This window comes from Oncorhynchus clarkii, chromosome 6 (genome assembly GCF_045791955.1).
Source record: "Oncorhynchus clarkii lewisi isolate Uvic-CL-2024 chromosome 6, UVic_Ocla_1.0, whole genome shotgun sequence".
Taxonomy (NCBI): domain Eukaryota; kingdom Metazoa; phylum Chordata; class Actinopteri; order Salmoniformes; family Salmonidae; genus Oncorhynchus; species Oncorhynchus clarkii.
The window spans coordinates 77029493-77317850 of NC_092152.1; the positions used below are offsets into that span (position 1 = coordinate 77029493).

Consider the following 288358-nt stretch of genomic DNA (forward strand, 5'->3'; position numbering starts at 1 on the left):
ACCTTTACATTGTTGCCATCAGGAAAACTGTCTTTGATCGTGATTATTTTATTGTTGAATCCCTTTTATAAACAATATTTTCCACATTTTGGCTACAGCATTTCACGTCAAGGCAGCCTGCATTGAGGACTCACCTTCTTTTAACCTCAGCGATCTCCACCTCATCCCTGATCCACTTAATTGTGGAGTCACTAAGAACGTTGAAGAACTGGCACCACAGCTTCAGATGTCCTGCCGCATCTGAGAAGGGCTCTCCTCTAATCTTCCTGATGACCTGAGGAGCTGGAGAGAGAGGGGGGGAGAAAGAGAGGAGGGGAGAGAGAGAGAGATTAGTGCCAGTAAGAGAGGGACTCCCGACAGACAGGCACAACTAGGTAAAGATAAACACTTTCTTATGTTTCAGCTTCCTAACTTAAAGTAATATGGATACTATTTCAGTTAAGCCTCCATTTAATCCCACCTGGCAAGTAGCGGGCCCCATATAAATAGAATGAATAGAACAAGCGTCCCCAGTCAAATTGTCAGGATTAGAGGTTGCAAGCCAGTTCTATTAATTCTATATCTAAAACTGACGATCCATCTCGTGACAGTGTCAAAGCAAACAGAGGAAGCACGAAGGCTCTCGATAGCACTCCCTACTGGAGCTTAGCCAAAGGAACTACACTGATTCCAATGGTTAATTTAATTGAATAAGACTAGCTACTCTCTAAAAGTATGCCAACATCAGCCACCCCTTTTTTTTTACACTAAGCTGATATATCTTGAAAGGAGTTTACCTTTGAATGGGTTATGCTTGTCCTTCTCAGCTGGTTTCTCCTCAGTCTTGGTAGTGCCGGTTGTCTCCAGGGCAGGTTCCTGGCTCTGTCTGAGGGTCTCTGGAGTTGGAGCCAGCTTCCTCCTACTGAGCAGTGGGGAGCGTCTCTCTGTTGGAGGGGTGCGCTGGCCATTGGGGGGCTGCAGCAGGGGCGACCTGCGGGACAGCCCAGGGGACATGGGAGAGGAGGACTCTGGGGATAGCCTGGAGCTCATCCTGAGGACCTCTTCTCTCTGTGGGCTCTGGGTGTCAATCTGTGAAGCAACAGCTTCATGGTCCTCTCCTTTGGGTTTCGGGATTAAGATTTTGCGTCTAGCGCCGGAGGCCAGCTCCTGTGGGGTGGCTGAGGGCATGGGGGACACACTGTCTGATCCCTTCAGCAGGCCAGTACTGCTTTCAGTGACTGAGACAGATGTTGAAGAGTCTGGCTTTGAATATTCCCAAACTTTCACCTCCTTGGATGAAGAGCTTTTGCTATCCAACGGAATGGTGGGAACAGGTACTGACCCTTGTGTCTCACTACTTGGGGAACCGTTGGTATCAAACCTTCGTACAGTCTGAGGACCAGGCTGAGGAACATCAGGTTTGCATGCTTCACTCCAACCTAAAATCATACCAGTATCTGGTGAAGAGTCTCTCTGTTTTTCACTGACAGGTTGCAATGTTGGAGTTGCAATGTTGTTCGTAAATCCTGTATTTTTTGTAGAAAAACTTTGGTTCTCAGTGGCACTAGGAAGTGAGCTAGATTCTGTTGAAAGCTCCGAAAGGGGAGAAGCACACGTTTTGTCTCTGCCAAGTCGACTGCTGAACACTGGAGGCAGTGAGTGTGAAGAATCCATCCCTTTGACTGTATTTTCTAGTGTTTGTTGTTTCTCTGCAGGAAAGGTAACAGATGAGATGGATGGAGGAGGAACTGTAATGTCCAGGGACTTCTGCTCAGGAGTAACAAGAGAAGACTCTTTTTGACCATCCAGACTAATATCAGCATTATGATCCAAAAGATGCTCCTGGTCTGTATCCATGACACCTTCAATGTCCATTACTATACATACAGGAGGATTACTGTTCTCTAAAGTGCCATCCATGTCTACAATAGAGATAGGAGGAATAACAAAAGCTTTAGGTGAGGCTTCAGTCATAGGACTAACTATGGGGGACTCAACTCGTTCTGGTTCAGAGGTATTAAATCTATATTCTACATTTGAAGCTGAAATAGAACCGACAGACGTATCAGTTTCCTTCTTACAAGTGTCTTTCTCAGGTTCCTGCCTGTACTCTGTCTCATCCATCCTCAACTCTGGACTTTGCATTCTCACATCCTGTATGTCAGTTGATGGGGGACATTTAGGTTGTTGGTCTGTGTTTAGACTTTGTATAAGGGGCATTGAAATGGTAGCTACTGAAATGGGTGCCACTGAAATGGGTGCATCTGAAATGGATGGCACTGGACTTACTTCTGTAGTGGCACTTTTCTCCATTTGTGACCTTAGAATCTCGGCAATAGACATGACTTTGGCTACAGGTGTTGGGGCTTTTGTTTGTTGCTCTGAGATGTTTGTGTTAGGGACACTTGTTGTTGTGTCAGCCGTCTGTGATGTGTCTGGAATAATAGGCTGAAAGCGGGGATTTAGAGAAAGATCTTGGCATTCTGCTATCTTCAACACAGGTATACTCTTCTCATCCCATACAGCCACTGCTATACTTTCAACGGTTTTCTTTTCAGGTGCTTTCGTAAGTCTTTCAATTTCACCTTCCTGAACTTTGATAACTTTATAAACAGTTTCCATGTCAGCTCTTCTCTCATAACTGCCTCCCTGTGCATGTAACTCAGCCAAATTATTACCCTGTACTTTAACGTCAACTTGTATTTCTGTCTCACCAACGGTTTTTATAGCTATCTCAACTTGGCCTTGCTGGCCTACTGAGGAAACACTACACCCCAAGGTTTTCTCACCAACACCCGGGCTTTCCAGGGGTGACTTTAGTGGCTCTGTAAAAGGTAATGTATGGCTCTCATTTGATCCCCTGGAATGATCCTGTGTGCCCTGCGTCATTTTGTCAGAGGATGATTGGCTCGGAGGATTGTGCAAAGTAGGAGACCGTTTGTTGGCATTTGCTGTGACTTCTCTGTCCGATGACGATGGAGAACGTTGTCGTGGCGAAGGTGATTGTCCGTCCAGCTTTCTCCGGATGGTTAGTATTACAGGTTCTTGCCCGACAGGTGTTCCCTTCCACTCTCTCTCTGTCTGTCTGTGGTTCTGTGTAACCTTGAGGCACAATAAAAGCAGAGACAGATTTACATTCTGTAAATACTTTGCTGCAGTCATATCCATGACACATAAACACACATCATTGTTATATACACATCAAAAACTTAAAAGTGTTATCTTATGAACAAGTCACCAAAGAGACTGCTGTAAGTGTTAAAGACTATGAAAATAAAAACAAAGGCTTGACCTTTTCTCCGACAAATTGAAATACATTCCACATCCACAATGTGCAAAGCTCTGTCGCCTGCAGATGTGTTTACTACTAGCAAAACACCAGTCTCAACGTCAACAGTGAAGAGGCGACTCCGGGATGCTGGCCTTCTAGGCAGAGTTCCTCTGTCCAGTGTCTGTGTTCTTTTGCCCATCTTAATCTTTTATTTTTATTGGCCAGTCTGAGATATGAGTTTTTCTTTGCAACTTTGCCTAGAAGACCAGCATCCCGGAGTGACCCCAAACTTTTGAACGGTAGTGTATATATGTGGACACCCCTTCAAATGAGTGGATTTTACTATTTTAGCCACACCCGTTGCTGACAGGTGTATACAATTGAGCACACTGCCATGTGATCTCTATAGACAAACATTGGCAGTAGAATGACCTTACTGAAGAGCTCAATGACTTTCAACATGGAACCGTCATAGGATGCCACATTTTCAACAAGTCAGTTCGTCAAATTTGTGCCCTGCTAGGGATGCCCAGGTCAACTGTAAGTGCTGTTACTGTGAAGTGGAAACGTCTAGAAGCAACAACGGCTAAGCCTTGAAGTGGTAGGCCACACAAGCTCACAGAACGGGACCACCGAGTGCTGAAGCATGTAGCGCGTAAAAATTGTCTGTCCTCGGTTGCAACACTCACGACCGAGTTCTAAACTATCTCTGGAAGCAACCTCAGCACAATAACTGTTCGTCGGGAAACTTTCTGAAATGGGTTTCCATGGCCGAGCAGCAACACACAAGCCTAAGATCACCATGCGCAATGCCAAGCGTTGGCTGGAGGGGTGTAAAGCTCGCTGCCATTGAACACTGGAGCAGTGGAAACGCTTTCTCTGAAATTATGAATCATGCTTCCCCATCTGGTAGTCCGACGGACAAATCTAGGTGTGGCCGATGCCAGGAGAACGCTACCTGACTGAATGTAAAGTTTGGTGGAGGAGGAATAATGGTCTGGGGCTGTTTTTCATGGTTCGGGCTAGGCCCCTTAGTTCCAGTGAATGAAAATCTTAACGCTACAGCATAGATTGACATTCTAGATTCTGCACTTCCAACTTTGTGGCAACAGTTTGGGGAAGGCCCCTTCCTGTTTCAGCATGACAATACCCCGTGCACAAAGCGAGGTCCATACAGAAATGGTTTGTAGAGATCGGTGTGGAAGAACTTGACTGTCCTGCACAGAGCCCTGACCTTTACCCCATCGAACACCTTTGGGATGAATTGGAACGCCGACAGCGAGCCAGCCCTAATCATCCAAGACAGGTGCCTGATCACACTAATGCTCTTGTAGATTAATGGACGCAAGTCCCCGCAGCAATATTCCAACATCTAGTGGAAAGACTTCCCAGAAGAGTGGAGGCTGTTATAGCAGCAAAGGGTGGACCAACTCCATAGCAGGTGTCCACATATTTTTGGTCATGTAATGTATCTAATGAATTAATCTTGTTTTCAATTTTGAGCTCTTGTGTTAAGTGCTGAGTGCTCAGACATATTTACTAATTGGAACCTGGTCAATGGATGAAGCAATCCTGTTTTCCAGTTATAACTCTGTTACTATCTCACAAACTGTTCTTGACTTGACAGCTATGGCTTGAAGTCAAATCACTATAATTCACACAGGTTCAACCCCTCAGATAGAAAGATTTGAATACTGTCTAATAGTGCTACTGGTGGGGTAGTGCTGTTAAGCTGCACTCATTTGATTATGAGATGATTATTACTTCACTTAATATGTCATTTGATGAGCCAAAGAGATGAACAATACCCTCACAAACACAGTGCAGTCCCACAGTACAGGACGAGGTAGTCTAATGTTTCGACCAGGTGCAGAGTGAATGTGGATCTGTTGTGAGATTAACTCCTGGTCTGAGCTCATGTTCCTTTAGTCTTAGATAAACATAACAGTAAGAGATATGTAAATCATTTGAAATAAGCACCAGATCTAATTGGTCAGCTGAAATTAGCACCCGAGGGATTGGCTCCGGTGTGACTTATGTGTCACTCCATCAGTGAATGAGATAAGTCCAGAGTTACTGAAAGGACCATTCACATTGCTTCTACTTTGATTTCAATATCACAGAACTAAAATATGGTGTGTGAAATAAAAATGCATTCCCTTTGAAGAATCAACTGACAAATTATATTGAAATGGGGAGTACATGAACATTTACAATGACAAGTACAGAAGGGAGAGTATGCTCTTAGGTTCACATTGTACAAAAATCTATTGTAGGCCTACTTTGGTTTCATTGAAACAAGAAAGTGCTTTATAACCTGTCTCTCTTTCTCTCTCTCTCTCTCTCTCTCTCTCTCTCTCTCTCTCTCTCTCTCTCTCTCTCTCTCTCTCTCTCTCTCTCTCTCTCTCTCTCTCTCTCTCTCTCAGTGTTCACAGTGGAGTGTATGACAGTGGACTAAGCACAGACAGACAAGGATCATGGAATATGTTTAGGTTTCGTGAGGAGACAATGTAATGTGGATCATTCAAAGGGGTGCTTTGATGGAACAGAGTGGACAGAAGTCTGTCTCAGCACTATTTTCACAGTACTTTGTTTCCATACCTTCAGTAGAAAATGTAGTGTTTCAAAAACCCCAAATAGTATGAAATCATAAATGTCTTCTTTGGAGAGAAAAAATAATCAATGCCTAAAATGATTTACAACTTTTTGGAAGAGAGACAGAAAACAACATTATCTTCCTCTCTGTTTGGCATGGCTGCGACCAACAGCGTAACTAAAAGACGAGGATAACAGTGCAGCTCAACTCTCAAGGATAGCAAAAATATTACCCATCATGCTCTCTGCCTCAATGTCTGGACCAATCCAAAACCTTTTAAGACATCATTGCTGTACCATCTGTTCCATTGTGCTTTTCACTCTCATGCCATGTGTTTTCCACCACCAAGACCATTCACAGTCGCCTTAAAGCCCCACACTGTCACACAAGCTAAGATTGTTGACCTCCCAAAATCCTTATTGCACAAATCATACGCACAACAGAAGCCTTGAGGTACTCTGTGATTTCTTTACTCATGTTTTCAGCCATTCGATATGTAGCAGTGGTAATATACCTGCTGTCCGTGCCAGCACATGCATCATTACACATACGTCTTGTCACACAGAGAGGGGCATACTTGTAAAGTCTAATAATAGCCCTATGGGTGCTGGTGTTACTGATTTGGCTGGTGTGTTTTGGAAATGTTAGGCGCTCCATGAGCTCATAGGGACAGGGCAGAGACACTCACCTCCCCGCGCAGCTGCGCAGGCAGCCGAGACAAAGACACATTCTTTAGGCACGTGCTTGTTTCCTCCACAGACAGCTGATCTCCTGACTGTCCACACAGACGCTGAGGCAAGGCAGAGACAGCCTCGCTGCTCTTACAGGGTGATGTTAGTACTGACTCCACTGATTCCCCAGCAACTTCAACTGCAGTTCCAGTTCCATGAATGGAATACGTATCTGAGTTTAGCACCTCAAGCACTGATGCTGAATCCTTCCCCGGGCATTCAGTTTGACCTTTTAGGGGAGTAGTGGTGCTGTTTAGGTGTTCCAGGACAGAAGGCTTATCGTCTACCTCAATGTCTGTTACGTTGCTTTGATGGGTTTTAATGTTCTCTGGTGTGTTGCTCAAAACCTGTGGAGTTGTTACTGAAGGACTTGCTTGTGGTTGTGGTGTGACAGAGGAACTTGGTTGGGGTTGTAAATTCGGGGAAGGACTTGGTTGAAGTGGTTGTGGTTGTAGTTTTGCAGAAGGACTCTGTTGTGATTGTGGTTGTGGTTTCGCATAAGGACTTGCTTGGAGTTTCTCTGAAGGACTTGGTTGACGTATTTGTGGTTGTGGTTGTAGTTGTAGTTTCGCAGAAGGAGGATCTGGTTGTGGTTGTGGTGTTACTGAGGGACCTAGTTGTGATTTTACGGAAGGGCTTGATTGACATGGGTGTGGTTGTAGTTTCGCAGAAGGAGGATTTGGTTGTGGCTGTGGTTTTGCTGAAGGACTTGGTTGTGGTTGTGACGTCACAGAAGGAGGACTTGGTTGACGTGGTTGTGATTGTAATTTCGCTGAAGGAGGACTTGGTTGTGGTTTTAGTTTAGCTGAAGAACTTGGTTGTGGTTTTAGTTTAGCTGAAGGACTTGGTTGTGGTTTTAGTTTAGCTGAAGGACTTGGTTGTGGTTTTAGTTTAGCTGAAGGACTTGGTTGTGATGAGGTGACAGGAAGAACTGTACTCTGACTCCCCATAATATTGTTATTTCCAACATTTTGGGTCACCTGAGCCACTGCAGCATTCTGACTCTTATTCCCTGAGATGGTTTCCCCTGTAGAGAGGAGCCCAGTAGAAGGAGAGAGGATGCTAGGCTCTCCGTTGTGTGGTGGGGTTTGTACAGGTACTTTCTCCTTCACTTGGACCTTCACTTCTTCCATTACTGACACAGTGTTGTTCAGTGGGGCTCTCTCAGACTGATTCATGTATTTTACACTCTCTGTCTTTGAGGCTGAAGTTTCAACAGCACTCTCCACTTCCAGGGCCTCTTCTGATGACCCCAGTGAGGGTGAGGACTCAACCAGACAGGGTGTCCCACTGACCTCTCCTTCTTCACTCATCCCTCTCTCCTCATGCTTCTTCCTGGCTTGGCCATCAGCCGTCATCCCACTATCCTCTCCATTGGAGATCTTTATCTTCTTCTTGGCCAGTGATGCTTTTGGTGTGTGTGGAGCAAAAGACTTCTGCACTGAATCGTAAACATACGTCGGGCCTTTGTTGCTGCTATTTTCTGTAATGGCTGCCTGTCCATTGACATTGGAAGACCCAGCCCTGTTAGATTCCCGTTTTTCTTCCCCCACCACAGGTGTGTCCTGTAGCCTGGCCTCTGCCTCCCCAGCATGAGCCTGAGTGCTCTCCTCAACCACTTCATCCTCCATAAAGCTGGGGGCACTGAGGCTGGGGTCCATGGGGGACCGTTGCTTCCTCTGGGACCGGTCTGGACTGATGGTCCTCAGTGTTTCCTGCCAACTACCAGGAGACCCGTGGTTCTCCTTGTCCCACGGCTTGGGCTCCTCCAGCTCTCTGCGTGTGTTTTCGGCCTTCAGTTTGATCTTGGCGAAGTACTGCTGGTGGATCTTGTATTCGCTCATCGTCCCCACCTCAAGGACTCCAGAGCAGGACACAATGCCTTTGTTGTTCCTGGCTGACGCCTGGTAGATGGCTGCATCCTCCATAGTGCAACTGTAAAGAAAACAAATTATAGATACTTGTATTATACAATTGCTGCACAATTTTTTAAATAATATTTGTGTGCATCAATACAAACCAGACTGACATCAATATGATAACGTTTAACATCTTCAATACAAATTACAAGTATGATCTTGATCCATACTTGTAAATGTGCAGTGAATGGTTTTGTCCATTGTGGGAAATGTTGTATTTAGGTAGTCCACAGTATCTGTCCAATTGCAAATCATCTTTATACCATGTCACTTCTGGAGCAGGGTGACCTGGAGTCAAATTGAAACAGAGTAACAGTTATAGAGACTACATTTCACACTTACTGTAAAATCTTCAGATAGATAATAGTGGTTAGCAAGTACAACAACAAAGTATGTAGGCTATTACAAACAACATATTGCGCCCACTCACACACCAGAGGAGAGTTTACCTGACACCTCACAGGTGAACTTGATGCTACAGGTTTCAGATACGGCTCTTGACTTTAATGTCGTCTCAAAGGATGGCTGGGTCTCCTCCGTTAAATGTGCCATAACACAGTGTAGGGTGCTCCTGCATAACACACTTAGTTACATTTTCAAATGGAAACAAATGTCTCTCACCTGGGCCAAAGCTATTTTCAAAATATGTAATCTTCTATAAAGGCAATGGAAGACAGCCAAAATATATGGAATATAAAATGCAATAGTTTGTAAAATATATAAAGACATTTTTATCAACACACTTAAACCTACATACTGTAAGGTAATGTGATTCCATATCCTAGTGATTTGATTTCCATGGATTGTCTTGCTTATCATAAGAATTGCAGGGGTCAAAATGGGTGTTATGTAGTTTGTGATGCAATATCTGGTGCAATCCAATATCACTATAATCAAATATCAGCCAACATACTTCACCAAGCACACACTGTTCCATCTCAATGTCATGACGGTGAGACAACATAAGCCAGGCTAAAGGAAAGCTAAAAGATAGCAAGTGCTGGTGTTAGTTTAAATAAATTTCATGAAACAAATACATGACAGTACCTTGATGGCCTGTACTGAGAATAGCTGTGACTGGAGTAGCTATGCAGAGAGGATGCAAATAGAAGCAGCTTATCAGGCACAATGTATAGGTGTTTTGGCATGAATGAAGATGGACTAAGAAGTGTTCTTACATACATTGTCATGCTTTTAATTGGCTATCAAATGCCCTTAATTGGTTATTACATTTAATTGGTTATCAAATTATTTAATTTATAATTCACTGTATCACAATTCCAGTGGGTCAGAAGTTTACATACACTAAGTTGACTGTGTCTTTAAACAGCTTGGAAAATTATGTCATGGCTTTAGAAGCATCTGCTAGGCTAAGTGACATCATTTGAGTCAATTGAGGTGTACCTGTGAATGTATTTCAAGGCCTACCGTCAAACTCAGTGCCTCTTGGCTTGACATCATGGGAAAATCAAAAGAAATCAGCCAAGACCTCAGAAAAAACATTGTAGACTTCCACAAGTCTGGTTCATCATTGGGAGCAATTTCCAAACTCCTGAAGGTACCACGTTCATCTGTACAATCAATAGTACACAAGTATAAACACCATGGGACCGCACAGCTGTCATACTGCTCAGGAAGGAGATGCCTTTTGTCTCCTAGAGATGAACGTACTTTGCTGCAAAAAGTGCAAATCAATCCCAGAACAACAGCAAAGGACCTTGTGAAGATGCTGGAGGAAACAGGTACAAAAGTATCTATATCCACAGTAAAATGAGTCCTATATCGACATAACCTGAAAGGCCGCTTAGCAAGGAAGAAGCCACTGCTCCTAACCGCCATAAAAAAGACTACGGATAGCAACTGCACATGGGGACAAAGACCGTACTTTTTTGGGAAATATCCTCTGGTCTGATGAAACAAAAATAGAACTGTTTGGTCATAATGACCATCGTTATGTTTGGAGGAAAAAGGGGGAGGCTTGCAAGCCGAAGAACCGCATCCCAACCGTGAAGCACGGGGGTGGCAGCAACATGATGTGGGGGTGCTTTGCTGCAGGAGGGTCTGGTGCGCTTCACAAAATAGATGGCATCATGAGGACGGAAAATGATGTGGATATATTGACATCAAGACATCAGTCAGGAAGTTAAAGCTTGGTCGTAAATGGGTCTTCCAAATGGACAATGACCCCAAGCATACTTCCAAAGTTGTGGCAAAATGGGTTTAAGGACAACAAAGTCAAGGTGTTGGAGTGGCTATCTCAAAGCCCTAACCTCAATCCTATAGACAGTTTGTGGGCAGAACTGAAAAAGTGTGTGCAAGCAAGGAGGCCAACAAACCTGACTCAGTAACACCAGCTCTGTCAGGAGGAATGGGCCAAAAATCACCCAACTTATTGTGGGAAGCTTGTGGAAGGCTACCCGAAACATTTGACCCAAGTTAAACAATTTAAAGGCAACGTTACCAAATACTAATTGAGTGTATGTACATTTCTGACCCCCTGGGAATGTGATGAAAAAAATAAAAGCTGAAATAAATCCTTCTCTCTATTATTATTCTGACATTTCACATTCATAAAGTAAAGTGGTGATCCTAACTGACCTAAAACAGGGCATATTTACTTGGATTAAATGTCAGGAATTGTGAAAAACTGAGTTTAAATGTATTTGGCTAAAGTGTATGTAAACTTCTGACTTCAACTGTACATGACTTATATGAATATAATGCTTTCAATACAGAATGCAGGTATTGCAGGCTCATTATTGAGTGACATTAATGCCAACAAAAACTGCATTTGTATTCAGAAATGTATTTTGAATTGAAAATGATTGAATTCAGATTCCACTTCTGTTGGAACTAATATCACTCCATACACCATAGAGTGCAACATCTTAATTGGTGGATATGTTATGCCTGTAATCATGGCCAAAAACAGTGTTTAAGTGTAGGTCTAGTCACTCTGTCTGGTTTTGTCATCTATTTCAGTCTCTCAGCCAGATCATTAAGATAGGGTGCTGCTAAGGCCATGGTTTATTTGAGATTGTATTTTGACTGACTATTGCCTAGTGTTTACAGTGGAAAAACACTAAGTGACGTCAGAAAGTATTACATGACGATAGTATCTGTACCATTCATATTTTATTTGATTATAATTAAGAATACATGTTTTCACTTGACTTGATAGTTTTGCAGCACGCACTTGGCCATAAGTAGACATACCCAGTAGTAGGAAGATTGGATTTTCATAAACTTTTCTTCTATTTGTAGGATGCATTTTGGAAGACGGTTTGCCTTTACACAGGCTCATGCAGTGAGATGCAGTTTATTTATAAAGAGCTGAGAGCTGACCTTCATGGTCATAGCTTTTTATGAGCCGGTAGTGAGTGTTGCCTATCAGCTGGCTATTCAAACAGTCCTAAATGCAGTAAACGACACCATGGAAACCAACAATGCCTTTGATATGTGGTTGACTCATCCAGTTGCCTTAAGATGAATGCATTATAACTGGCTCTGGATGAGTGTGTCTGCTAAATGACTCAAATGTAAATGTTATGTAAATATAACTAACACCTCTATCGCCAACTAACTAACAGACTGAGAAAGCATTCCAATCATTTTCATTTAAAAGAGCATTATAAATTCAATGATTATTGTTTTATTATTAAGACCTCATAATGCAATGATGCCGAATCAATTGCTAACCTTCACTTCAAAAGGAGAGGGATGTGGTAATAAACATATTCTAACTTTCTTGTTGCTTATTGAGGTACAGTAATATTTCCTGTGTTGAGCTGAGGGGTTGTGTACCTGTTTTCAGGCCTGACATCAGAGAGGTAGCTGCGGCTGCTGGCTCTGCTACTCCCTATGACATCATCTCCATTGTGGGAGCTGGACCTCCCGTCCCCCGCAGAGTAGGAGCGGGTCATCAGCCTCCTGGAACTCATTCTCCAGCAGATAGAGTTTCTCTTTCAAACTTAAATTCCCAGGAGAAACTTCCTCAGAGAAGGCAACAGATGATGATGTACATCCACCAAAACAAATGAGGTTTGCTTCTGTGGCTCTAAATCTGGGAGATAGCAGCTGAAAGAGAGATAAAGATAACACTAAGTTCATTTTAATAACAAGATACAAAATCAAGATGATGCCCTTTTTTGGTAAATATTTAAGAGCTTGAAAACATGTTTTTTTAAAAAGCAAACACTTCTATTGTCTTCATCAATTGTAGTGTAATGCCTTATACTATAGAGACTGATATCAGCAACAGAGATGTTTGTTCAAAGTAATGTTGTTATGTTCAGTTGGTAACACATCCATTATATCATCATTCATCGACAAGCTATCTTCCATCAGATCGCTGAGGTAAACTCACCATTCATAGCTTTCCTTTTGTCTCTTTGTATAAGGACCCACCACTCTCTCCGGCTCAAGGCACTGTGCAATTTCCAAACAAACATGAGCATGCGTACCCTGCCAAACCTATTTATAACAGGCCTACAAATAGGCACAAGAGCACATCACATTTTCCAAAACTAGCCTTCGAACCATTTTAAGTACAATACCCCACCACCACAAGGAAAACTCCCTTTGGGAAAGAATCCGTAGAAAAGAGTTTTGATGATATCTGTTCCAGCATTGTGGAGGAGATAAATCCATATGGAACAATGCTTAGTCAGAAGCCACAAGGCCATCTAAGAGTTGGTTGTCCTCCAAATGTTACGACTTGGGTTAAGCAAGTTAGGCCACCACGAGTGTGTGACTTGGTTACCATTGGAAAACGTGCCCTCTAAAACAGCAGAGGGTCTTTCATGTGGCCCAATGGGTGACTGCGCTTTTTCTTCTCTTAAACAGCGTGCATGCTTAGTGTTTGATACAGCCCGTGGTGCTAAAGTATCATATGACCCTGTCAATCAGAATGATGACACCAGCCTTAAAAGTCCATTTAAAAGAGCTGTAAATTCAGGCATCCAGTCCCATCGCTCCCACTTTCCAAACAGAAAAGTGTTTGGTTACAATGACTGACCTTCCACAGCAACAAGCTTGTTGATCCTGCATATGACAAATATACGGGGACAAATGTGAGTCTAAATGCAATAGAACATTTTGCTATGGTTACTGCTCTGTGATATTTTTATGCTAGTGATATAACATGTAAACAAGTGCTGTTCTCAGTGAGTTTTTCACAGAATTGCCGTGCAAGTTGTGGATGTCAGTTTCATCATCTGTTGGGCTGCTGTTTGGTTAAGCTGTGATGACACTGTTCGACCACCCTGTCATCAGATTACAGATTACACAGATTACACATGCATACGTGCCTCCTGCGCTGCTATTTTAAATGAAACTTTAAAAAATGTCCATTGCCGTGTCTCAGTAAGTTCCAGGCCCTGTCTTTTACATAGCAGGTTGATGTCTCAGTAAGTTCCAGGTCCTGTCTTTTACATAGCAGGTTGATGTCTCAGTAAGTTCCAGGTCCTGTCTTTTACATAGCAGGTTGATGTCTCAGTAAGTCTTTTACATGTAAAGCTGATGCAGTGTGTCTCTGCTTATTATCAAGCTGAATTATTCCACTCTTTTGCTGGCTCCCACCACCACCAACCACACTGTGGTGACGGACGTACATGAACTGGACTGGACTGGACACACACACACACACACACACACACACACACACACACACACACACACACACACACACACACACACACACACACACACACACACACACACACACACACACACACAGCAGCTGGCTCAGAGCCCTCAATCAGAAGCCATGGTAGGGACAAAAAGGGAGGCCCTCGGCTAGCCTCTGCCTGGCTGTACATTCTTAGAGGGGTGTGTATGCTGCTATGCTGCTGGGATCAAAGCACAACACAGAACACTACATAGACCAATAGACCACAAGGCCATGTCACATGACCCTGAAACACCTGGCCTATGACGTAATGGAAGGGATTTTCTACAAGATGTGTGTAAAGAGAGACTCACAGATTGTACAAGGGTCTCAGATTATGTCAAATGTGGTTGATATCCTCCTTGACCTCACAGAGGCTGCCTTGGATACACCTTTGGTATAGTTGACGTCTAAAGTAGCTTTCACACCCTGATCTGTTTCACCTGTCTTTGTGATTGTCTCCACCCCCCTCCAGGTGTCGCCCATCTTCCCATTATCCCCTGTGTATTTATACCGGTGTTCTCTGTTTGTCTGTTGCCAGTTTGTCTTGTTTGTCAAGTCAACCAGTGTTTTTGTGGCTCAGCGCCGGCTTTTTCCAGTCTCTCTTTTTCGTGCCCTCCTGGTTTTGACCCTTGCCTGTCCTGTCTCTGAGCCTGCCCGCCCGCCTGAGCCTGCCTGCTGACCTGTACCTTTGCCCCACCTCTGGATTATTGACCGCTGCCTTCCCTGGGCCTGCCTGCTGTCCGGTACCATTGCTCCACCTCTGGTTATCTGACCCCTGCCTGCCTTGACATGTCTATTGACTGCCCCTGTTGGATTATTAAACAATTGTTCATTTGACGTTGTCTGCATCTGGGTTTTACCTTCACACCTGATAGTAGCTTTTGTTACACCATATGTTTTGCCTACTGATTATGGAAATAGAAAATCACATTATTGTAATTATATTGAATTTACAGCTGATTTATGATCATTATCCCATTGCATAAATGAGGAAACCTGATACTCAGACGTTACGTTATTATTTGTATTGACCTTATGATCTGGATCAGATGGTGGGTTTGAAAAGCATGTTTTGTATTGTGTAGCGTCATACCGGGCTATCTATAGCAGATCCTAATGTCCTGTAGCCTTGTTGGACAGATGTCTAGATGTCTGTGAATGATGTTGAGGAACACCAGAGGCACTGCCTTTACAAAAACATAATCCCATGGCAAAATAGTTATACAAGACAGACGAAATGTAGGTTTACTGGCTTCTGTTTCTGTTGATTAAACGGACATATTTTTATGAACATTTTCTGGAGTTCATCCCATTTTTACCCTTTTATACAAGGCAATCTCTTGCTAATTCTGGACAGTACCTTCAAAATACATGTTAATTTACACACTCTATAATGCTAATATCCAATTCTGAATGAGTGTAAAATGGTTATACAAGCCTTTCTTCAATCAATGCAAGACAGCATAGAGCCATGTGCTTGCCCAAAATAATGAGTAAACTGTGCTGCTATAAGTGAAGCCAAAAAGCAGCCAATGAAATCACATTATCACAAGGTGAGTGGCTGTTAAAGAGGAAGGAGGACTGCTTTATGTCACCTTGTTGGGATATAGTTCTGGTGTGGTAGTAGATAAGGGGCTGAGCCGCTGTAACTTCATCTTGATTCCACCATGGCCGGCGGGGTCATAATCCACTTCATTGACATCGTAAATAGTGACCTTTAACGCCTCATGGCCCTGAACTTTTCACCCAGCTTCCTCCCACTCTGTTACAAGGTCTTGTAGAACCAGGTAACTTGATTTACTCTACAGCTGTGATACAAGATATCATGTTGGTTCTGATATGAGACAACATGTTGATTTCTACAGTATTTATAAATGGGAGAAGTTGTAATGCTTATCTGCCTGTCAGCTATACAGGATACGGGATAACTGATCCCCTAATTATGATCAAATGAATACATTTATCATCATGGTTTCCTATGTCATCTCTAGGCCTCAGCAGTTTCAACAGCAGCTAAACACAACCAGAGCCCCTTCAGATGTAGGCCTACTACAATATGCCTCAGTGCTAGACAGATGTGTAAAGTCACTCAAGTCAATATCTCATTGGATAAAAATACACTTCTCTGTACAGTTTAGCAATTTAATCATTTCAATTCAAACAGGTGCTCTTGTCTGCAAAGAGTACAAATACCCTGCTTACAGTAGGTGCCTGAGTTTACGCAGTACTGAACACTTCACTACTTCCCTCTAGTGGTCCCCTAGCAAACAAGCAGGAAGTAGACTGCGTGTGGCCACTACTATGAAACGTCTGTGTTATCACTCCTATAGACATCTTCACATGCACCCAGGTGGGCCAACAGTGTATTACTGTTTGTTGAAAGCAGAACATTAAACTCCACTGCCTTTTCAGACTGCTTTCATAAACATTGCGTGTGTGTGATTGCGATCACAAAGCTATGTAAGATATACAGTAGTGTGTCCAGCTTCAAATGGCTTCCACCGGGATACATATCGGCTAAGATTAAAATACAACATATCACATTTAGGGTATCGGAACTATGGAACATTGGAACATGGTGTTCCGTTTCGATTGGACTCATGAGGGTTAAGATCCAAGCTAATTGGAGCGGCTAGGTGTTGACATGACGTCTTGTGCCAGAGTGATTGGCTGGCTGTCCTGGGGTATGTCCTAAATAGTACTCTATTCCCTATGTAATGCACCACTTCTGACCTCTGGTCAAATGTAGTGCACTGTATATAGGCTATATTGGAGTGCTGTTTACCCCTCTCAGGTAGCATGATGCCAAGTCCTGTTCTCGCTCCTTACCCCCCAGTAGGCCGGTAGGGTTGTTTTGATGTTTGACAGCCTGGGGTCAGGTCACTGTGGAAACTGGGCTTGGTTTGTAAGACTGTCCTGGGCTGCTGAATCTATGACATCATCTCTTGGTTATTCACACCCAGACAGTGTTGACTCCCAAGGCCAGAAGGAGAAATAGGAAGAAGACGTGACCCCGTGAAAGGACAGCTGAACAACACCCAGACACCCCTCCTCACTCAGGGTCACATTTATGCTTTTGACCACACCCATTCTGCAATGCCATGAACCAATCCACTGCTGCATGCCATCACAGACAGGTGTTACTAGCATGCTGTCATGTCCATGAATGATGATTGGTAAATGTGTTTACCTCCTGTTGTTAAAAAGTATTTGCCCACTCATGTAATGTTGAACACATATCAGGATTTTAACAGCACCATAGGCCTATCCCAGAAGTTAGCATTAGCAAAGACCTAGGATTAGCTTAACCTCTACACATTTTTTTATATATATTTTTTTATACTTCAAGGGGTCTTAAAATTAAAAATCAAATAGCAAAATGATCCATGGTATGACCTTCTTAAAACAATTCCATATAGCTTAGTAAAATTGATAAGTGATATAATTGACAGCTTCCCGATACTCACAGGGCTGTTGTTTAGCCTAATATATTAATCTCCTACAGCTACATGCATTCCACATGTGTTGATAGACTATTCTGCCTTAATCCCAATAATCAATCGATTAAAAAAATCTGCGATCCCATCCACCCCTCTATTTATTATAAGCGCACACTGAGATAACGGTTAAGCAGGTAGGGCAGGTACATACTGTTATGTCAACCATTTCCAGCGGCTTCTCCTAGTGGTCTAGTGGCCCACCTGCTCAAGACTACCAAGAGCAGACTGCACTAGAAATTACACACCACCTGAGGGAGCCAACAGCCTATTGCATAACCAGACAATCTTAATAGTAGGCCTAGTCTATGCAATAAATTATAGACTCCCCGGATGAGATCAATTATAGGCATATTAGGCTATAATAAGTTACATGATCATTGTTTTCCCTTACCTCAGTGGTTACTGTTGGCAATTATGGACATTGCATATTAACTAGGATATTTCAAAGGTTGAATCTAGAAAAATATGACTATTACATTCTCTGTATTATGAAACAGTCTACGATTAACACCTCTCGCTCGCCAACCTCCTTTCCAGGGCTCTCCTCGAGCGCGTCATGCACTCATTTGCATACGGTGCGATTTGAAATACAATGTAAACAGCTCTTGAAATGAGCAGCTCATCGAAAAAGATCGAGCAGTCCTTGCTGGCTATTCGTATCCTTGGTGGTGTAGGCTGACTGGCATTATTTCAGCTGATGGGCATGGCCCTGCATTCTGATGGAAACGTGGGAGATTCGAAATGACTATTCGTCACATTGCTCCCGCGGAGAACCAACCTGTGGTTACACACAGAAATGTAGCCAACTTCCTCGGCTTTGACTGTCGCGCAGACACGTCATTCAGAGACTAGTCCTTGGCCCGCCCAGCAGCATTTGACTGAAGAGAGCAATGAAGAGTGTCGAGGTATGATAACAGTTTAACTGGACCTCAGCAGCAGGCTAACATTTTATCACATTGATACAGTATACAGTATACGTTCTTTGGTTGCCCAGCCGTTGAGCATTCAGTGCGATATCACATCTGGGCTACCGGAAATACGATGCTCAACCACCGCTGTAGGTTGACATTGCTGCTATCCAGGTGTTGGACCAAAGAGGAGGGACGTTGTTGATGTGACATTACATCTATGCTGTGTGCAGTTTTTGTGGTCCCATTCACAGACACAGAGCAAGAAGATGCTGAGCCGTTTCATGAGTGGCAGCATCAGGAATCTGGAACGAGAATACAACTGTACCGTGAGGCTGCTGGATGACTCGGAGTACACCTGCACGATCCAGGTCAGTTCCTGTTTAGCAAGCAGGGAACCTATTATATTGATGCCGTTGCTGTCACCGTTGGTTGCCCCACTGTGGGTCATGTCTCTTTCGCCTGAGTATCTGCTACTTGTGCGCATCACATGACAGCTTGATGAAAACAGAGAAAACCGTAATCTGCATTGCGTATTCAATGTGTAAAGATGTAATGTATCTCATCGGGTATTTGCTGTCATTCTGCTGGCTGCATTTTGGAAGCATGGCTTCAATGCACTGCAACTGTCCTGAATCGTTCATCTTACAATATTGATCATCTATGGATCATCTATTGATCTATGACACTTTTCATATGTTCTATGTTTGTCTGGGTTTTAGACTGGCCTTGGCCTAGGTAAAGAGTGATAATCAGCATCAATAACCGTTTGTGAGTGTCTCCTAACCTGGCCGCTTAGAGATGTGACAGTTCTCCTCACCATCATATTAGTAATGACAATATGTAGAGACCTTCACCATCCACAACATTTCTGGGATCTGACAACAAAGGAAAACTATAGCCTACTTTCCAATGTGACTGAAACACTGAATTGAAAGGAAATGGTAGGATTTAACACCAACCATGTAAAGTCTGTAAACAAATGCTGATACCGTTTCAGAGAATCTACAGTATAAGAAGAGGTCAGTCAATCAATCAGCCATCTGCAATCAATCTGCAATCAATCAACATGACCATTTTTTGCGTTCTTTGTATCAGAACATCTGACTTTCTGAGTATTGTAATGACCCTGGCCTTCCTTTTGCTGATCCATGCCTGATCAGGCCCTTGCATCTGCTCTAAGAGAGAGACAAAGTATTGAAACATAAGACACATCTCCAGGACACACATTTTAAGGCTTGTCACAAGTCACATTTGAATCACTCAGACCATTTTTGCTGATCTGCAATTCTCTCACAGAGAGAGGGAAGGGGAGGTAGATGGATAGATGGATAGATAGACAGACAGACAGGTGCATTGGAAGAGAACATGTGAGAGAGTGTATGGGAGAAAGAGAGCTTCAGCTCTTTATATACTGCATTTGGGCATTATTAGTCTGTGTACCTCAACGCTTTAGGGCTGCACTGCTCACCGCCATACTCAGCTTATAATGTGCTCTCTGGTTCTATTCTGAATGCATCTCTGGATCTTCTGCTCTCTATTGTTACAGGGTGGTTTGCAACAGGACATATTCGAACCCTTTATGATACTGATTACAGTCGAATGCCCAAAGTGCCATCTAGTGGCCTCATGGGTGGAATGTTATTAATATTTGTCATAATTTCATTAATCAACATTGTTTAAAAAAATGCTGAAAATCCTGTTTTATATGTCAAACGGTTTTGTTATAGTTCTTCTGTGATGTATATAATGTGTAACATTGGGATGCAAACTCAAAATGATCTGAAATGATACAGGTATCTTATTTTTTGTAAGCCTATAACCATGTGTGTTTCAAAGTAGATTTGTTTTAGACTACCAAGAAACACTCTGTGTGACCCTGATTTAGCCCACTGGAGTAATTAAATAAACGTTTTAAAAAAGGAGGGAACTCAACATTTTGAGATGCACTGACTTTGTGGCAGGATGAGCATTTTAACTTCTGATGGTGTTTGGTCTTGTTCACCCTGAAGGAAACTGGAATCACTCCTAGCCAAGTCTTGAAGTGTACTGTATTTTCCCCAAAGCTCTTCTAGTCTTATGGCACATCGGTATTCCTTACTTTTACCCTCTTCAATTCACCTGGAATTCATACAAGTTTAAAACAGAAACAAGTACATTTATTAATGACTTTAGACAGGAGCTTGAATTAAATATGTCTCTGTCTTTCATAGAACGTTATTGATCCAGATGAGCAGAGAAGTCCTCCCCTCCTCATCAGTATGGGTGACTGAGGCACTGGCACAGAGTCAGTGGTAGTGTCCCAAATGGCACCCTATGTAGTGCACTATATTGGACCAGGGTGCATAGGAGTCTGGTCAAAAGTAGCGTGCCATTTGGGACATCCACAGTCTACAGGCCTCAATCAAGATGCTGCATTCTGTGGTGCACTAATGAAATCACCACCGTTCCCTGGAAGTCTAATGCAGGACTTGGATGGAGTTCTGATTTTGTCTTGTAAATGCATTATTGAAATAGACTTCCGCTGCTTTCGTCTAAGTGGGCGTTGTTAAGTTATGTTGTTTACTGCCTGGCGTGTTGCCTGGTAATGTTGGGGTTTGTTAAACTTTTACTGCAGTGGGCTAAATCAGGCTCACACGGAGTGATTCTTGGTAAGTCTTAAACACTTCTACTTTAAAACAAAAGTATACACTTCACACACATGGTTATGGGCTTAAAAAAACAAGACACCTGTACCATGTCAGATATAGAGTTGAAATGTATTACATTTTGAATTTGCATCCCAATATTACACTTTATATACATTACATTACAGAAGATTGAAATATGACATAACAGTTTGACATAGAAACACTGGATTTCAGTCAGGTTTATAAAAATAATCTTTAAATCTGATTAAATTAGGAAAAATATGAATAACATTTCACCCATGAGGCCAAAGAGGGTGCTTTTGGTCATAGACTGCAGGAAAGAGCTTGGCAGCTTTGTTTTTGTTTTTGGAGCCTACATTCAGATAGAAAAGCCTATTGTAGATGTCAAGTTCGCATTTCTTTCTTCTTATGCCTATACCACTGCACTGCAAAAATGCTTCACAAATAATCTATAAGCGTATATCATGCTTTATTTATTTATTTATTTGGTTAATTTCACCTTTATTTAACCATGTAGGCAAGTTGAGAACAAGTTCTCATTTACAATTGCGACCTGGCCAAGATAAAGCAAAGCAGTTCGACACATACAACGACACAGAATTACACATGGAGTAAAACAAACATACAGTCAATAATACAGTATAAACAAGTCTATATACGATGTGAGCAAATGAGGTGAGATAAGGGAGGTAAAGGCAAAAAAAGGCCAGGGTGGCAAAGTAAATACAATATAGCAAGTAAAACACTGGAATGGTAGATTTGCAGTGGAAGAATGTGCAAAGTAGAAATAAAAATAATCGGGTGCAAAGGAGCAAAATAAATAAATAAAATAAATACAGTAGGGAAAGAGGTAGTTGTTTGGGCTAAATTATAGATGGGCTATGTACAGGTGCAGTAATCTGTGAGCTGCTCTGACAGTTGGTGCTTAAAGCTAGTGAGAGAGATGTGCTTCCACTTTCAGAGATTCTTGTAGTTCATTCCAGTCATTGGCAGCAGAGAACTGGAAGGAGAGGCGGCCAAAGAAAGAATTGGTTTTGGGGGTGATCAGAGAGATATACCTGCTGGAGCGCGTGCTACAGGTGGGTGATGCTATGGTGACCAGCGAGCTGAGATAAGGGGGGACTTTACCTAGCAGGGTCTTGTAGATGACATGGAGCCAGTGGGTTTGGCGATGAGTATGAAGCGAGGGCCAGCCAACGAGAGCGTACAGGTCGCAATGGTGGGTAGTATATGGGGATGAGTATGAAGCGAGGGCCAGCCAACGAGAGCGTACAGGTCGCAATGGTGGGTAGTATATGGGGCTTTGGTGACAAAACGGATTGCACTGTGATAGACTGCATCCAATTTGTTGAGTAGGGTATTGGAGGCTATTTTGTAAATGACATCGCCAAAGTCGAGGATTGGTAGGATGGTCAGTTTTACAAGGGTATGTTTGGCAGCATGAGTGAAGGATGCTTTGTTGCGAAATAGGAAGCCAATTCTAGATTTAATTTTGGATTGGAGATGTTTGATGTGGGTCTGGAAGGAGAGTTTACAGTCTAACCAGACACCTAGGTATTTATAGTTGTCCACGTATTCTAAGTCAGAGCCGTCCAGAGTAGTGATGTTGGACAGGCGGGCAGGTGCAGGCAGCGATCGGTTGAAGAGCATGCATTTAGTTTGACTTGTATTTAAGAGCAATTGGAGGCCACGGAAGGAGAGTTGTATGGCATTGAAGCTTGCCTGGAGGGTTGTTAACACAGTGTCCAAAGAAGGGCCAGAAGTATACAGAATGGTGTCGTCTGCGTAGAGGTGGATCAGAGACTCACCAGCAGCAAGAGCGACATCATTGATGTATACAGAGAAGAGAGTCGGTCCAAGAATTGAACCCTGTGGCACCCCCATAGAGACTGCCAGAGGTCCGGACAGCAGACCCTCTGATTTGACACACTGAACTCTATCAGAGAAGTAGTTGGTGAACCAGGCGAGGCAATCATTTGAGAAACCAAGGCTGTCGAGTCTGCCGATGAGGATGTGGTGATTGACAGAGTCGAAAGCCTTGGCCAGATCAATGAATACGGCTGCACAGTAATGTTTCTTATCGATGGTGGTTAAGATATCGTTTAGGACCTTGAGCGTGGCTGAGGTGCACCCATGACCAGCTCTGAAACCAGATTGCATAGCAGAGAAGGTATGGTGAGATTCGAAATGGTCGGTAATCTGTTTGTTGACTTGGCTTTCGAAGACCTTAGAAAGGCAGGGTAGGATAGATATAGGTCTGTAGCAGTTTGGGTCAAGAGTGTCCCCCCCTTTGAAGAGGGGGATCACCGCAGCTGCTTTCCAATCTTTGGTAATCTCAAGACGACACGAAAGAGAGGTTTAACAGGCTAGTAATAGGAGTGGCAACAATTTCGGCAGATAATTTTTAGAAAGAAAAGGTCCAGATTGTCTAGCCCGGCTGATTTGTAGGGGTCCAGATTTTGCAGCTCTTTCAGAACATCAGCTGACTGGATTTGGGAGAAGGAGAAATGGGGAAGGCTTGGGCGAGTTGCTGTGGGGGGGTGCAGTGCTGTTGACCGGGATAGGGGTAGCCAGGTGGAAAGCATGGCCAGCTGTAGAAAAATGCTTATTGAAATTCTCAATTATAGTGGATTTATCAGTGGTGACAGTGATTCCTATCTTCAGTGCAGTGGGCAGCTGGGAGGAGGTGCGCTTATTCTCCATGGACTTTACAGTGTCCCAGAACTTTTTTGAGTTAGTGTTGCAGGAAGCAGATTTCTGCTTGAAAAAGCTAGCCTTGGCTTTTATAACTGCCTGTGTATAATGGTTTCTAGCTTCCCTGAACAGTTGCATATCACGGGGGCTGTTCGATGCTAATGCAGAATGCCATAGGATGTTTTTGTGTTGGTTAAGGGCAGTCAGGTCTGGGGAGAACCAAGGGCTATATCTGTTCCTGGTTCTACATTTCTTGAATGGGGCATGCTTATTTAAGATGGTGAGGAAGGCATTTTTAAAGAATAACCAGGCATCCTCTACTGACGGGATGAGGTCAATATCCTTCCAGGATACCCCGGCCAGGTCGATTAGAAAGGTCTGCTCGCTGAAGTGTTTCAGGGAGTGTTTGACAGTGATGAGTGGAGGTCGTTTGACCGCTGACCCATTACGGATGCAGGCAATGAGGCAGTGATCGCTGAGATCTTGGTTGAAGACAGCAGAGGTGTATTTAGAGGGCAAGTTGGTTAGGATGATATCTATGAGGGTGCCTGTGTTTAAGGCTTTGTGGAGGTACCTGGTAGGTTCATTGATAATTTGTGTGAGATTCAGGGCATCAAGCTTAGATTGTAGGATGGCTGGGGTGTTAAGCATGTTCCAGTCTAGGTCGCCTAGCAGCACGAGCTCTGAAGATAGATGTGGAGCAATCAGTTCACATATGGTGTCCAGAGCACAGCTGAGGGCAGAGGGTAGTCTATAGCAGGCGGCAATGGTGAGAGAATTGTTTTTAGAGAGGTGGATTTTTAAAAGTAGAACTATCACCTGGATAGTAGGACAGAACTCTGCAGGCTATCTTTGCAGTAGATTGCAACACCGCCCCCTTTGGCAGTTCTATCTTGTCTGAAAATGTTGTAGTTTGGGATGAAAATGTCAGAATTTTTGGTGGTCTTTCTAAGCCAGGATTCAGACACAGCTAGAACATCCGGGTTGGCAGAGTGTGCTAAAGCAGTGAATAAAACAAACTTAGGGAGGAGGCTTCTAATGTTAACATGCATGAAACCAAGGCTATTATGGTTACAGAAGCCATCAAAAGAGAGCGCCTGGGGAATAGGAGTGGAGCTAGGCACTGCAGGGCCTGGATTCATCTCTACATCGCCAGAGGAACAGAGGAGGAGTAGGATAAGGGTACGGCTAAAAGCAATAAGAATTGGTCGTCTAGAACGTCTGGAACAGAGAGTAAAAGGAGGTTTCTGGGGGCGATAAAATAGCTTCAAGGTATAATGTACAGACAAAAGTATGGTAGGATGTGAATACAGTGGAGGTAAACCTAGGTATTGAGTGATGATGAGAGAGATATTGTCTCTAGAAACATCATTGAAACCAGGAGATGTCATCGCATGTGTGGTTGGTGGAACTAATAGGTTGGATAAGGTATAATGAGCAGGACTAGAGGCTCTACAGTGAAATAAGCCAATAAACACTAACCAGAACAGCAATGGACAAGGCATATTGACATTAAGGAGAGGCATGCTTAGTCGAGTGATCAAAAGGGTCCAGTGAGTAGTGAGGTTGGTTGGGGTCACGGCGATTCAGACAGCTAGCAAGGCCATTGGTAGCAAGCTAGCATAGGATGGAGGTCTGTTTTTAGCCACCTCGTGCGTTTCCGTCAGTAGGATTAGTGGGGTAGAGGAGATCAATCCAATTCGCAAAAAAAAACAATAGATATAGTTATAGAGGCCCAAGAAAAAAAAAAGAAAAAAAATTGTCCGATAGGTCTATTCAGATAGCAGCCGATAAGACAGCTAACGATTAGCGGACCGCAGATGGGCGTTCAAGTAACGTCGCGACGGAGGAGCCAGCTGGATAACTCCCTCGGGCAGATAACGTCGGTAGTCCAGTTGTGAAGGCCCGGTGGGGCTCCGCGTTGGCAGGAAAACGGGTCCGGATAGGTGATTGTAGCCCAGGAGTGACTGATGGAACTCTTCAGCTGGCTAGCTCCGGAATAATTGATGTTTGCTCCGGAATCGACGTAAGCCGATAGTCACACGGATAGCAGCTAGCTAGCTGCGAGATCCAGGTATAAATATCCAGAGTTAGCGGTTGAAATCCGGGGACATGGAGAGAAAAATAGGTCCGGTATGTTCCGGTCCGAGCCGCGCCATACAAAACTGGCAATAGATTTTCGAGCTAAAGGATAGCTGATGACCACAAACCGTGGTTAGCTGAATACTATCGATTAGCCAGTAAAGAAGCTAACTAGCTTCTGATTAGCTTCTGGTTAGCTTAAGGCTAGCTTCTGGATTAGCTTCTGGCTAGCTTCTGGCTAGCTTCTGTCTAGCTTCTGGCTAGCTTCTGGTTAGCTTCTATACAGGATTACAGATTTGAGGTAAATAATACTTTCTTTTTTAAAATATAAATTGGTGAGGCGGGTTGCATGAGACTGTTTTGAAGATGAGTTTATGGAAAATAAAAAATATATATAAAAAGGTATGCGAAGAAAGTTGTAAATATATATATATATACATATACGGGACACGACAAGACGAGGACAAAAGACGTCTGACTGCTATGCCATCTTGGAGCTTTATAAAGGGTGACATAACCATTCCCACTGTATGGTCAATTGCCAAATGTGACACAATGCACTATGTATGTTTATCCACCATTTATAGAGTATGACATACACTTATAGATTCTTTGTGAAGCATTTATGTTGTGCTTATGAAGTATGCTATATAAAGCCTTTATTAATTGTACTTTGGTTAAAGTTGGACTGTCATATGTGCATTTGTTACTGTACATGAACATGTTATTACCAAAAGGGCTTCTTAAAACTGCATGTGGGTTAATCCCCAATCATTCCCAGTCAAAATAATCTCTCCTAGATGCAATACCAAATAAATCCTGAAACTGAAATTCCACCTAGAGTGAACATTACAGGAGAGAGAGAGGGTTCCAAGTGGGATCATTTCACCCCATGATAATCCTGAGACTGGGATTGCTGTTCCCCTATTTATATGTATTTCTAACTGCTGGCTCAGGCTTAATAGAACCTAGAATAGCAGGACGATGTGATTTAGACAGCCACAGCTCTGCTTATCAGTCCCTCTAGCTACAGGCCTACTCTACGCCACCAGGCCTGAGTTCAAATAGTATTTGTTGTCTTTCAAATACTTCAGCTGTGCTTAGTTGAATATGCCTGCTGCAGTAGAACTAATCATACAATAAAGGCAAACAGACTCAAGCAAACGCTCACAAATACTATTTGAACCAGTCCTGACGCCACAGAGCTGAATCTACACAGCGCATGTCACTTTGAGTCGAAGGCACCCTGCAACAACATGGTTAATCCAGAATGTAGAGGAATAGTGAGATAAGTCCTCCAAGGCTTTGGTGCTCTCTCAGATTAGGATGATTTGCAGTCACGACAGTAATAACCATGATTCTAATGATGTCACCTACTTTTGATCAGGGCTCTATGGGGCTATGGTCAAAAGCAGTGCACTTCATAGGGAATAGGGTGCCGTTTAGGATGCAGACACTGACTGCTTCAGCTTGTCCCTTTGATTGCTGCTCTTCCAGCAATGTTTAAAAAATCTCTGATGCCAAATTTCAGAATTTAAACATTTGCATCCTAGTCACTGACAGCTTGAAATGGTGCTGATTTTTACTTCTACGACGTGGACAGACCGGTAGGATTGTGTGTCTGCCGGCGAGACTACTTACCACCTCTGTACAGAGTGGTGGATGTAATTTGCAATCCAAGTACAAAGCGATTCTACATGTAGAAACGGGTGAAAATGATGGTCATTATGGTCAGTCGCCAACGGTGGGTGGTCCCTATATCCCACCGCTCTGACAGCAAGCGAACGGTGGAGGAGCAGCCCTGTACTGTGCACACCGACAATTGGTCTGGTGAGTTTTCTCCTTTACTTTTACTAACTACTCACCATGACAACTGATAAACCCAACATGCATCTCTCTAATACTTGGTTAAGCTGCATGCATGTGAGCTGCTGTGTCCTAACCCATTCCTGGAGGCAGTGCTGTACAGCTGTTAAGATACGGTATACTCCATAGCCGTTTGGAAGAACAAAACAACTCTGGTTGAGTGCCAACTTCAGGCAGGCGTTGCATGAAACCTTACACCTCCATATTTAGCCAGCAGCACCAGAAGTGGACCTTTAACCACACCAGTCCCAGGGGACCTGTAGAGTGTCGGATAAGAAGCACAGAAATATTTTGATATGGTATTTACGTCCATGGTACTATTGCATTTACACACTAATAGCCTATGAATAGTTTGTTTATTTGGGTCGTTAATTAGTTACTAGTTGTTTTGAATTATACTAAGTCATTACCAGACAATACACATTAATACCATGTCATGTCCTATTAAATATCAGGAACATACCAGAGCACACATTACTGGTTATAAAGTAGAAGGCTCAGCCTTACTGGAACTTAAGCACAGTTCTGTTGCTTACAAACCTTGATAGATAAACACCTTTCTCTGTAGCTTAGTGAATATGAACCTAGTCGCTGTCAGACAGACATTCGAGCCACAGAGTGCCTGCCTGCAGAGCGGACTGGCAGGCTGCTTCCGTCAGCAGTGAGGCAGTGGTGACGGAGCTGTCTCTGACTGTCTGTTTAGGGTTCAAGCGGCTCTACTGTTGCTGTGTGGACCCACGACAATAAATAATACAAATGTGTGCCAGGAGTGAATATTTCATGGAGCGTTTCACCTCTACCTCAGACTGCAGGCATCACAGCACACATGTTTTTGGGGCTGTGTATACACAAACACACACAGACGCACACACAGACATGTGCGCACATGCGCACGCACACACCACGATAGCAACAAATATGTTGCTGCTAGTAGTGATTTTTCATTTCATTGTGGTGCAGGCAGGAAGCAAAAATAAAAAAATTTAGCTCACTTTGCAACCGCTGCATGCTCCCTCTCTCCTCACCCAGTGATGATGTCACTGGGATAGCTCAGGACTCTGCAGCAGTGCCTGTAGGATCCACAGTCAGCACAGGAGCAATGAAGATTCCCACTGTAGTCTCAGTATAGAGTATATTCTCTCAGTGTACATATTCATCCTATATTATCCTGTATTAGGATGCCCCAATCTGTCCAGAGAAATTAAGAGATACTGATGGATTTATCATGAATTACTTTAAATGCATAAATTCCCTCAAGAAAGATTAGATAGAGAATAATGTAAACAAGATAAGTCAAATGTAATATCTTGGCATAGTATAATTAAGCAATAAGGCACGAGAGGGTGTGGTATATCTCCAATATACCACGGCTAAGGACTGTTCTTATGCACAACGCAATGTGGAGTGCTAGGACACAGCCCGTAGCCGTGGTATATTGGCCATATATCACAAACCCCCGAGGTGACTTATTGCTATTATAAACTGGTTACCAACTTAATTAGAGCAGAACAAATAAATGTTTTGTCATACCCATGGTATACGGTCTGATATACCATGATTGTCAGCCATTCAGGTTTCGAACCACCCAGTTTATAATCAAGCAATAATGCCCGAAGGGGTGTGGTATATTGCCAATATACCACGGTTAAAATCAAATCAAATCAAATAAAATGTTATTTGTCACATACACATGGTTAGCAGATGTTAATGCGAGTGTAGCGAAATGCTTGTGCTTCTAGTTCCGACAATGCAGTAATAACCAACACGTAATCTAACTAACAATTCCAAAACTACTGTCTTATACACAGTGTAAGGGGATAAAGAATATGTACATAAAGATATATGGATGAGTGATGGTACAGAGCAGCATAGGCAAGATACAGTAGATGGTATCGAGTACAGTATATACATATGAGATGAGTATGTAAACAAAGTGGCATAGTTAATGTGGCTAGTGATACATGTATTACATAAGGATGCAGTAGATGATATAGAGTACAGTATATACGTATACATATGAGATGAATAATGTAGGGTATGTAAACATTATATTAAGTAGCATTGTTTAAAGTGGCTAGTGATATATTTTACATAATTTCTTATCAATTCCCATTATTAAAGTGGCTGGAGTTGAGTCAGTGTGTTGGCAGCAGCCACTCAATGTTAGTGGTGGCTGTTTAACAGTCTGATGGCCTTGAGATAGAAACTGTTTTTCAGTCTCTCGTCCCAGCTTTGATGCACCTGTACTGACCTCGCCTTCTGGATGATAGCGGGGTGAACAGGCAGTGGCTCGGGTGGTTGTTGTCCTTGATGATCTTTATGGCCTTCCTGTAACATTGGGTGGTGTAGGTGTCCTGGAGGGCAGGTAGTTTGCCCCCGGTGATGCGTTGTGCAGACCTCACTACCCTCTGGAGAGCCTTACGGTTGTGGGCGGAGCAGTTGCCGTACCAGGCGGTGATACAGCCCGACAGGATGCTCTCGATTGTGCATCTGTAGAAGTTTGTGAGTGCTTTTGGCGACAAGCCGAATTTCTTCAGCCTCCTGAGGTTGAAGAGGCCCTGCTGCGCCTTCTTCACGATGCTGTCTGTGTGAGTGGACCAATTCAGTTTGTCTGTGATGTGTATGCCGAGAAACTTAAAACTTACTACCCTCTCGACTACTGTTCCATCGATGTGGATAGGGGGGTGTTCCCTCTGCTGTTTCCTGAAGTCCACAATCATCTCCTTAGTTTTGTTGACGTTGAGTGTGAGGTTATTTTCCTGACACCACACTCCGAGGGCCCTCACCTCCTCCCTGTAGGCCGTCTCGTCGTTGTTGGTAATCAAGCCTACCACTGTAGGGCTGTTCTTAAGCACAACGCAACGCGTGGTATATTGGCCAGATATCACAAACCCCCGAGGTGCCTTATTGCTATTATAAACTGGTTACCAACCTTATTAGAGCAGTAAAAATACATGTTTTGTCATACCCATGGTATACGGTCTGATATACCACGGCTTTCAGCCATTCAGGGCTCGAACCACCCAGTTTATAATAGTACTGTATCTTACTCCTACTCCTTTCCTTCTACCTAGTCTTTTCTGACCAATAATTCTTCCCATTGTGCTTTGTGGTTTGCTACCTCTTTGGGATTCATTACTTACCTAGCTACAGTTTGCAACTCTTGATCTGACATGTCTAATGCCTTTAAGCTTGTAATCTACCTGAGTGGCAGATCTTGTAACACAATCAAGTTCAACAGGGTTTAGTGAGTGACTGAGTGTGTCGGGAAATACAGAGGAAAGACAAAACAATCCCAATAGTTTGAGGTGCATGGAAGTGTCCACTGAGTCCACTCAGACAAGTCTTTAGCCTGGGAGCTGTAACGTTTGGGTGGTGCATCATATTGTTAGGAATTTCATATTGTTTCCCAGGTATTTATTCCCAGGTAGCAGTGTCATATTTGTACCCATGTCACCCTAGAGATCTTTACCCTCCTTCTCCTGCTCCAGTCTCCTTCCTGTTAGTTCCTAGCTGGTAGCTGAACCTCTGAGCTCCACAGAATCCATTCTTTGTTCCCCTCGCTCTCTCGCTCTCTCTCTCACCCCTTTCTCTCTTCCCCATCTCTCTCTCTCTCTTTCTCTCTTTCTTTCTCTCTCCTCTCTCCCTTCAGCACTGCGGTTCTCTCTCTAGATTGATGAGACAGCAGCCCAGAGAGAACCTGACACCACTGTACAGTATAGCCTACAGTATATACATGACGCAGCAGTGAAGGCTCTGTACTGTACAGTATATACATGACACAGCAGTGAAGGCTCTGTACAGTATATACATGACGCAGCAGTGAAGGCTCTACTGTACAGTATATACATGACACAGCAGTGAAGGCTCTGTACTGTACAGTATATACATGACACAGCAGTGAAGGCTCTGTACAGTATATACATGACGCACCAGTGAAGGCTCTGTACTGTACAGTATATACATGACACAGCAGTGAAGGCTCTGTACAGTATATACATGACGCACCAGTGAAGGCTCTGTACTGTACAGTATATACATGACGCGGCAGTGAAGGCTCTACTGTACAGTATATACATGACACAGCAGTGAAGGCTCTGTACTGTACAGTATATACATGACACAGCAGTGAAGGCTCTGTACTGTACAGTATATACATGACGCAGCAGTGAAGGCTCTACTGTACAGTATATACATGACACAGCAGTGAAGGCTCTGTACTGTACAGTATATACATGACACAGCAGTGAAGGCTCTGTACAGTATATACATGACGCACCAGTGAAGGCTCTGTACTGTACAGTATATACATGACAGAGCAGTGAAGGCTCTGTACAGTATATACATGACGCAGCAGTGAAGGCTATGTACTGTACAGTATATACATGACACAGCAGTAAAGGCTCTGTACAGTATATACATGACACAGCAGTGAAGGCTCTGTACAGAATATATATGACACAGCAGTGAAGGCTCTGTACAGTATATACATGACGCAGCAGTGAAGGCTCTGTACTGTACAGTATATACATGACACAGCAGTGAAGGCTCTGTACTGTACAGTATATACATGACGCACCAGTGAAGGCTCTGTACAGTATATACATGACACAGCAGTGAAGGCTCTGTACAGTATATACATGACGCAGCAGTGAAGGCTCTGTACTGTACAGTATATACATGACACATCAGTGAAGGCTCTGTACTGTACAGTATATACATGACGCAGCAGTGAAGGCTCTGTACTGCACAGTATATACATGACGCAGCAGTGAAGGCTCTGTACTGTACAGTATATACATGACACAGCAGTGAAGGCTCTGTACTGTACAGTATATACATGACACAGCAGTGAAGGCTCTGTACTGTACAGTATATACATGACACAGCAGTGAAGGCTCTGTACTGTACAGTACATACATGACACAGCAGTGAAGGCTCTGTACTGTACAGTATATACATGACACAGTAGTGAAGGCTCTGTACTGTACAGTATATACATGACACAGCAGTGAAGGCTATGTACTGTACAGTATATACATGACACAGCAGGGAAGGCTCTGTACAGTATATACATGACACAGCAGTGAAGGCTCTGTACTGTACAGTATATACATGACACAGCAGTGAAGGCTCTGTACTGTACAGTATATACATGACACAGCAGGGAAGGCACTGTACAGTATATACATGACACAGCAGTGAAGGCTCTGTACTGTACAGTATATACATGACACAGCAGGGAAGGCTCTGTACAGTATATACATGACACAGCAGTGAAGGCTCTGTACTGTACAGTATATACATGACACAGCAGTGAAGGCTCTGTACAGTATATACATGACACAGTAGTGAAGGCTCTGTACTGTACAGTATATACATGACACAGCAGTGAAGGCTCTGTACTCTACAGTATATACATGACACAGCAGGGAAGGCTCTGTACAGTATATACATGACACAGCAGTGAAGGCTCTGTACTGTACAGTATTTACATGACACAGTAGTGAAGGCTCTGTACTGTACAGTATATACATGACACAGCAGTGAAGGCTATGTACTGTACAGTATATACATGACACAGTAGTGAAGGCTCTGTACTGTACAGTATATACATGACACAGCAGTGAAGGCTCTGTACTGTACAGTACATACATGACACAGCAGTGAAGGCTCTGTACTGTACAGTATATACATGACACAGTAGTGAAGGCTCTGTACTGTACAGTATATACATGACACAGTATTGAAGGCTCTGTACTGTACAGTATATACATGACACAGCAGTGAAGGCTCTGTACTGTACAGTACATACATGACACAGCAGTGAAGGCTCTGTACTGTACAGTATATACATGACACAGTAGTGAAGGCTCTGTACTGTACAGTATATACATGACACAGCAGTGAAGGCTCTGTACTGTACAGCACATACATGACGCACCAGTGAAGGCTCTACACAGTATATACATGACACAGCAGTGAAGGCTCTGTACAGTATATACATGACGCAGCAGTGAAGGCTCTGTACTGTACAGTATATACATGACACATCAGTGAAGGCTCTGTACTGTAGAGTATATACATGACGCAGCAGTGAAGGCTCTGTACTGCACAGTATATACATGACGCAGCAGTGAAGGCTCTGTACTGTACAGTATATACATTACACAGCAGTGAAGGCTCTGTACTGTACAGTATATACATGACACAGCAGTGAAGGGTCTGTACAGTATATACATGACGCAGCAGTGAAGGCTCTGTACTGTACAGTATATACATGACACAGCAGTGAAGGGTCTTTACAGTATATACATGACGCAGCAGTGAAGGCTCTGTACTGCACAGTATATACATGACGCAGCAGTGAAGGCTCTGTACTGTACAGTATATACATGACACAGCAGTGAAGGCTCTGTACAGTATATACATGACGCAGCAGTGAAGGCTCTGTACTGTACAGTACATACATGTCGCAGCAGTGAAGGCTCTGTACTGTATATACATGACACAACAGTGAAGGCTCTGTACAGTAAATACATGACACAGTAGTGAAGGCTCTGTACTGTACAATATATACATGACACAGCAGTGAAGGCTCTGTACTGTACAGTATATACATGACACAGCAGTGAAGGCTCTGTACTGTACAGTATATACATGACACAGCAGTGAAGGCTATGTACTGTACAGTATATACATGACACAGCAGTGAAGGCTCTGTATTGTACAGTATATACATGACACAGCAGTGAATGCTCTGTACTGTACAGTATATACATGACACAGTATTGAAGGCTCTGTACTGTACAGTATATACATGACACAGCAGTGAAGGCTCTGTACTGTACAGTACATACATGACACAGCAGTGAAGGCTCTGTACTGTACAGTATATACATGACACAGTAGTGAAGGCTCTGTACTGTACAGTATATACATGACACAGCAGTGAAGGCTATGTACTGTACAGTATATACATGACACAGCAGGGAAGGCTCTGTACAGTATATACATGACACAGCAGTGAAGGCTCTGTACTGTACAGTATATACATGACACAGCAGTGAAGGCTCTGTACTGTACAGTATATACATGACACAGCAGGGAAGGCACTGTACAGTATATACATGACACACCAGTGAAGGCTCTGTACTGTACAGTATATACATGACACAGCAGGGAAGGCTCTGTACAGTATATACATGACACAGCAGTGAAGGCTCTGTACTGTACAGTATATACATGACACAGCAGTGAAGGCTCTGTACTGTACAGTATATACATGACACAGCAGTGAAGGGTCTGTACAGTATATACATGACGCAGCAGTGAAGGCTCTGTACTGTACAGTATATACATGACGCAGCAGTGAAGGCTCTGTACTGTACAGTATATACATGACACAGCAGTGAAGGCTCTGTACAGTATATACATGACGCAGCAGTGAAGACTCTGTACTGTACAGTACATACATGACACAGCAGTGAAGGCTCTGTACTGTACAGTATATACATGACACAGCAGTGAAGGGTCTGTACAGTATATACATGACGCAGCAGTGAAGGCTCTGTACTGCACAGTATATACATGACGCAGCAGTGAAGGCTCTGTACTGTACAGTATATACATGACACAGCAGTGAAGGCTCTGTACAGTATATACATGACGCAGCAGTGAAGACTCTGTACTGTACAGTACATACATGTTGCAGCAGTGAAGGCTCTGTACTGTACAGTAAATACATGACACAACAGTGAAGGCTCTGTACAGTATATACATGACACAGTAGTGAAGGCTCTGTACTGTACAGTATATACTTGACACAGCAGTGAAGGCTCTGTACTGTACAGTATATACATGACACAGCAGTGAAGGCTCTGTACTGTACAGTATATACATGACACAGCAGTGAAGGCTATGTACTGTACAGTATATACATGACACAGCAGTGAAGGCTCTGTACTGTACAGTATATACATGACACAGCAGTGAATGCTCTGTACTGTACAGTATATACATGACACAGTATTGAAGGCTCTGTACTGTACAGTATATACATGACACAGCAGTGAAGGCTCTGTACATTATATACATGACACAGCAGTGAAGGCTCTGTACTGTACAGTATATACATGACACAGCAGGGAAGGCACTGTACAGTATATACATGACACACCAGTGAAGGCTCTGTACTGTACAGTATATACATGACACAGCAGGGAAGGCTCTGTACAGTATATACATGACACAGCAGTGAAGGCTCTGTACTGTACAGTATATACATGACACAGCAGTGAAGGCTCTGTACAGTATATACATGACACAGTAGTGAAGGCTCTGTACTTTACAGTATATACATGACACAGCAGTGAAGGCTCTGTACTGTACAGTATATACATGACACAGCAGGGAAGGCTCTGTACAGTATATACATGACACAGCAGTGAAGGCTCTGTACTGTACAGTATATACATGACACAGCAGTGAAGGCTCTGTACTGTACAGTATATACATGACACAGCAGTGAAGGCTATGTACTGTACAGTATATACATGACACAGCAGTGAAGGCTCTGTACTGTACAGTATATACATGACACAGCAGTGAAGGCTCTGTACTGTACATTATATACATGACACAGTAGTGAAGGCTCTGTACTGTACAGTATATACATGACACAGCAGTGAAGGCTCTGTACTGTACAGTACATACATGACACAGCAGTGAAGGCTCTGTACTGTACAGTATATACATGACACAGTAGTGAAGGCTCTGTACTGTACAGTATATACATGACACAGTATTGAAGGCTCTGTACTGTACAGTATATACATGACACAGCAGTGAAGGCTCTGTACTGTACAGTACATACATGACACAGCAGTGAAGGCTCTGTACTGTACAGTATATACATGACACAGTAGTGAAGGCTCTGTACTGTACAGTATATACATGACACAGCAGTGAAGGCTCTGTACTGTACAGTACATACATGACACAGCAGTGAAGGCTCTGTACTGTACAGTATATACATGACACAGTAGTGAAGGCTCTGTACTGTACAGTATATACATGACACAGCAGTGAAGGCTCTGTACAGTATATACATGAGACAGCAGTGAAGGCTATGTACTGTACAGTATATACATGACACAGCAGGGAAGGCTCTGTACAGTATATACATGACACAGCAGTGAAGGCTCTGTACTGTACAGTATATACATGACACAGCAGTGAAGGCTCTGTACTGTACAGTATATACATGACGCAGCAGTGAAGGGTCTGTACAGTATATACATGACGCAGCAGTGAAGGCTATGTACTGTACAGTATATACATGACACAGCAGGGAAGGCTATGTACAGTATATACATGACACAGCAGTGAAGGCTCTGTACTGTACAGTATATACATGACACAGCAGTGAAGGCTCTGTACTGTACAGTATATACATGACACAGCAGGGAAGGCACTGTACAGTTTATACATGACACAGCAGTGAAGGCTGTGTACTGTACAGTATATACATGACACAGCAGGGAAGGCTCTGTACAGTATATACATGACACAGCAGTGAAGGCTATGTACTGTACAGTATATACATGACACAGCAGTGAAGGCTCTGTACAGTATATACATGACACAGTAGTGAAGGCTCTGTACTGGACAGTATATACATGACACAGCAGTGAAGGCTCTGTACTGTACAGTATATACATGACACAGCAGTGAAGGCTCTGTACTGTACAGTATATACATGACACAGCAGTGAAGGCTATGTACTGTACAGTATATACATGACACAGCAGTGAAGGCTCTGTACTGTACAGTATATACATGACACAGCAGTGAAGGCTCTGTACTGTACAGTACATACATGACACAGCAGTGAAGGCTCTGTACTGTACAGTATATACATGACACAGTAGTGAAGGCTCTGTACTGTACAGTATATACATGACACAGCAGTGAAGGCTATGTACTGTACAGTATATACATGACACAGCAGGGAAGGCTCTGTACAGTATATACATGACACAGCAGTGAAGGCTCTGTACTGTACAGTATATACATGACACAGCAGTGAAGGCTCTGTACTGTACAGTATATACATGACACAGCAGGGAAGGCACTGTACAGTATATACATGACACACCAGTGAAGGCTCTGTACTGTACAGTATATACATGACACAGCAGGGAAGGCTCTGTACAGTATATACATGACACAGCAGTGAAGGCTCTGTACTGTACAGTATATACATGACACAGCAGGGAAGGCTCTGTACAGTATATACATGACACAGCAGTGAAGGCTCTGTACTGTACAGTATATACATGACGCAGCAGTGAAGGCACTGTACAGTATATACATGACACAGCAGGGAAGGCTCTGTACAGTATATACATGACACAGCATTGAAGGCTCTGTACTGTACAGTATATACATGACGCAGCAGTGAAGGCACTGTACAGTATATACATGACACAGCAGGGAAGGCTCTGTACAGTATATACATGACACAGCAGTGAAGACTCTGTACTGTACAGTATATACATGACACAGCAGTGAAGGCTCTGTACTGTACAGTATATACATGACACAGCTTGGAAGGCTCTGTACAGTATATACATGACACAGCAGTGAAGGCTCTGTACTGTACAGTATATACATGACACAGCAGGGAAGGCTCTGTACAGTATATACATGACACAGCAGTGAAGGCTCTGTACTGTACAGTATATACATGACACAGCAGTGAAGGCTCTGTACTGTACAGTATATACATGACGCAGCAGTGAAGGCACAGTACAGTATATACATGACACAGCAGGGAAGGCTCTGTACAGTATATACATGACACAGCAGTGAAGGCTCTGTACTGCACAGTATATACATGACACAGCAGTAAAGGCTCTGTACTGTACTGTATATACATGACACAGCAGTGAAGGCTCTGTACTGTACAGTATATACATGACACAGCAGTGAAGGCTCTGTACTGTACAGTATATACATGACACAGCAGTGAAGGCTCTGTACTATACAGTATATACATGACACAGCAGTAAAGGCCCTGTACTGTACAGTATATACAGTATATACAGTTACTGGCCAGTTCACAAAAATGGATCGCTCCTACAGGGAGTGAGTCACATGGCCTTGGCTAGCTATATAAAGCAGGCAGATAGGCGTTGAGGCATTCAATTACTGTTTGATTGAAAGTTAGAATGGGCAAAACGAGTGACTAAGTGACTTTTCGTGTGGTATGATCGTCGGTGCCAGGCGGGCCGGATCCAGTATCTCAGAAATGGCCGCCCTCCTGGGGCTTTTCACTCACAACAGTGTCTAGGGCAGTGGTTCTTAACCTGGGTTCGATCGAACCCCAGGGGTTCGGTGAGTCAGTCTCAGGGGTTCGGCGGAGGTCAAGACACACATTCGATTAATATGATTCGTGATGACACGCTCCGCTTGGCCATCATTGGCTGCAGGTGATCACGCTACATCGCTTGGCCTATCTGTGCTGCAGGGAATTTGGTGCGCTCAGTAGTCGACTTGTGATTTCTTTCTTAATATTTTAATCCCTTCATACTTACTATGTCGAGCAAAAAAATAAAGTGGTCGGACGAATATGTACAATATGGATTTACATGTATAACCGAACGTGATGGGAGTCAGTGTCCTAACTGCATGATTTGCAATGCCAAGTTGAGCAATTCTAGTCCAGCACCGGCAAAACTAAGAGAACACTTCCTTAAGCTGCATGGAGATGGAAAATACAAGAACACAACGCTCGCTGAATTCAAGGTGAAGAGAGCCAGATTCGATGAAAAGGCTACTCTGCCTGTTCTCGGCTTTGTACCCATCAACAAACCGATCCTCACAGCATCGTACGAAGTTGCTTACCTGATCGCAAAGCAGGGCAAACCACACACCATTGGTGAAACACTCATAAAACCAGCTGCGTTGAAGATGGCGAATATCATGCTGGGAAAAGAGGCTGAAGTTAAGTTATCCCAAATTCCTCTTTCAAATGACACCATCAGCGACAGAATAGAGGACATGAGCAAAGACATCTTGGCTCAAGTAGTTGCAGATCTGATTTCAAGCCCGGCAAAATTCAGCCTTCAACTCGACGAGACCACAGACGTTTCCAATCTAAGCCAGCTTTCTGTATTTGTGCGCTATGTGAAAGACGACGTGATAAAGGAAGAATTTTTATTTTGTAAGCCTCTTACAACAACAACTAAGGCAGCCGATGTGAAGAAACTTGTGGATGACTTCTTCAAAGACAACAATCTTTCGTGGGATATGGTTTCTGCAGTTTGTTCGGACGGAGCTCCAGTCATGCTGGGAAGAAAGTCTGGTTTTGGTGCGCTAGTGAAAGCCGATGCACCACACATCATTGTTACGCATTGTATTCTGCACAGGCATGCGTTGGCAACAAAAACCTTGCCTCCAAAACTGGCAGAAGTATTAAAAATTGTAGTGGAATGCGTGAACTATGTGCGAACTAGTGCTCTGCGGCATCGCATCTTCAGTGAGCTGTGTAAAGAAATGGGCTCTGAATTCGAGGTACTTCTGTACCATTCTAACGTTAGGTGGTTATCCCGGGGACAGGTGCTGAATCGTGTTTTTGCCGTGCGTGTGGAATTAGCCCTGTTTTTGCAAGAGCACCAACATTGTCATGCAGATTGCTTCAAAAATTCTGAGTTCATTCTCATTTTAGCGTACATGGCCGATATCTTTGCAGCTCTCAATCATCTCAATCAAAAGATGCAGGGCGGTGGAGTCAACATCATCGAAGCGGAGGAAAACCTGAAGGCTTTTCAAAGAAAAGCTACCGTTATGGAAACGACGAACAGAGAACGATAACTTCGCAAACTTTCCCCTGCTGGACGACTGTAAGTAAGATCGAAGATGTATCTGGAATCGGAGACATTTCTGTACCCGCTGAACTGAAGCAAGCAATTGCCACGCACTTAGATGAGCTTGCAAATTCTCTCGACGGATACTTCCCTACAAGAGAGTCATATCCAGCATGGGTGAGACAGCCGTTCACGTTTAGTGTTGAGACAACAGATGTCAATGATGAATACCTCGATGAAATCATTGAAATTCAGCAGAGCCAGGTTCAACAGCAACTCTTCAGAATAACAACGCTTTCAACGTTTTGGTGTCAACAAATGGTAACGTACCCTGTTATTGCTAAGAAAGCTCTGGAGATTTTCATACCGTTTGTTACAACATATCTTTGCGAGCAATCCTTTTCGAGGATGCTGGACATAAAAACGAAGAAAAGGAACAGACTTTGTTGCGAAAATGACATGAGAGTGGCACTTGCCAAGGTGAAGCCGCGCATTTCTGAACTGGTCTCTGAAAGGCAACAGCAGAAGTCACACTGATTTGCAGTAAATATTCATTATTATGTTTTTGTTTTTGTGTGAAAATGATCATCTGTGTGAAAATGTTTTGATGATTTTGTTCTTTGAACACAGTGATGTTGATGCACGGTTCATTTTGTGCACCAGTCAAATAAATACCTATGTTTTGAATTTGATTTTTTTTTTCAATTAAGAAGGGTTCGGTGAATGCGCATATGAAACTGGTGGGGTTCAGTACCTCCAACAAGGTTAAGAACCACTGGTCTAGGGTTTACCAAGAATGGTGGGACAAACATAAAACATCCAGTCAGCGGCCGTCATGTGGGAGAAAACAGCTAATTTATGAGAGAGGTCGAAGGAGAATGGCAAGAATCGTGCAAGCTAACAGGCATGCCACAAACAGACAAATAACGGCGCAGTACAACAGTGGTGTGCAGAACGACATCTCAAAACGCACAACTCGTCAATCCTTGTCATGGATGGTTATTGTAGCAGACGACCACACTGGGTTCCACTCCTAACAGGTAAAAACAAGAAGAAGCGGCTCCAGTGGGAAGGCCATCACCAACACTGGACAATTGAGGAGTGGAAAAACATTGCCTGGTCCGACGAATCCCGGTTCCTGTTGCGTCATGCTGATGGCAGTCAGGATTTGGACCCATCCTGCCTGGTGTCAACAGTACAGGCTGGTGGTGATGGTGTACTGGTGTGGGGAATGTTTTCCTGGCACACGTTGGGTCCCTTGATACCAATTGAGAACCGATTGACCATATCTGAACATTGTTGCTGACCAAACCCAGTAGAGCATCTTTGGCATGAGATGGAAAAGGCTGTTTCCCGACACACTCAGTCACTTACTAAACATAGATGCATAAATGCATGCATGAATGTACCGCATTCTAGTCTGCAGCAACTGCGTGATGCCGTCAGCATGGACCAACATCCCTGTGGAATGTTTCCAACACCTTTCGAAGTCCACTCCGGAAGACAGGCTGGGGGTCCGATCCGGTACTAGATGGCTGTACCTAATAAACGGTCACTGACTGTACATTATGCAGCAGAACATGCACTGTATCACTGTATGACTAAAGCACAGGCAGTAGTGTAGCTGGTGTGCAGAAGAGGAAGCTGATTGTGTGTACATACCGTGCTGTATCTCTGTATAGATGTGTGTGTATATCTAGTACGTAGGCCATTCCCTATGGGGTTCGCTTTTGCGCTGAGCACATCCAGCGTGGACTGTCTCTGTGCTGTGTGCTGCTATGGGTGCAGTAGTTCCTGTCTCTCCTCTCCTCAGACCACTGTGGAGCAGTGACCCAGAAGACCTGGCCGCTGTTTCTCAGGCCTGGCCAGGACCAAACAGATGGCCTGTGTTTGTCCCTGTACTGTTCCTAGCCATCCTCATCACTGACACTTGCCCATTGTACTAATCCATCACTAACACTGTGTGCCATAGAGGCCTAATGAGCTGACTCAGAGTAGAGTACACACACTCAAGCACAGATTCACGCACACACACACACACACACATACACACCACACACAGGTGGTCGAGTCGTGCCAAGCCAAAAAGTTCACACGTGAACCAAAGCAAACTGAACTGAGCAGTAGTAATGAATCTGACTGAGGAGTGCATGCTGAGTTGAGCAGAGGTCTATCAGTGTAATCAAAACAGTTTAATGATCCAATATCCCAGCTTTTATGCACCGCCTCGTGTGTATCCTGCTCCCTGCACATTACATTAACCCGTTTAAATGTTATTGCTGAAAAGTAATTCTCAGCCTTTGTCGTACTGGGAATCAAGCAGGAGATGATGAAGTCTGTTTCGTCTCCTGGATTACAGAACCAATGCATGTCTGTCTGTGAAACTGGGAAACTGAGAAATGAATGTGGCCGAATGTTGTTATGAATTTCTTCTAGATGTCTCTCTCTCTCTGTCTCTCTCCCTCCTTTAGACATTATCACTTTCATCTGTCCCTTCTCGTCTTCATTTGGCAATGAGCAATAGCTAGGCAGCTCTTCATTGATTTGTCTGGACAGTTCAGATCATCTACCTAGACAGATGTAGGATATTCATTTGAGCCAGTTTGCTACAGCCGGAAAATAATCCTGCAGCAACAGGAAATGTGAATTATTATGTGGATTAGAATGAATGGAGATTTTTTGTAGGGGTTGATAAATTTTTCATTAAGTCTGACATTTTAAGTGGAAATTACAAACTTTAGATTCCATTTTTAACTTTGAATACACACAGTTATTTTGTCAGAATTTCCCATAATCCAAAGAGATGACTGCCTGAGTCATAGGAAGAGCAACCACTGACTATAAACCTACACCATGTGATCAAGGCATTGAAGAGACAGATCAAACCAGACAGAATTCCACAAGTGTTAATCCACCGTGTGTAGCAGTGCACCTCTAGAGAATACATCAGTACAGCCTCTCAAAATGGGTTTATAGCTGGAGGAGAAGATGCTTTAGTTGTGCAGGCTAGCTGCTTGTCTATGCATTGGGGAACCTAAACAAGTTTTCTGAATATGATAGAGGCACCATATTCCCTATATAGTGTATAACTTTTGACCAGAACCTTATGGTAGTGCACTATAAAGGGAATAGGGTGCCATTTGAGGCGCAGACCAGAGCCTGTGAGCGGAGTTGAGCGGTTGGTAATCCCCCTCATTGCTCATGGAGCATCCAGGGCTCATCATCCTTTCCCACAGCTCCGCTAAAAAACGCTCTGCACTCATAGGAAAAAAAAATGCCACTCCAAAATCGCTCCATTCATTAAAATCACATTTTTTTATTTTTTTATTTCACCTTTATTTAACCAGGTAAGCTAGTTGAGAACAAGTTCTCATTTGCAACTGCGACCTGGCCAAGATAAAGCATAGCAGTTCGACACATACAACAACACAGAGTTACACATGGAATGAACAAAACTTACAGTCAATAATACAGTAGAAAAAAAGTCTATATACAGTGAGTGCAAATAAGGTCAAATAAGCGAGTTAAGGCAATAAATAGGCCATGGTGGCGAAGTGATTACAATATGGCAATTAAACACTGGAATGGTAGATGTGCAAAAGATGGATGTGCAAGTAGAGAGACTGTGGTGCAAAAGGAGCAAAATAAATAAATACAGTATGGGAATGAGGTAGATAGATGGGCTGTATACAGATGGGCTATGAACAGGTGCAGTGATCTGTGAGCTGCTCTGACAGCTGGTTCTTAAAGTTAGTGAGGGAGATGGGAATCTCCAGCTCCAGTGATTTTTGCAGTTTGTTCCAGTCAATGGCAACAGAGAACTGGAAGGAAAGGCGACCAAAGTAGGAATTGGCTTTGGGGGTGACCAGTGAGATATACCTGCTGGAGCGTGTGCTACGAGTGGGTCGCGCTATGGTGACCAGCGAGCTGAGAAAGGGCGGGTCTTTACCTAGCGGAGACTTGTAAATAACCTGTAGCTAGTGGGTTTGGCACACACACTCCAGTCAAATTGGGCACGCTCCGCTCCTCGTTCCAGCTCCGCTCCAGCTCCGCTCCTCGCGCCAGCTCCGCTCCAGCTCCGCTCCTCGCTCCATCTCTGCTCCAGCTCCGCTCCTCGCTCCATCTCTGCTCCAGCTCCGCTCCTCGCTCCAGCTCCGCTCCATCTCCGCTCCAGCTCCGCTCCTCGCTCCATCTCCGCTCCAGCTCCGCTCCTCGCTCCAGCTCCGCTCCAGCTCCGCTCCTCGCACCAGCTCCGCTCCAGCTCCGCTCCTCGCTCCATCTCTGCTCCAGCTCCGCTCCTCGCTCCATCTCTGCTCCAGCTCCGCTCCTCGCGCCAGCTCCGCTCCACTCACTACTCTGGCTCAGACATAGAGTATGCTATCCTTCTTCTTTCATGATGAACTTGAAAGGAGTGACAACGCTTATTTAAGAGTGCTGCAGTTCTCCTGCTGTAGAGGACATCATCTTTGAAATGGGAGGGAGGGAGGGGGATTCTGTTCAGACAGATGATTGTGTCAAAAGCAGTGAACTTGAACATTGTTTTGTTGCAGTTTGCTGAGGACTTTTTGTTTATTTCATGGAGTCCTGTTAAGTCCTTCCTTTTGATATTCAATCTGCATATTAATGATGTTGTTACTGAGGTGCTCGTACTTGTTATGGTGCGTATTTGTGCATACTTGTGTGTGTGTGTGTGGTTATTTGTGTATCTGTGTGTTTCTCTGGATGTTTGTGTGTGTGTGTCCAAGGGTGTTTGTGTGTGTTCAGCCACTCTGAATAATAATAAATATGTAATAATAGATGCCATTTATAAAACACTTTTATCCAAAGTGACTTAGTCATGCATGCATACATTTTAAATATGGGTGGTCCCGGGAATCAATCCCACTACCCTGGCGTTACAAGTGTCATGCTCCACCAACTGAGCTACAACGGAATGATGTGTTTCGTCCTGTAAAGAGAGAGAGCATCAGTATGATTTCTGTGCTGCCCTATAGAGGTGCACGCTCTGCACATTAGCTCTGCACATTACTGACAACACTATCATCTCATCCTCTCAGTGGGCTTGGTGCTATAGGAAGTTGAACACAGCATAAGGAGGGAGAGAGAGAGGAAAGATACTGATTGAGGGATGGAGAGGGGGCTATAATAGAGAGAGAGAGGGGTAGAATGAGAGAGAGGGAAAGATGAAATTTTACACCAAGACGGCCTGTACATGTTAGCTGTACTGATTATGCCAATGTTGACTGGCACTGGCCCCTTCCTCTTGGCATCCCTGTATAGGATGCATGTCTGTGTCCTGCAGTCAGTGTGGAAGGCTGGCCAGGTTAGTCTGGTGTGAATCCCAAATAGCACTCTATTCCCTATGGGCCCAGGTCAAAACATAGGGAATAGAAAGGTATTTGGGATGCAGCCCAGGACTCTGGAGGATACCCAACAACCCAATATCCCACGGGCCTCTCCTCTGACTGTCCTCTCCATAGCCTATCAGGGCTTAGGGCCTAAGCCACTGGTGGAGGAGGTGAAAAACACACAGGCTGCATGTAGACTAAGGCATGGGGGATAGTGTGGCGTGATAGAGGCCATTGGTACTCAAGTACTATTTGAGAAGGCCCGGTCACACACAAGGTCCAGATGGATAATGTAATTTATCAGCGTAGTAACAAACCTCCACCTCACAACCCTTGCGACGTCTAACTGTTCACACCCCTGTTGTTGGTGGATAGACAATTTGCAGTTTTAAAGCTAATTTCCTGCAATTCTATGCATTCTTCCATGTCTTGTGTGTTTATGGTACCAAGGGTCAAAGCCTAACCGAGTAAAAAAAAAGTATAATTATTATATATATATTTTTTGGGGGTGTGCCTACAGTCCATATTGACCCCATTCTGGTCCGCGATCCGCCAGTTGAGTATGTACGATATAGGCTAATGCACTGAGGGTGTTTCCACACTATCACGCTAATTACATGTGTTACAGTGCCTCTGCTATTGATGATGGGAGATAGTGTTACTATAAGCACGGACGTGTGAATATAGTTATGTCAATGTTATGGGAAATAAGGGAACCACATTCTCCTTTTCCTCACCAATTAATGTTGTGTGCGTAAGCGCGTATCTGTGTGTGTGTTTGTGTTGATATTGTTGTTGTCCTCTCTTGTCTCTTGGGGATCTTGTGCCTGCCTGGCTGGCTGCCTGGCTGAATGCCTGGCTGCGCTGTAATGGGGACTAAGGCTGTGCTGAGATTCAGACACTCTGCTAGAACCAACATCTGCTCAGCAGTGTCGTGTCTTTACTATCGTTAGCTGAAGACTTACAGTTTTTATCAAAGATTCTCTGTAATTAGCATTTCGTGATGAACTAATCAGGCAAATGTAATTAACTAGGAAGTCGGGGCACCAAGGAAAATATTCAGATTACAAAGTTATAATTTTCCTAATACAACTTTTCAGATATATTTTAATATCTGATCAATTAGTCTTCTTAATTAATTAATTATTTATTTTACCTCACGGTAGTCTCATTCCAAACATCGTAAATTGTTGGTTATCTGCACGAACCCAGTCTTCACTATGAGTCATCCATACATCAATTGTCTTAAATAATGTATTTACTAACTAAGTAATTCACAGAAATGCATAAACAAACAGTAGATAGTTACAAGGAAATGATAACGGAGTTTCCCTAGTGGATAAACCGGCTTGGTGTACAAAAGAGAAGTGGGGGTCGACTGAGATAATCCTTTGCACATGAACGCTCACCCATTTGGGTATAATTGCAATCAATATATATATATTTACGCTCAGTGTGTCGTCGGGATCTGTGTTGAAATGTTGTTTCTGTTGGAGAGTTTGTCCTCTCTCTCTGTCGTGGTTAGAATAGATAGTTCAGAGTGACATTCATTCATGTCGTTATAGAATAGATATTTCGGCGGTTGTCTGTCTTCACGTTCAATGATACCGAATTCCTAGCTGCAGACTAGTAATTAATATCAAAGACTTGTTCTTATTCTGTCGGTATCGATAGTCTAAGAGTTTAACCACGTGGGATGGTTAAAAGATTCAGCAGTCTGGTCTCAAACCATGGCCCTCTCGTTATCGAGGTAAGCTGGTCTGCAACCTTTGTCCTCTCGTAATTGAGAGAAACATGGTCTGATGATAGAAAACCCGGGTGGGGGTTTTATTCGGAAGAGCAGAAAAGGGCCTGTCCCAGGATGCCCGACCATAACTGTGCTCATGGGCAGTCCTCTGATTTAGTTAAATTACAAAGGGAATTAGAGTTTCCTTCATTAAACAGTCCAAAATTACATTACACAATTTCACAAACAGTATCATCCACACTTATTCATCTTATACAACAATTAGATGTAAGCCTCATATCTGAGGCTATTGTATAAACAGCGTTATGGTAATGTGGCTGTATTGTCTCTCATGAGTTTCACAAAATTCTACCAAACGGACCAGTTCGTAGCTGGATTCTTCACCGATCTTTTATACCTTCTACAGAACATGAATGTTGTTCGGACCTGAAGTTCTGTGAGGTGGAAGAAATTCCTTTGTTCTCTCCATGAAAACACTCTCTCTCTATACTGTGGCCATGAGGAGATAATCTCCTTCAGGAATTTATGACCTGAGGTCGCAGCAGCCTGAGTGTAGGAGAAAGAGAAAGGAGGATGGGGCTTGCTGTACCCAAAGAGGGCAACGTCATGACAGCAGCCAATAGCATAGCCTCCCTGCCTGACAAATACCCTCAGCAATATATACAGTTGAATTAGTATTTGTTAGCATTGCCTTTAAATTGTTTGACTTGGGTCAAATGTTTCGGGTAGCTTTCCACAAGCTTCCCACAATAAGTTGGGTGAATTTTGGCCCATTCATCCTGACAGAGCTGGTGTAACTGAGTCAGGTTTGTACGACTCATTGCTCGCACTCACTTTTTCAGTTCTGCCCACAAATTTACGATAGGATTGAGTTCAGGGCTTTGTGATGGCCACTCCAATACCTTGGCTTTGTTGTCCTTAAGCCATTTTGCCACAACTTTGGAAGTATGCTTGGGGTCATTGTCCATTTGGAAGACCCATTTGCGACCAAGCTTTAACTTCCTGACTGATGTCTTGAGATGTTGCTTCAATATATCCACATAATTTTCCTTTCCTCATGATGCCATCTATTTTGTGAAGTGCACCAGTCCCTCCTGCAGCAAAGCAACCCCACAACATGATTCTGACACCCTCGTACTTCACGGTTGGGATGGTGTTCTTCATCTTGCAAGCCTCCCCCTTTTTCCTCCAAACATAACAATGGTCATTGTGGCTAAACAGTTCTATTTTTGTTTCATCAGACCAGAGGACATTTCTCCAAAAAGTACGATCTTTGTCCCCATGTGCAGTTGCAAACCGTAGCCTGTTTTTTTTATGACGGTTTTGGAGCAGTGGCTTCTTCCTTGCTGAGCGGCCTTTCAGGTTATGTCGATGTAGGACTCGTTTTACTGTGGATACTTTTGTACCTGTTTCCTCCAGCATCTTCACAAGATCCTTTGCTGTTGTCCTGGGATTGATTTGCACTTTTCACACCAAAGTACATTCATCTCTAGGAGACAGAAGGCGTCTCCTTCCTGAGTGGTATGACGGCTGCATGGTCCCATGGTGTTTATACTTGCGTACTATTGTTTGTACAGATGAACATGGTACCTTCAGGCATTTGGAAATTGCTCCCAATGATGAACCAGAATTGTGGAGGTCTTCAATTTATTTTCTGCGGTCTTGGCTGATTCTTTTTGATTTTCCCATGATGTCAAGCAAAGAGGCACTGAGTTTGAAGGTAGACCTTGAAATACATCCACAGGTACAATTCCAATTGACTCAAATGATCAATTAGCCTATCAGAAGCTTCTAAAGTCATGACATTGTTTTCTGGAATTTTCCAAGCTGTTTAAAGGTGCAGTCAACTTAGTGTATGTAAACTTCTGACCCACTGGAATTGTGATACAGTGAATTATAGGTGAAATAATCTGTCTGTCAACAATTGTTGGGAAAATGACTTGTGTCATGCACAAAGTAGATGTCCTAATTGACTTGTCAAAACTCTAGTTTGTTAATAACAAGAAATGTGAAAAACTAGTTTTAATGACTCCAACCTAAGTGTATGTAAGCTTCCGACTTCAACTGTATATATATGTATATATATATATATATATATATATATATATATATATGTGCTTGTTGTTTATTATCTCATATTCAGCAATTATTCTCTCTCATAAATGTCCTCCCAGAATGTTGATGTTTGGTTACTACTAGTTGGACTTTTGTTACAAAGCCTACTACTGTTATATTCCCCTCAAGGAATAACTGAATGTTGTGAAATCTTGACGGAAATGCTACGTGTATGTAATATCACAGAGATAGAGGCTGTTCTTTGACACGGACCAGCTTCATGTCTTTTTAAGATCTGGCCTAGAGGATGTATCTCCAAAGTCTCCCCCATCTTCAATGTACACCAGCGTTGCCGACTGAGGTCTCTAAAGAAAGTATAGGCTTAAAGAGATACTTCGGATTAAAAGCCGACTGAGGTCTCTAAAGAAAGTATAGGCTTAAAGAGATACTTCGGATTTAAAGCCGACTGAGGTCTCTAAAGAAAGTATAGGCTTAAAGAGATACTTCGGATTTTGGCAATGAAGTCCTTTATCTACTCCCCCAGAGTCAGATGAACTCCTGGATATCTTTTTTATCTCTACGTGCAGTTTGAAGTATGTTGCTAAGTAGCGTTAGCGCAAATGGACTGTTAATGGACATCTATGGCATGCTAGCTGTTACCATAGACGTCCAGTCATTGTGCTAACCCTAGTAAGCTTTGACTTGCAAATCTACCTCTAACTTCCTTCATACTGGACGCAGAGACATACAAATAGAATCTACAAGTTCATCTGACTCCGGGGAAGCATATAAAGGGCATTTCCCTGAAGTATCCTTTTAAAGCATTGTTAGAAGCCACTGTCAATCATTTTAGTTTCCACACTGTTGTTGTTATATAAAATAATGAGTGGTAGACTTCAGGAAAAACGTCTCATCTGGTCTGCAGCGTCATCATGCTGTATTTTCACATCCTTCTTTTATATTGTGTTTCTACCTTGTCAGCTGGAGCGCCTCCTGCTAGCTCAATCTAGACTGAAGTGACGAGAGAGTGCCATAGGGAAGCAAAGGCACAATAACCACCTGGGAGTTTCCTGAAAAGAAGCTAAAACTCTGCTCTTCATTCTGTTCAGCTCGCTATGGAGAGAGAGAGAGAGAGAGAGAGAGAGAGAGAGAAGCTCGCTGTTGAAAGGGGGAAAAGGGAGATAGAGATAGTAAGAGAAAGTGCTAAATTGAAGCTAAAACGCTGCTCTTCAACTGTTCAGCTCTCTGTGTGGGGATTTAACAGAGCTCTGCTGGAAATAGCTGAAAGTCAGTTTGCCATCTGGATTGAAATAAATTGCATACTGAATCAATGTTTTTACACAGCGCTGTAGCTAGGGAAAACGTGTTGAACTGCATGAGTGCTTTTGTTGAATCATGGACACTAGTATTTGACCCAGGTGGGTGGAAAAGCACGAGTTTGAATTGAAGAAAAGCACTCCAGCCATAGAAAGTTTTAAAGTTTCGTTTTGGGTAACTTAATGTTACAAATTCTATGTCTTTGGCTTTTATGCCTCAACAATAAGTGACAAATGTATGTGATCATCACATTACTACACTCAGTACACATCACAAAGTACTATAGATATACTGTGCATTCGTTCTTGACTCCAAAACTGCTCTATTCTCCCACAAATGGGATTCATTAGTAAGCCAGCAATGTGTGTTCTGACATTTAACACATATAGGTATTTGTATTTGTCTTTCGTCTGGCCATTTTGCACCCTTCCGGTACTCTCCGTACATTTTTTTCTGTTCTCTTGGTATTCCTCTCAGGCCTCGCGTTGTGTTTGGCTGCCTGGTTCAGTTCTATTTTTAACTTTTCTATATATCTCAGTCAGTGTGTGTATAGCATATTAAACCTCTCCTCTGCCTCTCTCTCGCTCTCTCTCTCTGTCTCTTTCCTCTCCCCTCTCCTCTCCTCTCACCAGCCATAACTTCCCCCATCATCAGATCACTTCCATACACACATCACGACACACTTCAGTCAAGTGCTAACCAAAGTTCCCATTCCTCTTCCTGCTTAATCACGTGTGGACAGACTACATAAACACAGAGAGAGAGAGAGAGAGAGAGAGAGAGAGAGAGAGAGAGAAAGAGAGAGAGAGAGAGAGAGAGAGAGAGAGAGAGAGAGAGAGAGAGAGAGAGAGAGAGAGAGAGAGAGAGAGAGAGAGAGAGAAAGAGAGAGAGAGAGAGAGAGAGAGAGAGAGAGAGAGAGAGAGAGAGAGAGATCCTTCTTTGTAATCCTAAAGCGTCTTGTTGAGAGGGAGTTTACCAACACAGAACTGCTCAGACTCTTTGTTTTCTTGTGGACTGTATTTGAGATGAAAGAGACAATGCTAGTCTGCCTTCGCTTGTGGGAGCTCTCCTCTCCTTTCCTCATCTCTTTTCTACACCCCCTTCTCTCCCCGTCTCTCTCTTCTCTCCGCTCAGTGACAGGTGGATGGACAGCAGCAGAATGACTCAGTCAGAGAGAAAGTTATCTGGGCTATATTCATCCATATTGGCGTTTTTTCAGTTGTATGTATAGATGTACAGTATATGGATTAAGCTATAGTAGTTCTAACAAAATTGTGTTTTCTTTAAAGAGCTGTCCCCAAATTTTAGAAGCACACTTTGTACCTCGTGGATTGATGTCAGTGGAAGATTCACACAAAGGTTTGCGATACAGTGCATTGCGAAAGTATTCGGCCCCCTTGAACTTTGCGACCTTTTGCCACATTTCAGGCTTCAAACATAAAGATATAAAACTGTATTTTTTTGTGAAGAATCAACAACAAGTGGGACACAATCATGAAGTGGAACGACATTTATTGGATATTTCAAACTTTTTTAACAAATCAAAAACTGAAAAATTGGGCGTGCAAAATTATTCAGCCCCTTTACTTTCAGTGCAGCAAACTCTCTCCAGAAGTTCAGTGAGGATCTCTGAATGATCCAATGTTGACCTAAATGACTAATGATGATAAATACAATCCACCTGTGTGTAATCAAGTCTCCGTATAAATGCACCTGCACTGTGATAGTCTCAGAGGTCCGTTAAAAGCGCAGAGAGCATCATGAAGAACAAGGAACACACCAGGCAGGTCCGAGATACTGTTGTGAAGAAGTTTAAAGCCGGATTTGGATACAAAAAGATTTATCAAGCTTTAAACATCCCAAGGAGCACTGTGCAAGCGATAATATTGAAATGGAAGGAGTATCAGACCACTGCAAATCTACCAAGACCTGGCCGTCCCTCTAAACTTTCAGCTCATACAAGGAGAAGACTGATCAGAGATGCAGCCAAGAGGCCCATGATCACTCTGGATGAACTGCAGAGATCTACAGCTGAGGTGGGAGACTCTGTCCATAGGACAACAATCAGTCGTATATTGCACAAATCTGGCCTTTATGGAAGAGTGGGAAGAAGAAAGCCATTTCTTAAAGATATCCATAAAAAGTGTAGTTTAAAGTTTGCCACAAGCCACCTGGGAGACACACCAAACATGTGGAAGAAGGTGCTCTGGTCAGAAGAAACCAAAATGGAACTTTTTGGCAACAATGCAAGACGTTATGTTTGGCGTAAAAGCAACACAGCTGAACACACCATCCCCACTGTCAAACATGGTGGTGGCAGCATCATGGTTTGGGCCTGCTTTTATTCAGCAGGGACAGGGAAGATGGTTAAAATTGATGGGAAGATGGATGGAGCCAAATACAGGACCATTCTGGAAGAAAACCTGATGGAGTCTGCAAAAGACCTGAGACTGGGACGGAGATTTGTCTTCCAACAAGACAATGATCCAAAACATAAAGCAAAATCTACAATGGAATGGTTCAAAAATAAACATATCCAGGTGTTAGAATGGCCAAGTCAAAGTCCAGACCTGAATCCAATTGAGAATCTGTGGAAAGAACTGAAAACTGCTGTTCACAAATGCTCTCCATCCAACCTCACTGAGCTCGAGCTGTTTTGCAAGGAGGAATGGGAAAAAATGTCAGTCTCTCGATGTGCAAAACTGATAGAGACATACCCCAAGCGACTTACAGCTGTAATCGCAGCAAAAGGTGGCGCTACAAAGTATTAACTTAAGGGGGCTGAATAATTTTGCACGCCAGATTCTTCAGTTTTTGATTTGTTAAAAAAGTTTGAAATATCCAATAAATGTCATTCCACTTCATGATTGTGTCCCACTTGTTGTTGATTCTTCACAAAAAAATACAGTTTTATATCTTTATGTTTGAAGCCTGAAATGTGGCAAAAGGTCGCAAAGTTCAAGGGGGCAGAATACTTTCGCAAGGCACTGTACTTCAAATTCTATAAAATCAAATCACATGTTATTTGTCAAATGTGCCGAATACAGTGAAATGCTTACTTATAAGCCCTTAACCAACAATGCAGTTCAATAAATAAAGTTTAAGAAAACATTTACTAAATAAACTAAAGTAAAAATGTAAATAAAAAACAAGTCATTGTGCGGGGGTACAGGTTAGTCGAGGTAATTTGTAAAGTGACTATGCATAGATAATAAACAGCGAGTAGCAGCAGTGTAAAAACAAAGGGGGGTCAATGTAAATGTAAATAGTCCGGGTGGCCATTTGATTATGGCTTGGGGGTAGAAGCTGTTCTAAGGAGCCTTTTGACTTTACCGTCAGGTTCAGCCCTGTTTGAGGAAGTAAAACAGGTCAAGTTGTGTTTAGTTCATGGCAGAGCAGAACTTTGACTTTACCGTCAGGTTCGGCCCTGTTTGAGGAAGTAAAACAGGTCAAGTTGTGTTTAGTTCATGGCAGAGCAGAACTTTGACTTTACCGTCAGGTTCGGCCCTAAGTTTGAGGAAGTAAAACAGGTCAAGTTGTGTTTAGTTCATGGCAGAGCAGAACTTTGACTTTACCGTCAGGTTTGGCCCTGTTTGAGGAAGTAAAACAGGTCAAGTTGTGTTTAGTTCATGGCAGAGCAGAACTTTGACTTTACCGTCAGGTTCGGCCCTAAGTTTGAGGAAGTAAAACAGGTCAAGTTGTGTTTAGTTCATGGCAGAGCAGAACTTTTGACTTTACCGTCAGGTTCGGCCCTGTTTGAGGAAGTAAAACAGGTCAAGTTGTGTTTAGTTCATGGCAGAGCAGAACTTTGACTTTACCGTCAGGTTCGGCCCTAAGTTTGAGGAAGTAAAACAGGTCAAGTTGTGTTTAGTTCATGGCAGAGCAGAACTTTGACTTTACCGTCAGGTTCGGCCCTGTTTGAGGAAGTAAAACAGGTCAAGTTGTGTTTAGTTCATGGCAGAGCAGAACTTTGACTTTACCGTCAGGTTCGGCCCTGTTTGAGGAAGTAAAACAGGTCAAGTTGTGTTTAGTTCATGGCAGAGCAGAACTTTGACTTTACCGTCAGGTTCGGCCCTAAGTTTGAGGAAGTAAAACAAGCATAGCTCTCCTATCTTTATCCCAGTAGACAGACAGACAGACAGCATAGCTCTCCTATCTTTATCCCAGTAGACAGACAGACAGACACCCAGCATAGCTCTCCTATCTTTATCCCAGTAGACAGACAGACAGACAGACAGCATAGCTCTCCTATCTTTATCCCAGTAGACAGACAGACAGCATAGCTCTCCTATCTTTATCCCAGTAGACAGACAGACAGCATAGCTCTCCTATCTTTATCCCAGTAGACAGACAGACAGCATGGCTCTCCTATCTTTATCCCAGTAGACAGACAGACAGCATAGCTCTCCTATCTTTATCCCAGTAGACAGACAGACAGCATAGCTCTCCTATCTTTATCCCAGTAGACAGACAGACAGCATAGCTCTCCTATCTTTATCCCAGTAGACAGACAGACAGCATAGCTCTCCTATCTTTATCCCAGTAGACAGACAGACAGCATAGCTCTCCTATCTTTATCCCAGTAGACAGACAGACAGCATGGCTCTCCTATCTTTATCCCAGTAGACAGACAGACAGCATGGCTCTCCTATCTTTATCCCAGTAGACAGACAGACAGCATAGCTCTCCTATCTTTATCCCAGTAGACAGACAGACAGCATGGCTCTCCTATCTTTATCCCAGTAGACAGACAGACAGCATAGCTCTCCTATCTTTATCCCAGTAGACAGACAGACAGCATAGCTCTCCTATCTTTATCCCAGTAGACATACAGACAGCATAGCTCTCCTATCTTTATCCCAGTAGACAGACAGACAGCATAGCTCTCCTATCTTTATCCCAGTAGACAGACAGACAGCATAGCTCTCCTATCTTTATCCCAGTAGACAGACAGACAGCATGGCTCTCCTATCTTTATCCCAGTAGACAGACAGACAGCATAGCTCTCCTATCTTTATCCCAGTAGACAGACAGACAGAGACACAGCATAGCTCTCCTATCTTTATCCCAGTAGACAGACAGACAGAGACACAGCATAGCTCTCCTATCTTTATCCCAGTAGCTGCTTGCCAGTGAATACATTCCAGACACGTTTTCCATCATTCTGTTCATTTACTGCAGCTCCTAGCCACCTACGGCCGGTCGGCCACACAAATCTAATTGGCGAACATTAGATTGGCACTGAGCAGTTACCGTTCTGCAGTAATAATGTGTGTTTTGGAGCTGGAACAGCGGCTCTCGTTTTATAGATCATCCATCTTAGTAGTTAAGGAAGGGAGGGTCATCTGTAAAACACAAGGTAGAGTTGATGATTAAACAATGAGTAAACAATGTGGGAAAAAGCAAACTGAAAAACAATGTAGATTGTGAGTCATCATCCGCATTCAGATATTCCTGCAAGTAATTTACAATTACAACCGGTACTGATAGCCTATATTTAAAATTTTTGTGGCCAGTTAAATAGACATCGGCTCGATACCGATGTTGGCATATCGGCCGATTCCAATATGGTAATATCGGCCGATTCCAATATGTTCACCGATATATCGGTCATCCCTAATTTCAACCAATGTGTTTCAACTGTTTATTAACGATTAACCTCCTTCATCGGTTGTTATTTTGTGTTTCATGTTAGTGGATCTGTCTCTCTCCTACCATTTTGTATTCAATATAAACATACAGGATCTAATTGGCCCTCTCAGGTCTGTTTGTTGGGCATGTGAGGGCACCACTTAATTTTCCTGCATTCAAACAGTCCCATTCAGTGGCTATCTCGTTATGAGTTGCAGTGCATCACTCATGTTTCTACAGAGATGTCAGGCGCAGGAGAGCAAAAACTGATTTACAACAGCTTTACAACGGCGCAGTTTAATAAACAAAACCACCGTAAACCGAACAATAAATCAATGGGTAAACAAAACCCGGGACAATTCCGGACAAGGACATGGGGGGAACAGAGGGTTAAATACACAACATGTAATGATGGAATTGAAACCAGGTGTGTGGGAAGACAAGACAAAACAAATGGAAAATGAAAGGTGGATCGGCGATGGCTAGAAGATGGTGACGTCGTCCGCCGAATGCCGCCCGAACAGGGAGAGCGACCGATTTCGGCGGAAGTCGTGACAACAAGACAGTCGTGAAGAGGGCACAAAGCCTATTCCCTCTCAGGAAACTAAAAAGATTTGGCATGGGTTCTGAGATCCTCAAAAGGTTCTACAGCTGCAACATCGTGAGCATCCTGACCGGTTGCATCACTGCCTGGTACGAGAATTGCTCGGCCTCCAGTACATCACTGGGGCTAAGCTGCCTGCCATCCAGGACTTCTACACCAGGCGGTGTCAGAGGAAGGCCCTAAAAATTGTCAAAGACCCCAGCCACCCCAGTCATAGACTGTTCTCTCTACTACCGCATGGCAAGCGGTACCGGAGTGCCAAGTCTAGGACAAAAAGGCTTCTCAACAGTTTTTACTGTAATGGTTACCCGGACTATTTGCATTGTGTGCCTCCCACCCCCAACCCATCTTTTAAGCTGCTGATACTCTCTGTTTATCATATATGCATAGTCACTTTAATTATACATTCATGTACATACTACCTAAATTGGCCCGACCAACCAGTGCTCTCGCACGTTGGCTATCCGGGCTATCTGCATTGTGTCCCACCAGCCGCCAACCCCTTTTTTTACACTACTGTTTATCATATATGCATAGTCACTTTAACCAGACCTACATGTACATACTCCCTCAATCAACCTGACTAACCGGTGTCTGTATATAGCCTTGATAGTCTTATTTTCAAATGTCTTTTTACTGTTGTTTTATTTCTTTACTTTACTTTACACACACACACACACACACACACACACACACACACACACACACACACACACACACACACACACACACACACACACACACACACACACACACACTTTTTTCCCCACTGTTGGTTAGAGCCTGTAATTTAACATTTCACTGTAAGCATTTCCTGTTGTATTCGGCGCACGTGACAAATAAACGTGGATTTGATTTGATTTTTCAGAATAATAACCTACTCCATAACGATCTGGCCTTAATGGCCATACTCTTATTATCTCAACCTGGCACAGTCAGAAGAAGCCTGGCCACGCCTCAGAGCCTGGTTCCTCTCTAGGTTCCTGCTGTTCTAGGGAGTTTTCCATGGCCACTGTGATTCTACATCTGCATTGCTTGCTCTTTTTGTTGTCGTTGGGTTTTTTCAAGTGGAATGTATGTGTAGGAATCTTGAATGATGATCATGCTCTTGTTTGAATAACCTGTGTAGTTGCTAATACTACTGACAGTATTGACATGTTTGAATGACATAACGAGCAGGACACCCTGCGTCGGTAAATAGAGGCCTCCCATTGTTTTCCTACTCAAGGCTTGGATGAAGGCGATTTATGCTGAAACGTAAGCCTATTGTTTGTCCCGTCAATAAATATATCAGATTTACACAGCAACAGAGTGCTGCTTTTTCTTTCTTCTCCCAGATAGTCACTAGTTCAGGTATCCTGGGGTAAGAAATGGTTTTTAGGACTGGCCACCCCTCAGAGTCTGGTTCCTCGCTAGGTTTCTACTTAGGTTCCTGCCTTCCTAGGGGGGTTTTCTTAGCCACTGTGCTTCATTCATACTAGAGGTCGACCGATTAATCGGAATGGCCGATTAATTAGGGCCGATTTCAAGTTTTCATAACAATCAGAAATCGGTATTTTTGGACACCGATTTGGCCGTTTTTTTAATATATATATATATATATATATATATATATATATATATATATATATATATTTTTTTAACACGTTTATTTAATCTTTATTTAACTTGGCAAGTCAGTTAAGAACACATTCTTATTTTCAATGACTGCCTAGGAACGGTGGGTTAACTGCCTCGTTCAGGGGCAGAACGACAGATTTTCACCTTGTCAGCTCGGGGGATTCAAACTTTCAACCTTACAGTTAACTAGTCCAACGCTCTAACCGCCTGTCGCTCATTGCACTCCACGAGGAGACTGCCTGTTACGCAAATGCAGTAAGCCAAGGTAAGTTGCTAGCTAGCATTAAACGTATCTTATAAAAAACAATCAATCTTAACATAATCACTAGTTAACTACACATGGTTGATGCTACTAGTTTATCTAGCGTGTCCTGCGTTGCATATAATCGATGCAGTGCGTATCGTTGTGTACCTAACCATGAACATAAATGCCTTTCTTAAAATCAATACACAGAAGTATATATTTTTAAACCTGCATATTTAGATTTAGATAAAATAAACCCAGGTTAGCAGGCAATATTAACCAGGTGAAATTGTGTCACTTCTCTTGCGTTCATTGCACGCAGTCAGTGTATATGCAACAGTTTGGGCCGCCTAATTTGCCAGAATTTTACGTAATTATGACATAACATTGAAGGTTGTGCAATGTAACAGGAATATTTAGACTTATGGATGCCACCCCTTAGATAAAATACAGAACGGTTCCGTATTTCACTGAAATAATAAACGTCTTGTTTTCGAGATGATAGTTTCCGGATTCGACCATATTAATGACCTAAGGATCATATTTCTGTGTGTTATTATGTTATAACTAAGTCTATGATTTGATAGAGCAGTCTGACTGAGCGGTAGTAGGCAGCAGCAGGCTCGTAAGCATTCATTCAAACAGCGCTTTCGTGTGTTTTGCCAGCAGCTCTTTGTTGTGCGTCAAGCATTGCGCTGTTTATGACTTCAAGCCTATCAACTCCCGAGATGAGGCTGGTGTAACCAATGTGAAATGGCTAGCTAATAGCGCTTGAAACGTCACTCGCTCTGAGACTTGGAGTAGTTGTTCCCCTTCCTCTGCATGGGTAACGCTGCTTCGAGGGTGGCTGTTGTCGTTGTGTTCCTGGTTCGAACCCAGGGAGAAGCGAGCAGAAGGACGGAAGCTATACTGTTACTGGCAATGCTAAAGTGCCTATAAGAACATCCAATAGTCAAAGGTTAATGAAATACAAATGGTATAGAGAGAAATAGTCCTATAATTACTATAATAACTACAACCTAAAACTTCTTACCTGGGAATATTGAAGATTCATGTTAAAAGGAGCCACCAGCTTTCATATGTTCTCATGTTCTGAGAAAGGAACTTAAACGTTAGCTTTCTTACATGGCACATATTGCACTTTTACTTTCTTCTCCAACACTTTGTTTTTGCATTATTTAAACCAAATTGAACATGTTTAATTATTTATTTGAGGCTAAATTGATTTTATTGATGTGTTATATTAAGTTAAAATAAGTGTTCATTCAGTATTGTTGTAATTGTCATTATTACAAATACATTTAAAAAATCTGACGATTAATCGGTATGGGCTTTTTTTGGCCCTCCAATAATCGGTATCGGCGTTGAAAAATCGTAATCGGTCGACCTCGAAATCATACATCTGCATTCCTTGCCCTCTGGGGTTCTAGGCTGAGTTTCTGTATAAGCACTTAGTGACAACTGCTGATGTAAAAAGTCTTTGTAAATAAATGTGATTGATTATTTGATACAACTGAGTAGACTCACTGTATTAGGCCTTGGTACAGTATCTTTTGTTTGAGGGAATGTTTATCATGTAGTAATAGTTGTGCCTTGCAGGATGATGCCAGGCTGTTTTAATGTAAACAGTCAGACCAGCTCCTTCAGCAGCCTAACACACACACACACACACACACACACACACACACACACACACACACACACACACACACACACACACACACACACACACACACGCCAGCCTAGCCTGTGATGATGACTTTCTCCCGTCCTTGGATTTGCTGTGACTCTGGGGTAGGCTATGATACCAATGGCGGTCTCCATAGCAACAGGCTTATTACATCACTGCCCGCCATCCAGCTGCTGCTGTCAGACTGGTGTTGTAGCCCAGACACACACACACACACACACACACACACACACACACACACACCACCCACTGCATGCCAAATCACACACCACACAGACTGCCCGCCATCAAGCTGCTCTCGTCAGACTGGTGTTGTAGCCCAGACACACACACACACACCACCCACTGCATACCAAATCACACACCACACAGACTGCCAGCCATCCAGCTGCTCTCGTCAGACTGGTGTTGTAGCCCAGACACACACACACACACACACACACACACACACACCACCCACTGCATGCCAAATCACACACCACACAGACTGCCCGCCATCCAGCTGCTCTCGTCAGACTGGTGTTGTAGCCCAGACACACACACACACACCACCCACTGCATGCCAAATCACACACCACACAGACTGCACGCCATCCAGCTGCTCTCGTCAGACTGGTGTTGTAGCCCAGACACACACACACACACACACACACCACTCACTGCATGCCAAATCACACACCACACAGACGGCCCGCCATCCAGCTGCTCTCGTCAGACTGGTGTTGTAGCCCAGACACACACACACACCACCCACTGCAAGCCAAATCACACACCACACAGACTGCCCGCCATCCAGCTGCTCTCGTCAGACTGGTGTTGTAGCCCAGACACACACACACACACCACCCACTGCATGCCAAATCACACACCGCACAGACGGTCCGCCATCCAGCTGCTCTCGTCAGACTGGTGTTGTAGCCCAGACACATACACACACACACCACCCACTGCATACCAAATCACACACCACACAGACTGCCAGCCATCCAGCTGCTCTCGTCAGACTGGTGTTGTAGCCCAGACACACACACACACACACACACACACACACACACCACCCACTGCATGCCAAATCACACACCACACAGACTGCCCGCCATCCAGCTGCTCTCGTCAGACTGGTGTTGTAGCCCAGACACACACACACACACCACCCACTGCATGCCAAATCACACACCACACAGACTGCACGCCATCCAGCTGCTCTCGTCAGACTGGTGTTGTAGCCCAGACACACACACACACACACACACACCACTCACTGCATGCCAAATCACACACCACACAGACGGCCCGCCATCCAGCTGCTCTCGTCAGACTGGTGTTGTAGCCCAGACACACACACACACCACCCACTGCAAGCCAAATCACACACCACACAGACTGCCCGCCATCCAGCTGCTCTCGTCAGACTGGTGTTGTAGCCCAGACACACACACACACACCACCCACTGCATGCCAAATCACACACCGCACAGACGGTCCGCCATCCAGCTGCTCTCGTCAGACTGGTGTTGTAGCCCAGACACATACACACACACCACCCACTGCATGCCAAATCACACACCACACAGACTGCACGCCAAACTCTTAAATCAAATGGGTCAAAAATTGCATTTTAACAACAACACAAATGTCAGCCTACATTGGCCATAACACTACCTGAAACCTGTCTGCTTGCTTACACATGTGTACTTACACGTACACATTATACTGCCACACAACAACACTTGTACATATCTGTACTCTGAAACCTACAATACTTGCATGCTGTTCACAAGTTGCTCAAAAATACTCTAAGTTGTAATTTCCTCTGCCTGGTCTCAGGCAGTTAAGCCCCCTCTATATATGGCCCTGTCTTTACTCCAGTTTCACTGTAGCCTGCGGGAAGGTTAGCTCCTACATGATCTGTGTCATTAATGGGGTTAACGTTCCGTCTTGGCCCAATTTCCACAGCTGCCTCCCTGCAGATTGCCAAGATGGATGTTTGGGTGAGAGGTTTGGAAATGGAGGCTAAATTCTCTGTTGGTAGACAGACAGAAATACTTGTAGCCAGGTACCTGAGATTTGAGGATGCATACAGGACACAGGAAAGGGCTTGCAGAAGGTTGCCCAGAAGATTATCAGATGTCAAACCCTCTCTTTTCTTCCTTACTCAAACTGTACAGTACCTCCCATTGGCCAGCTTGTACTTCCTGTCCCCAGTGGAGGTCAAAGTGACCTTGCTGCCTAGTCTCTCACATTAGCCTGCCTGGGGATGGTTAGTTGCTGCCTGACTGGACTCTCTCCTCTCCTCACCACGTCACCTCTATCCTCACCACGTCTCTGAGACCTTGGTCATTAATCATTAATGTGCACAGAGACAGAGTGTCCTGTTTTGTCCTGTTCTGTTCTGTGTGCTTCAGGGCCACTCCGGAAGGAGACGAGGGGCCAGGTGAGCTGTCATACGGTGTGCCTCATTCCCACTTCTACTGTTACCCTAACTGTCTAAGTAGGGAAGGATGTGTGGCGTGCATGCATATGTGTGTGTGTGTGTTTGTGTGAAGGTGAGGTGCTGACGGGGGCCATCTCTCTAACGCCCACCCCCTTACCTTACATAACTCCAGGTTCTGATGTTTAGCAGAAAGTTCTAAAATAGGAGCTGTGGTGTCAGCACGCAGGGCTGCAGTGGTGCATTATGGTGTGTGTGGGGGGGATTAAACATGTATAAATTGTCTGAAGGAGGATGATAATGCAGCACAATGAGAGGTTAGGGAGAGGTGCTGGCTGCTGTCTCATCCTCATCTCATACATGGCCCTGCACTGGCAGCTCTTGCTCCTAGGGTGCACTGTGGATGGGCTGACTAGAGTGAGGCACACCACTTGAATGCTGAGATGGGATGGAGGGAGGGAGGAAGACGCAGGTTATCGTAACCCAATCTTTCCAATCTCTTTTTAAATCCAATTTATTTCAAATCGTTCCACTAGTCCCAAATAGCAAAGCAATTTATTAACTCAAATACGAATGTTATTTTATAACAATTACTGATACAGGGAGCGGATTGCTCCCATAAATACTGTAGCTTTCAGTACAAACAGCAGAGCGAGATTAATGAGAGATCATAGACATCTCACAGATGTGTCAGAGATATCAGCAATATCACGAATACGTTTGGCAGGCATCCTGTAATAGTGTCAATCACCAGCAGTCATTTATCTTGATAAAGCAAGTCACCCTCCACCTGCCAGTCCAGAGCAGACATGACTGCTTCATTCTGAACAGAGAGAGATACCTCTGTCAAACCAGTAAAATATTCATCCTGGAATGTGTGCCTCAGCTGGTAAACATGGTAAGAGCAACGCCAATATCGTGGGTTCAATTCCCACAGGGATCACACAAAAATGTATGTACTGATGAATAAAAGCATCTGCTTAGTGGTATCGGGGTATCGGGGTTAGTAGGGGGGGATTTCATGTTCATGTATCATGTTGATGTAGGGAATAGCGGAGGGCCATCGTGATACAGCCTGCAGGTGAACTTATCTGTTACAGTCATCTCTAATGAGGAGGTATGTTAACCTGATTAGACAAGATCTGTCCTCAGCTCTAATGAACCATAACCCAGACATATTAATTAACTCTCCTTACTATATCCTCTTCATCCACCTCCATTCAGTTTGCTGGTAGTAGTGTTGGGGTTAGGTTAGACTCTGTCTCCTCTTCATCCACCTCCATTCAGTTTGCTGGTAGTAGTGTTGGGGTTAGGTTAGACTCTGTCTCCTCTTCATCCACTTCCTTTCAGGCTGCTGGTATTCTGCAGTTACTCCTCTGTCTCTGTCCTGATGCACTTCCATGCATGTCATGTTGAGGTTAGGTTAGACAACTTTCCTGTCTCTTCATCTATTTCCATTCAGTCTTCTAGTAACAAGGCTGTGGTTATTCTCCTGTCTCTTCATCTATTTCCATCAGTCTTCTAGTAACAAGGCTGTGGTTATTCTCCTGTCTCTTCATCTATTTCCATTCAGTCTTCTAGTAACAAGGCTGTGGTTATTCTCCTGTCTCTTCATCTATTTCCATCCAGTCTTCTAGTAACAAGGCAGTGGTTATTCTCCTGTCTCTTCATCTATTTCCATTCAGTCTTCTAGTAACAAGGCAGTGGTTATTCTCCTGCCTCTTCATCTATTTCCGTTCAGTCTTCTAGTAACAAGGCTGTGGTTATTCTCCTGTCTCTTCATCTATTTCCATTCAGTCTTCTAGTAACAAGGCTGTGGTTATTCTCCTGTCTCTTCATCTATTTCCGTTCAGTCTTCTAGTAACAAGGCTGTGGTTATTCTCCTGTCTCTTCATCTATTTCCATTCAGTCTTCTAGTAACAAGGCTGTGGTTATTCTCCTGTCTCTTCATCTATTTCCATCAGTCTTCTAGTAACAAGGCTGTGGTTATTCTCCTGTCTCTTCATCTATTTCCATTCAGTCTTCTAGTAACAAGGCTGTGGTTATTCTCCTGTCTCTTCATCTATTTCCATCAGTCTTCTAGTAACAAGGCTGTGGTTATTCTCCTGTCTCTTCATCTATTTCCATTCAGTCTTCTAGTAACAAGGCTGTGGTTATTCTCCTGTCTCTTCATCTATTTCCATCAGTCTTCTAGTAACAAGGCTGTGGTTATTCTCCTATCTCTTCATCTATTTCCATCCAGTCTTCTAGTAACAAGGCTGTGGTTATTCAGTCTTCTAGTAACAAGGCTGTGATTATTCTCCTGTCTCTTCATCTATTTCCATTCAGTCTTCTAGTAACAAGGCTGTGGTTATTCTCCTGTCTCTTCATCTATTTCCATCAGTCTTCTAGTAACAAGGATGTGGTTATTCTCCTGTCTCTTCATCTATTTCTATTCAGTCTTCTAGTAACAAGGCTGTGGTTATTCTCCTGTCTCTTCTCTCTATTTCCATCAGTCTTCTAGTAACAAGGCTGTGGTTATTCTCCTGTCTCTTCATCTATTTCCATCAGTCTTCTAGTAACAAGGCTGTGGTTATTCTCCTGTCTCTTCATCTATTTCCATCAGTCTTCTAGTAACAAGGCTGTGGTTATTCTCCTGTCTCTTCATCTATTTCCATTCAGTCTTCTAGTAACAAGGCTGTGGTTATTCTCCTGTCTCTTCATCTATTTCCATTCAGTCTTCTAGTAACAAGGCTGTGGTTATTCTCCTGTCTCTTCATCTATTTCCATTCAGTCTTCTAGTAACAAGGCTGTGGTTATTCTCCTGTCTCTTCATCTATTTCCATTCAGTCTTCTAGTAACAAGGCTGTGGTTATTCTCCTGTCTCTTCATCTATTTCCATCAGTCTTCTAGTAACAAGGCTGTGGTTATTCTCCTGTCTCTTCATCTATTTCCATTCAGTCTTCTAGTAACAAGGCTGTGGTTATTCTCCTGTCTCTTCATCTATTTCCATTCAGTCTTCTAGTAACAAGGCTGTGGTTATTCTCCTGTCTCTTCATCTATTTCCATCAGTCTTCTAGTAACAAGGCTGTGGTTATTCTCCTGTCTCTTCATCTATCTTCATCTATTTCCATTCAGTCTTCTAGTAACAAGGCTGTGGTTATTCTCCTGTCTCTTCATCTATTTCCATTCAGTCTTCTAGTAACAAGGCTGTGGTTATTCTCCTGTCTCTTCATCTATTTCCATTCAGTCTTCTAGTAACAAGGCTGTGGTTATTCTCCTGTCTCTTCATCTATTTTCAGTCTTCTAGTAACAAGGCTGTGGTTATTCTCCTGTCTCTTCATCTATTTCCATTCAGTCTTCTAGTAACAAGGCTGTGGTTATTCTCCTGTCTCTTCATCTATTTCCATCAGTCTCTTCATCTATTTCCATCCAGTCTTCTAGTAACAAGGCTGTGGTTATTCTCCTGTCTCTTCATCTATTTCCATCAGTCTTCTAGTAACAAGGCTGTGGTTATTCTCCTGTCTCTTCATCTATTTCCATCAGTCTTCTAGTAACAAGGCTGTGGTTATTCTCCTGTCTCTTCATCTATTTCCATTCAGTCTTCTAGTAACAAGGCTGTGGTTATTCTCCTGTCTCTTCATCTATTTCCATTCAGTCTTCTAGTAACAAGGCTGTGGTTATTCTCCTGTCTCTTCATCTATTTCCATCCAGTCTTCTAGTAACAAGGCTGTGGTTATTCTCCTGTCTCTTCATCTATTTCCATCCAGTCTTCTAGTAACAAGGCTGTGGTTATTCTCCTGTCTCTTCATCTATTTCCATCAGTCTTCTAGTAACAAGGCTGTGGTTATTCTCCTGTCTCTTCATCTATTTCCATTCAGTCTTCTAGTAACAAGGCTGTGGTTATTCTCCTGTCTCTTCATCTATTTCCATTCAGTCTTCTAGTAACAAGGCTGTGGTTATTCTCCTGTCTCTTCATCTATTTCCATTCAGTCTTCTAGTAACAAGGCTGTGGTTATTCTCCTGTCTCTTCATCTATTTCCATCAGTCTTCTAGTAACAAGGCTGTGGTTATTCTCCTGTCTCTTCATCTATTTCCATTTCCATCCAGTCTTCTAGTAACAAGGCTGTGGTTATTCTCCTGTCTCTTCATCTATTTCCATTCAGTCTTCTAGTAACAAGGCTGTGGTTATTCTCCTGTCTCTTCATCTATTTCCATTCAGTCTTCTAGTAACAAGGCTGTGGTTATTCTCCTGTCTCTTCATCTATTTCCATTCAGTCTTCTAGTAACAAGGCTGTGGTTATTCTCCTGTCTCTTCATCTATTTCCATCAGTCTTCTAGTAACAAGGCTGTGGTTATTCTCCTGTCTCTTCATCTATTTCCATTCAGTCTTCTAGTAACAAGGCTGTGGTTATTCTCCTGTCTCTTCATCTATTTCCATTCAGTCTTCTAGTAACAAGGCTGTGGTTATTCTCCTGTCTCTTCATCTATTTCCATCAGTCTTCCAGTAACAAGGCTGTGGTTATTCTCCTGTCTCTTCATCTATTTCCATCCAGTCTTCTAGTAACAAGGCTGTGGTTATTCTCCTGTCTCTTCATCTATTTCCATTCAGTCTTCTAGTAACAAGGCTGTGGTTATTCTCCTGTCTCTTCATCTATTTCCATCAGTCTTCTAGTAACAAGGCTGTGGTTATTCTCCTGTCTCTTCATCTATTTCCATTCAGTCTTCTAGTAACAAGGCTGTGGTTATTCTCCTGTCTCTTCATCTATTTCCATCAGTCTTCTAGTAACAAGGCTGTGGTTATTCTCCTGTCTCTTCATCTATTTCCATCAGTCTTCTAGTAACAAGGCTGTGGTTATTCTCCTGTCTCTTCATCTATTTCCATCAGTCTTCTAGTAACAAGGCTGTGGGTTAGTCTTCTAACAAGGCTGTGGTTATTCTCCTTCATCTATTTTCAGTCTTCTAGTAACAAGGCTGTGGTTATTCTCCTGTCTCTTCATCTATTTCCATTCAGTCTTCTAGTAACAAGGCTGTGGTTATTCTCCTGTCTCTTCATCTATTTCCTCAGTCTTCTAGTAACAAGGCTGTGGTTATTCTCCTGTCTCTTCATCTATTTCCTCAGTCTTCATAACAAGGCTGTGGTTATTTCCATCAGTCTTCTAGTAACAAGGCTGTGGTTATTCTCCTGTCAGTCTTCTAGTAACAAGGCTGTGGTTATTCTCCTGTCTCTTCATCTATTTCCATCAGTCTTCTAGTAACAAGGCTGTGGTTATTCTCCTGTCTCTTCATCTATTTCCATCAGTCTTCTAGTAACAAGGCTGTGGTTATTCTCCTGTCTCTTCATCTATTTCCATTCAGTCTTCTAGTAACAAGGCTGTGGTTATTCTCCTGTCTCTTCATCTATTTCCATCAGTCTTCTAGTAACAAGGCTGTGGTTATTCTCCTGTCTCTTCATCTATTTCCATCAGTCTTCTAGTAACAAGGCTGTGGTTATTCTCCTGTCTCTTCATCTATTTCCATCCAGTCTTCTAGTAACAAGGCTGTGGTTATTCTCCTGTCTCTTCATCTATTTCCATCAGTCTTCTAGTAACAAGGCTGTGGTTATTCTCCTGTCTCTTCATCTATTTCCATCAGTCTTCTAGTAACAAGGCTGTGGTTATTCTCCTGTCTCTTCATCTATTTCCATCAGTCTTCTAGTAACAAGGCTGTGGTTATTCTCCTGTCTCTTCATCTATTTCCATCAGTCTTCTAGTAACAAGGCTGTGGTTATTCTCCTGTCTCTTCATCTATTTCCATTCAGTCTTCTAGTAACAAGGCTGTGGTTATTCTCCTGTCTCTTCATCTATTTCCATTCAGTCTTCTAGTAACAAGGCTGTGGTTATTCTCCTGTCTCTTCATCTATTTCCATCAGTCTTCTAGTAACAAGGCTGTGGTTATTCTCCTGTCTCTTCATCTATTTCCATTCAGTCTTCTAGTAACAAGGCTGTGGTTATTCTCCTGTCTCTTCATCTATTTCCATCCAGTCTTCTAGTAACAAGGCTGTGGTTATTCTCCTGTCTCTTCATCTATTTCCATCAGTCTTCTAGTAACAAGGCTGTGGTTATTCTCCTGTCTCTTCATCTATTTCCATTCGGTCTTCTAGTAACAAGGCTGTGGTTATTCTCCTGTCTCTTCATCTATTTCCATTCAGTCTTCTAGTAACAAGGCTGTGGTTATTCTCCTGTCTCTTCATCTATTTCCATCAGTCTTCTAGTAACAAGGCTGTGGTTATTCTCCTGTCTCTTCATCTATTTCCAGTCTTCTTAACAAGGCAGTCTTCTAGTAACAAGGCTGTGGTTATTCTCCTGTCTCTTCATCTATTTCATCTATTTCCATTTCAGTCTTCTAGTAACAAGGCTGTGGTTATTCTCCTGTCTCTTCATCTATTTCCATTCAGTCTTCTAGTAACAAGGCTGTGGTTATTCTCCTGTCTCTTCATCTATTTCCATCCAGTCTTCTAGTAACAAGGCTGTGGTTATTCTCCTGTCTCTTCATCTATTTCCATCCAGTCTTCTAGTAACAAGGCTGTGGTTATTCTCCTGTCTCTTCATCTATTTCCATCCAGTCTTCTAGTAACAAGGCTGTGGTTGTTCTCCTGTCTCTTCATCTATTTCCATCAGTCTTCTAGTAACAAGGCTGTGGTTATTCTCCTGTCTCTTCATCTATTTCCATTCGGTCTTCTAGTAACAAGGCTGTGGTTATTCTCCTGTCTCTTCATCTATTTCCATTCAGTCTTCTAGTAACAAGGCTGTGGTTATTCTCCTGTCTCTTCATCTATTTCCATCAGTCTTCTAACAAGGCTGTGGTTATTCTCCTGTCTCTTCATCTATTTCCATCCAGTCTTCTAGTAACAAGGCTGTGGTTATTCTCCTGTCTCTTCATCTATTTCCATTCAGTCTTCTAGTATAGTAACAAGGCTGTGGTTATTCTCCTGTCTCTTCATCTATTTCCATTCAGTCTTCTAGTAACAAGGCTGTGGTTATTCTCCTGTCTCTTCATCTATTTCCATCAGTCTTCTAGTAACAAGGCTGTGGTTATTCTCCTGTCTCTTCATCTATTTCCATCCAGTCTTCTAGTAACAAGGCTGTGGTTATTCTCCTGTCTCTTCATCTATTTCCATCAGTCTTCATCTATTTCCATCCAGTCTTCTAGTAACAAGGCTGTGGTTATTCTCCTGTCTCTTCATCTATTTCCATTCAGTCTTCTAGTATAGTAACAAGGCTGTGGTTATTCTCCTGTCTCTTCATCTATTTCCATTCAGTCTTCTAGTAACAAGGCTGTGGTTATTCTCCTGTCTCTTCATCTATTTCCATCAGTCTTATTCTCCTGTCTCTTCATCTATTTCCATCAGTCTTCAGTAACAAGGCTGTGGTTATTCTCCTGTCTCTTCATCTATTTCCATCAGTCTTCTAGTAACAAGGCTGTGGTTATTCTCCTGTCTCTTCATCTATTTCCATTCAGTCTTCTAGTAACAAGGCTGTGGTTATTCTCCTGTCTCTTCATCTATTTCCATCAGTCTTCTAGTAACAAGGCTGTGGTTATTCTCCTGTCTCTTCATCTATTTCCATCCAGTCTTCTAGTAACAAGGCTGTGGTTATTCTCCTGTCTCTTCATCTATTTCCATTCAGTCTTCTAGTAACAAGGCTGTGGTTATTCTCCTGTCTCTTCATCTATTTCCATCAGTCTTCTAGTAACAAGGCTGTGGTTATTCTCCTGTCTCTTCATCTATTTCCATTCAGTCTTCTAGTAACAAGGCTGTGGTTATTCTCCTGTCTCTTCATCTATTTCCATCAGTCTTCTAGTAACAAGGCTGTGGTTATTCTCCTGTCTCTTCATCTATTTCCATCAGTCTTCTAGTAACAAGGCTGTGGTTATTCTCCTGTCTCTTCATCTATTTCCATCAGTCTTCTAGTAACAAGGCTGTGGTTATTCTCCTGTCTCTTCATCTATTTCCATCCAGTCTTCTAGTAACAAGGCTGTGGTTATTCTCCTGTCTCTTCATCTATTTCCATTCAGTCTTCTAGTAACAAGGCTGTGGTTATTCTCCTGTCTCTTCATCTATTTCCATTCAGTCTTCTAGTAACAAGGCTGTGGTTATTCTCCTGTCTCTTCATCTATTTCCATCCAGTCTTCTAGTAACAAGGCTGTGGTTATTCTCCTGTCTCTTCATCTATTTCCATCCAGTCTTCTAGTAACAAGGCTGTGGTTATTCTCCTGTCTCTTCATCTATTTCCATCCAGTCTTCTAGTAACAAGGCTGTGGTTATTCTCCTGTCTCTTCATCTATTTCCATCAGTCTTCTAGTAACAAGGCTGTGGTTATTCTCCTGTCTCTTCATCTATTTCCATTCGGTCTTCTAGTAACAAGGCTGTGGTTATTCTCCTGTCTCTTCATCTATTTCCATTCAGTCTTCTAGTAACAAGGCTGTGGTTATTCTCCTGTCTCTTCATCTATTTCCATCAGTCTTCTAGTAACAAGGCTGTGGTTATTCTCCTGTCTCTTCATCTATTTCCATCCAGTCTTCTAGTAACAAGGCTGTGGTTATTCTCCTGTCTCTTCATCTATTTCCATTCAGTCTTCTAGTATAGTAACAAGGCTGTGGTTATTCTCCTGTCTCTTCATCTATTTCCATTCAGTCTTCTAGTAACAAGGCTGTGGTTATTCTCCTGTCTCTTCATCTATTTCCATCAGTCTTCTAGTAACAAGGCTGTGGTTATTCTCCTGTCTCTTCATCTATTTCCATCAGTCTTCTAGTAACAAGGCTGTGGTTATTCTCCTGTCTCTTCATCTATTTCCATCAGTCTTCTAGTAACAAGGCTGTGGTTATTCTCCTGTCTCTTCATCTATTTCCATTCAGTCTTCTAGTAACAAGGCTGTGGTTATTCTCCTGTCTCTTCATCTATTTCCATCAGTCTTCTAGTAACAAGGCTGTGGTTATTCTCCTGTCTCTTCATCTATTTCCATCCAGTCTTCTAGTAACAAGGCTGTGGTTATTCTCCTGTCTCTTCATCTATTTCCATTCAGTCTTCTAGTAACAAGGCTGTGGTTATTCTCCTGTCTCTTCATCTATTTCCATCCAGTCTTCTAGTAACAAGGCTGTGGTTATTCTCCTGTCTCTTCATCTATTTCCATCAGTCTTCTAGTAACAAGGCTGTGGTTATTCTCCTGTCTCTTCATCTATTTCCATCAGTCTTCTAGTAACAAGGCTGTGGTTATTCTCCTGTCTCTTCATCTATTTCCATCAGTCTTCTAGTAACAAGGCTGTGGTTATTCTCCTGTCTCTTCATCTATTTCCATCAGTCTTCTAGTAACAAGGCTGTGGTTATTCTCCTGTCTCTTCATCTATTTCCATCAGTCTTCTAGTAACAAGGCTGTGGTTATTCTCCTGTCTCTTCATCTATTTCCATTCAGTCTTCTAGTAACAAGGCTGTGGTTATTCTCCTGTCTCTTCATCTATTTCCATTCAGTCTTCTAGTAACAAGGCTGTGGTTATTCTCCTGTCTCTTCATCTATTTCCATCCAGTCTTCTAGTAACAAGGCTGTGGTTATTCTCCTGTCTCTTCATCTATTTCCATCCAGTCTTCTAGTAACAAGGCTGTGGTTATTCTCCTGTCTCTTCATCTATTTCCATCCAGTCTTCTAGTAACAAGGCTGTGGTTGTTCTCCTGTCTCTTCATCTATTTCCATCAGTCTTCTAGTAACAAGGCTGTGGTTATTCTCCTGTCTCTTCATCTATTTCCATTCGGTCTTCTAGTAACAAGGCTGTGGTTATTCTCCTGTCTCTTCATCTATTTCCATTCAGTCTTCTAGTAACAAGGCTGTGGTTATTCTCCTGTCTCTTCATCTATTTCCATCAGTCTTCTAGTAACAAGGCTGTGGTTATTCTCCTGTCTCTTCATCTATTTCCATCCAGTCTTCTAGTAACAAGGCTGTGGTTATTCTCCTGTCTCTTCATCTATTTCCATTCAGTCTTCTAGTATAGTAACAAGGCTGTGGTTATTCTCCTGTCTCTTCATCTATTTCCATTCAGTCTTCTAGTAACAAGGCTGTGGTTATTCTCCTGTCTCTTCATCTATTTCCATCAGTCTTCTAGTAACAAGGCTGTGGTTATTCTCCTGTCTCTTCATCTATTTCCATCAGTCTTCTAGTAACAAGGCTGTGGTTATTCTCCTGTCTCTTCATCTATTTCCATCAGTCTTCTAGTAACAAGGCTGTGGTTATTCTCCTGTCTCTTCATCTATTTCCATTCAGTCTTCTAGTAACAAGGCTGTGGTTATTCTCCTGTCTCTTCATCTATTTCCATCAGTCTTCCAGTAACAAGGCTGTGGTTATTCTCCTGTCTCTTCATCTATTTCCATCCAGTCTTCTAGTAACAAGGCTGTGGTTATTCTCCTGTCTCTTCATCTATTTCCATTCAGTCTTCTAGTAACAAGGCTGTGGTTATTCTCCTGTCTCTTCATCTATTTCCATCCAGTCTTCTAGTAACAAGGCTGTGGTTATTCTCCTGTCTCTTCATCTATTTCCATTCAGTCTTCTAGTAACAAGGCTGTGGTTATTCTCCTGTCTCTTCATCTATTTCCATCAGTCTTCTAGTAACAAGGCTGTGGTTATTCTCCTGTCTCTTCATCTATTTCCATCAGTCTTCTAGTAACAAGGCTGTGGTTATTCTCCTGTCTCTTCATCTATTTCCATCAGTCTTCTAGTAACAAGGCTGTGGTTATTCTCCTGTCTCTTCATCTATTTCCATCCAGTCTTCTAGTAACAAGGCTGTGGTTATTCTCCTGTCTCTTCATCTATTTCCATTCAGTCTTCTAGTAACAAGGCTGTGGTTATTCTCCTGTCTCTTCATCTATTTCCATCAGTCTTCTAGTAACAAGGCTGTGGTTATTCTCCTGTCTCTTCATCTATTTCCATCAGTCTTCTAGTAACAAGGCTGTGGTTATTCTCCTGTCTCTTCATCTATTTCCATCAGTCTTCTAGTAACAAGGCTGTGGTTATTCCTCGTCTCTTCATCTATTTCCATCAGTCTTCTAGTAACAAGGCTGTGGTTATTCTCCTGTCTCTTCATCTATTTCCATCAGTCTTCTAGTAACAAGGCTGTGGTTATTCTCCTGTCTCTTCATCTATTTCCATCCAGTCTTCTAGTAACAAGGCTGTGGTTATTATCCTGTCTCTTCATCTATTTCCATTCAGTCTTCTAGTAACAAGGCTGTGGTTATTCTCCTGTCTCTTCATCTATTTCCATCAGTCTTCTAGTAACAAGGCTGTGGTTATTCTCCTGTCTCTTCATCTATTTCCATCAGTCTTCTAGTAACAAGGCTGTGGTTATTCTCCTGTCTCTTCATCTATTTCCATCAGTCTTCTAGTAACAAGGCTGTGGTTATTCTCCTGTCTCTTCATCTATTTCCATTCAGTCTTCTAGTAACAAGGCTGTGGTTATTCTCCTGTCTCTTCATCTATTTCCATTCAGTCTTCTAGTAACAAGGCTGTGGTTATTCTCCTGTCTCTTCATCTATTTCCATTCAGTCTTCTAGTAACAAGGCTGTGGTTATTCTCCTGTCTCTTCATCTATTTCCATTCAGTCTTCTAGTAACAAGGCTGTGGTTATTCTCCTGTCTCTTCATCTATTTCCATCAGTCTTCTAGTAACAAGGCTGTGGTTATTCTCCTGTCTCTTCATCTATTTCCATTCAGTCTTCTAGTAACAAGGCTGTGGTTATTCTCCTGTCTCTTCATCTATTTCCATTCAGTCTTCTAGTAACAAGGCTGTGGTTATTCTCCTGTCTCTTCATCTATTTCCATTCAGTCTTCTAGTAACAAGGCTGTGGTTATTCTCCTGTCTCTTCATCTATTTCCATCAGTCTTCTAGTAACAAGGCTGTGGTCTATTTCCATCAGTCTTCTAGTAACAAGGCTGTGGTTATTCTCCTGTCTCTTCATCTATTTCCATCAGTCTTCTAGTAACAAGGCTGTGGTTATTCTCCTGTCTCTTCATCTATTTCCATTCGGTCTTCTAGTAACAAGGCAGTGGTTATTCTCCTGTCTCTTCATCTATTTCCATCAGTCTTCTAGTAACAAGACTGTGGTTATTCTCCTGTCTCTTCATCTATTTCCATCAGTCTTCTAGTAACAAGGCTGTGGTTATTCTCCTGTCTCTTCATCTATTTCCATCAGTCTTCTAGTAACAAGGCTGTGGTTATTCTCCTGTCTCTTCATCTATTTCCATTCAGTCTTCTAGTAACAAGGCTGTGGTTATTCTCCTGTCTCTTCATCTATTTCCATCAGTCTTCTAGTAACAAGGCTGTGGTTATTCTCCTGTCTCTTCATCTATTTCCATTCAGTCTTCTAGTAACAAGGCTGTGGTTATTCTCCTGTCTCTTCATCTATTTCCATCAGTCTTCTAGTAACAAGGCTGTGGTTATTCTCCTGTCTCTTCATCTATTTCCATCAGTCTTCTAGTAACAAGGCTGTGGTTATTCTCCTGTCTCTTCATCTATTTCCATCAGTCTTCTAGTAACAAGGCTGTGGTTATTCTCCTGTCTCTTCATCTATTTCCATTCAGTCTTCTAGTAACAAGGCTGTGGTTATTCTCCTGTCTCTTCATCTATTTCCATCAGTCTTCTAGTAACAAGGCTGTGGTTATTCTCCTGTCTCTTCATCTATTTCCATCCAGTCTTCTAGTAACAAGGCTGTGGTTATTCTCCTGTCTCTTCATCTATTTCCATTCAGTCTTCTAGTAACAAGGCTGTGGTTATTCTCCTGTCTCTTCATCTATTTCCATCAGTCTTCTAGTAACAAGGCTGTGGTTATTCTCCTGTCTCTTCATCTATTTCCATCAGTCTTCTAGTAACAAGGCTGTGGTTATTCTCCTGTCTCTTCATCTATTTCCATTCAGTCTTCTAGTAACAAGGCTGTGGTTATTCTCCTGTCTCTTCATCTATTTCCATCAGTCTTCCAGTAACAAGGCTGTGGTTATTCTCCTGTCTCTTCATCTATTTCCATCCAGTCTTCTAGTAACAAGGCTGTGGTTATTCTCCTGTCTCTTCATCTATTTCCATTCAGTCTTCTAGTAACAAGGCTGTGGTTATTCTCCTGTCTCTTCATCTATTTCCATCCAGTCTTCTAGTAACAAGGCTGTGGTTATTCTCCTGTCTCTTCATCTATTTCCATTCAGTCTTCTAGTAACAAGGCTGTGGTTATTCTCCTGTCTCTTCATCTATTTCCATCAGTCTTCTAGTAACAAGGCTGTGGTTATTCTCCTGTCTCTTCATCTATTTCCATCAGTCTTCTAGTAACAAGGCTGTGGTTATTCTCCTGTCTCTTCATCTATTTCCATCAGTCTTCTAGTAACAAGGCTGTGGTTATTCTCCTGTCTCTTCATCTATTTCCATCCAGTCTTCTAGTAACAAGGCTGTGGTTATTCTCCTGTCTCTTCATCTATTTCCATTCAGTCTTCTAGTAACAAGGCTGTGGTTATTCTCCTGTCTCTTCATCTATTTCCATCAGTCTTCTAGTAACAAGGCTGTGGTTATTCTCCTGTCTCTTCATCTATTTCCATCAGTCTTCTAGTAACAAGGCTGTGGTTATTCTCCTGTCTCTTCATCTATTTCCATCAGTCTTCTAGTAACAAGGCTGTGGTTATTCTCCTGTCTCTTCATCTATTTCCATCAGTCTTCTAGTAACAAGGCTGTGGTTATTCTCCTGTCTCTTCATCTATTTCCATCAGTCTTCTAGTAACAAGGCTGTGGTTATTCTCCTGTCTCTTCATCTATTTCCATCCAGTCTTCTAGTAACAAGGCTGTGGTTATTATCCTGTCTCTTCATCTATTTCCATTCAGTCTTCTAGTAACAAGGCTGTGGTTATTCTCCTGTCTCTTCATCTATTTCCATCAGTCTTCTAGTAACAAGGCTGTGGTTATTCTCCTGTCTCTTCATCTATTTCCATCAGTCTTCTAGTAACAAGGCTGTGGTTATTCTCCTGTCTCTTCATCTATTTCCATCAGTCTTCTAGTAACAAGGCTGTGGTTATTCTCCTGTCTCTTCATCTATTTCCATTCAGTCTTCTAGTAACAAGGCTGTGGTTATTCTCCTGTCTCTTCATCTATTTCCATTCAGTCTTCTAGTAACAAGGCTGTGGTTATTCTCCTGTCTCTTCATCTATTTCCATTCAGTCTTCTAGTAACAAGGCTGTGGTTATTCTCCTGTCTCTTCATCTATTTCCATTCAGTCTTCTAGTAACAAGGCTTTGGTTAATCTCCTGTCTCTTCATCTATTTCCATCAGTCTTCTAGTAACAAGGCTGTGGTTATTCTCCTGTCTCTTCATCTATTTCCATTCAGTCTTCTAGTAACAAGGCTGTGGTTATTCTCCTGTCTCTTCATCTATTTCCATTCAGTCTTCTAGTAACAAGGCTGTGGTTATTCTCCTGTCTCTTCATCTATTTCCATTCAGTCTTCTAGTAACAAGGCTTTGGTTATTCTCCTGTCTCTTCATCTATTTCCATCAGTCTTCTAGTAACAAGGCTGTGGTTATTCAGTCTTCTAGTAACAAGGCTGTGGTTATTCTCCTGTCTCTTCATCTATTTCCATCAGTCTTCTAGTAACAAGGCTGTGGTTATTCTCCTGTCTCTTCATCTATTTCCATTCGGTCTTCTAGTAACAAGGCTGTGGTTATTCTCCTGTCTCTTCATCTATTTCCATTCAGTCTTCTAGTAACAAGGCTGTGGTTATTCTCCTGTCTCTTCATCTATTTCCATCAGTCTTCCAGTAACAAGGCTGTGGTTATTCTCCTGTCTCTTCATCTATTTCCATCCAGTCTTCTAGTAACAAGGCTGTGGTTATTCTCCTGTCTCTTCATCTATTTCCATCCAGTCTTCTAGTAACAAGGCTGTGGTTATTCTCCTGTCTCTTCATCTATTTCCATCAGTCTTCTAGTAACAAGGCTGTGGTTATTCTCCTGTCTCTTCATCTATTTCCGTTCAGTCTTCTAGTAACAAGGCTGTGGTTATTCTCCTGTCTCTTCATCTATTTCCATCCAGTCTTCTAGTAACAAGGCTGTGGTTATTCTCCTGTCTCTTCATCTATTTCCATCAGTCTTCTAGTAACAAGGCTGTGGTTATTCTCCTGTCTCTTCATCTATTTCCATTCAGTCTTCTAGTAACAAGGCTGTGGTTATTCTCCTGTCTCTTCATCTATTTCCATCAGTCTTCTAGTAACAAGGCTGTGGTTATTCTCCTGTCTCTTCATCTATTTCCATCCAGTCTTCTAGTAACAAGACTGTGGTTATTCTCCTGTCTCTTCATCTATTTCCATCCAGTCTTCTAGTAACAAGGCTGTGGTTATTCTCCTGTCTCTTCATCTATTTCCATCCAGTCTTCTAGTAACAAGGCTGTGGTTGTTCTCCTGTCTCTTCATCTATTTCCATCAGTCTTCTAGTAACAAGGCTGTGGTTATTCTCCTGTCTCTTCATCTATTTCCATTCGGTCTTCTAGTAACAAGGCTGTGGTTATTCTCCTGTCTCTTCATCTATTTCCATTCAGTCTTCTAGTAACAAGGCTGTGGTTATTCTCCTGTCTCTTCATCTATTTCCATCAGTCTTCTAGTAACAAGGCTGTGGTTATTCTCCTGTCTCTTCATCTATTTCCATCCAGTCTTCTAGTAACAAGGCTGTGGTTATTCTCCTGTCTCTTCATCTATTTCCATTCAGTATTCTAGTATAGTAACAAGGCTGTGGTTATTCTCCTGTCTCTTCATCTATTTCCATTCAGTCTTCTAGTAACAAGGCTGTGGTTATTCTCCTGTCTCTTCATCTATTTCCATCAGTCTTCTAGTAACAAGGCTGTGGTTATTCTCCTGTCTCTTCATCTATTTCCATCCAGTCTTCTAGTAACAAGGCTGTGGTTATTCTCCTGTCTCTTCATCTATTTCCATTCAGTCTTCTAGTAACAAGGCTGTGGTTATTCTCCTGTCTCTTCATCTATTTCCATTCAGTCTTCTAGTAACAAGGCTGTGGTTATTCTCCTGTCTCTTCATCTATTTCCATCAGTCTTCCAGTAACAAGGCTGTGGTTATTCTCCTGTCTCTTCATCTATTTCCATCCAGTCTTCTAGTAACAAGGCTGTGGTTATTCTCCTGTCTCTTCATCTATTTCCATTCAGTCTTCTAGTAACAAGGCTGTGGTTATTCTCCTGTCTCTTCATCTATTTCCATCCAGTCTTCTAGTAACAAGGCTGTGGTTATTCTCCTGTCTCTTCATCTATTTCCATTCAGTCTTCTAGTAACAAGGCTGTGGTTATTCTCCTGTCTCTTCATCTATTTCCATCAGTCTTCTAGTAACAAGGCTGTGGTTATTCTCCTGTCTCTTCATCTATTTCCATCAGTCTTCTAGTAACAAGGCTGTGGTTATTCTCCTGTCTCTTCATCTATTTCCATCAGTCTTCTAGTAACAAGGCTGTGGTTATTCTCCTGTCTCTTCATCTATTTCCGTTCAGTCTTCTAGTAACAAGGCTGTGGTTATTCTCCTGTCTCTTCATCTATTTCCATCCAGTCTTCTAGTAACAAGGCTGTGCTTATTCTCCTGTCTCTTCATCTATTTCCATCAGTCTTCTAGTAACAAGGCTGTGGTTATTCTCCTGTCTCTTCATCTATTTCCATTCAGTCTTCTAGTAACAAGGCTGTGGTTATTCTCCTGTCTCTTCATCTATTTCCATCAGTCTTCTAGTAACAAGGCTGTGGTTATTCTCCTGTCTCTTCATCTATTTCCATCAGTCTTCTAGTAACAAGGCTGTGGTTATTCTCCTGTCTCTTCATCTATTTCCATCCAGTCTTCTAGTAACAAGGCTGTGGTTATTCTCCTGTCTCTTCATCTATTTCCATCCAGTCTTCTAGTAACAAGGCTGTGGTTATTCTCCTGTCTCTTCATCTATTTCCATCAGTCTTCTAGTAACAAGGCTGTGGTTATTCTCCTGTCTCTTCATCTATTTCCATTCGGTCTTCTAGTAACAAGGCTGTGGTTATTCTCCTGTCTCTTCATCTATTTCCATTCAGTCTTCTAGTAACAAGGCTGTGGTTATTCTCCTGTCTCTTCATCTATTTCCATCAGTCTTCTAGTAACAAGGCTGTGGTTATTCTCCTGTCTCTTCATCTATTTCCATCCAGTCTTCTAGTAACAAGGCTGTGGTTATTCTCCTGTCTCTTCATCTATTTCCATTCAGTCTTCTAGTATAGTAACAAGGCTGTGGTTATTCTCCTGTCTCTTCATCTATTTCCATTCAGTCTTCTAGTAACAAGGCTGTGGTTATTCTCCTGTCTCTTCATCTATTTCCATCAGTCTTCTAGTAACAAGGCTGTGGTTATTCTCCTGTCTCTTCATCTATTTCCATCCAGTCTTCTAGTAACAAGGCTGTGGTTATTCTCCTGTCTCTTCATCTATTTCCATTCAGTCTTCTAGTAACAAGGCTGTGGTTATTCTCCTGTCTCTTCATCTATTTCCATTCAGTCTTCTAGTAACAAGGCTGTGGTTATTCTCCTGTCTCTTCATCTATTTCCATCAGTCTTCCAGTAACAAGGCTGTGGTTATTCTCCTGTCTCTTCATCTATTTCCATCCAGTCTTCTAGTAACAAGGCTGTGGTTATTCTCCTGTCTCTTCATCTATTTCCATTCAGTCTTCTAGTAACAAGGCTGTGGTTATTCTCCTGTCTCTTCATCTATTTCCATCCAGTCTTCTAGTAACAAGGCTGTGGTTATTCTCCTGTCTCTTCATCTATTTCCATTCAGTCTTCTAGTAACAAGGCTGTGGTTATTCTCCTGTCTCTTCATCTATTTCCATCAGTCTTCTAGTAACAAGGCTGTGGTTATTCTCCTGTCTCTTCATCTATTTCCATCAGTCTTCTAGTAACAAGGCTGTGGTTATTCTCCTGTCTCTTCATCTATTTCCATCAGTCTTCTAGTAACAAGGCTGTGGTTATTCTCCTGTCTCTTCATCTATTTCCATCCAGTCTTCTAGTAACAAGGCTGTGGTTATTCTCCTGTCTCTTCATCTATTTCCATTCAGTCTTCTAGTAACAAGGCTGTGGTTATTCTCCTGTCTCTTCATCTATTTCCATCAGTCTTCTAGTAACAAGGCTGTGGTTATTCTCCTGTCTCTTCATCTATTTCCATCAGTCTTCTAGTAACAAGGCTGTGGTTATTCTCCTGTCTCTTCATCTATTTCCATTTCAGTCTTCTAGTAACAAGGCTGTGGTTATTCTCCTGTCTCTTCATCTATTTCCATCAGTCTTCTAGTAACAAGGCTGTGGTTATTCTCCTGTCTCTTCATCTATTTCCATCAGTCTTCTAGTAACAAGGCTGTGGTTATTCTCCTGTCTCTTCATCTATTTCCATCCAGTCTTCTAGTAACAAGGCTGTGGTTATTATCCTGTCTCTTCATCTATTTCCATCAGTCTTCTAGTAACAAGGCTGTGGTTATTCTCCTATCTCTTCATCTATTTCCATCCAGTCTTCTAGTAACAAGGCTGTGGTTATTCTCCTGTCTCTTCATCTATTTCCATCAGTCTTCTAGTAACAAGGCTGTGGTTATTCTCCTGTCTCTTCATCTATTTCCATCAGTCTTCTAGTAACAAGGCTGTGGTTATTCTCCTGTCTCTTCATCTATTTCCATTCAGTCTTCTAGTAACAAGGCTGTGGTTATTCTCCTGTCTCTTCATCTATTTCCATTCAGTCTTCTAGTAACAAGGCTGTGGTTATTCTCCTGTCTCTTCATCTATTTCCATCCAGTCTTCTAGTAACAAGGCTGTGGTTATTCTCCTGTCTCTTCATCTATTTCCATCCAGTCTTCTAGTAACAAGGCTGTGGTTATTCTCCTGTCTCTTCATCTATTTCCATCCAGTCTTCTAGTAACAAGGCTGTGGTTGTTCTCCTGTCTCTTCATCTATTTCCATCAGTCTTCTAGTAACAAGGCTGTGGTTATTCTCCTGTCTCTTCATCTATTTCCATTCGGTCTTCTAGTAACAAGGCTGTGGTTATTCTCCTGTCTCTTCATCTATTTCCATTCAGTCTTCTAGTAACAAGGCTGTGGATATTCTCCTGTCTCTTCATCTATTTCCATCAGTCTTCTAGTAACAAGGCTGTGGTTATTCTCCTGTCTCTTCATCTATTTCCATCCAGTCTTCTAGTAACAAGGCTGTGGTTATTCTCCTGTCTCTTCATCTATTTCCATTCAGTCTTCTAGTATAGTAACAAGGCTGTGGTTATTCTCCTGTCTCTTCATCTATTTCCATTCAGTCTTCTAGTAACAAGGCTGTGGTTATTCTCCTGTCTCTTCATCTATTTCCATCAGTCTTCTAGTAACAAGACTGTGGTTAATCTCCTGTCTCTTCATCTATTTCCATCAGTCTTCTAGTAACAAGGCTGTGGTTATTCTCCTGTCTCTTCATCTATTTCCATCAGTCTTCTAGTAACAAGGCTGTGGTTATTCTCCTGTCTCTTCATCTATTTCCATTCAGTCTTCTAGTAACAAGGCTGTGGTTATTCTCCTGTCTCTTCATCTATTTCCATCAGTCTTCCAGTAACAAGGCTGTGGTTATTCTCCTGTCTCTTCATCTATTTCCATCCAGTCTTCTAGTAACAAGGCTGTGGTTATTCTCCTGTCTCTTCATCTATTTCCATTCAGTCTTCTAGTAACAAGGCTGTGGTTATTCTCCTGTCTCTTCATCTATTTCCATCCAGTCTTCTAGTAACAAGGCTGTGGTTATTCTCCTGTCTCTTCATCTATTTCCATTCAGTCTTCTAGTAACAAGGCTGTGGTTATTCTCCTGTCTCTTCATCTATTTCCATCAGTCTTCTAGTAACAAGGCTGTGGTTATTCTCCTGTCTCTTCATCTATTTCCATCAGTCTTCTAGTAACAAGGCTGTGGTTATTCTCCTGTCTCTTCATCTATTTCCATCAGTCTTCTAGTAACAAGGCTGTGGTTATTCTCCTGTCTCTTCATCTATTTCCATCCAGTCTTCTAGTAACAAGGCTGTGGTTATTCTCCTGTCTCTTCATCTATTTCCATTCAGTCTTCTAGTAACAAGGCTGTGGTTATTCTCCTGTCTCTTCATCTATTTCCATCAGTCTTCTAGTAACAAGGCTGTGGTTATTCTCCTGTCTCTTCATCTATTTCCATCAGTCTTCTAGTAACAAGGCTGTGGTTATTCTCTCGTCTCTTCATCTATTTCCATCAGTCTTCTAGTAACAAGGCTGTGGTTATTCTCCTGTCTCTTCATCTATTTCCATCAGTCTTCTAGTAACAAGGCTGTGGTTATTCTCCTGTCTCTTCATCTATTTCCATCCAGTCTTCTAGTAACAAGGCTGTGGTTATTATCCTGTCTCTTCATCTATTTCCATTCAGTCTTCTAGTAACAAGGCAGTGGTTATTCTCCTGTCTCTTCATCTATTTCCATCAGTCTTCTAGTAACAAGGCTGTGGTTATTCTCCTGTCTCTTCATCTATTTCCATCAGTCTTCTAGTAACAAGGCTGTGGTTATTCTCCTGTCTCTTCGTCTATTTCCATCAGTCTTCTAGTAACAAGGCTGTGGTTATTCTCCTGTCTCTTCATCTATTTCCATTCAGTCTTCTAGTAACAAGGCTGTGGTTATTCTCCTGTCTCTTCATCTATTTCCATTCAGTCTTCTAGTAACAAGGCTGTGGTTATTCTCCTGTCTCTTCATCTATTTCCATTCAGTCTTCTAGTAACAAGGCTGTGGTTATTCTCCTGTCTCTTCATCTATTTCCATTCAGTCTTCTAGTAACAAGGCTTTGGTTAATCTCCTGTCTCTTCATCTATTTCCATCAGTCTTCTAGTAACAAGGCTGTGGTTATTCTCCTGTCTCTTCATCTATTTCCATTCAGTCTTCTAGTAACAAGGCTGTGGTTATTCTTCTGTCTCTTCATCTATTTCCATTCAGTCTTCAATTAACAAGGCTGTGGTTATTCTCCTGTCTCTTCATCTATTTCCATTCAGTCTTCTAGTAACAAGGCTTTGGTTATTCTCCTGTCTCTTCATCTATTTCCATCAGTCTTCTAGTAACAAGGCTGTGGTTATTCAGTCTTCTAGTAACAAGGCTGTGGTTATTCTCCTGTCTCTTCATCTATTTCCATTCAGTCTTCTAGTAACAAGGCTGTGGTTATTCTCCTGTCTCTTCATCTATTTCCATTCAGTCTTCTAGTAACAAGGCTGTGGTTATTCTCCTGTCTCTTCATCTATTTCCATTCAGTCTTCTAGTAACAAGGCTGTGGTTATTCTCCTGTCTCTTCATCTATTTCCATCAGTCTTCTAGTAACAAGGCTGTGGTTATTCTCCTGTCTCTTCATCTATTTCCATCAGTCTTCTAGTAACAAGGCTGTGGTTATTCTCCTGTCTCTTCATCTATTTCCATCCAGTCTTCTAGTAACAAGGCTGTGGTTATTCTCCTGTCTCTTCATCTATTTCCATCCAGTCTTCTAGTAACAAGGCTGTGGTTATTCTCCTGTCTCTTCATCTATTTCCATCAGTCTTCTAGTAACAAGGCAGTGGTTATTCTCCTGTCTCTTCATCTATTTCCATTCAGTCTTCTAGTAACAAGGCTGTGGTTATTCTCCTGTCTCTTCATCTATTTCCATTCAGTCTTCTAGTAACAAGGCTGTGGTTATTCTCCTGTCTCTTCATCTATTTCCATCCAGTCTTCTAGTAACAAGGCTTTGGTTATTCTCCTGTCTCTTCATCTTTATTCCTTTCACGCTGCATGAAATTATTACTTTTGCACTTGTTTTTAAGTACACACCTCAAATATTGCCCCCCCTCCCACCTCGGTGCCAGCGATCTGAAGTTAGACAGGTAAATTGCTGAACCTGGCATAAGGGGTGGAAAATACCTGTGCCCCAGTTTTAACATGACTAAATTCTAAACGAAGCTGCGCTTGACACTTATGCCTCCTTAAATCCAGCCGAAAATAGAGCCCAGTGTGTTAGAGATGAGGTGATATGGATGAAACAAACCTCTTGAGGGTATTATATTGGATCGATTTGGAGAGTTAGGTGGCACTGGTAGATTGCCAGGCGTGTTAGGCTTGGCAGGGCATCATTGGTATGAGAGAGAGCTGTGTGTACCAGGGCCAGACTGGCAGCTCATCCCTTCTCTCATCTGTCTCTCATCCCTTCTAGAGTTTCAATGTCCACTCTTTCATCCACAGTATCAGCAACAGTAAAGCATCTGCTGATATGTTGGGCTTTTAGTCTGAATGAGAGATGTTCGAGACACAGAGAAAGCAGCGCACTTTACATTAATATATTCAGGCTTTTCAGAATATTCACATCACGCAGTGTTATTCTCCTATCCTGAAAAGGCAAAGATTAGTGTCTCATCATGCACTATAAAACCAGATAAGTTGTTAAGAAATTGTTAAGAATCTTAAAAAGCTGAAGTGAGCAGTACTACCTTCATATGAGTAAAACAAATGCAGTTTTAAGGTATACTTAAGCAATAACGCACAAAGGGGTGTGCTATATGACTGGATACAGCCCTTAGCCATGGTATATTGGCCATATACCACAAACCCCGGGAGGTGTCTTATTGCTATTATAAACTGGTTTCCAATGTAATTAGAGCAGTACAAATACATGTTTTGTCGTACCCGTGGTATGCGGTCTGATATACCACAGCTTTCAGCCAATCAGCATTCAGGGCTCGAACCACACAGTTTATAATTAAATTTAACGCCCCCACTAAGCCACGCCTCCAATAATTTCCAAGTGTGCCTTTTTCGAATGAATTGTAGAGTTACCACATATATATAATTGAACCATTACATATATCATAAGACCTTAAACAGTGGCCTGAAACTCGTAGTTTACAGGACACATCAGGCCTGCAAGTAGGGTTGCAAAATTCCACAAACTTCTCCCCAAAGAATTTCAGTAGTCTTCCAACCAGGATTTCTAGAAAACCTAGGAAATGGAACAACATTTTTCAACCCTAACTGTAAATCACATTATGTTCCTTGCAAAGTGATGTGTAATTCCTGTTGGAATCTAGCCAGCTTTAGGCTATCCAACAGTTGAAATGTGTATTCACCTGCAACCTACATTCATAATGACTGCCAGAGTGGGAGGAAACAAACTAAGCCATTTAAACTGGAACAACCATTTCAGTAATGGGTGCAAAAATTAAATGATTGGATTAGTTTAGAAAAAAATATGTCTTTGTGTAGCGTAAAATTTCATAAATCGTCAATATACTGTACATGCAAAAACACAGATATTAAAAACAATTCCAAAAATCTACCTGCAGTAGAGCATGCTGGGAAAAGTTTTCATATCTTTAAACCATTTACTTGGTGTGACTTCTCATTTAGTTTTGAGTCAGTACCACATAAACATTTGAAGTAATAATGACTTGTCATTGACTTTGAGTACAACTTATTTGAGTTAAAAATGCCTTGGGGTGGTGATTGACTAAGATTTTTAGCAGAGACATAGAATGTGCAGTAATTGCCTCATCAAGACATGGAGAATAATGTATCTAACAACATAGCAGGAATTGATTGGATACTCTTATGGTTATGTAGTGAAGGCTATACATGATCATTTCTGGTTATGACTCAGGCACGCTCACCTACCAGTATATTTCATCAACAGATTTCAACAACAAGCCTATATATTCCCAAACATACTGTAGAATAAAAGGGCAGGGTCTGGTGCCAAGCTAATAATTCAAAACGGTGACATCCCATCTCACTTACAACACCTTACCGTCTGCCTCTGTGGGGGGATGGATAGATAGATCATTGATTTGTTCTAGTGTGAGTTGTAACTACCATGAAAATAATTATTGGGTCAATCTGTCCTCTGTCTGTCTGATGAGGCTACTTAGGTAACCCTGATTCACTGTCTGATGGGACTGCTTAGGTGATTGTGATTGGACCCTCTGCTCAACTGATCATGATTGGCCAGTGTCTGATCAGTCTGCTTAGGTGAGCATTATTGATCTCTGACACTACCTTCAACTGGCATCTGAGCTCATCAGTAAATCACCTCCAAACCTCATTACTCTGTGGATGAGGACAGGCTCTCTGGAGATGCACCATGTCCATGGAAAAGGCCATAAGGCCTCAAGGCTAACCTGCCTGGTTCAATAGCCTATGGGATGGGAATGGATTTAAAAGGCAATTACTTACCTGATCGACACTGCTTCTGTTCAGAGAGCGAGGGAGGGAGGGGGGAGACAGAGAGTCAGGGAGAGAGAGGGGGGAAAGAGAGAGAGGGGGAGAGAGAGAGAGTCAGGGAGAGAGAGAGAGAGAGAGAGAGAGAGAGAGAGAGAGAGAGAGAGAGAGAGAGAGAGAGAGAGAGAGAGAGAGAGAGAGAGAGGGAGAGAGCGAGTGAGTGAGTGAGTGAGTAAAGGTTAACCTGGTTGTCTTTAGATTAGTCCATGGCTTGTTGAACTGAGGTGTTATTGATATTTGGTTTGATATTCCTATAGTGGAGAGATACAGGATGCTGTTGAGGATAAATTACCAGCCTACATTGTCAGTTAATAGGCTGTTGGAAAGGCCTAGGAGTGGGGTCAATGCCTGGTTGATGGACTCAAGAACATCTATATCTGTATAGGTGGGAGCTCAGTGCCGGGTCTTCTTGTCACTGGACAAGGCCTGTGAAATGTCTTTCTCCTGCTCCTCTTTGCACCATGTTTTGACCTGATCCCCACCTGGTAGGCGACTCTGTCACCAACTTGTGCTGGGGTAGGTTGTGTTCTTTTTGAGCAACTGCCAGGTCTCTCTTCTTTTCCACCAATAGGAAAAGGCACCTACCACGTTCTTATACACTCCAATTGCTCGATCCACCCGTTTGTCTCTACCCACTCTCTCTAAGAGAAATCAAGAGATTTTAATAAAATGTTAAAATCACAATAATCCTTTAGTTATGTACAAATGTAATATTTAACTTTATAAAAAATGATGAACAAAATGCACATGTAGCTTCATCTAACCAATCACTTCCATGTACACAATTGACAAGGTTACTTAAGTGCAGACAATGTTCAAAACATTGCAGTCGGGGCCATTTGTTGATTTCAGCGGCCATTACCACGTTCACACCACTATCTGTTGTAATGCAGACCTGTCTGTCTTGACTGAGTCCCCCGGAGGAGAGAGCGTCAATGAGCCCCTCTGCTATAGCTTCACCCGTGTGGTCAATGAGCCCCTCTGCTATAGCTTCACCCGTGTGGTCAATGAGCCCCTCTGCTATAGCTTCACCCGTGTGGTCAATGAGCCCCTCTGCTATAGCTTCACCCGTGTGGTCAATGAGCCCCTCTGCTATAGCTTCACCCGTGTGGTCAATGAGCCCCTCTGCTATAGCTTCACCCGTGTGGTCGTCGGGAAAGTATGATGTTTGAAGGCATTTATTTCTAAGATTCCATCCTTTGTCAATATAGTGGATATTGAGGTTAATATAAGGCTCTGACGTGTGACTAGACCACAGATCGGTATTAGTAGCAAAATATGTCAAATCTGTCTTGAGCTGTTCTTTAACTTTTTCCCGGGACTCGGCGTAGCGTTTAGGCAGTGTGGTGTGACAGAAATGTTTGCGGCCAGGGAGTACGTACCTGGGGTCAATTAAATTGATAAGCCTCTTGAAACCTTCCTTTTCGACTGTGCTAATTGGTAGCATGTCCTTAGCAATGCAATGCATAATAACATTTGTGATGTCTTTGTGTCTTTTCGATGTTTGCTCGTAGGGCATAAACGCTGACAGTGTTGACCGCTTCGGATGAACATCTCTAGATTGGCTGGTGCTTGAGGGGCGTTTATCAATACCGAGGAGCAAACTCAAACTTTCGTGTTCCAAAGAGTGATTTTGCTTCAGATGGGGGAAAAAGGTTTGTCGTATTACCAGACTTGGTAGCCACCTGTCTATGGCACAATTTGCACCGAACATTGCTCTGCTCTTTAAAAAAAAAACATGAAAAAAAAAGGGTGGATCAGCTGAATATTGCGGAAAGATTGTTGCTTCCATCAATGTAATTGTCTGCATCTTTTCCAATCCCCCATATCTTTTTTTTTGTTGAATATATATATATGCATACATATACACATATATACATACACATACAGTGGGGCAAAAAGGTATTTAGTCAGCCACCAATTGTGCAAGTTCTCCCACTTAAAAAGATGAGAGAGGCCTGTAATTTTCATCATAGGTACACTTCAACTATGACAGACAATGAGAAAGAACATTCCAGAAAATCACATTGTAGGATTTTTTATGAATTTATTTGCAAATTATGGTGGAAAATAAGTATTTGGTCAATAACAAAAGTTTATCTCAATACTTTGTTATATACCCTTTGTTGGCAATGACAGAGGTCAAACGTTTTCTGTAAGTCTTCACAAGGTTTTCACACACTGTTGCTGGTATTTGGGCCCATTCCTCCATGCAGATCTCCTCTAGAGCAGTGATGTTTTGGGGATTTTCTATGGGGTTGAGATCTGGAGACTGGCTAGGCCACTCCAGGACCTTGAAATGCTTCTTACGAAGCCACTCCTTCAGTGTGTTTGGGATCATTGTCATGCTGAAAGACCCAGCCACGTTTCATCTTCAATGCCCTTGCTGATGGAAGGAGGTTTTCACTCAAAATCTCACGATACATGGCCCCATTCATTCTTTCCTTTACACGGATCAGTCGTCCTGGTCCCTTTGCAGAAAAACAGCCCCAAAGCATGATGTTTCCCCCCCAATGCTTCACAGTAGGTATGGTGTTCTTTGGATGCAACTCAGCATTCTTTGTCCTCCAAACATGACGAGTTGAGTTTTTACAAAAAAGTTATATTTTGGTTTCACCTGAGCATATGACATTCTCCCAATCTTCTTATGGATCATCCAAATGCTCTCTAGCAAACTTCAGACGGGCCTGGACATGTACTAGCTTAAGCAGGGGGACACGTCTGGCACTGCAGGATTTGAGTCCCTGGCGGCGTAGTGTGTTACTGATGGTAGGCTTTGTTACTTTGGTCCCAGCTCTCTGCAGGTCATTCACTAGATCCCCCCCATGTGGTTCTGGGATTTTTGCTCACCGTTCTTGTGATCATTTTGACCCCACGGGGTGAGATCTTGCGTGGAGCCCCAGATCGAGGGAGATTATCAGTGGTCTTGTATGTCTTCGATTTCCTAATAATTGCTCCCACAGTTGATTTCTTCAAACCAAGCTGCTTACCTATTGCAGATTCAGTCTTCCCAGCCTGGTGCAGGTCTACAATTTTGTTTCTGGTGTCCTTTGACAGCTCTTTGGTCTTAGCCATAGTGGAGTTTGGAGTGTGACTGTTTGAGGTTGTGGACAGGTGTCTTTTATACTGATAACAAGTTCAAACAGGTGCCATTAATACAGGTAACGAGTGGAGGACAGAGGAGCCTCTTAAAGAAGAAGTTACAGGTCTGTGGGAGCCAGAAATCTTGCTTGTTTGTAGGTGACCAAATACTTATTTTCCACCATAATTTGCAAATAAATTCATTAAAAATCCTACAATGTGATTTTCAGGATTTTTTTTCTCATTTTGTCTGTCATAGTTGAAGTGTACCTATGATGAAAATTACAGGCCTCTCTCATCTTTTTAAGTGGGAGAACTTGCACAATTCATGGCTGACTAAATACTTTTTTGCCCCACTGTACCTATATAGATATACATACTTTTTTAGAATATACCTTTATTATTCCCCATAGACCCTACCACTCTTCCCCCAATTGGAGTAAACTAATAAACAATAACACTTCTACACTTCTACATTATGTTCATACGTCTTATAAACATTTTACAGGCACAATCTATTTTACAATAGTTATATTTTGTTTGTTTTTAGTCCTTCATCTATTTCTGATGTCCATCCAGTTTGATTTCTATTTGTAACTGTGCTATTTCACAAAATTTCTGAACTTACAGTTGAAGTCGGAAGATTACATACACCTATGTTGGAGTCATTAAAACTCGTTTTTCAAACACTCCACAAATTTCTTGTTAACAAACTATAGTTTTGGAAAATCGGTTAGGACATCTACTTTGTGGGTCAATTCCAGTGGGTCACAAGTCATTTTTCCAACAATTGTTTACAGACTTATATTTGACTTATTTGACTTATAATTCACTGTATTACAATTCCAGTGGGTCAGAAGTTTACATACACTAAGTTGACTGTGTCTTTAGACAGCTTGGAAAATACCAGAAAATTATGTCATGTTTTTAGAAGTTTCTGATAGGCTAATTGACATCATTTGAGTCAATTGGAGGTGTACCTGTGGATGTATTTCAAGGCCTACCTTCAAACTCAGTGCTTCTTTGCTTGACATCATGGGAAAATCCAAAGAAATCAGCCAAGACCTCAGATTTTTTTGTAGACCTCCACAAGTCTGGTTCATCCTTGGGAGCAATTTCCAAACACCTGAAGGTATGACGTTCTTCTGTACAAGCAATAGTGTGCAAGTATAAACACCATGGGACCACGCAGCCGTCATACCGCTCAGGAAGGAGATGCGTTCTGTCTCCTAGAGATGAGTGTACTTTGGTGTGAAAAGTGCAAATCAATCCCAGAACAACAGCAAATGACCGTGCGAAGATACTGGAGGAAACAGGTACAAAAGTATCTATATCCACAGTAAAATGAGTTCTATATTGACATAACCTGAAAGGCCTAAACCGCCATAAAAAAGACTACGGTTTGCAACTGCACATGGGGACAAAGATCGTACTTTTTGGAGAAATGTCCTCTGGTCTGATGAAACAAAAATATAATTGTTTGGTCATAATGACCATCATTATGTTTGGAGGAAAAAGGGGGAGGCTTGCAAGCCGAAGAACACCATCCCAACCGTGAAGCACGGTGGTGGCAGCATCATGTTGTGGGGGGCTTTGCTGCAGGAGGGACTGGTGCATTTCACAAAATAGATGGCATCATGAGGAAGTAAAATGATGTGGATATATTGAAGCAACATCTAAAGACATCAGTCAGGAAGTTTAAGCTTGGTCGCAAATGGGTCTTACAAATGGACAATGAACCCAAGCATACTTCCAAAGTTGTGGCAAAATGGCTTATTAAGGACAACAAAGTCAAGGTATTCGAGTGGCCATCACAAAGCCCTGATCTCAATCCCATTGAAAATTTGTGGGTAGAACTGAAAAAGAGTGTGCGAGCAAGGAGGCCTACAAACCTGACTCAGATACACCAGCTCTGTCAGGATGAATGGGCCAAAGCGTTTGACCCAAGTTAAACCATTTAAAGGCAATTTCTACCCAATACAAATTGAGTGCATCTAAACTTCTGACCCACTGGGAATGTGATGAAAGAAAGAAAAACTGAAATAAATCATTCTCACTACCATTATTCTGACATTTCACATTCTTAAAATAAAGTGGTGATCCTAACTGACCTAAGACAGGGAATTTTTACAAGGATTAAATATCAGGAATTGTGAAAAACTGAGTTTAAATGTATTTGGCTAAGGTGTATGTAGACTTCTGACTTCAACTGTATACATTTCACAGACCCTGTATGTTTTACATTGGTTTTCTTGTCATTGGTTCCATCCTTCAGCTCCTTTCAACCCACCCATCTCTCAACACCATCCATTTTGGATTTCTATTTGCTGTTTATTTTTCAACTGTGCTGTGATGCTTCACAAAAGTACTGAACCTTTCTATTCTCATAGCTTCTACAGATTGTAAATTAAAAATACAATATTTTGCTAAAATAATAATTATATTATTGATTGATTGATTGATTGACTATGGTTTTTCAAATCACCCAGTATTTCTATCTGCAGCGTTAGTTCTAGGCAAATGTAGCAATTCTTAAGCCATTCTGTGACCAAAAACGAGCTACATATTCACAATACCAAAATAAATGATCTAATGACTATGCCTTTTCACAGCAAAATCGGCAGAGCTGGGAAGATTGTATCCCCCATATATATATAACATTCTATTGGTTGCAAGAATTTTGTAGTGTAATTTAAATGTAGTTTTGAACCCGGCTTTGTTTAGCGTATCAGTTCATAAACCATGTGCCATGGAATGGGTTCACCGAAAATCTCTTCCCAACTATTTTAAAAAACTTGTTTAAAAAATAATGATATTTTGGATATTATTTCCTTTTCAAACAACCGAAAGTGAGCAGGTGAAATCTGAATAAAGGGAAAATGGCCTTTCTTGAACATAGGATGAGACATTCCTACCAATTTACTAAAGAACCAGTTTGGATTTCAGTATAACTTTTCTATGACGGATGCCTTTAGTGAGAGGTCTAATGCTTTAATATTTAATCATTTCTGCCCTGTTATGACTTCTAGAAGTAGTGGGTGGAGGAGTCAGACGCAGAGTGCAGGGTAGTTCGATACGTGGATATTTATTTCCAAACAACAGAGTGTCAGTCAACGCCACACCCAGTCCAAACAAACAGGACAAAACTGTTCGGAAAATAGAATCCACAAAATATACACACACCAATAACAGAAAAACAAAATATACACACACCAATAACAGAACAACAAGCCCGCACAAAAGCCGGCGGGCCTACCGGGTTTAAATAGCCCAAAACCAAAACCCAAACAAGACACAGGTGAAACTAATCAGACAACACTAAATTAAACAGAAAAGGGGATCGGTGGCAGCTAGTAGGCAGACGACGACAACCGCCGCCCGAACAGGAAGAGGCACCATCTTCGGCGGGATTCGTGACATGCCCACTGAATTCATATTCGTTATATAAATAGTCCCTTTACTTTTGTCTAGCTTGCCATTCCAAATAACATTTAATATTTCTTGTTCATATACAGTGCCTTGCGAAAGTATTCGGCCCCCTTGAACTTTTTCAGGCTTCAAACATAAAGATATAAAACTGTATTTTTTTGTGAAGAATCAACAACAAGTGGGACACAATCATGAAGTGGAACGACATTTATTGGATATTTCAAACTTTTTTAACAAATCAAAAACTGAAAAATTGGTCGTGCAAAATTATTCAGCCCCTTTACTTTCAGTGCAGCAAACTTTCTCCAGAAGTTCAGTGAGGATCTCTGAATGATCCAATGTTGACCTAAATGACTAATGATGATAAATACAATCCACCTGTGTGTAATCAAGTCTCCGTATAAATGCACCTGCACTGTGATAGTCTCAGAGGTCCGTCAAAAGCGCAGAGAGCATCATGAAGAACAAGGAACACACCAGGCAGGTCCGAGATACTGTTGTGAAGAAGTTTAAAGCCGGATTTGGATACAAAAAGATTTCCCAAGCTTTAAACATCCCAAGGAGCACTGTGCAAGCGATAATATTGAAATGGAAGGAGTATCAGACCACTGCAAATCTACCAAGACCTGGCCGTCCCTCTAAACTTTCAGCTCATACAAGGAGAAGAATGATCAGAGATGCAGCCAAGAGGCCCATGATCACTCTGGATGAACTGCAGAAATCTACAGCTGAGGTGGGAGACTCTGTCCATAGGACAACAATCAGTCGTATATTGCACAAATCTGCCCTTTATGGAAGAGTGGCAAGAAGAAAGCCATTTCTTAAAGATATCCATAAAAAGTGTTGTTTAAAGTTTGCCACAAGCCACCTGGAGACACACCAAACATGTGGAAGAAGGTGCTCTGGTCAGATGAAACCAAAATTGAACTTTTTGGCAACAATGCAAAACGTTATGTTTGGCGTAAAAGCAACACAGCTGAACACACCATCCCCACTGTCAAACATGGTGGTGGCAGCATCATGGTTTGGGCCTGCTTTTCTTCAGCAGGGACAGGGAAGATGGTTAAAATTGATGGGAAGATGGATGGAGCCAAATACAGGACCATTCTGGAAGAAAACCTGATGGAGTCTGCAAAAGACCTGAGACTGGGACGGAGATTTGTCTTCCAACAAGACAATGATCCAAAACATAAAGCAAAATCTACAATGGAATGGTTCAAAAATAAACATATCCAGGTGTTAGAATGGCCAAGTCAAAGTCCAGACCTGAATCCAATCGAGAATCTGTGGAAAGAACTGAAAACTGCTGTTCACAAATGCTCTCCATCCAACCTCACTGAGCTCGAGCTGTTTTGCAAGGAGGAATGGGAAAAAATGTCAGTCTCTCGATGTGCAAAACTGATAGAGACATACCCCAAGCGACTTACAGCTGTAATCGCAGCAAAAGGTGGTGCTACAAAGTATTAACTTAAGGGGGCTGAATAATTTTGCACGCCCAATTCTTCAGTTTTTGAATTGTTAAAAAAGTTTGAAATATCCAATAAATGTCGTTCCACTTCATGATTGTGTCCCACTTGTTGTTGATTCTTCACAAAAAAATACAGTTTTATATCTTTATGTTTTAAGCCTGAAATGTGGCAAAAGGTCGCAAAGTTCAAGGGGGCCGAATACTTTCGCAAGGCACTGTAATTTAAAAATCAGGTCACTAGGTGTAGGCAAAACCATAAGCAAATAGGTAAACTGTGATGTGACTAAAGAGTTAATCAGGGTGATTTTTCCACAAATAGACAGGTATTTTCCTTTCCATGGTAGCAAGATCTTATCTATTTTTGCTAACTTTCTATTACAATTTATTGGAGTGAGATCATTTCTTTCTTTTGGGATTTGTATACCGAGTATGTCCACATCTCCATCAGACCATTTAATTGGTAAACTACACAGTAATGTAAAATTAGAATTTGTGATCCAATTCGTAATATCATAATTTGGTTTTAATCCAGAGAGCATAGCAAAAGTATACAGATCCTCTATGATGCTGAGGAGAGACTCTAATTGTGGTTTTAAAAGAAAACATGAATCATCAGTGTACAATGACACCTTCGTTTTTAAGCCACGGATTTCTAATCTCTTAATATTATTGTTTGATCTAATTTTAACAGCTAACATTTCGATGGCAATAATAAATAGATATGCCGATAGTGGACAACCTTTTTTTTACTCCTCTAGCTAGTTTAAAACTTCCTGAGATGTATCCATTATTTACTATTTTACACCTAGGGTTACTGTACATAACTTTAACCCATTTTATATGAGATTTCGCAAAATCTAAATATTCTAGGCATTTATATATAAACTCCAGTCGTACTTTATCAAAAGCCTTTTCAAAATCAGCTATGAAAACCAGCCCTGGTGTCACTGATATTTCATAATATTCTATTGTTTCCAGTACTTGTCTTATATTATCTCCAATGTATCGTCCATGTACTGATTAGGATGAATAATGATTAGGATGAATAATATCTGACAATACTTTTTTAATTCTATGCTTCAAGCATTTTGCTAGGATCTCCAATTTTTTAAATGGACTGGATCTTTATACATTCCACTTGGGTCCTGTTATCAGATATATGATGTGATATCAGACCTTCTTGTTGCGTGTGATAATCTACCATTTATATAGGAGTGGTTAAAACATGCCAATAATGGTCCTCTGAGTATATCAAAAAAAGTTTTGTAGACTTCCACTGGTATGCCATCCAGCCCAGCCTTAAAGGCTTTAATTGCACAGATGTTAATTTTACATTATTATTAGGAAAGAAATCCATACAGGAGACTGAAATGAAAATATATTCTTAAAGTACTTTATTTCCTCTTTCAAAATATTATTTGGTGCATTTTTCCCCAGTTCTCTTTATTATTATTTTGATAATATATTACACTGGATCTTTCTGGAATTAGTTCCTCCATTTATTTTTGTTTTTCCTCTAACTTATTCTGTGCCTCTATGGTACCGTTTTTATTGCTATCTAACTGTACTGTTAGTCCTTCAATTTCCTTTGTTAATATGGACTCTTTTGATCTAAATTGCTTTTGTTTTATAGATGAGTACTGAATTGCATGGCCTCTAAAGGCACATTTAAAAGTGTCCCATACAATAAGGGGATCTGCTGTACCTGAAAAAGTCAGTTATAAATTATTCTGTCCTAGTTCTAAACAATTTATCATCTAGTAGGCTTTGATTAAATTTCTAATTTCCTCACCCACGTGGAAATTCTGTAAGAGTAATATATATGCCAATTATGTGATGATCCGACCCATTCTGTCCCCTATCAACACTTTAAAAAAAAATTTTGGTGCCAGAGAGAATGGCATAAGAAAGTAGTCAAGACGACTAGCTTGATTAAGCCTCCGCAATGTATATCTCACTAGGTCAGGGTATTTAAGTCTCCATATATCCACTAATATATCCATGATATTCATGATTTCCTTAAGTGCCTGAGGGTGATAGTTTGTAGTGTGATTTCCTTTCCGGTCCATAGAGGTATTTAAGACCGTATTAAAACCTCCCACCATAATAATAGAGTCTAGTGTTGCTTGTAGAGTTGATAAATTCTTATATATATTTTCAAAGGAGCTTGGATCATCATTATTCGGACCGTATAGGTTAATAAGCCATATCTGTTTACTGTCCAATAACATATTTAAAATAATCCATCTACCTTGATGATCTGTTTGGACAATTTGCACATTTGGATTAAAATGACTGTTAATTAAAACCATCACCCCTTTTGAATTTCTTTGCCCATGGGAGAATTATATTTCGCCCCCCCAGTCCTTTTTCCACAAAACTTCATCTAAAATTGTTGAATGAATTTCCTGTAAACAATATATATTATATTCCTTCTCTTTTAGCCAGGTAAATACTGATCATCTTTTCTTATTATCTGCTAAGCCATTACAATTGTAACTGGCTATACTTATTTCACCACTTACTATTACTCTCTCTCTCTCTCTCTCTCTCTCTCTCTCTCTCTCTCTCTCTCTCTCTCTCTCTCTCTCTCTCTCTCTCTCTCTCTCTCTCTCTCTCTCTCTCTCTCTCTCTCTCTCTCTCTCTCTCTCTCTCTCTCTCTCTCTCTCTCTCTCTCTCTCTCTCTCTCTCTCTCTCTCTCTCTCTTACACTGTCTCTGTCTCCCTTCCTCCTTCCCTCTCTCCCCTCCTCTCTATTGACGGAAATCTCAGAGGTATTGTAGGTGTTTCTAGAAAGACTGTATAAGTGACAATCTCTAATGGCGTGTCTGCTCTGCTCTGCATCACTTCCTCCTGGGTTAGTGAAGTAAGGGAGGCCGGCACCCTGTTTTCTCTTCCCTTCCCATGGGACTATTTTAGAATGCAGTACCAGGGGAATCAATTTACCACAGGGAATCAGGCACCTGGAATCAATTGAGTTCCAAGTTCTAGTTTCTGACTGTGTAATGATAATGAAGTAGCCTATATCAGTGCACATTTTACCTCGTTATAAGATGTAAATTATTGAAGGAAAGTGTGTTACCATCTCTGAAATGAGAGAGATAACTTTTCACCTCCAATGGGTGGACTCCATCTCCATACCCCAATAATTGCAACTGTGCCTTCCTATTACCCTGTTATAATGGGAAATAGTGTTTTAGCACTGTGGAAGATCCATCACAGTGTCATTGGTCTACCGTCCTGATTCTGCCCAGCTATTTAAATTGATGCCTTCCGGTTCTTTTCTATGGCTATGGAGTTACTGTTTGTGTTTCTATTGACACAGTTTAGCTGGTGCTATTTAGGGTTAGGGATCCAGAGTTAATTGTAGCCTTCCAGTTATTTTCTATAGCTGTGGTTTCTGATGTGTTTGTTTATTGTGTCTGGACTGGCACAGTTTAGACGTGTTTTTGAGTCTCCCTCTTTTTTAGCACATTCTAATGCAACCAGAAGGGGAAGCTGGCATGTGGTTCTACATGGGTCATGTGATCAGGCCTTGCCTTTGGGGCTGGCTGTGGCTGTGCCTGTAGAGAAAGATCCCATTCACATTGGCATAGCTGTGGAACAGCTGGGCAGTGCATCAGACCTGCGTTAAAATACTATTCAAAACTATTTCACATACTTTATCTGTGCTTGATTAAGTTTGCCTGGCTTAATTGACCAATAGAATATTCCCATAACGGCAAACCCTGCCAATTTGACACTCCAGGCAGGGAAACGCTCAAAGTCAAATCAAATGTTATTTGTTACATGCGCCGAATACAACCTTACTGGGAAATGCTTACTTACAAGTCCTTAACTTGTTATGGCTGGGGGCAGTATTGAGTAGCTTGGATGAATAAGGTGCCCAGAGTAAACTGTCTGCTACTCAGGCCCAGTTGCTAATATATGCATATTATTAGTAGATTCGGATAGACAACCCTCTGAAGTTTCTAAAACTGTTTGAATTATGTCAGTGAGTATAACAGAACTCATATGGCAGGCAAAAACCTAAGAAAAAATCCAACCAGGAAGTGGGAAATCTGAGGTTTGTAGTTTTTCAACTAATTTCCTATTGAATACACAGTGTCTATGGGGTCAAATTGCACTTCCCAAGGCTTCCACTAGATGTCAACAGTCTTTAGAACCTTGTTTGATGCTTCTACTGTGAAGTGGGGGCGAATGAGAGGGGAATGAGTCAGAGGTCTGGTAGAGAGGCCTTACTGTGAAATGCTTACTTACAATTCCTTAACCAACAATGCAGTTCAAGAAATAGAGTTAAGGAAATATTAACAAAATAAATGAAAAAAAAATCAAATCAATCAAAAAGTAACACAAGAAATGTACATAACAATAACGAGGCTATATACAATGCGCGGGGCTACAGGTTAGTCAAGGTCATTTGTAAAGTGAATTTGCATAGATATTAAACAGCGAGTAGCAACAGTGTAAAAACAAAGGAGGGGGGCGGGGGTCAATGTAAATAGTCCGGGTGTCCATTTGATTATTCCTAGGGGTTGATAGTGGACAGGGCTAATGTGTGTTGGTGCCCTTGACGGACCACCTTGACATCTCTGTGAGGTCAGACAGGACCCTTGTCCTCAGAGCAACATACCTAACCAGAGGAGAGTGTAGCGTTATTCCCTCCCAGTGTGGTTTGTCTGTCTGTGGACTGTGTTGTGAGCTCACTGTGTTGTAAGGCTGCAGACAGACGGACTGTGTGAACGGAATGAAAAAGACTGTTCTGTCCTCTGGCGGACTGTGTGAAACACTGCAGCTCAGACTCAGCCAAACATCTCTTCTCAATATAAATACAATGCTGCCTCCCTGCCTGCCTCCCTGCCTGCCTGCCTCCCTGCCTGCCTGCCTCCCTGCCTGCCTGCCTGCCTGTCTGTCTGTCTGTCTGTCTGCCTGCCTGCCCGTCCGTCCGTCCGTCTGCCTCCCTCCCTGTCTGTCTGCCTGCCTCCCTGCCTCCCTCCCTGCCTCCCTCCCTGCCTGCCTCCCTGCCTGCCTGCCTGTCTGCCTCCCTCTCTGTCTGTCTGTCTGTCTGTCTGTCTGTCTGTCTGTCACAAGCTGAACATTTATTTTCTATTATATAAAGTGCTGATTCAGAAAGACATGAATATGTGATCCTATTGGAGACCTAATCTATATAAAATTGTCCAGTATTGTAATAATCCTCTTCCTGTAAATGACTGGACCGAAGCGCAGAGTGGTACGTGTTCATGATATTTATTCAATCAGAACACTTGAACAAAAATAACAAAGAGGAAAACAAACAGTTCTGTAAATAAACTAAACTATACAGAGAACAACCACCCACAAAAACCCAGTGGGAAAAAGCTACCTAAGTATGGTTCCCAATCAGAGACAACGATAGACAGCTGTCCCTGATTGAGAACCATACCCGGCCAAAACAAAGAAATTCAAAAACATAGAAAAAGGAACATAGAATGCCCACCCAAATCACACCCTGACCAAACCAAAATAGAGACATAAAAAGCTCTAAGGTCAGGGCGTGACAAGTATAAACTTTAATATTATTACATTATTATATAAACTTCTCTTGGGACATAATGATATAATTTGTTGTAAAGTTTCCTTTTCAACCCAATTTCACTTTCACTGGAAACATATGAACTGTATTAATAGCTCAGGAGAAGCCTTTAAATTTCTGACAATGACAGAATAGCTGTATAGCTCTTCAATAGCTCTATTGTCATCGATGTGAAGGCATGCTCATTTGGTGCAACTAATCTAAGAGAATGTCTTCCTCCGATGTGTCACTTTACATTAGCAGTAGCAGCAGCAGCAACACACTGTGTTTCAAATAGATCCCCGTAGGCCTGCCAGCGAGGCTCTCATTATTAAATGTCTCAGGAATAAAGCCCTGTCCATTCCCCCTGTCCTGGTACACTTGCACAGAGATAGGTCCATTCTCCTTGTCCTGGGCTGGTACACCTTCACAGAGGCAGGTCCATTCTCCTTGTACTGGTACACTTGCACAGAGATAGGTCCATTCTCCTTGTCCTGGCCTGGTACACCTTCACAGAGGCAGGTCCATTCCCCTTGTCCTGGTACACTTGCACAGAGATAGGTCCATTCCCATATTCCCCTTGTCCTCCATTGAACACCAGAGCTGGAGAGACCTTGTTGAAGAGTGTGATAATGGAGGTGAGATGTGATCTCATCAGAGGTAGGTCCATTCCCCTTGTCCTTCCTTGTACACCTTCAGAGAATCAGCTTTCATTCCCCTTGTTACACCTTCAGAGTTGGAGAGGCCTGCTTGAGGAGTGTTATAATGGGGGTGGGATGTGATGCCAGGATGCCATTCTCCTGAGCCCATGTCTCCTTCTTCTCCTTCAGCCAGTTAACCGAAGCTGGCCAGCTGATTGATTGCTACTCAATAACAGTTCTCAGTGGTTGCAGCTCACGTTAAGGAGACACGTATCAGAGCTTGCCAAATCATTCATGAATTATGTTTGGTACTTATCAGTTTGGTACATATATATATATATATATATATATGGACAATGCAATCCATTGTAAAATGTGTACAGTGCAGGGATGCTGGGTGAATGAAATCAAAATGTATTTGAAGTTGTTTGTTTACAGGTTCTCCAGCAGTGTCCCCAGCAGTCTCACCAGATGATGCCGCAGAGAGCTGCCGTGATTGAGATTAATTTATTAATCAGAGGTTTTCAGGGGCATTGATGGCATGGAGATCACAGCAGGAACAACAGTCTGCAGTCCCCATGACTGACAGGCAGAAGCTAATCAAGCCTGTTCTGGCCACCAAATAATAATATTATTATCTATGAGATATCAGAGATGATTTCAAATGTATGAGATACCAAGTTATAAATAGTAGATATTAGGTCAGGGAGGAATTTATGACTGCAGTAATCTTTGGTTATTGGGATGATTCCAGTTGAGCTGTAGTGTTTTCTCATTTTGAATGTCAAAGCATTGATTGTTGCTGAGTAAAGCAATTCTAAGACTCACAGTTTATCTGAGGTATCTAATGTTCATCTAAGGTAGCTTCTCTGCAAAATGGTTCTTGACAAAAGTTTTGGTGGTTCCTGCTTCTCTGACTGCTACTTTTTGAGAGCACTGTGAAATCCCATCCTAGAACATTTCTCCAATGTAATTTAATAAGCTCAATGTATTGAGATAATTCAACTAGACTTTCATGTAGTTAGATGGTTTGCAGGAAGCCTTGTCATTGCTCTCTGCTGGTCTTGAAGCTAGGAATGAGATGTGACAGTGTAAGATATATCCTGGAGCAGTTCAGCGCTACAGCAGTAAAAGACTATCCTTTTCTCTGTGTAATAACAAATTGACCCACTTGTTGTAAACTAAACTACTAAGCACATCCAGTTGGTGTGTCAGTGTACATGGCCACGTAAAATGTAGCAGTGATGTTACCAGCTCCCCTTAGCCTACTTGTTAATGGTATGCCTATCTACCACACTGCTAGACAGTTCTAATGGCTCTGGACTTCATTTCCCCCCAAAACTTCTGAACAAAAGAGCCTGTGTCCCTAATTGTCTCCTTTCCCAATTATTTTGTATTTTCAATGAGCCCTCCCCTTCCTCTTTCCCCCTTTCTCCCAAAAGTAAATAGAACACTCTTTCAAGCTGGTTCCTCTGTAGAGCATGCCAATCATGGCAAGCAGAAGCGATACTCCTCTTCGGGCTGCTGATCTTCTCTGTGTTCAGCGACTCAGTGACCCAGGCTACTTTTGTACTGTACATCCCCTGCTGTGATCCCCTATAGACACAACATGGCTGTGATCCCCGGATCTGATCCCCTATAGACACAACATGGCTGTGATCCCCTATAGACACAACATGGCTGTGATCCCCTATAGACACACCATGGCTGTGATCCCCTATAGACACAACAAGGCTGTGATCCCCTATAGACACACCAAGGCTGTGATCCCCTATAGACACAACATGGCTGTGATCCCCTATAGACACAACATGGCTGTGATCCCCTAGAGACACACCATGGCTGTGATCCCCTATAGACACAACAAGGCTGTGATCCCCTATAGACACACCAAGGCTGTGATCCCCTATAGACACAACATGGCTGTGATCCCCTATAGACACAACATGGCTGTGATCCCCTAGAGACACAACATGGCTGTGATCCCCTATAGACACAACAAGGCTGTGATCCCCTATAGACACAACATGGCTGTGATCCCCTAGAGACACAACATGGCTGTGATCCCCTATAGACACAACAAGGCTGTGATCCCCTATAGACACAACATGGCTGTGATCCCCTAGAGACACAACATGGCTGTGATCCCCTATAGACACAACATGGCTGTGATCCCCTATTGACACAACATGGCTGTGATCCCCTAGAGACACAACATGGCTGTGATCCCCTAGAGACACAACATGGCTGTGATCCCCTATAGACACAACAAGGCTGTGATCCCCTATAGACACAGCAAGGCTGTGATCCCTTATAGACACAACATGGCTGTGATCCCCTATAGACACAGCAAGGCTGTGATCCCCTGTAAACACAAGGTTGTGATCCCCTATAGACAAAGCAAGGCTTTGATCCTCTATAGACACAACTTGGTTGTGATCCCCTATAGACACAACAATGCTGTGATCCCCTATAGGCACAACAAGGCTGTGATCCCCTGTAGACACAAGGTTGTGATCCCCTATAGACAAAGCAAGGCTTTGATCCTCTATAGACACAACTTGGCTGTGATCCCCTATAGACACAACAATGCTGTGATCCCCTATAGGCACAACAAGGCTTTGATCCCCTATAGACACAACAAGGCTGTGATCCCCTATAGACACAACATGGCTGTAATCCCCTATAGACACAGCAAGGCTGTGATCCCCTATAGACACAGCAAGGCTGTGATCCCATATAGACACAAGGCTGTAATCCCCAAAAGACACAACAAGGCTGTTGTTAATGTCATGCAGTCATCCCCTATAGACACAACAAGGCTGTTGTTAGTGTCCTGCTGTGATCCCCTGTAAGCACAACAAGGCTGCTGTTAGTGTCCTGCAGTGATCCCCTATAGACACAACAAGGATGATGTTAGTGTCCTGTTGTGATCCCCTATAGACACAGCAAGGCTTTGATCCCCTGTAGACACAACAAGGCTGTGATCCCCTATAGACACAACAAGGCTGTGATCCCCTATACACGCAACATGGCTGTGATCCCCTATAGACACTGCAAGGCTGTGATCCCCTGTAGACACAAGGCTGTCATCCCCTATAGACACAGCAAGGCTTTGATCCTCTATAGACACAACTTGGCTGTGATCCCCTATAGACACAACAAGGCTGTGATCCCCTATAGACACAGCAAGGCTTTGATCCCCTATAGACACAACAAGGCTGTGATCCCTATAGACACAACATGGCTGTGATGCCCTATAGACACAGCAAGGCTGTGATTCCCTATAGACACAGCAAGGCTGTGATCCCATATAGACACAAGGCTGTGATCCCCAAAAGACACAACAAGGCTGTTGTTAGTGTCCTGCTGTGATCCCCTGTTAGCACAACAAGGCTGCTGTTAGTGTCCTGCAGTGATCCCCTATAGACACAACAAGGATGATGTTAGTGTCCTGTTGTGATCCCATATAGACACAGCAAGGCTTTGATCCCCTATAGACACAACAAGGCTGTGATCCCCTATAGACACAACAAGGCTGTGATCCCCTATAGACACAACATGGCTGTGATCCCCTATAGACACTGCAAGGCTGTGATCCCCTGTAGACACAAGGCTGTCATCCCCTATAGACACAGCAAGGCTTTTATCCTCTATAGACACAACTTGGCTGTGATCCCCTATAGACACAACAAGGCTGTGATCCCCTGTAGACACAGCAAGGCTTTGATCCCCTATAGACACAACAAGGCTGTGATCCCTATAGGCACAACATGGCTGTGATGCCCTATAGACACAGCAAGGCTGTGATCCATATACAGTGCCTTGCGAAAGTATTCGGCCCCCTTGAACTTTGCGACCTTTTGACACATTTCAGGCTTCAAACATAAAGATATAAAACTGTATTTTTTTGTGAAGAATCAACAACAAGTGGGACACAATCATGAAGTGGAACGACATTTATTGGATATTTCAAACTTTTTTAACAAATCAAAAACTGAAAAATTGGGCGTGCAAAATTATTCAGCCCCTTTACTTTCAGTGCAGCAAACTCTCTCCAGAAGTTCAGTGAGGATCTCTGAATGATCCAATGTTGACCTAAATGACTAATGATGATAAATACAATCCACCTGTGTGTAATCAAGTCTCCGTATAAATGCACCTGCACTGTGATAGTCTCAGAGGTCCGTTAAAAGCGCAGAGAGCATCATGAAGAACAAGGAACACACCAGGCAGGTCCAAGATACTGTTGTGAAGAAGTTTAAAGCCGGATTTGGATACAAAAATATTTCCCAAGCTTTAAACATCCCAAGGAGCACTGTGCAAGCGATAATATTGAAATGGATGGAGTATCAGACCACTGCAAATCTACCAAGACCTGGCCGTCCCTCTAAACTTTCAGCTCATACAAGGAGAAGACTGATCAGAGATGCAGCCAAGAGGCCCATGATCACTCTGGATGAACTGCAGAGATCTACAGCTGAGGTGGGAGACTCTGTCCATAGGACAACAATCAGTTGTATATTGCACAAATCTGCCCTTTATGGAAGAGTGGCAAGAAGAAAGCCATTTCTTAAAGATATCCATAAAAAGTGTTGTTTAAAGTTTGCCACAAGCCACCTGGGAGACACACCAAACATGTGGAAGAAGGTGCTCTGGTCAGATGAAACCAAAATTGAACTTTTTGGCAACAATGCAAAACGTTATGTTTGGCGTAAAAGCAACACACCATCCCCACTGTCAAACATGGTGGTGGCAGCATCATGGTTTGGGCCTGCTTTTCTTCAGCAGGGACAGGGAAGATGGTTAAAATTGATGGGAAGATGGATGGAGCCAAATACAGGACCATTCTGGAAGAAAACCTGATGGAGTCTGCAAAAGACCTGGGACGGAGATTTGTCTTCCAACAAGACAATGATCCAAAACATAAAGCAAAATCTACAATGGAATGGTTCAAAAATAAACATATCCAGGTGTTAGAATGGCCAAGTCAAAGTCCAGACCTGAATCCAATCGAGAATCTGTGGAAAGAACTGAAAACTGCTGTTCACAAATGCTCTCCATCCAACCTCACTGAGCTCGAGCTGTTTTGCAAGGAGGAATGGGAAAAAATTTCAGTCTCTCGATGTGCAAAACTGATAGAGACATACCCCAAGCGACTTACAGCTGTAATCGCAGCAAAAGGTGGCGCTACAAAGTATTAAAACCTGTTGCGACGACCAAACCCGGATCCGGGATTCTATTTATAGACCTAAGCTCATTACCATAACGCAACGTTAACTATTCATGAAAATCGTAAATTAAATGAAATAAATATGCTATCTCTCAAGCTTAGCCTTTTGTTAACAACACTGTCATCTCAGATTTTCAAAATATGCTTTTCAACCATAGGAAAACAATCATTTGTGTAACAGTAGCTAGCTAGCGTAGCATTTAGCGTTAGCATTAGCGTTAGCATTTAGCAAGCAACTATCACAAAAACAAGTAAAGCCTTCAAATAAAATAACTTACCTTTGAAGAACTTCTGATGTTTTCAATGAGGAGACTCTCAGTTAGATAGCAGATGCTCAGTTTTTCCAAAAAGATTCTTTGTGTATTAGAAATAGCTACGTTTTGTACATCACATTTGGCTACCAAAAAAAAAAAAAAAAAAAAAAAAAAAACGAAAATTCAGCCCTCAAAACGCGAACTTTTTTCCTAATTAACTCCATAATATCGACTGAAACATGGCAAACGTGGTTTAGAATCAATCCTCAAGGTGTTTTTCCACATATCTCCTCGATGATATATCCTTCGTGGAAGCATGGTTTCTCCTTGCTCTCAAATGGAAAAATAGGTGCACCTGGCTTTGCGCTCCAATTTCGACGCAGGGACACCAGGCGGACACTTGGAAAATGTAGTCTCTTATGGTCAATCTTCCAATGATATGCCTACAAATACGTCACAATGCTGCAAACACCTTGGGGATACGACAGAAAGTGTAGGCTCATTCCTTGCGCAATCACAGCCATAAAAGGAGACAATGGAAAACAGAGCTTCAGAGATTCTGCTCATTTCCTGGTTGACGTATCATCTTGGTTTCGCCTGTAGAATGAGTTCTGGGGCACTTACAGACAATATCTTTGCAGATTCTGAAACGTCAGAGTGTTTTCTTTCCAAAACGGTCAATAATATGCATAGTCGAGCATCTTTTCGTGACAAAATATTGCGCTTAAAACGGGAAAGTTTTTTATCCAAAAATGAAATAGCGCCCCTAGAGATCCAAGAGGTTAACTTAAGGGGGCTGAATAATTTTGCACGCCCAATTTTTAAGTTTTTGATTTGTTAAAAAAGTTTGAAATATCCAATAAATGTCATTCCACTTCATGATTGTGTCCCACTTGTTGTTGATTCTTCACAAAAAAATACAGTTTTATATCTTTATGTTTGATGCCTGAAATGTGGCAAAAGGTCGCAAAGTTCAAGGGGGCCGAATACTTTCGCAAGGCACTGTATATAACAAAATGTAACTATTGTAAAACATACTGTGTCCGTAAAATGTATATAGTATGTATAAGCTGAAAGTAGTTGCAATGAAAAAGCCATATCTCAGACTGGCCAATAAAAATAAAAGATTAAGATGGGCAAAAGAACACAGAAACTGGACAGAGGAACTCTGCCTAGAATGCCATTATCCCGTAGTCTCCTTTTCACTGTTGACGTTGAGACGGGTGTTTTGCAGGTACTATTTAATAAAGCTGCCAGTTGAGGACTTGTGAGGCATCTGTTTCTCAAACTAGACACTCTAATGTACTTGTCCTCTTAATCAGTTGTGCACCAGGGCCTCCCACTCCTCTTTCTATTCTGGTTAGAGCCAGTTTGTGCTGTTCTGTGAAGGGAGTAGTACACAGCGTTGTACGAGATCTTCAAAAAAAATTGCTTTTCTTTCAAAAACAAAGACATTTCTAAATGACCCCAAAGTTTTGAACGAAAGTTACCAAAAAAAAGATAGTTAAAAAAACACAAAAAAAAAACGTGTTTAATATGTTCTGTGGCTCTTGGCACCATTTTCTCTCAGAGATCTTTTTGACTGTGTTTTGTCTCATGCTCTTCCCAGGGGGCACTCAGGTTCCAAGAAATTAGCTATAATGGTCCCAGGTGGCCTTTATGGCTCTGTCATATCATGAAGCATATTCCAGTGGCTCTGATAATCCACTCAAGAGCAGGAAGGGTGACCCTGGTTCTTGTGTTAATGTGTAATTGTAAATCACCCCCGTTGTGCATGTCCTCCTCGTGGGCCCAAAGTCGCAACACCCTTCACCCTAGGCCCAACCTGGGTGATATTAGCCATTCAATCTCTTCCTTCTCTCTGGTTGTCCTTTATCCATTCACTCTCATCCCCATCGTTCTCCCAGTGCTCTTTCCCTTCACCCTCTCCTTGCATGAGCCAAATGAGACAAATGGTAGTGTTTGCTGGGGTGTTAAATGGAGTGATGTTTCTTTATGTAAGAAGTCAGACACACCACCAAGGATACTGTTAAAGGAGGAATATAGTACACAATGTAGCTTAAAATAAACCAGTCCTAGCTGACACAACTCCAGAAGCCTAGTTGGAAAGGGTTTTGTGTTTTATGCTTTGAGAGCCATGCCCCTCGGCACACTACTGAAATGAGGGCTGGAATATTTGGATACTCTACTCACAAATGGCACAAGAGTAGGAGAGGAGGGAGGGAGGGAGGGAGGGAGGGAGGGAGGGAGGGAGGGAGGGAGTGGGAGAATGAAAGCGAGAGCTAGAGAGAGAGGGGGACGGATGGAGAAAGAGAGAGAGAACGAGAGCAAAGGTAGTAATGTGCTTTGATAGTGTTTTGTCCTGTGGGCACCATGAGTAGGGTGACTGCTCAGACCTACTCTGGAGTTCTGTACAGAGGTGGCAGGTTTTTAGGGCCACTTATTCTGCAGACACATACAGTTGAAGTCGGAAGTTTACATACACTTAGGTTAGAATCATTAAAACAAGTTTTTCAACCACTCCACAAATTTCTTGTTAACAAACTATAGTTTTGGCAAGTCAATTAGAACATCTACAGTGCCTTGCGAAAGTATTCGGCCCCCTTGAACTTTGCGACCTTTTGCCATATTTCAGGCTTCAAACATAAAGATATAAAACTGTATTTTTTTGTGAAGAATCAACAACAAGTGGGACACAATCATGAAGTGGAACGACATTTATTGGATATTTCAAACTTTTTTAACAAATCAAAAACTGAAAAATTGGGCGTGCAAAATTATTCAGCCCCCTTAAGTTAATACTTTGTAGCGCCACCTTTTGCTGCGATTACAGCTGTAAGTCGCTTGGGGTATGTCTCTATCAGTTTTGCACATCGAGAGACTGAAATTTTTTCCCATTCCTCCTTGCAAAACAGCTCAAGCTCAGTGAGGTTGGATGGAGAGCATTTGTGAACAGCAGTTTTCAGTTCTTTCCACAGATTCTCGATTGGATTCAGGTCTGGACTTTGACTTGGCCATTCTAACACCTGGATATGTTTATTTTTGAACCATTCCATTGTAGATTTTGCTTTATGTTTTGGATCATTGTCTTGTTGGAAGACAAATCTCTGTCCCAGTCTCAGGTCTTTTGCAGACTCCATCAGGTTTTCTTCCAGAATGGTCCTGTATTTGGCTCCATCCATCTTCCCATCAATTTTAACCATCTTCCCTGTCCCTGCTGAAGAAAAGCAGGCCCAAACCATGATGCTGCCACCACCATGTTTGACAGTGGTGATGGTGTGTTCAGGGTGATGAGCTGTGTTGCTTTTACGACAAACATAACGTTTTGCATTGTTGCCAAAAAGTTCAATTTTGGTTTCATCTGACCAGAGCACCTTCTTCCACATTCCACAGAGTCTCCCAACTCAGCTGTAGATCTCTGCAGTTCATCCAGAGTGATCATGGGCCTCTTGGCTGCATCTCTGATCAGTCTTCTCCTTGTATGAGCTGAAAGTTTAGAGGGACGGCCAGGTCTTGGTAGATTTGCAGTGGTCTGATACTCCTTCCATTTCAATATTATCGCTTGCACAGTGCTCCTTGGGATGTTTAAAGCTTGGGAAATCTTTTTGTATCCAAATCCGGCTTTAAACTTCTTCACAACAGTATCTCGGACCTGCCTGGTGTGTTCCTTGTTCTTCATGATGCTCTCTGCGCTTTTAACGGACCTCTGAGACTATCACAGTGCAGGTGCATTTATACGGAGACTTGATTACACACAGGTGGATTGTATTTATCATCATTAGTCATTTAGGTCAACATTGGATCATTCAGAGATCCTCACTGAACTTCTGGAGAGAGTTTGCTGCACTGAAAGTAAAGGGGCTGAATAATTTTGCACGCCCAATTTTTCAGTTTTTGATTTGTTAAAAAAGTTTGAAATATCCAATAAATGTCGTTCCACTTCATGATTGTGTCCCACTTGTTGTTGATTCTTCACAAAAAAATACAGTTTTATATCTTTATGTTTGAAGCCTGAAATGTGTCAAAAGGTCGCAAAGTTCAAGGGGGCCGAATACTTTCGCAAGGCACTGTACTTTGTGCTTGACACAAGTAATTTTTCCAACAATTGTTTAAAGACAGATTATTTCACTTATTATTCACTGTATCACAATTCCAGTGGGTCAAACGTTTACACACCCTAAATTGACTGTGCCTATAAACAGCTTGGAAAATTCCAGAAAATTATGTCATGGCTTTAGAAGCTTCTGATAGGCTAATTTACATAATTTGAGTCAATTGGAGGTGTACCTGTGGATGTATTTCAAGGCCTACCTTCAAACTCAGTGTCTCTTTGCTTGACATCATGGGAAAATCCAAAGAAATCAGCCAAGACCTCAGAAGAACAATTGTAGACCTCCACAAGTCTGGTTCATCCTTGGGTGCAATTTCCAAATGCCTGAAGGTACCATGTTCATCTGTACAAACAAGAGTATGCAAGTATAAACACCATGGGACCACGCAGCCATCATACCACTCAGGAAGTAGACGCCTTCTGTCTCCTAGAGATGAACGTACTTTGGTGTGAAAAGTGCAAATCAATCCCAGAACAACAGCAAAGGACCTTGTTAAGATGCTGGAGGAAACAGGTACAAAAATATCTATATCCACAGTAAAACGAGTCCTATATCAACATAACCTGAAAGGCCGCTCAGCAAGGAAGAAGCCACTGCTCCAAAACCACCATAAAAAAGCCTGACTATGGTTTGCAACTGCACATGGGGACAAAGATCGTACTGTTGGTCTGATGAAACAAAAATAGAACTGTTTGGCCATAATGACCATCATTATGTTTGGAGGAAAAAGGGGAGGCTTGCAAGCCAAAGAATACCATTCAAACCGTGAAGCACGGCGGTGGCAGCATCATGTTGTGGGGGTGCTTTGCTGCAGGAGGGACTGGTGCACTTCACAAAATAGATGGCATCATCAGGACGGAAAATTTTGTGGATGTATTGAAGCAACATCTCAAGACATCAGTCAGGAAGTTAAAGCTTGGTTGCAAATGGGGCTTCCTAAGTTGTGGCAAGCATACTTCCAAAGTTGTGGCAAAATGGCTTAAGGACAACAAAGTCAAGGTAATGGAGTGGCCATCACAAAGCCCTGACCTCAATCCTATAGAAAATGTGTGGGCAGAACTGGAAAAGTGTGTGCGAGCAAGGAGGCCTACAAACCTGACTCAGTTACACCAGCTCTGTCAGGAGGAATGGGCCAAAATTCACCTAACTTATTGTGGGAAGCTTGTGGAAGGCTACCTGAAACTTTGACCCAAGTTAAACAATTTAAAGCCAATGCTACCAAATACTAATTGAGTGTATGTAAACTTCTGACCCACTGGAAATGAAAGAAATAAAAGCTGAAATTAATCATTCTCTCTACTATTATTCTGACATTTCACATTCTTAAAATGAAGTGTTGATCCTAACTAACCTAAGACAGGGAATTTTTTCTAGGAGTAAATGTCAGGACTTGTGAAAAACTGAGTTTAAATGTATTTGGCTAAGGTGTATGTGAACTTCTGACTTCAACTGTATATATTACACTTCTCCTTTCCTACCAACTAAAGCCAATCGCCATTACATCTGTCATCTCAATTACTGCAAATGTTCACCCTATTGTCTATTATTATCATAGAACTATTACTGATTACTGCCAAGGATCTTATAGTATACAATGTTTTCAGATATTTGTTTCAAAGACTAGGGCTTTGCATGCTTTGGGATGTGTATTGCCATACACAGTGTTAAAGGTCCAATGTGGGTAGTTATTATTATTTCAGTGCTGAAGTCACATGGGTGAATGGAAGACAGAAGAGAACTCTACTGTTGTTGGCAGGCAGATTCAACTACAGAATATAGTGTATGTTCACTTGGTTCTTTTGAAGCCCACGGGGTCAGTAGCTAGTGGAAGGTAATAGTTCAGAGGTGTGGAATTATTATACTGGGATGTACACGAACACACACAAAAGAACACACATAAAAGCTCAGTAAAACCGAACACACATAAAAGCTCAGTAAAACCTTTTGGCTTAAATAATTCAAATAGTCTGCTCAGGGCTGTGAGGTGATAATTTATATAGTTAGGCTATTACACCTACTCTCATCATCTATCCAGTACCTCTCACAGTGTGTGTGTGTGTGTGTGTGTGTGTGTGTGTGTGTGTGTGTGTGTGTGTGTGTGTGTGTGTGTGTGTGTGTGTGTGTGTGTGTGTGTGTGTGTGTGTGTGTGTGTGTGTGGAGGGCAGATTCCATGGATACTGTATATTCCTTCTGTATCTATGCCAAGGCATTAGAATCAGCTCCAACCTATGTGAGACCCAGGTCATTATTGGAGGCGTATGCAGTAACAGAAACACAACAGGCCCTGTCTGAACACCCTCTGGGTGTGTGTGTGTGTGTCATTATTGGAGGCGTATGCAGTAACAGAAACACAACAGGCCCTGTCTGAACACCCTCTGGGTGTGTGTGTGTGTGTCATTATTGGAGGTGTATGCAGTAACAGAAACACAACAGGCCCTGTCTGAACACCCTCTGGGTGTGTGTGTGTGTCATTATTGTAGGCGTATGCAGTAACAGAAACACAACAGGCCCTGTCTGAACACCCTCTGGGTGTGTGTGTGTGTCATTATTGGAGGCGTATGCAGTAACAGAAACACAACAGGCCCTGTCTGAACACCCTCTGGGTGTGTGTGTGTGTCATTACTGGAGGCGTATGCAGTAACAGAAACACAACAGGCCCTGTCTGAACACCCTCTGGGTGTGTGTATGTGTCATTACTGGAGGCGTATGCAGTAACAGAAACACAACAGGCCCTGTCTGAACACCCTCTGGGTTTGTAGTAGCTCACATGACTGCTGGGGTGAGAGTTGAGATGTTACAAATGCACTCATGTTACAGTTTCATTATCTTTCTATCACTGGGTGGAATGTTCCCCTCTTAAATATGATTATATTGTATAGTATACCCATAACTACTCTAGATACAAACTCAAAGACACCTCTCAAAATCAAATGCCAAAATGTATGATAATATCTGTTGTTTGGTTGAGTCTTAACTAATCATCCATGCAAAATGAGCTGAAAGTTTGTAGAATGTGAATAGCAGGCAAGGGGTCACATCCAGTTGTGTGTGGGCTTAGATTTAACTCTAGTTGTGTTTTTCTCTCGACCTCAGTGTTGAACGTACACACACACACACACACACACACACACACACACACACACACACAGCCATGCTCAGTCAGATCACATCACTTCCACACTGATGTTAGACTCTCCTGCCAGGCACCTGGGGTCACTATGAGGTTATTTGCCACGACGTCACTGCTCCGTTTCCTCAACGTGTGTCAGTTACAGTGGGGGGAACAAGTTTTTGATACACTGCCGATTTTTAAGGTGTTCCTAATTACAAAGCATGTAGAGGTCTGTAATTTTTATCGTAGGTACACTTCAACTGTGAGAGACGGAATCGAAAACAAAAATCCAGAAAATCACATTGTATTATTTTTAAGTAATTAATTAGCATGACATAAGAATTTGATCACCTACCAACCAGTAAGAATTCCGGCTCACACAGACCTGTTAGTTTTTCTTTAAGAATCCCTCCTGTTCTCCACTCATTACCTGAATTAACTGCACCTTATTTGGGGATGCTTTTCTGCAAAGGGGACAGGACGACTGCGCCTTATTGAGGGGAGGATGGATGTGGCCATGTATCGCGAGATCTTGGCCAACAACCTCCTTCCCTCAGTAAGAGCATTGAAGATGGGTCGTGGCTGGGTCTTCCCGCATGACAACGACCTGAAACACACAGCCAGGGCAACTAAGGAGTGGCTCCGTAAGAAGCATCTCAAGGTCCTGGAGTGGCCTAGCCAGTCTCCAGACCTGAACCCAATAGAAAATCTTTGGAGGGAGCTGAAAGTCCGTATTGCCCAGCGACAGCCCTGAAACCTGAAGGATCTGGAGAAGGTCTGTATGGAGGAGTGGGCCAAAATCCCTGCTGCAGTGTGTGCAAACCTGGTCAAGAGGAAACGTATGATCTCTGTAATTTCAAACAAAGGTTTCTGTACCAAATATTAAGTTCTGCTTTTTTGATGCATCAAATACTTATGTCATGCAATAAAATGCAAATGAATGACTTAAAAATCATACAATGTGATTTTCTGGATTTTGTTTTATATTCCGTCTCTCACAGTTGAAGTGTACCTATGCTAAAAAGTAGGAAGTAAGTAGGAAAACCTGCAAAATCGGCAGTGTATCAAATACTTGTTCTCCCCACTGTATCTTATTATGATGATACTTGTATTCTACCGCTGTGCATTTCAATGTCGTTTTACACCCATTTTCACATAGAGGTACTGTATATCGGTTATCATGATGAGAAATCTGAGGAGAACATTCTCAAACTGAGATGAACATAAACATGAGCTGAACATGGAACAGAAGTGGGTGGGACATCTCCTTCCTGATATCTGTACCTTTGGGAGGGAAACAACAGCTGGAAGAGAGGGCAACTCTATGTTTGAGATACTGTACAGTGTAGAATACCTCAATCCTCTCCAGCTGTTGTTGTCTTCCCAGAGGTCCAGACATCAGGAAGGAGGCTCCTTCCCCACATACCACTTCAGTTTCATGTTCAGCTCTAGTATCAACAGATCGGTACAAGAGGGAAATTGTTTTACTCCTGTTATAGGTCAGTTTCCCCCTCCACTCTGAGGACTCTTGGCAACGTCCCGGGATATTGTGACAGTAGTGCTTTGACTTTCACCTTGTTGTCCCGACTCCCAAGACACACAGCACAGTACAGGGACAGATTTATCAAGCACTTGCACCAGTCCATTGGAAAGTTTTCACCAGTTATTTCTAAGGGGAAGTGAAACAAATCGATGTGTCTGGTTAGAAATGTTAGAAACATTATAAGAACAAAAACGTTTTTTAAATGTATTTCTCCATGATGCCAAGCAAAAAGCTTGGTGTGTTTTTCTGTATGGTGTGTGATACTGAGTCTAAGGTGGTGGCAGCCCAGCCCACACCTCAACCCTCAGCCTGTCCTTCTGCCTCCTTGTCTGGTGCTTAGCACAGCAGAAGCTGGGCGCCCATTGCCCTCTCCCTTCACCCTCTACCCCTCCTCCATACCCGGTGATCAGTAACACGTTTGGCCTGCTGACTGCTCTGTCAGGGCTTCATTATCGGCTGTCTGCACTTTTTACCGAGGAGAGGAGAGAGAGAAGCTCTTCAGTGTCAGAACCATCAGCCATCACAACACCTCCAGTTACAGAGCAGAGCAGTGAGGGTAATGTCTCAATGACGTGATGTGGCTAGGTGGTGCTGGGCAGGACAGGAGAATGTTGATGGCTGGGCAGACTCTTCATGGTACTATGCCAGGCTTCAGCCTGTGGCAGGATACTTGCTTGGTCAACTGGCCTAGGAGCTTTGGCTAGAGTCAGGCTGCTACCTGCTTGGTCAACAAGAGTTCTGGCTAGGTGCTGGACAGGAGCGGAGAAGAGCATTTTGTACCATTTATTGCCTCATCCTACAGATGCAGGACATTTTAAACTTGTAGTGTATTTGAGGTTCAAAAACGTCCTTTCCACTTTGAAAATTTGACTTGATTTTCCTTTTGGAAAAATGTATGAACCTCTACAAAAATGTCCATTAATTACAAGAGACTTAAATTAAGATCCTACATTTGTATGACAGAACCACTGGCTACAGACAGCTACAGTGCCTTCAGAAAGTATTCACACCTCTTGACTTTTTCCACATTTTATTGTGTTACAGCCTTAATGTAACATTTATTCAATTTAGATTTTGTATCACTGGCCTACACACAATACTCCATGATATCAAATTGGAATTATGTAAAAAAAAAAAAAAAGTTTTACAAATTAATTAAAAATGAAAAGCTGAAATGTCAATAAGTATTCAACTTCTTTGTTATGGCAAGCCTAAATAAGTCCAGGAGTAAAAATGTGCTTAACAAGTCACATAACAAGTTGCATGGATTCACTCTGTGTGCAATAATAGTATTTAACATGACGATTGAATGACTACCTCATCTCTGTACCCCACACAAACAATTATATGTAATGTCCCTCAGTCGAGCAGTGAATTTCAAACACCGATTCAACCACAAAGACCAGGGAGGAAAGAGGGGCACCTATGGGTAGATGGGTAAAAAATAAAAAGCGGACATTGAATATCCCTTTGAGCATGGTGAAGTTATTCATTTCACTTTTGATGGTGTATCAATGCACCTAGTCACTACAAAGATACAGGCGTCCTTCCTAACTCAGTTGCCAGAGAGGAAGGAAACAGCTCAGGGATTTCACCATGAGGCCAATGGTGACTTTAAAACAGTTACTACACAGTAATGTGAAAGTTGTATTTTTTTAGCGGTCCAATACTTAATAACACTTATCATAGTTTGGTTGTACTCCTGAGAGGTTAGAGAAATGATCTAGATCCTCTGTAAGGCTGTGCAGGGATCCAGATTGCAGGTTTAAGAGGACATTTGAGTTGTCAGTGTACAATGACACTTTTGGTCATGATAAATAGATACGTTCCTCCTCTCCAATTTGTCCCTCACACAAGTCTTTCTGTACAGCTGTTAATTTGACACTGTTATTAGGAAAATAATCCTTACAGTTCACTTCAGTTAGTGGAAATGGAGGAGACTGAAAAGGTAACATATACTTAAAGTACTTTGCTTGGTCTTTCAAAGTATATTTTGGTGAATCATGGAGGACATTCAATTTGCATTATTTTTATAATATATTATACTTGATCGTTCCCAAATAATTCCTCCATTTCGTTATCGTTATTGCTATCCATCTGTACTGTTATTATTCTATTTCCCTTGCTAATTTGAACTCGTTTGAACACATTTTTTTCGTTTTAAAGATTAATATTGAATTTCATGAACTCTAAAGGTACATTTAAAAGTGTACCATACAGAAAGGGGATCTGCTGTACCTATGTTATGCAGGAAGAAATCTGTTAGAAAATCCTTTGTCTTGTTTAGAAATCGGTTGTCATCCTTTATGCTTTGATTACATTTCCACTATCCTCGCACACGTTGGAAATTCTGCCTTTGTCAGAGGCCTTGAGGCCTATACGTTAGCTTAATAAAGAACAGTGATAGTAGCAGGAGCAGTGTGCAGGTTTCTCTTTCTTTCTACATAATTCTGCTTGAAAATCTATGGCAAGACATGAAAATGGTAGTCTAGCAATGATCAACAACCAATTTGACAGAGCTTGAAGCATTTTGAAAAGAATAATAGGCATATGTTGCACAATCCAGGTGTGGAAAGCTCTTAGAGACTTTCCCAGAAAGACACAGCTCTAATCGCTGCCAAAGGTGAATCTAACATGTATTGACTTAAGGGAGTTAAACACTAATCTATTCAAGATATATTTGTTTTTGTGTTTTCATGGATTTTCTACAAATGTTAGAATTTTTCTTCCGTTTTGACATTACAGAGTATTTTTTTAAAGATTGTTTACAAAAAAATGACAATTAAATCAATTTTAATCCCACTTTGTAACACAACAAATGTGGAAAAAGTCAAGGGGTGGGAATACTTTCTGAAAGCACTGTATACCTGGTTACTAGGTTTATTTCTATGTAAGGAATCTGGCAATGCCGAGAGTGATGAAAGGCAAGCTGAAAATTAGGAATAATTTCAGTAACTCCTAGGGCAGGGATTTTATTTGGCCCCCAAAGTTTTCTGAGCACATTTATTTATTTTGCACATAAAAGACTGTAAAATCACTAGGAATTCAGCTCAAAATTATTTTAATTTAGGAAATCTATTCCGATGTATTTCCACTCATAAATAGAGAGACATATGTGATTGTGTACCAATGTCTTTCTAGGTTTGAAATGATTGTGTTTTTGTCAAATACAATATCTGTTTAGGCTTCTTGCATCAATTTGCAAAGTACAAATGAAGTACAAATAGAATTAAGTTCCAGCCCCCCATCATTGGCCCAGAATTCTTACAGTTGATGGTGAGACTGAAGAAGTGGATAAGTAATAGCGTCTATTACCCCGGTGATCCTTGACTTAATCTTTTAAATGGAATTCCATTATACAGGCTAGCAGGTAGATTAATTGTTTAGTCAAGTTACCCCTGGGTATTTGCGTCAGTTAGCCTGTCTGCCTCACCGACTCAGACACTCATTTCTGCAACACTACCGGACCTCAACAAACAACCTTGAAGACTGGGGACTGGGAGCACCAACAGGATTCCACATCACTCAAAAGTTTTCTCCTTGACTTGAACAAAACAGGAAAAAATGAGGACAGCCTAATACTTCCCTTCATCTGACTACCGACACGTTATAGTCTCTCATTGTGTCACAATAAGTTAAGGTTTCATTTAAAAAAAATTCCTTTAGAGATCTACGTTTATGGACCTATTTGAGACTCATGTAATGGTGACTTTCAGTAGGCCATCATTTCAATTCTTTGGCAAACCTTGGGCTTTAGATGTTAAAGGGAGTAGACTTTTGAGTGGAGGGAACCTTGATAGTGTGAAACAGATGACAAATCATCTTCCATTCTGACATGGCTCCACTGTCCCTTAGAGTTACCATCTCAGTCCAAACCACCCTTGGTTATAATCTATGAAAACAACATTGGAAATGGAGATGGGACTTTATTTCAAGGCTCCAAATACATCACCAATTTGTCATATAGGGAATTTAAAGCTGATCCATGTGCTGTTGGTTATGTTATGTCTTTTCGTTAGATATTCATTTTGGGAAGCTATAAATGTCAATTAATGGTCTAAATTACATTTAGTTTTCAGCTCACTAGAGGTGGCAGCAAAAGGTTTACCTCTAGGAATATTTAGGAGACTCCAGAGGCTTGCAATGGTAAACAGTGTTACCAGTAGTTTGGCTGTATCTATTTGAATTCGTCCTTCTGTTTATCAGGGCAGGTAATTCTACCTTGGGATTGGCTGGCTTTGCTGTTTGTCAAAACAATAAAGCCTTAAACATTATGGAGAGAAAGAGAGGGGGAGATGCTGAAGAGAGAGGGAGAGAGAGTTACTGAATTTAATCCACAAAATCCTCTGTTTATTTGTTTAAAAGTGATTTAACAAAGTTGTTTCACAAGAGCTTGTTTACAATTTGCAACTTTTTCTTAGTGGTCTTTTCATTGCTCATATCTGATGTAGTGCTACCCCCATTACTGAGTCTCTTTTCCTTTGGATCAGCCAAGCGTCCACGTTGTTGCTTTGAATAAAACATACAGTAGGAGATAGCATCCTGTGGCTGTGTGTTTTTGTGTGTGTTGTGGCTGTACCTACTGTCTAGGCTTTGCTGTGTCTGACTCATTAATTAAAGACTGGTGGGTTTTGCCATGTCATATGGTGACTGGATGTACTCAGGTTAACTTCATCAACCATTCACCAACCACCCATTCATCATTGATTCATGTAAAGGAAAGGTTGGTAGTACCCAGAGTAATCATTCATCTACACTTAGATTTGATGCTTTTTCTCTGACTTGGATTAAGGTTGGCTAACCCCTTCATGTGTTTCAGACCTCCTTTACAGAAGAAATCCCCTTTCAAATCTGCCTCTTGTTGTTGCAATTTTGCATACATAAACACTTTTCAGTTGACTGACATTTCCTGATATGTTATTTTCACTCTCTGGGGTTAGAACTGAACCCCTGTTTATCTGTTTCACTGTCACTGTGGTGCACACAACCCACTGGGCAAAAACTGGTTTCAATGCCAAAAATATATGTGAAGACGTTGAATCACCGTGGAAAATTATTTTGCAAAAAGTCATCAATGTAGTCCATTTCCGTCTTTTGTTCACCCAACGTTTGACCTAAATCCAACGACATGGTGAAATGTTTTGTTGATTTCACGTTGAATTCACGTTAGTTGACAACTGAACTAAATGTAAATCAAAACTAGACATTAAATGTATGTCTATGCCCAGTTCTCTCGTTCAGGTAGTATTTAATGTATTCTGTCTCTCTGTCTGTCTGTCTGTCTGTCTCAGGGACATCTGTGAGTTTGACTAGAGTATACACACACAGAGTATGTCGTCTCACACACTATTCTGGCACCCATGGTCAAATCTCTTGTGGGCGCTGTTCAATCTGTCACAAGAGACTACTTCCACTCTGCCAGATGCCAGATGGCACAGGTATAAAGTTAGTTTTCCATAAAGGTTGAACCACATTGAAATAGACAGGGAAGAGAAGGGAGACAAGATAATCCAGCTACCTCAAGACAGCCACTTACAAGCATTTTCAATATGGCTAAATTCAATATGGCTAAACTGTTGTTTGAATGTCAGATATTATGGTCAAAGCTATGCTGTTTGTAGCTTGCCAGTATTTTAAATTTCCATGTTGCCGTGGAGATCCTTCAGTTAGCACAGCTTGATTCAGAAAACACTATCTCAAAGGCAGCATAAATACTACGTTGACCTGTTAGAAACTTTAAATGATAGATAAGTGGAGCTTGGTAGATGACATGACATCACACATTCCCATTTTCAATGTGTTTCTTATGATTAGGGACTTTGCTCCAGATCGTCAACGCAGTTTAATGCCTGCGAGTGGATTCCATTTAAAATTACCTTTCTTCCTTAAATAGCACCAGTCAGATCTGCCAGGCTCAGACGTGAGGCTGGTAGTTATGTCACTGTTGAGTGTTGACTTGTCATCAGCTATTATGGAGATGATGATGATGATGATATTGCATGGTGTATAGAATTATTGGTTTTACACAACAACATCACTCCTGAGTAGTCAATAAAATCAGCAAAAGTATGTTGACATGGGTCATATTTGAACAAAGCTTGAATCTACCCAACTTGAATCTCAATATATTGATCCTGACAATGTCCACCATTGGAGGTCTAGTATTGTGATACAATGCCTCTTTATTTGCCCTTTGACTCTGAACTTTGACATTCAGAGTCCTTTCAAAGTGACTTCTGATGATGAAACCATATGCTGCTCTTGTGTCTGATGAGAGCGATGTCAGCACTGTCTGATCACCAACGATGTCACAGCCAAAAGGATTAATTAAACCCCAGTATAAAATAGCTGACTCTGCCTTTGATGCAGGTCAGTGAGTGAAAGGGAAATATGATGGACCAGGTTTTCCTCTGACAGATATACCCTCATGTCTCTCTCTCTGTTACAGTACCGTCTATTTTTGCATTATTTGGTGGTCACAGGGTAAATTCCACGTGGTTACAGGGTTAATTCCGCGTGGTTACAGGGTTAATTCCGCGTGGTTACAGGGTTAATTCCGCTTGGTAATGGGGTTAAAACAGAACTCAAAAGGTTAAGTTAGATATTCATTCTGAGTGGTTAAGGTTAGGGCTGTGGTATGTGGACGGCTTAAAACTAAATCATTAAAAACAACATGCTATCATCAGTATTGTCACAGCTTGCTAGAGAATTGTGAATTGCGGTGGATCAGTGGTCTAAACAGCGAGCTCCGAGCATCGCTAGTTGTCCCTCTGCGCTGGGAAATTTGTATTTTCTTTGTGAGCGCTAAGGACGGCATATATCAACGTTCTCAGGATCTTTTCAACTATCTGAAATCGCCACTTATTTCTAGTGATCAGGCTGGCCTTCTCGTTCTTTCTTAGAATGCCCAGTCAGTTAGTTCTTCTCGTTCTCTCTTAGAATACCCAGTCAGATAGTTCTTCTTTTTCTCTCTTAGAATGCCCAGTCAGTTAGTTCTTCTTGTTCTCTCTTAGAATGCCCAGTCAGTTAGTTATTCTTGTTCTCTCTTAGAATGCCCAGTCAGTTAGTTCTTCTTGTTCTCTCTTAGAATGCCCAGTCAGTTAGTTCTTCTTGTTCTTTCTTAGAATACCCAGTCAGATAGTTCTTCTTGTTCTCTCTTAGAATGCCCAGTCAGTTAGTTCTTCTTGTTCTTTCTTAGAATGCCCAGTCAGTTAGTTCTTCTTGTTCTCTCTTAGAATGCCCAGTCAGTTAGTTCTTCTTGTTCTCTCTTAGAATGCCCAGTCAGATAGTTCTTCTTGTTCTCTCTTAGAATGCCCAGTCAGTTAGTTCTTCTTGTTCTCTCTTAGAATGCCCAGTCAGTTAGTTCTTCTTGTTCTCTCTTCGAATGCCCAGTCAGTTAGTTATTCTTGTTCTTTCTTAGAATGCCCAGTCAGATAGTTCTTCTTGTTCTCTCTTAGAATGCCCAGTCAGTTAGTTCTTCTTGTTCTCTCTTAGAATGCCCAGTCAGATAGTTATTCTCGTTCTCTGTGAGAATGCCCAGTCAGATAGTTCTTCTTGTTCTCTCTTAGAATGCCCAGTCAGATAGATCTTCTTATTCTCTCTTAGAATGCCCAGTCAGATAGTTCTTCTCGTTCTCTGTGAGAATGCCCAGTCAGTTAGTTCTTCTTGTTCTCTCTTAGAATGCCCAGTCAGTTAGTTCTTCTTGTTCTCTCTTAGAATGCCCAGTCAGTTAGTTATTCTTGTTCTCTCTTAGAATGCCCAGTCAGTTAGTTTCAATGCACAGCTTGTGTTGCTTTTCAGGGTCACTGTGTATTGAAATGACTAAGAGACTGGTGCTCACTATTTTATATGGCTGGGTGTCTTTCTTTTTGCCTGGCTGTTCTTCCTGAGATTTCCACACAGTTACCTCAGTAACACACACCCAAACATGCACACACATACACACACACACCCACACAAACACACACAAGCGCAGACACATACACACACACAGTAGTCTCTCCACTGTCCCATGAGGACATCACTTGTGGTAACTTGACAGTGAGTTGTTCTGTCACTGTGCTGTCTACCTTCATGCAGGCCAGGTGATGGGACTCATTCACTGGAGAGACCTTTCCCTAGCCTCTCTCTGGCAAGGAGAACTTTAGGTGTGTGTGTGTGTGTGTGTGTGTGTGTGTGTGTGTGTGTGTGTGTGTGTGTGTGTGTGTGTGTGTGTGTGTGTGTGTGTGTGTGTGTGTGTGTGTGTGTGTGTGTGTGTGTGTGTGAGAGAGAGTCCGTGTCTGTCTGTGCATATTATTTTTCATTATAGCAGAGAAGTTCAGGAGAGGTGTCTCTTGATTACCTGATTTAAAAATAAAAAACATATTTAAAGTCATTTCTATTAATGTGATGAGATAAAATGTAACCCTACTGCAGTCTCTGTACAGCAATAATTATTTTCAAGTATAATAAAAAATCGTTACACTATCAACAGAAATCCTACTTGTATTCTTCCTTTGGTACAATGCCAGGCAGGGGAATCCATTAGCATGGTTGAATCTGTTGGGGGAAGAATAGGCAGAGATAAACTGATGTCTGAACTTAGAGACAAATAGACCTCACCATAATAATGGGCTAGGAATATCAGATTTTTCACTTAAGAATTTGTTATCAACAGTAAAGATGATATCATTAAACAGTCCTATGTAACCAGCTGTTTCTAAGATGGGTTCAACTGTTCTAACTTCAGTGGGCTGTAAGTCCCCTCAGCCTGCTGAGCTAAAGGGGGGAGAGGAAGGGCACAGAGAGCAGATGCTCAGTAGATGGGTTCAACTGTTCTAACTTCAGTGGGCTGTAAGTCCCCTCAGCCTGCTGAGCTAAAGGGGGAGAGGAAGGGCACAGAGAGCAGATGATCAGTAGATGGGTTCAACTGTTCTAACTTCAGTGGGCTGTAAGTCCCCTCAGCCTGCTGAGCTAAAGGGGGAGAGGAAGGGCACAGAGAGCAGATGATCAGTAGATGGGTTCAACTGTTCTAACTTCAGTGGGCTGTAAGTCCCCTCAGCCTGCTGAGCTAAAGGGGGGAGAGGAAGGGCACAGAGAGCAGATGATCAGTAGATGGGTTCAACTGTTCTAACTTCAGTGGGCTGTAAGTCCCCTCAGCCTGCTGAGCTAAAGGGGGGAGAGGAAGGGCACAGAGAGCAGATGATCAGTAGATGGGTTCAACTGTTCTAACTTCAGTGGGCTGTAAGTCCCCTCAGCCTGCTGAGCTAAAGGGGGAGAGGAAGGGCACAGAGAGCAGATGCTCAGTAGATGGGTTCAACTGTTCTAACTTCAGTGGGCTGTAAGTCCCCTCAGCCTGCTGAGGTAGAGGGGGAGAGGAAGGGCACAGAGAGCAGATGATCAGTAGATGGGTTCAACTGTTCTAACTTCAGTGGGCTGTAAGTCCCCTCAGCCTGCTGAGCTAAAGGGGGAGAGGAAGGGCACAGAGAGCAGATGATCAGTAGATGGGTTCAACTGTTCTAACTTCAGTGGGCTGTAAGTCCCCTCAGCCTGCTGAGCTAAAGGGGGAGAGGAAGGGCACAGAGAGCAGATGCTCAGTAGATGGGTTCAACTGTTCTAACTTCAGTGGGCTGTAAGTCCCCTCAGCCTGCTGAGCTAAAGGGGGAGAGGAAGGGCACAGAGAGCAGATGCTCAGTAGATGGGTTCAACTGTTCTAACTTCAGTGGGCTGTAAGTCCCCTCAGCCTGCTGAGCTAAAGGGGGAGAGGAAGGGCACAGAGAGCAGATGCTCAGTAGATGGGTTCAACTGTTCTAACTTCAGTGGGCTGTAAGTCCCCTCAGCCTGCTGAGCTAAAGGGGGAGAGGAAGGGCACAGAGAGCAGATGATCAGTAGATGGGTTCAACTGTTCTAACTTCAGTGGGCTGTAAGTCCCCTCAGCCTGCTGAGCTAAAGGGGGGAGAGGAAGGGCACAGAGAGCAGATGCTCAGTAGATGGGTTCAACTGTTCTAACTTCAGTGGGCTGTAAGTCCCCTCAGCCTGCTGAGCTAAAGGGGGAGAGGAAGGGCACAGAGAGCAGATGCTCAGTAGATGGGTTCAACTGTTCTAACTTCAGTGGGCTGTAAGTCCCCTCAGCCTGCTGAGCTAAAGGGGGAGAGGAAGGGCACAGAGAGCAGATGCTCAGTAGATGGGTTCAACTGTTCTAACTTCAGTAGGCTGTAAGTCCCCTCAGCCTGCTGAGGTAGAGGGGGAGAGGAAGGGCACAGAGAGCAGATGATCAGTAGATGGGTTCAACTGTTCTAACTTCAGTGGGCTGTAAGTCCCCTCAGCCTGCTGAGCTAAAGGGGGGAGAGGAAGGGCACAGAGAGCAGATGATCAGTAGATGGTTTCCATTAAAGAGATGCACCTCACTACCCTTTTCCTTTCACTGACTCAGCCCCTGGATACTGTAAACTGGGTTCTAAAGAGTCAGAGAGAAGCAATGTCTCTCCTCTTTCCCTTCCTCCCCTCTTCTCATCTTCTCATCCCACCCACACACACACTCTCCTCGAGATCACTTACCAGTCCGAGACATCCAGCCATGAGGGTTGGAGAGCAGTTTGGCCACTGCCGGCCCCTGTGTGTTCATGCAGGCGTGAGTAGTAGTGCTGGTCAGCCCCCAGACCCCCACCATGTCATCACTCTAATGGGGCCCCCAGGGAGGGCCACTCTCTCTCTCCCTCTCTCGCTCTTACTCTCACTCCCTCTCTCTCCACTGGAGGTATGATTTAGAGAGCCCCCCCCACCCAGGCTCCCTCGGAACACAGCCCAGCACGAAGCACTCCCACTGGGCCACTTCAAGGGAATATATCCAGTCTCTACCAGACGGCTCCAGGCCCAATCCTAGTCATTAAGGAGGATTTATCATGTTTTTTCCTCCATCAGTTGAGAGGCTTTTTTAGGGACAGTGGATATTAATGTTAGAAGATGTGGAGAGGCGTATTGCATTCAAAATGTACATCAGTTATGTACCTTGAGCCCTCTGTAATCTAGGGGTTAGTAGTACTGAGATGGCTTGGCGTCTCGACATGTGGTGTTATGTCTACTGAAGACCTGTTGCCTGGGATATTCTCTGAAGGATATGTTTATCTTTAAAAACACAATATAGGACAGGTATGGATCATCAACAGCAGCAGCATAAATGACTAAACCAAATGCCATAGCTGCTCTGCTTAGTATAAATTCATAGGAGGAATCAGTCCTGAGGAATTATGTACAGATGAAGGACTTCAATCCAGGAGCAGCACTGGGTTGAAACACTCATTCACTACTCTCCTCACCCAGGGAATGACCAATGACAAATATGCATACATACATATTTCCACCACAGTCGGCATTTTGACAGCTATGGAACACTGCACCAAACAGTGTCGTTATGTGTCTATCATAAGTTGTATTGAATGTGTCACTCTAAAGAACAATGGTTTTCCAGTGTCCACCACCAGGCTCTTGGTCTGATTGTATATCTGTAGCACTGACTAGACTGATCAAAGGCTTTGAAATAAAACTTGGCTTAATGTTTTTGGGGCAAATCTATACTCTCTCTGTGTGTGTGTGTGTGTGTGTGTGTGTGTGTGTGTGTGTGTGTGTGTGTGTGTGTGTGTGTGTGTGTGTGTGTGTGTGTGTGTGTGTGTGTGTGTGTGTGTGTGTGTGTGCATGTGTTTCTCTATTCTCGCCTGCCTGGCATAGAGGATGACCCAGTTAGAGGTTTATCTCTGTCTGCTATGTGTGATGCTCTGTGTGATGCACTGTGTGATGCTCTTTATAGGATTCTCTCTTCCTCTCTGGGATATTAACACCTACAGTTAAAAGAAGGAGTCTTGTGCTGTTTATCTTTTCATGGTACAGTTGACAGTTTATTACAATATGATACGGTATATCTGACCATTAAGAACAGTGGTGAATAGTGACCTCCTGCCTTAAGTCCGGTGTAGATAAATGGAGTGTGGCACCACAAGCCAGTCTTAAAGTCTGCACTGTAAATACAGTATCCAAATCACTTTATTACATTATAAAAATACATGATACAGTATAACTCCCCACTAGAAACCAAACTAATAGACACACCTTATACACTCACCTGACCTTCAACATGTCAGGGTTGGGGTCAATTCCATTTCAATTCCAGTCAATTCAGAAAGTAAACTCCAATTCCAATTCAAAGTGTTCCTCTTTGAAAAGCATTGAAGAGAATTGGAATTGGAATGTGTACTTCCGTGTACTTCCTGAATTGACTGGAATTGAAATGGAATTGACCCTAACCCTTCAACATGTCCTCTAGTCTCCAACAGGACTCCTCTACTTTACACACAACCACTATCTCTCAGTAAACATAACATTACATAACATACCATATCATGTGATTATCCCCCCTAGTAAGCCGTTGAAATACTGAACTGTACATATCTCTGAGATACACCACCTTTTAGCTCTGAAAGCCTCATAGAGATTATCCAAGTGGCTGATATAGTGTGCATCCCTAATGGCACCCTATTCCCTACTTAGTACACTATCTGGGACACGCTGCTTACTGAGTGGCAATGCTGAGGTTGAGCCTCACAGCAGCACAGCAGGACAGGAGTGGAGCGTAAGGTTGTAAAGTAGCAGCCGCCACATTAACCACTCACTGACTTAATCACACAAAACACAACCCCAGAGGAGAGCTATGTGGGAGAGAGAGAGAGACTGAGAGATAAATCATTTTTATATTGTTTATTTCCCTTTTGTTTATTATCTATTTCACTTGCTTTGGCAATGTAAAGATGTTTCTCATGCCAATGAAGCTCTTAAATTGATATTGAAAGAGAGGGAGAGAGAGAGAGAGAGAGAGGCAGAGGGGCAGAGGGAGAGAGAGAGAGGCAGAGAGAAAGAGGCAGAAAGACAACGAGAAAGAGTCATCTGCTAATGTGACCAGACATTACCATCACCACAAACCAGCCTCTGTTTTCTCCTGAGCCCTAATCAAGATCGTTGACTAGGGTTACACATTTGGGGAATATTCAGAGGTGAAAACCTTCTGTGGGAATTAATGGGAATATATGGGTATTAATGGGAATATATGGGAATTAATGGAAACATATGCAAATTCATATTAATACCATTTAAATGTAGATGTTTTTTGCATTGGATACATTTACAATATGGTATGGAGACAGACACATAAACCTTTTACCTTGTCATAAGTAGACATAATTGCAAATGATTAAATCCTTCCAATAAAATGTAAAAAAATTGTTAGGAATTGATCTTTAATTAAATGAATCAATCACATGGAATGATTTCACTGAACAACAAAAGAAAGGGAATATTGAATGATCCCCAATGATCCATCACATCTCCCAAAAACGTTTTCAACATACATCTGTAAAATGAGTCTAGAAACTTAAGCTTTGGTTGTCTTGCTCTCAGGTTTCCATGTCTTCTCCCTGGTAGAGGTCAACCGATTATGATTTTTCAACGCCGATACCGATTATTGGAGGACCAAAAAAAGTCGATACTGATTAATCGGCCACACTTTATATATATATTAGAGGTCGACCGATTAATCGGAATGTCCGATTAATTTGGGCCGATTTCAAGTTTTCATAACATACAGAAATCTGTATTTTTGGACACCGATTTGGCCAATTTTTTTTGTTTTTTTTGTACACCTTTATTTAATCTTTATTTAACTAGGCAAGTCAGTTAAGAACACATTCTTATTCTGCCTCGTTCAGGGGGATTCAATCTTGCAGCCTTACAGTTAACTAGTCCAGTGCTCTAACCACCTGATTACATTGCACTCCACGAGGAGACTGCCTGTTAGGCGACTGCAGTAAGCCAAGGTAAGTTGCTAGCTAGCATTAAACTTATCTTATAAAAAACAATCAATCAATCGTAATCACTAGTTAACTACACATGGTTGATGTTATTACTAGTTTATCTAGCTTGTCCTGTGTTGCATATAATCGATGCGGTGCATATCGTTGCTCCAATGTGTACCTAACCATAAACATCAAACATCAACATTTCTTAAAATCAATACACAGAAGTATATATTTTTAAACCTGCATATTTAGCGAAATTAAATCCAGGTTAGCAGGCAATATTAACCAGGTGAAATTGTGTCACTTCTCTTGCGTTCATTGCGCGCAGAGTCAGTGTATATGCAACAGTTTGGGCTGCCTAATTTGCCAGAATGTTACGGAATTACGTAATTATGACATAACATTGAAGGTTGTGTAATGTAACAAGAATATTTAGAATTATGGATGCCACCCGTTAGATAAAATACGGAACGGTTCCGTATTTTACTGACAGAATTGTTTTGTTTTAGAGATGATAGTTTCAGGATTTTACCCTATTAATGACCTAAGGCTCGTATTTCTGTGTGTTATTATGTTATAACTAAGTCTATGATTTGATAGAGCAGTCTGACTGAGCGATGGTAGGCAGCTGCAGGATCGTAAGCATTCATTCAAACGGCACTTTCGTGCGTTTGCCAGCAGCTGTTTATGACTTCAAGCCTATCAACTCCCGAGATTAGGCTGGTGTAACCGATGTGAAATGGCTAGCTAGTTAGCGGGGTGCGCAGTAATAGCGTTTCAAACATCACTCGCTCTGAGACTTGGAGTGGTTGTTTCCCTTGCTCTGCATGGGTAACGCTGCCTCGAGGGTGGCTGTTGTCATTGTGTTCCTGGTTCGAGCCCAGGTAGGAGCGCGGAGAGGGACGGAAGCTATACTGTTACACTGGCAATACTAAAGTGCCTATAAGAACACCCAATAGTCAAAGGTAAATTAAATACAAATGGTATAGAGAGAAATAGTCCTATAATTCCTATAATAGCTACAACATAAAACTTCTTACCTGGTAATATTGAAGACTCATGTTAAAAGGAACCACCAGCTTTCATATGTTCTCATGTTCTGAGAAAGGAACTAAACGTTAGCTTTTTTACATGGCACATATTGCACTTTTACTTCCTTCTCCAACACTTTGTTTTTGCATTATTTAAACCAAATTGAACATGTTTCATTATTTATTTGAGGCTAAATTGATTTTATTGATGTATTGTATTAAGTTAAAATAAGTGTTCATTCAGTATTGTTGTAATTGTCATTATTACAAATAAAATTTAAAAAATCTGACGATTAATCGGTATCGGCTTTTTTTGGTCCTCCAATAATCGGCATCGGTATTGGCGCTGAAAAATCATAATCGGTCGACCTCTAATATATATATATATATATATATATATATATATATATATATATATATATATATATGTGTAATAATGACAATTACAACAATACTGAATGAACAATGAACACTTTTATTTTAACTTATTATATTACGTAAATAAAATCTATTTAGTCTCAAGTAAATAATGAAACATGTTCAATTTGGTTTAAATAATGCAAAACACAGTGTTGGAGAAGAAAGTAAAAGTGCAATTTGTGCCATGTAAAAAAGCTCTTGTTTAAGTTCTCAGAACATGAGAACATATGAAAGCTGGTGGTTCCTTTTAACATGAGTCTTCAATATTCCCAGTTAAGAAGTTTTAGGTTGTCATTATTATAGGAATTATGACGCGTCAACTATTTCTCTCTATACCATTTGTATTTCACATACCTTTGACTATTGGATGTTCTTATAGGCACTTTAGTATTTAGTACTCTACTTAACAAATTGGATGCAGTCTATCACATTGCCATCCGTTTTGTCACCAAAGCCCCATATACTACCCACCACTGCGACCTGTATGCTCTCATTGGTTGGCTCTCGCTTCATACTCGTCGCCAAACCCACTGGCTCCAGGTCATCTACAAGTCTCTGCTAGGTAAAGCCCCGCCTTATCTCAGCTCACTGGTCACCATAGCAACACCCACTCGTAGCACGCGCTCCAGTAGGTATATCTCACTGGTCACCCCCAAAGCCAATTCCTCGTTCGGCCGCCTTTCCTTCCAGTTGTCTGCTGCCAATGACTGGAACGAACTGCAAAAATCACTGAAGCTGGAGACTCATATCTCCCTCACTAGCTTTAAACACCAGCTGTCAGAGCAGCTCACAGATCACTACACCTGTACATAGTCCATCTGTAAACAGCCCATCTATCTACCTCATCCCCATACTGTATTCATTTATTTATCTTGCTCCTTTGCACCCCAGTATCTCTACTTGCACATTCATCTGCTGCACATCTACCATTCCAGTGTTTAATTGCCATATTGCAACTACTTCGCCACCATGGCCTATTAATTGCCTTAACTCCCTTATCTTACCTCATTTGCACTCACTGTATATAGACTTTTTGTTTTCTTTTTTCTACTGTATTATTGACTGTATGTTTTGTTTATTCCATGTGTAACTCTGTGTTGTTGTATGTGTCGAATTGCTATGCTTTATCTTGGCCAGGTCGCAGTTGCAAATGAGAAAATGTTGAACTAGCCTACCTGGTTAAATAAAGGTGAAATAAAAAAAATAAAAAAAATTGCCAGCCTAATCTCGGGAGTTGATAGATTAAATAACTCTTTGTAGGATAAATGTTTTAAAATGAAACAGGTATGGAAACCGGTGAATTAACACTCCTCAGTTAACAGGGTCAAGCAAGCTAAAACCCACATGGTAGCAAAAACTAACTAGCAGAAATTGTTAACAAGTTAGAAATGATTTTAACACACTCTGTTGTAGGCTACTATTTACTACTTTACAAAAAATAATGTTGTATAAAATAATTTCACCCCACCCAGTATTGTAATCAAAACCAGAGAGCAATTAGTCCTTGGATCAGATAGTGTAGTAGTGTGGGCTCAATAGCATCTCATTAGTGTGCAAGATGAGAATCAGCTGTACACATGATGGAAGAATGCACTGTGCATGCAGAGGGTTGCAATTCCATTGAATTGGGGATATGTTAAACAAAATATGCCACTAGACCTAGAATTGCCTTATGTGTAATTTAAGCAAAATTCCCCAAATTCCCGTGCTTAACTTCCCATGGAAAATTTCCCGACCCTTTGCAACCCCGTCGCTGACTGTCTAGTGCCTGGTGCACAACAACCATTTAGACTCCATTCCTCGGTTGTTGCAATCTTCCATCCACCTGCAGCTTAATATGACACCATCACATATTAATGCTGTGTTTCCCTGGGTGATATGGAACCCATTTCAATAATTCATCTAAAGTGAGGCCTGGGTTGGCTGTGGAGGACCAAGAGAGGAGTCTGCTGCTGAGCAGCGTGCCGCCTGACGACCGGCTCTAAAATTACGGACTCAAGATCATTTGGCCCCAGTCTTTTTCCTCTCTGTGTGTGTGTCACTTTTATTACTTCTATGATGGAGCATCAATATCAGCATCAGCTTGGTTAAACAAATTACTAATGTCTCCCTCCCTCCTTCTCTCCCTCTCTCCTTCACTCCCTTCTTCACGTTTAAACATTCCTTCCCTTTGCTAATCCCATTACCCATGAGTCATGGTGGCTGATATCACAAGGCTGCCCACCCTCACCCGCCACCCCTGGGATGAGGGCAGACCACACACCCCCTTCTGCCCACCCTCTCCTGCCCACCCTCACCCGCCACCCCTGGGATGAGGGCAGACCACACATCCCTTCTGCACACCCTCTCCTGCCCACCCTCACCCACCACCCCTGGAATGAGGGCAGACCACACACCCCCTTCTGCCCACCCTCTCCTGCCCACCCTCACCCGCCACCCCTGGGATGAGGGCAGACCACACACCCCCTTCTGCCCACCCTCTCCTGCCCACCCTCACCCGCCACCTCTGGGATGAGGGCAGACCACACACCCCCTTCTGCCCACCCTCTCCTGCCCACCCACTAAAGAGGGCCTTGGGCCTCGAGGCACCGCACACACCATTTGTCCACGCCACAGAGCGACTCAGGGTGCGTCCCAAAAGGCACTCTATTTCCTATATAGTTCACTACTTTTGACCACGGCCCATAGACCCCTGCCCAAAAGTACTGCACTATGTAGGGAAGACGTTTCCATTTAGGATGCAGCCACAGAGACGGCCCAGGGAGCTAAATCAAATTGCCCAGCATTAATAATGTCCCCAGTAACATCCCGGCTTGGAGGAGGGGACATGACAATACAATCCTAATCTCTCTCTCTCTCTCTCTCTCTCTCTCTCTCTCTCTCTCTCTCTCTTTCTCTCTCTCAATTTCAATTTAAGTGGCTTTATGTGCATGTGAAACATGTCGACATCGCCAAAGCGAGTGAAATAGATAATAAACAAAAGTGAAATAAACAATAAAAAATGAACAGTAAACATTACACTCACAAAAGCATGACAGTGTTGTCAAATCAAATCTTATCAAATTGTATTGGTCACATACACATGGTTAGCAGATGTTATTGGTCACATACACATGGTTAGCAGATGTTATTGGTCACATACACATGGTTAGCAGATGTTATTGGTCACATACACATGGTTAGCAGATGTTATTGGTCACTTACACATGTTTAGCAGATGTTATTGGTCACATACACATGGTTAGCAGATGTTATTGGTCACATACACATTGTTAGCAGATGTTATTGGTCACATACACATGGTTAGCAGATGTTATTGGTCACATACACATGGTTAGCAGATGTTATTGGTCACATACACATGGTTAGCAGATGTTATTGGTCACATACACATGGTTAGTAGATGTTATTGGTCACATACACATGGTTAGCAGATGTTATTGGTCACATACACATTGTTAGCAGATGTTATTGGTCACATACACATGGTTAGTAGATGTTATTGGTCACATACACATTGTTAGCAGATGTTATTGGTCACATACACATGGTTAGTAGATGTTATTGGTCACATACACATTGTTAGCAGATGTTATTGGTCACATACACATGGTTAGCAGATGTTATTGGTCACATACACATGGTTAGTAGATGTTATTGGTCACATACACATTGTTAGCAGATGTTATTGGTCACATACAAATGGTTAGCAGATGTTATTGGTCACATACACATGGTTAGCAGATGTTATTGGTCACATACACATGGTTAGCAGATGTTATTGGTCACATACACATGGTTAGCAGATGTTATTGGTCACAGACACATGGGTAGCAGATGTTATTGGTCACAGACACATGGGTAGCAGATGTTATTGGTCACATACACATGGGTAGCAGATGTTAATACGAGTGTAGCGAAATGCTTATGCTTCTAGTTCCGACAGAACTAACAAGTAATCTAACAAATTCACAACGACTACCTTATACACACAAATGTAAAGGGATGGAATAAGAATATGTACATATACAGTGGAGCAAAAAGTATTCAGTCAGCCACCAATTGTACAAGTTCTCCCACTTAAAAAGATGAGAGAGGCCTGTAATTTTCATCATAGGTACACTTCAACTATGACAGACAAAATTAGAAAAAAAATCCAGAAAATCACATTGTAGGATTTTTAATGAATTTATTTGCAAATTATGGTGGAAAATAAGTATTTGGTCAATAACAAAAGTTTATCTCAATACTTTGTTATATACCCTTTGTTGGCAATGACAGAGGTCAAACGTTTTCTGTAAGTCTTCACAAGGTTTTCACACACTGTTGCTGGTATTTTGGCCCATTCCTCCATGCAGATCTCCTCTAGAGCAGTGATGTTTTGGGGCTGTTACTGGGCAACACGGACTTTCAACTCCCTCCAAAGATTTTCTATGGGGTTGAGATCTGGAGACTGGCTAGGCCACTCCAGGACCTTGAAATGCTTCTTACGAAGCCACTCCTTCATTGCCCGGGCGGTGTGTTTGGGATCATTGTCATGCTGAAAGATCCAGCCACGTTTCATCTTCAATGCCCTTGCTGATAGAAGGAGGTTTTCACTCAAAATCTCACAATACATGGCCCGATTCATTCTTTCCTTTACACGAATCAGTCGTCCTGGTCCCTTTGCAGAAAAACAGCCCCAAAGCATGATGTTTCCACCCCCATGCTTCACAGTAGGTATGGTGTTCTTTGGATGCAACTCATTCTTTGCATTCTTTGTCCTCCAAACACGACGAGTTGAGTTTTTACCAAAAAGTTCTATTTTGCAGGGGGACACGTCTGGCACTGCAGGATTTGAGTCCCTGGCGGCGTAGTGTGTTACTGATGGTAGGTTTTGTTACTTTGGTCCCAGCTCTCTGCAGGTCATTCAGTAGGTCCCCCCGTGTGGTTCTGGGATTTTTGCTCACCGTTCTTGTGATAATTTTGACCCCACGGGGTGAGATCTTGCGTGGAGCCCCAGATCGAGGGAGATTATCAGTGGTCTTGTATGTCTTCCATTTCCTAATAATTGCTCCCACAGTTGATTTCTTCAAACCAAGCTGCTTACCTATTGCAGATTCAGTCTTCCCAGCCTGGTGCAAGTCTACAATTTTGTTTCTGGTGTCCTTTGACAGCTGTTTGGTCTTGGCCATAGTGGAGTTTGGAGTGTGACTGTTTGAGGGTAGCTACTATCTTGTCTCATCGCTACAACTCCCGTACGGGCTCCGGAGAGACGATAGTTGAAAGTCATGCGTCCTCCGATACACAACCCAACCAAGCCGCACTGCTTCTTAACACAGCGTGCATCCAACCCGGAAGCATGCCACACCAATGTGTCGGAGGAAACACCGTGCACCTGGCACCTGCGCCTGGCCCGCCACAGGAGTCGCTGGTACGCGATGAGACAAGGATATCCCTGCCGGCCAATCCCTCTCTAACCCGGACGAGGCTATGCCAATTGTGCGTCGCCCCACGGACCTCCCGGTCACGGCCGGTTACGACAGAGCCTGGGCGCGAACCCAGAGTCTCTGGTGGCCCTTAACCATTGAGAGGCCGCTCAGATTAAGTATTTGAAATTATTTATAATAGTATTAGAACCCAAGTCTGCAGCAGTTTATTTCCTAAAGCGAAAGCCTCTTATTCATGGTTGGTTCTGTAGATTAGAAAGTGGGTGGGGATATTCACTGGCAGTAATGGTGTTCTGTAGATTAGATAGTGGGTGGTGATATTCACTGACAGTAATGATGTTCTGTAGATTAGAAAGTTGGTGGTGATATTCACTGGCAGTAATGGTGTTCTGTAGATTAGAAAGTGGGTGGTGTTATTCACTGGCAGTAATGGTGTTCTGTAGATTAGAAAGTGGGTGGTGTTATTCACTGGCAGTAATGGTGTTCTGTAGATTAGATAGTGGATGGTGATATTCACTGGCAGTAATGGTGTTCTGTAGATTAGAAAGTGGGTGGGGATATTCACTGGCAGTAATGGTGTTCTGTAGATTAGATAGTGGGTGGTGATATTCACTGGCAGTAATGGTGTTCTGTAGATTAGATAGTGGGTGGTGTTATTCACTGGCAGTAATGGTGTTCTGTAGATTAGATAGTGGATGGTGTTATTCACTGGCAGTAATGGTGTTCTGTAGATTAGAAAGTGTGTGGTGATATTCACTGACAGTAATGGTGTTCTGTAGATTAGAAAGTGGGTGGGGATATTCACTGGCAGTAATGGTGTTCTGTAGATTAGAAAGTGTGTGGTGATATTCACTGACAGTAATGGTGTTCTGTAGATTAGAAAGTGGGTGGGGATATTCACTGGCAGTAATGGTGTTCTGTAGATTAGAAAGTGGGTGGTCGTATTCACTGGCAGTAATGGTGTTCTGTAGATTAGAAAGTGGGTGGTGATATTCACTGGCAGTAATGGTGTTCTGTAGATTAGAAAGTGGGTGGGGATAATCACTGGCAGTAATGGTGTTCTGTAGATTAGAAAGTGGGTGGTGTTATTCACTGGCAGTAATGGTGTTCTGTAGATTAGAAAGTGGGTGGGGATATTCACTGGCAGTAATGGTGTTCTGTAGATTAGAAAGTGGGTGGTGATATTCACTGGCAGTAATGGTGTTCTGTAGATTAGATAGTGGGAGATGATATTCACTGGCAGTAATGGTGTTCTGTAGATTAGAAAGTGGGTGGTGATATTCACTGGCAGTAATGGTGTTCTGTAGATTAGAAAGTGGGTGGGGATATTCACTGGCGGTAATGGTGTTCTGTAGATTAGAAAGTGGGTGGTGTTATTCACTGGCAGTAATGGTGTTCTGTAGATTAGAAAGTGGGTGGTGATATTCACTGGCAGTAATGGTGTTCTGTAGATTAGAAAGTGGGTGGGGATAATCACTGGCAGTAATGGTGTTCTGTAGATTAGATAGTGGGAGATGATATTCACTGGCAGTAATGGTGTTCTGTAGATTAGAAAGTGGGTGGTGATATTCACTGGCAGTAATGGTGTTCTGTAGATTAGAAAGTTGGTGGTGTTATTCACTGGCAGTAATGGTGTTCTGTAGATTAGAAAGTTGGTGGTGTTATTCACTGGCAGTAATGGTGTTCTGTAGATTAGAAAGTGGGTGGGGATAATCACTGGCAGTAATGGTGTTCTGTAGATTAGAATGTGGGTGGTGATATTCACTGGCAGTAATGGTGTTCTGTAGATTAGAAAGTGGGTGGGGATATTCACTGGCAGTAATGGTGTTCTGTAGATTAGAAAGTGGGTGGTCGTATTCACTGGCAGTAATGGTGTTCTGTAGATTACAAAGTGGGTGGTGATATTCACTGACAGTAATGGTGTTCTGTAGATTAGAAAGTGGGTGGGGATATTCACTGGCAGTAATGGTGTTCTGTAGATTAGAAAGTGGGTGGTCGTATTCACTGGCAGTAATGGTGTTCTGTAGATTAGAAAGTGGGTGGTGATATTCACTGGCAGTAATGGTGTTCTGTAGATTAGAAAGTGGGTGGGGATAATCACTGGCAGTAATGGTGTTCTGTAGATTAGAAAGTGGGTGGTGTTATTCACTGGCAGTAATGGTGTTCTGTAGATTAGAAAGTGGGTGGGGATATTCACTGGCAGTAATGGTGTTCTGTAGATTAGAAAGTGGGTGGTGATATTCACTGGCAGTAATGGTGTTCTGTAGATTAGATAGTGGGAGATGATATTCACTGGCAGTAATGGTGTTCTGTAGATTAGATAGTGGGTGGTGATATTCACTGGCAGTAATGGTGTTCTGTAGATTAGAAAGTGGGTGGTGATATTCACTGGCGGTAATGGTGTTCTGTAGATTAGAAAGTGGGTGGTGATATTCACTGACATTAATGATGTTATGTAGATTAGAAAGTGGGTGGTGATATTCACTGGCAGTAATGGTGTTCTGTAGATTAGAAAGTGGGTGGGGATAATCACTGGCAGTAATGGTGTTCTGTAGATTAGATAGTGGGAGATGATATTCACTGGCAGTAATGGTGTTCTGTAGATTAGAAAGTTGGTGGTGATATTCACTGACAGTAATGGTGTTCTGTAGATTAGATAGTGGGTGGTGTTATTCACTGGCAGTAATGGTGTTCTGTAGATTAGAAAGTGGGTGGTGATATTCACTGACAGTAATGGTGTTCTGTAGATTAGAAAGTGGGTGGTGTTATTCACTGACAGTAATGGTGTTCTGTAGATTAAAAAGTGGGTGGTGTTATTCACTGGCAGTAATGGTGTTCTGTAGATTAGATAGTGGATGGTGATATTCACTGGCAGTAATGGTGTTATGTAGATTAGAAAGTGGGTGGTGTTATTCACTGGCAGTAATGGTGTTCTGTAGATTAGATAGTGGGTGGGGATATTCACTGGCAGTAATGGTGTTCTGTAGATTAGAAAGTGGGTGGGGATATTCACTGGCGGTAATGGTGTTCTGTAGATTAGAAAGTGGGTGGTGTTATTCACTGGCAGTAATGGTGTTCTGTAGATTAGATAGTGGGTGGTGATATTCACTGACATTAATGATGTTCTGTAGATTAGAAAATTGGTGGGGATATTCACTGGCAGTAATGGTGTTCTGTAGATTAGATAGTGGATGGTGATATTCACTTTCAGTAATGGTGTTCTGTAGATTAGATAGTGGGTGGTGATATTCACTGACAATAATGGTGTTCTGTAGATTAGATAGTGGATGGTGATATTCACTGGCAGTAATGGTGTTCTGTAGATTAGAAAGTGGGTGGTGATATTCACTGACAGTAATGGTGTTCTGTAGATTAGATAGTGGATGGTGATATTCACTGGCAGTAATGGTGTTCTGTAGATTAGAAAGTGGGTGGTGTTATTCACTGGCAGTAATGGTGTTCTGTAGATTAAAAAGTGGGTTGTGTTATTCACTGGCATTAATGGTGTTCTGTAGATTAGATAGTGGATGGTGATATTCACTGGCAGTAATGGTGTTCTGTAGATTAGAAAGTGGGTGGGGATATTCACTGGCAGTAATGGTGTTCTGTAGATTAGAAAGTGGGTGGTGTTATTCACTGGCAGTAATGGTGTTCTGTAGATTAGATAGTGGGTGGTGATATTCACTGACATTAATGATGTTATGTAGATTAGAAAGTTGGTGGTGATATTCACTGACAGTAATGGTGTTCTGTAGATTAGATAGTGGGTGGTGTTATTCACTGGCAGTAATGGTGTTCTGTAGATTAGAAAGTGGGTGGTGATATTCACTGACAGTAATGTTGTTCTGTAGATTAGAAAGTGGGTGGTGTTATTCACTGACAGTAATGGTGTTCTGTAGATTAAAAAGTGGGTGGTGTTATTCACTGGCAGTAATGGTGTTCTGTAGATTAGATAGTGGGTGGGGATATTCACTGGCAGTAATGGTGTTCTGTAGATTAGAAAGTGGGTGGGGATATTCACTGGCGGTAATGGTGTTCTGTAGATTAGATAGTGGGTGGGGATATTCACTGGCAGTAATGGTGTTCTGTAGATTAGAAAGTGGGTGGGGATATTCACTGGCGGTAATGGTGTTCTGTAGATTAGAAAGTGGGTGGTGTTATTCACTGGCAGTAATGGTGTTCTGTAGATTAGATAGTGGGTGGTGATATTCACTGACATTAATGATGTTCTGTAGATTAGAAAGTGGGTGGGGATATTCACTGGCAGTAATGGTGTTCTGTAGATTAGATAGTGGATGGTGATATTCACTGGCAGTAATGGTGTTCTGTAGATTAGATAGTGGGTGGTGATATTCACTGACATTAATGATGTTCTGTAGATTAGAAAATTGGTGGGGATATTCACTGGCAGTAATGGTGTTCTGTAGATTAGATAGTGGATGGTGATATTCACTGGCAGTAATGGTGTTCTGTAGATTAGATAGTGGGTGGTGATATTCACTGACAGTAATGGTGTTCTGTAGATTAGATAGTGGATGGTGATATTCACTGGCAGTAATGGTGTTCTGTAGATTAGAAAGTGGGTGGTGTTATTCACTGGCAGTAATATCGTTCTGTAGATTAGATAGTGGATGGTGATATTCACTGGCAATAATGGTGTTCTGTAGATTAGAAAGTGGGTGGTGTTATTCACTGGCAGTAATGGTTGTTCTGTAGATTAGATAGTGGGTGGTGATATTCACTGACAGTAATGGTGTTCTGTAGATTAGAAAGTGGGTGGGGATATTCACTGGCAGTAATGGTGTTCTGTAGATTAGATAGTGGGTGGTGATATTCACTGGCAGTAATGGTGTTCTGTAGATTAGATAGTGGGTGGTGATATTCACTGGCAGTAATGGTGTTCTGTAGATTAGAAAGTGGGTGGTGTTATTCACTGGCAGTAATGGTGTTCTGTAGATTAGAAAGTGGGTGGTGATATTCACTGACAGTAATGGTGTTCTGTAGATTAGATAGTGGATGGTGATATTCACTGGCAGTAATGGTGTTCTGTAGATTAGAAAGTGGGTGGTGTTATTCACTGGCAGTAATGGTGTTCTGTAGATTAAAAAGTGGGTTGTGTTATTCACTGGCATTAATGGTGTTCTGTAGATTAGATAGTGGATGGTGATATTCACTGGCAGTAATGGTGTTCTGTAGATTAGAAAGTGGGTGGGGATATTCACTGGCAGGAATGGTGTTCTGTAGATTAGAAAGTGGGTGGTGTTATTCACTGGCAGTAATGGTGTTCTGTAGATTAGAAAGTGGGTGGTGATATTCACTGGCAGTAATGGTGTTCTGTAGATTAGAAAGTGGGTGGTGATATTCACTGGCAGTAATGGTGTTCTGTAGATTAGAAAGTGGGTGGTGTTATTCACTGGCAGTAATGGTGTTCTGTAGATTAGAAAGTGGGTGGTGATATTCACTGGCAGTAATGGTGTTCTGTAGATTAGAAAGTGGGTGGTGTTATTCACTGGCAGTAATGGTGTTCTGTAGATTAGATAGTGGGTGGTGATATTCACTGGCAGTAATGGTGTTCTGTAGATTAGAAAGTGGGTGGTGTTATTCACTGGCAGTAATGGTGTTCTGTAGATTAGAAAGTGGGTGGTGATATTCAGTGGCAGTAATGGTGTTCTGTAGATTAGACAGTGGGTGGTGATATTCACTGGCAGTAATGGTGTTCTGTAGATTAGAAAGTGGGTGGTGATATTCACTGGCAGTAATGGTGTTCTGTAGATTAGAAAGTGGGTGGGGATATTCACTGGCAGTAATGGTGTTCTGTAGATTAGAAAGTTGGTCGGGATATTCACTGGCAGTAATGGTGTTCTGTAGATTAGAAAGTGGGTGGTGTTATTCACTGGCAGTAATGGTGTTCTGTAGATTAGAAAGTGTGGTAGAGAATAAATAAGAAATACTGTATGTGTACTTGCACTACACACACACACACACACACACACACACACACACACACACACACACACACACACAAATGCATGCAGGAATGCACAAACACACACACACACACTGAATGAAGCTCATAATAAATCCATACTATACAATGAAGATGCCACACTGAAAGTCATCAGTACCTTTCCTTTGTTCATTCTGAGATGAGATGCATCCATTATCTCTGATTGAACCTCACTCATTAAACCTTCTATAACCCCATCCTCTCTGTATTAACATATCTGCTATGCTCAACAGTAAAGTGGAGATGATGATGTAGGTAGATGGTAGATGGTAGGTGGTAGAGCAAAGCAGTGGAATACTGTACCAAAACATGGTACTCTGCATTAACATAACATCCACACTCCCCTTTCCTACTTGGTTATTGTTCCACCAGAGTAGCTCGTCTCTGGGCTTATTCCCATAGGGACATCAGAGACCGCTTTGCTTTGCATCGGATCAATACGCTTTAGGTTCAGTCTTCTAATATATACAGTCATTGTCTTCAGCCCTGCTTCAGTCCTCTATATATACAGTCATTGTCTTCAGCCCTGCTTCAGTCCTCTAATATATACAGTCATTGTCTTCAGCCCTGCTTCAGTCCTCTAACATATACAGTCATTGTCTTCAGCCCTGGTTCAGTCCTCTAATATATATAGTCATTGTCTTCAGCCCTGCTTCAGTCCTCTAATATATACAGTCATTGTCTTCAGCCCTGCTTCAGTCCTCTAACATATACAGTCATTGTTTTCAGCCCTGCTTCAGTCCTCTAATATATACAGTCATTCTTCTCTTCCCTGCTTCAGTACTGCTGTTTCTGTTCCAGGGGTGCTGCTCTCAACTTTTTAAAGTTGAATTTATCTCATCAATATGCAAAGTATACATTCAGTACAAGTTGAGGTCAGCTGTATGCACGTGCAATGTGCAGTGGTGCTTATGTAGCCATAATACAGTATGTAAAACTGCTTAGTGACTGCTAAGTGCTATAGGTGGCAGGTAGCCTAGTGGATAAGAGTGTAGTGCCAGTAACCGAAAGGTTGCTGGTTTGAATCCCCTAGGTGAAAAATATGTCAATTTACCCTTGAACAAGGCACGTAACCCTAATTGCTCTTGATAAGAGTGTCTGCTAAATATGTAAAGTGTTGTTGTTCCTGGTGAGGGACAGAGATTGTTGAGTGCATCCAAAATGGCACCATCTTCTCTGTATAGTAGTAGTGCACAATAAAGGGAATAGGGAGCCATTTGGGACAAAACCTAGGATTAGTCTAATGAATGAAAGCCTGTGTTTGGGTTCCAGTTCATTTCATTCCTAAATGTTCAGACCTGTTGTGATAAATGGCTCTGTGATTGGTTGTCTTTCAGTAAACACAGTTGCCATAAATGACATCACACACACTGTGATTCATTAGAGAGGCTGTCTGCCTCATTTTGGCTGTAGATAAGTTATGTAGCTTAGTATAGGAAGCAGGTACTATATGCGTGTATACGTTGGTGCAGTGTCTCTGTATGTGCTTCTGTGGAGCGGTGTTTGTGTCTGCCTGCCACTCTCAGACCGGCAGGATGATTGTATTTTAAGGGAGTGCGAGTCAGCGCTTCGTGTCGTGGAGGATAGTCCTCAGTGTGTGTGGTATAGCTGCTGTGACGGTGACATCCTGGACAGAGACAGTAGCCAGTGAATGTGCGATCCCATAGAGAGACTGGAAAAGGTCAGGCTTCTGTGGTGCTAGCCAGCGTTAACATTCAAAACATTCTGTCTGCGTACCAAATAGCACACTATTCCCTATATGGTTCTGGTCAAAAGTAGTGCACTATATAGCGAATATGGCGCCATTTGGGATGCATCCTCAGCGCTAACACTGAGCCATACAGTCACCTAGGGCTTTGCCAGATTCCAGCCTCAGCCCTGCTGATGTGTTTTATGGTGGTAAACTGGGCCATTCTTATTACTGGGCCATTCATATTACTGTATCTGGGCCATTCATATGACTGGGCCTGGGTAATTCATATTACTGGGCCTGGGTCATTCATATTACTGGGCCTGGGTCATTCATATGACTGGGCCTGGGTCATTCATATTACTGGGCCTGGGTCATTCATATTACTGGGCCTGGGTCATTCATATGACTGGGCCTGGGTCATTCATATTACTGGGCCTGGGTCATTCATATTACTGGGCCTGGGTCATTCATATTACTGGGCCTGGGTCATTCATATTACTGGGCCTGGGTCATTCATATTACAGTAGAGTAGAGTATGTGAGTTTTAGCTGCCACTAAACACAGCTGTCTCCATGCTGGGCCACATACTACTGCTGGGCTGTACTGTAGCGGGCTGCTGCGTTAGCATGCATTAATCAATGCCTGAGAAGTGCACAATTGTGAATGGTGTAGTATGTCAGTGACATTGGCTAGAAGGTACAGAGGGAGTAGAAAGGCATGAGCCCCCACCTGTGACTGTCCCAGCAGTCCTCACTAATCAACGCACCAGGGCCTAGACCAGGCCTGGACAAAGGCCGGCCCGGGGCTGTATGCAGCCCGCGACCTGATTCAATACGGCCCCCGGAATCATGCTCAGATCACGTAGAGAATTTGCTATAGTAAAGTTTTGAAAAAGGTATTTGTTAGTCAAATGAAAATCCCAATGAATACCTGCCTTTGTGTTATGATTTAACTCTCACCACTTGTGGGACATTTATTTTGAAGGCACCTATAAATAACAACTGCATGAGAACAGACAGTGACTGACAGGCTGACATACACGTCACAGTTACAAATAGTAGCTCTCTCGAAATTGCGCAAAAATTTGTTTTTCAAAGATAAAAAAAGAAGGAAAGTAGACAATGAATGCAGGGTGTTCCAGCAAGAGTGGACATTAAACTATTTATTTATTGAGGAATCAGGGAAAGCTGTGTACTTAGTGTGCAAAGAGCATCGCTGTCTTGAAAGACTACAACTTGTCCCGACACTTCCAGATGAAGCATGCAGAGAAACATAGGAATATGTCTTCTGAGCAGAGGGCAAGTGCATCGAAAGAGTTGCTTTCTCAGTTGCAAAAGCAGCAAGGACTTTTCACAAAACTGCATTCAGCAAATGACGGAATTGCAGTAGCTAGCTATGTACTGTCCCACAAAATTGCGAAACATAGCAAACCATTCGCTGAGGGCGAATTCATTAAAGAACGTTTAAAATACTTTCCCCCGACAAGAAAGAGTTGTTTGAAAATGTTTCCCTGTCAAGACGAACATTGACACAGCGGGTTGAGGACATCGCAGAAAATATGGAACAACAGTTGAAAGACAAGATAAAGGATTTCTCCTATTTCTCCTTGGCCCTGGATGAGAGCAGTGATGCACGTGACACGGAGCAGTTGTTGATATTCTTCTGGGGCATAACCCCAGACTTTGAAATTACAGAGGAGCTTGTTTCAGTGCAGTCAACGAAGAGCGCAACCACAGGGAAAGATTTATTGGAGGAGGTTAATAAGTGTGTGGCAAAGCTGGGACTGAGTTTTGAAAAGTTATCTAGTGTGACCACTGATGGGTGCCCAAACTTGACAGGAAAAACGTTGGCCTTTTAAAAAGGATACAAGATCAAGTAGCTGAGCTGAACCCAGATCAGAAAATTATTTTCCTGCATTACATTATTCATCAGGAGGTGCTCTGTAAATGTGTTCTGAAAAGGAGTCATGTTGTGGATACAGTCACTAAAGTGGTAAACTTGATAAGAGGAAAATCTTTAAACCACAGGCAGTTTGTCTCACTGTTGGAAGAGACAGAGTCTGGTCATGCAGATCTCCCCTACCTCCCAAATGTGAGATGGCTGAGTTTGGGGAAGGTACTTAAAAGAGTGTGGGACCTGAAGGGTGTGGGACCTGAAGGGTGTGGGACCTGAAGGGTGGGGGACCTGAAGGGTGTGGGACCTGAAGGGTGTGGGACCTGAAGGGTGTGGGACCTGAAGGGTGGGGGACCTGAAGGGTGTGGGACCTGAAGGGTGTGGGACCTGAAGTCGGTTTTTGCAAATGAAAGGAAAATATGTGGATTTCCCTCAACTGCAACATAAAGAATGGTTGGCTGATTTTGCCTTCACCTTGGACATCATGGCCATCATGAATGAACTGAATTCCAAACTACAAGGGAAGGGCCTTTTTGCACATCAGATCTATAGCCTTGTCAAAGCCTTCAAGGGAAAATGACTCCTCCTGACCCGCCAAGTAGAAGCCAACAATTTCACACACCTTCTGACACTACTAGTCTGTTCCCTATCAGATGACCAGGGAGAGAAGTATGTGGATAATGCTCCCACTGACCTGCAACTTGAGCTAATTCATCTTCAGTCTGATGCAGCGATTGGAGAACTATTCAAAACAATGTCACAGACAAGGTTCTATAGATCTCTCGATTAATAAAACTTTCCAAACTTTAGGAGTCATGCTCAGAAGATGTTTGTACTTTGTGGGTCAACCTTTTGTACAGTGCTTTGCAAAAGTATTCATCCCCCTTGGCGTTTTTCCTATTTTGTTGCATTACAACCTGTAATTTAAATAGATTTTTATTTGGATTTCATGTAATGGACAAAAATACAAAACAAAGGTGGTATACAAGCGTGTATACAGTTGAAGTGGGAAGTTTACATACACCTTAGCCAAATACATTTAAACTCAGCGTCAATACATCCACATCATTTTCCGTCCTCATGATGCCATCTATTTTGTGAAGTGCACCAGTCCCTCCTGCAGCAAAGCACCCCCACAACATGATGCTGCCTCCCTCGTACTTCACGGTTGGGATGGAATTCTTCGGCTTGCAAGCCTCCCCCTTTTTCCTCCAAACATAGTGATGGTCATTATGGCCAAACAGATATTAGATATATGATTTACAGTAGATCTGTCAACACAGTCATACACATGATGTATAATCCTGTAATATGATTCTGGCCCGCGATGGCAAAAATATAGCCCTCCATGGAAAATAATTGCCCAGGCCTGGCATAGAGTGACTGACTACAGCATCAGACTGGCTGGGGCTGAGGTAGATACTGATTACATCATCAGACAGGCTGGGGCTGAGGTGGATACTGATTACATCATCAGACAGGCTGGGGCTGAGGTAGATACTGACTACAGCATCAGACTGGCTGGGGCTGAGGTAGATACTGATTACATCATCAGACAGGCTGGGGCTGAGGTGGATACTGACTACAGCATCAGACTGGCTGGGGCTGAGGTAGATACTGACTACATCATCAGACAGGCTGGGGCTGAGGTAGATACTGACTACATCATCAGACAGGCTGGGGCTGAGGTAGATACTGACTACATCATCAGACAGGCTGGGGCTGAGGTAGATACTGATTACATCATCAGACAGGCTGGGGCTGAGGTGGATACTGATTACATCATCAGACAGGCTGGGGCTGAGGTAGATACTGACTACAGCATCAGACTGGCTGGGGCTGAGGTAGATACTGATTACATCATCAGACAGGCTGGGGCTGAGGTGGATACTGATTACATCATCAGACTGGCTGGGGCTGAGGTAGATACTGACTACATCACCAGACAGGCTGGGGCTGAGGTGGATACTGATTACATTATCAGACAGGCTGGGGCTGAGGTAGATACTGACTACATCATCAGACAGGCTGGGGCTGAGGTAGATACTGACTACATCATCAGACAGGCTGGGGCTGAGGTAGATACTGACTACATCATCAGACAGGCTGGGGCTGAGGTGGATACTGATTACATCACCAGACAGGCTGGGGCTGAGGTAGATACTGACTACATCACCAGACAGGCTGGGGCTGAGGTAGATACTGACTACATCACCAGACAGGCTGGGGCTGAGGTGGATACTGATTACATCACCAGACAGGCTGGGGCTGAGGTGGATACTGATTACATCAACAGACAGGCTGGGGCTGAGGTGGATACTGATTACATCAACAGACAGGCTGGGGCTGAGGTGGATACTGATTACATCAACAGACAGGCTGGGGCTGAGGTGGATACTGATTACATCAACAGACAGGCTGGGCTGAGGTGGATACTGGTTACATCAACAGACAGGCTGGGGCTGAGGTGGATACTGGTTACATCAACAGACAGGCTGGGCTGAGGTGGATACTGATTACATCAACAGACAGGCTGGGCTGAGGTGGATACTGATTACATCAACAGACAGGCTGGGCTGAGGTGGATACTGATTACACCAACAGACAGGCTGGGGCTGAGGTGGATACTGATTACATCAACAGACAGGCTGGGGCTGAGGTGGATACTGGTTACATCAACAGACAGGCTGGGCTGAGGTGGATACTGGTTACATCAACAGACAGGCTGGGCTGAGGTGGATACTGATTACATCAACAGACAGGCTGGGGCTGAGGTGGATACTGATTACATCAACAGACAGGCTGGGGCTGAGGTGGATACTGATTACATCAACAGACAGACTGGGGCTGAGGTGGATACTGATTACATCAACAGACAGGCTGGGGCTGAGGTGGATACTGATTACATCAACAGACAGACTGGGGCTGAGATAGATACTGATTACATCATCAGACAGGCTGGGGCTGAGGTAGATTCTGACTACATCATCAGACTGGCTGGGGCTGAGGTGGATACTGATTACATCAACAGACAGGCTGGGGCTGAGGTGGATACTGATTACATCACCAGACAGACTGGGGCTGAGGTAGATACTGACTACATCACCAGACAGACTGGGCTGAGGTGGATGCTGATTACATCACCAGACAGGCTGGGGCTGAGGTGGATACTGATTACATCAACAGACAGGCTGGGGCTGAGGTGGATACTGATTACACCAAGAGAGAGGCTGGGGCTGAGGTGGATACTGGTTACATCATCAGACAGGCTGGGCTGAGGTGGATACTGATTACATCATCAGACAGGCTGGGCTGAGGTGGATACTGATTACATCATCAGACAGGCTGGGCTGAGGTGGATACTGACTACATCATCAGACAGGCTGGGCTGAGGTGGATACTGATTACATCAACAGACAGGCTGGGGCTGAGGTGGATACTGATTACATCACCAGACAGGCTGGGGCTGAGGTAGATACTGACTACATCAACAGACAGGCTGGGGCTGAGGTAGATACTGATTACACCAAGAGACAGGCTGGGCTGAGGTGGATACTGATTACACCAAGAGACAGGCTGGGCTGAGGTGGATACTGATTACACCAAGAGACAGGCTGGGGCTGAGGTGGATACTGGTTACATCAACAGACAGGCTGGGGCTGAGGTGGATACTGGTTACATCAACAGACAGGCTGGGCTGAGGTGGATGCTGATTACATCAACAGACAGACTGGGCTGAGGTGGATACTGATTACATCAACAGACAGGCTGGGGCTGAGGTGGATACTGGTTACATCAACAGACAGGCTGGGGCTGAGGTGGATACTGATTACATCAACAGACAGGCTGGGGCTGAGGTGGATACTGGTTACATCAACAGACAGGCTGGGCTGAGGTGGATACTGGTTACATCAACAGACAGGCTGGGCTGAGGTGGATACTGGTTACATCAACAGACAGGCTGGGGCTGAGGTGGATACTGGTTACATCAACAGACAGGCTGGGCTGAGGTGGATACTGATTACATCAACAGACAGGCTGGGCTGAGGTGGATACTGATTACATCAACAGACAGACTGGGCTGAGGTGGATACTGATTACATCAACAGACAGGCTGGGCTGAGGTGGATACTGATTACATCAACAGACAGGCTGGGCTGAGGTGGATACTGGTTACATCAACAGACAGGCTGGGGCTGAGGTGGATACTGATTACATCAACAGACAGACTGGGCTGAGGTGGATGCTGATTACATCAACAGACAGACTGGGCTGAGGTGGATACTGATTACATCAACAGACAGGCTGGGCTGAGGTGGATACTGATTACATCAACAGACAGACTGGGCTGAGGTGGATACTGGTTACATCAACAGACAGGCTGGGGCTGAGGTGGATACTGATTACATCAACAGACAGGCTGGGGCTGAGGTGGATACTGATTACATCAACAGACAGGCTGGGGCTGAGGTGGATACTGATTACATCAACAGACAGGCTGGGGCTGAGGTGGATACTGATTACATCAACAGACAGACTGGGCTGAGGTGGATACTGATTACATCAACAGACAGGCTGGGCTGAGCCCAGTCACCCAGTGACCACCTATGCCTGAGCAGGCAGCAAGCAGCAGAGCATATTCCATTTCTCGCTCTTTGAGAAGTCTACAGAAGCGGGACCATTCCATTTGTCATGCACTGCACTACAGGTTCCATTCCATTTCTCATTTACTGTACTGCACAGCAGGGCGTATTCCATTTCCCACTCACAGCTCTACACTGAAGGACCAATTGAATTTCTCACTCTACATTTCCTTCTCATCACTGTCTGCACCAGGTGTACATTGCTCCACTTCCACTCCATTTTCCACCTTGTCTACCTCTCCGTACTGCTTCTCTCCATCATGTCTTTTCCTCTGCAGTAGAGGTTTCAGCGAGACATCACAGATGGCTGTTTCTGCATATTAATATTTGATTCTCCTCAGATATGTCCCCAGGGTTGGTGAAATATTAACCATGTTCTGGTGTTATTGAAATCTTGTTTCTTTTGAGCCCAAAATCTTTGTACATGGTGTCTGTTTATGTTTTCACCCCTCTCCTCCTTAGCTCTTTGTCAGTCACTGTCTGTGGCATTGCCTGGCTACCAACCACTGTCACCCCTACATTACTAACTAGTGTTGTTTTTCACGGTTGTACAGCGAGATGCATTACCTGGTATCTCCTCTACCTGGTTTCACCTCTGCCACCCCTCATTGGTGACAGTAGTTGTCTCTCCTCAGTTATTCATGTAGTGTTTTCTTATGTGTTACAGCGCGATGCAAAGGGACAGTACCTGTTTGATCTCATCTGTCACCACCTTAACCTTCTGGAGAAGGACTACTTTGGCATCAGATATGTGGACCCAGACAAACAGAGGGTGGGTGGTGTCAACCGACAGGGAGGAGGGGTAACTCCCTCTCTCTCTGTTTATGTCTGTCTATCTCTCTCTCTCTCTTTCTGACTGTTTCTCTCTTAACTACCTCTCCCTTGCTGCCACTTTCACACTCTCTCTCCCTTCCTCCCTCTCCACTCTCTTTTTCTCTTTCTTTCTTTCTTTCTCTCACTCTCTTTCCCATGACATCACACATATACCACTGAGCAGGCTATTTCTACAGTTTATCCCTCTCTTCTCTCTCCTTCTTTCATGTGTGCTTGCAGCAGAGCCCAACCCCATACTCTACTGCGTCACAGCCTGAGGTTATTACTGTGTGTTAACTCTCTTGTCTGCACAGCCTGATACACACACGCACACCCACACGTGACACCCACGCGCGCTCACACACACAGATCCTATTCCCATAGGAACAATGGTTCCGTGCCGATCAGAATCAGTTCCTGTTCTGTCTCAACACTTTCAGAGATACTAGTGTTGTTGTTGTTGTTGTGAGGAAAAAACATTTGATGGGAGGGTGGGGGATTTACAGAGTGATGGAGAAAGTGGTAGCACATCTTTCTGCCCATAAACTAACCAGAAGAAGACAGCCATCTGCTGTCAGACAGACAGATTGGACAGGAACTCTGATTGGAGCTGCTGGGTGTTTCTTACAGTGAGTATTGAACTGGACCTTACTTGGAAACATATTTCCTCACCCTGATCTGTGGGAAATGCTTTTGTCAGGTGTACTTTATGTGTAATAAAGCATCATTCTACCTTGACAGACTAATTAGTTACAGTACACATATAATTATATCAGTTTAAAAATGATCTATTCTTAACACGAGTGTCAAAATCACATTGTTGAGGAGCTGATGCAATAATGTGAAATATATATATATATATTTCACAAATTGGATTTAACCTTTATTTAACTAGACAAGTCAGTTAAGAACAAATTCTTATTTACAATGACGGCCTACCCCGGCCAAACCAGGACGACGCTGGGTTAATTGTGCGCCACCCTATGGGACTCCCAATCACGGCCGGATGTGATACAGGCTAGTTCATATGCCTTGTGACCATGATATATAGGCCTAAGGCCGAGACAATAAGAAGACACAGTGGCAGAATAAATTCAACCACACCTTTGTTTCATCACAAAACCCGAGAGCAACCTCTGTCCTGTGAAGTCCACAAAGCATATTGTATGTAACAAACAGTTACATGACCTACAGCATGGTCAAGCAAGGTAATGTTTACGTCATTTTCGGAATACTAAACAACTATTGATTTAGAACCGGGGAGAGTTACCTCAAGTCGCAAAAGAAAACAGGAACTGCCTCCACTAAATCCAGCAACATTTCAATGTCAACAATTCACCATCATCAAATCACCTATGCTTAGTTTAATACAGTGACAACTAAAAGATACCAAACACAAATGAGTCCAATCAACGTACGCTAAATATGATGTGGCTGTTCTGATTTCTCTGCGTGTGTGTGTGTGTGTGTGTGTGTGTGTGTGTGTGTGTGTGTGTGTGTGTGTGTTTGCGTGCGTGCGTGTGTGCATCCATGCAAGTAGAAAAAACATGTTGACTCACCCTACTTGTAGAGAAATGCCAATTCCATCCTCCTCTCCTTCATGTTGATGAAATGGTCTGTGACTCTGTCATACAGTACAAGCTTTTATTTTTTGTTGTCCTAGGCTACCTTGCTAAAATGCTTGCTCACTAGCCTAACTTCCTATCATGGGCAATGTTAGCTAGTTAACATTAGCCTTCTACATCTAGCTACATATTGAACTTCCATTCTCTCAGGTTAGGGCACCACATATGAATTTATGGTTGGATCAGAATCGCCATCATTGGCCAGTACAGATAATTAAGTAAAACCACAGCTCCAAATCCCTGTCTCCATCCATGGATAATTTAGGAAAGGGCCCATTTTAGCTAGCTAGCCACCGGAGGACAACAACATGAGCTGCAACAATTCAAGTTATTTCTGTCTATGACGTATTGCTCTCGTGATGTGATTGGAGTGAAGCCAAATCCAAACTGGCTTCCCTTGACACATTTTTTTGGTGCACCAGGATCATTCACAGTTGAGCTCACTCAGTTTATTTCAACACTGTTTGGCTATTATTTTATACTTTTTTATGAATGGAGGCCAAATGCTTGCTGGCTTCCCTTGTATTCAACGCTACAGGCGGCAACAATGTCATGCTCTTTTTGACCAGACAGCATCAAATATATGGCCTACACATACAGAGACAGAGGGGCGCTGTTTCGCTCACTCGGATGCTTTCTCCGGTGAGATACATTCAGCCTTGCAAATTGAAGGAAAATTATGAAACACAGAGAGACGAATAGTCCATTTAAAATATATATATTTATCAATATTTTGGGGAAGCCTGGCTTCTTTTTGCGTCCATGAATACACGCCACTAGTGCCTTCCTCAGTCAGGACTCTTCTATACACCTTTCAGATTGGCAGGTAGTTAGAGCAGTGTTTCAGGGTTTGATAGAAGGACTGTAGTGAGGGTATATGAGGCTTTGACAGACACAACTCTGTCACAGTCTATCAGTGAAGCACTCAACCAAGCCTTCCTCTCCAGAGCAGAACCTCGAGGCCAGGAGAGAGACAGGTGAAGTCTGGGAGATATGATTAACATCAACAAACTAGGCCAGTATCACCGGTGTAGTGTCTTCCCCACTCATTTAATGTATTCCATTTTTCATTCAACCTTTATTCATACAGAAAAGAGAGAGAGAGAGAGAGAGAGAGAGAGAGAGAGAGAGAGAGAGGAGGATGAGTAGAGAGAAATAGAATATAAACATCAGTGAGGTAGAGAGAACACAGCATTAGGGTGCTCAGTGGAGTTCTGTTCTAGAATGCCCTCCAGCTCTAGACAACGAGTCAGAATGCACAACTACAGAGCAATCAGACCACGTAGTCTGTCACTAATGTCTAGAGTAGAGGCAGAGGGATAGCAGTCAGGTATTTAGCGCCTAGAAAACACAGTTTTTGACTGATTTGTTTTTGTTTATGTCTTTCAGCACTGGTTGGGGTTTACAAAATGTATTGCCAAACAAATTAAATGTAAGTACATGAATGCATGACCATGTATGGATATTGAATTATGCATGATGATATGCAGTTGTGAATTTGATTGGGTGATTGAGTCGTTGGCAGTTACTACTAGTTAGGTCACAGTAACTACTAGAAAAAGCCTCTGTTCTAACATGTGACCTCTCCCCCCAGCTCAGCCTCCATTCACCATGTGTTTACGTGTCAAGTTTTACCCTCCTGACCCGGCTGCCCTGAAAGAGGAAATCACAAGGTAAGAGACTAGAGACAGAGTCTGACAGGCAGCCAGCCATGCACTGCTGTCAACCCAACTCAGAGGGAGGGAGGGAGGGAGGGAGGGAGGGAGGGAGGGAGGGAGAGAGGGAGAGAGGGAGAGAGAGAGAGAGAGAGAGAGAGAGAGAGAGAGAGAGAGAGAGAGAGAGAGAGAGAGAGACAGAGAGAGAGAGAGAGAGAGAGAGAGAGAGAGAGAGAGAGATAGAGAGAGAGAGATAGAGAGAGAGAGAGAGAGAGAGAGAGAGAGATAGAGATAGAGAGAGACAGAGAGAGAGAGAGAGAGAGAGAGAGAGAGAGAGAGAGAGAGAGAGAGAGAGAGAGAGAGAGAGAGAGAGAGAGAGAGAGATAGATGGTAGGAAAAGATAGTGTGGATTTTGCCTACAGTGGGTGCAATAGATTGAAAGACTTGGTTTGGTCCAAATGGTCCAAATTACATTGGATTCTTCCAACTGTGGGCAATCAATCTCTTTCATCTGATTGAAACTTCTCATGTTAATGCTGAATATTACACACATCTAGAATATCAATGGTAGACCACAGGCATGAATGAGTGAGCACAAGCTGATTGTAGGGGTATCAAAACCCTACAGTGAATACGCTTGTAGGAGGATTTAGACGAGATAACTCTTTCTTTAAGTTGCAATGTCAGGTCACCCTGCCTGCACAATGCGCTACTCTATCTCTGACAGTCAAACTACGGTGTAGAGGAGGAGGAAGGAGTGAGGAGGAGGTTAGTCTGTGTCCAAATGGCATCCTATTCCCTATATAGTGCACTAAGACCAGAGCCTGGTCAAAAGTAGTGCACTATATAGGGAATAGGGTGCCATTTGGGACGTAACCCTAGTCTCGTCATCACGCAATCTAGCCCCTTTCACTTTCCACTGCTTCCCATTGTCTCATAACCCCAGTCGGAGCTAGGAAGGGAGAGAACCACTTCCCAATCCTCCACCATCTGGTGACGCTGCCAGCAGCACCTTCTGTAAAGACTAGACACACACACACTCACTCACATAGACACACACACACACTCACACACTAACACACACACAAACACACACTTATGACATTTTGCTGTATGATTAATAATGGTATTTATTGCGTTACTGCTCAAATCAAATCAAATCTGCTCTTAGAGAAGATAAGCCACTGGTCTGAAATGTGCGTTTTCTTGGGCTGCAGTCTGAGGCAACTTGATCTCACATGAAACGTTCACATAAATTGCAAGAGCCTGAATAACAATCACATTCTCAACCAGAAGTCTGAAGGAGGACTCTCCATGGACCACAGCTAAACTGATCTGTAAACCCAAAACCACATCTCTTGTATGCTGGCCAAGTAACAGTCTGTCACAGAAGACTACAGTTAGACCAGTAGATCACAAGGAGTTAATTATAACTCAAATCATAACTAAATCACAGATGATATGTGAAATCATAGAGGACAGAGCCAGGGTGAAAGACAATCATCACATATCCACTCAGATCCACTCAGATCGTGGTAAGTGAAGTTCTGTTTGAAGAGGAGGATGTTACTGCAGTGTAGGAGGTAAGGATGTGGTTAACAGAGCAAGTTCGGAATGAGACTAGACAGGGTTATGTATTAATGATGGGGAGATGGGAACTAAAAGCCTGGGTGAATCCAAAATGGCACCCTATTCTCTATAAAGTACACTACTTTTGGTCAGAGCCCTGGTCAAAAGTAGTCCACTAGTTAGGGGATACGGTGCCATTTGGGGCACAGACTGATTTTCCATATATTTATTAGCAAGAGGGTATAGTATGTTGCACCAGGCGAAGTCAGCAGCACTCTGCAGGGAGGAGAAGAGAGAGTATAGAGTTGTGACTTATCTGACTTTACGTGTTCAGGTCTCAGGCAAGGTTAGGCTACTCATCACGCAAACAAGCTTTGGTCACAGAATTAAACCTCTATTGCATTACTTATTCCTTTCATCTCCTAGTGGGGCAAAGGGCGTATGTTGCATAGAGACACTATATTGCTTATGCTGCTAACCTGGTAAACCTGCTGAATGCTGATATTCCTGCACCAAAACATCCATGACAATGGCTCTTTTCCTCTCATGTCTTAACACACCTGGACACATGGAGTTGCCTGTCGACAGTTTTATCTATTTACTTTCCAGCAGGATTCTAACCTATTTGACATTGAATTGGAGAGGAACCCTTCTCCGCGTGAAGTTGTTTTGTCATCCTGTGTAGAACGACCCAGTAGCAACCAGGGGACTGTTTGTTTGAAGTGGCAAAGTTATTTCATCATCCTGCTTTCTAGAAGCAGTGAAAGTGAGAGAATTCTTCACTATCTCCTCAACCTGAGAGGTAAAAGGTTCCAATTAAGAGGTGAAGTCCCCTCTGTGTTGGGCGGTGGAAGTGGCTGTGCTTTAGCTGGGTATGGAATGGTCTCCTGGGCCCTGTAGGCTAGAGGCAGGAAGGAGCAGAGACGGACTCAGAGAGACACGCCATTACTCGCCTCAGGCATCCTTTACCAAACACTGTCTATCTCAAACACTCTCCTCTACAAACCCTTTCCAAACAACCAACAAACGAACAAAGAGTTAAGTGAAGAACATCGTCTGGGAATTTAAGATCAGGGCTCTCTTGGGCCGTCTGTATGACCCACTCATCCCTTTAAATGGAGCTACAAATGAAATGAAAGAAATGAGAAACAAATCATTTAGGTTCAGTACATCTCTTTGCTTGTTTGGAGTGGACCAAAAAACACACTGTTTCTGATGTTCCTTTGCAGATATCTAGTCTTCCTACAGATCAAGAGAGATCTGTACCATGGTCGTCTCCTGTGTAAGACGTCGGATGCTGCCATGTTGGCTGCCTACATACTACAAGGTAAATGGACCACAGCAGTCCCATGTATTTCTTGCCTATTTTTTTATTTACCTTTATTTAACTATGCAAGTCAGTTAAGAACAAATTCTTATTTACAATGACGGCCTACCAAAAGGCAAAAGGCCTCTTGCGGGGACGGGGGCCTGGGATTATTATTTTTTTAAATTTTAAATACAAAATAAATATAGGACAAAACACACATCACAACACTACATAAAGAGAAACGTAAGACAACAACATAGCAAGGCAGCAACACATGACAACACAGCATGGTAGCAACACAACATAACAACAACATGGTAGCAACACAACATGGTAGCAGCACAAAACACGGTACAAACATTATTGGCACAGACAACAGCACAAAGGGCAAGAAGTTAGAGACAACAATACATCACGCAAAGCAGCCACAACTGTCAGGAAGAGTGTCCATCATTGAGTCTTTGAATGAAGAGATTGAGAACTGAAAAGAGGAGCGACCCAAGGATGTGTGTGCTTTGGGGACCTTTAACAGAATGTGACTGGCAGAACGGGTGTTGTATGTGGAGGATGAGGGATGCAGTAGATCTCTCAGATAGGGGGGAGTGAGGCCTAAGAGGGTTTTATAAAGGTGTTTGTTATAAGACTTAATGGAGAAATACCACTGTCACCTACTGTTTTCATTGTGATGTGAGTGTGTGAGTTGAGGTAGTGTGGTGGAGGTATAGGTCTAGAGCTCAGGCTGTAGCCTCCAGCACTGTGGCAGCATCCTCATTGGCATTCAGGCAGCTGATTTAAGGCTTAGCTCTCCCGCTCCCCTGCCACACAGAGACAAGGCCGCCATTGTCTGATTGTCTGGGCCTGGCTCTTACAGAATCTCAGGGCTGCATGAAAGAACAGCAGTAGAACAGCCAGGTTAACCTATAGCAGAGATAATGAAGAGAAGCTCTGACGGCATGTACCATGACTACAATAGATGTGGTTTATAACAGCCAGGTTAACCTATAGCAGAGATATAGAAGAGAAGCTCTGACGGCATGTACCATGACTACAATAGATGTGGTTTATAACAGCCAGGTTAACCTATAGCAGAGATAATGAAGAGAAGCTCTGACGGCATGTACCATGACTACAATAGATGTGGTTTATAACAGCCAGGTTAACCTATAGCAGAGATTTAGAAGAGAAGCTCTGACGGCATGTACCATGACTACAATAGATGTGGTTTATAACAGCCAGGTTAACCTATAGCAGAGATTTAGAAGAGAAGCTCTGACGGCATGTACCATGACAACAATAGATGTGGTTTATAACAGCCAGGTTAACCTATAGCAGAGATTTAGAAGAGAAGCTCTGACGGCATGTACGATGACTACAATAGATGTGGTTTATAACAGCCAGGTTAACCTATAGCAGAGATATAGAAGAGAAGCACTGACGGCATGTACCATGACAACAATACATGTGGTTTATAACAGCCAGGTTAACCTATAGCAGAGATTTAGAAGAGAAGCTCTGACGGCATGTACCATGACTACAATAGATGTGGTTTATAACAGCCAGGTTAACCTATAGCAGAGATATAGAAGAGAAGCACTGACGGCATGTACCATGACAACAATACATGTGGTTTATAACAGCCAGGTTAACCTATAGCAGAGATTTAGAAGAGAAGCTCTGACGGCATGTACCATGACTACAATAGATGTGGTTTATAACAGCCAGGTTAACCTATAGCAGAGATATAGAAGAGAAGCTCTGACGGCATGTACCATGACAACAATACATGTGGTTTATAACAGCCAGGTTAACCTATAGCAGAGATATAGAAGAGAAGCTCTGACGGCATGTACCATGACTACAATAGATGTGGTTTATAACAGCCAGGTTAACCTATAGCAGAGATTTAGAAGAGAAGCTCTGACGGCATGTACCATGACTACAATAGATGTGGTTTATGCCAGGTCACTATGCTTTATGTCATATGGGTTACATAGGTCTTCCCAGTAATGTATTTGTGTGTGTTGCAGACATCACAGGTAAAGTTGTTTCTGTTGTCTCCTGTGTTCTCCATCCTCCCCCAGCTGAGGTTGGTGACTATGATCCTGGAAAGCATCCTGAGGGCTACAGCTCTAAGTTCCAGTTCTTCCCTAAACACTCAGAGAAGCTGGAGAGACGCATCTCTGACATCCACAAGACAGAACTAATGTAAGGTGACACCTGTCAAACACCTCATTGTGATTTAATTTGACACATAGTTCACTCAGTCTCTGTCTGTAGTCTCCATGTACACCTGATTCTGAACATAGACATCATCCATCCCACTAGCCTCCTCTCTCCCTCTCTCTCCCTCTCTCTCCCTCTCTTCCCCTCTCTTCCCCTCTCTTCCCCTCTCTCTCTCTCTCTCTCTCTCTCTCTCTCTTCCCCTCTCTCTCTCTCTCTCTCTTTCTCTCTCTCTCTCTACCAGGTGATTATGATATTTGACATAGCGCTTGTAATTGAATATAGTGTCATCATCAGCATGATGATTGTGGACCTAACTTGATACAAGATCATCATATCTCTCCTAGATAGAATGTTACAGTCATGATGAAAATAGATATGTTGATGAGATACATTATGCATGACCCTAGCTTAGCCGTAGATATGCAATTTCATATCCACATCATATGCTGAATATACAATATTTTCCTAGCTGCTATTTGTCGAACTCTTCCTGCTTATGGATAGTGGGTGAAGGGACCGCAGTGACCTTCAGAGTGTGTGTGTGTGTGTGTGTGCGTGCGTGCGTGCGTGTGTGCGTGTGTACGGGTGTGCGTGTGTGTGTGTGCATGTGTGTGTGTGTGTGTGTGCGTGTGTGCGTGTGTACGGGTGTGGGTGTGTGTTTTTCTCAGTACTGTACTGCTGTGTCATTAGTTTGTGGCAACCTGGGACAACTCTGCCAGTCAGCTGAACATCACATCACCCTCAAGAGGCTCTCTCTCTCTCTCTCCGCTCCCCCTTCACAGTATATGCAGTATCCATATATACAGACTCTACTACTGTAGACCACCTATGGGATCTTACCTCTGCTGCCCTCTAGTGTTGGTCTCTCTCATCTTTCACTCACTGAAATGAATGAAAGGAAATTCACTTTACAAATCATTAGCTTACCGCAGGAAGCTTTTCCATCCATCATCACACAGCCCACAGTAATCTGTCTGTTGTGTCCTCATCTCCCAGAGGACAGACTCCAGAAGAGTCCGAGCTGAACTTCCTGCAGAAGGCCCAGGAGCTGGAGACGTATGGTGTGGACCCTCACCCCTGCAAGGTACAAACACCTTGATAAGAGAAGGGTCCATTATAGCTCTGCACTGGCAGAGTCCTTTTAGCTCTCTATTGATTCCAGTACAGCCTGGACCTCGTTTAATACAATATGTTTTTTTGATATTCTGTTTGTGAGGCCAGTTGTACATTACATACAGATGTCGGATCTTAATTTGACACCTTTCGTCGCATGAGGAAAATAATCCTGCAGCAGGAGGATTTGAATAATGAATAAATATTTCAAATCTCCGCCAGGGGACAGCTGGAAGCGGTGTTTGTATACAACACAGTACCTTACCTACAGGGTACCTTATGTAGGCTATGTGCCGGCTACAGCGTGTCTTGTGTGGATTATAATAAATGGACGCAGCCTGCGATTGAACTAAATGTTGACAGTTCATTCATAAGCTTAGGATATAGTTGACCCTTGTACTGTATGTTGTAGCCTAGTGGAGACCAATATCTATCTTGTGTTGTTAAGCTATATAAAATGGTGGTTGTTGATGTGTATGGTTGCATTTCAAATACATTTTGGTACATTTGAATGTTGCAGTAATAGGACCTAGACCTAGCGTTTGAGCGAGTGAGAAAATAATTTTGATAGCATGTCCTGATCCCATTGACTCAACTGCTATTTTTCAGGGACTCACAAGACTCATTTGAATTTCCTGATGTAGCAGGAAAATTCTCTGCGACAAAAGAGTGATCAAGTTAAGATCCGACATCTGTATTCAATACTTGTGTTGTGTCTGTGTCAGGATGTGTCAGGGAACCCTGCCTTCCTGGCCTTCACTCCGTTTGGCTTCACTGTCCTGCAGGGGAACAGGAGAGTCCATTTCCTCAATTGGTGAGCAATAATATGGTTAGCATAGTCATAACTTTTGTCAAGCCTTCATTGTTTTACAGACAGAAATAGTTGCATAAAATGTAAGAGATGTAAGTGTGCAGTTGTTGCATAAAATGTGCGACATTTGGCTTGCCTGTCATTAGCAATTGTTATATTTAACCTGGCAGTCCAGAATCCCACAGTCTCAGACCTAAACCTATTTGTCCCTCCTCCTGACGAGAAAACAGAGCTGTTCTAATCTGCCAGTTGGTCACAAAGAATATTTCAACGCTTCTCACTGTTCTGTTCGGTTTTGACTTGTCTTGTCTTGTCTTGTCTTGTCTTGGTGGGTAGGGACGAGGTGACAAAGCTGAAGTTTGAGGCAAAGACATTCCATATATATGCAAATCAGAAAGAGGTAGGTTCCATGACATGCATTATTAAAATGGTTTCCTTTCTGCTCTGGAATTACACAGTGAAATTCATGTCGATAAACCTGTTTTATGCATTGGAAATGGCCTTTGGGGAGAAGGTGTAATTTAGCCGTAATAGAGAACTTAATGACTTTACTGGAAATAAGATGTGGGTCCATTGTTGATAGATAAATGTGTACTTGTTGTGGTCTCGTTCATAGAAATAGAATGAATAGAAGTGGTGTCTCCATTCAAGTCAATGATTGCTTAATTGGTGGACTGGCAGCCATTTTGTGTGTACCCATGCCAGAAAGTAAAAGCAGGAAGTGTACCGTTAAATCTATGCTGTGATTTGAGTCAACTCAACTGGCATTACAAAAAATGTATTCCATTGCATGAGCCACATCAGTTAGCATAATTTGAATGAACATTCTGCATTACCATGGCAATCCAGCCTCAGTTTATAGAACATTTCAAAATACCATGTAAATTCTTGCATCACAATACCAGGCAGCCATTGCAAGTGTACCCATGAGTTTACCAGTCAAATGCCAGGGTAAGAGCTTCCAAACCCGTTTTATTCATTCTATTTCTATGGTTTTGGCAGCCAAGTCAGAAGATATGAAATACAAGATGTGCATACTCTGTCATACTCAGATGTGCATACGCATACCTACATGTGTATACTCACTGCAGGACAAGAAGATCATCTTGACATATTTTGCACCTACACCTGAGGCCTGTAAACACCTGTGGAAGTGTGGAGTTGAGAATCAGGCTTTCTACAAGTAAGTTACACTGACTATCAGTAATTTAATCAATCAATCAATATATGATGCAATGTACACTACCGGTCAAAAGTGTTAGAAAACTCATTCAAGGGTTTTTCTTTATTTTCCTATTTTCTACCTTGTAAAATAATAGTGAAGACACCAAAACTATGAAATAACACATCATGTAGTAACCAAAAAAGTTTTCAACATATCAAAATATATTTTATATTTGAGATTCTTCAAAATGACAGCTTTGCACACTCTTGGCATTCTCTCAACCAGCTTCAGCTTCATAGTCACCTGGAATGCATTTCAATTAACAGGTGTGTCTTCTTAAAAGTTACTTTGTAGAATATCTTTCCTTCTTAATGTGTTTGAGCCAATCAGTTGTGTTGTGACAAGGTAGGGGGGTATACAGAAGATAGCCCTATTTGGTAAAAGACCAAGTCCATATTATGGCAAGAATAGCTCAAATAAGCAAAGAGAAATGACAGTCCATCATTACTTTACGTAATGAGTTGCAAAAACCATCAAGCGTTATGATGAAACTGGATCTCATGAGGACCGACACAGGAATGGAAGACACAGAGTTACCTCTGCTGCAGAGGATACGTTCATTAGAGTTACCAGCCTCAGAAATTGCAGCCCAAATAAATGCTTCACAGAGTTCAAGTAACAGACACATCTCAACATCAACTGTTCAGAGGAGACTGTGTGAATCAGGCCTTCATTTTCAAATTGCTGCAAAGAAACCAATAATAAGAAGAGACTTGCTTGGGCCAAGAAACACGAGTGGAAATGTGTCCTTTGGTCTGGAGTCCAAATTGGATATTTTTGGTTCCAACTGCCGTGTCTTTGTGAGACGTGATGTGGGTGAATGGATGATCTCTGCATGTGTATTTGCCACCGTAAAGCATGGAGGAGGAGGTGTTATGGTGTGGGGTGCTTTGCTGGTGACACTGTCTGTGATTTATTTAGAATTCAAGGCACACTTAACCAGCATGGCTGGTGCAGCATTGTGCAGCGATACACCATCCCATCTGGTTTGTGCTTAGTGGGACTATCATTTGTTTTTCAACAGGACAATGACCCAACACACCTCCAGGCTCTTTAAGGGCTATTTTACCAAGGAGAATGATGAAGTGCTGTAACAGATGACCTGGCCTTCACAATCCCCCAACCTCAAACAAATTGAGATAGTTTGGGATGAGTCGGACCGCAGAGTGAAGGAAAAGCAGCCAACAAGTGCTCAGCATATGTGGGAACTCCTTCAAGACTGTTGGAAATGCATTCCAGGTGAAGCTGGTTCAGAGAATGCCAAGAGTGTGCAAAGCTGCCATCAAGGCAAAGGGTGGCTACTTTGAAGAATCTCAAATATAAAATATATTTAGATTTTTTAAAGACTTTTTTGGTTACTACAGTTTTGATGTCATCACTATAATGTAGAAAATAGTCAAAAATAAAGTAAACCCTTGAATGAGTAGGTGTCCTAAAACTTTTGACCGGTAGTGTATGTGCTATTATTACAATGTTATTATATTGCTAAATCTCTTTGTCTCTGTTCACTCACAGGTTGGACAAGTCCAGCCAGGTCAGAACGGTGTCCAGCAGTAATCTGTTCTTCAAAGGAAGTAGATTCAGATACAGGTAAATACATGTACTGGCAATAAGTAACGTTTTGAGGATCCTTCAGTTCAGTTTTTGGTGATAATGCACGGTTGAGTGTTATGTTTTGCCTCTGTGTTGGCTCTCAGTGGCAGGGTTGCTAAGGAAGTGATGGAGCAAAGTGCCAAAATAAAACGGGAACCTCCAGAGATTCACAGGTGAGCCTTGGTGCTTTTGATGTCTGAGTTACACAATGGCAGTTAGTTTGATGTCTGAGTTACACAATGGCAGTTAGTTTGATGTCTGAGTTACACCATGGCAGTTAGTTTGATGTCTGAGTTACACCATGGCTGTGTTTAGACAGGTAGCCCAATTCTGATCTTTTTTCCACTCATTGGCCTTTTGACCAATCACATCAGATCTTTTTCAGATCTGATCTGATTTGTCAAAAGACCAATTATTGAAAACAATATCAGAATTGGGCTACCCATGGCACTTAGTTTGAGCATGTTGCTTACAACTCTAGATGGTGTAATTCCCACATGGCCCACATACTGAATATACACTATATGTTACTGGACTGTGAGTCCCTTTGGATAAAACTGTCAGCTGAATTACCTCCACTATATATCATCCTATCTAGAACCTTAAAGGGTTCTTCAGCTGTCCCCATAGGAGAACTCTTTCAATAACTATTTGTTTCCATATAGAACCCTTTTCGGTTTCATGTAGAACCCTTTCCACAGAGGGTTCTACCTTTAACCAAAAATGGTTCTACCTGGAATCAATAAGGGTTCTCCTATGGGGACAGAAGAAGAACCCTTTTGTAACCCTTTTTTCTAAGAGCATATGCCTGTAACCCCAACATGTAACACGTTTCCACAGGGCTGGTCTGGTACCCAGTAGGAGCTGTCCTTCCATCACCCACGGCCCAAGGCTGACCAGTGTCCCCCGACAAAGACGGAGAGCTGTACACATCTCCATCATGGAGGGTAAAACACACACTGGCCCCTCTCCACACACATCAGTTACAATAATTTACAGTAGACATAGATAGGGCTGGATTAAGTCTACTCATGTGTGTAACAACACGTTATAGCACACAGATGGCTGGTTTGCCAGACCCAGATAAAGCCTACTCCTGGACTGAAAAGTATGCTCGATGAATAATCTCCATTGAAAGTGCATTTTAGTCCATTATTAAACTGGTCCCAGATTGCATCTGCACCGCTAGCAGAGCTACTTTAAACCCTACATTTACTTTAGATGTGCCTTACAAAGCAGCTGCCATAAGATTTAAACGTGTCTGAGGTCTATCCTGCTATGGTACTTCACTGCTTTAGTGTCTGAATGGATTATATTATAGCCTTACAGTGCCTCTATTCTGGGGGCTTTTAACACACACACACACACACACACACACACACACACACACACACACACACACACACACACACACACACACACACACACACACACTGACGCACACAGCTTGAGCAGTAACCTGAGAAGTACCTTTGCTATGAGAGCGGAGCAACAGTTGTGTGTGTCATTCAGGCTTATCCATAATCCACACACACACACACACACACACACACACACACACACACACACACACACACACACACACACACACACACACACACACACACACACACACACACACACACACCAAAGGCTGCACCAATTATCTATTCTCCTTTGTCATTCTTGCAATTCTCTCAAGAGTTGCTGTGACTAAGGTATTATTGTGGCAGGAGAAAGTGGTGGTTTGTAAAGAACATTCACAGTCCCTTTTACAGTATAAACAGGTAAGTGAAGTAGCAACTTACCTACATGATGTCGGTTGCATTGTATTGTACAATGACAGGTCCTGATATTGAACCCTGTCCAAACCTTTCCTGTTCTTCATTGGAATCTACAGTGGTAATAATACCCAGCCTAAAAATAGCCCTCCTGTCAGGGCCTCTCCATGTATGTCACTATGGAGCATATGGTTAGAAGGGTAACAGTTTTAGGGGGTGGGGGGGTAGGATAACCACACTGCAATTGGGCCACATTCCTGATCTCAGGATGCTGCCAGTCACTCTCCCAGCCTGCCTGGCTGTCATAGAGACAGAGTTGTGTAGTGTAGCCAGCAATCGCCAGTCACAAGGACAAAGGGAAAGGGGACAACAGCAGACAGGGGACAAGGGACAAAAGTAGAGCGGACAGACACAGGGGAAGAGTAGGGTGGTAGGACGGTGGTAGGACGTTAGTAGGGCAGTTGTAGGACAGTGGTAACTTGGACGCCGGTAGAGTGCACTTATTCACTCCTTCAACAGCCACCATGGTGAAATGCCTGATCCGGATCGAGACCAAGGTGAATGTGCATCTGTGCATGATCAACCACTGCTACCGTGATATGAAGGTCCGCGTCCTCCAGCTGGGGCCCAGACTCATGGGCAAGGTTCTGGGGGCCATACCCATCTTCCCTGCCCTCCCTGGGGCACCCTCAGCCTCCGGGTTTGGGTCCGCAGAGGCCTCCAGGGCTTCGTCCAGGCTGAGCGTAACACCTCCTGGTTATGGCTCCAACAGGCCAGGTAGCTCCTCCGAAGGTAAAGGACCTCATCATCATGGCACAGGATCCAGAATCCCTTACTAAACCATCCAGGGTTACACTTACACATCTTAAAGAGCAAGTACATCATCATGGCACAGATTCCTCCATCTAGTGTTACAGATCTTAGTAACATTGCTTTGAAACAGCTTTGGAAGCCATGACCCTGGAGTCTGGGGTAACACAAGAAGCCTTCGAGGAACCTCTTCCTTCTCAGATTCCCTGTTTCCATTAGAGATGGAACGATGGCATGCGGCTAGACAGAAGTATTTGGTTTGGGTCTGGTGTTGTGCGAAATGTTGTCTCGAGTAAATGTTATGGCCGACGGCTTTGATTCTGAGTTGATTTGGTTTAAGGTCATGTTAGTAGTGTTGTAGAGTGACATCAGTGGCTGCACTGCATGTCTGTTGTGTAGCAGTGTAGTGGAGCATTTGGAGAGGATTGGTTGGGGTATTCCAGGTATTCATGGGTTGCATATTTCATCACAATATTTTTTTGAATTTTTTTTGGGGGGACTAATGCCTAACTAAGCAATTTACTCAATGCATTGTCAATGAGTGATGATGAAGATTTCATCAAAGTGTCTTGGAAGTACAATGGATGGACTTTACATGTTCAGTCGTGGCCAAAGGTTTTGAGAATGACACAAATATTCATTTTCACAAAGTCTGCTGCCTCAGTGTCTTTAGATATTTTTGTCAGATGTTACTATGGAATACTGAAGAATAATTACAAGCATTCCATAAGTGTCAAAGGCTTTTACTGACAATTACATGAAGTTGATGCAAAGAGTCAATATTTGCAGTGTTGACCCTTCTTATTCAAGACCTCTGCAATCCGCCCTGGCATGCTGTCAATTAACTTCTGGGCCACACTAATGGCAGCCCATTCTTTCATAATCAATGCTTGGAGTTTGTCAGACTTTGTGGGTTTTTGTTTGTCCACCCGCCTCTTGAGGATTGACCACAAGTTCTCAATGGGATTAAGGTCTGGGGAGTTTCCTAGCCATGGACCCAAAATATCGATGTTTTGTTCCCCGAGCCACTTAGTTATCACTTCTGCCTTATGGCAAGGTGCTCCGTCATGCTGGAAAAGGCATTGTTTGTCACCAAACTGTTCCTGGATGGTTGGGAGAAGTTGCTCTCTGAGGATGTGTTGGTACCATTCTTTATTCATGGCTGTGTTCGAGGCAGAATTGTGAGTGAGCCCACTCCCTTGGCTGAGAAGCAACCCCACACATGAATGGTCTCAGGATGCTTTACTGTTGGCATGACACAGGACTGATGGTAGCGCTCACCTTGTCTTCTCCAGACAAGCTTTTTTCTGGATGCCCCAAACAATCGGAAAGGGGATTCATCAGAGAAAATGACTTTACCCCAGTCCCCAGTCCAATCCCTGTACCTTTTGCAGAATATCAGTCTGCCCCTGATGTTTTTCCTGGAGAGAAGTGGCTTCTTTGATGCCCTTCTTGACACCAGGCCATCCTCCAAAAGTATTTGCCTCACTGTGCGTGCAGATGCACTCACACCTGCCTGCTGCCATTCCTGAGCAAGCTCTGTACTGGTGGTGCTCCGATCCCGCAGCTGAATCAACTTTAGGAGACGATCCTGGTGCTTGCTGGACTTTCTTGGGCGCCCTGAAGCCTTCTTCACAAATTTTGAACCGCTCTCCTTGAAGTTATTGATGATCCGATAAATGGTTGATTTAGATGCAATCTTACTGGCAGCATTATCCGTGCCTGTGAAGCCCTTTTTGTGCAAAGCAATGATGAAGGCACGTGTTTCCTTGCAGGTAACCATAGTTGACAGAGGAAGAACAATGATTCCAAGCACCATCCTCCTTTAGAAGCTTCCAGTCTGTTATTCAAACTCAATCAGCATGACAGAGTGATCTCCAGCCTTGTCCTCGTCAACACTCACACCTGTGTTAACGAGAGAATCACTGACATGATGTCAGCTGGTCCTTTTGTGGCCGGGCTGAAATGCAGTGGAAATGTTTTTGGGGGGATTCAGTTCATTTGAATGGCAAAGAGGGACTTTGCAATTCATTGCAATTCATCTGATCACACTTCATAACATTCTGGAGTATATGCAAATTGCCATCATACAAACTGAGGCAGCAGACTTTGTGAAAATTGATATTTGTGTCATTCTCAAAACTTTTGGCCATGACTGTAGTATAGCTTTAGCTAGCTAGCTAAGATTGAGTGGACACCGGATTTTAGCTAGCTATCGTTAGCATTACTAGCTATGTTTGATGAACTTAGCTAGCTAATGACAACATTGCCATGTCTAAAGTAAATTTGACAACATGATAATGCTGGAAAAGTTGTTTCCTACTAAACATTTGACTACTTTAGCAATATCTGCGTATTTCTAAGCAGTATAGTGTAATTTAGACTAAACAATCGTTAGCCTCTGTCCAGAATGACTGGGTATAACAGGATTTTAGGGCACCACTGTGGCGCTACTGATGGAGGCTGAAGTGAGAACGTTCATAACAATGGCATGACGCGACCAAGTGATGGAGGTGAAACCTATGAATATCTAGGTCAGAGGGGCCTACTGGATTAGAACACCTTTGTTCCTCTGTGTTTGACTTGATCAATGGAACATATTCTATTTAGCAGGACAAGGTAGTATCTACTACCTACAGCGAATGTGTATGAGAGTGAAACCTATGATCTTCCATGAGGACTCTGATTCTCCCCCTGGATCGTTTTAAATTCTGGCTGAGCTCTCTATTTTCACATTAACACTCTGGGTTACAGAGGAGATCCTGCCTCTCATCCCAAAGGTCTCCTGACTCAGGGATTGACATGAATAACTAGATCTGAACACTGAACTGAGAGACACAATATCTCTCTGCCCCAATGTGTAGTTTTGTTCCATGGTACACTGATATGTGTTATGTGGATTCACTATTTGTGTAATAGGAGTTGTTGCTCATTGTCTTTATGATGGGATACATTTTCACAGCTCTGAGTTTGATGTTTCTTCTACTATCTCTATCTCTCTCAGGCCTGGAGTCCCTACGAGACTCCGCCCACTCCACGCCCGTGCGTTCCGTCTCCCATGGCGACTCCTTCATGCCGCGACACCGTCACCACACAACAGATGCCGGCGAGGGCGGGTCATCCCAGCGGGTCATCTCTGACGAGGCCTACTGCCCCTCAGACAGTGTGCTGCCCACCCCCATGGCCGAACACAGCCTGGAGCTAGCCGTGGCGCGCCACCCTAATGGAGCCCCCTGCAGCATCGAAGAGGAGGAGTCGGAGGCCGGGACTCCTGAGGGACAGGTGGCTGAGTTTGGCCCCGACGGCAGAGTGCTTCGGCTGGGTCGGACCAGGAAGTCTCTCCCTAACAAGGAGGTGCAGGAGCTACATAAGTTCATCCTGAGTGTGTTGCGTATGTTTCTGGTGACCATGGGACTGCTGTTTGCCCTGCTCTCCCTCCTCATCATGCTGACTGAGTCTGACCTGGACATCGCCTTCCTCCGGGACATACGTAAGACGCCTGAGTTCCAGCAGTTCCACTTTGAGTATTTCTGCCCTCTCAGACGGTGGGTTGCCTGCAAGTTCCGCTGGATGGGAGGCTTCCTTATAGACAAGTGAGAAAGACTGAGCGATGGAGGGAGAGAAAGAGGAGTGAATGAAAAAGAGGCCTCTGAGAGGACGTACGCGAAGGATGGATGGAGGATAGGAAGAAGTCAAGGAAGGCTGTAGACAGGAAGGGAGGGCTGCTCCATCTGAATGGGAATTGACCTTCAAGCTTCTCCCACAAGTCACTTCCTGTTACAAGCCAAGGACCGCCCCCTTCGCTGACCCTCTTCCCTTTTCTAACCATCAGACTGAACGGAGGACATTTTCTGAGCTCATGTTTTACTTTGGAAATTCAGGTCATTTCAAGGTACTTTATTTTTTACCAAGAGACAAGGCAACAGAGTTATAAAATGACATAAAATGAGACATCTGAGGTCTGTTATAGGCCTGGGAGGAAACACATATTATTCAACCAACAGAACAACAACAGTTGCCTTTATTTTCTATTACTTCATATGAACATCAATTGTAAGAGAGAAAAAAACTGTATAATAATAATAAGATGGATACAAATATATTAGATGGACATTGATATAAATGTGAAGTGTTGAGTTGTGTACTGTTTGAGCTGAGAAAGTATGAGAGAGAGAGATGAAAAACCATGCCTTTTACTCATTTGGGGTCAACATCTAAAACATCCATGATAATCATTCTAATGCTGCTGAAACTTTCATTTGGGCTGCTATTGGAGGAGAAACATTTCTACTGGCAGGAGTACTGAAGTCTGGAGTCTGACAAAGAAACAAAGATATGATATTCAATAGAAGATGTAAAAAGGTATGTTTTTGAATGTACAGTACCATTCAAAAGTTTGGACACACCTACTCATTCCAGTGTTTTTCTTTATTTTTACTATTTTCTACTATGAAATAACACATATGGAATCATGTAGTAACCAAAACAGTGTTAAACAAATACAAATATATTTTACATTCTTCAAAGTAGCCACCCTTTGCAGAATGAATAAAAAGCAGCCATGAAGTTCTCAGCATATGTGGGAACTCCTGTTGGAATAACATTCTAGGTGAAGCTTTTTGAGAGAATGCCAAGAGTGTGCAAAGCTGTCATCAATGCAAAGGGTGGCTACTTTGAAGAATCTAATCTAAAATATATTTTGATTTGTAAAACACTTTTCGTAGTTTTGATGTCTTCACTATTATTCTACAATGTAGACAATAGTAAAAATGAAGAAAAACCCTTGAATGAGTATGTATGCCCAAACTTCTGACTGGTACTGTACATATACACTGAGTATACCAAACATTAGGAACAGTCTCAATTCACCGGGACATGAACTCAACAAGGTGTTGAAAGCGTTCCACAAGGATGCTGGCCCATGTTGACTCCAATGCTTCCCACAGTCAAGTTAGCTGGATGTCCTTTGGGTGGTGGACCCTTCTTGATACACACGGGGAACTGTTGAGCATGAAAACCCCAGCAGCGTTGCAGTTCATGACACAAACTGGTGTGCCTGGCACCTACTACCATACCCCATTCAAGGGCACTTAAATATTTTGTCTTGCCCATTCACCCTCTGAATGGCACCCATACACAATCCATGTCTCAATTGTCTCGAGGCTTAAAAATAATTCTATAACCTGTCTCCTCCCCTTCATCTACACTGATTGAAGTAGATTTAACTAGTTACATCAATAAGGGAGGCTTTCACCTGGTGAGTCTATGTCATGGAAAGAGTAGGTGTTCTTAATGTTTTGTACACTCAGTGTACTATACTGTCTTGTAAGAATGTTGAAAAATATCTGTGTAATGACTGTGGGTGTCCTAAACTTGGTTTATAGTTTGTTTGTTAGTTAAACATCATTACAAATTGGCATGGAACAATCAAGAGAGTCATACAGTACATCAAAACTATAAACCAAATGAATGGAATTGTTGTATTTTCTGATTTCAAATGGCATCAGATAGAATACTGTTACCAATTATTTTAATCAATGTATAAAAACTAGCAATCATGAGTTTAAAAAAAAAACGTTCAATCAAACTAGATGCAATGGTGTTCTTTGTTATTATCATGTGACCTGGAAAGTACAGTAGGGGGTAGAACACAGTGGTCAACCTCTTGAAAACACTGACTAGATGTGCAATACTATAACGATAAAAACTATGAGTATTTTAAGGTCGGATATGGTACATTTTAGTTTATTAAATGTGCACTTTGAAATAAATAATTCTGGTTATTTTCCAAAGGTATAAGAAAATGAAAATGCCTGCTGTGAACAGGCCTAGGTGAAAAATACATTTCAACTTGTAGTTGTGCTAATGCATTGGGTTATTTTAAAATGTTGAATATATTGAAGTCCTGCTGAATTATTTTGTACAAAGTAGAGTCTCCTTATATTTAGAGTTTTCCTTGTATAACCTATTTTAACTGAACTAATGTTATTTTTTATCATTGACAATGAAACTGTTTTAGTGCAGTGATTCAGATGAGGACTAGAATTAAAAGAAAAGTAGGTAGAGATTCAGGGACGGTTTCCCGGACCCATATTAAGCCTACACCTGAGCTATGGCATCCTTAATGGTGCATCTCCATTCAAAGTGCTTTGTAGTCTAGGAATCGGTTTAATCTGGGCCAGGGAACGTTTTTGTCAGGTTTACCTCCAAATCCACCTAAGGGAGCATTATACCCTCTCATTTTCACACTGTCTTTACATGTCTACCAAAGATACCTCTCTGCAGCCTCAGTGGTACTTCACATGAGATCTAGAGTTCCTGAGGAGGGTTTGGGAGAGGGTTGACTAGTGAAGAGCTGCAGAACAGGACAATGATAATCACTGCAAGTTTCTATTATATTGTCCTTAGCCGGCACTCTATCTGTTGGCTTAGAATAAACAAGTTGAGAGAGGGAATTGCATCGACTTAGGGTTTAAAAATTCTGGAAAATGTCCCCAAATTACCATGCTTTCCAGGAATCCCAGTTGGAATATTACTGGAAGCGGGAGGGAATAAGCAGAAAATCTGGAATCCTCGTACCAGGAATTCTGGAATTCTGGTAAAGTGATCTGAAATTTTGCAATCCTATGTAGACTCAAGATAAACATATATTTCTACATCATCATTTGGTTTTGCATCAGCACAATCCTATCAGACATAATATTGTTTTAATGTTATAATCCCTCAGTAGACTAGTGTATGGTGGGTTTAATAAATAATATAGATTTATGAATTAATGTGGTCTGCTATGCAGCAATATTAAGATAATGATAAGTGGTTGGTCCCTGATTGGTGTATTAGATTAAAGTGATTGATTTTGTTTTTGTTTGAAGTTGTGGAAGGCCAGTCAAGGCAGAAGATTTAGATTTTTATACCTCAGATCGCAACTTTGAATTTCAGTTAAATGTGTATGACAAACAATACAACCTTATTTGAGCAATAATGAAAACATTTGAAAATAATTCAATGTTGAAATCAATGTGGGCAGCTACAGACAGAAAAAGTGAGTGATGTTTTTCGGTGTGTTTTGATGTGTTCTCCTGTCTTTCCATATAGGATCACTGGATATTCAAGTGACATGTTTTTCATGATTAGCCTACCTACCGTTATACTGGTGAACCTAGCTTCTTTAATGCATGGGATGAGATGATGATGAGAAGATGGTGTAGCAGTAACATGCAGCTCAGTGTTGATTGCAATGGGTGCGTTCCAGGTTGTTGCAGTCATGCTCCACATCTCAAAAGATCGCTATAAATCAATAGCAATATCATATCAGTGTGGTTCCGGAGATGTGCAAACATGTCTCCAGGGGTCGTATTCACTAGAAACCAAACTGAAGAAACAAACAGGGAGGGACTACCTTAACTTAATTTTTTCTTTGCAAGACATTTTCCTACGGTGTGTGCACCAATGAATACTAGCGACCCAGGTGGTAAGATCTGACAATCTGAGCATGTGACTGCAATGAAGACGACCTGGAACGTCCCCAATGAATCCAGTGTTAGGAACACCCAGACAGCCTCTGCAATGTCCTTCTGTTAGCTCCCTTACTGTCTCATGGCCATGCATATGGATCGGTCTCTGTAAGCATGTCTTCTGTATTTCTGTTGTTACTCCCAATTAAGACTGAATATTTTTTATCACAGAATGAAGACTGGTGTATTCGATGATTAATTTATCAATAAATATAATTTATTCTTAAATGTGAGTCTTACTCATACCATCTCAACCATTGTAACGCTTATTTTCTAACAGTATAAAATACTACACAATATTTGTTATTTCTGATGGTTCCTTGTAAACCTTACCATATGCTTCCCACTCTAAACAGTTCGCACATACAGTACCATTCATAAGTTTGGACACACCTACTCATTCAAGGGTTTTTCTTTATTTTTACTATTTTCTACATTGTAGAATAATAGTGACGACAGCAAAACTATGAAATAACACATATGGAATAATAAAACATAAAAATATATGTTAGATTCTTCAAAGTAGCCACCCTTTGCCTTAGTGACAGCTTTGCACACTCTTGGCATTCTCTCAACCAGCTTCATGATGCTTTTCCAACAGTCTTGAAGGAGTTCCCACATATACTGAGAACTTGTTGGCTGCTTTTCCTTCACTCTACGGTCCAACTCATCCCAAACCATCTCAATTGGGTTGAGGTCGGGTGATTGTGGAGGCCAGGTCATCCGATGCAGCACTCCATCACTCTCATTGGTCAAATAGCCCTTACACAGCCAGGAGGTGTATTGGGTCATTGTCCTGTTGGAAAACAAATGATAGTCCCACTAATCAAAAACCAGATGGGATGGCGTATCACTGCACAATGCTGTGGTAGTCATGCTGGTTAAGTGTGCCTTGAGTTCTAAATAAATTGCAGACAGTGTCACAAGCAAAGCACCCCCACACCATCGCACCTCCTCCTCCATGCTTCACTATGTGAACCACACATGCGGAGATCATCTGTTCGCCTACTCTGTGTCTCACGGTTGGATCCAAAAATCTAACATTTGGACTCATCAGACCAAAGCACAGATTTCCACCGGTCTATTGTCTATTGCTCATGTTTTCTTTTTCTTCTTATTGATGTCCTTTAGTAGTGGATTCTTTGCAGCATTTCGACCATGAAGGCAGGGTCATTGTCCTGTTGAAAAACAAATGATAGTCCTACTAAGCACAAACCAGATGGGATGGCGTATCGCTGCAGAATGCCGTGGTAGCCATGCTGATTAAGTGTGCCTTAAATTCTAAATAAATCCCAGACAGTCACCAGCAAAGCACCCCCACACCATCGCACCTCCTCCATGCTTTACGGTGGGAATCACACATGCAGCGGTCATGTGTTCACCCACACCTCGTCTCATAAAGACACGGCGGTTGGAACCAAAAATCTCCCATTTGGACTGCAGAACAAAGGACAGATTTCCACCGGTCTAATATCCATTGCTTGTGTTTCGTGGCCCAAGCAAGTCTCTTCTTATTATTGGTTACCTTCAGTAGTGGTTTCTTTGCAGCAATTCGACTATGAAAAACAGATTCACAGTCTCCTCTGAACAGTTGATGTTGAGATGTGTCTATTACTTGAACTCTGTGAAGCATTTATTTGGGCTGCAATCTGAGGTGCAGTTAACTCTAATGAATTTATACTCTGCAGCAGAGGTAACTCTGGGTCTTCCTTTCCAAAGGCGGTCCTCATGAGAGCCAGTTTCATCATAGTGCTTGATGGTTTTGGCAACTGCACTTGAAGACACTTTCAAAGTTCTTGACATTTTACGGGTTGACTGACCTTCATGTCTTAAAGAAATTATTTACTGTTGTTTTCTTTGCTTATTTGAGCTGTTCTTGACAGAATATGGACTTTTACCAAATAGGGCTATCTTCTGTATACCACCCCTACCTTGTCACAACACAACTGATTGGCTCAAACGCATTAAGGAAAGATGTTCTACAATTTAACTTTTAAGAAGGCACACCTATTAATTGAAATGCATTCCAGGTGACTACCATGAAGATGGTTGAGAGAATGCCAAGCGTGTGCAAAGCTGTCATCAAGCGGCTGTTATCAAGGTGGCTACTATAAAGAATCTCAAATATAAAATATATTTAGATTTGTTTAACACTTGTTTGGTTACTACATGATTCCATATGTTATTTCATAGTTTGATGTCTTTACTATTATTCTACGTTGTAAAAAAACTGGAATGAGTAGGTATGTCCAACTTTTGGCTGGTTCTGTATATTGTGACAATTTTGTGACTTTGCTTTGTTGTTCGGGCAGGTATTTTTTTTCAGCTGTTTGAGAAATATTTTTTCCATGCAAATCCAAGTTCGGTAGCCGAAGTCTACGCCCTTCGTCAATGATTTGTCAACAGTACAACTCCTAGTAGGAGTGGGAAATATGGACGGGATTCTTCAATTAAGTGTTTGTTTTCATTGAACGAGAGACGACTCGTTTTCATGCATATATTTTCACTTGAGAAATACAGCACCAAAAAGCTTAGTTAGATGTAAATGTGCGCGAATAAGACCTCGGCAAAAACGTACATTTATGACAGATTTCATGATTTATCTTAGATTAATTTGGACTATTTTAAAGAACTGTTTCTGGCAGCGGAGAGACCTCTAGTGGTCAAAAAGCAGTTTTAGCCTGGGCAGAGCCATTTTATTTATTTAACCTTTATTTAACCAGCAAGGGGTCATTGAGATTTGAAATATCTTTTTCAAGGGCATCCTGGCCATGATAGGCAGCACCAAGTATTTTCACAATTAAAGACAGACATGAAAAACTACAAATAATCTAGTAAAAACCATAGAATTCACAGGAGTATAACAAAATCATAAAACAGCTCATTAAAAACAGATCAGGGAATCAGCCTCAAAATCCATCATCAGTGATTTATAAACACCAATCAGTACAAGTTCTTCCAGTTTAAAAGTATTTTGTAAGTATTTTGTAAGGCTTCCAAGCAGATGGAGCAGAGTACATTAAAGCCCTTTTACCAAATTCAGTTCAGGCATTTGGAACAGTTAGCAGGATAAAGTCCTGCGAATGAAGAGAGTACCAACCACATTTCTAAACAATAAAAATGGCCAAATAAAATGTTAGTAAACCCAAAGTGGCTTTGTAAATAATAGTATACCAGTGAAGGGCCATTGAGCTCTTCCAGCATTTAAAAAATAGTCAAAGTAGTAAACTAGGTGGGGATGGTTGTAGCCTCAATGGTGCAGCCCATGCTGGCACAGACACTATGATGGCACAGATATAAAGATGTCTCCTCTATCCATCTATTTTCTTGGCTAGGTTGTTGCTATGGTGGCTCAAGAGGGACAAACAGTAATATTGCCGCTTTTTTTCTTTAGGGAATGTGCGAGCACAGACGTTCGCTTCGGCCAGCCAAGTTCTGCTAGGAGCAAACCAAATCTATGTTTGCGGACGTCTTAAGGGTTAGAGCATTGGGCCAGTAACCTAAAGGTTGTTGGATCGAGTCCCCGAAATGACAAGGTAAAAATCTGTCGTTCTGCCCTTGAGCAAGGCAGTTAACCCACTGTTCCCTGGGCGCCGAAGACTTAGATGTCGATTAAGGCAGCGCCCTGCACCTCTCTGCTTCAGAGGGGTTGGGTTAAATGCTGAAGACACATTTCAGTTGAAGGCATTCAGTTGTACAACTGACTAGGTATCATCCCCCTTTCCTTAACCAGTGCTAGTATGACTTCAGTGTAGTTGTTGTGAATGTATTACAACACTGCCATCTAGAGGTGAAACACTGGCACTAGATCTTCACTTGGGGGTTTTGTATGGCTCTCATTAGACAACATTATAATAACATGACTTGTCTGCCTCAGCCTCCGTACTGAAAAATAATAAACTACATGAAAAGTGCAACTTCAGCTATAACTTTATTTACTTACAAAACAATAGAAAAAGTGTCTTGGACAACATAAAAAAACAACCTATGACGGCTACCCCGGCGAAACCCAGATGACGCTGGGACAAATATGCGCCACCCTATTGGACTCTCAATCATAGACAAATGTGATACAGCCTGGATCAGAACCACAATGTTCTGATAAGTCACCAGAATGTCCTGACAAGGTTTCGGGTTAAGGTTAAAGTTATGATTTTGAATAAGAACACATTTTTACTCTCCAATAAGTCCTGGAAATTGACAAAAACAAAGCTGTGTGGCTGCGTGAGATACTGAGAGAGTACGCTCAAAGTTCCACAACTCCACCCAACTTGTCCCCAGCAGCCATGAGCAGACGACTGCTACATGGGTGGAAGGCAACAGAGAAGATACGACTCTTCACCACCTTAGCTACTCCTCCAATCTCACTCAGCGCCATGCTCTTTAGAGTACTACGGTACCTGGAAACATCCAATGTAATGTCAGCCTGGCACAGGTTAGGGTTTTACACATCTATACATTCAAATCAGTACAGGACGTCCATTAAATACTAATACAATAATGTAGTTTGTCACAGAACACTTAGAAAAAGGCCAAATTCCTAACCTCCCTAATGAAAAGCAAAAGTGCAAATATGGCAAGCAATAAACTCACTCTTTCAGATCCAACTCCTCCTTTTCTTCTTCGATTGAATCCTGTGGAATAAAATAAATAACAGTAAATGATCAGTGAGAAGAGTGAACTGTAAACAGCTCTGAACATACAGTAGAAGATTTGCTCATGATGATGAATAAATGTGCTACCTACCATCAGACTCTAACTAAATGGGACTTTTAAACGGAAATGATTATAAGCCAAGACCCTTTCAAGTGTATGTCGTATCTTGTGTTGTGTTTGTAAAGTAATGTCTTGATGGTACAGTCAGCAATGCACAAGTAAACAGCAGTGTAGTCAACTTACAGACTGACTACACTGCATGTGTCGCGTGCGCGAGCGTTGCAAAATACATTTAGAAATCTATGTTATTCAATTATTGCACCCACACTGCTTGCGCGTGCCAACGAGTGTCTGTGTTGCCAAGAGCTAAAATAGAAGTCAGTTCTATTTCTGACGCAGATTGCACTGCAAGTCCTGCCTCTTCTCATTGGTTTGTAGAAGCAGATACCCACGTGCCATCGCTTCATGGGCAGCAGGGTAGCCTAGTGGTTAGAGCATTGGACTAGTAACCGAAAGGTTGCAAGTTCATATCCCCGAGCTGACAAGGTACACATCTGTCGTTCTGCCCCTGAACAGGCTGTTCCTAGGCCGTCATTCCTAGGCCCACTGTTCCCAGGCCGTCATTGAAAATAAGAATTTGTTCTTAACTGACTTGCCTAGTTAAATAATGATTATACCCACGTGTGTGACTGAAAGATGAATGAGGTCAGTGGTGGTAATGCACCTAATTTATGAAAGTTGCCAATCGCAATATAAAGAGAAGAAAAAACCTGGAAGGAGGAGAAATTATTTGTTTGACCGTTTTATGTGTGGATTAATTGGCAGAGTAAAGGATCTTGTTTGTTTCAGGTAAAACTCAATGTTTATATCCCAGGACAAATTAGCTAGCAACTGCAAGCTAGCTAAAAATGACAAATTAGCTAGCAAGTGTAAGCTAGCTAGCTAAATTGCCATAAATGTTTATTTTTATTTATGGCAATTTAGCTAGCTAGCTTAATTTGTCATTTTTAGCTAGCTTGCTGTTGCTAGCTAATTTGTCCTGGGATATAAACATTGAGTTGTTATTTTACCTGAAATGCACAAGGTCCTCTACTCCTGTAACGTTCGTCGTTGGGAAAAAGAGAGGAGGACCAATGCGCAGCGTGGTAAGTGTTCATAGCATTTAATGACGTACTAGAACACTGAACAAAACAATAAATAACAAACAAACAGTCCCGTAAGGTGAAAGACAAAAACACTAAACAGGAAATAAGCACCCACAACTCAAAAGTGAAACCAGGCTACCTGAGTATGGTTCTCAATCAGGGACAACGATTGACAGCTGCCTCCAATTGATAACCATACCAGGCCAAACACAGAAATCCCAAATCATAGAAAAAAGAACATAGACAGCCCACCCAACTCACGCCCTGACCATACTAAAACAAAGACATAACAAAAGAACTAAGGTCAGAACGTGACAACTCCAACAATTAATCCACACATAAAACGCGTTTTCTTCTCTTGGCTTTATATTGCGATTGGCTACTTTCATAAATTAGGTGCATTACTGCCACTGACTTCGTTTGTCCTTCAGTCACCCACGTGGGTATAAACCAATGAGGAGATGGGAGAGGCAGGACTTGCAGCGCCATCTGCGTCATTAATAGAACTGACTTCTATTTAATCCCTTGGCAACGCAGATTCTCGTTGGCGCGTGTGAGCAGTGTGGGTGCAATAATTGAATAATATAGATGTTTACATTTATTTTGCAACGCTCGCACACGCGACGTGAGCGGTGTAGTTAGCCTAGAGTGCAAAGCGCAATGCTAAACTTCTCTGCCGTTGTTGTCCTGTAGCTATCACACCGCAGCAGTGAAGTGTACCGGAGCACATGCAGATACTCTGTGAGGGAATCGTCTTGAATAACGCTCATCTGAAATATCTATGGTTCATCCTGCTGTACAACGCAACGTCATATTGCTGAATCTCAGTGCAACGACAATTAATCAAATTGTATAAAAGTCAATTATCTATCTATATACAGTGCAAAGTACAAAGAGATAATTGATGAAAACTTGCTCCAGAGCGTTCAGGACCTCAGACTGGGGCGAAGGGTCATCGACCAAAGTATTCAGACCCCTTCACTTTTTCCACATTTTGTTATGTTACAGCCTTATTTTTTAATTTATTAAACCCCCCCCCCCCCCCCCTTATCTGCACATAATGACAAAGCAAAAACAGGTTTCTAGAAAATGTTGCAAATGTATTAAAAATATAAAACAGAAATACCTTTTTCACATAAGTATTCAGACCCTTTGCTATGAAACTGGAAATTGAGCTCAGGTACATCCTGTTTCCATTGATCATCCTTGTGATGTTTCTACAACTTGATTGGAGTCTACCTGTGGTAAATTCAATTGATTGGACATGATTTGGACAAGCACACACACACCTGTCTATATAAGGTCCCACAGTTGACAGTGCATGTCAGAGCAAAAACTAAGCAATAAGGTCGAAGCAATTGTTCGTAGAGCTCAGAGACAGGATTGTATCGAGGCACAGGTCTGGGGAAGGGCACCAAAATTTATCTGCAGCATTGAAGGTTCCCTAGAACACAGTGGCCTCTATCATGCTTAAATTGAAGAAGTTTGGAACCACCAAGGCTCTTCCTAGAGCTGTCCGCCCAGCCAAACTGAGCAATCGGAGGAGAGGGGCATTGGTCAGGGAGGGGACCAAGAACTCAATGGTCACTCTGACACAGCTCCAGAGTTCCTCTGTGGAGAAGGGAGAAACTTCCAGAAGGACAACCAGCTCTGCAGCACTCCACCAATCAGGCCTTTATGGTAGTGACCAGACGGAATCCACTTCTCAGTAAAAGGCACATGACAGCCCATTTGGAGTTTGCCAAAAGGTACCTAAAGGACTCTCAGACCATGAGAAACAAGATTCTCTGGTCTGATGAAACCAAGATTTAACTATTTGGCCTGAATGCTAAGCGTCACGACTGGAGGAAACCTGGCACCATCCCTACGGTGAAGCAGGGTGGTGGCAGCATCATGCTGTGGGGATGTTTTTCAGTGGCAGGGACTGGGAGACTAGTCAGAATCGAGGCAAAGATGAACGGAACAAAGTACAGAGAGATTCTTGTTGAAAACCTGCTCCAGAGCACTCAAGACCTCAAACTGGCCCAGAATGTCCTTGAGTAGCCCATCCAGGGCCCAGACTTGAACCCGATTGAACATCTCTGGAGAGACCTGAAAATAGCTGCGCAGCAACGCTCCTCATCATACCTGACAAGAGCTTGAGAAGATCTGCAGAGAAGAATGGGAGAAACCACCTAAATACAGGTGTGCCAAGTTTGTAGCGTCATACCGAAGAAGACTCTAAGCAGTAATTGCTGCCAAAGGTGCTTCAAGGTACTGAGTAAAGGGTCTGAATACTTATGTAAATGTTATTTTATTTTTTCCAGAATCCGGTTTATGCTTTGTAATTATGGGGTATTGTGTGTAGATTGATGAGGGGAAAAAACAATGTAATACATTTTAGAATATAACTGTAACCTAACAAAATTTGGAAAAGGTCAAGGGGTCTGAATACTTTCCTGAACGCACTGTGAATATATAAATATATATAAATAAATATATATATATATATACAGTGCCTTGCGAAAGTATTCGGCCCCCTTGAACTTTGCGACCTTTTGCCACATTTCAGGCTTCAAACATAAAGATATAAAACTGTATTTTTTTGTGAAGAATCAACAACAAGTGGGACACAATCATGAAGTGGAACGACATTTATTGGATATTTCAAACTTTTTTAACAAATCAAAAACTGAAAAATTGGGCGTGCAAAATTATTCAGCCCCCTTAAGTTAATACTTTGTAGCGCCACCTTTTGCTGCGATTACAGCTGTAAGTCGCTTGGGGTATGTCTCTATCAGTTTTGCACATCGAGAGACTGAATTTTTTTCCCATTCCTCCTTGCAAAACAGCTCGAGCTCAGTGAGGTTGGATGGAGAGCATTTGTGAACAGCAGTTTTCAGTTCTTTCCACAGATTCTCGATTGGATTCAGGTCTGGACTTTGACTTGGACATTCTAACACCTGGATATGTTTATTTTTGAACTATTCCATTGTAGATTTTGCTTTATGTTTTGGATCATTGTCTTGTTGGAAGACAAATCTCCGTCCCAGTCTCAGGTCTTTTGCAGACTCCATCAGGTTTTCTTCCAGAATGGTCCTGTATTTGGCTCCATCCATCTTCCCATCAATTTTAACCATCTTCCCTGTCCCTGCTGAAGAAAAGCAGGCCCAAACCATGATGCTGCCACCACCATGTTTGACAGTGGGGATGGTGTGTTGCTTTTACGCCAAACATAACGTTTTGCATTGTTGCCAAAAAGTTCAATTTTGGTTTCATCTGACCAGAGCACCTTCTTCCACATGTTTGGTGTGTCTCCCAGGTGGCTTGTGGCAAACTTTAAACGACACTTTTTATGGATATCTTTAAGAAATTGCTTTCTTCTTGCCACTCTTCCATAAAGGCCAGATTTGTGCAATATACAACTGATTGTTGTCCTATGGACAGAGTCTCCCACCTCAGCTGTAGATCTCTGCAGTTCATCCAGAGTGATCATGGGCCTCTTGGCTGCATCTCTGATCAGTCTTCTCCTTGTATGAGCTGAAAGTTTAGAGGGACGGCCAGGTCTTGGTAGATTTGCAGTGGTCTGATACTCCTTCCATTTCAATATTATCGCTTGCACAGTGCTCCTTGGGATGTTTAAAGCTTGGGAAATCTTTTTGTATCCAAATCCGGCTTTAAACTTCTTCACAACAGTATCTCGGACCTGCCTGGTGTGTTCCTTGTTCTTCATGATGCTCTCTGCGCTTTTAACGGACCTCTGAGACTATCACAGTGCAGGTGCATTTATACGGAGACTTGATTACACACAGGTGGATTGTATTTATCATCATTAGTCATTTAGGTCAACATTGGATCATTCAGAGATCCTCACTGAACTTCTGGAGAGAGTTTGCTGCACTGAAAGTAAAGGGGCTGAATAATTTTGCACGCACAATTTTTCAGTTTTTGATTTGTTAAGAAAGTTTGAAATATCCAATAAATGTCGTTCCACTTCATGATTGTGTCCCACTTGTTGTTGATTCTTCACAAAAAAATACAGTTTTATATCTTTAATATCTTTATGTTTGAAGCCTGAAATGTGGCAAAAGGTCACAAAGTTTAAGGGGGCCGAATACTTTCGCAAGGCACTGTATATATTCACACTACCGGTCAAAAGTTTTAGAACACGTACTCATTCAAAGGGTTTTTCTTTGTAGAATAACAGTGAAGACATCAAAAATATGAAATAACACATATGGAATCATGTAGTTACCAAAAAAAGTGTTAAACAAATCGAAATATATTTTATATTTGAGATTCTTCAAATAACCACACTTTGCCTTGATGACAGCTTTGTACACGCTTGGCATTCTATCAACCAGCTTCATGAGGTAGTCACCTGGAATGCATTTCAATTAACAGGTGTGCCTTCAAAAGTTAATTTGTGGAATTTGAGCCAATCAGTTGTGTTGTGACAAGGTATAACATAGTATACAGAACCCTATCCCTATTTGGTAAAAGACCAAGTCCATATTATGGCAAGAACAGCTCAAATAAGCAAAGAGAAACGACAGTCCATCATTACTTTAATACATGAAGGTCAGTCAATACGGACATTTCAAGAACTTTGAACGCTTCTTCAAGTGGAGTCGCAAAAAACATCAAGTGCTATGATGAAACTGGCTCTCATAAGGACCGCCACAGGAAAGGAAGACCCAATGTTACCTCTGCTGCAGAGGATAAATTCATTAGTCCAGCCTCAGAAATTGCAGCCCAAATAAATGTTTCACATAACAGTTCAAATAACAGACACATCTCAACATCAACTGTTCAGATGAGACTGTGAATCTGTTTTTCATAGTCGAATTGCTGCAAAGAAACCACTACTGAAGGTCACCAATAATAAGAAGAGACTTGCTTGGGCCACGAAACACAAGCAATGGATATTAGACCGGTGGAAATCTGTCCTTTGTTCTGCAGTCCAAATGGGAGATTTTTGGTTCCAACCGCCGTGTCTTTATGAGACGAGGTGTGGGTGAACACATGAACGCTGCATGTGTGATTCCCACCGTAAAGCATGGAGGAGGTGCGATGGTGTGGGGTGCTTTGCTGGTGACTGTCTGGGATTTATTTAGAATTCAAGGCACACTTAATCAGCATGGCTACCACGGCATTCTGCAGCGATACGCCATCCCATCTGGTTTGTACTTAGCGGGGCTATCATTTGTTTTTCAACAGGACAATGACCCAATGCAACTCCAGACTGTGTAAGGACTATTTTACCAAGGAGAGTAATGAAGTGCTGCATCAAATGACCTGGCCTTCACAATCACCCGACCTCAACCCAATTGAGATGGTTTGGGATGAGTTGGACCGCAGTGTGAAGGAAAAGCAGCCAACAAGTTCTCAGCATATGTGGGAACTCATTCAACTGTGGGAAAAGCATTCCAGGTGAAGTTGGTTGAGAGAATGCCAAGAGTGTGCAAATCTGTCATCAAGGCAAAGGGTGGCTACTTTGAAGAATCTCAAAATATAAAATATACTTTGATTTGTTTAACTTTTTTGGGTTACTACATGATTCCATGTGTTATTTCATAGTTGTATTCACTATTACTCTACAATGTAGAAAATAGTAAAAAGAAACACCCTTGATTGAGTAGGTGTTCTAAATCTTTTGACCAGAAGTGTATATAACTAAAAATAAACTAACCTTCCCTGTGGCAATTAAAAAAACATATCCCTCCCCCAAAGTAGTTTTACAACCCTCCCCTATTTTGGACCACCCCACCCTAGTCAATTTCAAATCGTCCCTTATCAATGCATATTGTCTTTGCTTGAATTGCCCTGCCAATGCATTGTTCTTCTCAGACCATTTTAAATAAAATTATAGAGACGCTTCTCAGGAACACACACTTTATTTCACGAGGACAGGCCTTACCATTGCTGAGATCTCAGTAAGTGATGGGAAAGGTTAAAAAGGCCACTCCTTAGGTGTTTGTTGCCGTTGTAGACTGTCTTAATTCTTAAATTCAACAAGTTTTGTCAAATATCTAAAGATGGTGCTCAATTGGCATGACAGTTTCAGGGCTGATGTAGAACAAAGATGATTCAAATCAAAGTACAAATGTAATTAAAATGCAAATTAGCCAGTACAGAATACATAATTACAGTAATTTAAGCCCAATAATTGAAGGTAGGGTGGTCATATTATTAACAAAGATTATTGCTTTATCAATTTGAAAACTATTTCTGAAATGACCCCCACAGCCTAACATACACAACACTTCTCACTAAGTCTGAACCGTAACACAGAAACTTACTAGTCTAATAACATAGCTTACTAAGGTAGGCCTACACACGAGTTGGGTTACATTGTAATGTTATTGTTGGTGTTGAGGAAAAACTGCAGAAAATAATTAGCCTAGGCACAGAAGAGTGAGTTGGCTGACATAGGACACATTTTCAACACACTGGTATTTAGCCATGATTTTAATGATTGTAGGGCTGTAGCCACTGAATTCTGGTAGTTTTTATTTGAAAGATTAAAACCATCAATCACAAAATTCACTGCGGGTACAATACAGCCAATGAAAGAGCTAAACTTACATGAAAAGCACAACTTCAGCTAAATATAGAAACTAACAAAACATCAACTATTTGATAGAAAACAATGTGCAACAATAGCAAAGGCAGCTTGCAGAAAAAACAAAAAACCACCAAACAACTTATTTTGGTCTATTCTAAGCATGTGTTCTGGGCCCGTATCATTAAACATTTTAGAGTAGGAGTGCTGATCTACGATCAGTTGAGCCTTCCAGATCAAAATGAATAAGAGGGAGGGTACCTGATCCTAGATCAGGACTCTTACTCTGAGATGTTTTGTGAACAATAGCCCAGGTTTCTCCTCTCAGGCAGCGAACACATACAGGCATCCTGCTCTCAGTCGGTGAAGACGTACAGCCGCCCGGAGGCGTTACCCCCCAGTAGAGCGTTCCTGGTGGGGTGGAAGGCTGTGACTGAGAGCACGGTGGTCATCTCTGGGTCCTGGAAGGAGTGCTGGAGCTGCCCACTCTCATGGAACACCTGGATAGAAAATAATATACTTTATTGTCCCAGAGAAGAAAATTGTCTTGGACACAGTGCCCCTGTATACAAAATATATGAAACGTTACCCATACCATGCATAGCCACATAATCCATAACTTGTACACTGACCTTACACATTCTGTTAGGGGAATAGTAACATGACCTCAGATCTTACTTATTGTTGTTGAGGTTCAATGATAGAAGTGGGAACAAAGAAGTGCTTATACCTGGACTCTGCGAGGCCGCTGCATGCTGCCCACAACGAAGCAGTCGTCCCTCTTGGGGTCCCACGTCGCCTGCAGCTTGGACAGCCAGCGCCCTGTGTACAGGTTCTGTCTGCAAAGAGGGACAAAGGAAATGGATTCATCAACATTATACAAAGACACTATTACAAATACTTCTGGATTTGCTGGCTGATGTCTATTGGTATAAAGCACACATACTAGAAATAACACTGGCATTGGAGAGTAAACCAATGCAAACAGAGGTTGCAGGATCTTTCCAATGTTTTTTTATTTCATCTTTATTTTGCCATGAGATAAAAACTTTCTCAAGAGAGACCTGGTCAGTTTCACTTTCTAAATGTGATAGTATAATGAATTTACTGGATGGAGGTCAGTAGCGGAGCTCTGGAGGTTAGTTCCGAGGTGTCATAAATCCTGAAAAACAAAGTATATTTTATTGCTAAACATTTCATGTTTCAAGTATTGGACAATAAGCTTAGTGCAACTTTTAAAACCCTTATCGTAGCACATAAGCAAATTATTTATTTGAACTTCAGTAATTTTTTTACATTTTTTATCTCTTTACATATTTTAACGTACTAACATCTTACTGTGGCATGCAGACTCACCTGATGTTGTTGTCTAGGCAGGTGGTCACTACTCTGTTGCCAGTGCCAGGAGAGAAGTAGGCACTTGAGATGCTCTTTGAGTGACCATAGAGCTGGGAGACTGGCTCTGTTGACGACGCCTTCAAACATCGAGCATCGTAAATGCTCACAATACTAGAGAAAAATCAAAACATCAATATCAGCTTTAGCAACATAAAAGATCAATGAAATAGAAAGTGGATTTCCTTAAATCGGACTATACCATAAGTAATCATTTTGCAAACTTGACAAAATACATAAATCAACTTATTAAACCATAGGATTGTCTCAAGGCTTGTAAAGAGATTACTTGCCATAATGACATGGGTCAACCTGATTGGCTGACATATTGCACATCATAGCACTGATTCCCATTTTGTACCTGTTCTCAGCCACCATGATGTACTGCTTCTGAACAGGGTGGACGTGAACACAGCGAACCGTCTTGGTATCCAGGCTATGGAGGGACTCATGAGAGGTTCTGAGTAAAAACAAGACAGACCAACATTAATAAGGCATTAGCAAGAAGCTTTTGACTTATACAGACAGAAAATCAAAACGACATTACTTTACCCTGGAGTCCGCCTGTCAACGATGGCAACGTCTCCGTACCAGTCCCCGGTGACCAGCGTCGAACAGTCATGTGACAGGAAGTCAAAGGTTCTCAAGCTATCCTTGATCCGATACACCTAGTTGGAGAAAGGACAGAGATAACGTAACAAAGACCAAACAGGCAATCTAAAGTCTGATATGTGTGTTCAATTCCCACTGGGGTCACATATGAAAATACATGCACTCACTGTTTTATGTTGCTTTGGAAAAGCTTGCTAAAAGTTTGCTAAATGCCATATATTATCATCACTGTATTATGCACGGTACCTCATCAAAAACGGCTTTCTCCACGTCTGTGCTCCGTAGCGTCCCGTCGTAGCTGAGGGTCAACAGGTCTGTAGGATGTGACCTGGAGAAGGCCATGCAGGCCACCGGCTGGACGTGTGGCTCAAATAGCAGCACGCCCTCATCCCCCATATCAGAGTCCTGAGGAAACAAACAGCAGCACGCCGTTGTCGTATTCACAACAACTGGGAACTCGGAAACCTCCGACTTCAGCGCGTTCAAAACAACTGGGAACTCAGGGAGAAAAAGAAAAAACAACTAGCTCCGACTGATTCTTTCTTTGAACGGTCATCCAACCCGGGCCTCTTTCTAGAGCTCCGACCTGAAGATCACTGATGTCATGATTTGACCTTTTATTTTTCTGAATTTCCAGTTGTTTTGAACACAGCAAGAGTCCTGAGGAAACAACAAACGGCAGCACGACATCACCCATACCAGATTCCTGAAAGAACAACAAAACCCAAATAAGCCCAGTCACACTAACTCTACGGCATCCAGTTTCACTGTATGTACTCACGAGGTTCCACAGCCCCACTCCACCCAACTTGTCCCCAGCAGCCATGAGCAGACGACTGCTACACGGGTGGAAGGCAACAGAGAAGATACGACTCTTCACCACCTTAGCTACTCCTCCAATCTCACTCAGCGCCATGCTCTTTAGAGTACTACGGTACCTGGAAACATATCCAATGTAATGTCAGCCTGGCACAGGTTAGGGTTTTACACATCTATACATTCAAATCAATACAGGATGTCCATCAAATACTACAAATATATACATTTGTCACAGAACGTTCAGAAAAAAGGCCCAATTCCTTAACATTCTAAATGAAACTCACTCTCCCAGACCCAACTCCTCCTTTTCTTCTTTGATTAAATCCTGTGAAATAAAATGAAACTGTAAAAGAACAGCAAAGCTGCAAACAGTTATGCTGAACATAGGACTGAAGAGTTAGCCTGGTCCCAGATCTGTTTGTGCGGTCTTGCCAAATGTTATGGTCATTTTCATGCCAAATGAGTTGGCAAGATCGCACAAACAGATCTGGGACCGTGCTAGAGAAAAGTAGGTCATGGTGAACAAATGTGCAACCTCTGTCCACAGCTTGAGAAGTTCAGGCGGCAGTGAACTATCCTCCTCCGTGTTGATTGGCTCCATACTAATGGGACCCTCTGGCTTCCTGGCACGTTCAATCTTTAGCAAATACACATCAACATAAACAAACCATTATCATGAGAAATAAACTAGCGTTTCAAGACTAAAATGGAACAAATGTGAGAAGTAAGCTTTTCTGTGTAGTGAAGTACAATTTCTTAACATAAGAGCATATCCTATTGGTCAGTTACAACGTCGCATTTTGCTATTGGTCAGTCACTTACTCGTTCGACTTCATAATAAATCCTGTGTGGTTCCAGGGGCAGGGGGAGTCGCTCTGCTTCCTTCTTCTGGATTCTCAAGGACTTGGTGCGAGGAGGCAGTATCTCTGTCCAGGCTACCTTACTGTAGTGAGCCAAGACATTAGTTATATTGTGTTAGAAACAGAAACGAGTCACACTGACATTCTCTATCCAAGCTGGCCATAATAAATACATTCTGTATGCCATACGTTACAGAAGCTCATATGAGCCTTATGTCCTAAAGGGATTGAGTATGTATAACGGAAGCTCATTCACTTTGTACTGAGACCTAATTCGACTGACCAATGTAAGCACATACATGGTACACAGGAAACATTGAAGTAAATATTTCAGTCATTGGTACAGATGTTGAATCTGTCATTACTTGTTCTGTCTCTTGAGACCTCGCTGTGTTTTTTCTGGTTTCAAATCCTGCTTGGCCTATTGAGGAAACAATAATATATGTTATTCATTTCACCACACAAGAAGTTTCAGTAAAATATGCATAAGTAGATACCAATTAAACTGTTCTTCAACAAACTAACCTCAAGCAGTTTTATGGAGGACAGGAACACTTGGTTTTGTCTGATATTTTCCAACCGTTCCAATTCATATATCGATAGACTTCCAGGTTGCATCTGAAATGTAAAAACAAAGAGTAAAGTGAGATCACCAACAGGATTGTATTCATTTGTGCAGTTTTCAAATGTCTCCTCTTGGATACACAGACGTTTCACAGTATTGTTATAGCCCTGAACTAGCTCACCTGATCGCTTAAACAAGGGTCGTGTCCTCTGCGCAGATGTTGATGATGTATGCCACAACACTTGGATCGGTATTTTACATATCACCTAACAACATAATGTTGTTATAGCTATCTGGTGTCCGACAGCAGCCGATGACGTGGCACACAACCATTGGTTGATGCATGCAACGTCTGAGCAGGGGAACATGACCATTGGCTTGATCATTTGTTGACAAGTTGAACCGGGTGTGCCAGCCCAGGAATAGTTAAAATACGTGGAATACCTGGGGGTCGCCGAGGAGATGTTTGAAAACCTCTGCATTAGTCCAAATGTAACATATGAACCTGGGTCTACCACGGGAGAAACCAACGTCTTGACCAGAATTCTCTATTGGCACTAGAACCGACTGATTTTGAAGTCGCAGGTGGGGCTACCTATCACGTGGCCATGAGCAACCATGACCGAGTCAAGTCCGCTACAGTCACCCCCTTTGATCTCCTGCCCTACGACAGATCGGGCCCCCCGTTGGGGATAAGAGCCGTTAGACCAAGAGGAAATCCCCCATTGGCCTGAAGACTGAAATAGATTGAAGTCGCAGGCAGGGACTACCCATCACGTGACCTTGAGCAACCATGACCGACTCATGTCCTCTTCACATACGCCATAGCAAACATTTAGCAACGGAAAAGAAAAACAAGCATTTTTTATTGGACAACTTGAGGTAGTCTCTCCCTGTTTCAATACTATGCAATCAGTTCCCTTTCGTTTAGTGCCTAATGAAACATGACACCTAGGTTATTTGGCCTAAATACTGTGTGTAATGAACACTTACATCCTTGTCTTCCTTCTCGTCTTTGACTTTTTCAATTCTTTCTTCCACTTTCAAAGGAAGTGTTTTTCTCTGAGACAAATTGCATTTAAATTGTGAAGTACTAGCATTGCCCAGTTATAGCGCATAATACACACAATTGAGACAAACAATCATGCATGCATACATTCACTGAACTTGGCACTTTGGAATTGCATCATGGATCAGTGGTCATCATATGGGTGGACACACTTACCTTTCTTTTCGTTCCTTGATTTTCTTTGAAGCTGGGATTTGGTACCAGTACTTCATCTGGGGTGAATTTCTTGGGTTTGCACCCATCTTTTGCTGAATGGAGTACAGGAACAACATTCTCGGTGTTCGCTGGCTTCATTTCCTGCAATTAATTGGGATGCATTTCAATTTGGTAATGACTTAAACAGGTTTATAATTTATCATAAACTTAGCACAGTGGTATCTTCAGCTAGATAGCTCCGACAATGCTGGAGGTCCGGGGAAGAATGCTAGTTAGGTGCCCAAGGAAACTTCAGGTGCACATGGGCGGGGAATTTACAATACTACAGTAATGTGACAGCATAAAAAGTAATCTCAGAACTCGGAAACATATCTCGCATGAGCGCTAGCAGAGACGAAGATGGGGCATCACTAGCTTCTATAACCACAAAGTTATAATATCTGTCCATTTCTACAATTTATCTTCTTAAAATTTGATTTTAAAACTAACCTTAACCATGGACTGCTAACCTCATACCTAACCTTAAAATGATGACCTAAAGCACATTTTTGTAGCCAATTTTGAATGTGGCTGTGGATCCTGACTGGAATCTAACTTTGTGGCTAAAGAAGCTAGTGGAAACCACGGATGGGCGAATAGACAGACGTTCGTCAGTAGTTACTACAGCCACAAAGGTCAATTCACCATAATTTCAGGTCATTTAATGCTTAAAAACAAAACACATATGAATAAGATATTCGGCTACAGAATTGTTATTTCTTATCGATCTCTACAGTTTACATCCAAAAACAAATGATGTGAAATGACGTAAACAAATACGGAGTTACTGGCTAACTGCACTGGCTAGAATAGCTAACGAACTAGCTACGGTCGCTGCGCACATGACATCGATGAACCACCAAAGGCAAACCCCATTTCTGTTACAAATTGAGTAAAGGGCAGCTAGATGGTTTTTCGTGCCCAAAGTTTACCTTTAAAATCTTATTTTAAACCTAACATTAGCAGCAATGCTAACCTTAAAAACAAAAAGCGATTATTATAAATTATTTTCACGGTATTATTCTGACTGTGCTATCTAGTGGAAACCCAAATAGTCAGCGATAGATCATCTTTGGCGCTAGTCAGCTGCTTCTCGATGTCTGTTGAGGAGAGGAGACAAGTTAGATAAGACAACGCATGCTGGACCTAGGTCTCGTTTTAGTGGTTATGGTACATTACAGTCATTGCAACCTACCATTTCATTGATCTCCACTCACCCAGGGCACCAGTCCATGCATAACTAACCCAATGTTTGTACAATTAAGTTATGATTGCTTGTCACTAACTAACGTTTGCGTCTATGAATGGGGTAAGATATACTGTAGCGCCTTTTAACGATATATTCGAATGTAACCGCTGAAAACATACTGAAGGGTTTGCAATAGATAGCTGCTATATATTAGCTCTTGCAAACCCTTCTCTGTGTAGTGTTTTCAGCCGTTACATTCGCCCACTGTTGGCTACATCCAAACTACAATGCTGATGTTATGTTTTAATGTTTAGAAACTTCAATAATCTTAGCTCAAAGCGGTTTTCGGAACATATGCTCCTTATCTTTCGTGAAGCGAGAAAGCTTCTTTCATGAAAAATACACACCTTACTGTAGCAGTTTGGAACAGATCCACAAGCTGTGTGCCTCTAGTTAAACTTGAACACGAGAGTTAATTAGAACAGGAGGCCGGCCACCTGTGTCTTCCATAAATAAGTGATGTAACATGGACATTTGGCTGTGTGGGAACACTAACCCTTTGAAGGTGTGTTATAATTTAAATTGTATTATTTTTTTTTCTTTCTTGCCGATATGAAATATACCTTCCTTGTGTTTTCAGAAACGTACCGCAAGCGATGAGTTAATGTTTAGAGCAAGTGCTGAGGCTCCAAAACACCCCCTGTCCGAAGATACTACTGTCATCAATAGGCGCTAAATCAGTTACCTCTGAATTGGGTAGCTAACTATATCAGTAGCTAAGTAGGTTTAACATTGACCTAGGTATTTGACAAAAGCAATATGTCGCAACAAAAAAAGTGTAATGGAAACGGAAGATGGGAGACATTATCTAAACATTAAATTTTTATCCATTGGACTGGGGTGGATTTTTAATCTGTCAAACTTTCTTTATTGCATTCTATCCATGCAGGTTTTTGCGGGCTACCTGCAGTTGTGTAAAGTACTTAAGTAAAAATACATTTAAAGTAGTTTGGAGTATCTGTACTTAACTATTTGTATTTTTGGCAACTTACCGAACTACATTCCTAAAGAAAAAGTGTACTTTTTACTCCATACATTTTACCTGACACCCAAAAGTACTCGTTACATTTTAACAGGAAAATGGTCAAATTCACACTTATCAAATGAACATCCCTGGTCATCCACTCTGGTCTGGCAGACTCACTAAACACAAATGCTACGTTTGTAAATTGTGTGAGTGTGCCCTTGGGTATCCGTCAAAGGTTGAAGTAGAAATGATTTATACATTTACTATTTATACTTAAGTACATCTTAGCAATTACATTTACTTTTGACACTTAAGTATATTTAAAACCAAATACTTTGACTTTCACTTGGGTCATTTTCTATTAAGGTATATTTGCTTTTACTCAAATATGACAATTGAGTACTTTTTCCACCACTGGCTACCTGGGACATGAAACAGATAGATGGGAGGGCATCTGCATAAATGGGCAATGGAAACGCTTCAAAAACTACATTTTTATTCGACAGACGTGACGTCATTACGTTCAGCTGTTTAAGTCCACACCCTAGCAGGCAATTGTCGCATCTATTTTCTACACGAACTCTAAATGTTAACAAAAAATATCACTGGACAAGTTAATGGAAACATAACTTGTGACTCACTAGCAATATTTCAAGGGTAGTTGTATATGGATAGTTCTATGCGATGGTCCTTAATCTTACCTGCAATATGTAGTACAATTTCACAAACGCGTTCGGAAGATTTGGTTCTTCCGAAACCATCAGGCAAACCGAGTCGCAGATATTTAGCTTGCAAGCTAAGTCCGAAAAGCTGTTTGTTTTCTTGAATAACCTAGTTGATGTATCCTGCACCACAGGAAAAACCCTTTCCCGCCACGATGGTGTTTTGTAACAAACCCCTCCCCTTTGTTGTGCAAGATAATTCACAGCAGCTGATTGGTTACTATATTTTTTTATAACAGAGAAGACACATCGCTTGGGGCACATTTGTTTATAACAAATTAACCAGGGATCATTATAATTTTGCTTTTCATGTGCCAATGGCTTTGGGGGTATAGCTCTTAGAAATATATATATATATATATAACACATGGAATCATGTAGTAACCAAAATAGTGTTAAACAAATCAAAATATATTTGAGATTCTTCAAAGTAGCCACCCTTTGCACACTTGGCATTCTCTCAACCAGCTTCATGAGGTACCTGCAATGCATTTCAATTAACAGGTATGCCTTCTTAAGTTAATTTGTCGAATTTCTTTCCTTCTTAATGCATTTGAGCCAATCAGTTGTGTTGTGACAAGGTATGGGTGTTATACAGAAGATAGCCCTATTTGGTAAAAGACCAAGTCCATATTATGGCAAGAACAGCTCAAATAAGCTAAGAGAAACAATAGTCCATCATTACTTTAAAACATGAAGGTCAGTCAACCCTGAAAGTGCAGTCTCAAAAACCATCAAGCACTATGATGAAACTGGCTGTCATGAGGACTGCCACAGGAAATGAAGACCCAGAGTTACTTCTGCTGCAGAGGATAAGTTCATTAGTTACCAGCCTCAGAAATCGGCAAGTAACTGCACCTCAGATTGCAGCCCAAATAAATAAATGCTTCACAGAGTTCAAGTAAACATCAACTGTTCAGATGAGACTGCGTGAATCATGCCTTCGTGGTCAAATTGCTACAAAGAAACCACTACTAAAGTACATCAATAAGAAGAGACTTGCTCGGGCCAAGAAACACGAGCAATGGACATTAGACTGGTGGAAATCTGTCCTTTGGTCTGACAAGTCCAAATTGAAGATTTTTGGATCCAACCACCGTGTCTCACACGCAGAGTAGGTGAATGGATGATCTCCCCATGTGTGGTTCCCACTGTGAAGCATGGAGGATGAGGTGTGATGGTGTAGGGGTGCTTTGCTGGTGACACTGTCTGTGACTTATTTTGAATTCAATGCACACTGAACCAGCATGGCTACCACAGCATTCTGCAGCAATACGCCATCCCATCTGGTTTGCGCTTAGTGGGAATTTGTTTTTCAATAGGACAATGACCCAAAACACACCTCCAGGCTGTGTAAGGGCTATTTGACCAAGAAGGAGAGTGATGGAGTTTTGCATCAGATCACCTGGCCTCCACAATCACCTGACCTCAACCCAATTGAGATGGTTTGGAATGAGTTGGACCGCAGAGTGAAGAAAAAGCACCCAACATGTGGTCAGCATTTGTGGGACCTTTTTCAAGACTGTTGGGAAAAGCATTCCAGATGATTACGTCATGAAGAAGGTTGAGAGAATGCCAAGAGTGTGCAAAGCTGTTATCAAGGCAAAGAGTTGCTACTTTGAAGAATCTAAAATATATTTGGATTTATTTAACACTTTTTTTTGGTTACTATATTACTCCACATGTGTTATTTCACAGTTTGTCTTCACCATTATTCTACAATGTAAAAAATAGTACAAATAAAGAAATGGGTAGGTGTGTGTATATACAGACTGGTACTATATATATATATATATATTTTACAAAACTACATGCAAAAAAAGTAACCCTCAGCAGCATCAGTCTAATATACACAAAATATGCCTAGTACAAACCTCTAAACACTAACCAAAATGTCAAATCAAGAGAAGCTAAAATATTGGTGATGCTTCCTAGTACTAATCACTAATCTCTAATCTCTTACACATTCAACTGAAGCAATATGTGGCTACATAAGCACACGATTCAAAGACTCTCACTACCCAGTCGTTGCCTACTAACTAACCATGACCAGCCACTTACCATATACAGTACAAACCTTCATAATACGATCCAGTTGTAATTCATTTAAAATAAGTAACTTGGAAAATGTAAAACTCACATTGTAACAGTATAACTACAGTTCTTAAAAACATGTCCATGCAAATAACAGAGATGCCCACTCCTGTCCTCTGAATGAGAAAATGTATCCTGTTTTTCCTGAGTTCTCATACTGTAGCTGAAGACTCGGACTGCGGCGTTCTCTTCTTCTCTTCTGAGTTCCCGTTACATCACACCGGGGGGAGAGGATAAGAGGAGCAGGCTGACAGTCCACACATGTTCCTCCCTCGTTCTATTAGGAAATATCTGAGGAGGAAATACAAAACAAAATATATTTTGTAAGCTATACCAAACAAATATAAACACAACATACAACATTTTCAAAAACTCATATGGAAATCAATCAACTTCAAATAAATTAATTAGGCCCTAATCTATGGATTTCATATGACTGGGAATACAGATATGCATCTGTAGGTCACAGATACCAAAAAAAAAGTAGGGGTGTGGATCAGAAATCTGGTATCTGGTGTGACCAACATTTGCATCATGCAGCGCGACACATCTCATTCGCATAGAGTTGATCAGGATGTTGATTGTGGCCTGTGGAATGTTGTCCGACTCCTCTACAATGGCTGTGTGAAGTTGCTGGATATTGGTGGGAACTGGAACAAGCTGTCGTACACGTCGATCCAGAGAATCCCAAACAGCTCAATTGTTGACATGTCTGGTGAGTATGCAGGCCATGGAAGAACTGGGACATTTTCCAGGAATTGTGTACAGATCCCTGCGACATGGGGTCATGTATTATCATGCTGAAACATGAGTTGATGGCGGCGGATGAATGGGCCTCAGGATCTCGTCACGGTATTTCTGTGCATTCAAATTACCATTGATAAAATTCAATAGTATTTGTTGTCCGTAGCTTAAGCCTGCCCATTCCATAACCCCACCGCCACCATGGGGCACTCTGTTCACGCTGACATCAGTAAACCGCCCACACAACACCATACACGTAGTCTGCAGTTGTGTGGCAGGTTGGAAGTTCTGCCAAATTCTCTAAAATGATGATGGATGCGGTTTATGATAGCGAAATGAACATTCAATTCTCTGGCAACAGCTCTGGTGGACATTCCTGCAGTCAGCATGCCAATTGCATGTTCCCTCAAAACTATTACACTGAGCAAAAATACAAACGCATCTAGAGATTCTGGGTTCGAGTCCAGGCTCTGTCACAGCTGACAGCGAACGGGAGACCCATGGGGCGGCGCACAGTTGGCCCAGCGTCGTCCGGGTTAGTGGAGGGTTTGGCCGGCAGGGATGTCCTTGTCCCATCGCGCACTAGCGACTCCTGTAGCGGGCCTTGGAGCAGTGCACGCTGACACGGTCGCCAGGTGTATGGTGTTTCCTTCGACACATTTGTGCAGCTGGCTTCCGGGTTAAGTGGGCATTGTGTCAAGAAGCAGTGCGGCTTGGTTTGGTTCTCGCGGCTCTCAACCTTCGCCTCTCCCGAGTCCGTACGGGAGTTGCAGTGATGAGACAAGACTGTAACTACCAATTGGATACCACGAAATTGGGGAGAAAAAGGGGTTAAAAAAATAATAATTAATAAATAAATAAATAAACTTATCATGTAGATCCCGTGTTTCATAAGATGAAGTAAAAAATCCCAGAAATGTTCCACATGCACAGAAAGCTTATTTCTCTCAAATTCTGTGCACAAATGTGTTTATATCCCTGTTTGTGAGAATTTCTCATTTGCCAAGATAATCCATTCACCTGACAAGTGTGGCATATCAAGAAAATGATTAAACAGCATGATCATTACACAGGTGCACCTTGTGCTGGGGACAATAAAAGGCCACTTTTAAAATTGTGAATTTTTGTTCAGTGTAATAGTTTTGATGGAGCGTGCAATTGGCATGCTAACTGCAGTAATGTCTATGTAATGTATATCTGTCTGTAACATTATGATTGGCTGGGTGCGCCTGGCTGCCAAATGGGTGACCTATGCCCTCCAAGGCTGCACCCTTGCCCAGTCATGTGAAATCCATAGATTAGGGCCTAATGAATTTATTTCAATTTACTTATTTCTTACTATGAACTGTAACTCAGTAAAAACATAGACATTGTTGCATGTTGTGTTTATACCTTTGTTCAGTATAATTTCACCCTAAAAGGAGATAGTCAGACAGGTATCTTGCAGTATACCTGTCCTACAATGTCTGGGTGTTCAATAGCTGATCTGTGTTCATGAAGCATCTATATAGTTATCATTAGTAAAAAAAGGTAGTTCAACAGCACTGAATATTTTTTATGTATTTACCCATCCATTCCCCAGTTGGTGCCCCAGAAGTTTTTCACGATCCAATATGGAGTGCTATTCTTTTCACCATATCCCACTGCCAGTACAGCATGGTTCACATTGTCTGTAGTGTTCTTACACGTAGTGCTAATACAAACAAAGAATACTTTATAAAACACATGGAGGACATGTTAATTCATTGTAATAGAGGGTCAAATGTGCAGTTTGTATACCTTATGTGAACGGCAAGGAGCTTTACAGCTCATGAAAGTCTTCTACTGCAACATTGTATGGCTCATAAGTACAGTCTTCTACCTTCCACACATTATTTGATAACATTTGTAGGTTCACAATTCAATTCCCACAAAGCACTTTAATCCTGCCACCCAACATTTATTGCCAAGTGGGAGTGATAAGGAACAACGGAGTGTACTGGGCTTACTCTCACCTGCTGTACACACCATCTTTGTAGGGGGGAAGACAGAACAACATACCAATTGCTGACCAAGAAAACAATGTTTAGGACAGATGCAGAGGTTGTAAAACGTTTAGTTTTAGTCTCTCACACTTGTTATATTGACAACATCTTTCACGAAGGCAGCTGCCAACTCGGGCTTGAAATTGCAAGAGCCATCCTAAAAAAAGTAATTGGGATAAAGAAGTATATAGTGAGTAATCCAAACAAGTGAGTCATAAGGATTAAATACTAGTATAACACTGTTACTTGGGTTATTAACATTTTCCTTTTTTATACTAAGAACAATTTATAAATACATACATGTCCCATGTAAGGATAGTCATCTTCGGTCATGAGTCCGTTGTTGTATTTAACATACTCAAACGCCTGGCTTGGGAGTCCCCTGAAACCAATACATTACAGTATCTGAATGATGTTTTTGTAGACAGATAGCTACATTATGTATCAGGAGGCATAGAAGTCACATGCAGGACAGGAGTGATAAGCTCATGTGATTTTAAGATGGTACTGTAGGCTACCAACCCCATACATCCATGATTGTTGAAGTCTTGAGCACAGTCCACCAGTTGCTGCTCAGACTGGAAAATATAGAATGATAACTCACAGATAAGGCTATTACCAACAACCATTCAACAACCAATTCAACTACAGTAACCCATTCTTTCTATTGTACCGCTTCATATGAAACCATACAGAGGAACATAGTAGGTTGACTGCCAAAAACAGTGTGAAACATAGTGTGAAACTTTAGAAAATACAAGAGAAATAGGGCTAGTTCTCACCAGAAGTGGGAGTTTTCCAGTAGCTATAGCGGTAACAGACTCAAGACAGCCGGTAGTGGAGAAGGTCCAGCAGCTTCCACAATGACCCTTAGGACACAACAATAGCACATTCACTCAACATGATATCAACACAGCACAGTCATAAATGTACAGCGTCTTTTATCTTTTTCACTCGCCCGCAATCAGCCAATCCATAAAAAAATGACTTGGTCATGTTGTTGTGAATATACACTGAGTAGAAAACATTATGAACACCTGCTCTTTCCATGACAGACTGACCAGGTGAATCCAGGTCAAAACTTTGATCCCTTATTGATGTCACTTGTAAAATTCACTTCAATCAGTGTAGATAAAGGGCAGGAGAGATGTTAAAGATGGATTTTTAAGCCTTGAGACATGGATTGTGTGTGTGTGTGTGCCATTCGGAAGGTGAATTGGCAAGACAAAAGATTTAAGTTCCTTTGAACGGGGTATGGTATTAGGTGCCAGGAGCAGTTTGTTTCACGCTCAACAGTTTCCCGTATGTATCAAGAATGGTCCACCACCCAAAGGACATCCAGCAAGCTTGACACAACTGTGGAAAGCATTGGAGTCAACATGGGCCACCATCCCTGTGGAATGCTTTCGACACCTTGTAGAGTCCATGCCCAGATGAATTGAGGCTGTTCTGAGGGCAAAACAGGGGGGTTGCAACTCAATATTAGGAAGGTGTTCTTAATGTTTTGTACACTCAGTATATTTAGCCTATGAGGGAAACGTAGTACCTGATATTTGACAGGTGACACATAGTTTCCCTTCTCTCTCCAGTCCACAGAACCAGGATATGGCCCATGGCTGCTGATGTGACTCCCTTTGGTGGCAGAGCAGTTCTGATGAAGATAAATGGAAGAACAATTACTATTGATTAGGCTATCTTATATCAGGGAAGCTCGTAGACTTATAATTGGGGTTAACTACAGGATCACATTTTAGTAATTACATTTCACAGCTGTACCTGAGGTTCAGTCAGGAGGAAAGTCTTCCTAAACTCTGCAAACCTCATGTCAGAAAACTGATTCAGTCCCACTGGGAAAAGGACAGTTACAACATGTCAGAAAACTGATTCAGTCCCACTGGGAAAAGGACAGTTACAACATGTCAGAAAACTGATTCAGTCCCACTGGGAAAAGGACAGTTACAACATGTCAGAAAACTGATTCAGTCCCACTGGGAAAAGGACAGTTACAACATGTCAGAAAACTGATTCAGTCCCACTGGGAAAAGGACAGTTACAACATGTCAGAAAACTGATTCAGTCCCACTGGGAAAAGGACAGTTACAACATGTCAGAAAACTGATTCAGTCCCACTGGGAAAAGGAAAGTTACAAGAGTTGTAAGATATACTTGTGCATATATAAAGCTATATTATGACTACATTGGGAGATAAGTTGTGACTGGGAAAACAGGAAGAAATTGACAAATAGTTTAAAATAAATAAATGCATAGCCTACTTGAGAACGTGTGCTTCCCTGCATTATGATAGTGGATTCTCCTCTTATGCCCAGTGAAGATGTTCAGGCGATGGTGGTACTCCTCCAGAGCAAAGACTTTATTATACTGTAATAACAAAAACAGGTATAGGCAGGCAGTCAACTAAAGATGACAACCTCATACTGACAAGCAAATACACTTGAGGAAGGTCTTGGCCTACTGCTTTAATTTCTTACAGGAAGGAACAAGATGACTGTGTCTACAGTAACTCTGGTATGTAGGCTACTGTATGTCATCTGCTTTCCTAAAAAATAACACGTGACGGATTTACATTGTAGCCTTTACAGTTTCACATACCTGTAACACCCATTGTTTGAAGTGATATTCCTCTTTAAAAATAATAAATAAATAAAAAATAAAACACAAACATGATCAGTTAGACCTATGATTTGTATGGTCACATTGTTACAAGTTTGAAACGGTCACTTTTTTTGTGCAATGGCAACATTGTAGGCTATAGCATGTGTCACTGTTGTTTCACTGCTGCATGTCTTATGCAATGTAATACGCTATAAATCAAATCAAAGTTTATTTGTCAAGTGTGCCGAATACAACAGACCTTACAGTGAAATGGTTACTTACAGGCTCTAACCAATAGTGCAAAAAGGTGTTCGGTGAACAATAGGAAAGTAAATAAATAAAACAACAGTTAAAAGACAGGCTAAATACAGTAGCGAGGCTATAAAAGTAGCGACGCTACATACAGACACCGGTTAGTCAGGCTGATTGAGGTAGTATGTACATGTAGATGTGGTTAAAGTGACTATGCATATATGATGAACAGAGAGTAACAGTAGCGTTATTTAAAAGAGGGGTTGGTAGGTGGCGGGACACAATGCAGATAGCCTGGTTAGCCAATGTGCGCGAACACTTGTTGGTCGGCCCAATTGAGGTAGTATGTACATGAATGTATAGTTAAAGTGACGGGTTAAAGTGAGGCTATTCATTTCGGTAGACTAATTATGATCTTTGTTTTTTTCATTAGGCTTATTAAATACAGTCTGTTCAACTGCCCAGATCCAGATAAGAAACATAATTTGTGAAGTTATCGGTCCACACAAAACCCGCTTTCATCTACAGTGCCACTGCATGGCTTGTTGCACTTGACTTTTAGTTTTAATTCCTCCACATCCAAAGGGGATGCGGGATATGAACAACAAACAGATTAGGGGAGTTATGCTTACCTTCAGGTAAAAACAAGGGTGTTAAATTGGCTAATTGCAAAAAAGCAAGAATAAAAGCAACAGAACACAGCGCCATACTTCCGCGTGGGTTTCGCAACCAATGCATTACATGACTTGGTCAAAGTTTTTGTAAGCACCATAATATGCCTAATTTCCCACCACACATCAAAAATAATTAACATCAAAGTCAATAAAGTGTGCACTTACTGAGAAGATAAAAATACAATTGCAAGTATCACAGAATTATTAAAGGCCCAGTGCATTCAAAATTCAGTTTTGCCTGTGTTTTGTATCATATTGTTAAACAGCTGATGAAACTAACACTGTACAAGTGTGTGAGATAAAAAACTATTTCCTGATAGTTGCTGGTTGAAAATACAATCTACACAGGACCTTCTAATCAGCAGGTTTTGCAAACGTGGAGTTTCAGGTTGTAAATTAGTTAATAGACCAATAACAACGAGAGTTCCAAACCTCTCTGCCAATAAAGGCTAGTTTTCAGTTCCCCCCCAAACCACTCATGCCACTCCCAGACAGTCCTAGCAAAATTCTTGCTGGAGAATCTTTTTTGGTTGCTAAAAAGCTATTTAAGTTCTTTTTTTTAACCATTTAATGGACAACTATTACAGTCTGGTAATTAATTGTTACCTAATAATTTAATATTTATATAAAAACGTCTGCATCGGGCCTTTAAAATTGTAGATTAGAACTTTACACATCTTTATACACTGCCACACATTCATATTTTTCAGGCAGTTAAAATAAAGACTATTGTCATACAACTGTAGTGATTATTCAAAAATTCACAGTCCACAGCCCAGAACATAATGCATCTCTAACTCTGTGTGTGTCCTTCTGTCAGTTCTTTCTTAGGGTCAGTGATGAATCATTTAAAATTTAAAATTATTGCTTGCAGAATACTTAAAACATTTTTAAATAAAAATGTCATGTTCAGCTCATGTGGTTTAAACTTTTTAAAGTTGGCCACAAGAGGACAGTGCACTCCTTATAAACCAGAGCCTGCTATGAGAGATCCGTCCTGTGGATGGCAGTATAATATCACTGCAAAACTGATATGATGGAACTGAAAGAGCAACGGCGTCTTCTGCAACAGAGCCACTCCCAATTACATGTACATATTAACATTGCTCTTCTCTCTCCAACTCAGCTGTGGAGTGGGAGGTAATTGTGTTCATGCAGAACCCTAGATAGTCAGTTATTATCACCTCCTCTTCAAATATGGTGAGCTACAGGTAAACAGTGCCTTCGTAAAGTATTCAGACCCCTTGATTTTTTCCACATTTTGTTACATTACAGCCTTATTCTAAAATGGCTAAAAATACAAATAAATCATCAACCTGCACACAATACCGCATAATGACATCGCAAAAATAGTATTTTAGACATTTTTACTAATTTATACAAACCTAATAACTTCATTATGACATTTACATAAGTATTCAGACCCTTTACTCAGCACTTTGTTGAAGCACCTTTGGCAGCGATTACAGCCTCGAGTCTTCTTGGGTATGACTCTACAAGCTTGGCACACCTGTATTTGGGGAGTTTCTCCCATTCTTCTCTGCAGATCCTCTCCAGCTCTGTCAGGTTGGATGGGGAGTGTCAGTACACAGCTATTTTCAGGTCTCTCCAGAGATGTACGATGGGGTTAAAGTCTGGGACATTCAGAGACCTGTCCTGAAGCCCCTCCTGTGTTGTCTTGGCTGTGTTCTTAGGGTCATTGACCTGTTGGAAGGTAAACCTTCGCCCCAGTCTGAGGTCCTGAGCACTCTGGAGCAGCTTTTCATCAAGGATCTCTCTGTACTTTGTTCCGTTCATCTTTCCCTCAATCCTGACTAGTCTCCCAGTCCCTGCCGCTGAAAAACATCCCCACAGCATGATGCTTTCACCACCATGCTTCACTGTAGGGATGGTGCCACGTTTCCGACAGATTTGACGCTTGGCATTCAGGCCAAAGAGTTCAATCTTGGTTTCAACAGACCAGAGAATCTTGTTTCTCATGGTCTGAGTCCTTTAGGTGACTTTTGGCAAACTCCAAATGGGCTGTCATGTGCCTTTTACTGAGGAGTGGCTTCTGTCTGGCCACTCTACCATAAAGGCCTGATTGGTGGAGTGCTGCAGAGATGGTTGTCCTTCTGGAAGGTTCTCCCATCTCCACACAGGAACTCTGTCACAGGGACCATCAGGTTCTTGGTCACCTCCCTGACCAAGGCCTTCTCCTCCGATTGCTCAGTTTGACTGGGTGGCCAGCTCTAAGAATAGTCTTTCCAAACTTCTCCCATTTAAGAATGATGGAGGACACTGTGTTCTTGGGGACCTTCAATGCTGTAGAAATGTTTTGGTACTCTTTTCCAGATCTCTGCCTCGACACAATCATGTCTTGGAGCTCTACGGACATTTCCTTCGTCCTCATGGCATGATTTTTGCTCTGACTTGCACTGTCAACTGTGGGACCTTATAGACAGGTGCGTGCCTTTGCTAATCATGTCCAATCAATTGAATTTACAACAGATGGACTCCAATAGAAACATCTCAAGGATGATCAATGAAAACCTGTTTTTGCTTTGTCATTATGGGATATTGTGTGTAGATTGATGAGGAAAAATATGGATTTAAACAATTTTAGAGTACGGCTGTGACGTAACAAAATGTGGAAAAAGTAAAGGGGCCTGAATACCTTCTGAATGCGCTGTATATCACCATGCTGATGCACCATGCTACTACAGCGAGCTGTGTGCTCATCCCTATAGCCTACCTATGGACAGTGCTAGTACACTGGAGGTCATCAACATCTAGGATATCAATAAATAAGGATTGTTGCCAGGAGCAGACATAGAAAGGAGGAACAGCGTCACACACGCGCACACACACGCGCGCACACACACACACACACACACACACACACACACACACACACACACACACACACACACACACACACACACACACACACACACACACACACACACACACACACACACACACACACACACACAGCTGTACTGTATATGGTTCATCATCAGTATGATCAGTGAGTGTGTTATCTCTCCTTCAACATTGTAGTTGTCTCCCTGCTGGCCCGTGCACTTTAATATTTCATCACTGGGTGTGTGTGTGTGTGTGTGTGTGTGTGGGGGGGGGGGGATTTTTGACCAACTGGAGACATTTTGTTGGTCCCCACAAGGTCAAATTATATTTCTACGGGGTTTAGGGTTAAGGTTAGAATTAGTGTTAGGGTTAGAATTAGGGTTAAGGTTAGGATCTAGGGTTAGGTTTAGGTTTTTGGTTTAAGGTTACGGGTTACGGGTTACGGGTTACGGGTTACGGGTTAGGGAAAATAGGTTTTTGAATGGGACTGTGAATTTTGTGTCTCCAGAAGGCCAGTTATTCAAGACTGTGTGTGTTTGTGGGTGTGACAGTTTAGGGTTTGTATTAAGGAAGGAGAGTTGAGGCCTGGGGGAAAATAAGACTGTAAATCAGCCAGCCTATCCTCTCTCTCTCTCGCTCTGTCTCAACATCTGTGTATGTACGTTGACATCTGTGTGACAGTTTATTTACACATCACTGTATGGTACAGACTGACTCTCTGAAGGCAGCCTAACACACTTTCCAGCTATCACTCGTAATGTGTGTGTATGTGAAAGATAGTGTGTGATGAGCGCATAGCTGTTGTTATTCAGCAACAGCCTCTGATGGCAGCAGGAGATGGGGAGAGAGACGCAGATAGAGATGAGGGAGGGGACAGAGAGACATTAAGAGAGAGCGAGATGGAGACAGAGAGAGAGGGGTTGAGAGAGAAAGAATGGGCTGAGAGAAAGAGGGATTGAAATAGAGAGAAAGGGAACAAGCCATTGAGTGAGAGAGGTGAGTTGGGGTTAAGGTTTAATGGTTTGTGGTCTGTTCTAGTTTTAGTGTGCTCTACTTTGGGTGCTATGTAGTTATTTAGACATAGCTACAGGCAAATTGTTCACTGGTCCTCTGTACAGGAAGGGGCCATTTAAAATAGATAGGGTAACAAGTCTCATCAGTATAGGGGCATGGGTCTTCATCTCCACCAGGGAAACCAGCAATAAATCAAATGTATGTGTGTTTAAATCTTCCTGCAGTTTTCTCAGCAGCTGGACCATAATATGATCATCATTACTCTCGATCTTCAAGCCATTCATACGCGTTAACTTGTAAAACTATACTTTGGAGGAAGACAGTGACGCTCAAAGGATGGTTTTGGGTGTGATGTGGTATGATATACTGGATATTAATTATGTTGTTTATGTTTGACTATTAGGTGCAATACCTCCACATCTTGCCCCTTTCTTTTCAAGCTCACCCCATCGTCCTCTTGCTCTCGTCCTTTCACCCATTCTCCTCTCTCTCACACCCCATCTCTCTCCCCTTCAGCTCACCCCTCTCCCCTGCCTCTCACCTCCCTTTCTGGCCTTCAGATCAACTGTCTCTTCCCTGCCTCTCAAACTCTCTCTCTCTCTCCTCTCACCTCTCTCACCCTCCTCCCTCTCAACCCTCTCACCTCTCTCCCCCTCCTCCCTCTCTTCCCCTCTCAACCCTCTCTTCCCCTCTCACCCCTCTCTTCCCCTCTCACCTCTCTCACCTCTCTCTCTCCCCTCCAGTCCCACTGGACTGTGTATATTGTATCTGAGAGGAATGAAAGCCAAGAGGCTGTACTACATAAGCTTTATCCTTATTGCCTTTGACTCACTTTGCTGAGCTTTTCTTTGCCAAGAGAATGTTCAGTTGACTGGTTTTCCTCTGCCAAGAGAATGTTCAGTTTACTGGTTTTCCTCTGCCAGGAGAACGGTCAGTTTACTGGTTTTCCTCTGCCAAGAGAATGGTCAGTTTACTGGTTTTCCTCTGCCAAGAGAATGGTCAGTTTACTGGTTTTCCTCTGCCAAGAGAATGGTCAGTTTACTGGTTTTCCTCTGCCAAGAGAATGGTCAGTTTACTGGTTTTCCTCTGCCAAGAGAATGGTCAGTTTACTGGTTTTCCTCTGCCAAGATAATGTTCAGTTTTCTGGTTTTCCTCTGCCAAGAGAATGTTCAGTTTACTGGTTTTCCTCTGCCAAGAGAATATTTGTAGGTTCAGTCAGGTATTCAGACTCAATGGTTCTTCAGGTAGCCAACCAACTTGATATCCCAGGTTGTTCTGTACATATTGTATTGTAGGCTACACAAGCAATTTCAATTTGTGGATTCGGCCATTTCAGTCACACCCATTGCTGACAGGTGTATAAAATTGAGCACACAGCCATGCAATCTCCATAGGGAAACATTGGCAGTCCAATGGACAAATCTGGGTTTGGTGGATACAAGGAGAACACTACCTGCCTGAATTAGTGCCAACCGTAAAGTTTGGTGGAGGAGGAATAATGGTCTGGGGCTTTTTATGGTTTGGGCTAGGCCCCTTAGTTTCAGTGAAGGGAAACTACAGCATACAGTGACATTCTAGATTATTCTGTGCTTCCAACTTTGTGGCAACACTTTCCTGTTCCAGCTTGACAATGCCCCCGTGAACAAAGCGAGGCTAATACAGGAATGGTTTTCTGAGATCGGTGTGGAACATTTTAACTGGCCTGCACAGAGCCCTGACCTCAACCCCATCGAACACCTTTGAGATGAATTGAAACACCATCTGCGAGCCAAGCCTAATCGCCCCAAATCAGTGCCCGACCTCACTAATGCTCTAATACTCTCCACAGCAATGTTCCAACATCTAGTGGAAAGCCTTCCCAGAAGAATGGAGGCTGTTATAGCAGCAATGTTCCAACATCTAGTGGAAAGCCTTCCCAGAAGAATGGAGGCTGTTATAGCAGCAATGTTCCAACATCTAGTGGAAAGCCTTCCCAGAAGAATGGAGGCTGTTTATAGCAGCAAACGGGGGAGAAAATCAATTTTAATGCCCATGATTTTGGAATGAGATATTTGAAGAGCATGTAGTGTATGTCTCTCTGTCTCGCTGTCTCTCTCCCTTCCTTAAAAAGCCCGGTGTTCCCACAGCTGAGCTGATCACGTTAGATCAATGGTTGGACAAAGAGCAGTGGTGAGGTGTGTGCAGTCAGGTTATCACACGTCACATAAAACACACACACTGATGCACGCTTGGACACCAACACACACACATAAGCGCATGCACACACATACACACACACATTCATTTACGTTTGTAGGCAGACACCGTGGGTCTCACAGTCCACAGAACCCACCTGGTTCCCTCTGTTCATGTCTCTCTCTCTCTCTCCCTCTCTCGCTCTCCCTGTCTCGCTGTGTGTCTCTCTCTCTCTCTCCCTCTCTCGCTCTCCCTGTATCGCTCTCCCTGTCTCGCTGTGTGTCTCTCTCTGTGTCTCTCTCTCCATGTCTCTCCCTGTCTCTCTGTGTGTCTCTCTCTGTGAATCTCTCTCTGTGTTTGTCTCTCTCTGTGTGTGTCTCTCTCTGTGTCTCTCTCTGCGTCTCTCTCTGTCTCTGTCTCTGTCTCTCTCTCTCTCTCTCTCTCTCTCTCTCTCTCTCTCTCTCTCTCCCTGTATCGCTGTCTCGCTGTGTGTCTCTCTCTGTGTCTCTCTCTCCATGTCTCTCCCTGTCTCTCTGTGTGTCTCTCTCTGTGACTCTATCTCTGTGTTTATCTCTCTGTGTGTCTCTCTCTGTGTGTGTCTCTCTCTGTGTTTATCTCTCTGTGTGTCTCTCCGTGTCTCTCTCTCTCTCTAACTACAAGCCTTTCTGGGAATTCTTTCTGATTATAATGCATGTATCCATGACCAGTATTTGTATTTTGTCTTCACTGGCCTTGTGTTTTATAGAAGGGTCTAGATGATCAGTACTTGTCCCAGCTGAAGACCACTATAATGCATGATACATGAACCTTTTCCATGTCATTTAAGATTGAGAGGTATAGTTGACTTTTCCAACAAGGTTGACTTCAGTATCTTGGTTGTATACTAACACCTAACCCTAGCCCTACCCCTACCCCCTACCCCTAACTCTAACTTTAACCCTACACCCTACACCCTCTTCCCCTCACCAACAGTAATGATGCAGTGAGGAGTTTTCCTTCTCCCACACTAATGATGTAGAGCACAGTAGTTGTGAGCCAGCCATCCAGAGAGACATTTATCATCCTCTCCCCTGACAGGGGGTTGCTGTAGCAATGCCAACCGCTGCAGATACCTCACCTATACATCAAGCTTGGCAGCCATTTTCCTTCCAGCATTCTGCTTCTTATTTGTCATTCATCAGGAAGAGGCAAGGATACCCTGTCTGAGTGTTTATTACGTCTGAAACGCCCAGCCATAAAAGCAGACAGCTTTGTCATTCACCACTACTAATAAGTAATGCAATGACACCGGGACACTGCTTTATAACGACAGAAATGCTCAACACAGCAGCGTCTTCACGGCCCAGGGTGAATGCAGCGATAATAACCATCTCAAATGAGACTTTATTTATATAACTAGCAGCTTACGTACGTAAACAGCATCTAGAGCAGTAAAAATAAACGTTTTGTCATACCCATGGTATACCGTCTGATATACCATGGCTGTCAGCCAATCAGCATTCAGGGCTGGAACCAACCAGTTTATAACAATGCTTAACAGGCAGGTAGTGTGAACAAAACAAACATACTCTATTAGATAAAAGGCCATACATAAGGTTGGTGTTGTGAAGCTTTTATGAATGTTAGATGTCTTGTCCCAAAGGCCTTGGTCATAAACTGTCGGTGCCGTTTCCAAGAAACAGTAGAGAGGTGTATTTTCCGTTTGTATCAATTTGTTTCCTATTATTTACCATTCTAGAGTTTGGTTTGAACAAGTCAACAGGCCTATAGCTGTACAGGATAGGTGTCCCGCCTGCTACTGCATCCTCCTTCTGGCGCTCCACGTCGCCGGTCTACTGACCGCCGGTCCTGGCAACCATCATTGAGCACTCCTGGCAACCATCATTGAGCACTCCTGGCAACCATCATTGAGCAAACTTGCTCCCCATCGTTACACACACATGGACTTCATCACCTCCCTGATAACTCACCCTCCATGTAGCCCTCAGTAGCCTCTGTCATCAGGTAGTATTGGTTTTGGTTACGTTCAGTACGTTTCTCCTGTTATGTGTTAATCCTCATGTTTATTATTATTCAACTCACCTTCTGCAACTGCTTCCTGACTAGAAACACCGACTCCATGGGAAAGTCTTCTCCCTCCAGGCTTCTTACGCCCTGATTAGGCCTACTTCCCATTTACAGAGTGTGTCCTAAATGTCCCCATATTCCCTATAAAGAGCTGCATTTTGGAATGCTGATTCTGTCTCTGTCCGCTTCAGTGGTGCTGAACGGCTGCTATTGGCTTGTTAGTTTACTTCAGCCTCAGACCTTTTACTCTTATGACAAAGTAACCGCACAAACATCATCTGGGTGTCAGAACAGCTCTGTTAGCAACCAGGAACCAATTTCAAAATGTAATGCCAAGACATTTGATCAAAGTTGAGCTATTCATTTACCAAGAGACTGTAAAGATAGCTGTTTAGTCCAGATGTAAATAGAATATGTGTTTAATATGTATAGTCTGTGTGGTATTGTGGAATGTCTCTGTGTGTTTGGATTATACTAAGCATTGTTTTGGTCTTGTCTCTGTTTCATAGATAGTCAGGTAAAGCTGTGTGTTCTGACTTTAGGGTCTATGATTATTCCCTGTAGGCTCTGAGGTGATGAGGAACTGGCTGAATGACATCACCCTGCTAGCATGGCCTGGGGTGTCCACACAACACCAGGCGCAACACCACACACACACACACAGAGCAATGCATCACATCTTTTTGGCAATTGATGCCCCAAAACAGCCAAGATTCAAACATCAAAACAATTAAACCTAACACAGAAGCATTTTGCTTAGAGGCACCCAGCCACCCACACAGTCAACTAGTGCCCCATAGTGCCATTGTTCCAGTGAGTAGTGTCCTGGACTTTCCATTTTATTACAACAGATGGCCAGTGGCCTGGCTGCCAGAGTCTGTAGCTAGCACCTCCACACCACATTCACCTGATTGGTGTCTGCTCCGGGGCTCTCTCTCTCTCTCTCTCTGTGTGTGTGTGTGTGTGTGCCGGGTGATGTCATTCAGCCAGCTCCTCATCACCTCAGAGCCTACAGGGAATAATCATAGACCCTAAAGTCAGAACACACAGCTTTACCTGACTATCTGTGAAACAGAAACAAGACCAAAACAATGCTTAGTATATGTGTGTGTGTGTGTGTGTGTGTGTGTGTGTGTGTAGACATCAGACATTTACAAAACAAGACCTGTTTAAGGTTAGACATCAGACATTTACAAAACAAGACCTGTTTAAGGTTAGACATCAGACATTTACAAAACAAGACCTGTTTAAGGTTAGACATCAAACATTTAAAAAACAAGACCTGTTTAAGGGTAGACATCAAACATTTACAAAACAAGACCTGTTTAAGGTTAGACATCAAACATTTAAAAAACAAGACCTGTTTAAGGTTAGACATCAGAGGTGGATTATTATTCTCCTGTTCAGCGAGGCAGCTCATTCAAGGAAATATATTATTGGAGTAGGTCTACCCTTTCCACCCCTCTCTCCTCTCCTCTCCCCTTTCCCTTCCCACCCCTCTCTCCTCTCCTCTTTCCCTTTCCACCCCTCTCTCCTCTCCCCTTTCCCTTTCCACCCCTCTCTCCTCTCCTCTCCCCTTTCCCTTCCCACCCCTCTCTCCTCTCCTCTCCCCTTTCCCTTTCCACCCCTCTCTCCTCTCCTCTCCCCTTTCCCTTTCCACCCCTCTCTCCTCTCCCTCTCCATTTCCCCTCCTCATTACTCCCACAACTGACACTTCTCCTCTTTCCCACCTGCCTTCCATGCTCTCTGTGGCCCTATCACAGAGGGTCTCAGTTAGCACACCAACGTCGACCAGCTCCTCATCCCCTCACCCCCTCATCCCCTCATCCCCTAACCCCCTCATCCCCTCACCCCCTCATCCCCCATCGCCTGGCCCCATCAACTAGCTTCATTGACTTTACTGGCGAAATTTATTGTCGTTGTTTTTGGTTGTGTGACAGAGCACAAAGGAAAGTACCTCCAGATGGTTTGTGCCTCCAGATGGTTTGTGCCTCCAGATGGTTTGTGCCTCCAGATGGTTTGTTTACCCTGTGTGTGTGTTTGTGTGTGTGTGTGTGTGTGTGTGTGTGTGTGTGTGTGTGTGTGTGTGTGTGTGTGTGTGTGTGTGTGTGTGTTAGGGTTAAGTTTTCCTGCCCTGTGTATCACAGCACTGTATATGAGTTCTGATGGGAAGAGACATCTTTCCCACGCAGTTAATTAACGGGCCCATGAATCACCCACACATAACTCACACACACACCTTGTTTTGTGTTTCCTCTGTAGGGTTAGGGACCAACAGATTACGTGATGGATGTCCTCACTGCATGAAGAGACACACACACTGGACACGTGTGTGGAGGACTGGGAAACAGCTCCGAAATAGAAGCTCCTAGAGGAAACAGCGGACGGAACACATAATCAGAGCTGACATGTTACTGTGGAGGAAACAGGAAAAGCCTACTCCAGGGTGTTTGTGTGCGTGTTAGGGCATAGGTCACAGGAAAAGCCTACTCCAGGGTGTTTGTGTGCGTGTTAGGGCATAGGGCACGGGGAAAGCCTACTCCAGGGTATTTGTGTGCGTGTTAGGGCATAGGTCACAGGGAAAGCCTACCCCAGGGTATTTGTGTGCGTGTTAGGGCATAGGTCACAGGGAAAGCCTACTCCAGGGTATTTGTGTGCGTGTTAGGGCATAGGTCACAGGGAAAGCCTACTCCAGGGTATTTGTGTGCGTGTTAGGGCATAGGTCACAGGGAAAGCCTACTCCACGGTATTTGTGTGCGTGTTAGGGCATAGGGCACAGGGAAAGCCTACTCCAGGGTATTTGTGTGCGTGTTAGGGCATAGGTCACAGGGAAAGCCTACTCCAGGGTATTTGTGTGCGTGTTAGGGCATAGGTCACAGGGTAAGCCTACTCCAGGGTGTGTGTGTGCAGGAAAAGCCTACTTCAGAGAAGGTGTGTGTGTGATTGATATGAGGAGATGTGTTCTGTGAGCAGAAGCACTCAGAAGATCCCACGTTAATGTTACACTTACTACGAGAGAGACAGAGAGAGAGAGAGGTGGTAGGAATTAGGGCTTAGGTCCTAGGGAGGTAGAAAGAGAGAGGTAGAGTAGAGTAGTGGTAGGAATTAGGGCTTAGGTTCTAGGGAGATAGAGAGAGGTAGAGTAGTGTTAGGAATTAGGGCTTAGGTTCTAGGGCGCTGCTGTCCTGCTAATTTTATCCTTTGCTTTTGACAAGAACCTGATTGCTCCTAGTGAACACTCTGGTGCTGTTTGAAAGGGAAGAATGATAACACACAGTGTCTCGCTGTGTCTCCTTCAGACCCAAGATGCCTATGGGGGATAGAGTGGTTGGAAGTGAGAGGTAAGGAGATAGGGGTAGGAAGTCAAGTTTTAGCATGCTGGGTGTGGTGCTGTAACTCTGAAGGTCAAGTGATTGATCCTCCAACAGAGCTGATCTATTGATCAGAGAGACTGAAATAGTCTGACCCCTCTCCTCCACATCCTTTAGAACACGCACGCACGCACACACACACACACACACACACACACACTCCCTTAGGACCCGTGGTGCACCGATCAGAAGTCTGTCTGCCCTCATTGGTCCCACTATTGACAGGAAGTCAGGTTATAGCATGTATATGTGTATTTTTTCTTTATGTGTGTGTGTTAGGATAGAGGCCTATTTATTTACGCTGGGGCACCAACAGTTCAGATGGAATCAGGTGGTGATGATGAAGATTGGATCCAGAGTTTGTATTTACTGGAATGTAAAGATTAAAAATAAAATAAAAATAGCTGACAAAACTAATGAACTTAACAAAAATAATAAACTTAGGTCTTAGCCCCAAAACATCTGAAAATGGAAGAGCTAAAGTAACATTATTATTATTATTATTAACATTAAATTATTATTATAATTATTATTATTACTATATTAAGTAAAGGAAGCAAACAGGTCGACCTGAACTTGTCCAATAAGAAACCCTTGCAAAACCTTTTTCTTTGTGCACTTGTCACGGTCGTCCTCCTCTTCATCTGAAGAGGAGAGGCGAGATGGATCGGAAGACCAAAATGCGGCGTGGTATGTGTTCATCGTTTATTTTACTACAGAAAAACACTGAACACTGAAAACCCTATACAAAACAATAAACAAACTAACAACCGTGAAGCTAATGCAAACTGCGCTGAAAGAAGCAATCAACATAGACAATCACCCACAAACAAACAGTGCAACCCAGGCTACCTAAGTATGATTCTCAATCAGAGACAACTAATGACACCTGCCTCTGATTGAGAACCATACTAGGCCGAAACATAGAAATGCCCCAAAACATAGAAAAACAAACATAGACTGCCCACCCAACTCACGCCCTGACCATACTAACTAAATACAAAACAAAGGAAATAAAGGTCAGAACGTGACAGTACCCCCCCCCCCCCAAAGGTGCGGACTCCGGCCGCAAAACCTTGACGTATAGGGGAGGGTCTGGGTGGGCGTCTGTCCGCGGTGGCGTCTCTGGCGCGGGTCGCGGACCCCACTTCGCCATTGTCTTAGTCCACCTCATTGTCCTAACCATGGCCACTCCTCTCAATGGACAGAGGGGCGGCAGCTCGGGACAGAGGGGCGGCAGCTCGGGACAGAGGGGCGGCAGCTCGGGAAAAAGGGGCGGCAGCTCGGGACAGAGGGGCGGCTGCTCGGGACAGAGGGGCGGCTGCTCGGCACAGAGGGGCGGCTGCTCGGGACAGAGGGGCTCTGGCGCCTCTGGGCTGAGGGGCTCTGGCGCCTCTGGGCTGAGGGGCTCTGGCGCTTCTTGGCTGAGGGGCTCTGGCGCCTCTGGTCTGAGGGGCTCTGGCGCCTCTGGGCTGAGGGGCTCTGGCGCCTCAGATTCTGGCAGCAGCGCCGGACAGGCGGGAGACTCCGGCAGCAGCGCCGGACAGGCAGGAGACTCCGGCAGCAGCGCCGGACAGACAGGACCACCTGCAGGGAGGAGACAGAGAGACAGCCTGTCCGGCGCCGCTGCCGGAGCCTCCCGCCTGCCCGGCACCGCTGCCGGAGCCCCTCTGCCGGAGCCCCTCTGCCCAGAGCTGCCCCTCTGCCCAGAGCTGCCCCTCTGCCCAGAGCTGCCCCTCTGCCCAGAGCTGCCCCACTGCCCAGAGCTGCTGCCCCTCTGCCCAGAGCTGCTGCCCCTCTGCCTGCACTCCGCTCGTGCCGGGCGAATGTGGGAATGGAGCCTAAGGGAGAGGTGCGTGTAGTAAGCACTAGATCTCCCGTGCTTACCCACAGCCCGGTTCAACCTGTGCCTGCACTCTCGAGGGTCCGGGCTAGAGTGGTTGTCCAGCCTGGGGAAGTGGTGCCAAGGTTGCGCACCAGAGCTCCAGTGCTCCCCCACAGCCCGGTCCTTCAGGTGCCTCCTAACACCAAGCCTCCTGAAGGTCTCCCCAGCCTGGTGGTTCCTGTGGCAGCCCCACGCACCAGGCTGTCTCTCTGTCTCCTCCCTGCAGGTGGTCCTGTCTGTCCGGCGCTGCTGCCGCAGTCTCCCGCCTGTCCGGCGCCGCTGCCGGAGCCCCTCTGCCCAGAGCTGCCCCTCTGCCCAGAGCTGCCCCTCTGCCCAGAGCTGCCCCACTGCCCAGAGCTGCTGCCCCTCTGCCCAGAGCTGCTGCCCCTCTGCCCAGAGCTGCTGCCCCTCTGTCCCGAGCAGCTGCCCCTCTGTCCCGAGCAGCTGCCCCTCTGTCCCGAGCAGCTGCCCCTCTGTCCCGAGCAGCTGCCCCTCTGTCCCGAGCAGCTGTCCCACCTCTGTCCCGAGCTGCCCCTCTGTCCAGGCGGACAATAAGGTGGACTAAGACAATGGTGAAGTGGGGTCCGCGTCCCGCGCCAGAGCCGCCACCGCGGACAGATGCCCACCCAGAACCTCCCCTATAGGTCAAGGTTTTGCGACCGGAGTCCGCACCTTTGGGGTGGGTACTGTCACGTTCTGACCTTTATTTCCTTTGTTTTTGTATTTAGTTAGTATGGTCAGGGCGTGAGTTGGGTGGGCAGTCTATGTTTGATTTTCTATGATTTGGGGATTTCTATGTTTCGGCCTAGTATGGTTCTCAATCAGAGGCAGGTGTCATTAGTTGTCTCTGATTGAGAATCATACTTAGGTAGCCTGGGTTGCACTGTTTGTTGGTGGGTGATTGTCTATGTTAGTGGCTTGTGTCAGCACAGGTCTATTTTGTTAGCTTCACAGTCGTCATTTGTTTATTGTTTTGTATGCAGTGTCAGTATTTTCTTTATTAAAGATTTACCATTGACACTTACCACGCCGCATATTGGTCCTCTGATCCGTTTCGCCTCTCCTCTTCAGATGAAGAGGAGGACGACCGTGACAGCACTAATGACTACAGCCTGGGCATCCTAAAATAACTTAACCTTAGCATAAACCATTTTATTAAACTAGGCAAGTCAGTTAAGAACAAATTCTTATTTTCAATGACGGCCTAGGTACAGTGGGTTAACTGCCTGTTCAGGGGCAGAACGACAGATTTGTACTTTGTCAGCTCGAGGGTTTGAACCTTCCGGTTACTAGTCCAACGCTCTAACCACTAGGCTACCCTGCCGCCCCATAAACATAAACCATTAACACCTTTAAACAGGCAGGATATAACCCCACCCACTTTACCAAAGCACAGCCCCACACCACTAGAGGGATATTTTCAATCACCAACCTACTGTCCTGAGACAAGGCAAAGTATAGCCCATGAAGATCTCCCCTAGAGCACAAACCTGAGGGGGGGGCACCAACCCGGACAGGAACCCGGACAACCCACTCAAGTGACGCACCCCTCCTATGGACAGCATGGAAGAGCACCTTTAAGCCAGTGACTTAGCCCCCGTAATAGGTTTTGAGGCAGAGAATCCCAGTGGAGAGAGGGGAACTGGCCAGGCAGAGACAGCAAAGGCGGTTCATTGCTCCAGTGCCTTTCAGTTCACATTCACACTCCTGGACCAGACTATATTCAATCATAGGACCTACTGAAGAGATGAATCTTCAGTAAAGACTTAAAGGTCAAGATTGAGTCTGCATCTCTCACATGGATAGGCAGACCATTCCATAAAAGTGAAGTTCTATAGGAGAAAGCCCTGCCTCCAGCTGTTTGTTTAGAAATTCTAGGGAGAGTAAGGAGGCCTGTGTCTTGTGACCATAGCGTACGTGTGGGTATGTATGGGAGGACCAAATCGGAAAGATATGTAGGAGCAAGCCCATGTAATGCTTTATAGGTTAGCAGTAAAACATTGAAATCATCCCTAGCCTTGACAGGAAGCCAGTGTAGAGAGGCTAGCACTGGAGTAATGTGATCACATTTTTTGGTTCTAATCAAGATTCTAGCAGCCGTGTTTAGCACTAACTGAAGTTTATTTAGTGCTTTATCCAGGTAGCCGGAAAGTAGAGCACTGCAGTATTCTAATCTAGAAGTGACCAAAGCATGGATACATTTTTCTGCATCATTTATGGACAGAAAGTTTCAGATTTTTGCAATGTTATACAGATGGAAAAAAAGCTGTCCTTGAAACTGTCTTGATATGTTCGTCAAAAGGGAGATCAGGGTCCAGAGGAGCGCCGAGGTCCTTCACAGTTTTATTTGAGATGACTGTACAACAATCAATATTAATTGTCAGATTCAACAGAAGATCTCCTTGTTTCTTGGGAACTAGTGTCTCTGTTTTGTCCGAGTTTAAAAGTAGAACATTTGCCAACCTCCACTTCCTTATGTCTGAAACACAGGCTTCCAGGGAGTGAATTTTGGGGCTTCACCATGCTCTGGAGAGCCTTACATGTTTCTGGATGGCGTGAGGACGTCGTCATTACTCGTCAGGGCTACAGTGTGCACTGAGTGCTAGTACACAGGTGTCAATGGGCTCTGTAAAACCGGAACTAGAAAGATGGCAACTACCACGAAGCGGTGTATGCTAACTTGAGTAGATTACGTTGAAACCATCTTGGACACTGTCTCCAGTTAATTTATAAGCTTAGTGGGTCAAACGCATATTGATCAGGCCACACCCACCAAACAGCAGTGGTGTAAAGTACTTAAGTAAAATACTTTAAAGTATTACTTACGTCGTTTTTTTGGGGTATCTGACCTTTACTTTACTATTTATATTTATTACCTTTACTTCACTACATTCCTAAAGAAAATAATGTACTTTTTACTCCATACATTTTCCCTGACACCCAAAAGTACACGTTACATTTTGACAGGAAAATGGTCCAATTCACACACTTATCAAGAGAACATCCCTGGTCATCCCTACTGCCTCTGATCTGGCGGACTCACTAAACACAAATGCTTAGTTTGTAAATTATGTCAATAAAAAGAAAACGAGAAAATTGTGCCGAGAGTTGGCTTAATATAAGGAAGTTGAAATTATTTATACTTTTAATACTTAAGTTCATTTTAGCAATTCCATTTACTTTGATACTTCCTTCCTCCTGAAGTGTGCACTCGTGACTTGTTCACTACGCCTGACAAATCTAAAATCAGTGAAGGGGGAAGAGAGGAAGAGGAACAGAGGGAGCACACAAGAGGAGAGGCAAGGGTGTTGGTGGTATGGTTCAGGTCATCTGGAGCGTTGACTCTCCTTAGAGAAGATAGCCTAGTGGTTAGAGGGTTGGGCCAGTGACCCGAAAGGTTGCTAGATTGAATCCCTGAGCTGACAAGGTAAAAAGAAAAATCTGTCGTTCTGCCCTTGAACAAGGCAGTTAACCTGCTGTTCCCCGGTAGGCTGTCATTGTAAATAAGAATTTGTTCTTAACTGACATGCCTAGTTAAATAAAGGTTAAATAAAAAAAGATAACTCCCCTCCCCGCCACACACACACTCATGTGGAATCAGACATTGTGCATACATAATATTTTCTATAACCTCAAAATACTGGATGAGAGACAGTGATAGAGGGAAAGAGAGAGACAGCGATAGAGGGAGAGAGAGAGACAGCGATAGAGGGAAAGAGAGAGACAGCGATAGAGGGAGAGAGAGAGACAGCGATAGAGGGAGAGAGAGAGACAGCGATAGAGGGAGAGAGAGAGAGACAGCGATAGAGGGACAGAGAGAGACAGCGATAGAGGGACAGAGAGAGACAGCGATAGAGGGAAAGAGAGAGACAGCGATAGAGGGAGAGAGAGAGACAGCGATAGAGGGGGAGAGAGAGAGACAGCGATAGAGGGAGAGAGAGAGACAGCGATAGAGGGACAGAGAGAGACAGCGATAGAGGGAGAGAGAGAGAGACAGCGATAGAGGGAGAGAGAGAGAGAGCGATAGAGGGAGAGCGAGAGAGACAGCGATAGAGGGAGAGAGAGAGAGACAGCGATAGAGGGAGAGAGAGAGAGACAGCGATAGAGGGACAGAGAGAGACAGCAATAGAGGGACAGAGAGAGACAGCGATAGAGGGAGAGAGAGAGAGACAGCGATAGAGTTCTGCCCTTGAACAAGGCAGTTAACCTGCTGTTCCCCGGTAGGCTGTCATTGTAAATAAGAATTTGTTCTTAACTGACATGCCTAGTTAAATAAAGGTTAAATAAAAAAAGATAACTCCCCTCCCCGCCACACACACACTCATGTGGAATCAGACATTGTGCATACATAATATTTTCTATAACCTCAAAATACTGGATGAGAGACAGTGATAGAGGGAAAGAGAGAGACAGCGATAGAGGGAGAGAGAGAGACAGCGATAGAGGGAAAGAGAGAGACAGCGATAGAGGGAGAGAGAGAGACAGCGATAGAGGGAGAGAGAGAGACAGCGATAGAGGGAGAGAGAGAGACAGCGATAGAGGGAGAGAGAGAGAGACAGCGATAGAGGGACAGAGAGAGACAGCGATAGAGGGACAGAGAGAGACAGTGATAGAGGGAAAGAGAGAGACAGCGATAGAGGGAGAGAGAGAGACAGCGATAGAGGGAGAGAGAGAGACAGCGATAGAGGGAGAGAGAGAGAGACAGCGATAGAGGGACAGAGAGAGACAGCGATAGAGGGACAGAGAGAGACAGCGATAGAGGGAGAGAGAGAGAGACAGCGATAGAGGGAGAGAGAGAGAGACAGCGATAGAGGGAGAGAGAGAGACAGCGATAGAGGGAGAGAGAGAGAGACAGCGATAGAGGGACAGAGAGAGACAGCGATAGAGGGACAGAGAGAGACAGCGATAGAGGGAGAGAGAGAGAGACAGCGATAGAGGGAGAGAGAGAGAGACAGCGATAGAGGGACAGAGAGAGACAGCGATAGAGGGAGAGAGAGAGAGACAGCGATAGAGGGACAGAGAGAGACAGCGATAGAGGGAGAGAGAGAGAGACAGCGATAGAGGGAGAGAGCGAGACAGCGATAGAGGGAGAGAGCGAGACAGCGATAGAGGGAGAGAGAAGAGACAGCGATAGAGGGAGAGAGAGACAGCGATAGAGGGACAGAGAGAGACAGCGATAGAGGGAGAGAGAGAGAGACAGCGATAGAGGGAGAGAGCGAGACAGCGATAGAGGGAGAGAGAAGAGACAGCGATAGAGGGAGAAAGAGACAGCGATAGAGGGAGAGAGAGAGACAGCGATAGAGGGAGAGAGAGAGAACTACGGGAAATAAAAGACAGAAGGAAGGCATAGTAAAAGACTGTCAGCAAACAACTAGCGGATACAGTTAGACAGTTGACCTCTTTACCAGAAAACATACAGTAGAGAAGACTCTCTCTCTCTCCCTCCCTGTCTTGTTTTTACATTCTCCCTCTCGTTCTTTCCCTCTCTTTCCCCCCTCTTCATCACCCCCTCTCTCCCTCTCCACCTATCTCTACCCTCTCTCCGTACTTTCTTTTTCTCTTCTCTCTCTCTCCCTCTCTACATCACCAACTCTCTCTCCCTCTCTCTACCTCTTTCTTGCTCTCTCTTTCTCTCTCTCTCTCTCTCTCTCTCTCTCTCTCTTCTCCCTAATCAATATAGCTCTCCCTCTCTTCATCACCCCCCCTCTCCTCTCTCTCTTCTCTCTTATCAATATAATTGTCCCTCTCTTCCTCTTCCTACCTCCTCCCTCTCTCTTTCTCTCTCCCTCTCACTCTGCCCCTCTCTCTGCAGCAGCCATCTAAACATAGCTTCCTTTCTGGAGGATCAGCTTTACTGGATATATGAAAGCATAGTCTCCCCCAGGCCTGTCTTGATTACATTCTCTACAGTCTGTAGTGTGTGTTGCCTCTGTGTGTGTTTGAGTAGGGTAAATGTAGACAGTGTTTAAATCAGACAGAACACTGAGCAGAGCAGAGCAGCAGGACAGAGAGATACTGTATGACAGAGGTTGTCACGGAGCCTGTGTTCTGATGGGGTCATTCCACCTCAAAAAGCACAAGAAAGAGGATTTCGACACCCACCATGTCACATTGTTCTGCAATAGTTTATGTTGTTAGAAACAACAAAAGATTAGCATTCCTGCAACATTCTTTTGTTGAGAAATGATATCGCTGAGAAATGAAGCTAGTTGATTGCACACAAATTGGCCATTTTAATGTATGGGATTCATATCATATTTAGTAACACTTTACTTGACACCCAAGATGTTATGTTATGGCACGGTCATAACCATTTCATAATATGTCAACAGCTGACATAACTTGTCATAACCTTGACCATAATATGGTCAAAACACAGTCATGACATGTATTTAGACCTGTTGTGACACATTGCATTATTTTATGGCTGGTTATGACACCTACATAAGAATGTCAAAACCCACAAAACCTACCACACAAGGCAAAACATTCCATTACTCCATAGTCTACTTGTCAACAGTATGTTTATGTTATATAACATTCTGAAATTGACCATGTTAAATTATCATTGTAATTATGCACACATTGATGTCAGACGTGCACCTACCCCAATGCTCTGTTGCTGATGACTGGGATGAATGCAGGAGCAGATTTCAGATTTCAGACACCCTCTTTTTGACTGATGACTGACATAAGGGCATGTAGGTGACAGGCCTATCTGGCTTATATGATTATGATGGTCATAATGCTTGTTGAGCACACATTTAATGTATTGTGAAATCGGTTGTAAAATGTATTTGACGTTTAAAAATGGTATTATATTGTATATTACTGCCTTAATTGTAGCTGGAAAGAGTTACTGCTGCCTTGGCAGCAGCTAATTGGGATCTATAATATATACAAACACAAATACAGTGTCATAAAGTGCATTTTCTTAGTCCAAGTGAAGTCACACAGGATGGTCATAATGCTTCATGACAGTGTCATAAAGTTATTTAAAATATGATGAAAAAACATGACTGTAAACAGAATGAATTACAACAATTCCAAAGGACTTAAGAAACAAACTTTCAAACTAAAGGAAACTTCTTGGCAGGGAAAAAACTATGTGGGTTTTGACACTCTTATGTCGGTGTCATAACCAGCCATAGAATAACACAATATATGTCACAACATGTGTAACTATATGGGGCATGACAGTATAATGACCATATTATGACAGGTTATGTCAGCTGTTATGACGTATTATGACATGGTTATGACTGTGTCCTAACGGGTTATGACGCAGTGTCAAGTAAAGTGTTACCTAATACTCTTCCCTTCTTTTTTTATTTATAAACACATACAAACATAAACACAACCCCAACACCTGACACACATCACAACATGCTCACACCTGTCCATGAATGCACAAAACCACACAGTAGCCTCCCTTTTCAATACACATATATCAAACATAATTATGTCTGTTGGGAAATGTCCCAGTCCTCAAGATGGTCAATGCAAGGTTTGCAGATTTTAACAAACATATTTTTTGTTTTGCTTAATTTTATTAAACACAGAATGGAATAGAATGAAACTACGTAGATCAGCCCTCCAGTTCATTATTGACTGTGAGCATGATGCTTTCCAATTGATAGGTATACATTTTTTTGCAGGAATTACAATTACCTGTTGGTTGGTTCTATAGAGACTATGGATCCCTGTGGGTTGGTCCTATAGAGACTATGGATCCCTGTGGGTTGGTCCTATAGACAGTATGGACCCCTGTGGGTTGGTTCTATAGAGAGTATGGATCCCTGTGGGTTGGTTCTATGGAGACTCTGGATCCCTGTGGGTTGGTCCTATAGAGACTATGGATCCCTGTGGGTTGGTCCTATAGAGACTATGGGTCCCTGTGGGTTGGTCCTATAGACAGTATGGACCCCTGTGGGTTGGTTCTATAGAGAGTATGGATCCCTGTGGGTTGGTTCTATAGAGACTATGGATCCCTGTGGGTTGGTTCTATAGAGATTATGGATCCCTGTGGGTTGGTTCTATAGAGAGTATGGATCCCTGTGGGTTGGTTCTATAGAGAGTATGGATCCCTGTGGGTTGGTTCTATGGAGACTATGGAACCCTGTGGGTTGGTTCTATAGAGAGTATGGATCCCTGTGGGTTGGTTCTATGGAGACTATGGATCCCTGTGGGTTGGTTCTATGGAGACTATGGATCCCTGTGGGTTGGTTCTATAGAGACTCTGGATCCCTGTGGGTTGGTCCTATAGAGACTATGGATCCCTGTGGGTTGGTCCTATAGACAGTTTGGATCCCTGTGGGTTGGTCCTATAGACAGTTTGGATCCCTGTGGGTTGGTTCTATAGAGACTATGGATCCCTGTGGGTTGGTCCTATAGAGCAGTGGTTCTCAAACCTCTCTTCAGGGACCCCCAGCTGTTCCATGTGTTTGATCTATTCCAGAGCTAGCACACCTGATTTGAGCTTACTAATCATCATGATTAGGTGAATCAGGTGAAACAGAAACATCTGGTGGTCCCAGAGGAGAGGTTTGAGAACCACTGCTGTAGAGAGCTTGCAGGTTAGATGTTGGTACGCTAGACCTGTACCTGGACTATCCATAGGGGATACACAATAACTAATTAGGCCTAATAATCAGTTCCACATAAGGAGGTACTTTAGGCAGAATGATTTGTGATCGGGGGTTCAGTATCCAAGTAGGTAACTGCTATTGACTTTGAGAACAGAGACAATTCTCTTATTTGAGGCTGCAAGACTTTACAAACTACTGATCAGAATATGAATCACCTCCTTGTTTCAGTCTTTATGTGAATACTCCCTGAGGATGGGTGTGTGTGTGTGTGTGTGTGTGTGTGTGTGCTTCTTACTGTTAGGTTTATGTTGTAAGTAACACTCCACAGTGTAAGAGTTGACCCAGTTTCTCCTCCTTTAGAGACAATAATCTGAACATACATTCAGTCTCAGACAGAACATAACACATCAATACTTGGCCTGACCATGAATACATGGGCAACTGCCAAAATAAAGGAAACACCAACATAAAACCACTGGGCACACAATGGTTGAATCAACGTTGTTTCCACATCAATGAAATTACGTTGAACCAACATAGCATAGAGGTTGAATTGACATCTTTGCCCAGTGGGAAGTGTCTTATTAGGTAGGGCGTTGGGCTACCAGAGCTGTCCAGAACAGCTTCAATGCATCTTGGCATAGATTCTACAAGTGTCTGGAACTCTATTGGAGGGATGTGACATCATTCTGTAATTTGGTGTTTCGTTAACGGTAGTGAAAAACACTTTTTTTACTCTAAAAAACAGTTTTTGCTTTGTCATTATGTGGAATTGTGTGTAGGTTGATGAGGGAAAATTTTAATCAATTTAAGAATAAGGCTGTAACGTACCAAAATGTGAAAAAAGTCAAGGGGTCTGAATACTTTCCGAATGCACTGTATATAATGTTGTTGATGTAGGCTGTCATCTCGTAGATCAATTGATCGATCAATCTACATACAGTTGAAGTCGGAAGTATACATACACTTAGGTTGGAGTCATTAAAACTCGTTTTTCAACCACTCCACAAATGTCTTGTTAACAAACTATAAACAAGTCGGTTAGGACAAATCAAATCAAACTTTATTTGTCACGTGTGCCGAATACAACAGGTGTAGACCTCAGTGAAATGCTTACTTACAGGCTCTAACCAATAGTGCAAAAAAGGTATTAGGTGAACAATAGGTAGACATATAAGACATATAACAACAGTAGAAAGACAGGCTATATACAGTAGCGAGGCTATAACAGTAGCAAGGCTAAATACAGACACCGGTTAGTCAGGCTGATTTAGGTAGTATGTACATGTAGATATGGTTAAAGTGACTATGCATATATGAACAGAGAGTAGCAGTAGCGTAAAAGAGGAGTTGGCAGGTGGTGGGTGGGACACAATGCAGATAGCCCGGTTAGCCAATGTGCGGGAGCACTGGTTGGTCGGCCCAACTGAGGTAGATGTACATGAATGTATAGTTAAAGTGACTATGCATATATGATAAACAGAGAGTAGCAGCAGTGTAAAAAGAGGGGTTGGGAGGGGTTGGGGGGGGGCACGCAATGCAAATAGTCCGGGTAGCCATTTGATTACCTGTTCAGGAGTCTTATGGCTTGGGGGTAAAAACTGTTGAGAAGCCTTTTTGTCCTAGACTTGGCACTCTAGTACCACTTGTCATGCGGTAGTGGAGAGAGCAGTCTATGACTGGGGTGGCTGGGGTCTTTGAAAATGTTTAGGGCCTTCCTCTGACACCGCCTGGTGTGAAGGTCCTGGATGGCAGGCAGCTTAGCCCTAGTGATGTACTGGGCCGTACGCACTACCTACTTTGTGCATGACAATTTAATACAGACAGATTATTTCACTTATAATTCACTGTATCCAGTAATTCCAGTGGGTCAGAAGTTTACATACACTCAGTTGACTGTGCCATTAAACAGCTTGGAAAATTCCAGAAAATTATGTCATGGCTTTAGAAGCTTCTGATAGGCTAATTGACATTATTTGAGTCAATTGGAGGTGTACCTGTGGATGTATTTCAAGGCCTACCTTCAAACTCAGTGCCTCTTTGCTTGACATCATGGCAAAATCAACAGAAATACCCGTCATACCGCTCAGGAAGGAGACGCATTCTGTATCCTAGAGATGAGTGTACTTTGGTGCGATAAGTGCAAATCAATCCCAGAACAACAGCAAAGGCCTTTGTGAAGATGCTGGAGGAAACGGGCACAAAAGTATCTATATCCACAGTAAAACGAGTCCTATATCGACATAACCTGAAAGTCTGCTCGGCAAGGAACAAGCCACTGCTCTAAAACCCCCATAAAAAAGCCAGACTACGGTTTGCAACTGCACATGGGGACAAAGATCGTACTTTTTGGAGAAATGTCCCCTGGTCTGATGAAACAAAAATAGAACTGTTTGGCCATAATGACCATCGTTATGTTTGGAGGAAAAGGGGGGTGCTTGCAAGCCGAAGAACACCATCCCAACCGTGAAGCACGGGGGTGGCAGCTTCATGTTGTGGGGGTGCTTTGCTGCAGGAGGGACTGGTGCTCTTCACAAAATAGATGGCATCATGTGGAAGTCAAATTATGTGGATATAATGAAGCAACATCTCAAGACATCAGTCAGGAAGTTAAAGCTTGGTCGCAAATGGGTCTTCCAAATGGACAATGACCCCAAGCATACTTCCAAAGTTGTGGCAAAATGGCTTAAGGACAACAAAGTCAAGGTATTGGAGTGGCCATCACAAAGCCCTGACCTCAATCCTATAGAAAATGTGTGGGCAGAACTGAAAAAGTGTGTGCGAGCAAGGAGGCCTACAAACCTGACTCAGTTACACCAGCTCTGTCAGGAGGAATGGGCCAACATTCACCCAATTTGTTGTGGGAAGCTTGTGGAACACTACCCAAATCGTTTGACCTTAGTTAAACAATTTAAAGGCAATGCTACCAAATACTAAATGAGTGTATGTGAACTTCTGACCCACTGGGAATGTGATGAAAGAAATACAAGCTGAAATAAATCATTCTCTCTACTATTATTCTGACATTTCACATTCTTAAAATAAAGTGGTGATCCTAACTGACCTAAAACGGGGAATTTTTACCAGGATTAAGTCTCAGGAATTGTGAAAAAACTGGCTATGGTGTATAAAAACTTCCGACTTCAACTGTCAATAATGTATGTTGTATGTGTGATTGTGACTGTTGTGTAGATGATGTTGAGTAGATATGCTGTGTAGTTGTGGTTCTAATAGCATTGTGTAATTTCTGTAGATGTGTTGTGTAGATGTGTTGTGCAGATGAGTTGTGTTGTGTTGATGAGTTGTGTAGATGTGTGTGTATAAGAAATGTGTTAAAGCTGAATTGATGATGATGGAGATATAAGCCATAGACAAAGGTCCTTGTTTAACTGTGTGTGTGGGTGGGTGTAATCCCAAGGGAGTTTCTATCAGAGCAGTCCCAGAGAGGCCTAGTGCTGTGAGGCGTGACCAGGTGTTGCTACGCCGCAAGTCTCCTCTCTCTATCTTTCCATCATGATGGAGGGAAAAGGAGGAGGATTAGGAGGAGGATGGGGGGGGTCGTTCACTCATCTCTATCTCCTGCCAAGGAAGTTCTCTAGGAACCACACACACACACACACACACACACACACACACACACACACACACACACACACACACACACACACACACACACACAGACACACAGACACACAGACACACACACACGGGAGAGGAAAGGAAAGGACGAAGACTTGGTTGAGGTTGATATAGAGAGAGACATGATGCAGAGAAAAAGAGTGAGGACAGAGGAGGGAGAGTGGCTGTGTGTTAGGGTTAGAGGAGAGAGGAAGGAGAGTGGCTGTGTGTTAGGGTTAGAGGAGAGAGGAAGGAGAGTGGCTGTGTGTTAGAGTTAGTAATAGTTGTAGTATGTTGTGTCTTTGGTTATGCCGGATCAAGTGATATGACATGCTATTCTATAAAATCATTTCTCTGTAATTAATATTACCTGATTGAGCGGATCATGTAAATGTAATTAACTAGAAAGTCAGGGCACCACGAAAGAGTGTTTATAGAGCTGTTATCTTCCAAATAAACTTTGAAAGACCTAGTAATATTTTACATCAATAGCAGTCAATATTAATCGTCACCTTATTTCAGTCTCATCTGAAAGTTGTAAATTCTTGGATATCTTCACGAACCCTGGCTAACAAGTTGAATCAGCAATACAAAATTGGGTTTAATTATTTATTTACTAAATACCTAACTAATCACACAGAATTACATATACACAGAATGCAAATGATGTCATACAGAAAACGTCCCTGGTGGACAGAGCCGACATGACGGCTGGTTACACAAAGGAAAGGGTTGGGTTTGAGTATGCTAAGCATTCTAAATTACCGCCCATTTGGAAAAGGAAAATGCAATAAATATTTACTCTGAGCTGCGCTTCGGTAGGTTGGTCGTAGATGCTGGCGGTGTTGGCCAACAGAGATCTTCCCGTCCTCGGAAGAATGTCTCTGGTGTAAATTGGAGACGTTGTAGTATCTTCGTTGTGTGTTAGACGATACGCCGTCAGTCCTTTCCTAGCCCACGTTTACAGCTGCTGTTGCTAACTCAACTGCTAGGATGTCTCACTTCTTTAGTGAATAAGAGTTCAAAGTTCATACCATTCACAACCAAAGCTCACGCTGAGGTTGGCTTAGTTCTGTAGTTGACATGTTAGTCTTTTTAACGTATGGACCGTCGTCCTATCGTCCTCGGAACAGAAGGTTACATTTTCGTCAAGGGCTTATATAGTGGAGGGAGAGAAGGGTGTGTTTCATAGTTTATAACCCATGTCTCTTCACAGGGGCGGGCCACTGATTGAGCAGAGCTCTAACCTTATGAAAACCCAATTCTCTCATTTGGAAGCTAAAATTACATTGAATCTTTTCACAAATAGTTTCATATTTAAACATTTAAATTGCACTACAATTCCATGTGAATCTGATAACTAGAATGTGTAGACTTTCCCAGATACAGTTTATGTCGTCCTGTCATCAGTCATAATGTCTCAGATGACAACCGAACTAAACATCATATTAATGAATATGACATCATATTCATTAAGTACCAACTCATATTTTCAACTAGTTCTATTACCCAAATATGGTTCCTTTCCCCCAACTTGTTTGATGTTCCCAGACTCTCTATGTTCAACAAAGGTTATTCAAGAGTCCTTCAGTAGAGTCAAGAGAGGGGAGAAAGCTATTTATGGGGGGGTCATAAACCTTACCCACAGGCCAACATCATGACAAGTAGTAGAACATTATTGATTACATGACAGGAAATGTATGTATCACCACTAGCATCAGCAATACAAAGATATTAGTGTAATCGTATATAGCCTTTAAACGTTCTTTGTGTATGTGTGCAAATGGGTGTTTTTGTGTGTGTGTGTGTGTGTGTGTGTGTGTGTGTGTGTGTGTGTGTGTGTGTGTGTGTGTGTGTGTGTGTGTGTGTGTGTGTGTAGTGAGAGAGACAGAAAGTATGATGACCTCCATAAGAGGCAGGATGTGTTTGAGCAGGTAGAGAGCTTCAAGTTACTCAGTGTCCACATCACTAAAGTCATGGTCCATACACACCAACGTCATAGTCCATACACACCAACAGAGTCGTGAAGAGGGCACGATAACACCTCTTCCCCCTCAGGAGGCTGAAAAGATTTGACATGGGCCCTCAGATCCGGAAAAAGTTCTACAGCTGCATCACTGAGAGCATTTTGACTGGCTGCATCATCGCTTGGCATGGCAACTGCTCGGCATCCGACCGCAAGGCGCTACAGAGGGTAGTGCGTATGGCCCAGGACATCACTGGAGCTGAACTCCCTGACATTCGGAAGGCCCTAAAAAGGAATGCCCTAAAAGTGGTCAAAGTCTCCAGCCACTGAAGTCATAGATTGTTCTCTCTGCTACAGCACGGCAAACGGTACCGGAGCGCCAAGTCTGGGACCAAAAAGCACCTGAACTGCTTCTACCCCTAAGACTGCTGAACAGTTAATCAAATGAACATCCCCCCCATTATTTTGTATTTATTTCACACTGACTCTCTTGCACTGGTTCTATACACACTGCACACTTATCTAGAGCAATTTACAGTAGAGTGCATACATTTTTCCCCCCCATGGGAATTCAAACCACAACCCTGGCGTTGAAAGTGCAATGCTGTACCAACTGAGCTACACAGGACTCTACATAAGCTCACACACACAAAACGCACACACACATGGATATTGAAGCCATGCACACACAAACTTCACATATGCTACAGCTACTCTGTTTATTATATATCCTGATTGCCTACATACTTCTACCCCTCCCTACATGTACATACTGTATTACATCAATTACCTCATCAAATCTAATGACATTTTATTGGTCCGAATACAACAGGTGTAGACATTACAGTAAAATGCTTACTTACGAACCTGTTTCCAACAATGCAGAGTTAAAAAGTAAGACAAATATTTGCTAAATACAAAAGGAAATAGTAACACAATAAAAACAATAATGAGGCTATATACTGTTGGTCAATTTCTTCAACAGATGATCAGTTCTATATAATTCTCAAACTTATACATTAGTAGTAGAAAGGAAACAGTTTTTAAGTACATAAATTCTCCTTTAGCAATACAATTGTAGGCAGAAGTTGGTACAGAGTACAGTATATGATAGCTCTCCCCAGCTTCTGCAAGCTGTCTAAGATATCCTGCAACTTATATAGCCTCCCCATTGACATTTCACAACAGATAAGTCTAAGCATCTTCTGCCAGGTGTGTAACGGCCGTTGTTGGTGGAAGAAGGTGAGGACCAAAGCGCAGCGTGGTATGTGTTCATGATGTTAATATTTAATGAGTCAAACTGAACACTGAACTACAAAACAACAAAGTGAAAGAACGAACCGACAACGAAACAGTCCTGTCTGGTGAAGACACACAACAGAAAATAATCACCCCCACTCAAGGGTGAAAACAGGCTAGCTAAGTATGGTTCTCAATCCGGGACAACGATTGACAGCTGCCTCTGATTGAGAACCATACTAGGCCAAACACAGAAATACCAAATCATAGAAAAACGAACATAGACTGCCCACCCAACTCACGCCCTGACCATACTAAAACAAAGACATCACAAAGGAACTAAGTGTCACGACTTCCGCCGAAGTTGGCTCTCCTGCCTGTTCGGGCGGTGCTCGGCGGTCGTCGTCACCGTCCTACTAGCCACCACCGATCCCTTTTTCGTTTGTCTGTTGGTTTTGTCTTATTAGTTTCACCTGTGTGTATTTTAGTTTAATTGACGTCCTTATATGTAGTAGGTTGTCCCGCCCTTGTTTTGTGCGGGATTGTTTGGATTCATGTATTTTGGTTAATACGTGTGTTATTTTCTCCGAGAATATTTTGATCCTGTGTTGGATTATTTCACCCTGTATATTGGGTTGACCGTGTTTGGTTCACCGGAGAATAAAACTATCGACTCACTGTAACCTGCTCTCTGCGCCTGATTCCACCCACCTTGATAATACGTGACAGAATCCCGCACCCCCTATGGAATCAGCAGGAGCAGCCGCGTCTCCTCTCCCATCGATGGAGGAGAGAGTCCTCCACCACACCAGCGTGCTTCATCGGATTGGTTCTGCCATGGACCAAATGATGGAGAGGATGGATCGATGGGAGAGGAGTGGCCTTCCCACATCATCGCTAGCACCCCCTTCTCCAGCACCTCCTGTTCCTGCGACCACATCTGGCTCCGGGGCTCTTCGGTTGACACTCCCACGGGAGTATGACGGAACGGCGGCTGGGTGCCAGGGGTTCCTCCTTCAACTGGAACTATACCTGGCTACCGTGCGTCCTGCTCCCTCTGGAGAGGAGAGCGTGAGCGCCCTCGTCTCCTGCTTGACTGGGCGAGCCCTCGAGTGGGCCAACGCAGTGTGGAATGGTCCGGACTCGGCGAGGGATAATTACCCAGAGTTCACCCGCCGATTCCGAGCTGTTTTTGACCATCCACCAGAGGGTCGGGCGGCGGGTGAACGGCTGTTCCACCTGCGGCAGGAGACGAGGAGCGCACAGGACTTTGCTCTGGAGTTCAGGACCTTGGCCGCAGGAGCAGGATGGAACGACAGGGCCTTGGTCGATCATTTCAGATGCAGTCTCAGGGAGGACGTCTGCAGGGAGCTGGCATGTCGGGACACCACCTGCACACTGGATGAGCTCATTGACTTGGCTATCCGTCTCGACAATCTGCTGGCTGCCCGCGGGCGTTCGGATCAGGCCCTGTCGTTTCCACTTCCCAGCCCTCCTGCCCCTATCCCTATGGAATTAGGAGGGGCGGCTTCGAGGGGGACCGGAGGAGGAGTGTCCTCCTGCACCAGTTGTGGTCGACGAGGGCACACGTCAGACCGGTGCTGTAGGAACTCGTCTGGGAGTCGGGAGGGCAGGCGGAGCACTGCTCGATCACCCCAGGTGAGTAAGCACCAGACTCACCCAGAGCTTCCTGTCGGTCATGTGTATGTATTGACTTCTTTCCCTGGGTTTTTTCCCTCTCTAAGGCGCTAGTCGATTCAGGCGCAGCTGGGAATTTCATGGATCGTGGGCTTGCGTTAAGGCTAGGGATTCCCCTGGTGTCGTTAGACCAACCTTTCCCCGTGCACTCCTTAGATAGCCGACCATTAGGGTCAGGAGTGATTAGGGAGGCTACGGTGCCACTGGACATGGTAACGCAGGGGGATCATAAGGAGCAGATTAGTCTGTTCCTTATAGATTCACCTGCGTTTCCAGTGGTGTTGGGGGTTCCCTGGTTAGCTCAACACAACCCGGTGATTTCCTGGCGACAGGGGGCTCTTAAGGGGTGGTCAGAGGAGTGTTCAGGTAGGTGTAGAGGAGTTGCCGTTGGTGCGACTACGGTGGAGAGTCCAGACCAAGTTTCCTCCGTGCCCTCTGAATATGCCGATTTGGCTATCGCCTTCAGTAAAAAGAAGGCGACCCAATTACCACCTCATCGTCGAGAGGACTGCGTGATAAACCTTCTGGAGAACGCTGCACTTCCTAGGAGTCACGTGTATCCATTGTCCCAGGAGGAGACGGTAGCGATGGAAACATATGTTGCTGAATCGCTGAGACAGGGGTACATTCGGCCCTCCGCATCACCCGTCTCCTCAAGCTTCTTTTTTGTGAAGAGGAAGGATGGAGGTCTGCGTCCGTGCATTGATTATAGAGGTCTAAATTCCATCACAGTGGGGTTTAGTTACCCACTACCTCTCATCGCTACGGCGGTGGAATCATTTCACGGGGCGCGCTTCTTCGCAAAACCGGACCTGAGGAGCGCGTATAATCTGGTGCGTATCCGGGGAGGAGATGAGTGGAAAACTGCATTTAGTACTACATCTGGTCATTATGAGTACCGCGTCATGCCATACGGGTTGAAGAATGCTCCAGTCGTCTTCCAATCCTTCGTAGATGAAATTCTCTGAGACCTGCTCGGGCAGGGAGTGGTAGTGTACATTGATGACATCTTGATCTATTCTGCCACACGCGCGGCGCATGTGTCTCTGGTGCGTAAGGTACTTGGGCGACTGCTGGAGCATGACCTGTATTGCAAGGCGGAGAAATGTGAGTTTTTCAAACAGTCCGTTTCCTTCCTGGGATATCGTATTTCCACCTCCGGGGTGGTGATGGAGGATGACCGCGTTACAGCCGTGCGTAATTGGCCGACTCCGACCACGGTGAAAGAGGTGCAGCGGTTTTTAGGGTTTGCCAATTACTACCGGAGGTTTATCCGGGGTTTTGGTCAGGTGGCTGCTCCCATCACCTCGCTGCTGAGGGGAGGACCGGTGCGCTTGCGCTGGTCAGCAGAGGCGGGCAGAGCCTTCACTCGTTTGAAGGAGCTGTTCACCAATGCGCCCGTGTTGGCGCATCCGGACCCCTCTTTAGCGTTCATAGTGGAGGTGGATGCGTCCGAGGCTGGGGTCGGAGCCGTGCTGTCCCAACGCTCGGGCGTGCCACCCAAGCTTCGCCCGTGTGCTTTCTTTTCGAGCAAGCTCAGCCCAGCCGAGCGAAACTATGATGTGGGGGACCGGGAGTTGTTAGCTGTAGTCAAGGCTCTGAAGGTGTGGAGACATTGGCTTGAGGGGGCTAAACACCCCTTTCTCATCTGGACTGACCATCGTAATCTCGAGTATATCCGGGCAGCGAAGAGACTAAATCCACATCAGGCTAGATGGGCCATGTTTTTTACCAGGTTCCGGTTTACCCTCTCATACCGGCCAGGCTCCCAAAACACCAAGGCCGACGCGCTGTCCCGCCTCTATGATACCGAAGAGCGGCCCGTTGAGCCAACTCCCATCATTTCACCGTCATGTCTCGTGGCACCGGTGGTATGGGAGGTGGACGCGGAGATAGAGGAGGCCTCACGGTCAGAGCCGGCCCCCCCCAACTGTCCAGTGGGGACTCAGTACGTACCGAGGGGGGTCCGGGACAAGCTGATTCGGTGGGCTCATACTCTCCCCTCCTCGGGTCATCCTGGCATCGAGAGGACAGTGCGGAGTCTGAGAGGGAGATACTGGTGGCCCACGCTAGCTAAAGACGTGAGATTTTATGTCTCCTCCTGCTCAGTGTGTGCTCAGAGTAAGGCTCCTCGGCACCTGCCTAGAGGGAAATTACAACCCCTCCCCGTTCCACAACGGCCGTGGACACACTTATCGGTGGACTTTCTTACCGACCTTCCCCCGTCCCAGGGAAGTACTACGATCCTGGTCGTTGTGGATCGGTTTTCTAAGTCCTGTCGTCTCATCCCGTTGCCCGGTCTCCCTACGGCCCTGCAGACTGCTGAGGCCTTGTTTACCCATGTCTTCCGGCACTATGGGGTGCCTGAGGACATTGTTTCTGATCGGGGTCCCCAATTCACGTCCAGAGTATGGAAGGCGTTTATGGAGAGACTGGGGGTCTCGGTCAGCTTAACCTCAGGTTTTCACCCCGAGAGTAATGGGCAGGTGGAGCGCGTAAACCAAGATGTGGGCAGGTTTCTGCGGTCCTATTGCCGGGACCGGCCTGGTGAGTGGGCAAGGTATGTTCCCTGGGCTGAACTAGCTCAGAACTCCCTACGCCACTCCTCAACTAACTTGTCTCCTTTTGAGTGTGTGTTAGGTTACCAGCCGGTCCTGGCCCCATGGCATCAGAGCCAGACCGAGGCTCCTGCGGTGGAGGAATGGGTACAGCGCTCCAAGGACACCTGGAAAGCCGTTCAGGACTCACTACGGTTAGCGGGCGAACGGCAGAAGAGGAGCGCTGACCAGCACCGCAGTGAGGCCCCCGTGTTTGCACCGGGGGACAGGGTCTGGCTCTCGACCCGAAACCTGTCCCTCCGCCTGCCCTGTCGGAAGCTGGGGCCGCAGTGTGTGGGGCCGTTCAAAGTCCTGAGGAGAATAAACAAGGTGTGTTACAGGTTACAACTTCCTAGGTATTACCGTATTAACCCCTCGTTTCATGTGTCTCTCCTCAGGCCGGTGGTGGCTGGTCCCCTGCAAGAAGGTGAGGTGCCTGAGGTCCCTCCGCCCCCCCTGGACATCGAGGGGTCCCCGGCGTACACAGTTCGGGGCATTCTGGATTCGAGACGCCGGGTGGGGGGCCTACAGTACCTCGTGGACTGGGAGGGGTACCGTCCGGAGGAGAGATGCTGGGTTCCGGTGAGGGACATTTTGGACCCTTCTCTCCTGAGAGATTTCCACCGCCTCCACCCGGATCGCCCAGCATCTCGTCCTCCGGGTCGTCCTCGAGGACGGTGGCGGCGCGCGGCGGGGGCCGCGCGTCAGGGGGGGGTACTGTCACGACTTCCGCCGAAGTTGGCTCTCCTGCCTGTTCGGGCGGTGCTCGGCGGTCGTCGTCACCGTCCTACTAGCCACCACCGATCCCTTTTTCGTTTGTCTGTTGGTTTTGTCTTATTAGTTTCACCTGTGTGTATTTTAGTTTAATTGACGTCCTTATATGTAGTAGGTTGTCCCGCCCTTGTTTTGTGCGGGATTGTTTGGATTCATGTATTTTGGTTAATACGTGTGTTATTTTCTCTGAGAATATTTTGATCCTGTGTTGGATTATTTCACCCTGTATATTGGGTTGACCGTGTTTGGTTCACCGGAGAATAAAACTATCGACTCACTGTAACCTGCTCTCTGCGCCTGATTCCACCCACCTTGATAATACGTGACACTAAGGTCAGAATGTGACAAGGTGACAGTTTCCATCAGGCCTGCAGTGGCCTTGTGTTCTCAGAAAACCAGTCGTCTTCTCAAAACCTCAGACAGCCATGGTGGGGCCCAGACAGGAGGAGTATGAGCGTAGGTGGTTTCCGCCTTCTGATATTGTCTGAAGGGCCCAACACTCAAAACAGGTGTTAACACACACACACACAGAGGTCTCCTAAGAGGAGACCCTACAGTTTATCATAACACAATTTATTAACCCTTTAAAAGGTATGAGGCCTTTGTTTAACCCCGTCATTCCCTCCTTTGAGGCCACCAGGCCTCAACAAATGCAAAGTAACTCAAGCATAGTGATTATAAGAATCATCCATAAAATGTGCTTTAGACTATAAGCAATCCTCCGGAGATTGAGGATAGAAATAACGGTCTTGGTGTGCACTCTTATCTGTTATGGTGGTTGTGCGGTCTTCTGGTAGTGCGATAGGTGGTGCCACCCCTGATGCTCCTAGACCTTCACCACTGTAGGTGTTTCTGCGATGACCTGGTAGGAACCTATCCATCTAGGGTGCTTCCACTTCCTTTTGTGGACCTTCTGCTTGATCCATTCTCCAACGTCAACAGGTAGGCTGTCTGGGTCACCCTGTTCTGGAACTTCCTGGCCTTTCCTGTATTGGGAATACAAAGACCTAACAGCGTGAGTTAGTTCCTTCATATATTTGCTCAAATCATCATCCAGTGCAGTCAGGTCAGTGGTCTGTGTAAAGGAACGTTAATTGGATTGCCAGTTAAGAGCTCATGTGGGCTAAGCCCTGTTCCGCGGTTTACACTATTGCACATTTTCTTCCCGCGGTTTACACTATTGCGCACTCTACCCATGACTTCCCTGTGGAGTGACATGCTTTGGTAAGCCCTCCTTTTATGGTTTGGTTAGCTCTTTCAGTCATCCCATTACTTTGTGGGTGGTAGATACAAACAAACTTCGGATCTATCCCCAATTGGGCAGCCACCTGTGCAACCACATCTCCTGAGAAGTGGGGGCCATTGTCTGCGGAGAGAACTTCCGGTGTGCCGAATCTAGGGATGATTTCCCTTACCCGGAGTTTTGCTACCATTTTAGCTTCACAGTGCACGGTTGGAAATGCTTCGACCCACCTGGTAAAACGGTCAATTATTACAAGGCAGTATCTCATTCTTTCCTTTCGTTCAGCCATGTCTATGAAATCCATAGCTAAATGGATGAACGGGCTGGCCGGCGCTGGAAAGTTCCCTGATTTTAAGGGGGTACTCTTACCAATGTTGTTTTGCATACATGTAGTACATTTATACTTGTTTGTTTTGCAAATTTCAATTAGATATGGACCAAACTAGGTGTCAGATATTAGTCTTACCATCTCCCCGCTCGGCATGTGACCCACCTTGTGGGCCAGGAGACACACAGAGGAGACAACAGGCAGAGGCAGATCTGGTTTGCCAGAGAGTGATTGCCTCCACAGGCCATCAGGGCCTCTGGAGCAGCCCCTAGATTCCCATAAGGGGTGATTAAGTGCGTCAGTAGACTGGTGTTGGTCCAGATCAGTGATTTCAAATGTACACAGGGAGGCAAGCAGAACAGCATGAGTATGCCAGCGGGAAGCAGCATTCTTAGCAGCAAGCATCAGCAGCTGCATTACCCAAACTAGCGCTGTCAGGGTTACCTGTGTGGGCACGGACCTTAAGAATAGCCAACTTGGCAGGAAGCAACATAGCTTCAAGCAGGGCTTCTATCTGTAAACAGTGCTTAATAGGGGTACCAGACGCATTAACAAAGTCCCTACCTTTCCAAACCCCTATCCAAGACAGGCAAACGCCAATGGCTAATGCAGAGTCAGAATAAATGTTAACCTTCATACCACTACCTAATTTACATGCTTCAGTAAGTGCCAGGAGCTCAGCTTGTTGTGCTGAGCAATGTTCTGGCAAAGGCTGTTCAATCAATACTGTCCTATCTGTTGAAACTATACCAAACCCTGCATATTTTCTTCCAACCTATAAAGGCAGAGCTGTCAACAAAGAGAGGAACATCAGGGAGCTCAAGAGGTTCATCATAAAGGTCAGGTCGAGCCTTGGAATCACATTGGACTTGATTAGTTGTGTAGCTCTCCATCTTCCAGAGAGACGTGCAGTTGTGCTGGGTTGACAACGGAGCATCGTTGAGTCATAAGGTGAGGTTGTGTCAGAAGGCATTCATACCCAGCAAGTCTTGCAACCATGAGTTCTTCTGATTCAGTAATGTCATCACAGCATGGGAGACGTAAACAGTAGTAAGGTGTTGTAACGTCAGAGTGGCAGGTTTCTCAATGGTTGTGGGTTCCCATATGGTTGAGGAGGGAACTGAGTCGCAGGTGCTTGATGAAACTGCGGAGCAGGTGGTGGAGGAGGCTGCTGCTGCAGGGCAGCTGGGGTTTCAGCCACCATTAGATTGTTGGTTTTTCCTTTGTCCAGTTGGACCAGTTGTGCCTTGAGCAGTGTGTCAAGTCCAGGCTTCCTTGCTCTTTCCTCAGTCTTCATCTTCTTCCAGGCTTTGCAGTGAGGTCTAATGTGGTCCTCTTTAGTAGGTCCCTGAAATCTGTCCCATCCCACTACATTCATCAGTTTATCACGGACCCAGTCAGGCAGATTCCTGTAGAGTCTATCATAGAACAGGTTCTCAGTAGTATAAGTGGAATCAAATCTCTCAGTGGTTTCCACTTGCCATTCTGTCTTCATCTTATCCATCCAGTCAGGGATATCATCATCTTCAGTGAAGAGAAGTTCACCCAGTCTTGCACATCTCTGGTGGTGGGAAACATTTCCCTCAACTGTTGGTAGAGTGCTTGTCTGAAATGGGTAAACGGCAGTTCCACTTGGCCTTGAGTCAGCTGTAGTTGGTCCCAAATGGTGTCACACTGTCCTGGGGTCAACACCTTAGCCATAAGAGCTATGAGATCACCCAGGCACAGCTGATGGTGCGAGGCTATAACAGCCTCAAAGGTAGGAATCCACCTGTCTGCTCTTTTAGATAGGTGGGGCAATTGTTTTGCTGCGGTATCCAAGTGCCTAAAACTCCATGGTTTGTAATAATAGTACAGTTGTCCTGTACCAGAGGTTATCACCAGAGGGTAAGTTCCCACGGGACGGTCATCTTCACCTGGCTGTGTATTCATCCATTCAGTCCGTTTCATCTCCAGGCTCTTTGATGTTCGGGGCTGTATGTTTTTAAATTCACCCTGTAATGTTGCTACCTCACTTTGCACCATGTATGATAAGCGTCTTAGTTCTGCCCGTGAGCGATCCAGCTGTTGCTGCATACTCTGTGAACCGGCAGCACGTGCATGAGAGTCCTTCAGACTATCGGGAAACTCGCCTTCTTCTTCAATTTGAGCTCCACTTTTGTGTTATTTTTTGTTCATGTTCTCTCTCCTCTCTCTTCTTTTCTTCCCACTGTCTTATGTATTGTTCACTTCTTGCTCTTTCTTCACTTTCTGCTTTCTCTCATCTTATCTCCTCTCCTCTTCCTTTATGTTGCTTCCACTTATCCTTTTGTCTCTGTCTTCATCATCGCAATGTCGTCTGAATTTGTCAACAGCTTTATCCATTTCTCTCTGCACAATCTTTTCTTGAGCTGCCATGAGGTCCTTCGCCGTGTTGACTCTAGGGTTGTTGATTGTGTCCTGGCATCATTCCATATATCTTGAGAGAGCCAGGATCTTTAATCTTTTTCAATTCCTTTTTCATACAGGTAGCTTTCTGTTGAGTCCGGAATAGGTTACCCTCAGTTTTTAACATCGACAAAGCAGTCACAGAAAACAGGGTGGAGTTTTTATTTTCCTTGGTCTTATTTTCCTGTCTTCTTTTCACGATATTCTGTACATGTTAATTCTTTGTTTTATTAAGCAACCCATCCTTAGGCCATCTATATTCAGAGGCTTCTTTGGTCCAATCATGCCATTTCTTGAAAACCCTGAGCTCCTGTCTGCCATATCTCAAAACAACATATATTTTTAAATGTTTTAATTAGGCTCTACGTGTAATGTGAATACAGAAAAATGAATGCAAAATAACCCTATATGTGTATAGTCTATCCCTTAACTCGCATACATTTATTTAAAGCATGGTGATAAGTAAATTATTATTAAACACCATGTAATGTATGGGTGGTGTAAAATAATCGTCCTCTATGGAGCGAAATAGTAAAGGGTTCAAGATGATTTATAACTGGTATAAACTTGTGGAACCTCCACAACAATCCTGGCATCTCTGTGATAATCTCCTTCTTCCAAGGGAGAAACTATTACTTCAAAACAATTTCTTTTTAAAATAGCGTGGGTCAGTAACACACGGGCAGGTGTATTCCCTAATACAGCAGTGGTGTATGCTTTAAGGTTTATCCCCCACAGGCAACCCTTCGAGCATCTGATCCAAAAGTCCTCTCCGCTAATTCAAATACACAGTCTTTATATTGTCTATAACCAACTCCTGATTTAACATCCAGCCATCCAGTTATTAAACCACACAGAATACATGATACATAGAACAATTACAAAATACATAGAACAATTACAGACCCTTATCAGAAAAACAGTCAAACCCTTAACTCTATCACAACAATCAGTGTTTTATACTTGGAATGTATGCCCTAAGTCGCATCAAACACAAAAAATAATTGACAGTTAATACTTGGAATTTATGCCCTAAGTCCTATCAACAAATCTCATGATCATAAACATTTAACCCAGGAATTTATAACCTAAACTCAGCAACAACAAAAAAACGTCCCTTTTTCAGGACCCTGTCTTTTAAAGATAATTTGTAAAAATCCAAATAACTTCACAGATCTTCATTGTAAAGGGTTTAAATGAACCATAAACAATTAATGAACATGCACCTGTGGAACGGTCGTTAAGACACTAACAGCTTACAGACGGTAGGCAATTAAGTTCACAGTTATGAAAACTTAGGACACTAAAGAGGCCTTTCTACTGACTCTGAAAAACACCAAAAGAAAGATGCCCAGGGTCCCTGCTCATCTGTGTGAATGTACCTTAGGCATGCTGCAAGGAGGCTTGAGAACTGCAGATGTGGCCAGGGCAATAAATTGCAATGTCCGTACAGTGAGATGCCTAAGACAGCGCTACAGGGAGCGAGGACGAACAGCTGATCGTCTTCGCAGTGGTAGACCATGTGTAACAACACCTGCACAGGATCAGTACATCCGAACATCACATGTGTTGTTAAATCAAATCAAATCAAATGTATTTATATAGCCCTTCGTACATCAGCTGATATCTCAAAGTGCTGTACAGAAACCCAGCCTAAAACCCCAAACAGCAAGCAATGCAGGTGTAGAAGCACGGTGGCTAGGAAAAACTCCCTAGAAAGGCCAAAACCTAGGAAGAAACCTAGAGAGGAACCAGGCTATGTGGGGTGGCCAGTCCTCTTCTGGCTGTGCCGGGTGGAGATTATAACAAAACACGGTCAAGATGTTCAAATGTTCATAAATGACCAGCATGGTCGAATAATAATAAGGCAGAACAGTTGAAACTGGAGCAGCAGCACAGTCAGGTGGACTGGGGACAGCAAGGAGTCATCATGTCAGGTATTCCTGGGGCATGGTCCTAGGGCTCAGGTCCTCCGAGAGAGAGAAAGAAAGAGAGAATTAGAGAGAGCATATGTGGGATGGCCAGTCCTCTTCTGGCTGTGCCGGGTGGAGATAACAGAACATGGCCAAGATGTTCAAATGTTCATAAATGACCAGCATGGTCGAATAATATTAAGGCAGAACAGTTGAAACTGGAGCAGCAGCACAGACCATTGTTACATTGTTACACATGGTCTGCCACAACAACTGCCGAGTTACACCAGGAACGCACAATCCCTCCATCAGTGCTCATACTGTCTGCAATAGGCTGAGAGAGGCTGGACTGAGGGCTTGTAGGCCTGTTGTAAGGCAGGTCCTCACCAGACATCACCGGCAACAACGTCACCTATGGGCACAAACCCACTGTCTCTGGACCAGACAGGACTGGCAAAAAGTGCTCTTTACTGACAAGTCGCGGTTTTGTCTCACCAGGGGCGATGGTCGGATTCACGTTTATCGTCAAAGGAATGAGTGTTACACCGAGGCCTGTACTCTGTAGCGGGATGGATTTGGAGGTGGAGGGTCCGTCATGGTCTGGGGCGGTGTGTCACAGCATCATCGGACTGAGCTTGTTGTCATTGCAGGCAGTCTCAACACTGTGCGTTACAGGGAAGACATCCTCCTCCCTCATGTATCCTCCCTGCAGGCTCATCCTGACATGACCTTCCAGCATGACAATGCCACCTGCCATACTGCTCGTTCTGTGCGTGATTTCCTGCAAGACAGGAATGTCAGTGTTCTGCCATGGCCAGTGAAGAGCCGGATCTCAATCCCATTGAGCAAGTCTGGGACCTGTTGGATTGGAGGGTGAGGGCTAGGGCCATTCCCCCCCAGAAATGTCCAGGAACTTGCAGGTGCCTTGGTGGAAGAGTGGGGTTACATCTCACAGCAAGAATGGGCGAATCTGGTGCAGTCCATGAGGAGGAGATGGAAGAAATTATATAGTAAAACCTGCAATAGAGTGAATGTAAACCAGGGAAAAAACATACTACCCACCCCTGTGCCCAACCAAAAAACCCACTACCCTCCCTGTGCCCAACCAAAAAACCCACTACCCTCCCCTGTGCCCAACCAAAAAACCCACTACCCTCCCCTGTGCCCAACCAAAAAACCCACTACCCTCCCCTGTGCCCAACCAGAAAAACCACTTCCCTCCCCTGTGCCCAACCAAGAAACACACTTCCCTCCCCTGTGCCCAACCAAAAAACACACTTCCCTCCCCTGTGCCCAACCAAGAAACACACTTCCCTCCCCTGTGCCCAACCAATAAAATCCACTTCCCTCCCCTGTGCCCAACCAAAAAACCCACTACCCTCCCCTGTGCCCAACCAAAAAACCCACTACCCTCCCCTGTGCCTAACCAACAAAAAAAACACTTCCCTCCCCTGTGCCCAACCAAAAAAATCCACTTCCCTCCCCTCTGCCCAACCAAAAAACACACTACCCTCCCCTCTGCCCAACCAAAAAACACACCCTACCCAAAGCAATTTTGTTTATTTTGGACATCCCCCCAGCAAATTTAGATTTTTACATTTGAGTCATTTAGCAGACACTCTTATCCAGAGCAATTATGGTTAAGTGACTTGCTCAAGGGCACATTGACAGATTACTCCCCTAGTCAGCTCAGGGATTCAAACCAGCAATCTTTCAGTTATTGGCCCAACGTTCTTAATCGCTATGCTACCTGCCTAGACCTCAATCTGTCCCTTAGAGTTATATGCCCTTTCCAGTGAGTCTATGGGTGATTTCTATGGGTGACACTGCCAAAGAAAGACTGACTACACATAACATACATTATTATTGTGTTATCACACAATTTTACACCCACATACATACAGTACATACATACAGTACATACTACATGTAGTACATACATACAGTACAAATAGTTTGGAGAGTATTCAGACCCCTTGACTTTTTCCACATTTTATTACGTTACAGCCTTATTCTAAAATGTTTTTTTTCCCTATAATCAATCTACACACAATACCCCATAATGACAAAGCCAAAAAATACGGCCCTTACTGGTCGTATCAATACAACTCAAATGAATATTCTGCCAAAAAATGTATTGTATTTTGTCAATGATTCCAGTGTCCCCCCCACCCAACAGAAATGATTTGATACCCTTAACAATTCTGTCTCAAGATTTTATTGGAGACGGAAAAATACTAGAATTAAACTTACTACATTACAATACTGTATATATTATTTGGGCTTTCTAATGAATAATATAGCCAAATGGCTCAATTATCCAAGTGTAAACTTGATATAGAACACTCCTGTGTAAAATAACTTAACATCCAAGATCTGCCGTATATTGCTCAATCTGTAAAAAATGTGCCCTTTTCAAATCCCTTCTCATTAAATACACTGGAAGCATGGAAGAAAGCCCACAAAGTAACTAACACAAAACGGTCTCTTTCATTGAACTCTCTGTCATGCCCTGGCCATAGAGAGGGTTTTATTCTCTATTTTGGTTAGGCCAGGGTGTGACTAGGGTGGGCATTCTAGTTTCTTTATTTCTATGTTTTCTATTTCGTTGTGTTTGGCCGGGTGTGGTTCTCAATCAGAGGCAGCTGTCTATCGTTGTCTCTGATTGAGAATCATACTTAGGCAGCTTTTTCCCACCTGTGTTTTGTGTGTAGTTGTTTTCTGTTTTGTGTGTAGTTGTTTTCTGTTTTGTGTCTGCACCAGACAGAACTGGTTTGTGGGTAGTTGTTTTCTGTTTTGTGTCTGCACCAGACAGAACTGGTTTGTGGGTAGTTGTTTTCTGTTTTGTGTCTGCACCAGACAGAACTGGTTTGTGACACGTTGTTAATTTGTCAGTGTTCAGTTTGAATAAATTATCATGAACACGTACCACGCTGCTCTTTGGTCCTCTTCTTCAGACGAGCGTTACACTCTCCTATTTGGTCAAATCATGATTTTCTAATTGCAGGGAAATTGTTAGAGTTTACTCTATGGAAGAATAAAGGCATTACATACATCTATCAGTTATTTGTTAAAGGACAGTTAATTTATTTTAAGGAGTTACAGGATAGGTTTCATCTGAATAGTTCCTCAAGCTTTCAATACCTACAGATTAAACAGTTACTGAGATCTAAATTGCAACTCGACCCAATGGAACAACATCTCAGAGCTAAGCCAATTTTTCTTAGACAACTGCAGTTAGAGAAATATTACTTCCAAAATGTATTTAAAAAACTGATAGAGAAACCCTAGAGAAACGGACCAAAGATTTGGACATCTCCCTTAATAGGGAAGCTCAGAACAAAGTATTTCCCAGCCCCCCACAGCTTCTTGCGTAATATGAAAATAAATGTTATCCAGTACAAAATCTGACATAAATCAGACTATACCAATAGAACTCTGTCGCTGATGGGCCTTGTTGACTCACCTCTGTGTCAATTCTGCCAAACGGACCTCCCCAACACTCATCTCCATGAGGTACTGGTTTTGTCCCATTATTGAGAATTACTGGGAAGAAGTTCTGAGCGTTCTCTGTCATCCTCCATATGACCCTTCCTGCATCCGTATCACTCTGCATACGTACTTTGATGATGACGACCCCTGTGTTTCTTCTATCCCCAAGGACAAAAAACAGTTCCTACTGTTTTCCTTCATCTGCAAAAAAAGTGATACTGTTAAACTGGAAAAGCAGATCCAATGTTTCAACCATACACTGGCTTAATTTACTGTGTGACCTGCCCCCCTTGGAGAGATTCTCCTTCAAATGAAATAACAATCTGACGGACTTTAACACAATCTGGGAACCATTCCTATTCTATATCACCCTCAGGCAAGCCAAGATCAAATATGACATTCATTATGAGTTATTTGCTAACAGGCTGCTTACCCACGAGCCATCTTTTGTCTTCTCTGGTCCTGTCTGGTCCTGTCTGACCCTGTCTGGTCTTGTCTGATCCTGTCTGGTATAAATTATAAATTATTTAAAATTCCTTATATTAAGCAAACCAAATATATATATATATGGTGCCGTCTGGTTTGCTTAATATAAGGAATTTTAAATAATTTATACTTTTACTTTTGATACTTAAGTATATGTAACGCCAAATACTTTTAGTATTTTGCTGTTATGGTATCTTTACTTTTACTCAAGTGTGACAACTGGGTACTTTTAGTATTTTACTGTTATGGTATCTTTACTTTTACTCAAGTATGACAACTGGGTACTTTTTCCACCACTGCTCTCACCTTACTTTTCTTCTCTTTCTGACTTTTTGGTTGTAGTTTACCTTCTTCACTATAATATCAAATCAAATGTATTTATATAGCCCTTCGTACATCAGCTGATGTCACAAAGTGCTGTACAGAAACCCAGCCTAAAACCCCAAACAGCAAGCAATGCAGGTGTAGAAGCACTATAATAAAAGTGTGTATGTAAAAAATAATAATAAACATATAAACAAAAAGTGCCACCCTTTTCCCTGTTTAGTGCAGCATGGGCCCTGGTCAAAAGTAGTACACTGTATAGGGAATAGGGCTCCATTTGAGACGCACACAAAGTGCTGTTGTGGACTGGACAGAGTCCAAGTCAAAGGAAGACAGAGGCAGAAACAACAAGAAACCTAATAAACCTTTATATCTACATAGATTTACCATAATGAAAATACCATTGAGTTAAACATTGCTGATTGAAATCCAACCTTCGACAGGCATGTTAATTCAATTCAATTAGACACACACACACACAGACACACACACACACACAGACACACACACACACACACACACACACACACACACACACACACACACACACACACACACACACACACACACACACACACACACACACACACACACGTCAAGGAGTAAAGAAGACGCTTGATAGCGCAGCAAATGCTCCTCATCAAGCCTTAGTAACTGTCTCCATGGCGATGCTTCAGGTGTCTCGATGGTGTTGCCAAGGAAACGGTTTTACCACTACCTCTGTAAGCAGGCCTGTAGTTTTTAGTGATGTAAAGCTCTCTAGCTCGTCAAGCTGGCTTTAAATAAGATGACAACATAGTCAGTGTGTATTTTTATAGATGTGTGTGTCTGTGTTTTGATTGTGTGTGCATGCACGTGTGTTTGTGTTCTGAGTTAGTACAAGAGCCCGTTTCGTGTCACAGTGGATAAGAATAAAAGCTCCAGCTCAGAGTTCAGATAAGAAACTGGAGAAGTAAAAGACGATGTCATATTGCTTCCATCTGAAATGAGCAGGAGATTGTAATATGTCCCAATTGGCACCCTATTCCCTATATAGTGCACTACTTTTGCCCAGAGCCCTATGGTTCCTGGTCAAAAGTAGGGCACTAAATAGGGAATAGGGTGGCATTTAGAACAAAGCTGTATGTTCTCTTCATAGCAGCTGCATCTGTGTAGAGCAGGTTCAGGCAATTATCCATCACAACACAGTCTGCTTTCCATCATCTTTCAGTCTAAAGGCATCTTTATATTATGTGTATTCCTCACACAGCAGGAGATTGGCTGCTGGAAGACAAATGAGAACGGGAGAAAAGAAAGGTAGATTATATTGGAAGATGATTTAGAAGATTTCTTTGGACCTGGAAGAAGACTGGCTTTTAGCTATCATTCAAATATCCTCTCTCTTTCTCTCTCCATCTCTCTCTACATCTCCCTCTCTCCCCCTCCTTCTCATTCTCCCTCTTCCCCTGTCCTCTCTTTCTCTCTCTCCCTCTGTCCTCTCTCTTTCTCTTTCCATCTCTCTCTATATCTCCCTCTCTCCCCCTCCTTCTCCTTCTCCCTCTTCTCCTGTCCTCTCTCTCTCCCTCCATTCTCTCCCTCTTCCCCTGTCCTCTCTCTCTCCCTCTGCCCTCCAATCTTCCCTGTCCTCTCTCTCCCTCCTTTGTTCTCTCCCTCTTCCCCAGAAATAAAGATAAAATTAATCACTAACCTTGAATTATCTTAATCAGATGACACTCATAGGACTTCATGTTACACAATACATGCATGTTTTGTTTGATAAAGTTCATATTTATATAAAAAAAACTGAGTTTACATTGGCTTATTAGATTCACTTGTTCCAAAAACATCAAGTGATTTTGCATAGCCACATCATTCAACAGAAAAACTCATCATAAATGTAGATGAAAATACAAGTTATACACATGGAATTATAGATATACCTCTCCTTAATGCAACCGCTGTGTCAGATTTCAAAAAACATTTTCGGAAAAAGCAACACATGCAATAATCTGAGACGGCGCTCAGAACAGAAGCCAAATTAGCCGCCATGTTGGAGTCAACAGAAACCAGAAAATACATGATAAATGTTTCCTTACCTTTGATGAACTTCATCAGAATGCAGTCCTAGGAATCCCAGGTCCACAATAAATGCTTGATTTGTTCGAAAATGTCCGTTATTTATGTCCGATTAGCTACTTTGGTTAGCGCGTTTAGTAAACAATTCCAAAGTCACAAAGCGCGTCCACTATAACGTGACGAAATGTCCAAAAGTTCCGTAACAGTCTTTAGAATCAATCTTTAGAATGTTGTTTACATATATCTTGAATAACGTTCCAACCTGAGAATTAGAATGACTTCAGAAGAGCGATGGAACGCAGGCCCTTCATCTGTGAACGCGCATAGTGAATGCATGGTCAACTCGTGGCAGTGGTGACTATTTCCTGTGTCATTCAACCCCCCTTCACATGAGAGTCATCAGACAAAGTTCTATTGACTGTTGACATCTAGTGGAATGCGTAGGAAGTGAAAACTCATCCATATCTCGCTGTAATTTCAATGAGAGCTTGGTTGAAATTCTGCCACCCCCAGAAAAAAAGCAGGGTTTTGCCTGCTATATGAGTTATGTTATACTCACAGACACTATTCAAACAGTTTTAGAAACGTCAGAGTGTTTTCTATCCAATACTAATAATAATATGCATATATTAGCAACTGAGACTGAGGGGCTGGCCGTTTACAATGGGCACCTTTTCATCCAAACTACTCAATACTGCCCCTGCAGCCATAAAAAGTTAATTCAGGTTTAACCCCGCTCTCTCTCTAGATGTTAATTCAGGTTTAACCCTGCTCTCTCTCTGGATGTTAATTCAGGTTTAACCCTGCTCTCTCTCTGGATGTTAATTCAGGTTTAACCCTGCTCTCTCTCTGGATGTTAATTCAGGTTTAACCCTGCTCTCTCTCTGGATGTTAATTCAGGTTTAACCCTGCTCTCTCTCTGTGTGAGTGTGTGCTGTGGGTTCCATGTGACGGGAACACACAGGTGACAAATTGATTATTATCATTATGGTGTGTTTATGTAATCGTGTGTGTGTGTGTGGTGAGCAGGAGGGACCGTGTGTGTCAACACAGTGCTATCAGGAAGGATCTCTATTATACAGCCCCCCAAAATACATACACACACTGCTCAGTTGGAGGACCACTGTTTGCTTGCACAGGATAGACTTACAGGCTGACTACACCGCTCGCATCGCTCGTTGCGTTGCAAAATAAATGTTGAAATGTTTATTATTAAATTATTGTACCCACAATGCTCGCGCGCACCAACGAGCGTCTGCGTTGCCAAGGGCTAAAATAGAAGTCAGTTCTATTTGTGACGCTGTTCGCGCTGCAAGTCCTGCCTCTCCCATCTCCTCATTGGTTTATAGAAGCAGGTACCCACGTGCCATCTCCTCATTGGTTATACCCAAGTGGGTGACTGAAAGACGAACAAGGTCAGTCGCGGTAATGCACCTAATTTATGAAAGTTGCCAATCGCAATATAAAGTCAAGAGAAGAAAAAGCCTAGAAGGAGGAGAGATCACTAGAAATTATTTGGTTGCCCGTTTTATATGTGGATTAATTGGCGGAGTAGAGGACCTTGTGCATTTCAGGTAAAATAACAACTCAATGTCTATATCCCAGGACAAATTATCTAGCAACAGCAAGCTAGCTAAATAGGACAAATGAGCTAGCAAGTGCAAGCTAGCTAGCTAAATTGCCATAAATGTTTAATGCTTTTCGCCCTGTCCCCAAATTAATGTAATTGGTTCAGAGTTTGTTTTGATACTTTAACCTGCGTGTCGTGATCGCATTTGGTGTGGGGGGGACAAAATGTATTTATGCACAATGGCGCATGATGGCGCATGATGGCGCACGTGCACAGCCGGATTGGAGGGAATTCATAGATGAGTGTGTGCTTGCTTGTGTGCCTGCTTACTTTTGTTTGTGTTCTCTACTGTTTGTGTCCAGATGAAGGATCATAATTTGATCACCCTGTTGATGGATAACTTTCCTGCGATGCAGGACATTTTAAACTTGTAGTGTATTCGAGGTTCAAAAAGGCTTCTGAAGTTGGCAAATTCCACTTCGAAATTTACAAACGATTTACAAACTAAAAATGTATCAACATCTACAAAAATGTCCATAAATTATAATCCAAATAATAATTCACATTTCCTGTTGATGCAGGATTATGTTCCTGCTGAAGCAAACTGGCTCAAATGAAAATTCTACAGCTTTCACGCCCTGACCAAAGAGAGCCTTTTTATTCTCTATTTGGTTAGGTCAGGGTGTGACTGGGGTGGGTAATCTAAGTTGGTTTATTTCTATGTTGGCCTGGTATGGTTCCCAATCAGAGGCAGCTGTTTATCGTTGTCTCTGATTGGGGATCATATTTAGGCGGCCATTTCCCCACTGTGTTTTGTGGGATCTTATTTTTGTGTTGTTGCCTGTGAGCACTCCAGAACGTTATATTTCATTTATTCTTTATTGTTTTTTGTGCGGTTCACTTCAAATAAAATGTCGAACCCATTTCACGCTGCGATTTGGTCCAAGTGTTATTACGACAAGTGAGACAGAAGATCCCACCAAACAAGGACCAAGCAGCGTTCCCAGGAGGAGAAGGTATCTTAAGCTTGGGAGGAGATCAATGAGGAGAAGATATCCTGGACTTGGGAGGAAGTAATGGGAGGACACGAAAGCCTTCCTTGGAAAGGAGAGAAGGGAGGACAGCGACGACGCCGAGGTTCGCGGCCACATAGATAGCCCAAAGGACAGCCCAAATTGTTTTTTTTGGGAGGGGCACACGGGGAGGAGTGAACCAGAGCCAGTCTGGGAGAAGATGGAGAGATTGGAGGAGAGTGAACGGAGAGAGTCAGAAACCATCAGTGAGTTGATGAGAAATTGGAGGAGAGAGAAATGAGAGAGTTGTTGTGTTGGTGTATGATGCACTACATTCCCCCTAAGGAGCGTGTTATCAGTCTGATGCCACCTTAGTTAGCTCTCCGTACTCGTCCTATTAGTCTGGTCAAATCTGTGCCGGCTCCACGCACCAGGTCTCCAGTACACCTCCCCAGTCCTGTACATGCTGTGCCAGCTCTCCGCACTCGCCTTGAGGAGCGTGTTATCTGTCCGGTACCATGTGTGCCGGCTCCACGCACCAGGTCTCCAGTACGCCTCCCCAGTCCTGTACATGCTGTGCCAGCTCTCCGCACTCGCCTTGAGGAGCGTGTTATCTGTCCGGTACCATGTGTGCCGGCTCCACGCACCAGGTCTACAGTACGCCTCCACAGCCCGGTACGTTCTGTGTCAGCTCCCCGCACTCGCCTTGTGAAGCGTGTTATCTGTCCGTTACCATGTGTGCCGGCTCCACGCACCAGGTCTCCAGTGCACCTACACAGCCCAGTACTTCCTGTGCCAGCTTCTCGCACTCGCCCTGAAGTGCGTGTCACCAGTTCAGTGCCACCTGTACCGGCTCCACGCACTAGGCCTCCAGTGTGCCTTCCCAGTCTGGTACGTCCTGTGCCTGCTCCTCGCACTCGCCCTGTAGTGCATGTCACCAGTCCGGTGCCATCTGTGCCGGCTGCACGCACCAGGCTTCCAGCGACGGTCCCCAGTCCAGAGCTTCTGGCGACGGTCCCCAGTCCAGAACTTCCGGCGACGGTCCACGGGCCGGAGCCTTCCTCTGCGCCGGTAACCATTCCAGGCACGGCGTCCAGTCCCGCTTCATGGCAGGAGCCTTCCTCTGCACCGATGTCCAGTCCAGGCACGGCGTCCAGTCCCGCTCCATGGCAGGAGCCTTCCTCTGCGCCGATGTCCAGTTCAGGCACGGCGTCCAGTCCCGCTCCAAGGCCGGAGCCTTTCTCTGCAGGCACGGCGTTCAACCCAGCTCCATGGCCGGACCCGTGGTCTGGGCGGGGGCAAAGTCCCGCACCAGAGCCGCCACCGATGCAGGTGGATTCGTGAGCGGAGTGGGTACTTCGCTCCGCACCGGAGCCGCAACCGACGCTAGATGCCCACCCGGACCCTCCCCTATAGAGTCAGGTTATGCAGCCAGAGACCGCACCTTTGGGGGGTGGGGGGGGGGGGGGGTACTGTCACTCCCTGACCATAGAGTGCCTTTTTATTCTCTATTTTGGTTAGGTCAGGGTGTGACTAGTGTGGGTAATCTAGGTTGTTTTATTTCTATGTTGGCCTGATATGGTTCCCAATCAGAGGCAGCTGTTTATCGTTGTTTCTGATTGGGGATCATATTTAGGCAACCATTTCCCCACTGTGTTTTGTGGGATCTTGTTTTTGTGTTTCGTTTATACTTTATTGTTTTTTTGTGTGGTTCACTTCAAATAAAATGTTGAACCGATTTCATACTGCGCTTTGGTCCGAATGTTATTACGACGAGTGAGACGACATCTGTATATGTAGTTCCTACAATGTGATAGTGTGTCCTCTACTTTGCGTGTCTGTGTGTGTCTTGTGTCCTGACATAGTGTGTGTTCTCCTGCAGTTTAACTGTGTTGTGTCTTCATGTGTAACAGGAGGCCAATAGCGGAGTGGCCACCGGGAGCACCGGGAGGGTAGGCTGGTCAACCTCTGGGCCGGTGGGCCGCCTGCCTTATATATTTTTTACTACTAATAAAAAAGTTGGCAGGTTGAGCGACACGGGCCAATCCCCCCTTTCCCCCATGCCAGTTGGTCTATTCCAAACTAACGTCAATGCAACCCTTAGCCCTGCCCCCTTTGTCTCTCAAATTCCAGTTACAGTGCCACCTACTGCCACCTGTTCTAGACTGGCAAGAGGAAGATAAAAGAGTAGACGGAGAGGACAGCGAAGCCAAAGACAGTGCAGCCGAAGCTGTAGATATGTGCCTAAATGTGTTACAAATACAACATGTTAGATCAGAATTTATGAGTGAAATACAAATACTATTGGTCAGCTACTAATGTGTAAATGTACCAGAAAGAAAGAATTGAGATAAAGACATAGAGCAACTGGGTGTTCAAACCGGCTAGCGGAAAAACGAAAATTTGAATGCCTAGATTTCGCCTTCCTCTGATTTACTGTCGTATAATTTTTGTTAGCTAAAATAAGCATTTTCATTTGATTCAGATTGCTTTTGACTTGTCGTTCTAAATGTTAAATTGCATTAGACATATTCAGTCATGGCCAAAAGTTTTGAGAATGACACAAATATTAATTTTCACAAAGTCTGCTGCCTTAGTTTGTATGATGGCAATTTGCATATACTCCAGAATGTTATGAAGAGTGATCAGATGAATTGCAATTAATTGCAAAGTCCCTCTTTGCCATGCATATGAACTGAATCCTTCAAAAACATTTCCACTGCATTTCAGCCCTGCCACAAAAGGACCAGCTGACATCATGTCAGTGATTCTCTCGTTAACACGGGTGTGAGTGTTGATGAGGACAAGCCTGGAGATCACTCTGTCATGCTGATTGCGTTTGAAAAACAGACTGGCAGCTTCAAAAGGAAGGTAGTGCTTGGAATCATTGTTCTTCCTCTGTCAACTATGGTTACCTGCAAGGAAGCACGTGCCTTCATCATTGCTTTGCACAAAAAGGGCTTCACAGGCAAGGATATTGCTGCCAGTAAGATTGCACCTTAATCCACCATTTATCAGATCATCAAGAACTTCAAGGAGAGCGGTTCAATTGTTGTGAAGAAGGTTTCAGGGCGCCCAAGAAAGTCCAGCAAGCGCCAGGATCGTCTCCTAAAGTTGATTCAGCTGCGGGATCGGAGCACCACCAGTACAGAGCTTGCTCAGGAATGTCAGCAGGTAGGTGTGAGTGCATCTGCACGCACAGTGAGGCAAAGACTTTTGGAGGATGGCCGAGTGTCAAGAAGGGCAGCAAAGAAGCCACTTCTCTCCAGGAAAAACATCAGGGACAGACTGATATTCTGCAAAAGGTACAGGGATTGGACTGCTGAGGACTGGGGTAAAGTCATTTTCTCTGATGAATCCCCTTACCGATTGTTTGGGGCATCCGGAAAAAAGTTTGTCCGGAGAAGACAAGGTGAGCGCTACCATCAGTCCTGTGTCATGCCAACAGTAAAGCATCCTGAGACCATTCATGTGTGGGGTTGCTTCTCAGCCAAGGGAGTGGGCTCACTCACAACTTTGCCTCACAACACATCCTCCGAGAGCAACTTCTCCCAACCATCCAGGAACAGTTTGGTGACGAACAATTCCTTTTCCAGCATGATGGAGCACCTTGCCATAAGGCAAAAGTGATAACTAAGTGGCTCATGGAACAAAACATTGATATTTTGGGTCCATGTCCAGGAAACTCCCCAGACCTTAATCCCATTGAGAACTTGTGTTCCATCCTCAAGAGGCGGGTGGACAAACAAAAACCCACAAATTCTGACAAACTCCAAGCATTGATTATGCAAGAATGGGCTGCCATCAGTCAGGATGTGGCCCAGAAGTTAATTGACAGCATGCCAGGGCAGATTGCAGAGGTCTTGAAAAAGAAGGGTTAACACTGCTAATATTGACTCTTTGCATCAACTTCATGTAATTGTCAATAAAAGCCTTTGACACTTATGAAATGCTTGCCATTATACTTCATTATTCCATAGTAATTATACTTCAGTATTCCATAGTTTCTGACAAAAATATCGAAAGACACTGAAGCAGCAAACTTTGTGGAAATTAATATTTATGTAATTCTCAAAACCTTTGGCCATGACTGAACAAATGTTAATTAGCTAATTTTATTTCATGTCTATACAGCCATTGGTTGCAAATAGTATACAAATTGTAAAACCAATCAAGTCCTTTCCCTCTCAAATTCATGTTTTGTTGCGGGAGAATAAGGCTACAGTGATTTGCTAGCTATGATCCTCATCGCCAGGGTTCCTACCACTTCGCCTCTTACTAGACAATGCATTGAAACTCGTCATCATGCCAACAGTCCTGTGTGAACGGCGAGTAAAGTCACACAAAAAAACGTGTTGTGTTGTCATTCATTAACGTGATATGAAATAGTGGGGCTGCTAATGTATTTTTGTATTTTTTCAAAATTGGGCCTTTATTAGTTAATTTATATATTATTTTATTCATATCCAGGTTGATGACAGGCCCAGTCCAGTTTCAGCAGAAGTGAGCATTGATGTTGATGACAGGCCCAGTCCAGTTTCAGTAGAAGTGAGCATTGATGTTGATGACAGGCCCAGTCCAGTTTCAGCAGAAGTGAGCATTGAAGTTGACGACAGGCCCAGTCCAGTTTCAGTGGAAGTGGGCATTGATGTTGTTGACAGGCCCAGTCCAGTTTCAGTAGAAGTGGGCATTGATGTTGTTGACAGGCCCAGTCCAGTTTCAGTAGAAGTGAGCATTGATGTTGATGACAGGCCCAGTCCAGTGGAAGTGAGCATTGATGTTGATGACAGGCCCAGTCCAGTTTCAGTAGATGTGAGCATTGATGTTGATGACAGGCCCAGTCCAGTTTCAGTAGAAGTGAGCATTGATGTTGATGACAGGACCAGTCCAGTTTCAGTGGAAGTGAGCATTGAGGTTGATGACAGGCCAAGTCCAGTTTCAGTGGAAGTGAGCATTGAGGTTGATGACAGGCCCAGTCCAGTTTCAGTGGAAGTGAGCATTGATGTTGTTGACAGGCCCAGTCCAGTTTCAGTGGAAGTGAGCATTGATGTTGATGACAGGCCCAGTCCAGTTTCAGTGGAAGTGAGCATTGATGTTGATGACAGGCCCAGTACAGTTTCAGTGGAAGTGAGCATTGATGTTGATGACAGGCCCAGTACAGTTTCAGTGGAAGTGAGCATTGATGTTGATGACAGGCCCAGTCCAGTTTCAGTGGAAGTGAGCATTGATGTTGATGACAGGCCCAGTCCAGATTCAGTGGAAGTAAGCATTGATGTTGATGACAGGTTCAGTCCAGTTTCAGAAGAAGTGAGCATTGAGGTTGATGACAGGCCCAGTCCAGTTTCAGTGGAAGTGAGCATTGATGTTGATGACAGGCCCAGTCCAGTTTCAGTGGAAGTGAGCATTGATGTTGATGACAGGTCCAGTCCAGTTTCAGTGGAAGTGAGCATTGATGTTGATGACAGGCCCAGTCCAGTTTCAGTGGAAGTGAGCATTGATGTTGATGACAGGCCCAGTCCAGTTTCAGTAGAAGTGAGCATTGATGTTGTTGACAGGACCAGTCCAGTTTCAGCAGAAGTGTGCATTGAAGTTGATGACAGGCCCAGTCCAGTTTCAGTGGAAGTGAGCATTGATGTTGTTGACAGGCCCAGCCCAGTTTCAGTAGAAGAGAGCATTGATGTTGATGACAGGCCCAGTCCAGTGGAAGTGAGCATTGATGTTGATGACAGGCCCAGTCCAGTTTCAGTGGAAGTGAGCATTGATGTTGATGACAGGCCCAGTCCAGTGGAAGTGAGCATTGATGTTGATGACAGGCCCAGTCCAGTTTCAGTGGAAGTGAGCATTGAGGTTCATGACAGGCCCAGTCCAGTTTCAGTAGAAGTGAGCATTGAGGTTGATGACAGGCCCAGTCCAGTTTCAGTAGAAGTGAGCATTGAGGTTGATGACTGGCCCAGTCCAGTTTCAGTAGAAGTGAGCATTGATGTTGATGACAGGCCCAGTCCAGTTTCAGTAGAAGTGAGCATTGATGTTGATGACAGGACCAGTCCAGTGGAAGTGAGCATTGATGTTGTTAACAGGCCCGGTCCAGTTTCAGTGGAAGTGAGCATTGATGTTGATGACAGGCCCAGTCCAGTTTCAGTGGAAGTGAGCATTGAGGTTGATGACAGGCCAAGTCCAGTTTCAGTAGAAGTGAGCATTGAGGTTTGGAAACAGGCCCAGTCCAGTTTCAGTGGAAGTGAGCATTGATGTTGTTGACAGGCCCAGTCCAGTTTCAGTGGAAGTGAGCATTGATGTTGATGACAGGCCCAGTCCAGTTTCAGTGGAAGTGAGCATTGATGTTGATGACAGGCCCAGTCCAGTTTCAGTGGAAGTGAGCATTGATGTTGATGACAGGCCCAGTACAGTTTTATTGGAAGTGAGCATTGATGTGGATGACAGGCCCAGTCCAGTTTCAGTGGAAGTGAGCATTGATGTTGATGACAGGCCCAGTACAGTTACAGTGGAAGTAAGCATTGATGTTGATGACAGGCTCAGTCCAGTTTCAGAAGAAGTGAGCATTGAGGTTGATGACAGGCCCAGTCCAGTTTCAGTGGAAGTGAGCATTGATGTTGATGACAGGCCCAGTCCAGTTTCAGTGGAAGTGAGCATTGATGTTGATGACAGGCCCAGTCCAGTATCAGTGGAAGTGGGCATTGATGTTGTTGACAGGCCCAGTCCAGTTTCAGTAGAAGTGAGCATTGAAGTTGATGACAGGCCCAGTCCAGTGGAAGTGAGCATTGATGTTGATGACAGGCCCAGTCCAGTTTCAGTGGAAGTGAGCATTGAGGTTGATGACAGGCCCAGTCCAGTTTCAGTGGAAGTGAGCATTGATGTTGTTGACAGGCCCAGTCCAGTTTCAGTAGAAGTGAGTATTGAGGTTGATGACAGGTCCAGTCCAGTTTCAGTAGAAGTGAGCATTGATGTTGATGACAGGCCCAGTCCAGTTTCAGTGGAAGTGAGCATTGATGTTGATGACAGGCCCAGTCCAGTGGAAGTGAGCATTGATGTTGATGACAGGCCCAGTCCAGTTTCAGTGGATGTGAGCATTGAGGTTGATGACAGGCCCAGTCCAGTTTCAGTAGAAGTGAGCATTGAGGTTGATGACAGGCCCAGTCCAGTTTCAGTAGAAGTGAGCATTGAGGTTGATGACTGGCCCAGTCCAGTTTCAGTAGATGTGAGCATTGATGTTAATGACAGGCCCAGTCCAGTTTCAGTAGAAGTGAGCATTGATGTTGATGACAGGACCAGTCCAGTTTCAGTGGAAGTGAGCATTGAGGTTGATGACAGGCCAAGTCCAGTTTCAGTAGAAGTGAGCATTGAGGTTGATGAAAGACCCAGTCCAGTTTCAGTGGAAGTGAGCATTGATGAAGTTGACAGGCCCAGTCCAGTTTAAGTGGAAGTGAGCATTGATGTTGATGACAGGCCCAGTCCAGTTTCAGTGGAAGTGAGCATTGATGTTGATGACAGGCCCAGTACAGTTTCAGTGGAAGTGAGCATTGATGTTGATGACAGGCCCAGTACAGTTTCAGTGGAAGTGAGCATTGATGTTGATGACAGGCTCAGTCCAGTTTCAGTGGAAGTGAGCATTGATGTTGATGACAGGCCCAGTCCAGATTCAGTGGAAGTAAGCATTGATGTTGATGACAGGCTCAGTCCAGTTTCAGAGGAAGTGAGCATTGAGGTTGATGACAGGCCCAGTCCAGTTTCAGTGGAAGTGAGCATTGATGTTGATGACAGGCCCAGTCCAGTTTCAGTGGAAGTGAGCATTGAGGTTGATGACAGGCCAAGTCCAGTTTCAGTAGAAGTGAGCATTGAGGTTGATGACAGACCCAGTCCAGTTTCAGTGGAAGTGAGCATTGATGAAGTTGACAGGCCCAGTCCAGTTTCAGTGGAAGTGAGCATTGATGTTGATGACAGGCCCAGTCCAGTTTCAGTGGAAGTGAGCATTGATGTTGATGACAGGCCCAGTACAGTTTCAGAGGAAGTGAGCATTGATGTTTATGACAGGCCCATCACAGTTTCAGTGGAAGTGAGCATTGATGTTGATGACAGGCCCAGTCCAGTTTCAGTGGAAGTGAGCATTGATGTTGATGACAGGCCCAGTCCAGATTCAGTGGAAGTAAGCATTGATGTTGATGACAGGCTCAGTCCAGTTTCAGAAGAAGTGAGCATTGAGGTTGATGACAGGCCCAGTCCAGTTTCAGTGGAAGTGAGCATTGATGTTGATGACAGGCCCAGTCCAGTTTCAGCAGAAGTGAGCATTGAAGTTGATGACAGGCCCAGTCCAGTTTCAGTGGAAGTGAGCATTGATGTTGTTGACAGGCCCAGTTCAGTTTCAGTAGAAGTGAGCATTGATGTTGATGACAGTCCCAGTCCAGTGGAAGTGAGCATTGATGTTGATGACAGGCCCAGTCCAGTTTCAGTGGAAGTGAGCATTGAGGTTGATGACAGGTCCAGTCCAGTTTCAGTGGAAGTGAGCATTGATGTTGATGAGAGGCCCAGTCCAGTTTCAGTAGAAGTGAGCATTGAGTTTGATGACAGGCCCAGTCCAGTTTCAGTGGAAGTGAGCATTGATGATGTTGACAGGCCCAGTCCAGTTTCAGTGGAAGTGAGCATTGATGTTGATGACAGGCCCAGTCCAGTTTCAGTGGAAGTGAGCATTGATGTTGATGACAGGCCCAGTACAGTTTCAGTGGAAGTGAGCATTGATGTTGATGACAGGCCCAGTCCAGTTTCAGTGGAAGTGAGCATTGATGTTGATGACAGGCCCAGTCCAGATTCAGTGGAAGTAAGCATTGATGTTGATGACAGGCTCAGTCCAGTTTCAGAAGAAGTGAGCATTGAGGTTGATGACAGGCCCAGTCCAGTTTCAGTGGAAGTGAGCAATGATGTTGATGACAGGCCCAGTCCAGTTTCAGTGGAAGTGAGCATTGATGTTGATGACAGTCCCAATCCAGTTTCAGTGGAAGTGAGCATTGATGTTGATGACAGGCCCAGTCCAGTTTCAGCAGAAGTGAGCATTGAAGTTGATGACAGGCCCAGTCCAGTTTCAGTGGAAGTGAGCATTGATGTTGTTGACAGGCCCAGTCCAGTTTCAGTAGAAGTGAGCATTGATGTTGATGACAGGCCCAGTCCAGTGGAAGTGAGCATTGATGTTGATGACAGGCCCAGTCCAGTTTCAGTGGAAGTGAACATTGAGGTTGATGACAGACCCAGTCCAGTTTCAGTGGAAGTGAGCATTGATGTTGATGACAGGCCCAGTACAGTTTCAGTGGAAGTGAGCATTGATGTTGATGACAGGCTCAGTCCAGTTTCAGTGGAAGTGAGCATTGATGTTGATGACAGGCCCAGTCCAGATTCAGTGGAAGTAAGCATTGATGTTGATGACAGGCTCAGTCCAGTTTCAGAAGAAGTGAGCATTGAGGTTGATGACAGGCCCAGTCCAGTTTCAGTGGAAGTGAGCATTGAGGTTGATGACAGGCCAAGTCCAGTTTCAGTAGAAGTGAGCATTGAGGTTGATGACAGACCCAGTCCAGTTTCAGTGGAAGTGAGCATTGATGAAGTTGACAGGCCCAGTCCAGTTTCAGTGGAAGTGAGCATTGATGTTGATGACAGGCCCAGTCCAGTTTCAGTGGAAGTGAGCATTGATGTTGATGACAGGCCCAGTACAGTTTCAGTGGAAGTGAGCATTGATGTTTATGACAGGCCCATCACAGTTTCAGTGGAAGTGAGCATTGATGTTGATGACAGGCCCAGTCCAGTTTCAGGGGAAGTGAGCATTGATGTTGATGACAGGCCCAGTCCAGATTCAGTGGAAGTAAGCATTGATGTTGATGACAGGCTCAGTCCAGTTTCAGAAGAAGTGAGCATTGAGGTTGATGACAGGCCCAGTCCAGTTTCAGTGGAAGTGAGCATTGATGTTGATGACAGGCCCAGTCCAGTTTCAGTGGAAGTGAGCATTGATGTTGATGACAGGCCCAGTCCAGTTTCAGTGGAAGTGAGCATTGATGTTGATGACAGTCCCAGTCCAGTTTCAGTGGAAGTGAGCATTGATGTTGATGACAGGCCCAGTCCAGTTTCAGCAGAAGTGAGCATTGAAGTTGATGACAGGCCCAGTCCAGTTTCAGTGGAAGTGAGCATTGATGTTGTTGACAGGCCCAGTTCAGTTTCAGTAGAAGTGAGCATTGATGTTGATGACAGTCCCAGTCCAGTGGAAGTGAGCATTGATGTTGATGACAGGCCCAGTCCAGTTTCAGTGGAAGTGAGCATTGATGTTGATGACAGGCCCAGTCCAGTTTCAGTGGAAGTGAGCATTGATGATGTTGACAGGCCCAGTCCAGTTTCAGTGGAAGTGAGCATTGATGTTGATGACAGGCCCAGTCCAGTTTCAGTGGAAGTGAGCATTGATGTTGATGACAGGCCCAGTACAGTTTCAGTGGAAGTGAGCATTGATGTTGATGACAGGCCCAGTCCAGTTTCAGTGGAAGTGAGCATTGATGTTGATGACAGGCCCAGTCCAGATTCAGTGGAAGTAAGCATTGATGTTGATGACAGGCTCAGTCCAGTTTCAGAAGAAGTGAGCATTGAGGTTGATGACAGGCCCAGTCCAGTTTCAGTGGAAGTGAGCATTGATGTTGATGACAGGCCCAGTCCAGTTTCAGTGGAAGTGAGCATTGATGTTGATGACAGGCCCAGTCCAGTTTCAGTAGAAGTGAGCATTGATGTTGATGACAGTCCCAATCCAGTTTCAGTGGAAGTGAGCATTGATGTTGATGACAGGCCCAGTCCAGTTTCAGCAGAAGTGAGCATTGAAGTTGATGACAGGCCCAGTCCAGTTTCAGTGGAAGTGAGCATTGATGTTGTTGACAGGCCCAGTCCAGTTTCAGTAGAAGTGAGCATTGATGTTGATGACAGGCCCAGTCCAGTTTCAGTGGAAGTGAGCATTGAGGTTGATGACAGGCCCAGTCCAGTTTCAGTGGAAGTGAGCATTGATGTTGATGACAGGCCCAGTCCAGTTTCAGTGGAAGTGAGCATTGATGTTGATGACAGGCCCAGTCCAGTTTCAGTGGAAGTGAGCATTGATGTTGATGACAGGCCCAGTACAGTTTCAGTGGAAGTGAGCATTGATGTTTATGACAGGCCCATCACAGTTTCAGTGGAAGTGAGCATTGATGTTGATGACAGGCCCAGTCCAGTTTCAGTAGAAGTGAGCATTGAGTTTGATGACAGGCCCAGTCCAGTTTCAGTGGAAGTGAGCATTGATGATGTTGACAGGCCCAGTCCAGTTTCAGTGGAAGTGAGCATTGATGTTGATGACAGGCCCAGTCCAGTTTCAGTGGAAGTGAGCATTGATGTTGATGACAGGCCCAGTACAGTTTCAGTGGAAGTGAGCATTGATGTTGATGACAGGCCCAGTCCAGTTTCAGTGGAAGTGAGCATTGATGTTGATGACAGGCCCAGTCCAGATTCAGTGGAAGTAAGCATTGATGTTGATGACAGGCTCAGTCCAGTTTCAGAAGAAGTGAGCATTGAGGTTGATGACAGGCCCAGTCCAGTTTCAGTGGAAGTGAGCAATGATGTTGATGACAGGCCCAGTCCAGTTTCAGTGGAAGTGAGCATTGATGTTGATGACAGTCCCAATCCAGTTTCAGTGGAAGTGAGCATTGATGTTGATGACAGGCCCAGTCCAGTTTCAGCAGAAGTGAGCATTGAAGTTGATGACAGGCCCAGTCCAGTTTCAGTGGAAGTGAGCATTGATGTTGTTGACAGGCCCAGTCCAGTTTCAGTAGAAGTGAGCATTGATGTTGATGACAGGCCCAGTCCAGTGGAAGTGAGCATTGATGTTGATGACAGGCCCAGTCCAGTTTCAGTGGAAGTGAACATTGAGGTTGATGACAGACCCAGTCCAGTTTCAGTGGAAGTGAGCATTGATGTTGATGACAGGCCCAGTACAGTTTCAGTGGAAGTGAGCATTGATGTTGATGACAGGCTCAGTCCAGTTTCAGTGGAAGTGAGCATTGATGTTGATGACAGGCCCAGTCCAGATTCAGTGGAAGTAAGCATTGATGTTGATGACAGGCTCAGTCCAGTTTCAGAAGAAGTGAGCATTGAGGTTGATGACAGGCCCAGTCCAGTTTCAGTGGAAGTGAGCATTGAGGTTGATGACAGGCCAAGTCCAGTTTCAGTAGAAGTGAGCATTGAGGTTGATGACAGACCCAGTCCAGTTTCAGTGGAAGTGAGCATTGATGAAGTTGACAGGCCCAGTCCAGTTTCAGTGGAAGTGAGCATTGATGTTGATGACAGGCCCAGTCCAGTTTCAGTGGAAGTGAGCATTGATGTTGATGACAGGCCCAGTACAGTTTCAGTGGAAGTGAGCATTGATGTTTATGACAGGCCCATCACAGTTTCAGTGGAAGTGAGCATTGATGTTGATGACAGGCCCAGTCCAGTTTCAGTGGAAGTGAGCATTGATGTTGATGACAGGCCCAGTCCAGATTCAGTGGAAGTAAGCATTGATGTTGATGACAGGCTCAGTCCAGTTTCAGAAGAAGTGAGCATTGAGGTTGATGACAGGCCCAGTCCAGTTTCAGTGGAAGTGAGCATTGATGTTGATGACAGGCCCAGTCCAGTTTCAGTGGAAGTGAGCATTGATGTTGATGACAGGCCCAGTCCAGTTTCAGTGGAAGTGAGCATTGATGTTGATGACAGTCCCAGTCCAGTTTCAGTGGAAGTGAGCATTGATGTTGATGACAGGCCCAGTCCAGTTTCAGCAGAAGTGAGCATTGAAGTTGATGACAGGCCCAGTCCAGTTTCAGTGGAAGTGAGCATTGATGTTGTTGACAGGCCCAGTTCAGTTTCAGTAGAAGTGAGCATTGATGTTGATGACAGTCCCAGTCCAGTGGAAGTGAGCATTGATGTTGATGACAGGCCCAGTCCAGTTTCAGTGGAAGTGAGCATTGATGTTGATGACAGGCCCAGTCCAGTTTCAGTGGAAGTGAGCATTGATGATGTTGACAGGCCCAGTCCAGTTTCAGTGGAAGTGAGCATTGATGTTGATGACAGGCCCAGTCCAGTTTCAGTGGAAGTGAGCATTGATGTTGATGACAGGCCCAGTACAGTTTCAGTGGAAGTGAGCATTGATGTTGATGACAGGCCCAGTCCAGTTTCAGTGGAAGTGAGCATTGATGTTGATGACAGGCCCAGTCCAGATTCAGTGGAAGTAAGCATTGATGTTGATGACAGGCTCAGTCCAGTTTCAGAAGAAGTGAGCATTGAGGTTGATGACAGGCCCAGTCCAGTTTCAGTGGAAGTGAGCATTGATGTTGATGACAGGCCCAGTCCAGTTTCAGTGGAAGTGAGCATTGATGTTGATGACAGGCCCAGTCCAGTTTCAGTAGAAGTGAGCATTGATGTTGATGACAGTCCCAATCCAGTTTCAGTGGAAGTGAGCATTGATGTTGATGACAGGCCCAGTCCAGTTTCAGCAGAAGTGAGCATTGAAGTTGATGACAGGCCCAGTCCAGTTTCAGTGGAAGTGAGCATTGATGTTGTTGACAGGCCCAGTCCAGTTTCAGTAGAAGTGAGCATTGATGTTGATGACAGGCCCAGTCCAGTGGAAGTGAGCATTGATGTTGATGACAGGCCCAGTCCAGTTTCAGTGGAAGTGAGCATTGAGGTTGATGACAGGCCCAGTCCAGTTTCAGTGGAAGTGAGCATTGATGTTGATGACAGGCCCAGTCCAGTTTCAGTGGAAGTGAGCATTGATGTTGATGACAGGCCCAGTCCAGTTTCAGTGGAAGTGAGCATTGATGTTGATGACAGGCCCAGTACAGTTTTATTGGAAGTGAGCATTGATGTGGATGACAGGCCCAGTCCAGTTTCAGTGGAAGTGAGCATTGATGTTGATGACAGGCCCAGTACAGTTACAGTGGAAGTAAGCATTGATGTTGATGACAGGCTCAGTCCAGTTTCAGAAGAAGTGAGCATTGAGGTTGATGACAGGCCCAGTCCAGTTTCAGTGGAAGTGAGCATTGATGTTGATGACAGGCCCAGTCCAGTTTCAGTGGAAGTGAGCATTGATGTTGATGACAGGCCCAGTCCAGTATCAGTGGAAGTGGTCATTGATGTTGTTGACAGGCCCAGTCCAGTTTCAGTAGAAGTGAGCATTGATGTTGATGACAGGCCCAGTCCAGTGGAAGTGAGCATTGATGTTGATGACAGGCCCAGTCCAGTTTCAGTGGAAGTGAGCATTGAGGTTGATGACAGGCCCAGTCCAGTTTCAGTGGAAGTGAGCATTGATGTTGTTGACAGGCCCAGTCCAGTTTCAGTAGAAGTGAGTATTGAAGTTGATGACAGGTCCAGTCCAGTTTCAGTAGAAGTGAGCATTGATGTTGATGACAGGCCCAGTCCAGTTTCAGTGGAAGTGAGCATTGATGTTGATGACAGGCCCAGTCCAGTGGAAGTGAGCATTGATGTTGATGACAGGCCCAGTCCAGTTTCAGTGGATGTGAGCATTGAGGTTGATGACAGGCCCAGTCCAGTTTCAGTAGAAGTGAGCATTGAGGTTGATGACAGGCCCAGTCCAGTTTCAGTAGAAGTGAGCATTGAGGTTGATGACTGGCCCAGTCCAGTTTCAGTAGATGTGAGCATTGATGTTAATGACAGGCCCAGTCCAGTTTCAGTAGAAGTGAGCATTGATGTTGATGACAGGACCAGTCCAGTTTCAGTGGAAGTGAGCATTGATGTTGATGACAGGCCCAGTCCAGTTTCAGTGGAAGTGAGCATTGATGTTGATGACAGGCCCAGTACAGTTTCAGTGGAAGTGAGCATTGATGTTGATGACAGGCCCAGTACAGTTTCAGTGGAAGTGAGCATTGATGTTGATGACAGGCTCAGTCCAGTTTCAGTGGAAGTGAGCATTGATGTTGATGACAGGCCCAGTCCAGATTCAGTGGAAGTAAGCATTGATGTTGATGACAGGCTCAGTCCAGTTTCAGAAGAAGTGAGCATTGAGGTTGATGACAGGCCCAGTCCAGTTTCAGTGGAAGTGAGCATTGATGTTGATGACAGGCCCAGTCCAGTTTCAGTGGAAGTGAGCATTGATGAAGTTGACAGGCCCAGTCCAGTTTCAGTGGAAGTGAGCATTGATGTTGATGACAGGCCCAGTCCAGTTTCAGTGGAAGTGAGCATTGATGTTGATGACAGGCCCAGTACAGTTTCAGTGGAAGTGAGCATTGATGTTTATGACAGGCCCATCACAGTTTCAGTGGAAGTGAGCATTGATGTTGATGACAGGCCCAGTCCAGTTTCAGTGGAAGTGAGCATTGATGTTGATGACAGGCCCAGTCCAGATTCAGTGGAAGTAAGCATTGATGTTGATGACAGGCTCAGTCCAGTTTCAGAAGAAGTGAGCATTGAGGTTGATGACAGGCCCAGTCCAGTTTCAGTGGAAGTGAGCATTGATGTTGATGACAGGCCCAGTCCAGTTTCAGTGGAAGTGAGCATTGATGTTGATGACAGGCCCAGTCCAGTTTCAGTGGAAGTGAGCATTGATGTTGATGACAGTCCCAGTCCAGTTTCAGTGGAAGTGAGCATTGATGTTGATGACAGGCCCAGTCCAGTTTCAGCAGAAGTGAGCATTGAAGTTGATGACAGGCCCAGTCCAGTTTCAGTGGAAGTGAGCATTGATGTTGTTGACAGGCCCAGTTCAGTTTCAGTAGAAGTGAGCATTGATGTTGATGACAGTCCCAGTCCAGTGGAAGTGAGCATTGATGTTGATGACAGGCCCAGTCCAGTTTCAGTGGAAGTGAGCATTGAGGTTGATGACAGGACCAGTCCAGTTTCAGTGGAAGTGAGCATTGATGTTGATGACAGGCCCAGTCCAGTTTCAGTAGAAGTGAGCATTGAGTTTGATGACAGGCCCAGTCCAGTTTCAGTGGAAGTGAGCATTGATGATGTTGACAGGCCCAGTCCAGTTTCAGTGGAAGTGAGCATTGATGTTGATGACAGGCCCAGTCCAGTTTCAGTGGAAGTGAGCATTGATGTTGATGACAGGCCCAGTACAGTTTCAGTGGAAGTGAGCATTGATGTTGATGACAGGCCCAGTCCAGTTTCAGTGGAAGTGAGCATTGATGTTGATGACAGGCCCAGTCCAGATTCAGTGGAAGTAAGCATTGATGTTGATGACAGGCTCAGTCCAGTTTCAGAAGAAGTGAGCATTGAGGTTGATGACAGGCCCAGTCCAGTTTCAGTGGAAGTGAGCATTGATGTTGATGACAGGCCCAGTCCAGTTTCAGTGGAAGTGAGCATTGATGTTGATGACAGGCCCAGTCCAGTTTCAGTAGAAGTGAGCATTGATGTTGATGACAGTCCCAATCCAGTTTCAGCAGAAGTGAGCATTGAAGTTGATGACAGGCCCAGTCCAGTTTCAGTGGAAGTGAGCATTGATGTTGTTGACAGGCCCAGTCCAGTTTCAGTAGAAGTGAGCATTGATGTTGATGACAGGCCCAGTCCAGTGGAAGTGAGCATTGATGTTGATGACAGGCCCAGTCCAGTTTCAGTGGAAGTGAGCATTGAGGTTGATGACAGGCCCAGTCCAGTTTCAGTGGAAGTGAGCATTGATGTTGATGACAGGCCCAGTCCAGTTTCAGTAGAAGTGAGCATTGAGGTTGATGACAGGCCCAGTCCAGTTTCAGTAGAAGTGAGCATTGATGTTGATGACAGGCCCAGTCCAGTTTCAGTGGAAGTGAGCATTGATGTTGATGACAGGCCCAGTCCAGTGGAAGTGAGCATTGATGTTGATGACAGGCCCAGTCCAGTTTCAGTGGAAGTGAGCATTTAGGTTGATGACAGGCCCAGTCCAGTTTCAGTAGAAGTGAGCATTGAGGTTGATGACAGGCCCAGTCCAGTTTCAGTAGAAGTGAGCATTGAGGTTGATGACTGGCCCAGTCCAGTTTCAGTAGAAGTGAGCATTGATGTTGATGACAGGCCCAGTCCAGTTTCAGTAGAAGTGAGCATTGATGTTGATGACAGGACCAGTCCAGTGGAAGTGAGCATTGATGTTGTTAACAGGCCCAGTCCAGTTTCAGTGGAAGTGAGCATTGATGTTGATGACAGGCCCAGTCCAGTTTCAGTGGAAGTGAGCATTGAGGTTGATGACAGGCCCAGTCCAGATTCAGTGGAAGTAAGCATTGATGTTGATGACAGGCTCAGTCCAGTTTCAGAAGAAGTGAGCATTGAGGTTGATGACAGGCCCAGTCCAGTTTCAGTGGAAGTGAGCATTGATGTTGATGACAGGCCCAGTCCAGTTTCAGTGGAAGTGAGCATTGATGTTGATGACAGGCCCAGTCCAGTTTCAGTGGAAGTGAGCATTGATGTTGATGACAGTCCCAGTCCAGTTTCAGTGGAAGTGAGCATTGATGTTGATGACAGGCCCAGTCCAGTTTCAGCAGAAGTGAGCATTGAAGTTGATGACAGGCCCAGTCCAGTTTCAGTGGAAGTGAGCATTGATGTTGTTGACAGGCCCAGTTCAGTTTCAGTAGAAGTGAGCATTGATGTTGATGACAGTCCCAGTCCAGTGGAAGTGAGCATTGATGTTGATGACAGGCCCAGTCCAGTTTCAGTGGAAGTGAGCATTGAGGTTGATGACAGGTCCAGTCCAGTTTCAGTGGAAGTGAGCATTGATGTTGATGACAGGCCCAGTCCAGTTTCAGTAGAAGTGAGCATTGAGTTTGATGACAGGCCCAGTCCAGTTTCAGTGGAAGTGAGCATTGATGATGTTGACAGGCCCAGTCCAGTTTCAGTGGAAGTGAGCATTGATGTTGATGACAGGCCCAGTCCAGTTTCAGTGGAAGTGAGCATTGATGTTGATGACAGGCCCAGTACAGTTTCAGTGGAAGTGAGCATTGATGTTGATGACAGGCCCAGTCCAGTTTCAGTGGAAGTGAGCATTGATGTTGATGACAGGCCCAGTCCAGATTCAGTGGAAGTAAGCATTGATGTTGATGACAGGCTCAGTCCAGTTTCAGAAGAAGTGAGCATTGAGGTTGATGACAGGCCCAGTCCAGTTTCAGTGGAAGTGAGCATTGATGTTGATGACAGGCCCAGTCCAGTTTCAGTGGAAGTGAGCATTGATGTTGATGACAGGCCCAGTCCAGTTTCAGTAGAAGTGAGCATTGATGTTGATGACAGTCCCAATCCAGTTTCAGTGGAAGTGAGCATTGATGTTGATGACAGGCCCAGTCCAGTTTCAGCAGAAGTGAGCATTGAAGTTGATGACAGGCCCAGTCCAGTTTCAGTGGAAGTGAGCATTGATGTTGTTGACAGGCCCAGTCCAGTTTCAGTAGAAGTGAGAATTGATGTTGATGACAGGCCCAGTCCAGTGGAAGTGAGCATTGATGTTGATGACAGGCCCAGTCCAGTTTCAGTGGAAGTGAGCATTGAGGTTGATGACAGGCCCAGTCCAGTTTCAGTGGAAGTGAGCATTGATGTTGATGACAGGCCCAGTCCAGTTTCAGTAGAAGTGAGCATTGAGGTTGATGACAGGCCCAGTCCAGTTTCAGTAGAAGTGAGCATTGATGTTGATGACAGGCCCAGTCCAGTTTCAGTGGAAGTGAGCATTGATGTTGATGACAGGCCCAGTCCAGTGGAAGTGAGCATTGATGTTGATGACAGGCCCAGTCCAGTTTCAGTGGAAGTGAGCATTTAGGTTGATGACAGGCCCAGTCCAGTTTCAGTAGAAGTGAGCATTGAGGTTGATGACAGGCCCAGTCCAGTTTCAGTAGAAGTGAGCATTGAGGTTGATGACTGGCCCAGTCCAGTTTCAGTAGAAGTGAGCATTGATGTTGATGACAGGCCCAGTCCAGTTTCAGTAGAAGTGAGCATTGATGTTGATGACAGGACCAGTCCAGTGGAAGTGAGCATTGATGTTGTTAACAGGCCCAGTCCAGTTTCAGTGGAAGTGAGCATTGATGTTGATGACAGGCCCAGTCCAGTTTCAGTGGAAGTGAGCATTGAGGTTGATGACAGGCCAAGTCCAGTTTCAGTAGAAGTGAGCATTGAGGTTGATGACAGGCCCAGTCCAGTTTCAGTGGAAGTGAGCATTGATGTTGTTGACAGGCCCAGTCCAGTTTCAGTGGAAGTGAGCATTGATGTTGATGACAGGCCCAGTCCAGTTTCAGTGGAAGTGAGCATTGATGTTGATGACAGACCCAGTCCAGTTTCAGTGGAAGTGAGCATTGATGTTGATGACAGGCCCAGTACAGTTTTAGTGGAAGTGAGCATTGATGTTGATGACAGGCCCAGTCCAGTTTCAGTGGAAGTGAGCATTGATGTTGATGACAGGCACAGTACAGTTACAGTGGAAGTAAGCATTGATGTTGATGACAGGCTCAGTCCAGTTTCAGAAGAAGTGAGCATTGAGGTTGATGACAGGCCCAGTCCAGTTTCAGTGGAAGTGAGCATTGATGTTGATGACAGGCCCAGTCCAGTTTCAGTGGAAGTGAGCATTGATGTTGATGACAGGCCCAGTCCAGTTTCAGTGGAAGTGAGCATTGATGTTGATGACAGGCCCAGTCCAGTTTCAGTGGAAGTGAGCATTGATGTTGATGACAGGCCCAGTCCAGTTTCAGTGGAAGTGAGCATTGATGTTGATGACAGGCCCAGTCCAGTTTCAGTAGAAGTGAGCATTGATGTTGATGACAGGCCCAGTCCAGTGGAAGTGAGCATTGATGTTGATGACAGGCCCAGTACAGTTTCAGTGGAAGTGAGCATTGATGTTGATGTTAGGTCCAGTCCAGTTTCAGTAGAAGTGAGTATTGATGTTGATGACAGGCCCAGTCCAGTGGAAGTGAGCATTGATGTTGATGACAGGCCCAGTACAGTTTCAGTGAGCATTGATGTTGATGATAGGTCCAGTCCCGTTTCAGTAGAAGTGAGCATTGATGTTGATGACAGGCCCAGTCCATTGGAAGTGAGCATTGATGTTGATGATAGGTCCAGTCCAGTTCCAGTAGAAGTGAGCATTGATGTTGATGACAGGCCCAGTCCAGTTTCAGTGGAAAGTGAGCATTGATGTTGATGACAGGCCCAGTCCAGTTTCAGTGGAAGTGAGCATTGAGGTTGATGACAGGCCAAGTCCAGTTTCAGTAGATGTGAGCATTGAGGTTGATGACAGGCCCAGTCCAGTTTCAGTGGAAGTGAGCATTGATGTTGTTGACAGGCCCAGTCCAGTTTCAGTGGAAGTGAGCATTGATGTTGATGACAGGCCCAGTCCAGTTTCAGTGGAAGTGAGCATTGATGTTGATGACAGGCCCAGTACAGTTTCAGTGGAAGTGAGCATTGATGTTGATGACAGGCCCAGTACAGTTTCAGTGGAAGTGAGCATTGATGTTGATGACAGAGCCAGTACAGTTTCAGTGGAAGTGAGCATTGATGTTGATGACAGGCTCAGTCCAGTTTCAGAAGAAGTGAGCATTGAGGTTGATGACAGGCCCAGTCCAGTTTCAGTGGAAGTGAGCATTGATGTTGATGACAAGCCCAGTCCAGTTTCAGTGGAAGTGAGCATTGATGTTGATGACAGGCCCAGTCCAGTTTCAGTGGAAGTGAGCATTGATGTTGATGACAGGCCCAGTCCAGTTTCAGTGGAAGTGAGCATTGATGTTGATGACAGGCCCAGTCCAGTTTCAGTGGAAGTGAGCATTGATGTTGATGACAATCCCAGTCCAGTTTCAATGGAAGAGAGCATTGATGTTGATGACAGGCCCAGTCCAGTTTCAGTAGAAGTGAGCATTGATGTTGATGACAGGCCCAGTCCAGTGGAAGTGAGCATTGATGTTAATGACAGGACCAGTCCAGTGGAAGTGAGCATTGATGTTGATGATAGGTCCAGTCCAGTTTCAGTAGAAGTGAGTATTGATGTTGATGACAGGCCCAGTCCAGTGGAAGTGAGCATTGATGTTGATGACAGGACCAGTCCAGTGGAAGTGAGCATTGATGTTGATGATAGGTCCAGTCCAGTTTCAGTAGAAGTGAGCATTGATGTTGATGACAGGCCCAGTCCAGTGGAAGTGAGCATTGATGTTGATGATAGGTCCAGTCCAGTTTCAGTAGAAGTGAGCATTGATGTTGATGACAGGCCCAGTCCAGTGGAAGTGAGCATTGATGTTGTTGACAGGTCCAGTCCAGTTTCAGTAGAAGTGAGCATTGATGTTGATGACAGGCCCAGTCCAGTGGAAGTGAGCATTGATGTTGATGACAGGCCCAGTCCAGTTTCAGTGGAAGTGAGCATTGAGGTTGATGACAGGCCCAGTCCAGTTTCAGTGGAAGTGAGCATTGATGTTGATGACAGGCCCAGTCCAGTTTCAGTAGAAGTGAGCATTGAGGTTGATGACAGGCCCAGTCCAGTTTCAGTAGAAGTGAGCATTGATGTTGATGACAGGCCCAGTCCAGTTTCAGTGGAAGTGAGCATTGATGTTGATGACAGGCCCAGTCCAGTGGAAGTGAGCATTGATGTTGATGACAGGCCCAGTCCAGTTTCAGTGGAAGTGAGCATTTAGGTTGATGACAGGCCCAGTCCAGTTTCAGTAGAAGTGAGCATTGAGGTTGATGACAGGCCCAGTCCAGTTTCAGTAGAAGTGAGCATTGAGGTTGATGACTGGCCCAGTCCAGTTTCAGTAGAAGTGAGCATTGATGTTGATGACAGGCCCAGTCCAGTTTCAGTAGAAGTGAGCATTGATGTTGATGACAGGACCAGTCCAGTGGAAGTGAGCATTGATGTTGTTAACAGGCCCAGTCCAGTTTCAGTGGAAGTGAGCATTGATGTTGATGACAGGCCCAGTCCAGTTTCAGTGGAAGTGAGCATTGAGGTTGATGACAGGCCAAGTCCAGTTTCAGTAGAAGTGAGCATTGAGGTTGATGACAGGCCCAGTCCAGTTTCAGTGGAAGTGAGCATTGATGTTGTTGACAGGCCCAGTCCAGTTTCAGTGGAAGTGAGCATTGATGTTGATGACAGGCCCAGTCCAGTTTCAGTGGAAGTGAGCATTGATGTTGATGACAGACCCAGTCCAGTTTCAGTGGAAGTGAGCATTGATGTTGATGACAGGCCCAGTACAGTTTTAGTGGAAGTGAGCATTGATGTTGATGACAGGCCCAGTCCAGTTTCAGTGGAAGTGAGCATTGATGTTGATGACAGGCCCAGTACAGTTACAGTGGAAGTAAGCATTGATGTTGATGACAGGCTCAGTCCAGTTTCAGAAGAAGTGAGCATTGAGGTTGATGACAGGCCCAGTCCAGTTTCAGTGGAAGTGAGCATTGATGTTGATGACAGGCCCAGTCCAGTTTCAGTGGAAGTGAGCATTGATGTTGATGACAGGCCCAGTCCAGTTTCAGTGGAAGTGAGCATTGATGTTGATGACAGGCCCAGTCCAGTTTCAGTGGAAGTGAGCATTGATGTTGATGACAGGCCCAGTCCAGTTTCAGTAGAAGTGAGCATTGATGTTGATGACAGGCCCAGTCCAGTGGAAGTGAGCATTGATGTTGATGACAGGCCCAGTACAGTTTCAGTGGAAGTGAGCATTGATGTTGATGTTAGGTCCAGTCCAGTTTCAGTAGAAGTGAGTATTGATGTTGATGACAGGCCCAGTCCAGTGGAAGTGAGCATTGATGTTGATGACAGGACCAGTCCAGTGGAAGTGAGCATTGATGTTGATGATAGGTCCAGTCCCGTTTCAGTAGAAGTGAGCATTGATGTTGATGACAGGCCCAGTCCATTGGAAGTGAGCATTGATGTTGATGATAGGTCCAGTCCAGTTTCAGTAGAAGTGAGCATTGATGTTGATGACAGGCCCAGTCCAGTTTCAGTGGAAGTGAGCATTGATGTTGATGACAGGCCCAGTCCAGTTTCAGTGGAAGTGAGCATTGAGGTTGATGACAGGCCAAGTCCAGTTTCAGTAGATGTGAGCATTGAGGTTGATGACAGGCCCAGTCCAGTTTCAGTGGAAGTGAGCATTGATGTTGTTGACAGGCCCAGTCCAGTTTCAGTGGAAGTGAGCATTGATGTTGATGACAGGCCCAGTCCAGTTTCAGTGGAAGTGAGCATTGATGTTGATGACAGGCCCAGTACAGTTTCAGTGGAAGTGAGCATTGATGTTGATGACAGGCCCAGTACAGTTTCAGTGGAAGTGAGCATTGATGTTGATGACAGAGCCAGTACAGTTTCAGTGGAAGTGAGCATTGATGTTGATGACAGGCCCAGTACAGTTTCAGTGGAAGTGAGCATTGATGTTGATGACAGGCCCAGTCCAGTTTCAGTGGAAGTGAGCATTGATGTTGATGACAGTCCCAATCCAGTTTCAGTGGAAGTGAGCATTGATGTTGATGACAGGCCCAGTCCAGTTTCAGCAGAAGTGAGCATTGAAGTTGATGACAGGCCCAGTCCAGTTTCAGTGGAAGTGAGCATTGATGTTGTTGACAGGCCCAGTCCAGTTTCAGTAGAAGTGAGCATTGATTTTGATGACAGGCCCAGTCCAGTGGAAGTGAGCATTGATGTTGATGACAGGCCCAGTCCAGTTTCAGTGGAAGTGAGCATTGAGGTTGATGACAGGCCCAGTCCAGTTTCAGTGGAAGTGAGCATTGATGTTGATGACAGGCCCAGTCCAGTTTCAGTAGAAGTGAGCATTGAGGTTGATGACAGGCCCAGTCCAGTTTCAGTAGAAGTGAGCATTGATGTTGATGACAGGCCCAGTCCAGTTTCAGTGGAAGTGAGCATTGATGTTGATGACAGGCCCAGTCCAGTGGAAGTGAGCATTGATGTTGATGACAGGCCTAGTCCAGTTTCAGTGGAAGTGAGCATTTAGGTTGATGACAGGCCCAGTCCAGTTTCAGTAGAAGTGAGCATTGAGGTTGATGACAGGCCCAGTCCAGTTGCAGTAGAAGTGAGCATTGAGGTTGATGACTGGCCCAGTCCAGTTTCAGTAGAAGTGAGCATTGATGTTGATGACAGGCCCAGTCCAGTTTCAGTAGAAGTGAGCATTGATGTTGATGACAGGACCAGTCCAGTGGAAGTGAGCATTGATGTTGTTAACAGGCCCAGTCCAGTTTCAGTGGAAGTGAGCATTGATGTTGATGACAGGCCCAGTCCAATTTCAGTGGAAGTGAGCATTGAGGTTGATGACAGGCAAGGTCCAGTTTCAGTAGAAGTGAGCATTGAGGTTGATGACAGGCCCAGTCCAGTTTCAGTGGAAGTGAGCATTGATGTTGTTGACAGGCCCAGTCCAGTTTCAGTGGAAGTGAGCATTGAGGTTGATGACAGGCCCAGTCCAGTTTCAGTGGAAGTGAGCATTGATGTTGATGACAGGCCCAGTCCAGTTTCAGTGGAAGTGAGCATTGATGTTGATGACAGGCCCAGTACAGTTTTAGTGGAAGTGAGCATTGATGTTGATGACAGGCCCAGTCCAGTTTCAGTGGAAGTGAGCATTGATGTTGATGACAGGCCCAGTACAGTTACAGTGGAAGTAAGCATTGATGTTGATGACAGGCTCAGTCCAGTTTCAGAAGAAGTGAGCATTGAGGTTGATGACAGGCCCAGTCCAGTTTTATTGGAAGTGAGCATTGATGTTGATGACAGGCCTAGTCCAGTTTCAGTGGAAGTGAGCATTTAGGTTGATGACAGGCCCAGTCCAGTTTCAGTAGAAGTGAGCATTGAGGTTGATGACAGGCCCAGTCCAGTTGCAGTAGAAGTGAGCATTGAGGTTGATGACTGGCCCAGTCCAGTTTCAGTAGAAGTGAGCATTGATGTTGATGACAGGCCCAGTCCAGTTTCAGTAGAAGTGAGCATTGATGTTGATGACAGGACCAGTCCAGTGGAAGTGAGCATTGATGTTGTTAACAGGCCCAGTCCAGTTTCAGTGGAAGTGAGCATTGATGTTGATGACAGGCCCAGTCCAATTTCAGTGGAAGTGAGCATTGAGGTTGATGACAGGCAAGGTCCAGTTTCAGTAGAAGTGAGCATTGAGGTTGATGACAGGCCCAGTCCAGTTTCAGTGGAAGTGAGCATTGATGTTGTTGACAGGCCCAGTCCAGTTTCAGTGGAAGTGAGCATTGATGTTGATGACAGGCCCAGTCCAGTTTCAGTGGAAGTGAGCATTGATGTTGATGACAGGCCCAGTCCAGTTTCAGTGGAAGTGAGCATTGATGTTGATGACAGGCCCAGTACAGTTTTAGTGGAAGTGAGCATTGATGTTGATGACAGGCCCAGTCCAGTTTCAGTGGAAGTGAGCATTGATGTTGATGACAGGCCCAGTACAGTTACAGTGGAAGTAAGCATTGATGTTGATGACAGGCTCAGTCCAGTTTCAGAAGAAGTGAGCATTGAGGTTGATGACAGGCCCAGTCCAGTTTTATTGGAAGTGAGCATTGATGTTGATGACAGGCCCAGTCCAGTTTCAGTGGAAGTGAGCATTGATGTTGATGACAGGCCCAGTCCAGTTTCAGTGGATGTGAGCATTGATGTTGATGACAGGCCCAGTCCAGTTTCAGTGGAAGTGAGCATTGATGTTGATGACAGGCCCAGTCCAGTTTCAGTGGAAGTGAGCATTGATGTTGATGACAGGCCCAGTCCAGTTTCAGTAGAAGTGAGCATTGATGTTGATGACAGGCCCAGTCCAGTGGAAGTGAGCATTGATGTTGATGACAGGCCCAGTACAGTTTCAGTGGAAGTGAGCATTGATGTTGATGATAGGTCCAGTCTAGTTTCAGTAGAAGTGAGTATTGATGTTGATGACAGGCCCAGTCCAGTGGAAGTGAGCATTGATGTTGATGATAGGTCCAGTCCAGTTTCAGTAGAAGTGAGCATTGATGTTGATGACAGGCCCAGTCCAGTGGAAGTGAGCATTGATGTTGATGATAGGTCCAGTCCAGTTTCAGTAGAAGTGAGCATTGATGTTGATGACAGGCCCAATCCAGGTTCAGTGGAAGTGAGCATTGATGTTGATGACAGGCCCAGTCTAGTTTCAGTGGAAGTGAGCATTGATGTTGATGATAGGTCCAGTCCAGTTTCAGCAGAAGTGAGCATTGATGTTGATGACAGGCCCAGTCTGGTTTCAATGGAAGTGAGCATTGATGTTGATGACAGGCCCAGTCCAGTTTCAGTGGAAGTGAGCATTGATGTTGATGACAGGCCCAGTCCAGTGGAAGTGAGCATTGATGTTGATGACAGGCCCAGTCCAGTTTCAGTGGAAGTGAGCATTGAGGTTGATGACAGGCCCAGTCCAGTTTCAGTGGAAGTGAGCATTGATGTTGATGACAGGCCCAGTCCAGTGGAAGTGAGCATTGATGTTGATGACAGGCCCAGTCCAGTTTCAGTGGAAGTGAGCATTGATGTTGATGACAGGCCCAGTCCAGTGGAAGTGAGCATTGATGTTGATGACAGGCCCAGTCCAGTTTCAGTGGAAGTGAGCATTGATGTTGATGACAGGCCCAGTCCAGTTTCAGTAGAAGTGATCATTGAGGTTGATGACATGCCCAGGCCAGTTTCAGTAGAAGTGAGCATTGATGTTGATGACAGGCCCAGTCCAGTTTCAGTGGAAGTGAGCATTGATGTTGATGACAGGCCCAGTCCAGTGGAAGTGAGCATTGATGTTGATGACAGGCCCAGTCCAGTTTCAGTGGAAGTGAGCATTGATGTTGATGACAGGCCCAGTCCAGTTTCAGCAGAAGTGAGCATTGAAGTTGTTGACAGGCCCAGTCCAGTTTCAGTAGAAGTGAGCATTGATGTTGATGACAGGCCCAGTCCAGTGGAAGTGAGCATTGATGTTGATGACAGGCCCAGTCCAGTTTCAGTGGAAGTGAGCATTGAGGTTGATGACAGGCCCAGTCCAGTTTCAGTGGAAGTGAGCATTGATGTTGATGACAGGCCCAGTACAGTTTCAGTGGAAGTGAGCATTGATGTTGATGACAGGCCCAGGCCAGTTTCAGTAGAAGTGAGCATTGATGTTGATGACAGGCCCAGTCCAGTTTCAGTGGAAGTGAGCATTGATGTTGATGACAATCCCAGTCCAGTTTCAATGGAAGAGAGCATTGATGTTGATGACAGGCCCAGTCCAGTTTCAGTAGAAGTGAGCATTGATGTTGATGACAGGCCCAGTCCAGTGGAAGTGAGCATTGATGTTAATGACAGGACCAGTCCAGTGGAATTGAGCATTGATGTTGATTATAGGTCCAGTCCAGTTTCAGTAGAAGTGAGTATTGATGTTGATGACTGGCCCAGTCCAGTGGAAGTGAGCATTGATGTTGATGACAGGACCAGTCCAGTGGAAGTGAGCATTGATGTTGATGATAGGTCCAGTCCAGTTTCAGTAGAAGTGAGCATTGATGTTGATGACAGGCCCAGTCCAGTGGAAGTGAGCATTGATGTTGATGATAGGTCCAGTCCAGTTTCAGTAGAAGTGAGCATTGATGTTGATGACAGGCCCAGTCCAGTGGAAGTGAGCATTGATGTTGATGATAGGTCCAGTCCAGTTTCAGTAGAAGTGAGCATTGATGTTGATGACAGGCCCAGTCCAGGTTCAGTGGAAGTGAGCATTGATGTTGATGACAGGTCCAGTCCAGTTTCAGCAGAAGTGAGCATTGATGTTGATGACAGGCCCAGTCTGGTTTCAATGGAAGTGAGCATTGATGTTGATGACAGGCCCAGTCCAGTTTCAGTGGAATTGAGCATTGATGTTGATGACAGGCCCAGTCAAGTTTCAGTGGAAGTGAGCATTGATGTTGATGACAGGCCCAGTCCAGTTTCAGTAGGAGTGAGCATTGATGTTGTTGACAGGCCCAGTCCAGTTTCAGCAGAAGTGAGCATTGCAGTTGATGACAGGCCCAGTCCAGTTTCAGTTTAAGTGAGCATTGATGTTGTTGACAGGCCCAGTCCAGTTTCAGTAGAAGTGCACATTGATGTTGATGACAGGCCCAGTCCAGTGGAAGTGAGCATTGATGTTGATGACAGGCCCAGTCCAGTTTCAGTGGAAGTGAGCATTGAGGTTGATGACAGGCCCAGTCCAGTTTCAGTGGAAGTGAGCATTGATGTTGATGACAGGCCCAGTCCAGTGGAAGTGAGCATTGATGTTGATGACAGGCCCAGTCCAGTTTCAGTGGAAGTGAGCATTGATTTTGATGACAGGCCCAGTCCAGTTTCAGTAGAAGTGATCATTGAGGTTGATGACAGGCCCAGGCCAGTTTCAGTAGAAGTGAGCATTGATGTTGATGACAGGCCCAGTCCAGTTTCAGTGGAAGTGAGCATTGATGTTGATGACAGGCCCAGTCCAGTGGAAGTGAGCATTGATGTTGATGACAGGCCCAGTCCAGTTTCAGTAGAAGTGAGCATTGATGTTGATGACAGGCCCAGTCCAGTGGAAGTGAGCATTGATGTTAATGACAGGACCAGTCCAGTGGAAGTGAGCATTGATGTTGATGACAGGCCCAGTCCAGTTTCAGTGGAAGTGAGCATTGAGGTTGATGACAGGCCCAGTCCAGTTTCAGTGGAAGTGAGCATTGATGTTGATGACAGGCCCAGTACAGTTTCAGTGGAAGTGAGCATTGATGTTGATGACAGGCCCAGGCCAGTTTCAGTAGAAGTGAGCATTGATGTTGATGACAGGCCCAGTCCAGTTTCAGTGGAAGTGAGCATTGATGTTGATGACAATCCCAGTCCAGTTTCAATGGAAGAGAGCATTGATGTTGATGACAGGCCCAGTCCAGTTTCAGTAGAAGTGAGCATTGATGTTGATGACAGGCCCAGTCCAGTGGAAGTGAGCATTGATGTTAATGACAGGACCAGTCCAGTGGAATTGAGCATTGATGTTGATTATAGGTCCAGTCCAGTTTCAGTAGAAGTGAGTATTGATGTTGATGACTGGCCCAGTCCAGTGGAAGTGAGCATTGATGTTGATGACAGGACCAGTCCAGTGGAAGTGAGCATTGATGTTGATGATAGGTCCAGTCCAGTTTCAGTAGAAGTGAGCATTGATGTTGATGACAGGCCCAGTCCAGTGGAAGTGAGCATTGATGTTGATGATAGGTCCAGTCCAGTTTCAGTAGAAGTGAGCATTGATGTTGATGACAGGCCCAGTCCAGTGGAAGTGAGCATTGATGTTGATGATAGGTCCAGTCCAGTTTCAGTAGAAGTGAGCATTGATGTTGATGACAGGCCCAGTCCAGGTTCAGTGGAAGTGAGCATTGATGTTGATGACAGGTCCAGTCCAGTTTCAGCAGAAGTGAGCATTGATGTTGATGACAGGCCCAGTCTGGTTTCAATGGAAGTGAGCATTGATGTTGATGACAGGCCCAGTCCAGTTTCAGTAGAAGTGAGCATTGATGTTGATGACAGGCCCAGTCCAGTGGAAGTGAGCATTGATGTTAATGACAGGACCAGTCCAGTGGAAGTGAGCATTGATGTTGATGACAGGCCCAGTCCAGTTTCAGTGGAAGTGAGCATTGAGGTTGATGACAGGCCCAGTCCAGTTTCAGTGGAAGTGAGCATTGATGTTGATGACAGGCCCAGTACAGTTTCAGTGGAAGTGAGCATTGATGTTGATGACAGGCCCAGGCCAGTTTCAGTAGAAGTGAGCATTGATGTTGATGACAGGCCCAGTCCAGTTTCAGTGGAAGTGAGCATTGATGTTGATGACAATCCCAGTCCAGTTTCAATGGAAGAGAGCATTGATGTTGATGACAGGCCCAGTCCAGTTTCAGTAGAAGTGAGCATTGATGTTGATGACAGGCCCAGTCCAGTGGAAGTGAGCATTGATGTTAATGACAGGACCAGTCCAGTGGAATTGAGCATTGATGTTGATTATAGGTCCAGTCCAGTTTCAGTAGAAGTGAGTATTGATGTTGATGACTGGCCCAGTCCAGTGGAAGTGAGCATTGATGTTGATGACAGGACCAGTCCAGTGGAAGTGAGCATTGATGTTGATGATAGGTCCAGTCCAGTTTCAGTAGAAGTGAGCATTGATGTTGATGACAGGCCCAGTCCAGTGGAAGTGAGCATTGATGTTGATGATAGGTCCAGTCCAGTTTCAGTAGAAGTGAGCATTGATGTTGATGACAGGCCCAGTCCAGTGGAAGTGAGCATTGATGTTGATGATAGGTCCAGTCCAGTTTCAGTAGAAGTGAGCATTGATGTTGATGACAGGCCCAGTCCAGGTTCAGTGGAAGTGAGCATTGATGTTGATGACAGGTCCAGTCCAGTTTCAGCAGAAGTGAGCATTGATGTTGATGACAGGCCCAGTCTGGTTTCAATGGAAGTGAGCATTGATGTTGATGACAGGCCCAGTCCAGTTTCAGTGGAATTGAGCATTGATGTTGATGACAGGCCCAGTCAAGTTTCAGTGGAAGTGAGCATTGATGTTGATGACAGGCCCAGTCCAGTTTCAGTAGGAGTGAGCATTGATGTTGTTGACAGGCCCAGTCCAGTTTCAGCAGAAGTGAGCATTGCAGTTGATGACAGGCCCAGTCCAGTTTCAGTTTAAGTGAGCATTGATGTTGTTGACAGGCCCAGTCCAGTTTCAGTAGAAGTGCACATTGATGTTGATGACAGGCCCAGTCCAGTGGAAGTGAGCATTGATGTTGATGACAGGCCCAGTCCAGTTTCAGTGGAAGTGAGCATTGAGGTTGATGACAGGCCCAGTCCAGTTTCAGTGGAAGTGAGCATTGATGTTGATGACAGGCCCAGTCCAGTGGAAGTGAGCATTGATGTTGATGACAGGCCCAGTCCAGTTTCAGTGGAAGTGAGCATTGATTTTGATGACAGGCCCAGTCCAGTTTCAGTAGAAGTGATCATTGAGGTTGATGACAGGCCCAGGCCAGTTTCAGTAGAAGTGAGCATTGATGTTGATGACAGGCCCAGTCCAGTTTCAGTGGAAGTGAGCATTGATGTTGATGACAGGCCCAGTCCAGTGGAAGTGAGCATTGATGTTGATGACAGGCCCAGTCCAGTTTCAGTAGAAGTGAGCATTGATGTTGATGACAGGCCCAGTCCAGTGGAAGTGAGCATTGATGTTAATGACAGGACCAGTCCAGTGGAAGTGAGCATTGATGTTGATTATAGGTCCAGTCCAGTTTCAGTAGAAGTGAGTATTGATGTTGATGACTGGCCCAGTCCAGTGGAAGTGAGCATTGATGTTGATGACAGGACCAGTCCAGTGGAAGTGAGCATTGATGTTGATGATAGGTCCAGTCCAGTTTCAGTAGAAGTGAGCATTGATGTTGATGACAGGCCCAGTCCAGTGGAAGTGAGCATTGATGTTGATGATAGGTCCAGTCCAGTTTCAGTAGAAGTGAGCATTGATGTTGATGACAGGCCCAGTCCAGTGGAAGTGAGCATTGATGTTGATGATAGGTCCAGTCCAGTTTCAGTAGAAGTGAGCATTGATGTTGATGACAGGCCCAGTCCAGGTTCAGTGGAAGTGAGCATTGATGTTGATGACAGGTCCAGTCCAGTTTCAGCAGAAGTGAGCATTGATGTTGATGACAGGCCCAGTCTGGTTTCAATGGAAGTGAGCATTGATGTTGATGACAGGCCCAGTCCAGTTTCAGTGGAATTGAGCATTGATGTTGATGACAGGCCCAGTCAAGTTTCAGTGGAAGTGAGCATTGATGTTGATGACAGGCCCAGTCCAGTTTCAGTAGGAGTGAGCATTGATGTTGTTGACAGGCCCAGTCCAGTTTCAGCAGAAGTGAGCATTGAAGTTGATGACAGGCCCAGTCCAGTTTCAGTTTAAGTGAGCATTGATGTTGTTGACAGGCCCCGTCCAGTTTCAGTAGAAGTGCACATTGATGTTGATGACAGGCCCAGTCCAGTGGAAGTGAGCATTGATGTTGATGACAGGCCCAGTCCAGTTTCAGTGGAAGTGAGCATTGAGGTTGATGACAGGCCCAGTCCAGTTTCAGTGGAAGTGAGCATTGATGTTGATGACAGGCCCAGTCCAGTGGAAGTGAGCATTGATGTTGATGACAGGCCCAGTCCAGTTTCAGTGGAAGTGAGCATTGATTTTGATGACAGGCCCAGTCCAGTTTCAGTAGAAGTGATCATTGAGGTTGATGACAGGCCCAGGCCAGTTTCAGTAGAAGTGAGCATTGATGTTGATGACAGGCCCAGTCCAGTTTCAGTGGAAGTGAGCATTGATGTTGATGACAGGCCCAGTCCAGTGGAAGTGAGCATTGATGTTGATGACAGGCCCAGTCCAGTTTCAGTGGAAGTGAGCATTGATGTTGATGACAGGCCCAGTCCAGTTTCAGTGGAAGTGAGCATTGATGTTGATGACAGGCCCAGTCCAGTTTCAGTAGAAGTGAGCATTGATGTTGTTGACAGGCCCAGTCCAGTTTCAGCAGAAGTGAGCATTGAAGTTGATGACAGGCCCAGTCCAGTTTCAGTGGAAGTGAGCATTGATGTTGTTGACAGGCCCAGTCCAGTTTCAGTAGAAGTGAGCATTGATGTTGATAACAGGCCCAGTCCAGTGGAAGTGAGCATTGATGTTGATGACAGGACCAGTCCAGTTTCAGTGGAAGTGAGCATTGAGGTTGATGACAGGCCCAGTCCAGTTTCAGTGGAAGTGAGCATTGATGTTGATGACAGGCCCAGTCCAGTTTCAGTGGAAGTGAGCATTGATGTTGATGACAGGCCCAGGCCAGTTTCAGTAGAAGTGAGCATTGATGTTGATGACAGGCCCAGTCCAGTTTCAGTGGAAGTGAGCATTGATGTTGATGACAGGCCCAGTCCAGTTTCAGTGGAAGTGAGCATTGATGTTGATGACAGGCCCAGTCCAGTTTCAGTGGAAGTGAGCATTGAGGTTGATGACAGGCCCAGTCCAGTTTCAGTAGTTGTGAGCATAGAGGTTGATGACAGGCCCAGTCCAGTTTCAGTAGAAGTGAGCATTGAGGTTGATGACTGGCCCAGTCCAGTTTCAGTAGAAGTGAGCATTGATGTTGATGACAGGCCCAGTCCAGTTTCAGTGGAAGTGAGCATTGATGTTGATGACAGGCCCAGGCCAGTTTCAGTAGAAGTGAGCATTGATGTTGATGACAGGCCCAGTCCAGTTTCAGTGGAAGTGAGCATTGATGTTGATGACAGGCCCAGTCCAGTTTCAGTGGAAGTGAGCATTGATGTTGATGACAGGCCCAGTCCAGTTGCAGTGGAAGTGAGCATTGAGGTTGATGACAGGCCCAGTCCAGTTTCAGTAGAAGTGAGCATAGAGGTTGATGACAGGCCCAGTCCAGTTTCAGTAGAAGTGAGCATTGAGGTTGATGACTGGCCCAGTCCAGTTTCAGTAGAAGTGAGCATTGATGTTGATGACAGGACCAGTCCAGTGGAAGTGAGCATTGATGTTGTTAACAGGCCCAGTCCAGTTTCAGTGGAAGTGAGCCTTGATGTTGATGACAGGCCCAGTCCAGTTTCAGTGGAAGTGAGCATTGATGTTGATGACAGGCCCAGTCCAGTTTCAGTGGAAGTGAGCATTGATGTTGATGACAGGCCCAGTCCAGTTTCAGTGGAAGTGAGCATTGATGTTGATGACAGGCCCAGTCCAGTTTCAGTGGAAGTGAGCATTGAGGTTGATGACAGGCCCAGTCCAGTTTCAGTAGTTGTGAGCATAGAGGTTGATGACAGGCCCAGTCCAGTTTCAGTAGAAGTGAGCATTGAGGTTGATGACTGGCCCAGTCCAGTTTCAGTAGAAGTGAGCATTGATGTTGATGACAGGCCCAGTCCAGTTTCAGTGGAAGTGAGCATTGATGTTGATGACAGGCCCAGGCCAGTTTCAGTAGAAGTGAGCATTGATGTTGATGACAGGCCCAGTCCAGTTTCAGTGGAAGTGAGCATTGATGTTGATGACAGGCCCAGTCCAGTTTCAGTGGAAGTGAGCATTGATGTTGATGACAGGCCCAGTCCAGTTGCAGTGGAAGTGAGCATTGAGGTTGATGACAGGCCCAGTCCAGTTTCAGTAGAAGTGAGCATAGAGGTTGATGACAGGCCCAGTCCAGTTTCAGTAGAAGTGAGCATTGAGGTTGATGACTGGCCCAGTCCAGTTTCAGTAGAAGTGAGCATTGATGTTGTTGACAGGCCCAGTCCAGTTTCAGTAGAAGTGAGCATTGATTTTGATGACAGGACCAGTCCAGTGGAAGTGAGCATTGATGTTGTTAACAGGCCCAGTCCAGTTTCAGTGGAAGTGAGCCTTGATGTTGATGACAGGCCCAGTCCAGTTTCAGTGGAAGTGAGCATTGAGGTTGATGACAGGCCAAGTCCAGTTTCAGTAGAAGTGAGCATTGAGGTTGATGACAGGCCCAGTCCAGTTTCAGTGGAAGTGAGCATTGATGTTGTTGACAGGCCCAGTCCAGTTTCAGTGGAAGTGAGCATTGATGTTGATGACAGGCCCAGTCCAGTTTCAGTGGAAGTGAGCATTGATGTTGATGACAGGCCCAGTACACTTTCAGTGGAAGTGAGCATTGATGTTGACGACAGGCCCAGTACAGTTTCAGTGGAAGTGAGCATTGATGTTGATGACAGGCCCAGTCCAGTTTCAGTGGAAGTGAGCATTGATGTTGATGACAGGCCCAGTCCAGTTTCAGTGGAAGTAAGCATTGATGTTGATGACAGGCTCAGTCCAGTTTCAGAAGAAGTGAGCATTGAGGTTGATGACAGGCCCAGTCCAGTTTCAGTGGAAGTGAGCATTGATGTTGATGACAGGCCCAGTCCAGTTTCAGTGGAAGTGAGCATTGATGTTGATGACAGGCCCAGTCCAGTTTCAGTAGAAGTGAGCATTGAGGTTGATGACTGGCCCAGTCCAGTTTCAGTAGAAGTGAGCATTGATGTTGATGACAGGCCCAGTCCAGTATCAGTGGAAGTGAGCATTGATGTTGATGACAAGCCCAGTCCAGTTTCAATGGAAGAGAGCATTGATGTTGATGACAGGCCCAGTCCAGTTTCAGTAGAAGTGAGCATTGATGTTGATGACAGGCCCAGTCCAGTGGAAGTGAGCATTGATGTTGATGACAGGCCCAGTCCAGTGGAAGTGAGCATTGATGTTGATGATAGGTCCAGTCCAGTTTCAGTAGAAGTGAGCATTGGTGTTGATGACAGGCCCAGGCCAGTTTCAGTAGAAGTGAGCATTGATGTTGATGACAGGCCCAGTCCAGTTTCAGTGGAAGTGAGCATTGATGTTGATGACAGGCCCAGTCCAGTGGAAGTGAGCATTGATGTTGATGACAGGCCCAGTCCAGTTTCAGTGGAAGTGAGCATTGATGTTGATGACAGGCCCAGTCCAGTTTCAGTAGAAGTGAGCATTGAGGTTGATGACAGGCCCAGTCCAGTTTCAGTAGAAGTGAGCATTGAGG

The 288358-nt window shown here is 43.5% G+C and overlaps 3 protein-coding genes and 1 pseudogene across 6 annotated transcripts in view; 1 reads left to right on the forward strand and 3 right to left on the reverse strand.

Moving 5' to 3' along the window:
* The window catches only part of LOC139411629 (alpha-protein kinase 3-like), an 18203-nt gene extending 4088 nt beyond the window's left edge, over positions 1–14115 (reverse strand). The window contains exons 1-8 of one of the 3 annotated variants that reach the window (XR_011634616.1): positions 12863–13097; positions 12301–12573; positions 9544–9582; positions 8946–9067; positions 8667–8784; positions 6535–8512; positions 777–3081; positions 135–282 (exon numbers count right to left, since the gene is read on the reverse strand). Coding sequence is in view for 2 of the 3 variants with exons in the window: in XM_071158223.1 (XP_071014324.1) it covers positions 135–282; positions 777–3081; positions 6535–8512; positions 8667–8784; positions 8946–9067; positions 9544–9582; positions 12301–12437 (4847 nt within the window). In the remaining variant the exon portion in view is untranslated. Of the gene's footprint in view, positions 1–134; positions 283–776; positions 3082–6534; positions 8513–8666; positions 8785–8945; positions 9068–9543; positions 9583–12300; positions 12574–12862 lie in introns of all 3 variants that reach the window. The other 2 variants (XM_071158223.1, XM_071158224.1) reach the window with 2 other exon arrangements.
* A 4729-nt stretch (positions 14116–18844) lies between these two features.
* On the forward strand, positions 18845–172259 carry LOC139411630 (FERM domain-containing protein 5-like). The gene is made up of 14 exons (XM_071158225.1): positions 18845–18946; positions 151708–151812; positions 154868–154910; positions 155073–155151; positions 157932–158029; positions 160093–160216; positions 161231–161318; positions 162073–162161; positions 162495–162558; positions 163250–163341; positions 164899–164973; positions 165081–165149; positions 165817–165923; positions 170551–172259. The coding sequence occupies exons 1-14, from the start codon at positions 18845–18847 to the stop codon at positions 171141–171143; spliced, it is 1728 nt and encodes a 575-aa protein (XP_071014326.1). The 3' UTR covers positions 171144–172259.
* A 14462-nt stretch (positions 172260–186721) lies between these two features.
* Positions 186722–196040, reverse strand: LOC139411632 (WD repeat-containing protein 76-like). Of its 2 annotated transcripts, XM_071158226.1 has the most exons (16): positions 195838–195994; positions 192882–193022; positions 192650–192718; positions 191617–191709; positions 191457–191512; positions 191054–191174; positions 190767–190868; positions 190516–190556; positions 190194–190350; positions 189659–189817; positions 189353–189468; positions 189162–189260; positions 188762–188914; positions 188514–188567; positions 188136–188244; positions 187335–187905 (listed from the first exon to the last, which is right to left on the reverse strand). In XM_071158226.1, exons 1-16 carry the CDS (start codon positions 195895–195897, stop codon positions 187762–187764), a joined length of 1674 nt encoding a protein of 557 aa, XP_071014327.1. In that variant the 5' UTR covers positions 195898–195994; the 3' UTR covers positions 187335–187761. The 2 variants fall into 2 exon arrangements, with proteins under 2 accessions (XP_071014328.1, XP_071014327.1); XM_071158227.1 differs by lacking the exon at positions 192650–192718 and having other exon boundaries at positions 186722–187905; positions 195838–196040.
* Positions 196041–198059: 2019 nt separating this feature from the next.
* LOC139411633 (pro-cathepsin H-like) lies at positions 198060–204296 on the reverse strand (annotated as a pseudogene).
* Positions 204297–288358: the final 84062 nt, after the last annotated feature.

Excerpts from the sequence above, each read along its gene's own strand:
- LOC139411632 (XM_071158226.1), bottom strand. The coding sequence starts at position 195,897 with ATGGTTTCGGAAGAACCAAATCTTCCGAACGCGTTTGTGAAATTGTAC. Across the intron at positions 193,023-195,837 it reads AATTGTACTACATATTGCAG|GAAATGAAGCCAGCGAACAC; the intron begins GTAAGATTAAGG and ends AATTAATTGCAG. Across the intron at positions 192,719-192,881 it reads ATCAAGGAACGAAAAGAAAG|AGAAAAACACTTCCTTTGAA; the intron begins GTAAGTGTGTCC and ends AATTTGTCTCAG.
- LOC139411630 (XM_071158225.1), top strand. The coding sequence starts at position 18,845 with ATGCTGAGCCGTTTCATGAGTGGCAGCATCAGGAATCTGGAACGAGAA. Across the intron at positions 155,152-157,931 it reads CTGAAAGAGGAAATCACAAG|ATATCTAGTCTTCCTACAGA; the intron begins GTAAGAGACTAG and ends GTTCCTTTGCAG. Across the intron at positions 162,162-162,494 it reads AGAGTCCATTTCCTCAATTG|GGACGAGGTGACAAAGCTGA; the intron begins GTGAGCAATAAT and ends CTTGGTGGGTAG.